This window comes from Vulpes lagopus, chromosome 21, assembly GCF_018345385.1.
Source record: "Vulpes lagopus strain Blue_001 chromosome 21, ASM1834538v1, whole genome shotgun sequence".
Taxonomy (NCBI): domain Eukaryota; kingdom Metazoa; phylum Chordata; class Mammalia; order Carnivora; family Canidae; genus Vulpes; species Vulpes lagopus.
The window spans coordinates 42,050,810-42,333,239 of NC_054844.1; the positions used below are offsets into that span (position 1 = coordinate 42,050,810).

At 48.5% G+C, this 282,430-nt stretch overlaps 7 protein-coding genes and 2 long non-coding RNA genes across 25 annotated transcripts; 4 read left to right on the forward strand and 5 right to left on the reverse strand.

Annotated features, from left to right (window-relative positions):
* Window positions 1-7,413: 7,413 nt before the first annotated feature.
* POU6F1 (POU class 6 homeobox 1) lies at window positions 7,414-36,668 on the reverse strand. Of its 4 annotated transcripts, none has more exons than XM_041736375.1 (11): window positions 36,307-36,668; window positions 25,233-25,327; window positions 23,260-23,455; window positions 18,994-19,115; window positions 17,878-18,103; window positions 17,116-17,351; window positions 16,456-16,584; window positions 15,647-15,850; window positions 12,426-12,567; window positions 11,697-11,865; window positions 7,414-10,701 (listed from the first exon to the last, which is right to left on the reverse strand). In XM_041736375.1, the coding sequence occupies exons 2-11, from the start codon at window positions 25,278-25,280 to the stop codon at window positions 10,356-10,358; spliced, it is 1,818 nt and encodes a 605-aa protein (XP_041592309.1). In that variant the 5' UTR covers window positions 25,281-25,327; window positions 36,307-36,668; the 3' UTR covers window positions 7,414-10,355. The 4 variants fall into 4 exon arrangements, with proteins under 4 accessions (XP_041592309.1, XP_041592310.1, XP_041592308.1 ...); XM_041736376.1 differs by having other exon boundaries at window positions 17,116-17,348; window positions 36,301-36,668; XM_041736374.1 differs by having other exon boundaries at window positions 36,301-36,667.
* Window positions 36,669-53,893: 17,225 nt separating this feature from the next.
* On the forward strand, window positions 53,894-58,124 carry DAZAP2 (DAZ associated protein 2). Of its 4 annotated transcripts, none has more exons than XM_041736264.1 (4): window positions 53,894-54,044; window positions 55,075-55,193; window positions 55,613-55,781; window positions 56,679-58,124. In XM_041736264.1, exons 1-4 carry the CDS (start codon window positions 54,032-54,034, stop codon window positions 56,999-57,001), a joined length of 624 nt encoding a protein of 207 aa, XP_041592198.1. In that variant the 5' UTR covers window positions 53,894-54,031; the 3' UTR covers window positions 57,002-58,124. The 4 variants fall into 4 exon arrangements, with proteins under 4 accessions (XP_041592198.1, XP_041592197.1, XP_041592195.1 ...); XM_041736263.1 differs by having other exon boundaries at window positions 55,613-55,858; window positions 56,679-56,955; XM_041736261.1 differs by lacking the exon at window positions 53,894-54,044 and adding an exon at window positions 54,326-54,865 and having other exon boundaries at window positions 55,613-55,858; window positions 56,679-56,955.
* Window positions 58,125-58,955: 831 nt separating this feature from the next.
* On the reverse strand, window positions 58,956-77,265 carry LOC121479811 (small cell adhesion glycoprotein). Its single transcript, XM_041735608.1, has 5 exons — window positions 77,259-77,265; window positions 75,948-76,322; window positions 75,237-75,308; window positions 60,412-60,492; window positions 58,956-59,696 (listed from the first exon to the last, which is right to left on the reverse strand). Exons 1-5 carry the CDS (start codon window positions 77,263-77,265, stop codon window positions 59,518-59,520), a joined length of 714 nt encoding a protein of 237 aa, XP_041591542.1. The 3' UTR covers window positions 58,956-59,517.
* Window positions 77,266-81,366: 4,101 nt separating this feature from the next.
* BIN2 (bridging integrator 2) lies at window positions 81,367-114,361 on the reverse strand. 2 transcript variants are annotated; one of them, XM_041736837.1, is made up of 13 exons: window positions 114,245-114,361; window positions 105,567-105,647; window positions 96,551-96,605; window positions 96,163-96,257; window positions 95,501-95,596; window positions 93,800-93,907; window positions 92,773-92,858; window positions 91,554-91,629; window positions 90,621-90,703; window positions 87,128-87,842; window positions 85,263-85,343; window positions 83,660-83,734; window positions 81,367-82,333 (listed from the first exon to the last, which is right to left on the reverse strand). In XM_041736837.1, the coding sequence occupies exons 1-13, from the start codon at window positions 114,323-114,325 to the stop codon at window positions 82,304-82,306; spliced, it is 1,662 nt and encodes a 553-aa protein (XP_041592771.1). In that variant the 5' UTR covers window positions 114,326-114,361; the 3' UTR covers window positions 81,367-82,303. The 2 variants fall into 2 exon arrangements, with proteins under 2 accessions (XP_041592771.1, XP_041592770.1); XM_041736836.1 differs by having other exon boundaries at window positions 87,128-87,845.
* LOC121480347 lies at window positions 99,997-112,239 on the forward strand. Its single transcript, XR_005984937.1, has 3 exons — window positions 99,997-100,411; window positions 101,129-101,270; window positions 112,111-112,239. It is a non-coding gene; the product is annotated as an uncharacterized LOC121480347 (long non-coding RNA).
* Window positions 114,362-116,998: 2,637 nt separating the features above from the next.
* Window positions 116,999-135,505, reverse strand: CELA1 (chymotrypsin like elastase 1). The gene is made up of 8 exons (XM_041736895.1): window positions 135,399-135,505; window positions 134,677-134,759; window positions 133,552-133,652; window positions 132,564-132,689; window positions 131,218-131,354; window positions 129,621-129,766; window positions 117,907-118,056; window positions 116,999-117,136 (listed from the first exon to the last, which is right to left on the reverse strand). Exons 1-8 carry the CDS (start codon window positions 135,436-135,438, stop codon window positions 117,119-117,121), a joined length of 801 nt encoding a protein of 266 aa, XP_041592829.1. The 5' UTR covers window positions 135,439-135,505; the 3' UTR covers window positions 116,999-117,118.
* Window positions 120,614-130,028, forward strand: LOC121480382. 3 transcript variants are annotated; one of them, XR_005984944.1, is made up of 3 exons: window positions 120,614-120,934; window positions 127,582-127,717; window positions 128,765-130,028. It is a non-coding gene; the product is annotated as an uncharacterized LOC121480382 (long non-coding RNA). The 3 variants fall into 3 exon arrangements; XR_005984943.1 differs by lacking the exon at window positions 127,582-127,717; XR_005984945.1 differs by lacking the exons at window positions 120,614-120,934; window positions 127,582-127,717 and adding an exon at window positions 124,790-125,013.
* Window positions 135,506-138,595: 3,090 nt separating the features above from the next.
* Window positions 138,596-175,071, reverse strand: GALNT6 (polypeptide N-acetylgalactosaminyltransferase 6). 6 transcript variants are annotated; one of them, XM_041736465.1, is made up of 14 exons: window positions 174,934-175,071; window positions 170,784-171,035; window positions 168,291-168,413; window positions 166,745-166,826; window positions 162,603-163,196; window positions 161,001-161,173; window positions 150,550-150,699; window positions 149,270-149,504; window positions 146,151-146,268; window positions 144,624-144,824; window positions 143,948-144,079; window positions 143,280-143,381; window positions 141,967-142,119; window positions 138,596-140,967 (listed from the first exon to the last, which is right to left on the reverse strand). In XM_041736465.1, the coding sequence occupies exons 5-14, from the start codon at window positions 163,091-163,093 to the stop codon at window positions 140,854-140,856; spliced, it is 1,869 nt and encodes a 622-aa protein (XP_041592399.1). In that variant the 5' UTR covers window positions 163,094-163,196; window positions 166,745-166,826; window positions 168,291-168,413; window positions 170,784-171,035; window positions 174,934-175,071; the 3' UTR covers window positions 138,596-140,853. The 6 variants fall into 6 exon arrangements, with proteins under 6 accessions (XP_041592399.1, XP_041592395.1, XP_041592397.1 ...); XM_041736461.1 differs by lacking the exon at window positions 166,745-166,826; XM_041736463.1 differs by lacking the exons at window positions 166,745-166,826; window positions 174,934-175,071 and adding an exon at window positions 173,518-174,131.
* A 28,196-nt stretch (window positions 175,072-203,267) lies between these two features.
* On the forward strand, window positions 203,268-277,204 carry SLC4A8 (solute carrier family 4 member 8). 3 transcript variants are annotated; one of them, XM_041736638.1, is made up of 25 exons: window positions 203,268-203,444; window positions 216,045-216,126; window positions 225,576-225,722; window positions 226,236-226,371; window positions 227,936-228,096; window positions 231,077-231,265; window positions 232,140-232,231; window positions 233,164-233,321; window positions 234,437-234,524; window positions 235,811-235,957; window positions 236,776-236,876; window positions 242,050-242,224; window positions 242,801-242,934; window positions 243,857-244,102; window positions 247,379-247,484; window positions 248,066-248,227; window positions 250,991-251,104; window positions 254,074-254,235; window positions 255,106-255,357; window positions 258,405-258,473; window positions 260,292-260,465; window positions 262,894-263,031; window positions 268,176-268,267; window positions 270,308-270,403; window positions 272,007-277,204. In XM_041736638.1, exons 1-25 carry the CDS (start codon window positions 203,286-203,288, stop codon window positions 272,017-272,019), a joined length of 3,393 nt encoding a protein of 1,130 aa, XP_041592572.1. In that variant the 5' UTR covers window positions 203,268-203,285; the 3' UTR covers window positions 272,020-277,204. The 3 variants fall into 3 exon arrangements, with proteins under 3 accessions (XP_041592572.1, XP_041592573.1, XP_041592575.1); XM_041736641.1 differs by having other exon boundaries at window positions 203,424-203,444; window positions 225,557-225,722; XM_041736639.1 differs by lacking the exons at window positions 270,308-270,403; window positions 272,007-277,204 and adding an exon at window positions 268,962-269,836.
* Window positions 277,205-282,430: the final 5,226 nt, after the last annotated feature.

The following is a 282,430-nucleotide window of genomic DNA, read 5'->3' on the forward strand; positions in this document are numbered from 1 at the left end:
CCCCCCGCCCCCCTCGCGGCCTCGGAACATGGAAGGGGAGAGCCCAGCAGCGGCTGGAGACCCAGACTCGCCGGGGTCCCCCCCACCGCCCGCCCCGGCGCCAGCCAATCAGGGCGCCCTCTTCCTCTGCGGGTCCGGAGACCGTGACGTCACCGTGCGGCTCGCCAATGAGGAGGCGAGCCCGTGGGACCGGGCAGTGCTGATTGGCTAGCTGCGCGGGATGGGCGGGGCGGTCCGGGAGAGGGCCCCGCGTGCGGCAGGTGGCTCCAGTTTAAAGGGCCCTGCCTGGGGCTACCCGGCGGCTGCCTCCCGCGGGCTCCCAGTCCGCGCTTAGGGCGCGGGTGCGGCCTGCGCTCCGGGCCTACCGGACCCGCCCCGGGCCCTGGAGGATCGCGGGCCGCCTCCCCGGCGCTCCCTCCCCGCAGGCGCTCCTCTGCGGCTGGAATACTCCCTGCCCTTAAGCCCCCCTCTCCGAAGGTCAAGACTCCGCTTCTGCTCACCTTCCGCGTTCCCCCTAATGCATTTTGGACGGGAAAGCAGGAGATGGCTGAAAGTTGTAGTTTTTAAAAGGTCTGAAGATTAGGATTCGGGCTGGCGGCTTCGCTTAACGGGTCCGGTGACTCTCGAATAATCGTTTACTCTCGTGGAGAGAGATTCCTCGTTTGCAAAGTGGGGATAACCATACCCGGTCCACCTTCTTCCTTTATTTAGGACCAAATAATAGTATCCATTGCTTATTAAGCATCAACTATATGTCAGGAACTTTATGACATTATTAGTATCCCTCAAGGCAAGCGCGTAATTACAATTATAATTCTTTAAGATTTTTTTTTTAAAAAGATCTTATTTCTTTATTCATAAGAGACACACAGAGAGAGGGGGAGAAGCAGGCTGATGTGTGGGACTCAATCCCAGGACTCCTGGATCACGCCCTGCGTGGAAGGCAGATGCTCAACACTGAGCCACCCAGGTGCCCCCTCCTCCTTTTTAAAGATTTTCTTTATTTATTTGTAAGACAGAGGCAGAGACATAGGCAGAGGGAGAAGAAGGCTCCCTGGGTGGAGCCTGATGTGGGACTCTATCCCAAGACCCCAGGATCACGACCTGAGCCAAAGGCAGCTGCTCAACCACAGAGCCATCCAGGGGTCCCTATAATTAGCATTCTAAAGCTCAATATGATGACCCTCATTTTAACAGTAGGGAAAATTTAAGCCTATGGGCTTAAATTCGCCACCGTTAAGTTGCCATGCAAACTTCAGAGCTTGATTCCCAAGCCTGGTATTTTTCACTATAAAATATTGCCTATATGTTAAAGTATTGGTTCATTGTTCATTGTTGTATTCCATTATTGAACTTTTTACAATTTGTCTTGAGTCGTATATATCTGCCTTTTTCACCAGACTGCAAGTTTCTAAATAATAGAAAATAAATCTTTTTCAGACTTGTGTTCTATATATCTCCTAGTAGTTTCTGCTTCCAATAGGACTTTTAAAAAATGCTTATTGAATTAGAAAAGGAAATAAAGGAAAGAGGTTGATATGAAGTTAATAGCGTGCCCCCAGTTTTCAGCCACAAGATTCTCTCTTTGAGGGCTCTAGGTTTACCTTAATAAGCCCTGGCATCCAAATCTTTGTTCGTTCCTGGAACATTTAATATCTCTTCAAGCCATTTCTTTTTCCTTTGAGCCAGTTTTATCTCAAAACATGTGCCTATAAGTAAAATAACCGGTCCTAGGCTCAGAAACCAAAAGAGAGATGCCATAATCAAACTCCTTTGTACAAATATTATATCCAGAGTATTTTTACACACCTGTTAGATGGAATCATGCCTCCTTGAGGAACAGCTCCATCACTACCTGCATAAACTGACCGAGTAACTTTAAATCTCTGATATAATAATGAGAGGCTCATATTTACTGAGCCCTTCTTCAGTGCCAAACCCTGACTAGGTGCTTTATGTATATAAGCTGACATCACTCCTGTAAGAAAGGTACCATGATTAGATTCATTTCATAAATAAGGAAATTGAGGTTTAGAAAAATTAATAGCTTGTTCAGGATCACCCAGTTTGTGAGTAGTGAAACCTGACTGATGTCACAGTCTGGACGTCTAACTGTCATACCATTCTGTCCCTGGGATGGTTTTAACCTAAAAAAGATCTGCTTCCTGCCTGTTCTTTTCAGAGATGTATTCTGAAGCTTGTGGAGGTGAGGATATTGAATTATCAAAAATTGCACACATGAAGATATCTTGGATGAAACATTTTTTTTAATATGCAGAAAAATAGGTCAAAATGAATGGATTTAAAATAAAACAAGGGGGACACCTGGGTAGCTCAGCGGTTGGGTGTCTGCCTTAGGCTCAGGGGCTCAGGGTGTGATTCTGGGTTGGGGATGGAGTCCTCCATAGGGCTCCCCACAGGGATCCTGCTTCTCCCTCTGCCTGTGTCTCTGCCTCTCTCTGTGTGTCTCTTGTGAATAAATAAATAAAATCTTTTTTAAAAATTAGAAAATAAAATAAAACAAGGAATATTCATAATAGCCGTTTGCAAGAGAAAATTACCATATCCAGGAATCTTATGGAATCCTGTACTCTGGAAAATGTTTAGAAAAAAATAGACTTGTCTTTCTAAGAAATGTTTGAGCTTAAGTTTAAATTCTTTTTTTTTTTTTTTTAAGATTTTATTTATTTATTTATTTGAGAGAGAGAGAAAGCACAAGCAGGGGGAGGGCAGAGGGAGAAGCAGACTCCCCACTGAGCAGGGACCCCTATGCAGGACTACTCCATTCCAGGACTCTGGGATAAGTCCCAAAATGAATGCAGACATGCAACTGACTGAACCACCCAGGCACCCCTTAAGTTTAAATTCTGAACCAAAATAAAGACCACTAAAGTACTCCTTACCATTTATTAATTCTAAAATAAACTAGGATAAGATAAGAAGTAATTCCTAAGCCTTGGCCCCTCCCAATTGGAATGCAGACCAGTCTTGAGATTTATGTCTGTGAGCCCAGATCCCCCTGTGGGGAAAAGATTTTACAGACTATTCACCCCTGGAATGCTGTGACTGGGGGGAGTGGACTTTTTCCTTCCTTTCACTTTCTTTCTTTCCTTTTTTTTTTTTTTTTTTTTTTTTTTTGCCTTTAGCCTTCCAAATGTAACTAAAAGTGAAATTGGAGTGCCAGGGCTGGAAACAGTGGTTTCAGGGGCAGCCCTGGGAGCTCTGCTTCCAAGAAAAGATCGCCAGAGATTCCCCAAGAAATCCAGTACCACCTATCAAAAAAACAAATTTTGTATGCATAAATTTATCCCACAACAAAAATCATGGTTCTTATTAGATATAATAAATATGAGTAATTAACTAGGGCACCTGTGGCACAGAGCCTGTGGACCACTGGGTGGAGTTAAGGCTTATCTGTAAAGGGTTCATTTCCCTAGATTAGGTCCTGAAACCAGACACTGCTTAGATGAAACTGAAGGGGTCCAGAATGAGCTTCCCCAAATGTGCATTTTTGGCTTGTGGATTGTTTTGAGCTGAAGTCAATCAAGGCCTGCAAAGCTAAGGAAGAGCTTTTATCTTCCCTTTAACTGCCTAAAATAATTTAGATAGAGGGCCTAGTCCAGGAAGAGAACTATCATCAGAGATAACTACAAAGAATATGAGCTAAGTGGGAAGCTCAATAGGGCCTGTTTGTTCAGATTCCTGTCTGGCTCCATTGTCTCTGCATGCCATGGCAAACATTTGCTTACCAAATATTTACTCTTCCCATCTTCCTGTAAGTTATCTTCCTCCCCTTTGAAGTCTCAGACCCCTAGTAGCTCAGGATGGCATACAAGCCCCAATTGCTTGCCCACCTGTGGGTCTCATAGTCTCAGGGGGCTGTTGTATACATGTAATTAGATTAGTTTTTCTCCTTTAGTGTGTTTTATGTCAATATAATTAATAGACCCACCAAAAGAACCTAAAAGGGTAAAGAAAAATTCTTCCTCCTCTACAGAACACAGCAGAACTTACCCTGGAGGGGAAAAAACACTTGGAAATCCCACCAAGAAGATCAGGACAGAAAATCAATTCCCAAGTTCTATCCTGTATGGGGTAAGGTTAAGCACACAGGCTTTAGAGGCAACATACCTGGGTTCAGGACGTGGTTCTGCAGCTCACAAATCAAGCAACTTTGAGTACTTTCCTCATCTTCCCTGTGCCTCAATTCCTTACCTATAAAATGGTTATAGTGACCGGCACTGAGGAGGGCACTTGATGGGATGAGCACTGGGTGTTATACTGTATGTTGGCAGATTGAATTTAAACTTTTAAAAATAGGGATCCCTGGGTGGCGCAGTGGTTTGGCGCTTGCCTTTGGTCGGGGGCGCGATCCTGGAGACCCGGGATCGGGTCCCACGTCGGGCTCCCGGTGCATGGAGCCTGCTTCTCCCTCTGCCTGTGTCTCTGCCTCTCTCTCTCTCTCTGTGTGTGTGTGACTATCATAAATAAATAAAAATTAAAAAAATAAATAAAAATAGGAGATCCCTGGGTGGCGCAGTGGTTTGGCGCCTGCCTTTGGCCCAGGGCGCGATCCTGGAGACCCGGGATCAAGTCCAACGTCGGGCTCCTGGTGCATGGAGCCTGCTTCTCCCTCTGCCTGTGTCTCTGCCTCTCTCTCTCTCTCTGTGTGACTATTAAAAAAAAAAAAAACTATTAAACTTTTAAAAATATAAAAAATAAAGTAAAATAAAATGGGTATAATAGTAGTTCTTACTTTACAGAATTATGGTGAGAATTAACTGACATAATGCAGTCAAGTGCTTGGAAGAGTACTTAGCACATGATCAGTGATCAGTAAACATTAGCTATTATGACTGACAAAAAGGAGATCCTAGCACTTGTCCTGCCTACTTCTCAAGACAAGCAAAATATATTCTCATAAATATTTGGTCTTTACCCACAGTTTCTGGCTCACAGCTTCCAAATCCCTTGGAATTTCCTGAACAACAGAGCTATGGGAAACTTCTGAAGTTTCTGAAAAGGCTTTAGAGCCATGGAAGTGAAATGGGTATCGTGATTCATAACAAGTTCCTCTCCACCACAGCTGGGTTTGTTAATGAAGGTGACTTTTGGAAAGCATTTAAGGATGGGGCCTGGTTGCCAGGGAAACTACAAATAGTGGTTTGGAACTTTCAGCCCCATCCCCTGATTCCTGGGAAAGGGAGAGGGGCTAGAGTCTGAATCAATCACCAATAGCCCCTGAGTTAATCAACCATGCCTATGCAATGGAGCCTCCATCAAAATCCCAAAGGAGGGTGTAAAGAGAGCTTCCAGTTTGGGAAACAGAACTGTTCCAAGTGCCACTGTACCAGGGCCTTAAACTCCATGAACACAGACGCTTCTTTGTTCTGGACCTTGCCATATGTATCTCTTCATAGGGCTGTTGATTTGTATCCTTTGATAACCTGCATAATAAGGCAGTAATCTAGTGAGTACATGGGTTTCCTGAGTTCTGTGAGCCATTCTAGCAGGTTAAATGAACCCAAAGAGGGGGTAATAGGAACCTCTAATTTACAGCCAGTTGGCCAGAAGCATAGGTAACGTACTCACAATTGGCATCCTCTCGGAACCTCCAATTTGTCGCTGGTCAATCACAAGCCCAGATAAGAAACTGGGCTTGTGATGGCATCAGAAGTGGAGGGTGGTCTTGTGGGACTGAACCTCTTACCTGTGCTATGTGATGCTAGCTTGAGGTAGATAGTGTCAGAACTGAGTGGAATTCTGGATACCTTGTTGGTGTCCGAGAACTGCTTGTTGGTGTGGGGAAGTCTCCATACGCATGTCAGAATTGGGTCCAGGAACCTAAAAAGAACATCTCAGACCTGGGAATAGAAACTGCAGTTCTCCACAAACCCACCCCTCTTCCTTTCAGGCTGTCCTGGGCCAAATGCCAGGAACCACATTCAACTGGTTTGAGCCAGAGATATCAGTTTCCACAGACTCTTCTGGTGGGAGCTGCTGGGAAAGGCCTTTCTCAGGTCAGGGCCAGTTGCTGCCCAGATTCCATTCACTCCCACATATCGCAGTCTAAACCCTGCACAGATTCTGCTGAGAATCTCCTGTACCTGCTTTCTCCCAGTAGTGTGAAGTCAGGGACTCTGCTCTCATCATTTCCTAATGCATTCAGTCATCTTTCTGATGTTTCTCAGGCACCTACTGTGCGCCCTGGCCTGGTACTGAGGAGTCCCAGCCTAGCGTGGACAGCTAATATTAGGGTTGTGAGATCTATGCAGAAGTAAGCGGTGGCTTCTCTTTGACTTTTCTGCCCCATTGTTTCCTGTAAAACTCCTCTGATCTCTAAGCCTTACATCAGAATGTTAGGCACCTGTTGTCCCTTGGGCAGAGGAGACGTAGTAGAGCCTGCATCTAGAATCCAGTATAGGGTCTGGCTCAGGCATATTGGTTGGGTAGAATCAAAGGTGATGTCTTGCTCTCAGTTTTTTGTTTGTTTGTTTGTTTGTTTTTTTGGGTTTTTTTTTTTTTGCTCTCAGTTTAGATGATGGGAGCCCAGACCTCATAATACCAGGTAGGTGGGAGGGGGAGGAGGGAGGGCTGCAGGGGTGCACAGCATGAACCTAACTCCTAGGAGGTAGACAAGTAAAGAGAGGCCCCTCTCTAGCAGTCATGCTCTCTCTGCTCTAAGCCCAAGTGCCACGTCTGCCCCTAACATTTGTAGGCCTAAGGAAGAGCACAGATGAAGAGCCACCTACCGTGTAGCTAAATCTGTATAAAGTATAAGTTAATTATGAATGATCTAGACTTGCGTCACGATAAGCATACCTTCATAATAACCTGGAAGACGAGGTTTGAATTTAGACTTCTAGCATTCTTGGAAGTTCTGTGCTAGAATGTTCCGCAGTCTTGGTCCTCAGTCTACAGTCTGCTTCTCTTCCCTCTGGCAGAGCCACCTCATGAGGGGGTGGGTGTGTATTTATACAAAGGGCTGTGTATTTAAGCAAAGGACTTCGTGTGTATTTATAAACCCTGCAGCTCGCATATCCACGCTCCATCCCCCCAGCTCCCTGACAAATAGCTGCCCCTTGGTCACCTCTTGGGCCTGGGAGTGTGCGCACCAATGGCACAGTCGGTCCAGACCCAGACAAGAGAGGACGGAGAGTAGGCCTTGCAGGGAATCCTGAGGTGGTAGAAGGAGAAAGGGCACATCTTGGCCCGGCATTCCGTGGGGCTGACCATGGCGGGAGGGTCATGGCAGGGCTTTCTGAAGGGAGAGTCCAGGGCACTGACCCGCACCCTCTTGCAATGGGGTTTTCTAGGCTACAAGCTCTGATAACAAGGGCAGCTCCCTGGCACGCACCTGGCTCCTCCCTGTCAGCCCCACCCCGCGAGGCCAAGGACAGACAAGCAGACCAGTACAAAAGAAAAATACTGTTTATTCCACACAACTACACCAAGTGCTTCATCCCCATTCCTCCCTCCCCGCCCGTCACCCCAGCCCTTGGCAGGCTTTGCCCCATGTCGGGGTCAGAACCCCAGTGTCAGAGCCTGGCCGTAGGGGACAGGAAGGGAATCTAGGCAGAGGAAGGTGATAGGGTCCAAGGACATGAAAACGTGAGGGTCTCTCATTCCAAACTCAAGCGTGTTCCTCAATCGCGTGGGGCCAAATTCTTTCCTGGGCCCCCACTAGATGAAATGCCGTGGACAGTGCAGGCTCAAAGACCCCAGCTGATTCACTAGGCCATGGAAAGTTTTGGTCTTTCTTTCGCTTAAAACAATACCACACGCAAACAGATCATTTCTGTCCCTTCTCCTGCCTTTCCATGGCAAAGGGGCCATGAAGCTCTGGCTTCTGTCCAGAAAGGTGCATTCAAAACAAAAATTATATAAACTCCCTTCAGAGCCTGATGCTACCAGAAACAAAGCAAAAAACCCCCCTTGGGTACAGAGAGCTACTCCCGAGGACCCTACAGTGGGGGAGCAGGAGTAGGGACAGCAGGGCTGTGGGCTCTGCCTTGGGCCATTTCGGGGGGAGGGGGGCACTCTGCAGTGGGAATTCAGCCTGCAAAAATTCTGCCCCTGGTGTCATCCCTCCGAAAGACCTACCCATCCTTCCTGGAGAAGAGAAAACGGTTTCATCCTTAGCCCAGCCTCGGGAAGACAAATTTAGAAAAAGGAGGAGCTGAGAAAGCATGGCCGGGCCTAATTTAGACCAGAACTTCATTATCGCTTTCCTTTCCCAGACCAGGACAGATGGCATCCTCCTGCATATCTCCTGCCATGGACACACCCGGGATTATACGCTACTCCCAGGGCTCCAGCTGTGACCCACTTGTCTCTCCCAAAAAAGAAAGCATAGCTGAACACAAGTGTTCCAGGGCGACAAACCTGCCTCTCTGTAATTTGTTGGAGTGTGAGTCACTGAGGCCTTTACAAACTCCAGGACTTGAACTCTTCTGACGGCCAACTTGTTTACAGCGACCCTCCCAGGTGAGCTCCGCATCTCCCTGAGACAGAGCGGATAACCCTAAATCTGAGGGTGAAGGCCCCCCCCCCCCCCACCATGGGACACGGATTCTTTCCTGGGAGGCTGGGGCAGTTAAGGCGCTCGCCTGCTTCCTCACTCCCACCACACTCAGGGAGGCCTGGGGGGTCTGAACAGTGGGGCAGGGGCGGCGGTGTGTGTGTGTGTGTGTGGCAGTTTGACACAACTGTCCTCTCACTGGCGGGGCACCAAGAGGGTGGCCAATCTGCAATGTCGGGCTGGACACGGACCAGGAAACAACAGCAAGCCAGAGGAAGCTGGACGAGGAGGTGGCTCTGCATCCAGTGGGGGTGGGGACATGCCCTCGCCACCACGTCAGGGTGTGTCATGTTAGGGGCAGTGGTGGGCAGCTGCTGCAGACCCGGCCCTGTGACTGGTGGCCCTTTAGGGACAGTCTACACAGCAAGTCTAGGTTCATCTAAGCAAACCTCCTAGTGCTCCCCTGACCTCCCGGAGCAATATACTGAGTTCCAGGGACTGTCCAGCCACAGCGAGGCTGGGAAACTCACTTAGCAGCTTGGATGAGACGCCAGCCCTCAATGTGCCATAGCTGTCCTCTCTACAGGCGACACCCATCCTGCTTTGGGGGGTCTTCTTGACTCAGAGGAGCATGGGGCCGGGGGGATTGCTTGCACAAACACGTGGTCTAAGACTTTGGACAAAATAAGATTTCTCCTCCGGTATCCAAGGCTCAAAGTCACAAAGAAAATTAGAGTTAAGTCACCTTCCGCAAGAGACCTTCCTGGGCTGCCGTCAGCTCTTTCTGGTTGTTGGCCTTTTCCCCAGGGTCTTGCTGTCAGGTTTAGTGTTTCACTTGCCCCTTGTGAGAAGGCCCAGTACTGGGTTGGGGGTGAGTGGGAGGACAAGAGAAAGACAGTCAGATCCCTTCCCTCTTTTTTCTCCAGGTGCTGGGGAGAAACGATTGGAAGCTTGGGAAGCACGATTTTTCTAGGCCGCCAGTTCTTTATAAGCCTCACTGTTTAGTGGTGGGGGGAGAGCCATGGGCAGAAATTAGACTAAAATCTGGGAGGATGGGCTTATTTATTTAGTTCCCAACCTGCTGTAGACCTAGGTCAGCTCCTGGACAGCTAGAGTTCAAAGCTGCTTCCTTCCAACACGGGTCACACGTGAAAAGGTTCTGCTTTAGTGCAATTGCCCCCCAAAGGAATCAGGAAGAAATGGGAAAGGAGATCACATGTTCCGGCCCCAGGGCTGTGGGAACCTTCTGACCTTGAAGGCAAGGCAGACACTGAGCCTGACCTTCTGAGCAGCTCATCACACTTTTCGGAATTGTGCCTCTTGGGTCCTTTCGGGGACAGTGTGCCTGGGAGGTGAGGCTGTGGTTCCGCTGGACAAGCTGCTGTACCTGCCACGCTTACACAGAGGAGCAAAGGGGAAGAGAGGGTGGAGAGAGAGAATGCCATCAAAAACAAGAGCTAATGGCCAGGGGTCCTCAGAGGCTGCGGTGGCCCTGCCCCAAAGACGGAGAGTTTCTGGTTCCCAACCAGGACTCACCCTTTGAAAACCACATTAGCAAAGTGCTTCTTTAAGTGACACCACTTAAGGGAGGGGTCCCTTGGCGTGACCGGCCCCGAGAAGAGCCTGGAGTCCTCGGGTGGGCCCCTCCGCCCTCCCCAGGCTGTGAGATATGTGGAGGACAGGAGGGAGGCAGTGGACGCACATGCACACAGTGGACTCTCAAGACCCCGGACGAGCACAGCTGCCCGTGGACAGGTGCTGTCACGGCAGTGGCTGCAGCCAGGTGCCAAGGGAATAGTACAAAGTGCTGGAACGCAGGGCTGGGGGCCGAGCCCTAAGGAATCTGAAAGACATTCAGCTTGCTGGTGTTCTTGAGCGTCTGGCGCCGATTGCAGAACCAGACCCGCACGACCTCCCGGTCGTAGTTGAGCTCCTTAGCAATCTCGGTGATCTCTTGGCCTGTGGGCAGCGGGTTCTTCTCGAAGTAGGCATTCAGAGCCTCTATAGCCTGGGGGGTGAAGGAGGTGCGGCGTTTGCGTTTCTTGGAGGGCTCCCCTCCCACAAACTCCATCAGGTTCTGCTGCCCTTCCTGGTTCCGGAGTTCGGCTTCATTCAGCCACTTCTCCAGCACTGGCTTCAGCTTCTGGGCACTCTTGGGCGTGATGTCCAGCTTCTCGAACCTGTGGGTGACCCAAGACCCGGAAGGGACAGTGAGAATGTCCTACACCCCACACTGGGGAGTACTCTCCGCGAGGGGCTGCTCCTCTCAGGACCGGTGACACTGTACTCAGTGTTCCCCTCCCCAACCCCACCAAGACCACCCTGGCCCAGCCCAGCCCAAACTCCTCAGGCTGTCCTGGATCCCAGGTCATAACAGGGAGACCACTCCCATGGCCTTAGTTCAGTGGTGCAAGGATGACAGGGCAACTGCCCTATGAACAACTCCGGAACATTCACACCCAAATGAGTGGGGTCCTTGGAGAAGTTGTCTACAGAGGCCTTTAGAGATGGCACATGGATGTCTCAAGTGCCACAGTCCCCAATTCAGTCTCACATCAGCATCATCAAGTCAGACTACTCTTTCCAGCCAAGCCTAGATGCAACCACAGAACTGCCAACAGGGCACCTGGTCCAGCACTCTCACTTGTCTAATCCACGGGCTTGGCAGGAACTTTTTGGCCATCCCTGAGCCATGTGCTCATTCTTTTTGAGACCCTCCGCCCTCCTCTGTGGCTAGCACCAGAACCAGTCCATGCTGATATCCCTTTCTAGCCATGCCTTGGAGGAGGGAGAGATAAGAGCATAAGAGGGGGAGTAGGGGGGTCGTGGTTGAGAGCTAAGTCAGGACCGGAGGTCCCACTTTTGTGAGCAACTTCATAAGCTGTACTCCTTTCCCTGTAGGGTTCTGAATGGATTAGGGTCTCGGGGTCCCCCCACCAAAAGACCATATAAACGCTCAGGATTAGATAAACTTCAGAGGGCCTTCAGACGGATTAGATCAGTCTTTGGCTACTCTAGGTGTTCATGCCTAGGCTCAGAACAGCCCTCCTGGGCTGGAAGGAGGTAGAAGCAAGGGAGAACACAGAAAGGATCCATGCACCCGGGTCCCAGTGAGTGTCTAGTGACATCAGGTGTCTGAGCAGGCCTTGACTTTGTCCAGAGCAGCCTTACTCACCGGCAGATAGCTGACTGGCTGTAGGCTGGGCCTTCCGTGGCAGTCAGAGCCTGACCCACCTGAGTCTGCGTGAGGCCCAAGGACAGCCGTCGGATCTTAAAGTTCTTGGCAAACTCCCGGATCTCTTCCAAGTTGATTCCATCCTCATCCAGACTTGGGGTATGTGGCTCTGGGCCAGAGGAAGGGACCAGGGGTGAGTGTGTAAGACAGATGATACTATTGCTTATCTAGCTTATCACCTGGCCTGGTGAAATAGTGAGGGAGGAGGACATTTGACAAAAGCCCCATGTACCCTTAATCCCCTCATCACCCCTATTTCCAAAGCAAACAGGACTTGGGGGAAAGGAGCCTGGACTAACCTGTCTGGAAGTAGGGATCTATTTTCAAGTTCTTATAGCTCTAATGGCCGACCCTCCCCCGTTCTCCTTACTCCTTAGCCCCAAGCACACCTGCACACTTTAGCTATCTACATTCCTCAAGCACTAGGTGAGAGACCAAGGGAGAGACAGCCAATGGGTTGGCTTCTCAAAGGAGCAGCCTCCACTATCATCATGATTAGAATCCAGCTCAGCAGGACTGAGAATAAGAAAGCCAATCCCTGGCATCAGGCCTTTGCTCTTCCCCTTTGGACTCTAGAAAGTTTATTAAAGACAGCAGCATCTAAAGGTGCAGGGGTATCTGAATACATGCCTCTCCTCTCCTCTCCAACCTTTTCCGGGAGCCACTTACTGGATACCAACTGGCTGACAGTAGGGGTCTCAGAGCAGGTGATTGGAATGGGAGCAGAGGCAGACGGCTTGGCCGCTGGGGCGGGGCTGGTGATGACCACCGCAGGCTGGGGCACAGCTGGCGTGGGCTGGATGGGCTGTACCTAGGAGAAGAGAGCCAGTGAGTCCCTGGTCTCTGCATGGACCACAGGCAGGGCAAAATGGTCATGAAATCCTCACTCACCTGGCACACTCCTACCTGCGCCCCATCGCAAAGCAAGACTAGAAGCTACTTATTAGTACCCACCCAACAATAATGACCTCTGAAATAAGCACAGCAACATGGTGCACTAAGTTGAAGCCTCATAGTCAACTTAGGCAGCTCAGAGGCCCAGAAAGGTTCAGGACACATGGTCAAAGCTCCAACAAGTGTCTGCCCTTGAGATAACTGCTCTCAAATCTGTTCCCTCAAAGCAGAAATGTAAGACTGATTCTAGGGTCTTCCAGGCCCTGAATGTCCATTTAACAGGAAACTGGTAAGTGACTCCTGATATTTCCCTACAGTGAGATTCTGTGCAGCTATTAAAAAGAACATGGTAGGCAGCCCAGGTGGCCCAGTGGTTTAGCGCCGCCTTCAGCCCAGGGCGTGATCTTGGAGACCCGGGATAGAGTCCCACGTCAGGCTCCCTGCATGGAGCCTGCTTCTCCCTCTGCCTGGGTCTCTGTCTCTCTCACTCTGTGTCTCTCATGAATAAATAAATAAAATCTCTTTAAAAAAAGAAAAAGAAAAAGAACATGGTAAATCTCTTAATTACACACAAAGAGCTCTGGGTCACAGTGCTAAGTGGAAAAAAAAGGAAAGCAAAAACAGGTTTTATAGAACAATTCCTATAAAATATACACATGAATTTCCAGGAAAAAAAAATCTTGAGGAACATAAAGCAAGTTGCCAACAGATATCATCTCTGAAGGTAGAATTGGAAGGGATTTTTACTTTTTTCCATTATACATAATATTGGAATTTTTATAAAAATCACATATATTTATCAAGAGAAACTATAAATATATAAAATCAGTATTTTTAATATGATTTTTTAAAAGTAAACTCTCCCCCCAACATGGGGTTAGAACTCATGACCCTGAGATCAAGAGTCACATGCTCTACTGACTGGGTCAGCCAGGCGCCCTAGTATGATTTAAAAAAAAAAAAAAAAAAAAAGCTTTCTGGGGGGCAGCCCCAGTGCCCCAGTGGTTTAGCGCCGCGTTCAAAAAAAATTTAAAAAAACATAATAATAATAAAAGCTTCCTGGGGGGCCTGGGGGGCTCAGTAGGTTAAGTGTTTGCCTTCAGCTCAGGTCATGATCCCAGGGTTCTGGGATTGAGCCCTGAGTCAGACTCCCTGCTCAGGGCGAGTCTGCTTCTCCCTCTCCCTCTGCTCCTCCCGGCTTCTGCTCTCTCTCTTGCACTCTCTCGCTCTCTGTCTCTCAAATAAATAAAATCTTTAACAACAACAACAAAAGTTTCCTAAAAAGTGCAGATTTCTCTAGGATGGGTCCTATTCTGGGCTTCTACCTCTTGGGACCTATTAAGCCCATTCTCTCTTCATCCCCAGAGCCTTATTAACCTGAGGTCAGGGCTCCTCGTTTCTTGCCTAGAACCGTTTCAGTGGCTTCCTAGCAGGTTACAAGGACTCAAGTCTCGCTACAATTCAGTTCTTAGCTCTCCCTGGATAATAGGTAATTTCTTTCTTTCTTTCTTTTTCTTTTAAGGTAATTTCTTTTTTAAGTAGGCTCTAGCCCAGCTTAGAGCCCAACTCGGGGCTTGGACTCATGACCCTGAGATCAAGACCTGAGCTGAGATGAAGAGTCAGATGCTTAACCAACTGAGCCCCCCCAGGGACCCCCCCCACCCCACGTAGCTTCTTTTTAATACACATCTAGCCACTTCCCTGCTAAAGGCCCGTCCATGAGTCCCCACTATATACAATAATAGTGATAAAATAAAAGCATCGTTTTTTCAGTGCTTCCTGTGTACCAGGGGGTTAACTGTCTTATGTGTAATACGTCTGTTAACATTCATAACCTTCTAGCACACCTGAGTGGCTCAGTCAGTTAAGCATCTGCCTTTAGCTCAAGTTGTGATCCTGGGGTCCTGGGATAGAGCCCTGAATAGGGATCCCAGCTCTGTGGGGAGCCTGCTTCTCTGTCTTCCCCTGCTCTCGTTCTCTCTCTCAAATAAATAAATAAAATCTTTATTTATTAAAAAAAAACATTCATAACCTCTGATAATCTCCATCTTACAGATGAGGCTAAGAGGTTATTCACAAAGCCTGGAAGCAGCACACCACATTGGAGAGTCACGACCTCCGCATCACCTAAGAACTTGCTAGAAATGCAAATTCTTGGGCTCCACCCCAGACCTACTAAATAAGAAACTCTGGGGGTGTGGGGGGAATGTGTGTGTGTGCTGGGAATCTGCATTCCAAGTCCTCCAGGTGGTTCTGAGACCCACTCAAGTTTGGGAGCCCCTGCTCTGGCACATTGTAATTCCTAGTTATATAGAGGTAGACCCACTCTTCCATCCAATTCATCCCTTTAGATTAGTTCGACACCCCTTCTCTATGAGGTCTTGCTGAACTCCCCAGTCTGTCAAGAGCTCCCTTCTCTGGGTCCCCACAGCACCTTATCATGTCCTTATCATAGTCTCTGTCACGCTGGCTTGCAATTGCCTCCAGCGCCAGGCTACCTACGGCTAGGAAGGGCATCATCTTACTCATCTCTAGATCTTTAGCACCTGGAATCTAGTAGGCACTCAAAACTGCTCCTGCAATGAACAAAGAAAGGAAAATTCAAAGCCACAGTGCATAGTGCAGGAGTGAAGTGGGAGGGCTGGAAAATAACCTCCTGGGGCTTTTCTGGCAGTTTGTTCATCCTGGAGCTAATGGAGGCTCAGTTTCCTTTGACCACCTCCCTGGCCTTCTCAGCATGGCACTGGCCTCTGCGGGGACATACACGTGTTTTTGGTGTGTGGGGTGGGAGTGGGTGTGGGGGGGTGCTCTTTCCCTGGACAGAGTATGTGGGGAGTTGCTTGGGCCTTCACTTTGGGGAGGTACTCTGTTTCCCAGGGACTTCAGAAGATAATCTTGTCCTGCTCTGGAGTCTTGAGGGAGGCAGCCCATGCCAGACAGCACTGCCTGACCCCCACTGCCCCACCCCTGCCCTCGCCCCAACCCAGCCCTTGTACCTCGCTCTTAGCAGGGGACTCAGGCGTGCTTGCCTTCCGGACAGCCACAGGTGGAGGCAGGGGGCTGCTGGCCAGGGTTGCAATCACCTGGCCCTGGGCATTCAACAACAGCTGGGGTGTCACAGCCTGGACCTGCAGGCTCTGGGCTGGTGCTGGGGCTGCCACGCTAGCCGAGTTCACTACCCACGGAAGCGCTCCAATAACCTGGGGGGAAACAACGCAGGGACCCCAGGGGTGAGGCCAGTGTCTGGTTCTGTCCCTTGCCCAAATCCCCACACTGGCAGGGAAGGGACTTAACTCATTTAACCCTCCTGGACCTCAATTTCCTCATCAATAGAGAAAAGGGTTCATACTCTAGGAGCTGCTTCCTTCAATCTATCTCTAGAGCGGTGGTGGAGCAAGAATAGGTCTGCACGTGATTCGCACAGCCGTGGACGTGAATCCCTGCCCTACCTTAATTTCTCTGAGCCTCAGCCTTCTCCCCTGTAAAACGGGCGTGAAAATCTCCACCTAATAGACCCGCACTCAAAATGAGGGGAGATAATGTGCGAGAAAGCGCCTAACACAGAGCCTGGCCACAAAGTGGGTGCTCCACCAATGAAAACCCCCAACTAGAAGTGAGCACCTGCAGGGCATGGTGGTGGCTACACCCCTGCCTGGGCTCAGCATCCGCAGAGAGCTGCCACACAAGAGGTGCGACCAGCAGCTTGACACTCTGGTCCAGCTCCTGGGGCCCTGAGCTCGAGTCCTGGCCCTCTGGGCAGCGTCTCCACGGCCCCCACCCCTCAGCCCTGGCTTTGACCACTTGCCTGTCCCTGAGCGTTGGTGAGGATCTGACTGCTGATCCCCGGCATGCTGGGAATGGCGTTGGCAATGACCGGAGTGGTAGTGAGGGAGCCTAGGATCTGGGTCTGTCCCCCGAGGGAAGCAGCACTGATCTGCGGGGGGAGAGAGAGCCTTGCTCAGAGGCCTACGGGCCAGAAGGAGCCCAAGGCTGGGAGGGGAAGGCTGAGTGCTCTTGGGGGGGGGGGCAAGGGGGGGGAGCCAGGTGCTGGGTGGATGTGAATGGGGGACCGGTGGGGCTCTGGCCAATGTTCCAGGCCCAGCCTGGCAGGACGGAAAACCCAGGCCCGGGGCGGCTGATGTGACTCTAGCCACGTCCCCGGGCTCCCCTGCCACGCGGGGCGTGGGCCTCGGGCTCCTCGCAGCTGCAGCTCCCAGGCTGCCATCCGCAGGCGTCACCCCCCTCCGGGCCGGTGCAGCGGGTGCAGCGGGAGCAGCGGGTCGGTTCCCGGAGCACTGGCCCGGCCTCTGGCCTCTGGGCGCAGGTGGTCGGCGCTGGTGGGGCGGGCGGGCGCGGGGGGCCCGGGGCGAGCCCTCGGGGCGGCAGCCCGGGCAGGGGCCCCAGCCCCGCCGCCTCCCCGCGGGGCCCGTCGCGGCCCTGGCCCGACCTCGGGGCTGCGGCTTACGATTCCCGGGCTCAAGGCGAAGCCCGCAGGCTGCACGGCGATCTGCGGGGGCGCGTCCACCGGCTTGGGCGCGGCGGCGGCGGCGGGGGGCTGCGGCAGGAGCGCGGGCGCCGTCTGCAGCAGCGGCTGCGGCTGGAAGAGCGGCTGGGGCTGGGCCGCGGGCCGCGGCTGGGCGGGCGGGGCGGCCGGGACGGCGGGCGCGGGGGCCGGGAGCGCGGCGTTGAGCACGGCGGCTGCTGCGGAGCAAGGCAGAGACACGGCGCTCACCCGCCTGGCCGGGCCGGGCGGCTCCATCCCAAGGGGCCTGGCCCGCGGGGCAGGGCGGGGAGCGAGCGGGGCGGCGTCCTGGGGCGTCCGGGGGCAGCTCGGGCGGCGGCATCTCATCCCCCCCGGGGCCGGGAGCTGTCGAGGTCCGGAGGTCCGGAGCCGAAGCCGAGTCTTGCGTCCTTGCAGGAGGCCTTGCAGGAGGCCGGCGGGGGCGGGCTCGGGCGCGGGGCCCGGGGGCGGGGGCACGGGGCGTCCGGGTTGGCCGAAGTCAGACAGGCCTGCGGCGCCGGCACGAGCCGGGCCTAGAGTCCCGAGGTGGTGCGGCCGCTCCGAGGCCGTGGCCGTGGCCGGGCCCGCGACACCGGGTCCACACTGCAGGGCGGGCTGTCGCCCCGCGGGGCGGCGGGTTCTGAGTCCAGCATGGCAAGCGCGGGCGCAGGGGCGGCGTATAGGGCGGTGGGGGCCTGCTGCCGTCCTGGGGAGAGCTGCCGTTACCTTGCAGACCGGCTAAAGGTGGCTTGAAAACGCCCCCCGTGGGAGAAGCAGCTGTCAGTCCGGGGAGGGCGGCCACGGTTGCCGTAGGAATTGTCCACACGGCCAGCCCCTGCTGACCAGCCACTTGACCTGCAATACTGATGGGGATAAGAAGAGGTTGAGTAACTGCCCCTGCCGGAACCATAACTCCTGTCAGAACTGTGGCTAAGTTTTCCTGAGTCAAGACCTGCAAAAGCAAACAAGATTTCAAAAAAGAAAAGAAAAAAATAAAAAAAATCAACATCGACAGCGCAAACACCGGGTCTCTGAGACCCGGTCGAGCACAAACAAAGCATTCTGAGGGCCGTGGGGGAGCGGCGGCCGGAGGGGGGGAGAGACCCGCCCCAGCCCCAGCCCCAGCCCCAGCCCCAGCGGAGGCCCAGCCCTGGGGGTGCCTTCAGAGAAGCTGCCAGGGGAGACAGGGCCTGGCCCGGCTCCCGGGACAGCAAGGGGGCACAGGCCTTTCTCCCACCGCGGTCCGTCGCCTCCTAGGCCTTTCCTTGGCCTCTGCCTTTCCCACGGGACCGGGAAGCAGGGGCAGGGCCCATACAGAGGCCCGCGGGATGCTCTGATGGGGGGTGATGGGGGGCTACCCCCGCCAGGGGCCTTGCAGGTCTGCACTTGTAGCCAAGGGCCACGGGGAGCTCAGCAGGGCGGGGGCAGGAGGTGGGGGGGCTTGCAGGCAGCTCCTGGCTGTGCTGGGGCTGCCCCCGGCTCTAAATGAGGACTCTGAGCCCCGCATTAACTCTTCCAGGCATCCACCGGAGGGTACCAGGCTCACTGAGTCCTGAGATAAGTGGAAACGCCGGTGGCCTTAAAGAGTTAATGTTATCTCTACAACCCTTGCTGGACCCAAGGACGGGACTTGGCAAACACACATCTAATCTTCCCAAGGGGACCGGATCTGGGGTGGGGAGAGGCCAGAGGTGCCTAGGAGGACATTCTCCCCTTCAAGCCGCACCCCCTTCCCTGTTCTGCCCGTGAAACTCCCAGATCCCACGGCCACCCCACGTTGGCCATCCCACGTTTTGCTTCCAGCCCCAGGGCCCTCTGTTCAGCTCTCTGGGTGGCCCTTACCTGGGGGGCAGCTTGTACAGCCAGTGGTGTCAGGGTCTGCGATGCCTGAGGCTGGCTCGGGGCTTGGCTGAAGGTGGCAACAGCGGGGGCAGGACTCGGAGGGATCCCCGGGAGAGACTTCACTTCATGTGGCATTGAGAGAAAGGACAAGGAGTGAGCCTGGTATGAGTGGAGGGGTCACCAGATAGAGCAGCTCGTTGCAGCTTGAGGTGGCAACTCTCAGCCTCACATTGTATTTCTGCATAACCCAAGGCCAATCACTGGCCTTCCCAGGTCCCGGAGACACTTCCCAAATGTTACAGGTAGAGGGAACGGGAGGCTGGGGAGCCCTGTGCCAGACCTGCAAGGGGGGTAACCTTCTTCCCACATCTAGCTGGAGAATATGCAGGCCTGTGCACAGTTGGCTCTCGGTCGCTCCTTTCCTGACTCCACAGGACACGGTGACCTATCACATAATCAGTAGAAGGGTCCAAAGTGAACGACTGTCAGGCCAGAAAGGAGCTAGAATGGATGGGAGCAACTTCCCTTGGCTCCAGCGCCTGAACCATTGTCCGCACCTGGAGGCAGGTGCTGGCTGGGGGAAGGCTACAAGGACTCCCAGAGGGCCAAGTCCTTGAAGTGACAATCCCTGAAAACTGGACAGGTCTTTGCCCCACTCCGGAACACAGGGGCACTCCAGGCTGGGCAGGTGTTCTCTGCCGGTGCCTGAGGTCTGAAGTCCGGATGAGAAGCTTCACTGAGCTTCTAAAGGAACTTCCCATGAACCAGAGCTTTTCGCCCAGGCTATAGCTTCCTCTTGCTCCCCCGATTTAGCCAGGTATTGGGGACCCCTGCAAGGAAACCTCTTCAAAGCCACACAACAATGAGGAGGGGGTTATTATATAATACAGGGTGAGACTATGTATTGGGTGACTGAGGTTAGACCAGACTGGCGGCCTCTTAATACTGGCTGGGCATAGATTTCCAGGCCCTAACCTAGGATGACCGAATCGGAATATCCGGGAGTGGAGGCCAGCGACCTCTCCTCTCTCTTCTTTTAAGCTCATTTGTGATACAGCACACAGCCAGAGTGGGAACCACTGAATTAGATGACCTTCCAACCCTGCATTCCCAGCTTCTGTTTTAATCTGAAAAGGCAGCAACCTAACTCAGGACCGTAATGTTTACAGTATATAATGAAAAAAAAAAATCCAATTGTTTAAGGAATTAAAGAGACAAACAGGCAATAACTAAAGCCTTCTAAAATTCAAACAGAAAACAAAATGGTAGGTTCATCTCCCCAGGAGGGGAAAGACAATCCTATTAAAAAAAAAAAAAAAAATCAGAGGATATATGGATAGATACTCTGAATCTATGAAAAATTTAAAAAATATTTTGCTTGGCAAAGTTTTATGCAATCGAAAAAAAGGAAAGCGGGAAAATGGGTATGTGATGAATATGAATGAGAAAAGCTTACCATCTAAAGGAGATAATCATTTTATTAGGATTTATTTCTGAAGTAGGACCCAGGGCCCAAGGGTTTGCATACATTTAGGGCTTTTGTCACTTCTGCGAGACTGCTTTTCAGAAAGACTGAGCCAATTCACAGAACCATCAATAATGTACCTATTTCTCCACAGTGCCACCCACTTGAGGTTTTATCACTGTTTATTTTTCTGGCTTAACAGGCAAGTGGTACCTTATAGCCAATTACTTGTCCTCTCATGATGTGGGACTCTATCTCATTGACAGATTTTGTATTTTTCCATGTGATGACTTCTCCTATGTACACAACTGATTTCTCTTCAAAAGGAATTCTGGTGGACTACACCTCAAAGGAAAAAAAATCTTCAAAGGACCAGTACAAAGACACACAAAGCAGCACCAGTTATGACAATGAAAAACCAGACAGTTTGACAATAGCCAAAACCAGAATCAGGTGTGTGAATCTATGTCAATAAAGGAAATGGCCATAGAAATAATATGGTGATAAGTGTCCTACTATTGTCTACCTTTGGTGGCCACAACTATAAAAATACATACTCGTGAGGCACCTGGGTGGCTCCGTGGTTGAGCATCTGCCTTGGGCTCAGGTCGTGATCCCAGGGTCCTTGGATCAAGTCCCACATAGGGCTCCCCGCAGGGAGCCTGCTTCTGCTTCTACCTCTACCTGTGTCTCTGCCTCTCTCTCTGCCTCTCATGAATAAATAAAATCTTTTAAAAAAAGTACGTATTTGTGACAAGGACTTGGGTAGTAATTTAGAGTGATAGAAATCACTAGATCTTTTTCATCCTGAAAAAGTTTCCCAATACTGGGACACCTGGGTGGCTCAGCAGTTGGGTGGCTGCCTTCAGCTCAGGTCATGATCCTGGGATCTGGGATCGAGTCCCGCATCGGGCTCCCCGCATGGAGTCCACTTCTCCCTCTGCCTGTGTCTCTGCCTCTCTCTCTCTCTGTGTGTCTCTCACGAATACCAAAAAAAAAAAAAAAAGTTCCCATTACTTAGTTTTGTTTTAAGAGGAAACTCTTCTCAGTATTATATATCTAGAAAGACGGCAAGGCCACAGTCTAAGTTGGCAGCTTCTTAGGAGGTACTGCCAAAATACCTCCCTTACCTTCTTGATGATAACTAAAATTCCTTTACAGAGAATAGGACTTTCGTGAAAGGCTTCAGAATACAAACCTCTGGAAGGAGAAGCACACTACCATGAACACTCATGCTAAGATATAAATAGCTGATTCAGGATCCGTTCCTGAGAGCAGTTTGAACAAGGAACAGAATTAAGGCACCAGAAGAAATGAGATACAGAAGATGAGTAAAAATGGATGAGGCACCTGGGTGGCTCAGTCAGTTAAGTGTCCGCCTCTTGATTTCAGCTCAGGTCCTGATCTCAGGGTCATGGGATTGGGCCCCACATCGGGCTCCGTGATGAGCGTGAGCCTGTTTAAGACTCTCTCTCCCTCTGCCCCCTCCCCTACCTCCCTCTTTAAAAAAAAAAAAAAAGAAAAAAAAGTAAAAACGGAAATCAGGACACTGTGGATAAACTTACAAAACCTCCCAAATTTTCTGAAAAGGGGCCCCATCCCCACCACGGAAAGGAATCAGAAGGGTGGTCAGATGTAAAATCCCTTTTGCTGTCTGCTCTCCAGGGCACTGCCCCCCAGGAGGTGATGCCCATCCTGGCCTGAACACAGAGCAGAGCATTTCCAGGCTAGGGGGACATGGTCATGGGTTCTGCCATTCCTTCATTCAAAAGGAGAAAGAATAACTGTGGGTTATTAGGGTCTCAAATGAATCTGCATACTGATTTGCAGGTAGAATAAGGGATGTGAGGTCTTGCACTTTCTTATTAGGGAGTTGCTGTTTCCCAAAAGCCTCATTAGCTCTCTTCTTGCCTCCTCCTTTGGCCCACCCCCACCAGCCCAGATCTCCAATCTAGGGAAGGGGAGATAAGCAGAAGGCCAGGGGAGATGAACCATGGAATCTGAGGGGCCTGATTAGGGAGGTCCCAGGTTTCTAGCAAAAGATGTCTATGCTGCAAGGTTATCAATGAGAAGAGTCCAGGAAAGGGTGCCCCACGGCCGGCCAGAGAGGCATGCCTGGCACCAGTCCTAGCCTCTAGAACAGCCCTGGTTGTGTCGCAGCTATGCTGCAGGGTAATTAGGAGAGATGCTGCGAGTGGATCATCTCTCTCCGTTCCCCATACAGGAGAATCACACTCTTGCCCTATAGTTGCCTTTAGAGGACAGCACAAGTAAGACCACCAGGCTTGACTCACATCAGCCCAGCTGGGATTCTGGAAGGTCCTACCTAACCCACACCCTCAGTCCAGGGTAGGTAACATGCCCTCTTCTCCCCAGTTGTTGGGACCTCCCAGATCTACCACCAAAGGTACTGAGTCAGAAGGACTGTCAGGATCCTAAAGGTCTAGTCCTCTCTGCATTGGGCCCAATGGTCTGGCTTAGACCAGGAGCCCTCCCTCCCTGAGGTTAATTCAATCCCCTCAACTGAGCGTTGCCATTCTCTTCCCACCTCACCCTGACCCCTCCCAGTACAGATGTGGAAGTGATCGAAACCAGATCTAGAGTTCCAGGGCCAACGAGGGCAGGACAGCCCTAGGAGCTGAGCAAGAAGTCTGGCTGTGGCAGAGGCTGTCCAGTGGACAGGAAGCCAACAAGACCTTAAGGCTGGCTACCTAGGCCCCAGGGATTCATGCCAACTCTCTGAGGAGCCAGAGAAAGGGACACAGGTAGACCAATGCCAGATGGGAACGATGGCCTCGTACCAGTTGCCTCTGTAGAGGAGTCCGGGTTGTCTGGCCCAGCCTCACCAGCTGGTTCACTGGCTTCACCAGGGCCTCTGCTCTGGGAGCCCTCGGCAGCCACACCCTCCAGTCCTTTGCCCTCCTCCTCGGCAGAGATCTGGGCATCCACTCCAACCTCCAGCACGCGGATGGTCTCGTGGCCTGACATCACGATGACCTGCAAACAGAGGACAGGGGGCTCTGCTGGTGGGGAGCGGCCAGTCTAGCTCCTGGGGAGCAGAGCTCTGGGTATGGCTGGGGAGAGAGGAGAGGGCACCTCAAGATGCGGACCTCCTGGGCACCTGGGTGGCTCAGCGGTTTAGCACTGCCTTCAGCCCAGGGCATGATCCTGGAGACCAGGGATTGAGTCCCACATCAGGCTCCCAGCATGGAGCCTGCTTCTTCCTCTGCCTGTGTCTCTGCCTCTCTCTCTCTGTGTCTCTCATGAATAAATAAATAAAATTTAAAAAAAAAAAAAAAAAAAGATGTGGACCTCATGCCTGATGGTCATGTGCTCTGTGACAATTCCACAGTCTGTGGCCGGGCCGCAGCTCCCTGATTCCAAGAAAGGAGCTTCTGAAAGGAACTGGGGGCCTGGTGACAGGGGCAAAGCTTGACACATGCTGGGAAAAGCCCCACAGAGCCAAACCACTTGGGGATATTTCTATTTGCCCCCCTCTTGGACTCAGTTCAGGGAGTGGTAAGTGGCCGATCCCACAGCCTTGCAAGGGTATCCTCTTAGCTGCTAGGATATTGGAGTGAGGTTACGAAGGCCCCTAACACAGAACCCACTGCTTAAGCTGGGCCAAGAGGCAAATTCCTCTTCACTTCTCTTGAAACCTCATAGAAGTTCCCTCAAAGATAGAGGGGTGGAAAACGAATATTCCACAAAGTTGAGTAACTTTTTAAGCTCATGATTCCTTTATTTCCAAAACACTGGGGTAAAGGCCAAGATTTCCCTGCAAGCTAACTTCCTGAAACGAGGGTCAAGAATCCTGTAGATGCAGGCTCTTGCCCCACCTCCTGGACTGGAGCTTTGTACCCTGTGAGCCGCTGGTCCAGTCGTGCCATCGGTGGGCACGCTCCAGCCTCGAGGGGACCTCCCACATCCCAGTGGAGCAGCCCCGGGGCCTCCTCAGAACACTTAGTCTTCTTCTCCTGCTCAGACAGCCAGGACTCCCCAGCTCTTTACCTCCGTCACTGACCTGCTTTGAATTGGGCCATTCAAGCATCAGGGACACTCTGTATACTCAAAAAGCTCTCTCAGGCCTCCCCTGCACTTGGCCTGTACCCGAAGGCACTCCCACAACCTGGTCCATAAGCCTGAAAATTGAATCCAGCCAGAGATTGCTGAAAAAAGTGACAATGTGACCCATCAGGGAGGTATGAATGAAATAAACCTCCAAAAGCAGTTCCATTTCTGATTCAATCTTGAGCTATGAAGGACTTCAGTCCAATTGCATTTTAAGAGATGTTAATCCTTTTCTCCTTTTAAAAAATTATGTAATAAACATGTTCAGTACAAAAAAACTATGAAATATATAAGAAAAAAGAGTAAATTATATTAATGTCTATATGTTTTTATGTAAACTTATACATCATTTGTATATATTTTAATTTTTTTATTTATTTTTTAGATGTGGGGCTTGAACTCACAACCCCAAAATCGAGAGTCACATGCTTTACTGACACCCCATACATATTTGTATATTTTATTTATTTGTTTATTTTAAAAACTATTTGTGTATTTTAATTTGATTTTTTAAAGTTACAGCTTAAATCTCCCAACTCAGCCCCTGAGAAATTCTTGCTGGTAGCTACACCTGGATGGGTGAAGTGACCATGAATTTTGGTAGGAAACAGATACTGATGGGCTCTGTGGGGTCTTCCTCCTGGCCACAGCCCCAATGTCCATGCCCCTCTACTCCCCTGCCTATTCTTGCCCCAGAATATACCTGCTCATTGACAGTCAGAGATGACTCCGGCCCGGCTCCAGGATCCATGGTCACTTGTCAGGGTGGGGTGGGGGCCGGCCCACACCTAGCACATCCTGTGGGAAGACATGGGACAGGAAGAGCAAAGGCTGATGTGACACAGTAATACAATTTCTATATCATCTCAAAAAGTCAGGAGCAGAATGGTAGGAAGAGAGAATCTAAGTTCTCCCAAATATCTGTAGAAGTAAGGAAATAAGATTCTAAGGACTTTAAAACTGAAATGGGACACCTGTGTGGCTCAGTGGTTGAGCATCTGCCTTTGGCTCAGGTCGTGATCCCGGGGTCCTGGGATCCAGTCCTGCATCAGGCTCCCCACAGGGAGCCTGCTTCTCCCTCTGCCTGTGTCTCCGCCTCTCTCTCTCTCTGTCTCTCATGAATGAATAAAATCTTTTAAAAAATTTTTTTAATTAAAAAATAAAAATGAAGTGTCTTCCTACAGCATCCCAGGAGAACCTACACTCAGGAGGAAACCAGGGTGACAAGAGGAAAGAGAGGGCCAGGCATCTGTCCCTGGGAGTCGCCCCGCCTGCAGGGAGAGAGCAGACCCAGGGGAACCCAAGGTGACTTTGGCCGCGATATTGAGAACCAAAGACACCGGAAAGGAACACTCTGGCTATCAGAGGGCTTCTCAGGGGAGGAGTCTGAGCAGACTTCCTGGAAGAGATGGTAAAGATAGGAATAAATCAAAACGGTAGTCCCAAACTTGAATATGCACACTCATCGCTGGAGCACTTAGTAAAAATACAGACACCAGATTCCCCTGAAGTGAGCATCCCCAGAGAGTCTGATTCAGCAGGTGGGTCCCACAGAATCGGCTCTTAAGTGATTCTGTGGCAGTGGCCTAATGACCCTACTGGCCTTTAAAACTGGAGGCTGGACAACATCCCAGATGGCCCAGCAGCCTGCCAAGGCCGAAAGGGAGAGTGGGAGGAGCCCTTGCGAAGAACAGAGTGGATGGAGCCACATCCACAGAGTCATAGGAATAAAGGTATAAAGGGGACAAATAGCTTTAGATACTTACATAGAAAAGAAGGCAATTAACATTCACTTTGAGCGCTGCTAGTGCTAAGTGTTTACGTAACACTTATTCATGCTCATCACTCACGCCAGCTGGGGTATGGGGACATTATTACCACCACGGTACAGATGAGGAAGCTATCAACTCAGAGAAATGTTCTAGATTCCAGATCTTTCCCTTCCTCCTCCTCTTTCAACCCTGGGTTGGTTGGTCGGCTCTCCTTTATTTTTGCAGTTGTTATTTTATTGATTGGTGCAAAATTCACCACTGTGTCCATTTTAAAGTGTAAAACCCAGTGGAATTTAGTAGATTCACAATGTTGTGCAACCATCACCGCTGTTTAGTTCCAGAACATTTTCATCATCCCCCAAGGAAACCCCACATCCATTAGCAGTTACTCCCTTTCTCGGCCACCCCCAGCCCCCGGCAACCACTAATCTGCTTTTTTCTCTACAGATTTGTCTCTTCTCCGTATTTCATATAAATGGAATCATACAATGTGGCCTTTGTGCATGCCTTCTTTTACTTAGCAAAATGTTTTCAAGGTTTGTCCATGTTGTAGCATGTATCAAGACTTCACTCCTTTTTATAGCTGTGGAATAATGGATAATATTGGGTGGGCTTGCTGTACTCCCCGCCACGGCTCCGGGAGAGGCAAACCAAGATTTCATTTCCACAATAGAAAGTGCATCAAAGTTCTCTGTGACTTTACCCAGGACTCCCCAGGCCTGCGCCGATCCACGACCTCCCCACACAAGCAGCCCAAGAGAAGAACCTTCTAAGTGCAACACTTAGACGATGATTAAGGAAAATAAGATCTTTGTTTAATCCCTGTTACAGCCTGGTAAAACGTCTTCAGGTAGAGAATGAGGACTATTAGAGGCCCTCAAAGAAACCAGCATCTTCGCCCGAAGAAAACTGTGATGGAATACCAAGAATATTTTAAACACAGAGATAGTAAATTTGAAGGAAGTACGGATTCTGCAAAATACCTTCAACAATATCGATGCCTGTGAATCTATCCACTCGCTCCTGGGGCAGGCCGTGGTCTCCAAGGATGATTTTATGAATGAGAATCCCCAAACCAGGATTCAATGAAGAACAAGCAAAACTGGTGAAGCAGGTTCAGGAAAAGGAAGACTTTCTTCAAGGACTAAAACTAGCATAATGTATACACCAAAGAATGACTTGCATCAGTTACGGGGGTGCTTGAAAAGAAGTGGAGAAGCTGTAGTCAGCTTTTGCTTTCTTGAGGGCCAGTCAGCCGCATCTGGCCCTTTCTCAGTTGCTAGGCCACTGCAGGTGAGATGACCAATTGCTGTACTATAACAGAAATGAGGAAAACTTACAGGTGTTTAATTCATAATTTTTTCCCCATGGAGTCCTTTGAAAACGATAATGTAATTAAAAGATACTTGTACAGTTTTAAAAGATATTAATACATTTTTTAAAAAGATTTATTTATTCATGAGATACACAGAGAGAGGTTGAGACACAGGCAGAGGGAGAAGCAGGCTCCATGCAGGGAGCCCGACGTCGGACTCGATCCCGGGTCTCCAGGACCAGGCCCGGGGCTGAAGGCGGCGCTAAACTCCTGAGCCACCCAGGCTGCCCAATATTATATATTTTAAAGGGAAGATATAAACCATTAGGGCTTAGAGACAGGTATTATGATGAACCTCAATTTAGGGCACTCTGTTATATAAACAAATGGAAATGTAGTATTTTGAATAAATTTGCCAAAGAAGACATGACATTTAAAGAAATGTGAAAAAAAGTGTTTTAATCATGATTTTAAAAATTTGGACAATCCTGGAAGTCAGTTTTAATATATTGTTCTGTTTATTGTGGTAAAAAGTTTTTTTGGGGGGCACCTGGGTGGCTCAGTTGGTTGGGTATCTGCCTTTGGCTCAGGTCATGATCCTGCAATTGAGCCCCGAATCTTGTGGGGCTCTCTGTTCAGTAAAGAGTCTGCCTCTCCCTCTGCCTCTGCTCCTCTCCCTGCTTGTGCTTGCCCTCTCAAATAAATAAATAAAATCTTTTTTAAAAGTTTTATTTTAAAAGTTTATTTTACTGTTTTTAAAGATTTTATCTATTTTGAGAGAGGGAGAGTGAGCGGGGCAGGGGACAAACCTAAACTGGACTAAAATGCCTGCCTCCCTCCTACTTTTATGATCCTGGTTTCCATTCATTTATCACCTATTGCATCTGGATGGTGTAGTAGGCAATTAAACTCAACTATTTTGAAAAAAAAAAAAAAATCAACCGTATGGATACACCACATTTTGCTTATCCATTCATCAGCAGATGGGATGTTTGGGTTGTTTCTACCTTTTGGTTATGTGAACAGTGCTTCAGTGAATTTTTCTGTATAAGCTTTTGTTTGAACATTTGTTTTCAAGATTTTGGGGTATATACACCTAAGAGGGTAATTGCTGGCTCACCTCTTTGCCAGAATGTTCCCTGGCCAAGGAGGCAAGAAGAACCATAAGGTTCCTTCTCTAACTACCTACGGTAGCCATGAAGGGAAAGGCAAGAAACTCAAGACATCTAGCAATTTGGAAAAAGAATAAATAAGGCTTCCCTTTTCAGATAGGACAAGGGGATTGTAGGAGGGGCGGAGGAATCTGCGGGAAGAGCTAGTAGGCATCTTCCACCCTCACTGGGGCTCTAGCCTCATTCCTGGCTGATGTCCTCCTCCAGATTTTGTCCACGGGAGCCTTCTATGAGTTTTGCCAAGAGCTTGGCCATTGACTACCACTTCTGCATGGGAAATGGGATGAGCCATGCCATTAGTTACATATGGAAGTCAATCAGCAAGTCATTTGCAAGGGCAAATAAATGGCAGAGACAAAAAACTAAGAGGAAAGGTGTGTAAGGTAAATTTGGGTCCATTACAGCTGGATACATACATTTCGGGGGAGGGGCAGAATTTTCCAATTCCAAACACCTTTAGGCAGGAGGGACCAGGAGCCATCCGTTGTGGGGCATCCATCCATCTGCTCGAGAGGGGCGTAAAGCCTGCTCATAGTCTTGTTGTGGCCACTCACAGGGTGGCTAAGCGAGTGTCCACTTTGTGGCTGTGTCATTCGGGAGAGTCGAGCAGCGGAGAGGCTCACGTGACTCTAACACCCCTTCCACTCTCAAGATTCTATGCGCTTCTGTGAACCCGGGTCCTCAGCGTCTAGTCCTTCGGGACGGGAAGAGGCAGTGCCGGCCCAGGGCCTCCTCCTTTGTCTTCTTCCTCCAGTGAGATGAGTCGGAGACACCTGCCTCACACCTGGCACAGCGCCTCGGCTGGGTCCCAGGGAGTTCGTTTATCCCTCACTTTCCTGAGCTAACACCTAAAAACACAGGTAACCTCGGGCAGGGAATGAGCCGTGGGAGCTGAGGCATTTGCCCACTGTCTGAAAATCCAGAGATCCGGGACCAACCAGGAGTTCCAGCGGAGGGGACCGAGTCAGGGGCCCTGGTTCTGTGTGTCACTCTCCTCTGGATCCACTCTGGGTTTGCTTCGGGCGACGTCCTAAGGCTCCCAGGAGGAGCATCAGGGGAGCTCAAACAAATCCGAACCCCCTGGGGAAGCCTGAGGTCCTACTAGGAAAAATGCTGAAATGTTTCATCCTTCACTTACCCAACAAATACTTCAGTGGCTCCTACAGGCTGGGCCCTGGGGATACAGCGGGGGAGAAGACAGTCCCCAGCTTTATGGACAAGGCCTCAGTCTAACACTGGAGTCACGCAGAGAACTACAGCCCAGTCTGCTTCAACGTTGTGGTGCATGAGCAGGTGCTAGAAGATCCACAGAAGGGACCCCTACCGCAGTTTCGTGTGGTCCCCTTCTCCTTGTTCCAGGGTGGCATGTGGTTCAGACAGGACATCTTATGTATGAAGAATCTGATGCCATGCGGAGGAAAATGGAAATTCTTGTATGGGATGCAGACTTTTAACTCAGACTCATTTCTGTGGTTTTCATCCTTCCCCTAACAACACAGCAGCAGTTTTCAAGGTGTAAAATACCTTGTTCTACAGTCGTTTTCGGAGGTGAAGGACACCCTGCGTGAAGTTAGTGGATTCTAAGGAATGGCTGGTTAAGCTGAAATTAGTTTTACCTGTATTCAATTGAAAGAAAGCCACATTTGGGGCACCTGGGTGGCTCCGCGGTTGAGCATCTGCCTTCGGCTCAGGGCGCGATCCCACATTTATTGTGGGCAATCACCTTTCAAAAATCTGCCATAACTCTCTCAGGTTAGGTTGCTTGTCGGCATCAGTATCTCCAGCTCTATACTACTTTCTTAATTTCTTTTTTAAAGATTTTATTTATTCATGAGACAGAGAGAGAGGCAGAGACACAGGCAGAGGGAGAAGCAGGCTCCCTGCAGGGAGCCTGATGAGGACTGGATCCCTGGACCCTGGGATCACGCCCTGGGCCAAAGGCAGATGCTCAACCGCTGAGCCACCCAGGTGTCCCTCTCTACTACTCTCATATTTAAACTGCGTACGCACTTACCTCTTGCAGAGCTGCCATTCAAAAGGACCACAATGACAGGACACAGGAGACTGGCATAGATCAGTAACTAGGGCTGAGCTGAATGGTGTCATCAACTCTTTACCCCCTCCCTAGATGGGCTCAGTCACACGAGAACCAAATCGCAATCTCCAGCTGGGACCTTACCTGGGCACCTCAGCCTCAGACATGCATACGCCTACTGATTGTTCATATCATCTCATACTCAACATGTTCAAAACCAAACTCCTGATTTCTTTTTTTTTTTTTTAAGTAGGTCCACACCCAGTGTGGAGCCCAACATGGGGCTTGAACTCATGACCCTGAGATCAAGACCTGAGCTGAGATCAAGAGTCAGATAGTTAACTGACTGAGCCCCCCCAAACTCCAGATTTCTAACCCAAACCTGTTCCATCTGCATGCAGTTTTCCCCATCTGAGCCAATGGACAGCTTCATCCTTCCATAGATGCTCAGGCCAAAACCCTGCCATCATCCTTGCGTTCTCTCTCACCACGCACATTTACTCCTTCACCGAACCCCATAGGCTCTTCCTTCCAATATGGTCAGAATTCCCCACTTAACACTGCCACGCTGGTCCACATGGCTTTAGTACCTGGTGTGAAGGGTCACCGCATCCCCACACACAAGCATTAATCACCCCGTTCTTAATTTGCTAGAATCCAGAGAGGCTGTCACTTCTAAGTCATTATTGCCTGATGGATTTTCTGCATGTCCCCCCCCATCCTTCTCCATTTCTGGTCCCCGGACACAGATTTCCCCGCTTATACATGCTTAAGAATGATAGTCACTTATGGTTTATCGGGACCCATGTCCTTTACACACAGTATTATTATAGCCAGCTCCCTCTGGAGACAGACTATTGGGTTCATAATCTCAGCTTTGGTATTTACTAGCTGTGGGCCTCAGGACAAACGTTTTAACTTTTGTGCCTCAGTTTCTTCATCTGAAAAAATGAGAGATATAGCACGTGCTTCATAGGGTTATAGTGAGGACTGAATAAATTAATGCATGTAAAAAGTTTAGATCAATGCGGGGCATATAGTAAAGGCTCAGAAAATGGTAGGTGTTATACAAATTTACATACATTACATACATAGTGCAAATATGCACTGAAACTAGGGGTGCCTGACTGGCTCGGTTGGTTAGGCATCATCTGCCTTTGGCTCCCATCATGATTTTACGGTCCTGGGATTGGCTCCCTGCTCAGTAGGAAGCTTGCTTCTCTCTCTCCCTCTGCCTCCTGCCCTGCTTGTGCTCTCTCTCTCAAATAAATAAATAAAATCTTTAAAAAAAGAAAGAAAGGAAAGGGAAGGGAAGGGAAGAGAAGAGAAGAGAAGAGAAGAAAGAAAGAAAAGAAAGAAAGAAAAGAAGAAAAGAAAAAAAAGAAAAGAAAAGAAAAGAAAAGAAAAGAAATGAAACTTGACCAATTGTGTGACTTTCCACAGGGGGGCAGGTTACTTCTCTGTTTTCTCAGGGATCAATGATAGGACAGCTTACCTTGGAATTATTGTGTAAAAAACTAAGAACAATTTGCTATTATTACTCCCATTTTTATAGATAGAAAGCTGAGGATTAAAGAGAGGTAAGGGTATAAGGCTTTGGAAGGGAAACCGAGATTCAAATTCCAGTTTGGCCATGAAACAGCTGTGTGACTTGGGCAACTATCTTGGCAAATTAATCTGATGATTAATTTCTTCATCTTTAAAACGGTGATTATGGGACGCCTGGGTGGCTCAGTCGTTGAGCGTCTGCCTTGGGCTCAGGGCATGATCCCGGGGTTCCAGGATCCCAGGGTTCCAGGATCGAGTCCCGCATCGGGCTCCCTGCATGGAGCCTGCTTCTCCCTCTGCCTATGTCTCTGCCTCTCTCTCTGTGTGTGTCTCTCATGAATAAATAAATTAAATCTTAAAATAAAATAAAAATAAAATAAAATAAAATAAAATAAATAAAATGGTGATTCAATGGGAAAACCTTATGAGATTGTTAAAAAAAAACAGTGATATGAGATCACGTAAGTGAAATGCTTAGCATGGTGCTCTTATTACGATCCCCAGTTTTATGGACAGGGAAATGGAGGTAGAGAAAGACCAGGTGACTTGCCCAAGGGCACAGGAAAGTCAACGGCAGATTCAAAATTCAAGGCAGTGTCCAGCTGCCCCAGACCCCTATCCTCCTAGCACAATACCAAACCTCCTCTCTGGAATTGGAAGGGGCCCTATTCTGGCTCCCAAGGATCAGGACACTTTGGAAAATAGAAACTCTCAGTTCTCCTCCAGTGCCAGCCCCCCACTCCATCCCATCCATGAGCAGAGATAAATGCCTTGCAAAGCTGGTGACCAATCAGCGAGGCATTCACATGGGCCATAATAAAGGGAAGGAGAAAAAGACAGGAAAGTCGTGACCAATTTTAATTCCCCTTTTCCAAACATCACATATAATTTTAGACATATATAGGCAAGCAGTAAACAGTAGTTTAATAAGGACACATTTAGATTTAGTTTCTCCTCCTGTTGCCTTTCCCTTGTGCCCAAACATGACTCATCCTAGGCAGGGTGAAGGGAGGGGGCAAATGAAATGTGAAAAATAGAAAGTAGATATACTCTCCCACTAGACTGTAAGCTCCAAGAAGACACGTCCATTTATTTATTTATTTTTAAAGATATTTTGTTTATTTGAGAGAGAGAGAGAGTGAGAGAGCACAAGCAGGGGGAGAGGCAGAGGGAGAAGCAGGCTTCCCGCTGAGCAGGGAGCCTGATGCGGGGGCTGGATCCCAGGCCCCGGGGATCATGACCTGAGCCAAAGGCAGATGCTCAACCGACTGGACCACCCAGGCGCCCCTACGTCCATTTATTAACATACTCCAGTGCCTAGTGTAATACTTGGTATATGATGGGGGCGGGGGGTATCAATGATTATGAGCCAAAAATATAAACTAAGAAATCAGGTCATATCATTTGGTCTCCTCATATTTCCTACCTTCTCCCTCAAAACACAGATCCTCTTTCCATTTTTTTTGCCCCCATTCACAGCACTAGAACTACTTAAAAATTAAAAAAAAAAAAAAAGGAGCAATAAGTTCTGGAGAATCCTAACCACATGTACCCTCCATAATGTGGCAATCCAGCTTCCCTCCCATTCCCTCTGTGGCCTCACTGACCCTCATTCTGACACAGAAAGAGCTTGAGGCTTAAAGGCAGAAGAGCCAGGTTGAGCAGTGCTTCTCCTCATGTAATCTCCCTAAGCCTCAGTTTTCTTATCTGTAAAATGGGGCTAAATTATAGTACCTCCTCATGGGTTATTGTAAGGATTAAATTGGTCACATTTACGTAAGGCACTTAGAACTGGACGTGGCACACAGCAAACATTATGTAACCGTTACTACTATTGTTATTTATTTATTTTAGGTAGGCTCTATGCCCAGTGTGGAGCCCAATGCTAGGCTTGAACTCACAACCCTGAGATTAAGACCTGAGCTGAGATCAAGAGTCAGGTGCTTGGGCAGCCCCGGTGGCTCAGCAGTTTAGTGCTGCCTTCAGCCCGGGGTATGATTCTGTGGAGACCCAGGATCGAGTCCCACGTCAGGCTCTATGCATGGAGCCTGCTTCTCTCTCTGCCTCTCTCTGTGTGTCTGTCATGAATAAATAAATAAAATTTTAAAAAAAAGGGTCATATGCTTAACTGACTGAGCCACCCAGGCTCAGTAATAATAATTGTTATTTTTAATTGAAGTAAAGCATGCATATAAAAATATTTTTTTAAGATTTTATTTATTTATTCACGAGAGACAGAGAGAGAGAGAGAGAGAGAGAGAGAGAGAGGCAGAGACACAGGCAGAGGGAGAAGCAGGCTCCATGCAGGGAGCCCGATGTGGGACTCGATCCCGGGTCTCCAGGATCATGCCTTGGGCTGAAGGCGGCGCTAAACCACTGAGCGACCTGGGCTGCCCTAAAAATATTCTCAATTGTTAAGTATTAAAAAATGTAAATGACTACTATTACAATATTATAGCCAGTAAATCTTTTTTTTATAGCCAGTAAATAAGAGGGCTATCTCATCTCATGTTCCCTCATAATGCGGAGAAGCAAATTTCTTCTGATTCACTTTTTAATTGCTAGGTAGTACCTTCAAAAGGGAAGACATAGCTCCCCTTTCTCCCTCGCCACCCCCACTCTCACACACACACTATCATTCCAGGGTATTACCTTGCATGTTTTCATATTTATGACCTGCCTCCTTGACCCTCTAACCTCTACCACCACCAGCTAAACTGAAATGAAAACTACGCCCAACAGGGTAAGTTTTATCTGTATTGTTCGCAGCACGGCACATACCAGGTATTTTTGTTCAACCATCGAACAAGACAAAGTTCCACCACACCACACATATGCAAAAAAATAATAATAATAAACAAACAAACAAACAAACAGGTCAGAGAACTATTGCTCTGAGCACCAGGATTTCAACCAAAATGGAATACATGGAATTATTCCTCGGCAGGCCCTGCTTGGCACCGTTGGCCGCCTTAGAAAACCAAGAAAAGGGGAGGAGGGATGTGTGTCTACAAACAATTAAAGACCAGCCTCTGCTTTGGGAACAAGGCATCTGGAAGCGCAGATGAGGCCAAAATCTCTGCAAAGAACTTCTTTTCATTTGCCCAGAAAGGCTTCCTGACCTTGTTCTATCCCCCCCCCCCCCCCCCCCGCGCTGCAGCAGAGGCTATTCGGTGGGGCCCGGCTTCCAATCACAGCTGGGTGGGGGATCCCAACGCGAAACTGGGGGTTACCAGGCACCCGGGGGCCCCTCGGCCTTGCCAGGTGAGAACGGCCAGGAAGCTCCTACCGGGCCCATTATTATGACCATTTATTAATAATAATATCGTTATTAAATATTTATGAAGTGCTCATGCTCCGCTCGGTGGTGACCCTCCCACCGTCCCCGCTCGCTCCCGGCCACGTCTGGGTTCCTAACCCCGGGTCCCAGCGGAGCCCTCGGGGCACGGGGCCGGGGCCACCTGTCGCGGGCCGCCGGGGCCGCCGCCGTGGACCTTAACCGCCGGGAACCCAGGCGTCCGGGCTCTCGGCGGGGCGGGAATCGCGCCCGGTCGCCGCGGCGTCCGCGTGGGTACCGAGGGCTCGGGTCCGCGGCGCCCTGGGCTCCCGGGAGCGGCCGGGCCCCAGCTCCCCGCCCGGTGCACCCGCCCCCCCCCCCGGGGCCCCGCCGGCCCGCGGGCGGCCGAGGGCGCGGCCCCGGGCTCTGCGGCCCCAGGCGGGCGGCCGCGCGCAGCCCCGCTCCCCGAGCTCCCCGCCGCCCCGGCCCGGCGTCCCGGCACCCCGGCCCCGCGGCATTTTTCTCTCTTTATCATAAATATATAAATTATGCTAATTACGGGCATTGCATATTAACCAAACCCGAAACCTCCCCTGCCCGGCCCCCTCCCCCTCCGTGCAAACCCCTCCCCGCCCCGGACCCCGCTACTTACCGGAGCCCGAGCCCGAGCCCGAGCCGCCTTCGCCCCGGGTGCCCGGCGGCCGCCGGTTACAGACGCATCTCCCAGCCCGGGCCGGGGGGCCGGGGGGCCGGGGCCGGGGCCGGGCGGCCGCCGCCCGCAGACAAAGGAGCCAGAGCGGCTCGGCTGGGCTCGGCTCGGCCCGGGAGCCGGTCGGGACCCGGCGCCACCCGCGGGCCCCCAGGCCGGGCTGGGCTGAGCCGAAGGGGACTCCGCGGGCTGCGCGGGGCGGAGGGGGCGGCCGGGAAGCGGGCAGGGGGAGCGGGGGGGGCGGGCAGGTAGATGGATTTTCCTCCTTTCCCCCCTGGCACAGCCCCCCCCTCCGCCTCCCCCCCCTCTTTTCCCTCCTTCTGCTACTTGGATTTTTTTAGCTGCTGCGTCATGAGCATAATTTATGCAAAGAGCTTTGCCGCATGCTGCACCGCGCGCGCCCGCCGCCGGGGGGAGGGGGGAGGGGGAGGAGGGAGGAGGGAGGGGAGCGCGGGCGGGAGCCCGAGCCCGAGCCCGAGCCCGAGCCGTGGGGGTGGGGGGTGGGGGTGGGCGCGCCGGGAGGCCCCGGGCCCTGCGCCCCCGACCCGCCGAGGCCGGCGGCCGGGCGCGCGGCGCGGCCTCATCCCGGGACGTGCGACCCGGGGCGCGGGGCCCGGGGGGGAGTCCGAGGCGGGGACCCGGCCCCCGCCGCCCTCCCCGCCTGCCCGGGTCCCGGGACTGCGCTCCTGGGGGCGAACGTCGGTGGGGCCCATCCCCAAGCCCCAGGCCGGAGCCCCCTCGAGGGCGTCCCGCCGGCGTCGGACCCCGCTCGGTCCTCCAGGTGGCCCTGCCCCGCTCCCTTTCAGGGAGGGGACCCAGGGGGACCGCGGGACCGCGGGGGCGGCCGGCCGTGGGCTGTTGGGTCCAAAGACGACTTCCCTGCCTCCTCGTCCAAGTCGACGAGAAAATGTAAAAAAAAAAAAAGGGGGGGGGGATCCCTGGGTGGCTCAGGGCCTGATGCTGGGGTCCGGATCGAGTCCCTGCAGGGAGCCTGCTCCTCCCTCTGCCTCTCTCTCTCTCTCTCTCTCTCTCTCTCTCTCTCTCTCTGTGTCTCTCATGAATAAATAAATGAAATCTTAAAAAAAAAAAAGGGGGGGGGAGAGAGTTCAGTAGAACGGAGAAGAACAACGTTCTGCTTTGCTGGTGGTGATGGCCCCGAGGCTGGGGTTATCTGGAGGCTTTTGCAGGTAGAGGAAGGGATTCGGAGACGCGGAGTTTGGGGCACGGGGTAAAGCAGGTTGGAGTGGTTAGAAGACCAAAGGGGGGAGGAGAATTGAGGGAGACTCTGCAAATTCAGGGAATGGGGATCCCTCCGTGTAGGGGCCTGTCGTCCATCTGGGCTGTACCCCCTCTGCCCACCTGCTTTCCCCTCCCCAGTTCGGTGATGTACGAGGAATGGGGACACAGAGGCCTTAACATAGAGTTAGGAGAAGGGATGTGGAGCCCTCTGCCCTCCCGGGGCTGTTCTTTAAGGCCCCTGGTGGAAGACCCTTTAAGGCTCCAGACCATCACTATGACACGCGTTTCCAGAAGATACCTGGGGCTGGCTCACAGCCAGAGGTCCTGCTCACAAGAAGGCCTGACATGAGCCTGGCCAGCAAGGTTCGGGTTCTATCCAATTGCTGTTTTCACGTGGGGGTAAGGAGCTAGGGCTGGTGGCAGATTTTTTTTTTTTTAATTTTTATTTATTTATGATAGTCACAGAGAGAGAGAGAGCGAGAGAGAGAGAGAGGCAGAGACACAGGCAGAGGGAGAAGCAGGCTCCATGCACCGGGAGCCCGATGTGGGATTCGATCCCGGGTCTCCAGGATCGCGCCCTGGGCCAAAGGCAAGCGCCAAACCACTGCGCCACCCAGGGATCCCCTGGTGGCAGATTTATAAGAAACCAGTGGATTAGGAGTCAGAATAATTAGGGTTGAGTCCCAACTCTTCCGCTGGCAGTCCAGGCCAGTAGTTTAACTTCTTCATCAGTTATAAAATGAGGATTCTTAAAAAAATAAATAAAAATAAAATGAGGATTCTTATCTATAATCACCACTTCATAGGGTTAAGAAGATTAATAGTGGGGCTGTATGTGCGAGCACTCTGAAAACCATAAGCTCTGTACAGTTGTAGGGGATCAGTACCTGTACCATAGTTGCATCCGCTTTAATGGCCTTGAAAACCCTGACCCATGTCATGGTGTCCTCTCTCTCAGGAGTCTTGTTTGGTCTGTGTGTAATCTCTATGGTCTTTCCCCTCAGACTGTAAATTCCTCGAGAGCACAGGCTGTGACGTACTCATTTTTGTATTTCCTACTACCCTCTGTGAAGGAGGGGCACAGTTGTGCTATTGAACGGTGTCACAGGAAGGCAGAAACTCTAAGTCTCAAAAAAAAAAAAAAAAAAAGAAAGAAAGAAACTCTTAGTCTCTGTGACCTGGTTTGGTGCTACACAACGATGAAATGCCCTGAATGACATGAATATCAAGGATAGTTGGAAGAAAGAGAGGGGTATGATGGAAGGGGTTGAGGGACACCTACACCAAAATGTTAACTGTGGTTTTCTCTGGGGAAAGGAAACCTTTAACTTCTACTCTAAATACTTCTGCATTGCTTGACTTTTTGATGATGAGCATATATTCACTTTTTTGTATGTTAAATTTTTTTTTTAAATCAGGTTTAACATACGCACACAGTAAAGTGCCTAAGTCTTAAATGTACAACTTGGGTTTTTTCGTAATTATCACCGCCACCCACAACAAGATACAGAGCATTTCCAGGGCGCCTTGGCTGGCTCAGTCTGTAGACGATGCGACTCTTGATCTCAGGGTTGTGAGTTCAAACCCCACGGTGAGCGTGGAGCCTACCTAAAAAAAAAAAAAAAAAAAAAAGAGCACTCCCAACACCCAAGAAGACTCGCCTGCACACTTTGATAGTAAACTCCCAGTTATCACTATTCTGAATTCTATCACCATAGATTAGATTTGCTGGTTCTTGAACTTCATGTAAATGGAACCAGGCAGTATGTGCTCTTGTGTCTGCCTTCTGTCACTCAACATATGTTCCTGAGATTCATCCATGTTGTTGTGTCTAGCAGTACTGTTTGTTCTTTTTTTACTGCTGTATATATTCCATTGCATAATTATGCCACAATTCATCCATTCTACCATTGATGGGCATTTGGGCTACTCCTGTTTTTGTCCCTTATGGATGAAGCCGCTAGGAACATCCTGGTACACGTCTTTTGGTGAATATACGCACCCATTTCTCCTGGGTAAATACTGAGGAGTGGAATTGCTCCGTATGCGGGATATGTTTAACTTTTGTAGATACTGCTAGTTTTCAAAAATATTTGAACCAATTTATGTCCTTAGTTGTAACATATGAGAGTTCTTGTTCCACATCCCTTCCAACACTTGTAATACAGTCTTTACAATATTGCAGTACAGTCTTTTTGGAATAAGTATATATTTGATAATCAGAAAAAAACTTCAACAATATAAATATTTTCTTTCATGAATGGGTAGAGAGAGATGTTGCCAGTGGCTTCCTTCTGCTTCCCATGCCAAATAAAACTCTTCAGCAGTATCCTAAGCCTGGCACATTTTCTTTCTCTCCTGCACTCCCACTTCCCATGCCTTCTGAGCCTGCATTTCTTTAACAAAAAGTTATCATCTACTGTGTGCCAGACACTGGGCTGGGTGCTAAGTGTCCAGTGGAACACAAAACAGACTGCTCTCTTGGAATTTATACTCTACAAGGGAACCAGGCATTAAACAAAAAAAATCAACACAAATATATCATTACACATGATGTTTAAGAAAACGAGAAGGTGGTAAGAAAGAGAGTAACAATGGGGGGGGCAGGGCAGGGCAGACCTCTGAAGAAGTCACATATAAGGCAAAGTTTGAAAGACGGGATAAGCAAGAGGCAGAAGGAACAGAAAAGGCAGAAGCAGAGGTCATGAGTCACAAGGACTTGGTGTTCAAGAAACAAAGAGGATCAATATGGCTGGAACCCCGCAAGCGAGAACGGCACAAGATGGGGCTGGGAAGACAGGCAGGGCCCACATCAGGAAGGCCCGGCCCTATACACCTCCCATCTTTCAGTTTAATTAGGTTCTTTTTCTGCAAACTCCACTCAAGGTTTATCTCCTGCCAAAAGCCTTCTTGAGTAATACCACGTTGCTCTAATTAGTACTATTTTAATTACATCATTGTTCCAATAACTTCATTATATAATTTGTAGTTTATAGGCCATTCATTCTTTTTATGGAGAATGTATTGGTTTCCCCCACAGATGTGGGGCCGGGGCCTCACGTCTCCTCTTTTGTCTGGTCTCCTCCAAGCGCTTAGCATATCAGGGGGACAGCAAGAGGCTGTTGACAGGAAGAGCCTCCCTTGGCGCTGTACTCTATTCCTAGAAAGCTCTGGGAACCTGAGCAAATAAATAATCCCTGGTGTCCCTGATTTGAGAGCTAGCCCAGTTCCAGGTCTTCAAAAATTGTCATGGAACAATCAGATTTCCCCAGGATCCATGCACATTTTTCCCCAACACCTTTCTCGGGTCCAGAGTTAATTTGCCCCTCCCCCCTCCACTCACCAGATTAAAGGCCTCACTGCTGTTGCTAAGGGAGTGAGGCTGGGCAGGTGAGAGTGGGTGGGAGGGTGCTACAGCAGGGGGTGGGGGAGTGGGGGGGTGGTCAGGTTGGTCAGCAGGAAAAAGCTCTCAGCGATGCATTTCCAAGTGCTCCTCGGCCAGTCTATTCCCTTCTCTGTGCTACCTGCTTGTTCTCTCTGAAAGCTTTGAGGATTTCCTTTCTTTTCTTTTTTCCTTTTTTTTTAAATCTCTGGAGTCTTACATCTTACCATGTTACAGCTGGTGGTCGGCCGGTTTTCACAAAACAGGGAATCTGTTGTCCATCTTGACTGGTCATAGAGAAGTCCTTGCGAGGAGAATGGGTGATGAAGGACAAAAGTCCCTGAGCACTGGGATATTTTAAGGTGAGAAGCCAGAAGGTTGTTTTGTTTTTGAGTTTTTGAAACTTGTAATGTGACACAGAGTGTGGCTGTGCATACTCTGCCTTTTTTTTTTTTTAACAGACCTCCCAACCTGAAATGCATATATTTTATTCTATTTACTTTAATTTTTAGCAATGATGTAGAACTGTATTACTAGGCTGCTGTCACTCTGACAGATCACCCTACCAGCTCAAAGGGTAAATATGTGGGTTTTTTTTTTCATAATTTTTGTACAGTAACAAGGTGAGGAACATTTTAGCTCATAAATTATTTACCAAAGCTCACAGGCATAATAGGCTGTGTGCATATTCATCAGGCCATCATCCATTATTCATAAGAAGTTCACTTCAACTGTTAGAAGAAAATGAGGTTGTTGATTGAAATGCTGAAGAAATGTGGTCTTTTGTTCTCCCCCCCTCCTTTCTCCCATCTGAGTAAGTCTGGAAGTTTCCATCAAAAAATGATATTGTAGGAAAAAGAAATTTATTCCTGACATGCAGATGTGTAGATAAGAGGGGAAAGAAAAAGCCTGGAGTAGGAAATAAATTGGCAGAATCAACCACCATTCATTTAACTTGGCTAAAGGCTCCTGATTCCTGCTTGCCTAGAGATTGTGCCCAGGAAGTGGCCAGAGGGGGTATCCTTCCTTGCAATAAAAGAGCACTTCAGCAAATCTGATAGAGTTTATACCTCTATTAACTAAGATGCGGGTTGCATTCTGCAGCTCAAGAAGTATTTATCATTTATCTTCTTCGACCTTCACACCAAATCTGTGATACAGGAATAATATTCAAGATGAGAAAACTGAGGCTCAGAGAGGCTAAGTGGCTTGTCTAAGGCCAAACAGCTGCTGAGGAACAGACCAGGAGTACAGCCTAAATTTTCCCTCACATTCCATGTTTTTTATATTCGGTTTTCCTAAGTCCTTCAGATGACAAAGTCCACCAGTGCCAAGATAGAAGCATTTCCTTTTTTTTTTTAAGATTTTATTCATTCATTCATTCATTCATTCATTCATTCATGAGAGAGACACACACACAGAGATGGAGACACAGGCAGAGGGAGAAGCAGGCTCCATGCAGGGAGCCCGACGTGGGACTCGATCTCGGGTCTCCAGCATCACACCTTGGGCTGAAGGCGGCTCTAAACTGCTGAACCACGAGGGTTGCCCCTTAAGATTTTATTTATTTGAGAGAGAGAGAGTGCACACAAGCAGGGGGAGGGACAAAGTGAGAGGGGAGAAGCAGAATCCCCATTGAGCTGGGAGCCAGATATGGGGCTTGATCCCAGGACCCCAGCATCATGACCTGAGACTAAGGCAGATGCCTAACAGACTGAGCCACCCAGGTGCCCAAGATAGAGGCATTTCACAATGCTTTCCACGAATCATCGATTTTATTATTTCCCTTGTTTATATCTTGATTATTTCTATGAACTACAGAAGCAACATAGGCTTGAAAGCATCACAGAAGGGGTGCCTGGGTAGCCTAGCAGGTCATGATCCCCGGATCCTGGGATCGAATCCTGCATTGGGCTCCCCGCAGGGAGCCTGCTTCTCCCTCTGCCTGTGTCTCTGCCCCAATGTGTGTGTCTCATGAATAAATAAAAAATCTAAAAAATAAAAGAGAGAGAGAGAAGGCATCAAATAATACAAAGTTCTATGTAATGGAGATTAAAATGTCTCTGGTGCATGAACAGGTGGTTAACTGCCATTGACTGCCCACCGCCATGGCCACAGAAGCAAGTAGGAGAGATTATAATCCAATCAGATCCACAGATCTGCATTCAGACGTGATCTTGGTCACTTACTAGCTGTGTAACCTTGGGCAAGTGAGCTTTTTAATGCCATAGTTTCCCATTTGTAAAATGGGAATAACACTCTAAGGTTTTCTAAGGATTGAAGGAGATAATGTATATGAAACCCAAGTGTCAGCATTTTCATCTTTTTTTTTTTTTTTCTTTTGTATTTCCATTTTAAAGGTCACCTCTCTCTAGCGGATTCAGGGAAGTGGAATGAAAGGCTAGGTTTGTCTCATGCCTGTCTCCCAAATCTACTGCTTGACCTTCTGTCTCATTTGGTCCTGGGCCACTCACTGGGCTGCTGGGTACAGCCTAGAACTCCAGTGTGGTTCTTCTGGATGAAATACAACTATTCACGGTGGGGCAGAGTGGTGAATTCTCCCCAACATGACTACACAAAGTGTTCTTTAATGAAGGCTTGGAAGACTAAAGGGAATTCCAATAGGGGAAAGCTTAGAAATTTACCTTCAACTTTTCCTATAATCCAAGTGAAAAACAGTTAAGAAGTTCAATCCTTTTTTTTTTTTTTTAAGATTTTATTCATTTATTCATGAGAGACACACAGAGAGAGGCAGAGACACAGGCAGAGGGAGAAGCAGGCTCCATGCAAGGGGCCCGATGCAGGACTTGATCCCGGGACCCCAGGAGATCGACAGGAGCCAAAGGCAGATGCTCAACCACTGAGCCACCCAGGTGCCCCGTGAAGCTCAATCTTTATTAAAGGGTCTGTTCCTTTCATGGATGTACCTTGGACCCTAACGTGGCTCCCTGTCCTCAGGTCGGCCTCCCTCCCTAGAAACTCTTCCAAACCTCCACTTCTGTCTGGGAAGCCCCGAGGCCCTTCCTTTCTCTTGTTCCTCAACTACCCCCAGTACATTTCTGTAAATCTGACAAGTTCAGTCTGGAAGAGGTGAAGGGGTGGGGAGTAGTGTGTGTGTGAGGTGGAGCAGGGGAAAGGCGGCACAGAGCATGTGTCCCAGTGAGCTGTGGCACATGGTCCATCCAGCAGAACTGTCTAGGGGAGGCTGACACCCAAGTCCAGAACCCTTCCAGTCTCTTGGCCAGACTGAGATGCAGATGAGGCTCGATTCTTCTGACTGTCCTTTGGGAAGTTAGTAACCTTTGGAACACAAACACACGTCTCGAAGAACAAAATGAAGTCTTCACCCCCCATAACATCTAATGTTGCGATGGCCGTTACTCCGTTACCTTGCATTTTTAACAAGCATGGGATGATCCTGATGCAGGTGGCTTGCGGTTTCACATCGAGAAAAACTGATCAAAGCCCCCAAAGAAGAGACACTGCCCCAGGATTTACTAGGCTGCCCCTGCCACGGTGGAGTTAGCCCTTCGCATTATCATGCAGAGCAGTGTTAGAGCCTCTCCTACAAAGGCTTGCCTGGAATAAGAAAGGAGGGTCCATTTCTGAGTCATATATCTTGTAATCCTTGTTCCCTTAGTTACACAAAAACCAGCCAAAGCTCTGAAAAGGCTGCTTCGGAGAGCCTGATTGGATTCTTCCCCAAACCTCTGCTCTCCCTTTTTGGGGTGGACAATAGGAGGTAGTTTGTTCTTGCAGTTACATGAGTCAAGAGCATAACACATAGTAGGTGTTCAATAAAGGTACATGAAAAACCTCTACCCAGCCTGATTAATTGGGAGTCGGGACCCACCAGGAGGAGGCAAGGTGCTTCTCTGAGCCCTCAGACCACAGCTTACCCAGCTCTACTACAGCACTTACCAAGTTCTGCCCTAATTTTGCTCCCAGCACCTGTCTTGCCAGGCAGGTTAGCAGTTCATTAGCCATCATCCTTGGCTTTTCCCAACATTTGTTTTTAAAAATACCTTTATTGAAGGATCCCTGGGTGGCGCAGCGGTTTAGCGCCTGCCTTTGGCCCGGAGCGTGATCCTGGAGACCCGGGATCGAATCCCACATCGGGCTCCCGGTGCATGGAGCCTGCTTCTCCCTCTGCCTATGTCTCTGCCTCTCTCTCTCTCTATGTGACTATCATAAATAAATAAAAATTTAAAAACAAAAAAAAATAGCAGACTAAGAGATTATTTAAAGGAAAAATTAAAAAAAAATAAAAATACCTTTATTGAGGTAAAACTGACAATTAACTGCACATTTTAAATGTACAATTTGATACATTTTCACATACATATTCACCCATGAAACCATTTCCACAATCAAGATAATGAAAACATCCATCACCTCTGGAGGTTTCCCAGAGTCCATCTCTCTCATGGGTCCCTCCCTCTCCCACAGGCAACCACTGATCTGCTTTTTGTCACTACAGATTAATTTGTATTTTCCAAAATTTTATATAAATGGAATCCTACAGGGACTCCTGGGTGGCTCAGCGGTTTAGCGCCTGTCTTTGGCCCAGGGTGTGATCCTGGGGCCCCCCCGGATCGAGTCCCACATCGGGCTCCCTGCATGGAGCCTGCTTCTCCCTCTGCCTGGGTCTCTGCCCCTCTCTCTCTGTGTCTCACAGGAATAAATAAATAAAATCTTTAAAAAATATATATAATCACACAGAAATGGAATCCTACAGTATGCGCTCTCTTTCTTTTGGTCAGGTTTCTTTCACTCAGCATAACTGACATTAGCCATGTTGTGTGGATCCATAGTTTATTCCTTTTTATTGTATGGCAATAGCATTTCTTCACCCATTGACCTGTTGATGGTCATTTGTGTTGTTTCCAGTTTGGGTCTGTTACAAATAAAGCTGTTATAAATATCCTAGTAAGTCTTTGTGTGCCCATTATACTTTCATTTCTCTTGGGTTAATAGGAGTGGAATGGCTGAATCATACAGTATGTGATGCCTAACTTTGTTTTTTTATTATTATTATTTTTTTTTAGAAATTTATTTTCTCACAGTTTTTTTTTTAAGATTTATTTATTTATTTATGATAGACATAGAGAGAAAGAGGCAGAGGAAGAAGCAGAGGAAGAGGCAGGCTCCATGCCAGGAGCCCGACATGGGACTCCATCCGGGGTCTCCAGGATCGCGCCCTGGGCCAAAGGCAGGCACTAAACCGCTGAGCCACCCAGGGATCCCCTGTGATGCCTAACTTTAAAAAAAAAAATTATTTTGCTTGGGATGCCTGGGTGGCTCAGCGGTTGAGTGTCTGCCTTCGGCTCAGGTCCTGATCCTGGGATCTGGGATCGAGTCCCACATCGGGCTCCTTGTGAGGAGCCTGCTTCTCCCTGTCTGTGTTTCTGCTCCCCCCCACCCACCACCCATGTCTCTCATGAATAAATAAATAAAATCTTAAAAAATATTTTGCTTATCGTTTACTTATTTTATTTCAAGTTTTTATTTACATTCCAGTTAGTGGGGCACCTGGTTGGTGCAGTTGGTTAAGTGTCCGACTCTTGGTTTCGGCTCAGGTCTAATCTCAGAGGCAGGAGCAGGCTCTTCCCTCAGCAGGGAGTCAGCTTGAGATTCTCTCTCCTTCTCCCTCTGTGCACCACCCTCCAATTAAATAAATAAATAAATCTTTAAAAAAAGAAGTTTCAAGGCACCTGGGTGGCTCAGTGGTTGATGTCTGCCTTCGGCTCAGGTTGTGACCCCAGGGTCTTGGGATCAAGTCCCGCGTTGGGCTCGCTGCATGGAGCCTGCTTCTCCCTCTTCCTGTGTCTCTGCCTTTCTCTCTGTGTCTCTCATGAATAAATAAATAGAAGCTTTAAACAAAATCTCCATTAAAAAAAAAAAAAAAGAGTTCCAGCTAGTCAAAATATAGTGCAATATTAGTTCCAGGAGTACAATCCAGTGATTCATCACCTACAGTCAACACTCAGTGTGCTCAGCATAAATGCATTCTTTAATACCCATCACCCATCTAATCCATCCCCCTGCCCACCTTCCTCCCAGAAATCCTGTTTGTTCTCTATAGTTAAGAGTCTGTTTTATAGTCTGTCTTTCTTCCCCCATGCTCATCTATTTTCTTAACCTCCACACAAGTGAAATCATATGGTATTTGTCTCTCTCTGACTTATTTCACTTAGAATATACTCTAGTTCCACCCACCTCGTTGCAAATGGCAAGATTTCATTCCTTCTTATGGCTGAGTAATAACCCACTGTGTGTATATACCACGAATTCTTCATCCATTCATTAGTTGATGGACATTTGGGCTTTTTCCATAATTTGGCTATTATTGATAACAGTGCTATAAACATCAGGGTGTATGTAGCCGTGAATCAGCTTTTTTTTTTTTTTTTTAAGATTTTATCTAACAGGGATCCCTGGGTGGCGCAGCGGTTTAGTGCCTGCCTTTGGCCCAGGGTGTGATCCTGGAGACCTGGGATCGAATCCCACGTCGGGCTCCCAGTGCATGGAGCCTGCTTCTCCCTCTGCCTGTGTCTCTGCCTCTCTCTCTCTCTCTGTGTGACTATCATAAATAAATAAATAAAAATTAATTTCTTGGTAAGCCACCCAGGTGTCCCTGGTTCAAAAATTTTTATTTTTATTTATTTGTTTATTTTTTAAAAAAGATTTTATTTATTTATGCATGAGAGACATAGAGAGAGGCAGAGACACAGGCAGAGGGAGAAGCAGGCTCCATGCAGGGAGCCCGATGTGGGACTCGATCCTGGGTCTCCAGGATCACACCCTGGGCTGAAGGCAGCGCTAAACTGCTGAGCCACCCTGGTTGCCCTGGTTCAAAAGTTTTTAAAGATTTTAAAGGTATACAGTGAAAAGTGAGACTTTCTCCCCATGCCAAGCAGTAGTCACTTTTAAAGGTATCTTGTGTATTCTTTACTCAAATGCTAACAAATATTCTTGGTTTTCCTGCTCTTTTACAAAAGGCATTATGCTAACCACACTGTTCTGAACCTTTTCTTTTTTTCATAAAAAAAAATATTGGGGACACCTGGGTGGCTCAGTGATCAAGTGTCTGCCTTCGGCTCAGGTTGTGATTCTGGAGTCCCAGGATCGAGTCCTGCCCTGTGTCGGGTTCCCTGCATGGAGCCTGCTTCTCTCTCTGCCTGTGTTTCTGCCTCTCTCTGTGTGTCTCTCATGAATAAATAAAGTCTTAAAAAAAATAATCTTAAAAAAAAATTTGGTTGAGCTTTCTCATTCTTTATTGCGGCCACACAGTATTTAATTGTATGGATGCACTAAGATTTACTTTACCAGTTCCCTATTGATGGACACGTGACTTCTTTCTAAACTTTTGCTATTATGATGCTGCAGTGAGCACCTTACAGTGTTTCTCATGGGTGCAAATATAGCCATAGGGATCATTTCTAGAAGTGGGGCTGGTAATATGTAATTTTGCTACTGCCAAATTAACTCAATAGTTGTGCCAATATACACTCCCACTATCAATAAATCAGATTGTAGTCAGAGAAGGACAAATACCGTATGATTTCACTCATATGTGGAATTTAAGAAACAAAACAAACAAGCAAAGGGAAAAACTAAGAGAGACAGAGACACAAACCAAGAAACAGACTTAATTATAGAGAACTGACGGTTCCCAGAGGGATGGGGATTGGGAGGATGGGTGAGATAGGTGAGGCGTGCACTTGCGGTGAGTACCACCTAGCGTTGTATGGAAGTTCTGAATCATTACTGTATACCTGAAACTAGTATTACACTGTATGTTAAGTAACTGAAACTGAAATAAAAACTAAAAACAAAAAACAAAAAAAAAACAAATAGCGCGTCTGTTTATTCACAAAACTAAAGTTAGCAAACGTTTGGATTTTACCAATCTGATAATGGTGTTTGTGTTTAATTTGCCTTTTTCTTATGAAGAGTGAGGTTGAACATCATTCCGTACCTTTAAAAGCCATTTGTAGGGGCACCGGGTGGCTTAGTCAGCTAAGCAGCTGCCTTGGGCTCAGGTCGCCAGCCCGGGGTCCTGGGACCCAGCCCTACATCCGGCCCTCTGCTCAGCAGGGCGCCTGCTGCTTCCTCTGCCTGCCACTCCCTCCCCCGGCTTGTACTTCCTCTGCCAAGTAAATAAATAAAATCTTAAAAAGAAAGTAATGTATTTCCTTTCCTTTGAACTGTCTGTAAATGTCATTTGCTACTTTTTCTAAAGGCTGGTCATAGACTTGCTGGTCTCTAGGAGTTCCAGGACAGGAGAGTAGTCCTTTGTGATACAAATCGCAAATATCTTCTCTCCAATTTGTCATTTGTCTTTTCACTTTATGTAGTTTTCATCCCTGACATTAATTCTCTTAATTGATCCGAGACGTTAATCCTGAGCGTTAGTCCAGTTGTTTCTGCCTCCTAAATAGTTCTGGAACACCGCCTTCCTTCTTTCTACCCCCCCCCTGCCCCCCCCCCCCCCGCCACCCCTTCCCTGGGCCAGTCTGCCATGTCCCTCACCAAAATTACTACATCGATTCTAACCGCTCTCCCAGACGTACTTCCACTCTTGTCCCTTTCTAATCTACTCTACATTTTGTAGCCAGAAAACTGTTTCTAAAATAAAAACACGATCAGGTCAGTTTTTTGCTTAAAACTCTTGGGTGGCTAACCAGGGCTCTTAGTGGGAATCCAATGCCCTTAGATCAGATCCTCCGTGAGCTCCAAGGTCCCCCACATGGTCTGGCTCCTTTTTGTCTCTTTAGCATCATGTCTGACTAGTCCTCACCTCCCATTCCTCCCATTCCCCGCTCCTGCCATACTGAATTGTTTTCAAGCCCTCCCTTTCAGTAAGCTCTCTCACGTTTAGGCCTTTGCATAAACTGTTCTTTCCTGAGGAATGCCCTTCACTTGCTAAACTTCCACTCAGCCTTCAGACGCCCCCTGCCAACAGGAAGCCCTCCTGGACCCCAGTGGAAGAGATTAGGTACTGGGATGCCTGGGTGGCTCAGGGGTTGGGCGTCTGCCTTCAGCTCAGGGCTTGATCCTGGAGTCTTTGGATCCAGTCCCACATTAGGCTCACATTGGGCTCCCTGCATGGAGCCTGCTTTTCGCCCTCTGCCTGTGTCTCTGCCTCTCTCTCTGTGTCTCTCATGAACAAATAAAATCTTAAAAAAAATTTTTATTTATTAATGGGGGGGGGAGAGAGAGAGAGAGAGAGAGAGAGAGAGGCAGACACAGGCAGAGGGAGCAGCAGACCTCATGCAGGGAGCCCGATGTGGGACTCGATCCTGGAACCCCAGGATCACGCCCCGGGCTGAAGGCAGGGGTGCCGAAGGCAGGTGCTAAACTGCTGAGCCACCCAGGGGTTCCCAAAAAAATCTTAAAAAAAAAAAAGGAAGAGATTAGGTACTAACACCCCTGTCCTTATGTCAGCACTACTATCGTTATGATTATCTATTTACTTCTCTGTCTCTCCCATTAGGTAGACTAAGTTCTGGAAGGGTAGGGACTCAGCCTGCTTCGTCACTATTGTTTCCTAGTGCCTATCACAGGACCTGGCACATAATAGGTGCTCAATAAATAGTTGCTAAATTAATTCAAGAAATGATGTCTGATGAATGGCTAGGTGAACATTTCATCTTGGTGGGGGAACCCAGGAGAAAGAAAACAGAAAGGTTCTTGACTCCCGTGCAAGAAAGTAAGTAGCCAGTTGCTCCTTCATTCCACCTGCCAGAGAAAGCAGTGGTTTTGACCCTTCCACTTCTCTTGATAATCTCATTGAGCTCTGCCCTAGCTTGTTCTATACCCAGGTCCCAGAGGAATAAGTAAAATACCTAAGATCCAGTAGAGGAAACACTGACCAATATGAGGGCAACTTGTCTTACCTGTAGCTAAGTCCTGGAGGCTTCCTGAGTGTCACAGTTTTCCCTTTAACCACTGGACCATGGAGAGGTGGAGGGGTGGGTTCCAGTGGAGGGCTGGAGCAGAGAGGTATGCTTGGGACAGTCTGGGGCAATGGCTATGAATTCACCATCCAGTGTAAGTATCTGAATTTTTTTTAAAGAGTTTTATTTATTCATGAGAAACACACACAGAGAAAGGCAGAGACACAGCCAGAGGGAGAAGCAGGCTCCATGCAGGGAGCCCGATGCGGGACCCAATCCTGGATTCTAGGATCATGCCCTGGGCTGAAGGCCGGCGCTCAACCGATGAGCCACCTGGGCGTTCCACAGGTGCAGTACCTAATTAATAAGCAGTATGGGATAAGTGGGAGCTGAACAGATGAGGACCAAAGTCAGGTGCTGACAGACAACCAGAACTAGTGTCTTGATTCAGGGGTCACTGCTTACACTCTCACGGATGCAGACTGCTTTAGTCAACACAATTTTGGGGTCCCAGAGGGCCACAGAGAGAAATAAGGATAGAAAACGTTTCCTAGGTTTAGTCCTTTATTTTCTGAAGCCTTGAGCATGGCGTACAGGTTAGGATAGATTAGTGACCTCTCCGGTTTCAGACTTTGAGGTGGAATCAGTTTTTTCTTTTCTTTTTTTTTTAGATTTTTATTTATTTACTTATTCATGAGACACAGAGAGAGAGAGGCAGACACACAGGCAGAGGGAGAAGCAGGCTCCACGCAGGGAGCCTGATGGGGGACTCGAGGATCACGACCTGGGCTAAAGGCAAAAACTCAGAACCACTGAGCTGTCCAGGTGTCCCTTTGGGATGGAACCAATTTAGGATGTAATTTGGAAAAGTTAGGATACAGGTAACATTTGTCTGGTCTGACCTTCAACGATTTATTTGCTCCTTTACTTACCAATTACTGATTGCAAACTTCATGTTAAGATAAGTACAGGGCCCTGGAGATAGGTGTACTGAAACACACTGTTTTCTTAAGCTGTGGGTGCTAACTTGTTAGTGGGATGACAAATCACAATCAGATCTGAATAAAAAAACAAAACAAAACAGGAGAATAGAAAATAACTACAGTGCACTCTGCACAGAACAAGTACTAGGCTAAAAAAAAATTGTTACAGGGAAAAAAAAAAAAAAAAAAATTGTTACAGGGGCAGCCCCGGTGGCAGCGGTTTAGCGCCGCCTGCAGCCGGGGGTGTGATCCTGGAGACCCTGGATGGAGTCCCACATTGGGCTCTCTGAATGGGGCCTGCTTCTCCCTCTGCCTGTGTCTCTGCCTCTCATTCTCCCTGTGTCTCTATGAATAAGTAAATAAAATTAAAAGAGGGGATCCCTGGGTGGCGCAGCGGTTTGGCGCCTGCCTTTGGCCCAGGGCGAGATCCTGGAGACCCGGGATCGAATCCCATATCAGGCTCCCGGTGCATGGAGCCTGCTCAGGCTCCCGGTGTATGGAGCCTGCTTCTCCCTCCGCCTGTGTCTCTGCCTCTCTCTCTCTCTCTGTGACTATCATAAATAAATAAAAATTAAAAAAAATAAATAAATAAAATTAAAAGAAAAAAAGAATTAAAAAAAAATTGTTACAAACGTGTGTGTGCATACTGGGTCATGATTTAAAGCATATTATTGTGGTCGGAAAAATTTTGACCCTCTGCCCTAGAAGGTGAGCTCCAAGACTACAAAGGCTTTGTTGTGCGGGGGCGCAGTGTTGGGGTCTCACTACTGAGCTGTCTCACTACTGAGCTGGACAGTGAAGGTTTAACACTGTGCTGCCTTCGGGAAGATGAGAGTCAGACATACAGGGAAAGGTCAATATTACAGGGTTTTCAATACTAGTATTAGTCTGAACCAAATTAAGAACATTGTGTTCTGGGCAGCCGGATGGCTCCTTCAGCCCAGGGTGAGATCCTGGAGGCCTGGGATCGAATCCCACGTTGGGCTCTCTACATGGAGCCTCTTTCTCTCTGATGGATAAATAAAATTAAAAAAAAAAAAAGAACATCTTGTTCTGGGGGCGCCTGGGTGTCTCAGCAGGTTAAGCGTCTGCACTGGGCTCAGGTCATGATCCCAGGGTCCTGGGATGTGCAGCCCCTGCATGGGGCTCCCTGCTCGGCGGGGAGTCTGCTTCTCTCTCTCCTTTGCCCATCCCTCTGCGGGTGCACACTCTCTCTCAAATAAATAAATAAAATATTTTTTAAAAAAATGTCTTGTGGGGCAGCCCAGGCGGCTCAACGGTTGGGCATCCGCCTTCCGCCCAGGGCATGACCCCAGGGTCTTGGGATCGAGTCCCACGTTGGGCTCCCTGCATGGAGCCTGCTTCTCCCTCTGCTTAGGTCTCTGTGTCTCTGGTTAATAAATAAATAAAAATCTTTAAAGAAAAAAAAAAAGTCTTGTTCAGCTCCATCTCTGTACTTGCGCAGAGGCGGCGTATCTTAAAATGAAGGTTGCCCGGGACACTGCTGCCTTAGAGGGTGGCACCCCTGCCCTTAAGGACAGCGAGGGTACAGGAGGCGGCAGGCCGGGCCCTGCGCGGGGCCCCGGGGCCTCCCTCGGGCAGAGGGGCAGCGACGCAAGTGCAGGCGGGCACCTGCCGGCGGGACGCGCAAGGCGGCCTGGACACACTGACGGCGCCGCCAGCCCGCGCAGTACAGGGGCCGGGGCCGCGCTCCGCAGGTGAGGTCACCTTGAGCTGCTGCGCGGAGGTGGAAGCAGGTTCCGGGGAGCGGCCTCAGCGGCTCTGCCCCCGAGCGCCCCAGACAGAGAGAGGTGGGGGGGGCGGAAAAAATAAAACCAAAACCAAAAAAAAAAAAAAAAAGCCAACAACCGTGTCTGGAGACGATACCTGCATTCGGTTTTCTTCCCGTCGCGGGATGCAGGTGGGGGTTGGAGGGCGAGACCCAGGGGGCGGGGCCGCCGCGCGCCCGGGGGCGGAGCCACGCGCGCCCGCCCTCCAGCTACTGGACGCCGCGCGGGAGGGGCGGGGCTTCCGGTGGCGGCGGCGCTCGGGCGTCGGGTGACGCGAGGCGGACGGGCCGTCACGTGACACGGAAGTGACTACGAACAGGAAGAGGACGAAAAAAATAACCGTCCGCGACGCCGAGCCGAACCGGACCCGCAGCCACCATGAACAGCAAAGGCAAGGGCAGGGGGCGGCCGGGGCCGTCGGGGGGACAGTGCTAGCCTGGAGCGAGCGGGCCCGGAGCCCGGGGTCGCCAAGCGGAGGCTTGGGGCGCGCTGCGCCTCCCTCCCCGGCCGGCTGCGGCCCCGGGGGCCGCGCCAGACGCCTTCGTCATCCCCGAACTGCGGCTGCTCGCTGCCTCCCGGCCCTTTCCTCCTTAAACTCTGTGGCGCAGTTTGGAGCTGCGGGCTCGGGTGGAGGGGCGGGGGGGGTGGGGGGGAGGCTTGTCATGATGGGCATCTGCGGGAGCAAATGGGGAGCTAGAGCAGGGGTGCGGGTCGGCCAATGGCGCGCCGGCGGGGGCGGGGCTTCGCGCTCCGGAACCAGAGGCCGGCGCCCGGGCTTAACCAGTGCGGCGCCGGCGGGCGGGCCCCGGGGCCCCGGGGGCCCGGGGGCGGGGGGGGGGTCTCCCTCCGCGTGCCTCGCGCGGCCGCCCGAGGTGCCCCTGGCTCCTGGGACTGTGCGGGCGCCGGGCCCCACACGGTCCTCAGCTGTGCCTCAGGACGGTTCCCGTTACCCTCCCTCGGTCCCGAGGGTTCACGTCCAGCGCGCGCTGTACTCGGAAGTCGACCTTGAGTAGGAAGCGGCGGGGCAAGTAACCCGTAACCACCGTGACCCCGCCAGGCCGTGGCTCGGTACAGCCAGGCCTGGGGCGACCACCCGGAGCCGGGCAGCGCGCCCCTGCCGTTGGGCACGGGCAGGAATGGGGCCCCACACCTGCCCTGCATCGATGGAGAAGCTCGGGGTGCCAGTGGAGGACTGCCCCGGTAGGAGTAGGGGTAAGGGTGCGAAGAGAATATTCTCTTGGCCCCAGAAATCAGCGCCCACCCCCCGCGCCACCCCCCAGAGCGGTCTATCTACACGTCTCCAGCTTGCTGCCCCTAGGGCGGCTACCCAGGATGCTCTGCCCCGTTTTGGTGGCTCTGTGTGGTAGGCAACATGCATTTTCTTTTTCTTTTTCTTTTTTTTCTTTTTTCTTGTCTTCCAGGTCAATATCCAACGCAGCCAACCTATCCCGTGCAGCCTCCTGGGAACCCAGTGTACCCTCAGACCTTGCATCTTCCTCAGGCTCCACCCTATACTGATGCTCCACCTGCCTACTCAGAGGTGCTTCCAGTTTACTAGACTTGAACCCAATGCTCTTGGGTCACATCTTCAGTCCTTAGCTAATAAGCCTGACTCCATGCACATCCGTAAATAGGAGAAGGGAGGGCTCACGTGAATAGTCTGAAACACTGTACGCTTCAGCAATTTCTGTTGGGGGTTGAGCCTGCATCATCTGATTGTTTCATGTTTGGGTTTTTTTTTTTTTTTTTTGGCACCAGGTGAGGTTAAGATGATGAGCTTGCGTTCCTTGAGCCTCACGTAAGCTATAGCAGGAAGTGATGCAGGAGGGTACTGAGTGGCAGTGGAAAGGCAGTTTGTGTAACTCAGAGTGTAATCTGCACAGGGACAATTGAGAATTGACGCATGGAAGGGATCTAAAATCAGAATGTCATAAAGTAACCTGTTGCCTTCTCTTCTAGCTCTATCGTCCGAGCTTTGTGCATCCAGGGGCTGCCACGGTCCCCACCATGTCAGCTGCATTTCCTGGCGCCTCACTGTATCTTCCCATGGCCCAATCTGTGGCTGTTGGACCTTTAGGTTCCACAATCCCCATGGCTTATTATCCAGTTGGTCCCATCTATCCACCTGGTTCAGCAGTGCTGGTGGAAGGAGGGTATGATGCAGGTGCCAGATTTGGAGCAGGGGCTACTGCTGGCAACATTCCTGTGAGTATGCCCTTATCAGAACAACTCAGCTCTTACGTATTTTAACTTTTTGAAGAGATTACATATTCATCCTTTCACCATCCCTGGGTAATAGCTGTGGTATGGGTATAAGCACTGACATCCAGTAGTTGGGCAGAAAGCAGTTGAGGGGGCAGGAGAACTGTGGCAAGTCAGTAGCATCTGGAACATTCCGTGGGGCCTGAGTTAACCAGATTCCTTTGTTTTCCTATATCTCTTTAAAGCATTAGGAGTCCTGCCTGCTGCTTTTGCAGTTCCACTTTGGTACTGGTCTAGTAATACTCCTTATTCAGCCTGTAACATTTACTTCATTTGCCATCAGTATGGCATTCCATCAAGAAACGGGATAAGTGAAAATGGAGAAAGACACATGATGAGATGAGCACTGTGTGTTATATGTAGGCAACTTGAATTTAAATAAAATAATTTTTAAAAACCTGAAAAAAATGGAGAAAGCACAGTCCCCTATTAAGTGGCGTTTAGAAAGATACTAGAGATTTTAGTTATGTTGCCTGCTTAGCTCCCCCCTCTATAAGAATTAGAGCCCAGGTGGTCCTTGCCTCAAAGCCATATACCTGAAATGAGGTGAGAATGCCTTTAAATGAGTGGTAGGCTCTTTTCCTGTCTGTACCTTTGGGTTCACAGAGAATATAGACCTGCTTTACAACCCACGTTGGCAGAACTAGCTTTAAGATATGATTGGTCAGGACACTGCCATCTTCCTAATGGATCCTGTTTCACCTTTGTCCACTTCCCTTGTCTCAGCTGCCCTCTGCCCATCATCCTTGTCTTTTCCTTTCAGCCTCCACCCCCTGGATGCCCTCCCAACGCTGCTCAGCTTGCAGTCATGCAGGGAGCCAATGTCCTCGTAACTCAGCGGAAGGGAAACTTCTTCATGGGTGGCTCAGATGGTGGCTACACCATCTGGTGAAGAACCAAGGCCACCTCTATGCCGGGAAAGACATCACATACCTTCAGCACTTCTCACAATGTAACTGCTTTAGTCATATTAACCTGAAGTTGCAGTTTAGACACATGTTGTTGGGGTGTCTTTCTGGTGCCCAAACTTTCAGGCACTTTTCAAACTTAATAAGGAACCATGTAATGGTAGCAGTACCTCCTTAAAGCATTTTGAGGTAGGGGAGGCATCCATTCATAAAATGAATGTGGGTAAAGCAGCCCTAAGGATCTTCCTTTAATTCCTCCGGAGTAATACTGTACCATACTGGTCTTTGCTCTTAGTAATAAAACATCAAATTAGGTTTGGAGGGAACTTTGATCTTCCTAAGAATTAAAGTTGCCAAATTATTCTGATTGGTCTTTAATCTCCTTTAAGTCTTTGATTTCTATTACTTGTTATAAATGAAATGCATTAGTTGTCTGCCTTTCCATCCTTTGCCCCACGTCCCACCCTCAACCCTAGTCTTCCAGTTCCTTCCCGCCAATCTCCATTGAATCAATGGTGCAGGACAGAAAGCCAGTCAGACTAACTTCCTTCTCTCCTTGCACTTCTCCCCACTTGCCATCTTTTAACTAGTCTTTCACAAGGATCCTCTGAAACCCCCTCTGTGCCCCAAGCACAGACCCCATTACTTCTGCTTTTGCATCTCCTCAGGCAAAAGTGGAGGGTGCCTCTCTGGACCCTCCTCATAGGTTGTTTCTTCATCTACGAACCAAACCCAAATTTGCTCCGGTGCCAGAAAAACAGAGCTCCATTTGAACAAAGGGTATCCATGCAAACTGTACTGTAAACTGGTTTGTTTAAAATGTGGGGGCAAGGAGGAGGATGCATTTCAAAAGCCTGATGACATCCGAGCCAAATTAGGGGAAGTTTCCCCATCCAAAAATTGGTTACCAGTTATCAGAGTATCTGATGCAGGCACTCATGGCTCCTGAGAATTCCTCAGCTGGGGTAATGGGGTCATACTATGAATCCCTCACTACAAAATGACTTGAGTCCAGCGAAATCTCATTAGGGTTAAGAATATTTTCAGGGATCCTTAATACTTTGATTTTTGTTTTCTGAAATTGGATTTTATTTTATTTTATCTTATAATTTCAGTTCATCTAAATTTTGTGTTCTGTACATGTGATGTTTGACTGTACCATTGACTGTTATGGAAGTTCAGCGTTGTACGTCTCTCTCTACACTGTGGTGCACTTAACTTGTGGATTTTTTATACTAAAAATGTAGAATAAAGACTATTTTGAAGATTTGAATAAAGTGATGAAGTTGCATTACACCTCACCTCAAGGATTCTTTACTCAACTTGTTTTTAGATTTCTTCTCTTTTTATCTTTTATGTCCCACCTAGGATTCAGATAGGTGCTGCTGTCATTCCGGGGTTTTAAAGATTTTATTTGTTTATTAGAGGGAGAGCATGAGCGGTGGGAGGGAGGAGCAGCCAGCAGGGTACCTGATGGCAGGGCTCCATCCCAGGACCCCGGGATCATGACCTGAGGAGCTACGATTTCTATCAAAACACTGTCTTAAACACATCTCATTTGGGGACTAAGATCCAAGGAGCTTCTCAGCTTGATTCAAAGGGCACTGGTGGGAAAAGTGGTAAGGAGATGGTTGCTGGTTCCCTCTGTGTAGACCCAGCATGGGTCAGGGAAGGGGCACCTGGGGGGCTTAGTCGTTTAAGCATCTGCCTTCAGCTCAGGTCATGGTCCTGGGGTTCTGGGGCCAAGCCTTAAGTTGGGTTCCCTGCTCAGCTCCCTGCTTCTCTCTCTCTCTCTGCCCCTCCTCTCCTCACTCATGCTTTCTCTTGTCCGCTCTCTCTCAAGTAAATAAATAAAATCCTGAAGAAGAAAAAAAAAAGGTCTGGGAAATTCTAGTCCTTGCCAGGGTGGAAGGTAACCATTTCATCTCCCAGGGTATGTTTCTGATGAGACTCCCCTGGGACAAGTTTCTCACGATCCGTCTTGTTTCAAACTCCTGAGATTGTTCTGGGAACTTCTGAAACTTCTCTGGGTTTTTTTGTTTGGGAGAGATCGTATGCCAAGCAGTTAAATAAGCAAAAGAAAATGTCCAAAAAGTTTAAGCACGGATACGTCAAAATATAAAGGTAGTTACTTTTTGCACATGAGAATCGGAGAACATTTTTAATTGTGATAAAAATAGCATCAGTATACTAAGGAAGGGCTCAGATGAGGAGATATAGCACATTCATCAGGGGGTGGGGTCTTTAGTCTCCTGCCCCGCCCCCCCCCCCTTGGCCTTTTACCATGGTATCCAGCACCTGGGAAGAACTTCTCCACACACTATTTCTGCTCAGGCTGTCACTAGTTGACCAGGCAGGGGACAGAGAAGCAGCCAGTGGGCCTAACTCTCCTTGCCTTCGACCTTGAAAACTGAAGATGCCTGGGCACATAACTCATGGTGGCCTGGTGTCGCTCCACCTTGTTGGGCAGCCGCAGAAACCAGCTATACTACAAAGGCCTGGTTAGAGACCCCATAAATAGCTTTCCCTGGGTCCCTGGCATCAGTCATGTTGGCATTTGGGCCTGTGTCCTAGAAGGAGCTCAGGTTTGCTCGTATCAGTCGATGCTTCTCACTGGCTTCAGATAAAACTTTCACCTAATAAATAGTGTGTTAGCACTGGAGCCTCAATGAGCCCCTCAGGGCCCGGGAATCATCAGATGAAATACTCCTCCTTGTCCCTGCCCTTGGCTGAGTCACTCTCCATTTGGAGGATGGCGCTGGGCTCGCCTTCTGCAGGTTCGTAGGTGACGTAGCTGCCTTTGTTCTTGTACAGGTAAAAGAAGATCAAGATCACGACTGAGAGCAGGGTGAGGAAGACCACGGTGATAACCACTTGGAAAGGAGAGGGAAAATGCAGAAATGTTTCAGGATTGAGGAGGTCTCAGTAATTCACGGGGCCCCCTGAATTCAACGATCCCCTCACTTTTTATAAGCATCCTCCTGTTCTGGTTAAGCAGCATCCACTTCCAAATCCACATTCCCCCACGTGTCCAACTTCCATGGTGCATGATTATCTGGAGTATCCTGGTGCTTAAGCTAAGGACACATGGCTTTTGATTTCTAACAGGACAATTCCCTCTCAACCAGTTCGTGAGGATTCTGATAGAAACAGGAAGGGGGGCGGGGAGGAAATAGCTTGTTCCAACAGGAAGGCATTTTAAAATCCACAGCCTCCTGTAGGGATTTCTATGATCCCTCCCCTCCTCGTCCTCCCCCACTTGACAAACCACACATATCCTCATCCCTACCCACATACTGGAGTGTAGTGCCTGTACACACTTACATCTATTTGTGGCCACTTCCCACGTTTACTGGCAGTGTCTCTGGCGTGAAGCCTCTAAGAGTCTTTTATAGCTGTGTCTGTGTGTGTGTGTAAGATAACCTACATGCCAAAACGAGCCTATTAATGGATTTGGTCTCCAATTTGCGGTGCTTTCCTGCACAGGGAAAGTCCTCAATCACCACACCGGGTTCCCAGTCAACGGAGCGAGATGGCCCTTGAATTCACTCAAAAAGTCTCTTGGATTTGGCTCTGGGCCTTTGTTACCTGCAATGAGGGCTGTGCTGGCCTCGGCTTCTGGGGACAAGGCTTCAGTGGCCTGCAGAATTGGGGTAGTCATCGGGTCCTCTGGAAAATTTTAAAAAGTGAAACAAGGAAATGGGGTGAATTCCTTTGTTCTAAAACATACACTTATCCTTCAAACTTCACCACCCTACCACTTTCCTAATAAAAAAATTCATCGTTCAACTCCTATAGTAAATCCATACAGAAAAACCTGGAGAACAGAAGAGAAAATAAACTACCATCCCAAGACATTGAGCATTTTGGTGGGGTTTCTCTCTGCCTGATACAGAAGTTAAGAGGATGGGCTCTGGAGCCTAGCTGCTGAGGTTCGAATCTGAGCTCTGTCCTTTACTGGCTGTGTTACCTTCAGAAAACTATCCTAACCCCTCTGTGCGTTGGCTTCTTCATCTGCAAAACAGAGATAACAGTATCTACTCTATAGGGTAGTTGTACAGGTACTCAATAAGAGTAAACTATTATTACAAATGCATACTTTTACATAGATTAGATCAAATAACGAGGGATCCCTGGGTGGCTCAGCAGTTTAGGTTTAGCGTCTGCCTTCGGCCCAGGACGTGATCCTGGAGTCTCAGCATCAAGTCCCACATCAGGCTCCCTGCATGGAGCCTGCTTCTCCCTCTGCCTGTGTCTCTGCCTCTCATGAATAAATAAAATTTTAAAAAAAGATCAAATAATGAGCACATATATATATACACACACACACATACATATATATATATACACATATACATACTTACAATATATGGGCACATGCATTTCTTTAATGTTCTTACAAAACTCTTTGTAAACATTATTTTTACTTAGTTTTTTTTAAATTGTAGTTATAAAAATAGGCTCCATGCCCAACATGAGTCTCAAACTCAGGACCTTGAGATCGAGTCACATATTCTGCTGACTGAGCCGGCCAGATGCCCCAACATTATTATTTTTAAAGATTTTATTTACTTATTCATGCGAAGCAGAGAGAGAGAGAGAGAGAGAAGCAGAGACACAGCCAGAGGGAGAAGCAGGCTCCATGCAGGAGCCCAATGTGGGACTCGATCCCGGACCCCGGGATCACGCCCTGAGCCAAAGGCCCCAAAATTATTTTTAAGTAATGAAATAATGTTTCTCCCTTATTAACACCCTTTCCTACACTACTTCAGAGTAGGCCCTGTATTTGAAAGGTTCTGAGACAAGGCTTCTCCTACTCTAAAATACTTTTTTTTTTTTTTTTTTTTTTATGATAGTCACACACAGAGAGAGAGAGAGAGAGAGAGGCAGAGACACAGGCAGAGGGAGAAGCAGGCTCCATGCACCGGGAGCCCGATGTGGGATTCGATCCCGGGTCTCCAGGATCGCGCCCTGGGCCAAAGACAGGCGCTAAACCGCTGCACCACCCAGGGATCCCTCCTACTCTAAAATATATCTCATACCTTCTTCTGCTATTGGTCTATCCATCCTTTACAGCCTGAAAGTCTCACCCCTGAAGTCACTACCCAGGGTCGGAACACTCAGAACTACTGGTCTCCAGAAGTCCCTTTTAAAAGAATTTACGTGGGCGTCCAGAGAGTCCTTTAGTTGTGTTCCTAGTTAGCATCGTAGTGTAGGGATTTGAAAAGGCACCGGGTTAAGGCTACTGCGGGACAAGGTATCCTGGGGAAACCGGGCTGGCCGAGCGCAATCGCCCACAGGAGGCCTTATTCAATATTCGCTCATTAATAATAACAGCAGCACTGACAGGCACTGGGCCAGGCGCGCTGGGGAGATGATGGTCAGCGCAAGGCCCACCTTGGGGGAGCGGACCCTCCACCACGCCCCGGTTCACAGTTAACGACAGCGACACGGGGGACGAGGCGATATGAGGCCTGCGGGAGGGCATGGGACAGAGGGCCCTGATCGAGGCTCCTGGGGGTGGGACTGCAGCTGGGAGCTGAAGCAGGGCTAGGAGTCGACAGGGTAGAAGGGACAAGGGGCAGGGCACACTCTAGGCCGAGCGCAGAGCCTGGGTCCACGCCCCGGGACAAGAGTCGCGCGGCCGGAGCTCAGGGCCCGAGCAGGACTCCTGTCTAATGCCTGACGCCGGGGCAGGGGACACGAAGTCGGCAGCGGAACCCGGGAGCGCAGAAGGGGCCACTGGTATGGGGCGTGTCTTTACACAGGCCCAGAGGGGCCTGGTGAACCCCGGCCCGCAACAGGGGAGGCGCCGGCCGCCTAGGGCACCCCCTCCGCGGTCCTCCCAGGCCAAGCCTGAACCCCAGCAGGAAGCAACCGCACAGGGACGCTGTCGAAGCTGCTGGGGTGGAAGGTCGCCCAGGAAGCGCCTAGGCCCTTAGGGAAGTTACCAAACCTCTCCGAGCTTCAGTTTCTTGGGCGGCAGGCAGCTTGGGAGGTGGTTCTGGATGGTTCCTGCGGCTGCTGTTTACACCGGGGAGTCCCCCTCCCCCCCTGTGGGGCCTGGACCCAGGCACTTGCTTCTAAGGAACAGAGCAGAGCAGAAGTGACGGGCTGTCACTTCGAGGTCACGCTGTATCCCAGGGGCCTGCACTCCCTCTTGCCACCATCGCTCTAGATTCTGTGCAGATGCTCTTCGTTTTGTCTTAAACATTAGAGAACTTAAGATATGCGAAGCGCTGAGAAAAATCGTTTAAGTGCAGAAGCCTAAGTGTGAGGATTAAGGAGATTAAGTTCAATCAATCAACAGCAATTTCCTTTGCTCCTACCGCGTGTCTGCCGGAGGCACAGTCCGAGATGCTGAGAGAGTGGCAGCGATGAGGCCCACGAGGGACCGAGGGACCGGACCATGGAGCTCAAGCTCAGTGAGGGTCCAGAGGACAGATACATGCGACTCCCAGAGGTGGGAGGTGATTGCTAGTTGGGAAATTCTGCAAATGATCCCAATTATTATTATTCTTTTTTAAAGATTTTATTTATTTATTCATGAGAGACGCACAGAGAGAGGCAGAGACACAGGCAGAGGGAGAAGCAGGCTCCCTGTGGGGACTCCGATGTGGGACTCGATCCCAGGACCCCGGGATCACGACCTGAGCTGAAGGCAGACGCTCAACCCCTGAGCCACCCAGGCGCCCCAGATGATCCTAATTATAACAGCTGCCATTTACCAAGTCCTTGCTTGGCACTGGGTGCTTTATATACATACTCATTAACCCTTACAGCATCAATCACTTCAAAGTGGATGTTTTTATTTGCTAATGTGGACCGCCAGGCCCTGGGAGAGTTAGGTGACATGGCTCATATCACACATGAAGGAACAGTGCATGGAGCCAAGATCTGAATCCATGGCTACCGGCTCCAAAGCCCAAGCAAGGTATTTTATACTAACCCTTCCTATTATGGTCCTTTTATTTTTTTTTCCAGTAGGGAACAAGGATCATTAAATATGACCATGGGGCAGCACCACAAACTTTCCAGAAAGTTCGAGGGTTTAAAAAATAGGGGTAAAGGTGGAAGAAACACCAGCCAACCACAATCAACTACACACTGTTGCGCCACAAAAAGTGCGTCCTTAATGCGAACTGGCTCAAGGGTCCCTGGTAGGTGGGGAGCGATGCCAGCGTAATGCGGAAGCCGTGATGCTTCACAGACCACCTTGCTACAACTAGATACAGAAACACAGAAAGACCTTCAGAGACATACAATTCAAGGCACCTGGTGGCTCAGTCGGTTAAGCGTCTGCCTTTGGCTCAGGTCATGATCCTGGGGTCCTGGGCTGGAGGCCCACATTGGGTTCCCTGCTCAGCGGGGAGCCTGCTTCTCCCTCTCCCTCTGCCCCATACCCTCACCTCCTCCATCCCCCCAATTCACCCACTCCCAGCCCCATTCCTGCTCCCACTCATGCTTTTTCTATCTCATTCTCTCTCTCTCTCAAATAAATACATAGAATATTTTTAAAAAGATCTAAAAAGGGCAGCCTGGGTGGCTCAACAGTTTAGCACCGCCTTTAGTCCAGGGCCTGATCCTGGAGACCTGGGATCAAGGCCCAGGTCGGGCTCCCTGCAAGGAACTTGCTTCTCCCTCTGCCTCTGCCTCTGCCTCAGTCTCTCTCTCTGTGCTCATGAATAAATAAATAAAATCTTAAAAAAAAAAAATCTTAAAAAAAAAAAAAAGAAACATACAAGTCAATAGAAGTGCCTTCCTTGGATACAGTTATTGGCTGGTTTCTGCTTACATTAAGCCATCTGGTGAAGCAGTTAAGTACAAATGAAGGAGGTACAAATAAATTTACCTCTATATGAAACCAACGGATTAATGAAGAATAAAATCACACATCAGATTTTTACTTCTGATGAAAACGGTCTCTGTTGGAAGCAAAGGCTCTCTGGAATCTACTTCTAAAAAGAGGAAGCACACACCTCAGGAATAAAGGCTCATCCATTTTGTAGCATGTGTCAGAATTTCCTTTGTTTTTAAGGCTGAATAATATAACAAAGGAAGTTCTGACATATGCTACAAAGTGGATTCCACTTACATGAGGTTCCTAGAATAGTCAGAGCACAGGGGCAGGAAGCAGAATGGAAATGCGCACAGAAGGGATGGGCAGTTACTACTTTTTTTTTTTTTTTTAAGGTTTTATTTTTAAGTAATCTCTCCACCCAACGCGGGGCTTGAAATTACAACCCCAAGATCAAGAGTTGCATGCTCTACTGACTGGGCCAGCCAGAGGCCCTGGGATGGGAGCTGTTGTTTAATGGGTAGAGAGTGCAGTTTGGGAAGATGAAAAAGTGCTGGAGATGGATGGTGGTGATGGCTGCACAACAGTGTGAATAGACTTCAAGCCACAGGACTGTATACTTCAATACTGTCAATTTTATGTTACGTATGAATTTACTATATACCTTTTTCTTCATACAGTTTACATTCTGGGAAGGTAAGATGGACAATAAATAAAATAAGTACGTAAAAGATACATAGATTATTTTTTTAATATTCATTTATTTATTTATGATAGAGAGAGAGGCAGAGACACAGGAGGAGGGAGAAGCAGACTCCATGCCAGGAGCCCAACATGGGACTCGATCCTGGGACTCCAGGATCGCGCCCTGGGCCAAAGGCAGGTGCCAAACCGCCGAGCCACCCAGGGGTTCCCCAAGATACATATATTAGATGTGGATTTGTGCTATGCAGAAAAAAAGAGCAGGAAGGGGTAGGGGGTGGGGGTAGGGGGTGGCACGTGGACAGGGGTGGTCAGGAAGTCTTCCTGATAAGGTGACCCGAGTAAAGACCTATAGAAGGTGAGAAAGGCGGCCAGGCAGAGATCTAGGCAGAGGGAAGAGCAAGTGAAAGACAGTGGTAGCCACAATACTGAAAGGCACTGGGGCTGTTGCACGCTTGGCATGCTTAAGGCACAGCACAGAGGTCACTGAACAGAGCAAGGGAACAAGAGGAGATGAAATGGAGGTTGGGTGTTGTAAGCCATGGAAGGGCTTCGGCTCTTTTGGTGACTGAAATGGGGTTTTGGGGCAGAGACTGGATTTTTATTTTATTTATTTAAGATTTTATTTATTTATTCATAAGAGACATAGAGATAGAGAGGCAGACACAGGCAGAGGGAGAAGCAGGCTCCGTGCAGGGAGCCCGATGTGGGACTCGATCCGGGGACTCCAGGATCGCGAGCTGAGCCGAAGGCAGACGCTCAACTGCTGAGCCGCCCAGGCGTCCCATGGATTTTTATTTATTTTATTTTATTTTATTTTTTATTTTTGGATTTTTATTTTAAACTACTGCTTCTTGGGGTACCTGGGTGGCTCAGGGCATGACCCAGGGATCCTGGGATCGAGTCCTGCATCAGGTTCCCAGCAGGGAGTCTGCTTCTCCCTCCACCTGTGTCTCTGCCTCTCTCTGTGCCTCTCATGAATAAATAAATAAAATCTTAAAAAAAAAAAAAAAGGCAGTGCTTCTCAACCTCTGTTGTGCATAAGAATCCTCTAGGGATCTTGTTAAAATGACTTAGGGGGTGTAAGTTAGGGCCTGAAATTCCAAAGACCACACCTTTGAAACACTGAGACCACCATGTTGTGAGGAAGCCCAGTGTTGCCCACTGGAGGACAAGAGGCCCCACCGAGGAAAACAGAGGCACCTGAGGCTCAGCTGACAGCCAATACCAGTTGTGAGACATGGGAGGGAGCCTGTCTCGGATCTTCCAGCCCCATGGACCTTCCAGAGAATTGCAGCTGCGTGAGCGGGCACAGGGGAAACCAGCCAAATCACAGAGCTGTAAGAATAATAAGTTGCTATTGTTATAAGCCACCGGTTGTTGAGGTGGTTTGTTAAGGTAACTGAAACAGAAGCTGATTTTAAAGGGTCTCTTTTTAAGAACATTTTTTTTATTTACTTGAGGGAGACAGAGAGAGCAAGAGGGGAATTGGGGGCAGAGACAGAAGGAGAGGGAGAAGCAGGCTCCCTGATGCGCAGGGAACCCGATGTGGGGCTCAATCCCAGGACCCTGAGCTGAAGTCAGACGCTTAGTCCACTGTGGCACCCAGGTGCCCCTTAAAGGATCCCTTTGACTGCAGTGTGGACAACTGGTGGGCTGTGGGAATGTGGAGACAGGAGCAGAAGCAGGTTGTATCCCACATAAGGACAAACCTTTTCCTCCTGGCTTAAAAGCATTGACTGAGGGCAGCAGCAGCCCAGAGAGAAAGTGGGAGGATTCTGGATACATTCTGACACTAAGACTGACAGGATACAGGGTGGAGTCAAGGATGACACCAAGGTTTTGGGCTGGACGGAAGGCATGGTGTCACCGAGATGGGAAGCCTGCAGCAGGCACAGATGTGGAAGGGCAGATCCGGGTTCCATCTGGCACATGACTGCTTATCAGACACCCAAGAGCAGGTGTTAAGACCGGAATTTCGGGAAGAGGCCTGGACTGGGGATTTAAAAAGTCAGCATACTGGGCAGCCCGGGGGGCTCAGCAGTTTAGTGCCACCTTCAGCCCAGGGATCGAGTCCCGCGTCGGGCTCCCTGCACGGAGCCTGCTTCTCCCTCTGCCTGTGTCTCTTCCTCTCTTGCTCTGTGTGTCTCATGAATAAATAAAATCTTAAAAAAAAAAAAAAAGTCAGCATATTGGAGCCCACGAGAATGGGCGAGATCACCAAGGGAGTAAGTTCAGTAGAGGCCCAAGGGCAGAGCAAAGGAGACCAAGTAGTAGCAGCGGAACAGATCAAGTATGAGGACTGTGGGGCTTTGCCACGCAGGACTCATGTGCGACCCGACGACAGAAGCTCTGGTGACGTGCTGCGCAGAAGACCCTGGCTGGCAGTGGATTCAAGAGAAAAATAAAGGGGGGGAAGTAGAGGAACTGGAGGTAGAATGTAGATAAGCTCCTTTTTTCCCTGTAACTGTGAGCAGAGAAATGGGGCTGAGTTGGAGGGGGAAGGGAGCTCAAGTTTTTTGTTTGTTTTTGCAAGGATGGGAGAAATGACAGCATGTTTATGTACAGATAGGAATAACTCGGATGAGAGGGAACAGCTGGTGACACATGAGCGAGGGGACGGCCGCGACCGCGTCCTTGAAGGGACGGGATCCCGCGCACGAGCGAGCGCGGGGCTGGCTGCAGGCGGAGGGCCCGGGCACAGGCGGGCGGCGGGAGCCTTGGCGGTTCCTTCCCGGAACTTTAACTCGCTCAAGAAAACAGAAGCAAGGTCGTCAGTGGGCAGTGAGGATGGGAGCCGGGGTTTAAGGGGAGCCGAAGGTGCTGGAGGAGCAAAGAGCGTCATATCACAGAACACGGATGAGACTGTTTATAAAGGGGCACCCGGGGGCTCGGTCGCTCAAGCAACACACTCTTGGTTTCAGGGCACGATCCCAGGGTCCTGGGATGGAGCCCTGGGGTGGGTGCCCTGCTCGGCGGGGAATCTGCTTCTCTTCCTTTCCCTTTGCCCCTTCCCCAGCTTGTTCGTTCTCTCTCTCTCGCTCGCTCCAAAATCAATCCGTAATTTTTTTTAAAAAAGACTGTTTATAATATCCTATGGAGTAATACAGCCTGGCTGTAAGGACTCGGGGGAGCAGTAACCGACCATCAGGGAAAGAAGTGCTGCGAGTCTAACCACTGGTTCTTCCTCTGGGATTTGACCTTAGTTCTTTTTGAATTGATACTATTAAGTCAAAGCTAGCCAGGGCCAAATTTAAGGTCTTTCTGTAACTCAAAATAAAAATATTATATCATAAGACAGGTATAAGAAAGTTCAGTATCGGGGATCCCTGGGTGGCTCAGCTCTTTAGGGCCTGCCTTTGGCCTGGGGCATGATCCTGGAGACCCGGGATCAAGTCCCACATCAGGCTCCCTGCATGGAGCCTGCTTCTTCCTCTGCCTTTCTCTCTCTCTCTCTCTCCGTGTCTCTCATGAATAACTAAATAAAAATATTTTAAAAAATAAATGGCTTCTCTTTAAAAAAAACAACAACTATGCTTTAAAAAAAAAAAAAAAAAAAAAAGAAAAGGACACCTGGGTGGCTCAGTGGTTAAGCGTCTGCCTTCAGCTCAGGGCATGATCCTGGAGTCCCAGGATCAAGTCCCATGTCAGGTTCTCTGTGTGGAGCCTGCTTCTCCCTCTGCCTATGTCTCTGCCTCTCCATCTCTCTCCATCTCTCTGTATCTCATGAATAAATAAAATCTTAAAAAAAAAAAAAAGTTCAGTATCATTTTTCCCTTATGGTAGTAATTCTGGCTTTTTTGCTAGACTTTTCTGATATATTGCATATTAAGTTCTTGGCAAGGTCTTTGTTTGGGTGATCCACTTTATGGGCGCCTTCCACTGGAGCTCTGTGTAGAAGTGCTTTAGTGCCCTTTGGGTAAACACAGACTCCTGCGGGCCCAGGAAAGGCTTGATAATTTGTGCAAGTCTCCAAACGAGGGGCAACTAACAAACAGATATACAGATTTCAAACGACCGGGGAAATGGGCCAAACTGAACAAGATGAGAATTTGACAGAGTCTTCCGTCTTGTTCAAATGCTGACAAAGAAAAGAATGGGGGATGCCGCGGCTTGGCAGCAGCAGATATAAAACACAGTGAGATCGCCAGAAAGCAACGGGTCCCGGAAGGATATACCCTCAAATGGCAACAAGAGAGCTAGGTTGTAGAATTTTGATGGCTTTTTTTCCCTTCTATATGCTTTCCTTTATCTTCCAAATCTCTTACGATGATGAATACAGTTGACCCTTGAACAACATGGGTTTGAACCGCATGGGTCCACTTAAAATGTGGATGCCCCCCCATCAATACAGTACAGTATTGTAAATGCATGTTCACTTATGGTTTTTTTTTCCTTCCTTCCTTCTTTCTTTCTTTGAGAGAGAGGGATGCCTGGGTGGCTCAGTGGTTGAGTGTCTGCCTTTGGCTCAGGTCCTGATCCCGGGGTCCTGGGATCGAGGCCCCGCATCAGGCATCCTGTGTGGAGCCTGCCTCTCCCTCTGCCTCTCTGTCTCTCATGAATAAATAAAATCTTTAAAAAAGAGAGAGAGAGAGAGATCATGAGCAGAGGGGAGGGAGAGGGAGCAGCAGACTCCCTGCTGAGCAGGAGCCCATCAAGGGGCTCAATCCCGGGACCTTTGGGATCATGACTTGAGCAAGGCAGATGTTTAACGGACTGAGCCACCCAGACAGCCCCTCTTATGATTTTCTTAACAACATTTTCTTTTCTCCAGCTTCCTTTATTCCAAGAATACGGTATATAATACATACACCCATGCAAAATACGTGTTAATCAACTATTTGTTATTGGTAAGGCTTTTAGTAGACTATTAGTAGTTAAGTTCTGGGGGAGTCAAGAGTTATACATGATTTTTGTCTGTGTGGGGGCATCAGTGCCCCTATAAGTCCCCATGTTGTTCAAGAGTCAACTCTTCTTTTATAATCTTTTTTTCCTTAAAGATTTTATTTATTTGAGAGAAAGAGCAAGCATGAGGGGGCAGAGGGAGAAGCAGACTCCCCACTGAGCAGGGAGCCTGATGTGGGGCTCGATCCCAGGACCCTGAGATCATGACCTGAGCCAAAGGCAGACGCTTAACTGAGCCACCCAGGCATCCCTGTTCTTTTATAGTCTTAAAAAATTTAAAACTTGCTGTTACTTTAGGCCCCATTAATATAAATATGGTCTCTAATAATGGAGGCAATAGTGCGGCCCTACTTTGTGCCACTCTTAGACCGCTGAGCCATGTCTGGGAGTGACAACTCTGTAGTGAACAGCCAGTGTAGTGAATGGCTTGGAAATTGTATCAGATAAGGAAAGCTGGCAAGAGAAAGCCCAGAAAGAAAATTTAGGGAGAGACTAGAACTTGAATGCTATCTTCAAATATGCCGATGGACGGCCTGTGCAAGAGGACCACTGGTGGAAACTAATGGGAGAGAGAGGTTTCTCCCAGAGAAGAGCAAAACTGGTTAAATGCTTCCTGGCATACTGGAGAGAGAATTTTAGCACAGAATGGGTGGTTGACCAGCTGACCCTCAGGATCTTTCTCAGCCTTAGATTTGCAGTTTTTTATAAATTGAAAGTGTTCTAGCAGCATTCTCTTCCAAATAAAATTTGTGAACAGGTGAAATCTCAGTGAAGGCTGTAGTTTAGCTACCAGCATTATACCAAGGTTAATTTCTTGGTTTCCACAATAGGCCATGGTCATGTAAGACACTGACATTAGGGAAAACTGCCTGAAGGGTATATGGGAACTCTCTGTACTATTTTTGTCACTTTTCTATAAATCTAAAATTATTCCAAAATAAAATGTTTACTTTAAAAAAAAATCAGGGACGCCTGGGTGGCTCAGCAGTTGAGCATCTGCCTTTGGCTCAGGGCATGATCCCAGGGTCCTGGGATCGAGTCCCGCATCGGGCTCCCCGCATGGAGCCTGCTTCTCCCTCTGCCTGTCTCTCTGCCTCTGTGTGTCTCTCATGAATAAATAAAGCTAAATAAATAAATAAATAAATAAACAAATTTTTAAAAATCCAATTTTTGAACTCCACAAAAAGCTGTTTCAGACTAAAGGACACTGGGTATCCTAGGTGCTAGTGACCTAGGATCTTGAGGCTTCAAGTGTCAGAACTGTAATCTGTGGGGGCACCTGGCTGGCACAGTCAGTAGAGCAGGTGACTCTTAATCTAAGGATTGTGGGTTGAACCCTCATGTTGGGTGTGGAGCCTACTTAAAAGAAAAAAAAAAAACCTGTAATCTATATTTGTTATTTACAGTTCACAAAACATACATTATTTTATCTCCACTCCACAGTGGTGATGTAAGCAGGGTTGATGTTATCATGGACAAGCTCAGTAAACTGCATCAACCAGCCCAGGGTCACTCAGCTGTTGGCTGAGCTGGGCTTGGAATCCATCTCCTCGTTCCAGGGTTCTTACCGGACACACTAGCAACTCTCCAGGTTCGGGAAGTATCTCTGCTCTGCCTCCGCTAACCATTTTGTTTACATGTCCACTGGGTTTGGTTCCCTGAGTTTTACTGCAGAATGAAGAGGGTGTTCACCACAGTGCTGTTTGCAAGAGTGACACATATCTGAATGTCCATCAGCAGAGGAATGATTAAATAAATTACAGGCCGTTCATTCCGGAAACACTATACAGTTGTTAAAAGGAATGTGGTAGGATCTGCAGTTACTGGCACAGGATATACGGTTAGATGAAAAAAGCAAATTGCTAGGGCAGTAATGTGTAATATGATTACATGTTTAAAAAAAGTAAATTAAAATGAAACTATAAACACACACAGACACACACATATATATATCTGCATATACATAGAAAAGGCCCAGAAGGCTATTCTTTAGGGGGCATGTAATAGCCTTTTGATGACAAAATAAACAACAATAAAGTAAATTTAAGTTTGGGAAGCCTAGTGTAAAAAGAGGGTGAATGGCTTATATCTCTCTAAGCTCCTGCTTACAGCTGTTACCTCTTTTAAGATTTTATTTATTAAAAAATATATTTTATTTACTCATGAGAGATACAGAGAGAGGCAGAAACACAGGCAGAGGGAGAAGCAGGCTCCATGCAGGGAGCCTGATGTGGGACTCAATTCCGAGATCACACCCTGAGCCGAAGGCCGACGCTTAACCACTGAGCCACGCAGGTGCCCCAGCTCTGCTACCTCCTGTTCCTACACCACTTCTCTCCTGTCTCCCTCTCCAAACAGTAACAAATGTTACTCTCTTCCTTCCCTCTCCTCAGGCTTGGAAGGACTGTGACCCTCCTCTCTCAGGTGGGGGGCTTGGCGTGGAGCACCACAACAAGACTTGAGGTTCCACTCAGATTGTAACCAATGAAAGCAAATGAACTTCAAGATCTATTTTGCCTACTTACCCTTTTTTGAGTTGTTGTTAACCCAGTTACCCGTTGGTTTCTTTGTGGCCCTTGTTTCCAGGCTAAATCTCTTATCACTGAGGCATCAGATCCTTTGCCACCTGAGTCTGCCAACCTACTTATTTACTGTAGACCTGCCCAACAAAGGACGACTCCCCCAATTCCCCTTTCCATGGGAACCTGCCCTAGAATTCTGCTTCCTTTCTCCTTCCTTCCCTTTCATGTGCCTGGGCCAGTGGGGTGCAGTGAGACTCTGAGAGCGGTATACCATGACAGAAAGAACACAGGCGTTGGAGTAAATCACACTTGGCACAAAATCCTGTCTTGGCCCTTATTAACCACGTGACCTTGGGAGAATTGAACCTCTAAAAATTTCTTAATTGCCCTGAACTTCAGTTATTCCTTCTGTAAAATGAGAATAAAACCCGTTCGTGAGGGAGGGGTTTTATGGGTTGTGGTAAGGAATAAGCAAGATGAAAAACAAGAAGCCAATTAAAAAACGGGCAAGGACTTGAAGAGATGTCTCTAAAGGAGATATGTAAGAAGAAGAGCAGATGACACATAAAAGATGCTCAGTATCACTAATCATTAGGGAAATGTAAATCAAAACCCTAAGTGATGGCACTTCACACGCATTACGATGGCTACTATCAAAAAAAAAAAAAAAAAAAAGGAAAGAAAAGGGTGTTGGTGAGGATGTGGAGAAATCAGAACCCTTGTGCACTGCTGGTGGGAATGTAATATGGTGCAGCCGCTGCATAAAACAGTGTAGCGGTTCCTCAAAAAATTAAACAGATCACCACATGACCCAGCAATTCCATTTCTGGGTATCTACCCCAAAGCAGGTACTCAAGAAGAGATCTGTATACCCGTGTTCCCAGCAGCCTTATTCACAAGAGCCAAAGGGCGGAAGCAATCTGCCCCTGCATAAATGGACAAAATGACATAAGACATGTATAGGTGATGATGTGTGTTGGATATTATCCAGCCTTAAGGAGGAAAGGACGTTCTGACAGATGCTACAACACGGATGAACTCTGGAAATGTTCAGCGAAAAAAGCCAGACGCAAAATGACAAATACTGTATGATTCCACTTATATGAGGCGCCGAGTCAAATGTACACAGAGAGTCAAATGTTGCTTATCAGGAGCTGGAGGGAGGGGGAAGGGGGAGCTACTGCTTAATCGATACAGAGTTTCAGTTTGGGAAGATGACACAGTTCTGCAGAGGGACAAGGATGATCGCACAGGAATGTGAATATTAATCAATACTCAACGCCACCGAACTACCAACCCTTGGGTTAAAGTGATAACATGTATATTATATATATTTTACCACAAATTTAAAAACAGAAAAAAAAAAGAATTGGCCCAAGTCCTAACTTCTCGGCTGCCAAAGCGTCACCTCTTTTCCCCATGGGTGGGTTTATTCTAGGGATCCCCTGCCTTCTCTTCCAGAACACCCTCCAGGACAAACTCAGTCTCTGTGGTTTCACACATGGCACTGATTTGATCTCGATCGCCCACCACACCCTTCTCCACCCGGGCTACTCTTCAAGACTAAGGGCTAAGGGCTCCGTCCCATGTCACCCCCTCCCCCTTCATGAAGCCTTTGCTGACCAGTCTGGACTTCTACCCGCTTCTCCCTCTTCTCGTCTCTCAATGGACAACGGACGTTCTGAATCGTGTGCATCTCGGTCACAGAGGACAGCGTCTTTCGCTTCCCTGGGGTTGCCACTCACCTGTTTCCACATCAGCACAGTGGATGAGGCTGTCCTGACGACCGCCAGGTGAGACGGTGTACGTGAGAACAAAGGTGTAGAGACCAAGCAAGGCTGGTTCCTCCCTCACCCTCCACGAAACCACAATGAAAACCATCAGTGACCACCTGATGCTTTATCTGGCTCAGCTGGGTCACTAGGCTAAAGGCAGGAATTCAGCGGGGTGAGAGGTGGATCCCTGCCCGAGCACAGCTGCGGGAAACAGTGGGTTTTGAGGCTGCAGCGTATCATCAGGGGAGTGGAATTAAAAAGCAGGCACAAAAAAAATAAAAAAATAAAAAAATAAAAAGCAGGCACAATTCCTTCCCAGACAGGCACCTGTTAATCATACTGACCAAGGATGCGACTGCTTCCTCGTAGGGGAGCCTGGGCTGGGAGTTTTAAACGGGGTGTCTCATCTCATTTCATCTTCACGAATAACCTCATAAGACAGGAACCATCTCCCCCATTTTACAAATGAGAAAACTGGAGCCTGGAAGGCAGATCAGCGACTCCGGGCCACAAAGCGTGGAGGGGTGGTATGAGGAGCTGGCCCAGTCCATGGGGATGGGGCGCGCCCTCTGGTTGCCCTCCGCGGCCGCCAGGCGGGCACAGGGAGGAGGGGAGGTCGCCCCATCTGGGCGGAGGCCCCAAGGCCCTGCAGGCCGGCGCGGGCGGGCTCACAGGTCTCCACCGCTCGCCCGGGGAAGAGCCGTCACCTACCTCCTGGAGGCGCGGTGCTCAGCAGGCTGGTCATTGCGGCGAGCCGACGGGCACCTCCGCGGAGGGGCGGGCCTGCGGGAGGACCGGCCGGCATGAGGGGCCCTCCCGGCGCCGGCGACCCTGGGGCCCCGGGGGGCCTCTGGGGCCGGGGCTTCCCGATCCCCCCCCCCCCCGGGGGGCTCGTCCTAAGCGCTTCTCCGCGTCTCTCGCCCGGGTGCGGCGCCACGTGCAGACGGGAGCTCCGGTGCCTCTGAACCGGCTGCCCCGGCCCGTCGCGCGGCCCCACCTTCCCCCCCAAGGGACGCCTCGGGGCCCGGGCGAGGTCGGCCACCGCCCGCCACTAGGGGGCAGCGGCGGCCGGGAGGGCACCGCGTGGGGGCAGGGCCGCGGCCCGGGGCGTGCAGGTGGGGGCTCGGCGCCCCGCAGCCCGGCCCCGGCCGCCGAGCATCCCCCCGGGCCGCCCCGGCCGCCGAGCCCCCCTGCCCCCGGGCCGGCGCGGACGTCGGGGCTGGCGCGGCGGGGGCTCCGGGTGTCGGCCCCGGCCCCGCTCCCCGCTCCCCCGGCCGCGCACTCGGTTCCCGGCCCCCGGCCCCCCGCTCCCCGGCCCCCCGCTCCCCCGCTCGCGCACTCGGTTCCCGGGCAGCCCCGGCGCCGCCGTCGGGACAGGAGGCTCGGCCGCCGTGCGCTCGCGGGCCCGGGCTGCGCGCTCACCGTGGGTGCTCGGCGGCCGCGGAAGGGCCGGGCCGCTCCTCTCCGCGCGTCCTCCGAGCCGGGCGGGCGGGCGGGGGCCGCGGGGCGCCGGGGCCGGGCAGGGGCAGCCGCGCACGGACGCGCCGCCCGGCTGCGGAGGCGGAGGCGGAGGGGGCGGCGGGCGGCGGGCGGCGGGCTGGGTGGGACAGGAAGACGCGGAGCAGCCGCCCTCTGCAGGTCCCGGGCCGCCGGCCCCTCCGCTGCCCCGCGGCGCTCGGCTGCCTCCGTCCGCCCGGCCTCGGCTCCTCCTCCCGCGCCCCAGGGGCCGCCGGCCGGGGTCGCTGGGATGCGGGCCCGGAGCCGTCCGCTCGCCCCCGTCGACGTAATTTGAATTTCCTGCACGTGGGGAAAGTGACACTCACGGGCGTTTGCACAGTATTTACGTAAATAGGTCGGAGTGAGGCGCCGGAGCCCAAGCCAGCTGGGCGGGGCATGGGGGAGGGCACGGGGGAGGGGGAGGGCGTGGGGGGCAGGGGAGGGCATGGGGGGAGGAGGAGGGCACCGTGGGGAGGGCACGGGGGAGGGGGAGGGCACCGTGGGGAGGGCACGGGGGAGGGGGAGGGCACCGTGGGGAGGGGGAGGGCACCGGGCATGGGGGAGGGAGGGGGCATGGGGGCAGGGGGAGGGCATGGGGGCGGGAGGGGGCATGGGGGAGGGGGAGGACACGGGGGAGGGGGTGGGGGGCAGGGGAGGGCATGGGGGGAGGAGGAGGGCACCGTGGGGAGGGCACGGGGGAGGGGGAGGGCACCGTGGGGAGGGCACGGGGGAGGGGGAGGGCACCGTGGGGAGGGGGAGGGCACCGGGCATGGGGGAGGGAGGGGGCATGGGGGCAGGGGGAGGGCATGGGGGCGGGAGGGGCATGGGGGAGGGGGAGGACACGGGGGAGGGGGAGGGCGTGGGGGGCAGGGGAGGGCATGGGGGGGAGGAGGAGGGCACCGTGGGGAGGGCACGGGGGAGGGGGAGGGCACCGTGGGGAGGGCACGGGGGAGGGGGAGGGCACGGGGGAGGGGGAGGGCACCGGGCATGGGGGAGGGAGGGGGCATGGGGGCAGGGGGAGGGCATGGGGGCGGGAGGGGGCATGGGGGAGGGGGAGGACACGGGGGAGGGGGAGGGCATGGGGGGCAGGGGAGGACACGGGGGAGGGGGAGGGTATGGGGGAGGGAGGGGGCATGGGGGAAGGGGGGCACGGGGGAGGGGGAGAGCACGGGGGAAGGGGGAGGGCACGGGGGAGGGGGAGGGCTTGGGGGGCAGGGGAGGGCACGGGGAGGGTACCGGGCATGGGGGGAGGACATGGGGGGGAGGGGGAGGGCACGGGTGGAGGGCGGAGGGCAGGGGGGGTGAAGGCACCGGAAAGAGGACAGGGGGTCCCTCCGATCAGATGATCTGAGTCCAGTCCGAGGCTCCTGAGGCTGGGCCGTGTGCATGTGCATGTGCAGGTCGAGAGCCTCACAGCCTTTGGAGACAACCCCCGCCTTGGTCGGCCGTGGGACTTGGGGCAGCTCCCTGACATGCTCCCAAGCCTCCCCTCCTCCCTGGAATGAAGGCTTGTCCTAGCCACAGCTCTGGCACCCGGTGGGCACCTCGCGCCAGCGGGCCATCGGGCCATCATGCCGCAGCCATCCCGACTCGCTTCGCTTCTCGGGGGCAGGAATGTTCCCAGATTGATGAGCCCGTGACTAAGGATGTAAGGCTAAAGCCACGGGCCCTGGAATCCTCGCTGCTGTGTGATCTCGGACAAGTGACTTCGGTTTCATTTCTCTATCGAGGGCGATACCTGCCTCATGAAGTTCCTGGGGTGGGGGGGGGGCGGCGTTACTACATCTGAAGCCTTGGCCCTTACCTGGCACAGAGTAAGCCTCAGTACCTGCTAGCCTAGCGCTCAGTACCTGCTGGCTTTCATCTTGGCTTCCTGTTAGGGTTAGGACTCAAGGGTTGGCCCCTGCCCTGCCTCGGGAGATACGACTTCCTTGCTTATTCCCGTGAGTTCTCTAGTTTTGGAAATCAGCATCTTACAGACCGATAGGTCTTGTGCATGTCCATCTGGGGAACAGGCTCACAGTCTGAGAGAATAGAGGAATGGTGTGAGAGCAAGAGTGAAAACGTAAATAAAATAAGCAAGGGTGGTTGCTTTCATTCCTAAAGATATTATTTGGTTGGTAGAAACCAGAGGAAAAGAAGAGTGAGCTGATGAAATTCATTTTATTGAAATATATTTTTTAACAGATTTTATTTATTTGAGAGAGGGAGAGAGAGAACATGAGCGGGGGATCAGGCAGAGGGGGAAGCTGACTCCCCACTGAGCAGGGAACCGGAAGGACAACAGGGAGCTTGGTCCCAGGACCCTGAGATCCTGACCTGAGCCAAAGGCAGATGCTTAACCAAGTGAACCAGTTCCACCCAGGAACCCCTATTTAAATATATTTTTCAAGGCACAGTAGTTATCAGTGAGAAACAAAAAAGCCCATGTGTGGGAAAAGTACCAAGCCAGCCAAGAAAGGCAAAGAAAGTAACACGTAGGCAAGAGGTATAGGAAAGTTAAGACACAGGTCAGCCTGGCCTGCTCCCACATATCCAAGAGAAAAGGAGGTTCAAATCCTTAGGGTTAGATTCCAAAGGTGGATAATTGCTTGCATGTACTGAGAAGCTCATCATGAATCACAGGAAAGGTTGAGATTTCTTGTTATCTGGCTAATCTCCCCCATAGCATATTCCGTTATGTACTGAAGATTGTCTTGACCAGACCGCAGACTCTGGAGGCCATCCAGCCCAGGGACTCTACTGAAATGCCATGTTGCCTTCACAATTTGATAGTTAATCACTCATAAGTGATTTGAGTGATTCCTCTTTTTCTTTTTAAGATTTATTTATTCATTATAGACAGAGAGAGAGAGAGAGAGAGAGAGGCAGAAACACAGGCAGAGGGAGAAGCAGGCTCCATGCGGGGAGCCTGACGTGGGACTTGATCCCAGGTCTCCAGGATCACGCCCCGGGCCAAAGGCAGGCGCCAAACTGCTGAGCCACCCAGGGATCCCCGTGATTCCTCTTTAAATGTAACCTTTAAGGGACCCCTGGGTGGCTCAGCAGTTTGGCGCCTGCCTTTGGCTCAGGACATGACTCCAGGGTCCTGAGATCGAGTCCTGCATCAGGTTCCCCACAGGGAGCCAACTTCTCCCTCTGCCTGTGTCTCTGCCTCTCTGTGTGTCTCTCATGAATAAATAAAATCTTAAAAAAAATTAACCTTAAAATGTTTGTTGATACATGATTTTACCCCTGTATGTACTTACCATTCATTTAAAAAGTGTAAATATGCAAAAAACAAGATCCAATGTGTATTTGCTCAGCACCTAATTTAGCATAAAATCGCAGTGCTGGAAGCTGGAGTGTGTTTTGTTCTTTGGTGTATCCTGTATATCCTGGTTGTGTCACGTTTCCAGTGTTCTCTAGATATCTCACCAGCCTGTCAGTTTTGTCCTTCGAATTGCTGGAAGGCAGGGCCTGGGTGACGTTCTTGCAATTAATTTTATATAGAGATGCGTACAGATGATGAGTGGAGCCTTACCAGCGGTGAACTAGTGGTGTGAACTAGTGGTGTTCCCCAAGGATTGAATCCTAAACTTCACAAACTTTTATCAACAGACCTCAGGGGCCGCAGGGCAGGGAAGAAGAGATACTCATCTCTGCCCAATTTATTGGCTTCTAGCCCTTTCTTGTGTTGCTGCCAGGATGGCAATTTTCTAAATCCTAGCCTTTCCCCGGGACAATTTTACCATTTTGTAAATCAGGGTAAACAACTTGGTACCTAGCCAGGACTATCTACCCTAAATAAGCAAAATTATGTGCCCAACATACTGGCTCCTTCCCCTGCCTTCCTGGAAGGTCCAGGAGGGCCATATGCAAATGAAGCATCAATCTCACAATTTAGTAAATATCTCCACTTTTTTTTTTTAAGATTTTATTTATTTATTCATGAGAGACACACGGAGAGAGAAGCAGAGACACAGGGAGAGGGAGAAGCAGGCTCCACGCAGGGAGCCTGATGTGGGACTCGATCCAGGGTCTCCAGGCTCACGCCCTGGGCCAAAGGCGCTAAACTGCGGAGCCACCGGGGCTGCCCAATATCTCCACGTCTGTGGTGCCTCTGTTGCAGCAATTACGTCCCATGCTTGTCTCCCCCATCAGACTGTAAGTCCCTAGAAGACCTTGCTGGCACACTCATTTCCTAGGAGGGAAGCCCTGGAGAGAAAAGGCTTGAATTGGATTTTGCTGGATGAACGAACGTGGGAGGGGCGATTCTAAGAAGGTCATGGAAGGCCTTGGACATCTAGGGGCCTGTACTCCTAGCATTTCCCCCACCCCGCCAATACCCCTGGACTATCACTCCTGGCCACGATTCTGAGTGCCACGGGAATGGGATGCCTCACGGGAGAGGTATGAAAATATGGGCAGTAGGGCTTTTATGGGGGGCATGCCTATTTCTCCGTTTCAGCCATAGAAATCTTTTGAAGGCTTTAAAATAAGATTAGATTTTAGGAGAATGACTCCTGCATACAAACATTTATTTCCAGCTCCCTAACAGACACATCTACTGGAAAGTCCTGCAAGTTCTCAAGCTCCCTGTATCCAATATTTGTACGGGGCACCCAATAAACTCTGTAGAAAGTGTATCATTTGATCAATTTTGACACAGGTATGTACTCATTAAACAATCACCATAACATTACGAATATTTCCGTCTCTCTACAAGTTTCCTTGTGTTTCTTTGTAATCTGCCTTCCTCACCACCACCCCCTCCCAGCACCACCACGGGTCTGTCATCGTAGAAACACTACGTGCCTCTCTGTAAACCGAGCCAGCCACATCCTCCAGGGAATCTGGATCTGGAAAGGACACAGAAGCAGAAGGTGGTGGAAGCTGAGTCTTGCCTGGAGGCCAGTCCACACGTTCCTGCGACAGCCATCCGTGGGCTGGTTCCTGTCCTTTCCTGTTCTTTCAGTTCGATGAGCTGCCTCATTTCCTTCCAACATATTCTCTATTGCTTAATCACGGCAGTTTGTTGTTTGCAACCCAAGAACCCACGCGCATGATGCCCTCCCTCCTGTTACCATCTTGAGAATGGCACCACCAAAGCCTACTCTCTCCAGCCTCACCCAGAGCGCTTCTTTGCAACTTCAGTCAGGCCTCCGCTTCTAACCCATGGACTAAATCCTGCCCTCTGCTCCCTGCTCGATAGTCGGTCTCCATAAAGTTCTTTTTTCCTCATCATTACTTCTCTAGTACCTAGTTTGGTGCTCGGTGTGGTGTGCAGTAGGTACTAATAAACGCTTGCTGAATGCTCAAGTGTGACGTCGTCCGTAACCCCAGAAACAAAAGCAAAGATGGATGAGCATTTGCATGTGTGTGTTTATTGGGGTGGCAGGACTTCAAAGTGAGTTTTTAATGTTTTCACAGAAATAAATGATGGATTCTAAATTCCACGCCATTTCCATTATATTATTATACTTTGTACCCTTTCCCTTCACATGGAGTTCCATGTGTCCTTCCATCCTGCTCAGATACTTATTCACGCCACGCAGCAGATTGTAAACACTAGCTACAGCTCTAAAATGTAACCCCTCACTGGGGGAATTTGCTTATTAGCTGAAAGTGGGGGCCGGGGTCAGGCAGGAAAGCACGTAGGTGGAGGAAAGGAGCCTGTGGCCCCTGGCATCATTCCCACGGGGGCTGGGTGTCACGGATGGGACTAAAGCTTTCTGAACGTGGGGTAGAATCAGTAACATCCTAAGTAGAGGACAGGGTTCTGGGCTGAAACAACTCCCTGTGTCTAAAAAAAACCCCAAAAAACAAAAAACCACCCCATCCATACACAGTCAGAATAACACTTTATTTAACAATCTGAAAATCTGTTCTTTTGGCTCTAAGTGACTGGTAAGTCAAAGATTTGTTCACTGTCCCCTGAGTACGAGTGGTAGGTAATGTGTATGTGGATGTGTCTCTATCTACAGATGCTTATGCTTTTTACAGTCATTTTAGGCCCGCTTTACTTAATAATATATAAAGTCTTCTTATTCTAACAGTGCTATAAAGCCTGAATTAAATATTCCCGGAATCTAATAGTTTCTTCTTCCAAGCCTGCCACCCTCCCTCCCCTAAGTCGGCTCCTCAGCCTCCATTAATGCTAGATCTTTAGAGACCACCAGCATTCATATGGCTGGAGAACCTAAAACTGAATGCTAGATCTTAAGTCCCTCCGACCTATATACCCTCCAGCTGAGGGGCTTCTCTGGGGAGGGGTGTGTAGGGGTCTTGGCAGTTCCTCTTCAGAGGTAGTCAGTTTGAACTGCAGATACCTGAAAAGTAAAAGTGACTGGGTTAGATGCTGACCTGCCCTCCCACCAACCACTGGGGGAAGGGGCTCATTTTGCTCCTGTGGAATTATATTTCTTTATTTTTATTTATCTATTTGAGAGAGAAAGAGAGAAAGCACGAGCAGGGGGATGGGCAGAGGGAGAAGCAGGCTCCCCACTGAGCAGGGAGCTTGAGTAGGAGCTCGATCCCAGGACCCTGGGATCATGACCTGAGCTGAGGGCAGATGCTTAACCACCGGAGACACCCAGGTGGCCCTCGAAGGATATTTCCTGTGAGGCACTGGCCGCTATTGAGAGGGTCAGCGAGAAACTGGTTGTTGGAATTACTGTCAAGACTTGTTGCGGCCGTTGTTCATGGACGGTTTAGGAGGATTCACAGGAGCAACTTCTTTTTCATCTTAGTAGCAGAAATTGTTGCCCTCTTAAGGAATGGGATTATGAATTGTGTGAACTCACCAGGTTTGTCTCTTCCTGGATGTCAGGAAGCATGGAACCAACTTTGTGGTCCATCCTCAGTAATTTTATTTTATAGAACGTGTTTTTGTATTCACCTAATTCAGGGCTCTGTTCTATGTCACTGTTGCTAATGTATTTCTGAGTATATTTTGTGTGTGTATTTACCTTTCTGTGCACCTTTTATATATTTTAACTCCAGTGTTTTTTTTAAGAGAGAGAGTGCATGCAAGGAGGGGAGGGGCAGAGGGAGAGAGAGAATCTTTAAAAAATTTTTTTAAATTTATTTATGATAGTCACACACACAGAGAAAGAGAGGCAGAGACACAGGCAGAGAGAGACGCAGGCTCCATGCAGGGAGCCCGACGTGGGATTCAATCCCGGGTCTCCAGGATCGCGCCCTGGGCCAAAGGCAGGCGCCAAACCGCTGCGCCACCCAGGGACCCAGAGAGAGAGAATCTTAAGCATGCTTCGTGCCCAGGGAGGAGCCTGACATGGGGCTGGATGTCATGACTCTGAGACCATGACCTGAGCCGAAATCAAGAGTCCAATGCTTAGCCAACTGAGCCATTCAGGCGCCCCACTTAACTCCTTTTTGAAGTAAGTTCGGATGAAAATATTTAGGAGGTAAGGCTATGGTGAGAGGTCAAGAGGTCAAGGTTCAAGGAAATGGGCACAGAGACCACGAAGTCCCAGATTACTCCTGGTTCCCCTGGTTCCCGCCTGCTTGACTTTGCCCTGAGGATGTTGCTCACTGCCGGGTTCCCCTTGTAGCCCATGCAGCCACACCTCTGTCCACCCGCATTGCCCAGTGTTACCACTCATCCCATTCTCTGTGTTATCTGGCCTCCTTACCTCTTCCTGAGGCTCGCTTGCCGTGACATTGCTGTCTTCTGGAACTGCAGAGACATGAAGCTGAAGATCTTGGCTCTACAAAAAGAAGAGTTCTCCCAGTGAGACTCAACCTCCCCAGTCTCTCGGCTTAGAAGGGTCTTCTGTGCCTTTCACTTTACGAGGGTCACAGACAACGCAAAGGGCAAACATACGGTGCTGGTTTACTACGGCCTGAGAGTATCAGGGAAGGCTTTCCCGTCATCCTCTGTCACACATCAAGAGACCAAGATTCAAAGGGTCAAATAACCTGCTGGGACAGGAAACCAGGTCTTTGGACTCCCATTGTTTCCATGATCAGATACTGTATGATCTGTGTGACACGCATCTGTATATAAATCTCTGTGGGAGTCCGTGAAGGTATAAATATAGGTGTTAAAACCACTACCTACCACTTTTAGACTAACCCTCCTCTAGAACGCACTACAGCTCTCACACTGGGATGGTCCTAAGCTATGACGGTTAGGAAAGGCAAATGGTATGATGGCTTCTTGGGGAAAAATTCTGGGTCCTGAGATGGGAACCCAAGATGTGGAAAGCCCTGTCTAGGAACTGTTAAGCCATGGGAAGCCTCTGGTACTCTAAGGCTTAGAATGAATTTATTTTTTAATTGAAATTTAATGCACACACTATAAAATTCACTCTCTCAAGAACCAGAACCAACTGCTAACAGTAGGAAACAGCCATTTGTAATTCTGTTTCTACTTTAAGTTCCTCCTTATTCCCGCTTCCAGTTCTAGGCTATGAACGGCCCCCAAAGGTAATACCGCCTCCCGCAAAGTTATGATCCTTTCAGAGAACCTCCATTATCTCTCAGGTGGTTCAAATGCTGAGCAAGTACAGATTTTCTCAGTTTTCTTTTTATTTACTGGTTTTTAAATGTGATAATGTCCATAATTCTGCTTGGGGGCAAACTATGACTTATAGCGCGTCTGTGAGGGAAGTGAACAGATCTTGCAGGACATAATAGGGCCTCAAAAGATTGATGACATTGAGAGGCTAGGATCGAAGATGCTCTAGCTGCTTAATTCCATAGGAAAAATACATCTCCTTTAGCTGATGACCAAGCAATTCCAAAGGAGAGGCTGAGGCTAAGGAAACACTGTAAATCTAAAAAATAATGAGGTGGCTTCAGGGTGGAAGAGGTTGCGTCCTGTATCTCTTTCCCAAGGAGGACAGTGTTACTAGCCTGTTCCTCAAAAATAGACAATATCTTGGCCCCTAGAATCTCCCCTTCAGTAAGATTACGCCCAAGAGGCAAACAGGTTTTATCCACCAGAGCCAGACGAAAGGCCACTCTTTGGCTGACCCTATACTAAAATCATATAAAGTATTACAAAGTCAAATTTAAGTTAATTTTGAATTTTCCATACTGTTGAATTGTTCTTTTTAGTGCGGAAAAGTGAAAAGTGGCTACCCTGTTTACCCACACCCCCTGCATATTTCTCCCAGCTGGGAGAGCTTCCTCATCCCGGAAGCCGACAGAGGGAAGATGCTTTATGTCTGGCTCTGTACCTCATGTGACTCAAGATTGACAGGGTACTAGTGTTGACTTAGATGTCAGTACCTCAGGGGAGTCCGCGGAGGTGAGCTTATTGTTCTCTTCTTTGTCCTCGATCTTCTTTGTCGTGTCAGACTCTGAAAAATCCTGCGGACCAAAGTGGACAATGTAGGAGAGAGCACCACACCTTCACACCCTGGATGCCACCCTGGGCCCTTTGTCTGTGTTGGCTGTGGTACCCCGGTACCCGCATGGTACCCAAGTCCAGGGAACAGGAGGCCCTCGACGTAGCCTGGTCAGCCTTTGGTGAGGCATCGGCGGTCACAGGGTGCTGTGAACTGAGGGGCATCAGAAGTCTCAGACTCCCAGATATCCACATGGCTCATGCCCCGGCCTCCTTCACTGCCCAAATATCCCCTCTGACCACTCTGTTTAAAACTACAATTTTGCTTTCACTCCCTGTACCTTCCTCTACTTAATTTTTTCTCTTCTCTTCCCCTACTTATCTTTTATCTCTTATAATTTATCTCTTATCATCACTAAATTGTCATTTTACTTATTTATGGTTTCTTGCCTATCTCCTTTATTCCTCCCAACCCTCACCCACTAGAATATAAGATGCAGGAAGGCAGAGAATTTTGTTTTGTTCATTGTAGTATCCCACCTCCTAGAAAAGTGCCTGGCACATAGCAGGGGCTCAGTAATTATGCAATTAATGAATCAATCAGTCAGTTAATCAATCTTGGTGCCATCTAGTTAGATGTTTCACCATAATCTTCTGTATAATGATCTGACAGGGGATCATATATCCTTAGCTTTTAACAGCAAGGAAGGAGGGCTATTTCTCAAGGTGGCCTATGCTATTTTTGTTTTTGGAAGTCCCTGTGTCCCCTTTTCCCTAGATTTAAAATTGGTTTTCTTTTTTTTTTTTTAACTTTTTTTAAAAAAGATTTTGTTTATTTATTCATGAGAGATACACACACACACACACAGAGAGAGAGAGAGAGAGAGAGAGAGAGAAGAGAGAGAGAAAAGCAGAGACACAGGCAGGGGGAGAAGGAGGCTCCATTCGGGGAGCCCGATGTGGGACTCGATCCGGGTCTCCAGGATCAGGCCCTGGGCCAAAGGTGGCGCTAAACCACTGAGCCACCTGCGCTGCCCTAAAATTTTTTTTTATATCATTTTTTAACAGAGTTAACTGCTGAAAGTTCCTTTTATATTGATCCAAAATGTACTTGAAAAAAAAATCTTTACGTAGTTCTGCTTTCATGAATGTTAAATAAGTCAAACCTCTCTCCTATATGATAAGACTTTCCATGTAATTTGAATAGAACATGACCTGATTTCCAGATCCTTCACGGAACTGGCTGCTCTCCAGTGGATCTCTGTCTCTATTCTAACACAATCCTTTCTCATCATTTCCTCACCTTCTATCCCTTTTGCTTTACTTTCCCCTGTGAGTTCCTTCTTCTATACCTCTCTCATTGAAGAAGTTGTACCTTGGAAATTTGCAGGTGCCATTTTGCTTACCATAGTCACAAGTGTGACAAACTGAAATGAGACTCTCCTTCCCATCCCCCACTAAAAAAAAGTAAAGTTTGTTTAAGTTCGGGATGCCAGTTGTAGATTCTTTATATCAGAACTCCCAGAAATTGGAGCAAAGGAAAGAAATTAGCAAGAATCTGCTCATAATAATAATATTAGAGAAAAGCCCTTTGCAGAAGTCAACTACCCTAAGAGTACAGGTCACTGGATTAGTTGCTATGAATATGTGAAACAATCCCCATAACCAAAAAAGGTGTCCAAGAATATCCTTGAAACGGCCATCTACTGACATAAGATCTTATCAGTTGGGGCAAGCTGACTATAGGAAAGATGATCTCCATGAAGGTTATTAAAGGGACTAAAGACTCAACCAGATCCAATCTCACCTCAGATATCTTCGAGGTAGGGGAAGTACAAAGTTCTTCTGGATTCAGACTGTTGATGTTTTCCTTTTCTCTGGCCTCGGGAGTTCTTACTGGCTTCTCTGGTGGCTGTGGGTCCAGTGAAGCATCTAAGGAGGTCCTGGGACTGGTAGGTGTACCCTGCTCAGAGGCTAGAGGGCTGGAGGGTATGTTCCCTGAAGAGAGCCTGGGGCTGGGAGTGGCTCTGGGTGGAGGGGGCCTATTTGGAGGTGCCGAGGTCCTCTGGATGGAGGCTCTCTTCTTTGGTTGTTCAGATCCTTCACTTGAGGTGCGGGTTCGGAGGACTACTTCTGGGAGAGACGAGGGCTGCTCTGAAGGGACAAGGGCCCTGCCTGGTGATGGAGCTGGGGAGCAAGGGAGAACTTCCTCCTGGGACTTGCTGCCCTCAACGGTGGCAGAGGACTGGGCCTGCTTGGGGCCATTGCAAGCTGGCAGAGGCTCTTCCTCCTCAGAGGAGCTGGCTTCAGACTCTTCCCCCTCAATTTCCTTGTCTTTTAAGGGCTCTTGAATCTCAGATTCATCTTCTCCCTGGGCCGGATCAGATGCCAGCTCTTCTTCACTTGCTGATGAGGAGTCCCTATCACTCTTCAGAGAAAGCGCAGAGGGACTGGTAGGTGAGGTCAGGGGGCTGGGGGCTTCAGATGTGCGAACTGGGGAAGAGATGACTAAAGAGCGCCTGCTGCTGGTGAAACAGAAAGAGCATTCAAGATTCAGAAGGGCTAAAAACTAGAAGCAACCCCAACACACCCCCAAATAAATAAAGATGTGAACACATAGTAATAAAATGGAACAAAGCAATGGAAGTTATGAGAAGGGTTGTATATACTTTGCAATAATGCTTCTATTATAAAGCGAAAAAGAGGCTATACAATTTTATCCATATCACAATCTCAATTACGTAAAAATATATAAAGAAAACAAGACTGGAAAGAAACACTGCAAAACACTGATAAAATCGTTTCTCTGCGGGACACATTCTACGGGTGACATACAGCTGATCCTTGAGGAGTCTCTATTTGCAAATTCACCTACTCCCTAAAATCTATTTGCGACTCCAAAATTAATACTCCTGATGCTTCTGCAGCCAGTCATGGACATATGCGAGCTTTGAAAAATGAGTGCCCAACGAGCATTTTACAAGAAGGGTCTAACAAGGCAATCATCTGCCTTGGTTCAGCTCTCGCACTGCAAATGTGTCCTTTTGGCCATGTTTTTCACATCGTTGTGCTTTTTGTTTGTGATTTTGCTGTGTAAAATGGCCTCCAAGTATAGTGCTAAAGTGCTTCGAACTAGAAGACTGTGATGTTAGACATGTTAGAGAAGCTTTACTCAGGCATGAGTTGTGGTGCTGTTGGCTAGGAGCTCAATATGAAGGAGTCAACAACGTGTATTACTTCTTTATTTAGAGGGAGGGAGAGCAAGGGCAAGTTGGGGGAGAAGCAGAGGGAGATGGAGAATCTCAAGCAGATTCCACACTAAGCTCAGAGCCCAATGTGGGGCTTGATCCCACAACCCTGAGATCATGACCTGAGCTGAAACCAAGAGAGTCGATGCTTAACTGACTGGGCCACACAGGTGCACCAGCAATGTGTATTAAATAAAGTGTCTTCAAACAGAAACACACACGAGACTGGGTGATGGAAACGCTGGGAGCTGGAGCTCACAGGAACCTAACTCTGGGTTTCCCTTAGCAACAATGGTTCAGTATTCACTAATTCGGTGCTCACCGTGACTCTACTGAACACCACTGAGCCATACAGGCGTCCCAAGTGATCACATTCTTAAGGACCACTGAATTGTGTATGTTTAACCAGCATAAAGAAAGTATGAACAACACACACACACACACACACACAGAGAAAAAGTAAGCCCTGTAGGTTAAGAACATATTTGCAGAGAATATCATTAAAGCATTACTATCCAGAATACACACACAAAAAATACCTCCTATAGATGAAATTTTTAAAACAAGGTAAGCGGGTTCCCCAGGTGGCTCAGCGGTTGAGCACCTGCCTTCAGCCCAGGGCCTGATCCTGGAGTCCCGGGATCGAGTCCCAAGTCGGGCTCCCTGCCTGGAGCCTGCTTCTCTCTCTGCCTGTTTCTCTGCCTCTCTCTATCTCTGTGTCTCTCATGGATAAATAAATAAATAAAATAAAATAAAAATAAAAAAGGGTAAGCAATCTAAATGAAAAATGTGAAAACAATGATAAATAGGCAAGTCACAGAAAGGAACATTAAATGGCCAATAACATGAAAAGCTGTGCCAGCTAACTAGCCACCGTGGAGATATGAATTAAAATTGCAAAAAATTCCATTTCTCCATTCCATACTCATTAGTTTGGAAAAATTAGTAAGTCTGATAATGTTACAGGTAGCAAAAATATGGAGCAATGGGGGCTTTTGTTTACTGCTGGTGGGTTATAAGTTAGAATGGTCACTTTGGAGAGCCCTTTGAAAATGACAATGCCTGGTAAGGCTGAAGAGGCCCAAATGCACAGACTATGACTCAGCAGCTCCACTCCCAATATACACCCTAAGGAAACTCCTGGTAATGCTCACAGGAGAAATGTAAAATGTGTCCATTGCAGCTTATTTGTAATAGCAAGAAACTGGAAAACAACCCAAATATCTATGAGCAGGAGGACAGATAAATAAATTGTGGACTAGCCAAACAACAGCATCCAGAACAGTTATAGAAAGGGAAGACCAGAGCTAGCAACATTAGCAGCCGGATAAATGAACCTCACAAACAATACGAAGAGAACGAAAGGTGTTCCAAAAGTACACATACAGTGTAATTCCATTTTATAAAGTTTAAAAACATGCAAAACCACCTTTTCTGTGTGTGCGTACATGTGTGTAAGTAAAGTAAAAAGAAAAGTGTGGGAATAATAAATACTAAATTTAAGATCGTGGTTGCCTTGGGCGAGGGGCAGGATGAGTTGGGGCGGCGGGGGGACACTGGGCACTTCAATGATACGTATAGTAGCTGACTTCTTAAATTTGGTGGTAGCTATATGGCTATTATATTATTCTTTTTATTATATTATTCTTTATACCTTTTGTGATGCCTGAAATATTTCACACACGAAAAAAGAGGGGCGCCTGGGGGGCTCAGATGGTTGGGCATCTGCCTTTGGCTTGGGTCATGATCTCCAGGTCCCGGGATGGAGCCAAACAGGGCAGGCAGGCTCCCAACACAGCGAGGAGCCTGCTTCTCCCTCTCCCCCTGCTTCTGCATCTCCCCCTGCTTGTGCTCTCTGTCTCTCTCTCAAATGAATAAAAAAAAGTCTTTAAAAAAATAAAGAGAAAACAATTCATATGGAAGCGTAATACAGATAACAAACAGTACCAAGCACGGCAAACACAAAGGGAGGGCCAGGATTGGGCATGGAAATGAGAGTGTTGCGTATGCTCACAGGACAAGCCAAGTAGCAGAGTCTCAGGAGTTGCTCACCTTGATACTCCCTTCACCACAAAGACTTTGTTGGAATGTTGCTTCTCCAGTTTGCTCATCACCTCATAGAGGCTGTGGTTCAGCTAGAGCCAGTGAGAGAGACGACGGGTTACTGGCAGTGGGAACCTGAGACTGGAATATCCCTTCTCTTTTCCCTTTCAGACGGTTTCCAAAAGAAAACCTCCCCACCTTTCACTGTAAAGCTCCTTCCCATCCATCTCTTTGTCCAGGGTCCCGTCCTGCCACCCCTTCTTCCTGGACTGTCTGTGTCATAGGTTTTGCCTCTTCCGACATAAGATAAGTGGCTCTCTCAAGGCTGGGTCCTTGAGGTTTGAGGTCTGATTTGAGGTTCTAGCTTCTCTCAGGTAATCCAGAGAATAAAAACTCACTGTAATATTAAGGAGGCAAACCATAACTTAGCAACCGCAGATGTGGAGAGGGGTACGTGAGTGTGTGCATGAATTTAAGTAATGTAACAGCAGAGTCTTGGAATCCCAGGACCAGAAAATGCCCCACGAGGTTGTGTTCTGTGGCTGCCAGTCACTGAGTAGGACTGGCCTTCTCTACTCACGCCCAACTACCTGAGAAACGGGCCTGTGCTTAAACACTGCCCTCTTTGTTCCCCAGCGACAAAAGATAAAGATTTCGCAGCTTGGTTCCCCATTTCAGCTATTCCTTCCCACAGGCCTAACCTCCTTTATTCATCTGAAGCTCAAGTATGGATGCCATTATCCGGGGAGGACTCTGATGTGTATACACGTGCTTTACCACAGTTCCAGGCGGTCAGTGAAGTGCTATTGTTTTCATCATGAGAGAAAAGTAAAAACTTGTGGTGCTAACATCAGTACTTAATGAGATGATGTAAATGTGGGCTCCTTTCATACTTCCTAGAAAAGCCCACCTCGGTGACTACACGGGCCAGAGGTTTCTCACCTTGCTCATCTCCCTGTAGAAGACATCCCTCAAGTTGGAAATGTTTTGGAAGATGGTCACGTAACAGCCAATACGACTATCAGGAGGTAAAACAAAACAAAACAAAACAAAATAATGACAAAACCCCCACAACACCTACAGGTAAGGGTTGGTAACGGCAATCTTTGAAATACAAGGTAGGACCTTAAGCCAACACCAGCCAACACCAAGATTCCTCAGAGAAGAGCACCCCGTACCCTAGACTCAGAATGTTCTGGAATCTGATTCTTCAGAGCCAGGCCCGTAGCACACTTGACTCTCAGAGGGGTGGGAAAGTCAGAGGAGATACTTATCAGCCCAGTCTGAGACCTGCAGTTGCATGAAGACCTCTTGATTCAGGTTCTTTAGGTATTAAAGTAGGTATGAATGAAAATACTCTGAAGAATTTTTAAAGTGCTGTATAAACATAAGCCCACACAATGATAATTATTATAATAAATAATTATTCTTTCTCATTATGCAATACTTGGACTTCTCCGAGGCCGCATGCACATTAGTGGAATTCTACTATAAATAAATTGGGGAAGTTTACGTTTAAAGAAACTGTATTAAACTTCAATGCTATCTAAATCAAGAGTCACATAATTAGTGTTTTAGAATACACGGAGTTATTCAAAAGGCTGCGTCACACATAGACTAATATTAAGCGGCGATATAAAATACTGACTACAGCCGCACTACAGCGTATCTTGTACAATGAAAATAGGACACAAACAGAATTTCTACTCAGGTGCCTCTAAACACTTTTACCTCCTGTGAAGCAAAGACGTCATTAATAGAAACAATCATCCCACGGTTTATCTTCTATGTCAATCTGGATGTTCACGAACCAAGCTTGCTTAAAACAATATGCACTTACGCACGAAACCAGATATTCCCGGTTCCCATGAGGACGGAAATTTACTTGCCAAGAGCCCTCCTATCCCAGAAACATCTTGCCTGTAGACCGGAAAAGCTGGCAGGGCGAGCCTGGCTATCTGTGTGTGACAGACGAAGGACCCAGGGTCTGGGGTGATAAGACAGTTTGCTTAGTGTCGCCCAGCAAGTCAGTAGCCGGGCTGAGGCGACCTCCAACTCCTGGAACAGAGCTCTTCTCGAGAGGGGACATTCGTGGGTTGCCAGGGAACCTGGGCCTCCACTGGCCCAGGAGGCCAGGCCTTTCCTGACTGTCAGTCATTACCTATGATAAAGAACAGGCAGTTCCTCTAGCAGTTCCTGGTTCAGGTCTTCAAAGACACTCTGGGCTTTGTTGAACTCTTCCTCTGCCTAGGGGGTAAAGGTGACAGGAGTTCCCCTCAATCCCGGGTCTAAGGCGGGAACCGGCCTCCTTGAGTCTCTCCCTGCATTTTTCAGGGACTGGGCTGACTTGGAGTCATGCCCCCCCTTCCCCAGACCCATGCTCTCCCAAGCCTTGCATCTCTATCTGTAGAGCATCCGTGTCAGGGGAAGCAGGATTTCCTTCAGGACACTGGATGCTGAATTTATCTTTTCCTAAACCCAATAAAATGTTATTTTATTTTATTTTATTTTATTTTATTTTATTTTATTTTATTTTATTTTATTTATTTTAATGATTTTAATGATTTTTTTTTTCAGGTTCATCTCTGTTTATTGTTTTCAAAACAAAACTAAAAATCACCACTCAAAATGTTTGAGAAGAGTGCTCAGCTCCATCACAGTTAAAAGCTTTATGTAATTTGCAGCCAGAGCATTGAGGACTGGTGGTCACCAACGGGAGCTTCCGGCGTGGCCCGGACAGGGCCTGGGGCCTGGGATGGCCACTCCCGCCCCGGGAGCTCCAGCTCGGTCCTCTGCACGCGCCATCCAGGGGCACCCACAGAGGACAAGGACAGCTCAGCCCCCACCGGGCTTGCCAGTTGCCCATCCGGCACCTCCCTCCCCCTCTAGAGGTCCCAAAACGTCCACAAACAAAGGCGTCAGGCAGGTGGAAGCCCAGGTGCTAGTGCTGTCAGGCTGAAGGCCTGTGTGGCAGAGGGAGAAGCAGGTTCCATGCAGGGAGCCCGACGTGGGACTCGATCCCGAGTCTCCAGGATCAGGCCCTGGGCTGAAGGCTGTGCTAAACTGCTGAGCCACCCGGGCTGCCCGAATTTATCTCTTTTCCTAAACCCAGCCTGGCCCAGCCACCTGCCACCATTATGGGCGAGGGAGGGCAGGAAGGTTTTGCCAGGCTTTTTTTTTTTTTTTACCTTGGCAGTCTTGGCCTCATCTTTCTTCTTGGCATTCTGCACCGCCTCCAGGTGGTGTCGGGCACTGTCATAGTCCACAAGTTTCCGGCCCCGCTTGGCAATCCTTTCCTAAGCCAGAGTCAGGAGAGAGGCCCTTGATACTCATTTCAGTGGCCAGGATGCAGGCAAACATAGAGGCACAATTCCTCGGTCCTGTTACCAAATTTCACTTTCTAACAGCTTTGTGCCCAAGGGATTTCCCTTACTATTTGGAAAGAATAGGGATTCTGGTGGGAGGCAGGAGGCAGAGTAAAGGGAAATCCTCCAGAGCACATGGAAGCCTGCACTAAATGTTGATTTCTCCTATGAGCCCACTAAAAACTGGTTCAGCCTCTGGGAGAAATGGCCTTGGGAACCCAGCTGAATTCAAAGTCAGGAGTTTGGGGTCTTATTACCAACGCTGCCACTTAATTAGTCTTGTGACGGAGGGCAAGGCGCATCTCTTCTGGAACTTCAGCAGCCTCCCCTGCCCTACAGGGTTACTTCAAAGATCAAACGCTGACTACAAAGTGCTTTGAGAACTCTAAAGCATAATAAAAATAGTAAATTATTGTGTGCACTGGAGAGAGCATCCACGCAGTCTCATCCAAACTACAAAACCAGTCATAGATTTTGCAAGAATCTTATCTGGATTATCTGGTCCAACTTCCTGTGTAATACCTGGGGCTTCTCTGTAATAATCAAAATAAGTAGTTCACCTTCTGCTTGAAATTGAACTTCAACTCCCAACCTCACAGTATATTTCAGTTTTTGGAAGCTCTATCAGAAACTTAAGTCAGGATCCCTCTAATTTCTCCCTATTAATCGACCAGCAGCGCAGTGCCTGACGGAGTAGGGGGGTTATAAATCCAAGCTGAACGAATCAATGAATTGCTTTCTGTTTTCTGAAACAGTTTAGAATAGGCTGCATCCCTCTTTCACCTAATAGACCTCCAAGTGTTGGATGAGAATTATTATGACTCCTCAAAGTTTCTTCTTCTCTACAGTAAACATATCGGCTATTTTTTTTTTTTTCACCACTAAAGGGGATGCCCTGACCTGGACCTAACTCAAAACCAGTTCAGGGATGCCTGGGTGGCTAGGCGGCTGAGCATCTGCCTTGGGCTCAGGTCGTGACCCCAGGGTCCTGGGATTGAGTCCCGCATTGGGTTCCCCCTGCAGGGAGCCTGCTTCTCCCTCTCCCTGTGTCTCTGTCTCTCTCTCTGTCTCTCATGAATAAATGGCACCTCTTTTTTTTTTAAGATTTTATTTATTCATGAGAGACACAGAGAGAGGGGGAGAGAGAGAGAGAGGCAGAGACAAAGGCAGAGGAAGAAGCAGGCTCCATGCAGGGAGCCCGACATGGGACTCGGTTCTGGGTCCCCAGGATCAGGTCCTGGGCTGAAGGCGGCGCTAAACCCCTGAGCCACCCAGGCTGCCCCTAAATAGCATCTTAAAAACAAAAACAGTTAGGATCTAGTTCACCGAAACCTAATTCTAAACGTGCCCTTGATACCTCTAATCCTCTACCCCAACCTCCTGTCCAGCCTCCTACTTTTAATCCTTTTTCCTAAGCCTCATTCCTAACCATGGGCTGGAACTCTATTTGCGACGCTTACTCTATATGTTTTCTAACTCCTGGGGGCCACTCGTGACCCACCCTTGACTTTGCAGATTGATTACCTTAATCTCGCTGAACTGGGCTACGTAGTTTTCCATGGTCCTCAATGCCTGGTCAGCTAGTTTCTCTTCATAGTCTTCCCAGAGGAGATCATTATTCTGTGGGGCAGAGGCAGGGGGCAGAGGTGAGGGCCCCGCTTCTCAGCAACCACTGCACACCAGGGAAAAACCCAAATTCTTCCTGCCGCAAACTTCCGTTTTGAAGCACTGTATTTAGACAGTCGTGTTGGGTTCAGGCAAAGAGTCAGATGAAGAAACAGCCCTACCCCCAGGAACTGCCCTGTAAGACACTGGACATACATTAGGGATCAAGAACGGAAGAGATGGTCAGAGTCTTGGATTCTAGAGCCCGAGGGACAGGGAAATTGGAGAGGAAGAAAACTGCATGAAGGTGGTTTTCAAAGACAACCAGTTGGGTTTTACGTAGGTACAACCTCATAAAGCGGGGGAGCCGGCCCTCCACAGAGGAATCCGCAGATTGGGGAAAGCTTGTTTTTACCTTCACGGTTGTTGCTTTTTGCTACAGCCCAGGGCTGAAGCTTTACAAATGAAGGATGAGGGTTGGCTCCTTTGCTTTCCTATTTGCTCCGATGCAGAAGCTAAGAGAAGGCTGAGGGGAGGGCAGGAGTGAGTCCTGAAGAGCTGTAAAGCCAGGACACTCTTACCCCTACGATGGCCTTCAGCTCCTCGTGACCGTCCCACTCGCTGCTGTAGATCTCCTGCAGCGTTTCTGACACTCTCTTGGAGCTTTCATGCATCACTGAAAGGAGAGGAGTCAGTCCTACCACACGGTCACCCCAGAAGGAGGCCGGTAGCATCATACCGGAGCACGGGCAGATCAGTGGGTCCATTTCAGAAGGACGTGCCCCGGAAGGTCTGGGCGATCTGTCAGGAAAGCTGGACGGGGCTGGGACAGGAGAAGTTGCTTCCCTGATGCCCACAAGTTCCAGGAATCAGGGGCAGGCGAGTGATAAAACGCCTGAGAATGGCTGTTTTTCTTTCCAACCTCAGAGTTCTCAGGAGCTTGGTTCTCCCGTGGAACATACTACCCACCTTTGACTGCACTAAGGAAGTTCTTCAGGTCCTTGTAGAGCTTCTGGCCTTCTGCCTGAAAGGGACAAGTGCTTTGGTGACTACAGAGATAGGTTTGGAAAGATGCATTAGAGGTCAAGGTAGAAAAGTAGGTTAAAAGCAGAAATCAGTCCTGGAATTTGCAAATGTGATAAACCTCTGTTCTCTTCACCAAGAAGTTGTGGGTTGTCTTTTGGGGGGGGGGCAGTTTTTTTCTTTTTAAAGATTTTATTTATTTATTCATGAGAGAGGCACAGAGAGAGGCAGAGACACAGACAGAGGAAGAAGCAGGCTCCATGCAGGGAGCCCGATGTGGGACTCGATCCCAGGACCCCGGGATCACGACCTGAGCCGAGGAAGATGCTCAACCGCTGAGTCCCCCTGACGCCCCTGGAGGGGACAGTTTTTGTTTGGAGACTGTTCCCTCGGACGGGCAGGTCTTCTTTTCTCTGTTCTCCCTTCCAGTGAACAAAACCTATACCCCAGTTCCTCTGCTGAAAATTAAGGGTCCTGTGTGACACTATCACTTTGTGATCCTCTGGCTGACACGTCCCTCACTGGGTAAATAAACTGCCACCATCTTCTGCAAATACTGGGCCTTCTTCCTCCCCTGAACCCTCACACAGGCCATTCCCCTCCTCCCGATGTCCTTCCCTGCCTTGCCTCCCTTTCGCCTTCCCTCTGTCAGTCACGTGTTTTACACCTCTCTTCCAAATGTCTTATCACTGAGTCCCCTCCTGTTCCAACTCCGATGGCCTCATCCTTAGCTCTATCCACCTACCCAATCCTATCTTTGCTCCCGAGTCTGAATTCTCACTTTTTTAAGGCTGGGACTCCCACGCACAGATTAGGTCTCCTCCCTGTTTAAAAAAAAGAAGAAGAAGAAGGGAGAAAGGAGAGGAAGGTATCATTTAAGTTTGGAAGTTCAAATCTCCACCCAACAGATGAACCACTTTTAACTTGGACAAATGTTCATTCAGCCTCTGCAACCAGAAACTCATGCCCTCTTGCTGAGGCTGTGCTTCGATTTTAAATAGTGCTGTTAGAACTTTTGCCCCCTGGTCTTGGGCTGGCCTTCTGTACTCAGAGTGGACCTGACTTCTCTTGCACATATGTTGGAAGACATCTTTCCCATACCCTGCACCAAGTCTTCTCTCTCATAGGCCTCCTCTATCATCCCTCACAGGGTTATTTAAAGCCCCTTCCCCAGGGGCACATGGGTGGCTCAGTGGTTGAGTGTCTGCCTTTGGCTCAGGTCATGATCCCAGGGTCCTGGTAAGGACCAAAAGGGCAGCCTACTTAAGGGTCAGGGTATGCTACGGGGCCAGGCTATGGGGCAGAAGAGTGATCCTCACACCGGTTCACGGGAAGGAGTGTTTAAGCTAAGACGCATTATGCAGTACACCATAAAATACTTGTGAACTTGTTCATTTGTTTTACTTGCTTGCGTCCATCACTAGGTAGGCTATTGAGCATACCAACAGTATACAAAAATTTATGGGAGAGAAACTGAAAATCAGAAAATTCTATCTAACAACTTAAATTACAACTTTTTTTTATCTATGGGGGCAGGGGGTAGTTGCACCTGGGTGGCTCAGTCGGTTAAGCGTCTGACTCTTGGTTTCAGCTTAGGTCGTGATCATGGGATTGGCCCCCACATTGGGCTCTGCACTCAGTGGGGAGTCTGCTTGGGGTTCACTCTCTCCTTCCTCTGCTCTTCCCCTGCTCCCATCTCTCTCTCTCAAATAAATATATTTTAAAGTTTTCATTTTTCAAAAGGATTTTATTTATTTATTTGACACAGAGAGAGCACAAGCAGAAGGAGCAGCAGGAAGAGGAAGAGGGAGAAACAGGCTCCCCATTGAGCAGAAACAGGCTCCCCATTGAGCAGAGAGCCCGATGTGGGGCTCCATCCTAGGACCCTGAGATCATGACCTGAGCCAAAGGCAGACACTTAACCAACTGAACCACCTAGGTACCCTCAAATAAATAAATTAAAAAAAATTTTTTTTATCTGTGGAAATCTTTGCAGGAAAGATCATTATTATGTAAATTTAGCAGCAGAAAATCTAGGTCAACTCGGTCAAAGAAAACTGGAGTAATTAATTCATCCATTTTTTGGCCTCAGTTCTAAGCTATTCCAAACTCTTGACTCTACCTCAGGTTAAAAGTGCTTGGGGCTGAATGCCAGGGCTCAAGGGACACGAAGCCACAGACAGTCTCAAGGGAGTCTAAGACACCATCAGAGAGGTAGAAGAACTGCCATTGTGTGATGTGTCGCAGCAAGTGAGGATCAGAAGAGCATCAGAGAAGTGACTAAGGAGGGGCCAGATGCTTACAGAGAGGCCAGAGTGCAGGAAGAACCAGTCATGGTCACTGGACTTGGTAACTGGAGGTCACTGGTAGCCTTGAGAAAGTGCTTTCAATTGCAAGACGGAGACAGTCACCAAAATTCAGAAACACTCAGCATTCACTAGGAAGGATGTTTCACTTCCTCTTTGCTTTTTCATTCGTGGAAAAAAGTTTAAATAGCCTATGATGTCCAACATACATAGAATATTTTAAATATAGATACAATAAGTGGGTATAAGTTTGAGAGTTTTATTTTATTTTATTTTATTTTTTGTTTGAGAGTTTTAAAAATGTGATAGCTGAAGTTTGAAAGTTTTGAAAGAGCTTGGGGGATTATAAAAATTAACAAGGATTTCAAGTTCTTTTTTTGAAAGAAAAGAACATGGGCTCAACTTTTAACTTCACCAAAATACACATCTAAGTAACAAAAGCTGTTAAACCATCTTGCATAATTACTACAAATGAAATAACAATGAAATAACAATGGTTTTTATCCCGCTAGATATTATATAGCCTGGAAAATCGGATATTATATAGCCTGGAAAATCGGATCAGCAATCAAGGCCACCATGCACGACTAGGCAAGTTGTATGTACGCTGTTCAAAACCAGAGGGTTCTGTTGATACCAGAGTCCCTAAAATGAGAATGCCTCTGCCTACCCCTGCCCCTCACAAGAGCCCAACTCCACTTCTGTGTTTTAGGATCAAGCCTCTAAGGCCAAAATTCCTCCTATATGCTCTTGCTGTTTCCTTTGAGGAGATAAAGTGTGGGTGTGGGTGTGGTGGTGGCAGTGGAAGTCAGGCGGCAGGACACTGAGTGTCATTTTATTTCTCTGGCCTGTCTGTCCCTGACCCCAACCCCAAAACGTTCCCAGGCTGAAGAGTCCTAGTATCTTTCATTATATATATATATATATAATTTATTTATTTGACAGAGTGAGAGAGCACAAGCAGGGGGAGCAGAAGAGGGAGAAGAAGGCTCCCTGCTGAGCAGGGAACCCGATGCGGGGCTCGATTCCAGGAGGCCAGGACCAGGACCTGAGGCAAGCGACCTGAGCCAAAGGCAGTCGCCCAACCAACTGAGCCACCCAGGCGCCCCATCTTTCTTCTTTCTTAACAGACAATGACTTTGATAGTCTTAGGTTCCCCCTTGTTCAGGAGTCAAAGGCTTGCAAGTTAGTCTACTTTTCTGGCTTGATTTTCCTTCTCTACGAATATTGGGTAAGACCATTTCTAGCCCTGTTTCTTACGGTTTTTTCACTTGGGCTCTCTGAGTTCTTGCTGAATTCTTGGCAGCGCCATAAAGAGTCGTCAGTGCTCCCTATCCCATACATGAACGGCCCCAGCCCTGAGTTAATGGACCATGCACTCTGGCAGCTTGTCTGAAGCACACAGGCAGACAAAGCTCTGTGCTTAGAAAGTCCCTGTCCTGGGGTTCCCCACTTGCTGAAGAGAAATGGACTCAGAGAAACCCAAACACTCAGCAAAACAGTAAGTAGCATGATCAGTCTTGAGCAAGCGCTGAAAATGCTTGTTTTGATGGAGGTCCAGAAGGGAGACAAGAAGCTGAACTATTAGGTTTGATTTGATTTATCTATTTATTTATTTATTTGAGAGAGAGAGTATGTGCGAGCATGAGTGGGGGAGGGGCAGAGGGAGAGGAGGAGAGAAAATCTCCAGCATATTCCCTGGGAAGCCTGATGTGGGGCTGGATCTCAAGACCGAGGTCATGACCTGAGCAGAAATCAAGAGTCAGAGGCTTAAAAAAAAAAGAGTCAGAGGCTTAACTGACTTAAGCTATTCAGGTGCCCCCATTAGGTTTGATTTTACAGGCAATGAATTGGAAGCAGCTGTCACTACCAGAAAGAGGAGATTAAAATACTCCTTGAGGAAATCAATTCTTCCTATTTAATATGGTTTGGAGAGGAAGCAAAGCAGAGCCCTCAAAGAAAACCTACCTATGGACATTTGATTAGGGGCAAGGCCTTGAAATCAGGCTGGGACGCCTGGGAGGGATATTTGTTTATTAATAAAAGTTTACCTACAAGTTGATTGTGGTAAGGGACTGGGCACATGCCCAACAGGTCCAGCTTCTGGAATACTCCACTGTCAGTCTCCTTGATCTTGCCTTTCTCCCTCCTGTTCATCTTAGCCAGCCCAGGTGCCGTGTCAGAGCGGACTGTGTTGTCGCTGTCTTTGTCCTTACAGGGTGAGAGCCTGAGGACAGCTGTGTGTCCTCTTCATGCTGAAGTCCCAGAGTCTGGCACAGTGCCCAGCGTGCGGCAGGCTCCCATGACATGCTCGTGAAACGACCTTGCTAGGCCTGCTCACATAACTGGTGTTACTAGAGGTAAATCATTCTCTCAGGAGAAAAGTTTCCCTTACCCTTATTCTACCTCCATTTCATTTCTCAAATAGATCTCCTGCCCCCTTCAGGTGACATTCAGCTGATGGCCTCATGCAGGGAATGCTGAGGGGACTGGCACATCTGATCCTCTTATTCTTCTTGATGGCCCCTCCTTCATCTACCCAAGCTTTCTACCCACACACCTGCCTTCAGTAGATCCAGCCTTTAAGGCAGAGAGGAAGAGGGAGGGCGGAGGGACAGCATGGGCCAAGAGTCAGAAACCTCATGACCTGGGTGTTGACTTAGTCTTGTTCTGCTCATGCTGCCGTTGGAAGCAGAACAGCAGCTGCCGTTGAGCAGAGGCCCACGGAGGCCTCCTCGACAGGCGCAGGCGGAGAAGCACAGGGTTTAAGTTGCAATCCTAGTCCGCAACTCTTCCGCCTTTCCCTTGATTAAATCGCTTCTCAGATCCTATTTCCAGCCCCCCTCCCCCTGGGTGAGACTAAATCAGTGGTTGCCAAATGCTGTTCTCAGACTAGCTACTACATCATAATTACCTAGAAAGCTTAATATAAAACACAGATTCCCTAGTTAATGATCAGCCAAGGCTGTTCATGTCACACCAAAAAGGAGACAAGCAGACATTAGGTGCCTCCAGATGGAAAAATATCACACCTATAATAACGAGTATTCCTGCCACCCAAACAAACAAAAACAAAACTCTGAATCTCCTCAAGCCTCTAATCTAACTATTAATTTACAGAAACTGCAAGAGACACAGGAACATGTTTAACAATGCGATGGGGCTTCAATCAGTCAAGTTTAGACTGCAGGAAGCTTTGAGAAAACAACCCGGTGTCACCAACAAATAAACTATAAGCAGGGAGGGATCAGACACCTGCAGATGAAGAGATTTAACTTTCAATCTGAGAGACTTAAACATGCCAACAAGTTGCTGATTTACACACACACACACACACACACACACACACACACACACAAGACATGACCACATTGAACACTGACTGGATATCTTATATTAAGAAATTATTGCTACTTTTTGAAGATATCACCTAATCTCACATTTTAGTGGGATATCTGAAAAGATATTTGTATTCTATCTTTCTTTTTAAGATTTATTTATTCATGAGACACACAGAGAAAGGTAGGGAGAGAGGCAGAGGGAGAAGCAGGCTCCCTGAGGGGAGCCCGACGTGGGACTGGATCCGGATCCCGGGATCACAACCTGAGCCAAAGGCAAACGCTCAACTGCTGAGCCACCCAGGCGTCCCTTGTAATATAATGTTAACTGAAAAGAGCAAGTTATAAAACCATTATCAATGGAACAATCCTACTTTTGTAAACCTCGTATTTATTAACCGCGGGTTTACTTAGAGATCGTACATATTCATAGCAGAATGACCGAGAGGATGTAAAACAACAGTGGTGGTAGCATGGGAGGGTGTGAAATCAGGATTTAAAAAAAATTTTTTATTCATTTATTTGAGAGAGAGAGAGTGTGTGAGAGAAAACACAAGCGGGGGCGGGGAGGAGGAGCAGAAGGAGCCGGAGAAGCAGGCTCCCTGCTGAGAAGGGAGCCCCAACTTGGCTGGATCCCAGGACCCTGGGATGATGACCTGAGAGAAGGCAGACGCTTCACTGACTGAGCCACCCAGGTGCCCCCAAATCAGGATTTTTTAATTCATGTTTTTCTTGTCTTTTCTGGTTTGTTGTAATACGTAAATGTCTCTTAGAAAAATATTTTTAGGCGTGATAATGGCTTTGTGTTTATATTTTAAAAGAGCCTTTATTTCTACAGACTGATAATAAAATTTTTATGGATAAAATGATGTGGTATGTAGAATTTGCCTCATAGTAATCAAGACTGGGAGAAAGTACGTAGAGACATAAATGAGTTGATTATTAAAGCTGAGAGATGGGTGCATACATGTGGAGTAATTATACACATTTTCCTTTTTTTTTTAAAGATTTTATTTATTTATTCATGAAAGACACACAGAGAGGCAGAGACACAGGCAGAGGGAGAAGCAGGCTCCCCACTGGGAGCCTGATGCGGAACTCGATCCCAGGACTCCAGGATCACACCCTCCCTGGGCTGAAGGCAGGGGCTAAACTGCTGAGCCACCCAGGATCCCCAAATTTTCCTATCTTTGTATATATTTGAACTCTTCCATTAAAACTAGTTTAGAGGCGCCTGGGTGGGTCAGTCGGTTAAGCATCTGCCTTCGTCTCAGGTCATGATCCCGGGGTCCTGGGATGGAGCCCCTGCATCGGGCTCCCTGCTCAGCAGGGAGTCTGCTTCTTCCTCTCCCTCTGCTGTTCCCCCACTCATTCTCTCTCTCTGTCAAATAAATAAATAACATCTTAAAAAAAAAGAAGTAGATGGCCAGCTTAATATTCCATGGGATATTTCACTTTCTGTCACATGTGCCTGGCATTGTGCATAGTCTCATTTAATTCTCACATCAGCCCCAGAGGTTGCAATCCCTCTTTATAATAGGAGGAAGTTATGGGATGCCTGGGTGGCTCAGTGGTTGAACGTCTGTCTTTGGCTCAGGGCATGATCCTGGGTCCTGGGATCAAGTCCCACGTCGGGCTCCCTGCATGGAACCTGCTTCTCCCTCTGCCTCTGTCTCTGCCTCTCTCTCTGTGTCTCTCATGAATAAATAAATAAAATCTTTAAAAAAAAAAAGGAAGGGAGTTATTAATTTACATGAATCCAGTTGTAATATCCAGTTGTAACGCAGTTCTCCGATTTAACTACTCAGGTCACGGTTCACAGGTTAAGGGCACAGGTCCCCACTAGACTGCTTCACTTCAGACATCAGCCACTGGCCACCTAGACTTCTGACCAACGCTACAAATCTGGGGGGTTCCTACTTGCCACGGAGCTTCCATAATCCATGAGAACAACCCACAGAACTCAAGAGAGTGCTCTATTTTTATTTATTTATTTATTTACTTACTTACTTACTTACTTATTTATTTATTTATTTATTGAGTGCTCTATTTTTTTTTGAGTGCTCTATTTATAATTAAAGTTTTATTATAAGTGATACAGACCAGGACCAGCCAAGCGAAGAGACACACAAGGTAAGGTCTGGGGGAGTTCCAGACAAGAAGCTTCTGTGTTCTCAAGACATGTCACCTTCTCAGCATGTTGGTACAGGATTACCAATCAGGGAAGCTCAGCCATGCGTCAGGTGTCTAGAGTTTTTTGAATGTGATTGCACTACATAGTGAATCACTGGCCACATGACTGAATTGAATCTCTAGCTCCCTTTCTCTCCCTGCCACTGGAGGTCAGGCTGATTTCACCTGTCTCCAAGCCCCAGCTCTCTAATCACCTGGTTCATCTTTCCAGCCTGACCCGCCACCATCCTGAGTCATTTGTGTAGCATACACTGACTTATGATCTGGGAGGCCCACCGTGAATAACAATCACATTCCTATCCCTCAGGAAATCCCAAAGACTTAGAAGCTTCTTCCCAGGAACTGGGGACAAAGGCCAGCCAAATTCTTTACTGGATGATATCAGTAAATTGAATTATATGGGAAATAATTCTTTAAAATCATACTAAAAGGACATTCACTATAATCTAACTCAGCAGTTGACTGTATTATCAGAATCACTTAGGAAATATTTTTAAACACGAGATCTCTGGTAGTAGGGCTTGGGAATCTGTACTTTTAAACATGTTTTTTGTTTTGGATGTTTGGGGTTTTTTAAAACAATGCTTTCTTAATTTTACTTGAGACAGAGAGGGTACACGTGCACAGAGCGTTTGTTGCTGAGAATGACATGTGAAAGATGGGGGTATTATTTAGAAATGAGGAAAAAAGAAATGAGGGCTCAGGTGAGGCAGATGGAGTGGACAAAGAGGCAACAAGAAAAATAGGGTGCTGCTCAGATGAGAAGAACCAGAGGATGGGAAAGAGGCACCCTGGGGAAGCGATAAGCCAAAAACAAAGGTGGCAGGAGCTCACTGCCACTTTGTCTAAGAACCTGGTGATGCCCCTGTGGCCTGGGGGAACCACTAAGAGAAAGAAAAGAACACTTACCTGTCCCCCAAAACGCAGGTCAGCAGGAACGAGAAAGGGAAGCTTCTCTGGTTCCCAGGGAAGGGGTAAGCAGCAGGTTGCCCTGCAGCCCTTACCCCTGGGGGAAGGATGGGTTAGCAGGGATGCCTGTTGGTTTGCAGGACCTGCTGTTCTTCGATCACCCAGCCCTCGTCTTCTTTATCCCTCCAAGCTTCCCTTCCCCACCCTCCAGATTACCTGTTGATGATAGAAGTTGTTGGCACTTTGTTCAAACCGTTCATCTTTGGTTTCCACAGTTTTCCCCAACTTCTGCAGCACCTGGGAATGTGAGTTGGAAAAGTCCCTAAGGTTATAGTCAGGTCTCACTCATCTGTTGGCCTCCTATGACCCTGGCTTCTCAGAGTCTCAGATGCAATTAAAAGGCTGTGCTACTCACAGCCCAATGGAATTAAAAATATAGCACACCGCTGGAAAAAAAAACACCAAAAAACAAAAAAAAACCTACAAACAACCACATTTTGTGGTTCTTCTCAAATTGGGATCCTCCTGTGGGTATGCAGAAGTGTGCTAGGGGGTATATATAAAGCCTGGAATAAGTATGGCACATGTGTTGGGAATGACATTTATTTGCAGTGGGTTTTTTTTGGGGGGGGGGACTATTATATTAAAAGAAGGATTCATAAGAAGAATGTAAAATGTGCATTGCTTTTATTTATTTATTTGCTTATTATTTATTTTAGATTCTATTTATTTATTCATGAGAGGCAGAGAGACACAGGCAGAGGGAGAAGCAGGCTCCCTGGAGGAAGCCTGATAAGGGAGTTGATCCTAGGACCGGGGATCATGACCTGAGCCAAAGGCAGATGCTCAACCACTGAGCCACACAGGTCCCCAACGTGCATTGCTTTTATTTATTTATTTTATTTTTTTGTATATTTTTTATTGGAGTGCATTGCTTTTAAAGATAAAATATGAGCCTTGAGGACTTTTCACTTGAGAGACAGTCTTCTAGCCCGCAGCCGCAGATATCTCTAGATAGATGAGGTCAGAGAGGCAGGCAGGAGACTTCTTAGGAGGGCCCTTGTGGAAAACTCTGAGGAGCTCTGATATAACACATTCAAATAAATAAAAGAAGCTCGAGGCAAATGCTTTCCGTGTCTATCCCCTCTCTCCTGGGAGCCCGAGAGCCAACCACCCCACTGGTCTCAGTGCTAATGCAAAGGACAAGGAAATGAGAAAGATACAGTGAGAAAGAACTGGCTTTTCTACCTGTAGCCTCTGTTTTGAAAGGAGGCACCACCACCACCACCCTACCCCCCTCACCCCCTTCCAAAGGTGCAAGTAAGAATCTCAGGGGTTACCCTGAACTACTTTTCGCTCACCTCTTTCATCGAGTCCCTCAGCTACCATCTCTGGAAACCCTCCCATGCTTCCTAGTCTCACCGTCATGGCTTTGCTCTGGGCGCTGGCTCTTTCTCTCCTGGCCGGCTACAACAGGACCTGCTGCTGCTCAAGACCTTCTAATGATTCTCCACTCGTCTGCTCAACAGATTTGTACTAAATGCCCATGCATGTCTGTCAGCTGGAGTTCAAACTCTAGCACGCAGACAGGTCTCAACCATCGGAGTCCTCAGTAAGCCCCACTTCTCATTATTCCTCCCTCTTTCAGGTCTCTCTCCCTAACACTTTAATTTCCGTTTCCTGAATATGGTTGCTTGTTGTAGATGCTGGGCCCTCTTTCTGGAATAATCTTCTCCTTCTTGTCTCTCAGACAACTATCTAAAAAAAAAAAAAAAAAAAAACAAACCAGTTTAGGGGCACCTGGCTGGCTCAGTTGGAAGAACAGGCGACCCCTGATCTCTGGGTTGTGAGTCTGAGCCTCATGTTGGCCTGTAGAGATTACTTACACAAATAAACTTAAAAAAAATTTTTTAAACCCAATTCATACTCCATATCCTTTATGACACTTAACATTCTACTTCACCCCTGTTAATCGAGTTAATCATTCCCTCCTAAGTATTTGCAACTTCTGCACCTTGCGTACACTTCTATTGCTGTTTTGTTATTTGAGTGTATCTAGCTGTGTCTTGTAAGCCGTGGGCTCCCTGAGAATCGGGTACTTGCCTTACTCACCTAGATTTCTCAAGGTCCATCAAAGATATATTTAATACTTCTTTTTTTTAAGATTTTATTTACTTATTCATGAGTGACACACACACACACACACACACACACACACACACACACACACAGAGGCAGAGACCCAGGCAGAGGGAGAAGCAGGCTCCATGCAGGGAACCCGACTTGGGACTAGATCCCGGGTCTCCAGGATCAGGCCCTGGGCTGCAGGCGGCGCCAAATCGCTGCGCCCGATATTTAACACTTCTAACAGGAAGGAGTGGGAGTGTTATAGGGAGGGACTGACAGGCTGGGCCTTGAACTAAGGTTTTGCTGAATTATAGGGTGCCTGGGTGGCTCAGTCGGTTAAGCATCTGCCTTTGGCTTAGGTCAGGATCCCAGGGTCCTGGGATGGAGCCCCACATCCGGCTCCTTGCTCAGCGGGGAGTCTGCTTCTCCCTCTGCCATCCCCCTTCTTGTGCTCTCTCTCTCTAATAAATAAATAAAATCTTAAAAACTAAGATATTTGATAGATGGGGACAGAGTATAAGGAGGGAGAGTGGAAAGAGGACAAAGTCACTGGAGTACCCATATTCACACAGCTTCATGAGATGCCTCAGTGTGGCTGATTTAGGGTGTGCTATGGGGAGTGGTGGGTAAAGGAGCTAGAAAGGGAGACTGGAATCTCACTTGTGAAAGGCTCTGAATCACCTGCAAAAGCACCGAGGTCTTGGCCTGAGGAAGGCTTTACGTAGAGACTCGGACCCATGTGTCCCCATTCTTAATCCTGGGGTTACCATCTCTTCCTGGAGATGGAGGTCTCTCTCTCTAGTGGTTACGATCAAGGGCTCCAGAGTCAAGCAGATATATGCCCCACCTCGACTTTTACACTTATGGCTATAAGCCTCTGGGCGAATAAGCCTATGATATGTCTCTTGAGCCTCCGTTTACAGAACTTCCTTCTCCCCACTAAGTTAACAGCATCTCCTGGAGTTGTTGGGAGAATTAAATATCACACCTGTAAATGCTTTCCCAGTGAGGCCCTGCAGAGAGTGCTCAATACAAATCCACTCGTGTTATGTCCAGTTCAACTCCCTCCCCTATGAGTACCTATTTCCCTCCCAGTTTAGCCAATATGTTTGTCTGTGTTTCTAACTCTGCTTCACTCAACACCTGGCCTGGGTATGCAGAGTCTTCCCTGACTCAACCCCCCTCCCTCCATCACGACACTGTCCTCTACCAGAAAGTTGCAAAACCACCCTAAGTGGTAAGCCCAGCTCTCACTTCCTTCCTGCTACTCCTCCCTTCCTTTGCCTGAGGCATGGTTCTTCTTGGGTAGAAGGTGCTAAAAGGATGGTCAGTTCAGTCTAGAGTTAATGCAGCACAGCTGACATCCCTGAACCCCAAAAGGCACAAGGCAAAAAGGCTTAGAAGGGGTGCGAGTGTGTGTGAACACTCCCGCCTCCAATTCTGAAACTGAGAAAATGAGTGTGATTACTCTGAAAGCATGACCCAGTGCCCTGAGCCCAAGGTCATTTGTTGCCATAAGCAACAGGGCCATGTGCCAGGGTGCTTCTACTACGGGGTAAACGTTCTTCCTCAACTAAGGTTCCTGGACAGAAGAGAATGCACAGGAGCTCAACAAATATCTGGAAGAATTAATAAGTTCCACCTTTGGATCACTTCCTGATGAAAGCCCACCCAATGCTAGTCCCTAAGTTCTACACTAAGAATTCTCTGTCTTTTTTAAAGATTTAATTTATTTATTCATGAAAGACACACAGAGAGGGGCAGAGACACAGGCAGAGGGAGAAGCAGGCTCCCTGTGGGGAGCCGATGTGGGACTCGATCCTGGGATCCTGGGATCACGCCCTGGGCTGAAGGCAGAGGCTCAACCACTGAGCCCCCAGGTGCCCCTATGCTAAGAACTCTGCCCCAAGGGGAATACGGACATTTGGAGAAAAAGAACAGGAACAAGGGGCCAAGTGAAGGTGGCAAAATGCTAATACTTGGTGAAAAAGGTAAAGAATATTCCAGGGGTTCACTGACCTATTTTTAACTTTTGTGTGGACTGGGGTATGAGCATAAAGCTTCAAAACAAAATCATTAAAAAAAACAAAAAACAAAATCATTGCAGACATGTTTGGTGGCTACAGTTCCCTACCTTACAGTTCCTTATCCTTCCTCACAATCATTATGTTTAGTTATATCTCTCAATTGGGGTAATTTGAACAGGGCCTGGATATCAGATATTATGGAATTTTGTTAAGAATGTTGTCTTAAAAAAAAAAAAAGAATGTTGTCTTAGGGGCAGCCCTCTGCTCCTCTCTCTCTCTGTTTCTAATAAATAAATAAAATCTTAAAATAAAAAAATAAATAAAATAAAGATTTTATTTACTTATTCATGAGAGACACACACACAGAGAGAGAGAGAGAGAGAGACGCAGAGACACAGGCAGAGGGAGAAGCAGGCTCCATGCAGGGAGCCCGACATGGGACTCGATCCTGGGCCTCCAGGATCACACCCTGGGTTGAAGGTGGCACTAAACCGCTAAGCCATCTGGCTGCCCCAAATAAAATCTTTTTTTTTTTTTTTTTTTTTAAAAAGAATGTTGTCTTAGGTCTGTCTGACAACGATGTTGTAGTTTATGGGAGAAATCCTCATTTCCAGGATATATGCTAACGCAGGCCCCTCCTTATCGCGGCCCCACTACAGTTTCCATCCTTCTCTGCCACCCCTCCCCGTCCTCCAGTTCAGCTGCATTTCTCACTAGTCTGCCCAAAAGGATTTCCACACTCCATGCCTCGCTCACGCCGGCATTCCTCAGCTGGAATGTTCCCCACCCCCTGCCCCAGGAGCTACTAACGAGCCATAATTCCTACCTCGAATTCCACCTCAACTACAAACGCTCCCCCGGGTCTATTCACTCTTTCTTTCTGAATTCCCGGAATGCAGATCTCTCAGGTGACTCATTTCACTCTTTTTTTTTTTTTTTTTTTAACTTGACTGTAAGCTCCTGACAGGTGAGAGGGCCTCTTACTCACCTCCAAGGTGGGTGCCGCCCAGCTCCCAGAGAAAGGAATCCTTAAGTATTGACCTAACCCTCTGGGAGACAAGTGAAGGGAAAGTCAGGAGGGGAGAAGACCAACAAAGGAGTCGTAAACAATGGCCCCTTCTCAGGGGAGGGGGGAGATTGGCCACAGAGAACCCCAAACAGATGGCAAAAGCACTCGTTTGAAATGTGAAGTCTCTTACTGTAAAACCCCAATTCAGTCTCATGTTGGGTCTGGGTGGAAACTGGAAAATGAAACAAGAAGAATGCCTCATCCCCACTGTGTAGAAGAGCCACCGGGCCTTCACTCCTACCCCCAGAGGAGGAGGCCGAGCAAAAGCTGCCTCTACTCCCAGTTTTGCTCCTGGGAGATGAGCAGGAAGTGGGCAGGCGCAGATGTCAGGATGGTCTATCAGGAGCCTCGTAAAGAGAGCAGCCTGAGGTTGGGAGCCAAAGGCAGGACACCTGGCTTTCAGGGATAGTTCTGCCATTGGCCAACCTGTTTCGAGTCTCGTTTCTTCATTTCTAAGGCTGGGATATTAATAACACGCTCAGAGTGTTGCTAAGATGAAGTGAGATCCTATCATGAGAGTGTTGGCTCCATAAAGAGAGAGATCACGTCTTTTTTAGAATTTCCCTTGCCTTGTCACTCGTAGGCACTTGATATTTGACTACTTGACACCTGCTGCGTACGACTCAGAAGATTACTGCCAACTGCTTCCAGAAAAACTAGAGTTCCACGGACTCCTTTCTTTTGACTGTAACTTTCTCTCTCTTTCTTTTGCCTTTGAAAGAAACCTCCCATGGGCAGCCCCGGTGGCTCACAGGTTTAGCGCCGCCATCAGCCCAGGGCCTGGTCCTGGAGGCCCGGGATCGAGTCCCCACCTCGGGCTCCCTGCATGGACCCTGCTTCTCCCTCTGCCTGTGTCTCTGCCTCTCTCTCTGTGGGTGTGTGTCTCTCATGAATAAATAAATAAAATCTTTATTTTTTAAAAAAAATTTATTTATTCATGAGAGACACACAGAGAGGCAGACACATAGGCAGAGGGAGAGAAGCAGGCTTGATCTCCAGACCCAGGATCACACCCGGAGCCAACGGCAGTCGCCGGAGCCAAATGCAGTCGCCAAACCGCTGAGCCACCCAGGCGTCCCTAAATAAAATCTTTAAAACAACAACAACAACAACAACAACAACAACAACAACAACAACCTCCCAAGGACTCAAGGAGTCTGGCAGGCCGGGTTGAGCTCCTCCCCACATCCCAGGCCATTCCCACCATCCCAGCAGCACCCACCCTCTAGGGTGCCCCCACTGCACCTCTCAAGTTCAGTGTCTGCCTGCCCGTGTGTTTACGTCTGGGTTCAGAGCATCTTCCTGTTTTCTGACTTAATCTGAAAGTTACCTAAGGCAGATGTGAAGTGGCTCCTCTATTTTGGGTGTGTGTGGGGGGCTCAGACTGGGAAGCACAGGGTGTGACCTGGGGTGGCTGGTTCTCCCTTTGGGGAATATCTGCCTCGGAGGTTCAAGGCAACCCTTGGCCCTTCTGGCTTTGGTATCGTTACCACGTTGAATTTGAAAATCACTGAACATCGACTCTCTCATTTTACAGATGCAGGATCTGAAGCCCAGAGCGGGGACATTATTCATCTAAAGCTTTGGAGTCCGTGCTTAGGAAAGGAAAGACATCCCCAAACAAGGGCATAGTGTTGACGACGGGCTGGACAAGGACGAAGGTGAAAGAGGTAAAATCGATTGATGTGTCTTTTTTAAATAATTATTATCCATCAGGTTTTTTTTTTTTTTTTGGTCCCCTGGGTTCGTTCTTTCTTTCTTTCTTTCTTTCTTTCTTTCTTTCTTTCTTTCTCTCTCTCTTTCTTTCTTTCTTCTCTTTCTTTCTAATTTTATTTATTTATTCATGAGAGACACACAGAGAGGCAAAGACACAGGCTGAGGGAGAAGCAGGCTCCATGCAGGGAGCCCAATATGGGACTCAATCCTGAGAGTCCAGGATCACACCCTGAGCCGAAGGCAGGCGCTAAACCACTGAGCCACCCAGGGGTCCCCATGAGCCACCCAGGGATCCCCGGTCTTCTGGGTTTTCTCTGTTTTTCCAACCCATAACGTAGCTGGAATTCCTGTTCCTCCACACCATTTCTAACTAGACCCACCCACAGGCTCTGATCTTATCGGATCCGTAACTAGACAGCCCTTGAAGAGGCTGAAACCACCATTAAGGCGAAGCGGAGGGCGGGAAGCAGCGCCGTGTAGCCACACACAGTCTTTCCTTTTCCTCCACTGTCAAACGTAACCCAGGCTTCCTCGGAGACAGCAAAAGGAGAGTCATCTACCAGAGTGCCTGCCGTGTGTTTACGTCTGGGTTCAGAGCATCTTCCCGTTTTCTGACTTAATCTGATAGTTACCTAAGGCAGATGTGAAGTGGCTCCTCTCTATTTTGGGGGTGGGGGGTGGGGGGGCTCAGACTGGGAAGCACAGGGTGTGACCTGGGGGCTCACCACCAGGTGGAGCCACCCTGACAGGTGGAGAGCAGAGAGGTGGGGTCAGAAGGGAAGAACATGACTCAGGACAAGTGGCAACAAGAATGTCATTAAAATGTGTAGCGAAGGGCAGCCTGGGGGGCCCAGCGGTTTAGCACCGTCTTGAGCCCAGGGTGTAACCCTGGAGACCCGGGATCGAGTCCCACGTCGGGCTCCCTGCATGGAGCCTGCTTCTCCCTCTGCCTGGGTCTCTGCCTCTCTCTCTCTCTCTGTCTCTCTCATGAATAAATAAGATAAATAAATAAAAGAAGCAGGGGCACAGTGGTTGAGTGTCTGCCTTTGGCTCAGGTCATGATCTCCGGGTCCTGGGGAGCCTACTTCTCCCTCTGCCTCTCTCTCTCTCTCTCTGTGTGTGTGTCTCTCATGAATAAATAAATAAAATCATTAAAAAAAAGTGTGCGGAGAAGTGTTCCAGGTGGACAGGCTACCTAAATATTTGCTAGTGCTGGAGCAGGGCCACCCAGAGCCAACAAAGGACACAGTCTAGAAAAGAGATGCTCCTTCACCACCCTGGGCCGGGTACTTTCCAACTCCAAAGGGAGGGCACAGAAAGCAGATCTGGGCTGCTAACATCAACGTAAGCAGCGCCCGGGAAGCCAGGCAGGGCTGGGTGCGGGGAGGGAACCGTCTGGAATCCCTCTAGCCCTTGCCGATGGGTCCTTCTGGCTGACAGCACAGCCGCCCATGGCTGTCTCAGGACTGCGGGGACCCCACCGCCTTCCAGCCTTCAGCTGCCCCATCTGTGAAGTCCCATCCCCGTGGACCCCCAGGCCCACAACGGCCACCTCCGCTCCTTCCTCCCACCTTTCCTGGGGCGCCCTGTTGTTTAGGGTTCCTGTCTCCTCGGCGTCCCCGTCTTGACCCAGATCGGGGGACATTCTCTGTTCTCTTTCAAATCTGATTATTTATTTATTTATTTATTTATTTATTTATTTAAAAAAGATTGTATTTGTTCATGGGAGACACAGACAGAGAGAGGGGCAGAGACCCAGGCAGAGGGAGAAGCAAGGTCCCTGCAGGGAGCCCGGTGGGGGACTCATCCCGCGACCCCGGGGTCACGCCCTGGGCCCAAGGCAGGTGCCCAACCGCTGAGCCACCCGGGGATCCCAAATCTGGTTTAAGGGGACCCCCCCCTGGCCGGCCGCACCCTGCAGCCCCCCTGGCGCGCCGGCCACCCCCGTCGCCTACCTTCTCCTGGGCCCTGCTCAGCTTCTTCTGCACCTGCTTGGCGAACAGGCCGGCGGCGCCCCCCGCCCTGCCCTCCGCCATCCTGCCGGCCCCGCCGCCGGCCCCGCGGCCCGTGGTTTTCTGGAGGCCCCGGAGGAAGTGCGGTTCCCGTCATGCCTCGCATCCGCCCGTGGCCGGGGCGCCCCGCCCCACGCGGCGCGCGACCCCCCCCCCCCCCAGGCCTGGCTCCCAGGGGCCCCGCGGAGCTCGGGCGGGCGCACCTGCCGGGACGGGGCTGGGTGCGGGGCGGCCGCAGGCGGCGCTGCCTGGAGACCAGCTGCAGGCGCGTGGAGCACTTGCCTTAGGACCATCGCCAGCAGCGGTGTTTGCAAGGATTTTCTGTATTTGTTCACGGGAGACGCAGAGGGAGAAGCAGGCTCCCTGCAGGGAGCCCGACGCGGGACTCGATCCCGCGACCCCGGGGTCACGCCCTGGGCCCAAGGCAGGTGCTCAACCGCTGAGCCCCCGGGGAGCCCCTATTATTTTATTATTGAATGTGGGCCGAGAGTCATTGGTGCCCCGAGCCCGTTCGCCCTCGCTGACCATCAGCCCCGGGAGGTTAACTGGAACCAAGGGGTGGAGAAGATGGCCATTGGCATCGGGGCGCGAGGCCCTTCCGCGGGCTTGTCCCCTGGTTGCCCGGGGTCGGGGTGAAATGCACGTCGTGGTCCAGGCCGCGGGTTTGCAGGACGGAGGGAGAGGTTGGCTGGAAGCCTAGAAGTGGTAGGGGCAGGTGCGGGCAGGTGCGGGCAGGTGCGGGCAGGTGCGGGCAGGCACGGGGGCACCACATCTGGGTTCAAAAGGGAGGGACAGCTGAGCCCACGGTAGAAATGTGGGGGGGGGATGATCTTAGGGAAGGAGAGGATCTGGCTGGGAAAGGGACCGAGGAGGAAAAGGCGGGAGCCCGCGCTGGGGAGGGCGGCACTGGAGGGTGTGGAAGTGGGGATGGGGCTGCCCACATGCCCACATCACACCTGTGGCTTCCCCCGAAGGCCTCCCGATGGGAGCTGACCCGTTGGAGGGGAGAGCTGGAAATGAAGACGTAGGCTTGAAGCAATCCTTTACGCGTGGATCTTTACAGTGGAGGTAATGACCCTCCAGGAGGGGAAGAGGGTCAAAATGACTTCCTGGGGGTGGAGACGGAAGCTGGAGGCCCTTGTCTGCTCTCGTTTTCTAGGCCATTCCCCTAGATAGACATACTGCACTCAGGGTCAGCTGGGTGTCGGGAAACCAAGGATAAATTAATAAAAAAAAAAAGAGAAAGAGAGAGAGATATATCTGTCCTCAAGATGCTTAAAGTCTGGAGGTGGAGCTAGGTGGGTAATGAGATGATTATAATGTTATGTGCTTAATGCATTTACAGGGATGGATACAAAATTGTCAGGTACTAGGTCACTCGGGTTTGTTCTGGATGGCAGCTGTGGGGATGGTCTAGAAGGGGGAGGGTGCAGCAAATGGAAGGACTTGATATTGGAGGGGGACAAGCTCAGGGGACGGTGGGACTGTGGGAACACCGAGAGAAGATGGCCATGGTAACAGGTCTGTCACTGGCAGAAGGAGGCCAACGCCCCTGTCACTCTTGGGAGTCCACAGCGTCCTCAGCAATGCAGCCCAGCCACTGCCTCCTAAGAGACCCTCTTCAGTGCCAATCTCTTAGGAAGTGAAATTGGTGGTCACCAAATCACGTGGTTTCAGAGCAGGGACACTCTTTAGACGTTACCCAGGTGAGGAAACTGAGTCACAGAAAAAACTGGTGACTTGCCCACTCGTTACCCAGTTCCTCAGTGTTGGAACTGAGATGGGAATACAGATGTCCTGACCCAGCTTCTTATAGCGCATACGCGGTTCCAGAAGGCTCTGCTGACTTTGCAGCCTACAAATGCCAGGACCGGTCTTAGCCAGTTTTTCTGGTTATAATGTTAACCACCTATTCCCTCTTGTCTGGTCCTGCGTGATGGCTATGAAAAGCTGCCCCTCATCCTCTGCGCCTTCTTTCGGTTCCCCCTTCAGTCTATTGTAGGCCACTCCAACAGACTGAGCCCAGGCCCGAATAGAGCAGAATTATCAGCTTCCCAGTTCTCTGTGGTTTGCAGAACCCTGGATCCGGTTGTCTATTTTAGTCTCAGCCTTGAAATGCTGACTCACACTTAGTTGGAGGCCCTATAATGCTGTTTCTTCACCCTTTTTGTTCAGCTCAACCTTCCCTTTATTTGTTCGGCATCTTCTTTTCTCCTTGTTTCTATTCTTGCCTCCCTATCCTTGCCTCCTTTGTAAGGATCTGCTGGCGCCTGACCTACCCCTGAATCCTACACTCCTATCTCTAGAGTGTCCTAGTCGTTGCCATTCACCCAGAACTTTGGGGTGAGCACCTGTTTTAGGCACTGAAGCGGGGAACGAAAGATGGGTGAGGCCACAGCCTACCTGAAGAGTCAGGGCACGTTTAGTCACTCGAGAACATTTGAAAGCACATACGCGTGGAAGAGCAGATGGGCCGATCACCATTGATCCGAAAGGAAGGAAGATCCGAAAATAAGGCAAAAAGGATCATGTAAAACTACTCCCACTCGGCTTGTTTGTGAACTGGTAGAGGTGGCAGGAAATGGAAGAAGCAGTGAGAAATGTGGTGAAATCCCGCTGTGGGTCCCAGAACTTTATTTCCTTTGGAGGGCTCAATTACAAACCAAAAAAAGACACAGGATGAGGATGTATATTCTATTTTATTTGTTTTTCTGTATCTGGCTCAAAGGTCTCTCAGAACGTTTTTCCCCTGATGGCCTCAAGTCCTACTGTGGATCCAAGCATCACTCAGGAAGGCCTTTGGGTTCAGGAAGATGTTCAGTTGGAGGCAATGACCTGAAGGCAAAGCCAAGATGTCCACAGTCAGTAACTTCCGCCCACCTCCCTTCTGTTTTCTTCCAGGGCTCCTGGTTGAGGATGGCCCTACACTGGGTTTCTGGGGGCGTTGCGGGGGAGGGCAGGAAGTAGATTTCAGCTGTGTCAGGACAGTTCAGTGTTAGCGGCACATACCCAGCACTTAGTGGCAAGAGCAGGCCTTGAAATGGTTGTGGATCAGAGATCCTGCCAGCAGACTCCAGAGTGTGTTTGAAGGCTGGAGGGCACAGTGGGACGATGGTGAAGCTCCACCATCAAGTCAGTGTAGGTAACGTCTCACCTAACCCTCAAGCATTGTCTGTAGCAAGAGGGAGGTACAACCTCTTGCTAAAAGGTAGAGCGAATCCTCATGATGCCCTGAGCAAGGGCTCATGGGAGAAAATGTTAGGGACTCTTCCCTTGCCCAGGAACACGTGGGCCATTCTGCAGCCATGTGTCCCTTTGGCTTTGACGTAGGACAGCACTGATATGTGCCCAGTTGAGGTCTGTGGTTGGCACCGTCTTACCCTAAGCAGTAAACGCGTTGGTGAGGCCTGAGTGGGTAGGCAGAGGGGACCTCAGGACGGCAGCATTACTGAGGGGGAGTGTGCCGTGAAGGCAAAGGCAAGGAGTTAGCAATGAATGTGGTGAGGAAGATTGCGGCCTCCATTATCCAGCTTTTGCTCCCCAACACAGCCAGAGCAGGGGTCTTCAGGAGACCCGGTTTCAACCTGTCATTGGAGGAGACTCACGTTGTTTATCCAGGTGATGTAAGCAGAGACCCGGGTGAAGACTGTGGGCTTCCTGGAGACGTTACAGCCCAGGCTGGACACAAAGCTGGTCACTCCATGGACAGTGTACTTGCCATTCACCGAGCAATGGAGGGGGCCCCCAGAATCACCCTGCAGGGAGGAGAAGGTAGGGCCTAAAACTCCATTTTAAAATCTTTGAACCTGGGGTATCCCGGGTGGCTCAGTGGTTTAGCACCACCTTCGGCCCAGGGCATGATCCTGGGTACCGGGATCGAGTCCCACATTGGGCTCCCTGCATGGAGCCTGCTTCTCGCTCTGCCTCTGTCTGTGCCTCTTTCTCTCTGTGTGTTTCTCATGAATAAATAAATAAAAAATTTTTAAAAATTGTTTTTAAAAAATAAAATAAAATCTTTAAACCTTTACTTTTGCTTATACCCCCTCCGCATTTCTGCTTGTAAAATCCTGTGCGCTTTTAAAGCTCCAGTTCGAATCCCTCCTTCCTTCATATCCCCGCAATCCCGATGAAATCTCTTCTTATCGGAACAACCGCAGTACCTCTTCCTTTCTTTTGCTGCACTCATGTCATGTTCTGCCTGTATTTTGGTTTCATAATTTGTTTCTACCTGCCACGCCTACCTACGAGCTGCTTGAGACAGGAACTGTGTCTTACTGATATGGTTCCTCTCCACAAGGGCAGCATAGAACTTTGGCATCTTAAGCTCAGTAGCTTTTATTGACTTAAATAGAACCTGGGAGTGGGGGGAGTAGGACGTTCTAATGTTTTTTTTTCATCTCCAGCATTTAGACCAATGGTTCTCATTAGACTTAGAGTTTAGACACAAGGTGGGTAGTCAACACGTTAAACTAAACTGGGGTAAAGAAAAAAAAAACTGGGGTAAAGAGGAGAGAAAATGACATATTGGGTAGTGGTTACATGCTCAGGCTAAGAATCAGGAACCTGGGTTTGTAGAATATGACCTTGATACTCTTCATTACTCAGCTGCTAGGTTGCTAATTCTATAATTCCGGGCAGAAAATTGAAACACAGTTCTTTGGAAAATCTGACCAGCATAAGAGGGAAGACCTAAAGATACTGCCATTGGAGATCCCCTACTGTTTTTTTTTTTTTTTTTTTTTAAGATTTTATTTATTTACTCATGGGAGACACAGAGAGAGAGAGAGGCAGAGACACAGGCAGAGAGAGAAGCAGGCTCCATGCAGGGAGCCTGATGTGGGACTCGATCCCGGGTCTCCAGGATCACGGCCCGGGGCCAAAGGCAGGTGCTAAACCGCTGAGCCACCCAGGGATCCCCGGAGATCCCCTACTGTAACGGCCTCACTAGGTCACTCTACAGACCAGGTCACTGTGAATGAATCCCACTGAAGACTCAGAGCTACTGGTCAGCTTCTTATTACCTCACTCTGAAATAAGAGCAGATGTTCAAGGAGTACCAAATATCTGAAGAAAGCCTCTAACCTAACAGTAAAGCTCAAAACAAAAAGACAAAGAAATAAAAAATGAAGGCAACCAAGATTTGCAGGGAGGAGGAAACAAGCAATAAAAAATTATGATAGATATTGCATCCATGATACGAGAAGAGCATGCTATTAAATAGAACATTAAGAAAACAAAAAGAGCCTTTGGAAATTATGACTATCATCTTAGAAATGAAAGATGGGAAGGGTTGGAAGATAAAATAGAATAAACAAAATATAGAGAGACTTAGAAAATAAGAGGACTGTATAAGGAGGTAAATAGGTGAATAACAAATTCTAGAGAGAGAATTTAAACATGGAGGGGAGGAAGTCATAACAAATAAACATTTTCAGAACCAAAGTTGTGGAGTTTCTAAAATGAGAAACCAAGTCTCTTTCACAACGAATGCAAATAGACCCATACCAAGACACAAAAGACTGGGGTCAAGAGAGGATAAAATAAGTCCCTTACAAACTGGTGGACAATCCGGGGCTGAATTTGCGATAAGTTGAGTATATAGTATGCAAATTACAAAGAGTTATTAACTCCAGGAAAAACAAAGTTCTGCAGGAAATGAAAAGTAATTTTAGAATATAATATGGATGAGAGGTCAGGCATGAGAAAAGAGGTACTCTTGCCGTTTGCAAGGACCTCGAGGGCAGGATGCTCAGTGAAACAAGTCAGAGAAAGACAGATGCATTGTGATCTCGTGATCTCTTCCATGCGAAATCTAAACGCAAAACAAAACAAGCTCACAGACACAGAGGACAGATTGGTGGTTGCCAGGGGTGGGGCAGTGGGGGTGGGTGGGTGGAGAAGTGGAAAAAAAAACTGCTTCCCTTTGTCATGAACTGACTGATTTGCAACATCAAATAGTGTTTAAGACAAGAAAGAGAAATAGAGGGGGACCCGCAATAAAACACACACACGCTCGTGTGTGTCAAGCATGTCTCTGGAAGAACAGACAGCCCAGAGCAGCTGTTGACTCCATGAAGATATATATAATTCACTTATAATGCTACTTTTGATCACAAAGCACTCTTCCAAAATGTTCCAACTATTAAAAGATGACAACAGGAAAAAAAAAATGACAACAGGCCCAAAATAACGTCACTTACGCGAAGCCCTTCCAAGACTTAATACCTAACTTAATTGTAGCTTCTGCTTCTCCCAGAAATGTGACCTTTAACCAGCCAACCTGGAATTTCCCTGTCAGCACTAAGAGGACAATCTGCTGATAGACCTCCTAAAACAAGACATTCTTTGCTAAGAGTTTCCTTTTTCCATTCTCTCTTTGCCTTTAAAAACTTTTTCTACAGCTTAATGAAGCTCCTTTCTATTTTCTAGATTTGATGATATCTGATTCACGAATCATTGGCACCACTTTGATCTCTAAATTTATTCAGCTGAATTTTTGTTATTTACCAGATTTGGTGGCAGAGGCCAGACCAAAGGACACTTCTGACAGCTTTGAGGACACCAAGAAACAGTCATGGTGGCATTCTGCGAACACTTGTTTACAGTCTTTCTTACCATTTCCAAGGGCGATGGGTAAGTCCCCTTGTCAATTCCATCATAATGAACTCTCATCAGATCTTTAAAAATGGGCCTTTTTTAAGTCTTTTATCATTTACGAAAAATTATTGTTTTACTCAGATGATTTTACAAAAGCTTCCTGCAAATGTATTTTATCTTCAGAGAAATTCATGGAAAAGAATCTGACAAGTACTCTAGAATACAGGTTTCTGATACTTTGATACTTTCAGATTGAGCAACAGACCTGGATGAAAATGTCCAGAACTAATGGAAAAAATGGATTCAAACGGGACAAATGTTAATTACATGGGCCTGAGTGAATTGAGGAGGATGATTATAATTTGTACAACTTCTTATTTAAAACGTGGCTGGTTCTCTAACGTTTTGCTTTTCCAGATTTCAGTAAACCTTTTATTTCTTTCTCTTCAGCTATCAACAATTTGGTAAGATACATCTTTGTGACCAAAGATGAAACATTTGGTTTTGTGACCAAAGATGAGACATTCAAGAATTCTCCAGTATTCTTTTCATGACAATATACCATCAACCCTTGCATAACATGGGGGGGTTAGAGACACTGACTGCCCCTTCCTGCATAGTAAAAAAATTCCCGTATAATCTTTTACTCCTCAAAAATGTAACTACTGGGAGCCTACTACTGACCAGAAGCCTTACTGATAATAGAAAGTTGCTTAGGGCAGCCAAGGTGGCTCAGCAGTTTTGTGCTGCCTTCAGCTCAGGGTGTGATCCTGGAGTCCCGGGATCGAGTCCCATGTCGGGCTCCCTGCATGGAGCCTGCTTCTCCCTCTGCCTGGGTCTCTGTCTCTCTGCCTCTCGCTTTGTGTCTCTCATGAATAAATAAGTAAATAATTTTTTAAAAGTTGCTTAACACGTATTACATGTGTGTTCTATACTGTATTCTTACAGTAAAGTAATGTAGATAAAATAAAATGTTATTTAAAAATCATAAGGAAGAGGGACGCCTGGGTGGCTCAGCGGTTGAGCATCTGCCTTTGGCCCAGGGGGTGATCCCGGAGTCCCAGGATCGAGTCCCACATCAGGCTCCCTGCATGGAGCCTGCTTCTTCCTCTGCCTGTGTCTCTGCCTCTCTCTCTCTATGTCTCTCATGAATAAATAAATAAAATCTTTAAAAAAATAAAAAACATAAAAAAAATCATAAGAAGAGAAAATACAATTATTCTGTATTTATTGAAAAAAATCCACATATAGCAGACCCACACAGTTCAAACCCATGCTGTTCCAGGGTAACTATAGTTCGTTATTTACATAAGCTCCATGAAAATCTGATCTTTTTGTAACAAGACACAATTGGAAACATTGGTTATATTACCAAAGTTCTGATTAGAATATCATATTTGAGAAGGTTGTGCATTAGACTCAGATATGACCCGACAGTTTTAAGGAACTAAAGTTGGCTTTACAGAGCCAACAAAACCTCATGGAAAAATTGACCTGGTACTTTGCTTACAAGGGTCCAGACGGGGGTAATCCCTGTCTTAAAAAGAGCTTATGTCAAACGAATAATATTAGTTAGTTGGATTTAAATAAAGTAAAATAAAAATGTTTAAAAAAGAGCTTATGTGGTCGATCACTATTCTTGCTGCACTTATGTAAATAATCAGGCAAAGTTTAATGCAAACAAAGTAACTATAAAAAATGAAGGTAATTGTAGAGAGAAGAAATTATGTTTACACTTCATCTGTATTAGATTCTAATCCTATTAATTGTCTTTGAGGTTCAATTATATACCTGTAAATTGGACTGGATCCTGAATTCTTTTAGTATCTTAAAAAATCTGACTGTGATTTCAATTTCTTTTTTTTTAATTTTAAAAAGATTTATTTATTTGAGAGAGAGAGAGAGAGAGAGAGAGGCATGAGCAGGGAAGAGGGGCAGAGGGAGAGGGAGAAGCAGACTCCCCGCCGAGCAGGGAGCCCCATGTGGGGCTTGATCCCAAGACTCCGAGATCATGACCCAAGCCAAAGGTGGATGCTCAACCAACTGAGCCACCCACCCAGGTGCCCCTGTGATTTCAATTTCAAAATATTGAAACTACCACTTCCAATGTTCTCTCGCCCTTCTGATTTGGAATCACTAAGAACAAAGACTGCCCTTGAATCTCCTTGGAAGGGACTACACCAAGTCCTCCTCACCACCCAGATGGCAGCCAGACTCCAGGGACTTAAACCTCTCATAGCTGGAGAAGGCTCCATCTGACATCTGGTCCCACACAAGTGTCACAGACTTCCCAAAGTGACTAGTGAGAGAAGTAGCAGACATCCAGGTAGACTGCTTCTTCCCCAAAGGCCAGATCAAGACTTCATACTTCAGGATCCCCGGGTGGCTCAGCGGTTAAGCGCCTGCCTTCAGCTAGGGGCGTGATCCTGGAGACCCGGGATCAAATCCCACGTCAGGCTCCCTGCATGGAGCCTGCTTCTCCCTCTGCCTGTGTCTCTGCCTCTCTCTCTGTGTGTCTCTCTCATGAATAAATAAATAAAATCTTAAAAAAAAAAGAGAGAGAGAGACTTCATATTTCAGCTAAATATGAAGCCTGCCCTTTCCTTTACTCTGGTGCTGGAAAGAGAATACCATCATCCACATTTCCTGGGCCATGGCTAAGGTGTGTGTGTGTGGGTAACCTCTGGAACTTAGAACAACTTTCTATTTCAGGCTAAGAGAAGATCTAACTGACCCCTGGCTTGAATGGGCAAATGTGACAATCCCTGAGAATGAATCCACTGACAGTGCCACCTTATTGAGAAGTGGTTTGTGTCCCGAGAGGGTTTATCTTTGTCTGTGGTGGTTATCACTCTCCCTGGGCCTACAGAGGACAGGATAGCTGGCACACAGCCAGGGAGTGCCTTTTAGGTTATCCAAGTCTGCCTCCAGCTTTCTGCAAATGAACGGAGACACTTCACTGTACAACTCCCCTGGATTTACATCATCGAGTTAGAGGAAGAATTGAGTTAGAAGGGAATCATCGAGTTAGAAAGGAATCATTTATGACTCAGGATTCACTTCCTTTGGCAGGGCCACACTTCCCTGGTTAGGAGTAGAGTAAATGTACATCAGAATATGATCAGAAACCTCTGTAACTCTGGAAGATATTGTAGAATCTGTTGTCAAGACAATAGCTGCCCAACAAAGACCCTTAGACTCTCTGGCAAAAGTTGTTCTCTATGATTGGATAGTCCTTAATTATCTTTAGCTGAGTGAGGGGATGTCTGTGTTGTGACCAATACCACTTGATCCACCTGGAATAATCCACTCCAGATAATCCTCCTCCAGATCCACTTCTGGAGGAGTTGAAACTCAGGTATGTAAGATCACTGAGCAAGCCACTTGGCTTAAAAGGGTAACTGCTACAATGGGGTCCTCAACACCCAAATGGATCAAAATCAAATAAGTCAAAGAAAGACTCCATTGTAGGGTTAATCCTGCTAATAGTAATCATAAGAGTCTCCCTAGCACATTGTTATCCTCTCAAAAGCTTCAAATGCATGTTCACAGCCACTAACCACGAAGCAAATGCTCTCTCCAAAGCGGGGGCACCAAAAAAAGGAATGAAGAGAATGAACAACTTAAAGGTTGTGAACCCGAAGTCATGTGGCCTGTGAACAGCATGGAGGCCAAGCAAAGAACCATCATGACCTCTGAATACTGCACAAAACAAAATTTCACAAAAAGCTGTGACAACTGCAGAGCAGTAGCTGAGAGTGGCACTAATGCCTTACATTTTGACCATACCTCTCAGGCTGAGGATCTGATGATCAAAAGTGGGGGATTTTTTTTAAAGGAGAAACAAGTTTTTTTTTTTTTTTTTAAGATTTACTTACTCATTTCAGAGAGAAAGAGAGAGAGAGTACAAGTGGCAGAGGGAGAGAGAGAATTTCAAGTGGACTCAGAGTCCCACACGGGGCTCGACCTGGTGACCTCAAGATCAAAACTACGTGATCACAATCTGAACCTAAACCAAGAGTCGGTTGCCCAAGTGACTGCACCACCCAGGTGCCCCTCTTCCACCCAAATACTAATAGGGGTCTGAGAGGTTTCCTGGGCAAGAGGAATGGAAGGTAATTAAATTATATATAATACTAATGTCTTCTGCTAATTGAACTGAAATGAAACACAGGGGCGCCTGGGTGGCTCAGTGGTTGTGCGTCTGCTCAAGTCGTGATCTCAGGGTCCTGGGATTGAGCCCCTCTCCCACCCCGCATTGGGCTCCCTGCTCAGCAGGGAGTCTGCTCTTCCCTCTGCCCTTCCTCCACTTGTGCTTACTCTCTCTCGCATTCACTCTCTTTCAAATAAATGAAAATCTTTAAAATCTTTAAATCTTTAAAAAATTTTTAAATCTTTTTAAAAAACAGAGCGAATCCTATATTCACTTAGTCATTTGCATGGTCTCCAACCTCCTCTATCAGTAACACCTTGGAGGCCAATCATTGTCCCACTCACTCTAATTAATCCAGACTCCTACAACCCTTGTTCTTTCATTTTCAGCAAACTGACGCCTAGGATAGAAGCAAATAGAAAAAAAATAACGCGGAACACCTGCCATCCTCCAGCCACCAGCCCGCACACTCTCATAGCCACGCACATTCTGGTGTCCCTCGTCCTGTGCCAGCTTCACCTGTGCTCTTGCTTCCACCTCTCCTCCTCCTCTGGGGTCTTGTCCATCCACTATTTCCTCTCTCTGGCTCTACACATCTTTTCTTCTCTGCCTGTTAACATACTCAACTTTAACCTACTGTATTCACCTCCTCCATGACCTGTCATGTCCATGTCCTTAACGCTACCAGACTTTTTTGTGCGTGTGTCCCTTTCCTTCATCCAAGATTCTTGGAAGAGCATTCTCCATTCCTTACTATGTTTCTCATTGTCTCTTCATTCACCTTCAATAAAGCTTCTCCCGCCTCTTCTCTACTGACACGGTCTTGCAGTGACCCACCAGCTGTTGGGTAGGCACGTCCAGTTGCCTACCATGGCTCCTGGATGCACTGTATGACACACCGTGTTCCCTGAGATTCTAGAAAACCCTTATTCTCTCGAATCCCTTCTTAAGTCTTACAGGTTCTTTGTCCTACACCAATCCCTGAAGCACTCAAGTATTCCTGCTATCACAGTTCTTTCCTCACCTCCCTGTTCTTGAGGAGGGGCAAGATGGCGGAAGAGTAGGGTCCCCAAATCACCTGTCCCCAACAAATTACCTAGATAACCTTCAAATCATCCTGAAAATCTACAAATTCGGCCTGAGATTTAAAGAGAGACCAGCTGGAATGCTACAGTGAGAAGAGTTCGTGCTTCTATCAACTCCCTGTTCTTTCCTCATTCTACAACTTTTCTTTTCTCATTCTACAACTTTTCGCCAGTGGGATGGGGGTGGGTGGAGAGTCGGGGGTGGAAATCTGCTGTGTATGGAGCCCGGCTCTCTCCCCGAGCTCGACTTCTTATATCGAATTGCTTACTGGGCAACTTAGCTGAATACCCCCCCGGGATTTCAGACTCGACTTGTTCAGAACCAAACTCATCACCTTCTCTCCCAAGTCCTATAAACCTTCTCTCATTGAAGGCAGCAACCCCCTCCCCAAATCACCTAAACCAGGTGCCTAAAAGTCACTCCAGATCCTCCTTCTTTTTCTTCTTCTCTACTACCCTAGTTCAAGTCCTCAAATCTATTGCCTAGAGGATTACAGTGGTCTCCTAATCTGTCCCTCGGCCAACCTTACCCTCTTCAAAGACATGCGTACCTTGTCATCAGACAAGGCTTCTAGAAGGCAAATCTGATCATGCCATTCTCCTGTTCATAGCTCATCAATGGTTTCCCAGTGCTGAAGAGATAAAGTTCATGCCCCTAAACTATGATGTAGGTCCAGCATAGGCTGCCCCCAAATATGCCACTTTGGGATATTGACTATTTTGAATTAAAGTTACTTAAGGGGCACGTAGGTGGCTCAGTCAGGGAAGCCTCTGCTTTTGGCTCAGGTCATGATCCCAGGGTCCTGGGATCGAGCCCCTATTCAGCACGGAGCCTGCGTCTGCCTCTACCTGCCACTCCCCCTGCTTGTGCTCTCTCTCTGTCAAATAAACAAATAAAATCTTAAAAAAAAAACAAACAAACCCAAGAGACATAATTTAAAAAAATAAAAAAGTTACTGAAGAATGTACAGTGTAAGAAGGACATTTTAAACCTACTTTGGGGATCCCTGGGTGGCTCAGTGGTTTAGCGCCTGCCTTTAGCCCAGGTCGTGGTCCTGGAGTCCCGGATTCAAGTCCCACATCAGGCTCCCTGTGTGGAGCCTGCTTCTCCCTCTGCCAGTGTCTCTGCCTCTGTGTCTCTCATGAATAAATAAATAAAAATCTTTAAAAAACCCCTACTTTGTTCCTCTGAAAGCAGAAAATAAATTTGCCATGTGCCAGGAGGTAAGGAGACATCCTTATCACTAGAGATGGGAATTTAGGGCTTATAACACACTCTGTTACTTTACCCTGTAGCTTCTTCACTAATTTACCCCAAGGCCAAACTTCTTTGTCCTGTCAATTCTTCATACATTTATTATTTCTTTGTCTAAAAGGTCTTTGAGTCTCATATTTTTATGAGCTTCTGCACAAATGAAATTAAATTTTTCTTCTGTTAATCTTAGGTCAATTTAATTATTAGATGGGCCAAAGAACCTAGAAATGAAGAAGGGAAAAATTTTCTTCCCCTGCACATGGCACTTGAGGCTCTAAGTGAAGAGACTCCTGCTTGCCTCTAGCATCATCTCCTGACATTCCCTGGTACGGTAATAGTTTATATTCTAGCCTAGGATCAGCATACTTTTTCTATAAAGGGCCAAATGGTAAATACTTTAGATTTTTCAGGCTATAGAGTCTCTGTCACAACTATTCAACCTTCCCAAGCTCTGAAAGTAGCCATAAACAATACATAAATAAGCAAGTATGACTGTACTTATTCCAATTAAATGTGTTTTTAAGAGATTTTATTTATTTATTTGAGAGAGAGCACAAGCATGGGAGTGGCAGGGAGAGGGAGAGGGAGAGGGAGAAGTAGGCTCCCTGCTGAGCTGGGAGCCCGTCGCGGGGCTCAAGCCCAGGAGGCTGGGATCATGACCTGAGCTGAAGACAGACTCTTAACCATCTGAGCCACCCAAGTGCCCCTCCAATTAAACGCTTTTTAATGAACCTTGGAATTTAAAATTTTCACGTGTCATGACATCATTCTTTTAAAACTTATTCTCAACCATTTAAAAATGTAAAAACGAGGGCACCTGGGTGGCAGAGTTGGTTAAGCAGCAGACTCTTGGTTTCGACTCAGGTTGTAATCTCAGGGTGGTATCAGGCCCTGCATCGGGCTCCTCACTAAGTGCAGAGTTTGCTTGAGATTCTCTTTCCCTCTCTCTCTCTGCCTCTCCTTCTTGTATGCTCTCTCTCTCTCAAAATAAATAAATATTTTAAAAATCTTTAAAAAATAAGATATAAAAACCATTCTTAGGGGATCCCTGGGTGGCTCAGTGGTTTAGTGCCTGCCTTTGACCCAGGGCGCGGTCCTGGAGTCCCGGAATCGAGTCCTGCGTTGGGCTCCCTGCATGGAGCCTGCTTCTCCCCCTGCCACCCCCCCGCCTCTGTCTATCATGAATAAATAAATAAATAAATCTTGAAAAAAAATCTTAGCTCATAGGCTACAGAGAAACAGGCAGCAAACTGGATTTGGGGGTTTCTGGGCTCTGACCTCTGCTCTAGCTGTAGGGAATGCCCTGCAATTCTCTAAGTGTTCTAGATGGTTTCTTGGCCCATGCCCTCATTCATGTTGTTCTCTCTGAATAGCTTTTCTCCTTTTTGCCTGGATTCTCCTATTTAACCATCAGGACTCACTACAGACTCTGCTTTCTTGGGGAAGGCAAGTCTTCTGACCATGAGAGATACAGGTAAGTGCCTATGTTTTAGGTTCCTATATTGCCCTATGCATATTTTTTTTAATAACACTTTCCCACGTTGTATAATAATATCCTATCATATGTCCGCTCCTGCCATTCTTCCACTAAACACTTGGTTTGAGTCATCTTTGTATCCCTAACACTTAGCACAGTGCCTTTAACAGGTGATCGAGAACATCTGTTGAATTGTATTAAGAAATCTGTAAGATGGTATATTGCTGATTGCTCTCCTCTAAATGGAAGAAGGTTCTGTTTATCACATATATAAGTGATGTAACACTATTCTCTGTTCTTTCCCCTGCCATAGTCACCTGTATATATGCCTGGAAATGCTACTGAGGTAAAGGGGTAGTGGTGGAGGAGCTACAAGAAAGCTGAGGTTGATGGGAGGAGAGCTTCTTTGTACACAATTACAACCACCACTCTGGGCCGTGAAAGGCCTAGGTGGCTAACAGCTTCTAAAGAACACGCACATACATCAACACACCAGTGTGGGGCCACACGCAAGCTTCTGAGGTCAGGACATGGGGCAGGATGAAGTTTAGGGTTCCTTTCAACTCTGAGATGCTGTGAGTAGAGAGTTACTGGCACAGACTCATTCTCACTCAGACCCCAGAGTAGAAAGTCAAGTCTGTGCATGGGGGTGGGCGTAGGTGTGGAAAAGGGAGTGAGGAAAAGGTGGGGGGTGGGAGGCAGAGGGGGAAGGACCTCGGATGGGATTTCTGCCCCTTCCCGCGAGCGTTCACCTGGCATCCAGAGCGAATTCCGTCTCCTCCAGCGCACACCATGGATTTCTTCACGATGGAGCCCCAGTAGGAGGAGCTGGAGCAGATGGCGTAGTCCACGGTGGGCAGGTACGCCTGCTGCAGAGCCTGGGCCAGCTGCCCATTGGCTGAACAGGACACAGAGTTGGAGGTCAGGCCCAGATGCTCTCCGGGGGAGAAACCTTCCACAACCTGCCAAACCTTCCCAAGCTCTGGTGAAAGCTCCTGTCTCTGCCCATTGCGTGCCGCAGATCCTCCCTCTTCCCCTCTTTATATGGAAGCTACAGGCCTCTTCCTTCAGGGGTCATCCCCTATCACTGTTCCCAAGCTCCAAACCACCAAGCTCTAATCTCCTACTCCTGCTTTAAAAAAAAAAATGTTTTGAAAGCAGCTCTAATGGTCTTATTTGTTGATAACTCTCCCGCCTTCACCTTCCACTGCGAACCGCACGAAGCCGACCTGGGACTGCACACCCTTATTTTCATGTCATAAGAGCTCGGTGCAGTTTTCCTTTATCTGGCTCTTTGGACTTTCCAAAGCCTTTGAAATACGAATTATTTCTTTGTATCCTTACAACAGCCCTTTCCTGTTACAGGTCAGGAGGTTGAGCCCTATAACATTAAGTGAACTGAGAGGAGCTGCGTTGGAGGGGTGTCTCTCTCTCAGCTCCAGGTTTTCCCAGTAGACTGGCTGCTCTCGGCAAGGCCTGGCCTCACCTCCAGAGCCCCAGTACTGCCTCCTGGCCCACAGGCTTCTGTGTTGGGCTGACTTAGCCATCTCTGCTCATAGCCCTCCTACCTTTCGGTGTTGTCTGGATGGCATTCCCTACCAGAAATCTTCCCATGATGATCAGAAGAGGGCTGAGGTCACTTCTGCCTTCATTTCTCTGGACCTACGGCTGCCTCTGGTTCCTTCACTCCAACCCACAGCCCAGCGACTCTCTATGGAGGTAGCATGATGGTGGCAGACCACCAAAGTGGGAGCCAGGACGCGTGGGGCCTGGCCCCAGCTAACTAGCTACTAACTGGTCAACGTGATCTTACACAAGGCCCTTCATTTTGTTGGGCCTTAGTTTCCTCATGTACAAAATGACAGGCGGGGGTGCCTGGGTGGCTCAGTCAGTTAAGCACCCGACTCTTCATTTCATCTCAGGTCGTGATCTCAGGGTCGTAACATCGAGTCCTCTGTGGGGCTCCACGGTCACCACGGAGCCTGCTTGAGATTCTTTCCTTCTCCTTCTGCCCTCCCTGTCATGCTTGCTCGCTCTCTCTTTCTCAAATAAATAAATAAATCTTTTAAAATAAAATAACAAGTGAGTACAAAATATTATCTGAGGTAAGGTTTTTGGGTTTGTTTTTTCTTTTTTGTGGCTTTTTTTGGTTGTTTTTTAGTTATGAGTCTATGACTCTCCGACTTGACCATTCCATGGCCTGTATTTGGCTTCATTTCACGCACCAGTTATTTTATCTCTGGTTCCTTGTTTCTGGCTATGAACACCTAAGACCACAGAAAAGTGTGCCCCGGAAGCTCAGCTGCCTACTCAAGATCCCGGTGGATGGTGCCAGTGTAGGTGACTTACTCTTGGTCCGGCCCCAGCCTGTGATGTAGCAGGGACTGTTGTTGGCCAGGATGGCTCCCTCCTGCGGCAGGACACCCAGCTGGACATAGCTGTTGAGGGTAACTTTCTGGGCCAGGCGCAGCAGGGCAATGTCATAGCTGTGGGAGGAAAGGAGCCAGCTCAGACCTTCCTGCAGGTCAGCCTAGGGGCAGGCCCTCACTGAGCCTTCGTGACCCCGCAGCATTAGAACTAACCGCTTTCGGGGCGCCTGGGTGGCTCAGGCAGTGGAGCCTCCGACTCTTGATTTTGGCTCAGGTCATGATCTCAGGATTACAGAGGGGGGTACTTGCCAGACTTTCTCTTCTTCTCTTTCCCCCTACTCATGCTCTCTCTCTAAAACAAATAAGTTGGGGCGCCTGGGTGGGTCAGTGGTCAGAGCGTCTGCCTTTGGCTCAGAGTGTAATCCTGGGGTCCCGGGATCGAGTCCCGCATCCGGCTCCCTGCTTGGAGCCTGCTTCTCCCTCTGCCTGTGTCTCTGCCTCTCTCCATGAGACATGAATAAATAAATAAAATCTTAAAAAAATAAAATAAATAAAATAAAGAAGTCAATCTTTAAAGGAAAGAAAAAAGAAAAGAAGAAAAAATTACTAAAAGAAACCCCCAACATTCATGACTTTGCAGGAGGAGGGGTGGGACTTGCAGGGGCTCCAACCTGAGTTGCATTGTAGGGCATTCCTTGTTTAGCAGCAGCACCTGCTGGTGAGGTCCTGGCATTGCAGTTTTGCCCTGACCTTTGCCACCCAGGGGAGGGGAGCTTACATCTTCCAGTTATTGGGGATGGGGGTGGGGGTGGGAGCCAGAAAAGAGCAGAGTGGCATGATCTTGGTAGTAGAGAAGAATTCTCAGAGAAGAAAGATGTAAAATGCTGCGTGGTCGGAAAGCTCTGCAGAAATATCCCAGTCCCTTGGACCCCCCACCCCCCACCCCCACACTCTAGAGAACCATGATTTTAACTACCAGTTAACACCTTTCCTTTTCAAAGGTGTACAGCTCAGTCTTGCAGTTCTCTCGTATAAGATTAATTTTAAGAATCTTATTTTTGTTGGCGTGGTCTACTCCGTAAGACGCATAATAAACAGCAGCACACACGTAAACACCCAACTCTGCAGAGGAGGAGCTCCAGATAGCCCAGATCATGCAGGCCAGCCTAGATGAAACAGATCCCTCGGACCTTCAAAAATTCTCAAGCCTCCCCAAATCTGAATTCTCCGAGGCCTTCTGAATGAACACGAGGGACGCCAAGGCCGTATTGGCGGCCAGTCAGCCCCTCTCCCTCCCCGCCCAAGGCCAGCCCAGCCTTGGCCTACCCGGCAGACACGTCATTGCTGTTCCAGTACGGATGCACCACAATCCTCTGCACACTCGCGGACTGCTCGGTGCCGTCGTTCTGGCTCAGGTTGTGCTCTCCAGCCACCACGCGGAAGGTCATTTGTCTGGAGTGACGGAAGAAAAGGAAATCCTGGATGACTCAGGGGGTCTTTCCCCCTAGAGGAAAGCTGGGAAACCATCTCAGGTCCGGTCTGCAGGACGGGGAGCCTTCTTCTCCGGCCTGGGCAGAGAGCAGACCAAAGAGCCCGGAAGGGGAGGAGGTCACAGGCCCTCTCATCCTCTAATTTATTCACAAGCGAGGGTGACAAAAACTGCCATCGACCTCATTGCCCAGTTTATTAAGCGGAACATCATAGACTGAGGATGTCGTGACCTGGGGGAGGTGCAGTGAGCGTAAGTGAAATAACTGCTCTCAGCCCACGGAGGGATGTGGAGGGAGGTTATAAACCAGTAGTTCTTAAAGCTTGAGCCCCGGGCCAGCAGCGGATGACCAGGCTTCAACCTGAACCTACCCGTGCGAAGCTCTGCTGCCCAGGACCCAGCAAGGACCCTGTGCCTTGCGGGTGATGCTGGTTCATGCTCAGATTTGAGAACGATTGTTCAAGACCATGAAAGAGATGGTTACCAGCCAGTCATTGACCAGCCACTGAAACATTCGCCCGGTCAGAAATCCTCGCGGTAACTCTACGAAGTAGGTGTTACTACCCCGCGTTAGAAGGAAGAGAGTGAGGGCTTAGAGAAGCTAAGACACCCGTCCAAGGTCACTAAGGTAGAAGAAGGTAGAATGGGATTGGAACCTCGGCTTGCCTGCTGCCCAAATCTCTGCTTTTCATTATATTCTGCTACCTCCCCCCAGGCCCCGCAGGGCTCAAAGTCTTGCCCCCCTGCTCAGAGCTACATATCCCTCCAGAAGGGCCAGACGTCCCCCCTTCCAGGCTCAGCAAAGCTGCTTTTTGTTTTTCCCACCTGTCCACGCAGTGAGCAGCTGTCATCACCCAGTTCTGTCTGATGAGGGTCCCTCCGCAAGTGTGATACCATTTGCCCCCGGACAGGTACTGGAGGGAAATCTAGAAGGGGAGGAGAGAAAAGAGAGAGAGAGGCTGGTGTTTCTTAAAAAAGGCTTTGCCCCACACTACCTGTTACACTTCACTCCCTGCCCTCCAGAACAGTCTCCAGCTCCGTGGGCTAGAGGTGGCCCGTGGGTTTCATCCGACCTGTCAGTTGGTACCGAGTGGTTGCTAGTGGCTCCGGGAGTGGTGGCGAGGAGGGCTGGCAGCTGGGCCTGGGGCGGCAGGAAGGAGCGCTCCCCTGGCGGGGATGTTTGCCGTGGAGACGTGGCCATGGGTGGCTCCGTCACCCAAGCCCACAGGCTTAGGCCTCCTGAGCTCCCCTTCCGAGGTCTTTAAGACACACCCTGTCCCCCCGACTTTAGGGCATACTCCGAACTACCCCTGGAATATACATTCTCATCAGTTCGCAGCTTCTTCAGCACCTCCTATTCCACAATAGCTCTGCCTCTGAAAACTGGGGTGCAAGCGTTTGTGAACGGCATTTCATTCTCATTGTAGCGACCCCTCTGAGTTGGGTGACCGTTCCCCGGTTCATGTGCCAGTTTTACACCCTTAGAATTGCTTAAAGCACAGCCTGGCTGCCCTGTTGCAAAAGTAGAAACTCTAAATAGCCAACCAAAGAAGCGACATGCTCTACTTGGGGGTGGGGGTGGGGGTGTGCTCGAAGGCCGAGGCTCACGGTGTGGAGTGGCGTGTGTGGGTGTGGGGGGATCTGAGGTGTGGGTCCGGCGCTCAGTCCTGCTAGTGTGGCACAAGTGGTGTCTCTGCGAACGTAAACGTGGTTTGTGTTTGGGCACGTGCCTGGGACAATGAGTGTGGTTGGTGTTCACATCCCCTCCTGCAAGCCTTTTGCATGCCTTTGCCACCTGAGCCTGGTCCCGTTCGTCTTTTAAATCTAGAATCCGGACAGTCGGAGAACTTCTTGTTGGTAAGGACGGACACAGGCGCACATCGTGTCGTGCAGCCCAGCACACAGGCGACACTGCCCTGCTAGGAGTCTGGAGCTGGGAAGGACACCCACCTGAGAGGGCCAGGAGTTCCTCCGGGCCTCAGTCCCTCCAACTACCCGGGCATTGGTTTCTGGAACGTCCTGGGTGCTGTGTCCTTTGTGGGGCAGAAGAAAAGTGAGTGATGACTAAGCATGGGGTCAGCTCAGGGTGGGGGGCAGGGTGGCAGTTTGCTTTGTCTGCAAATTCACGTTCCTCCCTAGCAAATGAGGGGCCCAGCCGAGAGTTATGAGAGCCCCTTTGGAAAACTGGGGAGTCCGCGTGACTTCAGCCCTCCCCGGGGTCCTCCGCAGTCCGGTGTGCTATAAAGGGACCCATCCCACAGGGGCTCCTGGTGGCCTCAGCCTTGCTCGGGGTCATCCCACAGCCCGAGGCGACCACCCCCCGCCCCTCTACCCACATATCCAGGGCCTTGGCCGGGTTCTCCAGGGCAGGGACAGCAGTGCGCATCCCGCTCAGGCACCTGCTGAGCATGTCTTCCTGTCACTGAGGGTGGTGAGAAAGCCCAGGCCCCTCAAAAGAGGCTCCTCTGCCCTATGGCCCAAGTCCTGCCAACCGGGGGGTCCTGCACGAAGAGTCGCCCCGACTGTCCCTATCATGGGCTCCAGGAGGATAAGGTTTTGGTGAGTGATCCATCCTGCCCTGGGACAGGGACCAGGCCTGGGTCTGAGGAGAGCTTTGCCCCTCCTGTCCAAATGCTCCTCCTTAAAGAACTCAGGCCAGATGACCCACTTACCATAAAGGACCAGGGTGCTGAACACCAGGAAGCGGAGCATGTTGCCAGCTGAGTAGACCACTGCCCCCTCGCCATGAATTGCCGTGAACCAAGCCCTCTTTATATTCCTCTTATCAGCAGCTTTGCTGACCTCCTTGCTGCCAGCTGGCAGGGCTGCGGATGGAAGGCGGGAAAATCACAGGTGACATGGAAATACAAATGAAAAGATTTATTTTCAAGTAAACTAATTTGTCTGTTGTTCAAAGACAGAACAAGGTCAGGTTAGGGCTGAATTAATCATCTGCTTTGAGTTGAAAAGCATCCAGTAAACTCTTTTTCAGAAATCAGAAGGGAGGGCGCCTGGGTGGCTCAGCGGTTGAGCGTCTGCCTTCGGCCCAGGGCATGATCCCGGGGTCTTGGGATCGAGTCCCGCATCCTGCTTCTCCCTCTGCCTGTGTCTCTGCCTCTCTCTCTCTCTCTCTCTCTCATGAATAAATAAAATCTTAAAAAAAAAAAAGAAAGAAAGAAAGAAAGAAAGAAAGAAAGAAAGAAAGAAATCAGAGGGGGGACCAGGACTGGCCTTTCCCTCAGGTGCTTCCCTTGAGGACGGTCACTGTCTTACTGTCCCCAGGGACACTCTAAGTGCAGAGGTACATTCCATGCTCTAGGAGGTGGAGGCAAGGGGTAGGTGTGTGGGGCGGGGAAGAGTGTTTAGCAAGCAGGGAGGTGGGACATGCCCCCAGGACGCAGACAGAGGTGTAAATGCAGCGGACAAAGCCAAGTGATAGGGTGGAGAGAATCCTGGTGGAGGGAGGTACGAAGAAACAGGCTTGGGGAGGCTCAGCCTCAGAGCCAAGAACAGCTCCCAGAGAGGGAGAATGTGAGGTGGGTGAGGTGGGGGGGCTCCCAGGAGAGGGATAGTCTAAGGGCTGTGAACTTGGAGGCCCAGGGGGACACATGTCCTGCAGAAGAGGGAAGGCTCTGCCCATCAAGGTCAGAAGAGGAGGAAGGAGGGACGGGCAGGTGGGCAGAGGACCCGGAGACAGGCCCATGAATGAAGCTGTGATTTAGGTGGAGAGAAGTCAGGAAGCCTGGAGGGAGGAAGGAAAGTCACCTGGTTCACCTGGGGGCCTCTGGGGCCTAGATACTTTCCAGAATTCAAGTTCTGTGCCTGCAGATGCTGGAGAGGCTGGAAAAGGCTGTTGGAAGGAGTCTGCACTCTCGTCATTGAGCTGTCCCCGGGGCCATCCCACGATGGCGCTCAGGTCCCCTGGGGCGGGGCTGGGGCGGGGGGGGGGGGGGGGGTGTCTTTCCAGTCCAACCCCCAACTTTCTAACAGAAGTAGATGGGGAAGAGGGCTGAGCTTGGCTGGGGAGCCAGGGCCTCTTTTGTCATCCTTCCCTCCCCCCTCCCTGCCTGCTCTGGCCTTAAGGAGACAGCTCTGGCCCTAGGACAAGGAGCCCAAGGGAGGGTTTAGGGCCGCCTAAAGGTTACCCCTCCCCATCATATTCTCCAAAGTGAGCCTCTAAGGGCAGGGTCAATGTCTATCAACCTCTGCACCTTTGGCCTCGCTAGGAGGAGTCCAATCTGTATTTACATAAAAACCAAACTCCTTGGGACGACACCTAAGGCCCTCACAGCCACACCTAGCCTGCACGTGGGCCTCTGGGCCTCGGCTCCCGTGCTGCTCAGACTCCTCTATTCTCACCCTTAGGGTTAGACATTGTGGGGGTTTGGTTTAAATTTCGAGGCACTGTGTTTCTTCTGACCAAGCAATTCTAATTCTAGGAATGCATCCTTCTGCAATGAACACAGGCACAAAAATAAATGCACAAGGATGTGGATTATGTAGTTTGTCACCAAGTTGTCACAAAATTGGGAAAAGCCCACGTATTTATCGGCAGGGGAAGGTGAAAAAAATTGGATTTAGCTGTATTATGGAATACTCTCCAACTTTTAAAAAATGAGTTAGACTTAAAGGAACTGACGTGAAAAGAGAGTAAGTGGGGACATCAAATTGCAAATGATACGGTCCTGGGTGTGTGTATATTTGTATATTCGTAGAAAAGGGGGGTGGAAGGGTTTATATACAGAAGTTATTACTTCTAGAGTGAACCAATCGGTATGGAGGCGTTGTAAAGATCGATTTCACTTTTGAAAGTCTTACTTTTCTGTATTATTTGGCTTTTCTACAGCATTATTTTTGTAATTAAAATAAGAATATTGGGACCCCTGGGTGGCTCAGTGGTTGAGCGTCCGCCTTCGGCTCAGGGCGTGGTCCTGGAGTCCTGGGATCGAGTCCCACATCGGGCTCCCTGTGAGGAGCCTGCTTCTCCCTCTGTCTCTGCCTCTCTGTGTCTCATGAATGAATAAATAAAATCTTTTAAAAAAATAAAAAATAACTTAAAAAAATCTTCTGGGATATTTAGCTATTTTTGACAATGGTGCCAATACTCATCAAGTGGGAAATAGATCCCAAAGAGGGACCAGCCACTCATTGCTAAGGGGAGGGTTTTCTGGGGCCAGGAGATAGTAGCACAGGGCTAGTGTCGAGGTTTTAAGGTTTTAGGTTAACTCTGAGAATGCTCAGAGGGGTGACTTTTAAGGAAGAATGTAGATCTTGGGTTAGGGTGAGCCCAGCCTCAGCTGAGGGGAGATTATGGAGCCTTATACCACCCCATCAGAGCCCTTGCCCTCTTCTTGACCACCTACCTTCCTGTCTCCCACCCCCAAACCTGGGCCGACTCTCTAGGTGTGGTGTTTGCTTTTTTCTCTTTCTTCTGCTGCACCTCTCACTCCCTGTGGGTTACTCTTAGCTGACTGCCCCCCGGAGAGGTTATGGTGTTTTTGTGTTAGGGGTGAAGAAACGGCGCCACAACAGAGCACATTGGTTGGGTCTATATCCTAAGACTGGGCTGGAGGGCTGTTGGGCGATGCCATAGAGAGTGTGAGGGATACTGGGATAAAAGGCAAACAACCAACACCTGATTAAGTGTTTGGCTGTTTAGTGCAACCAAGAGGAGGGCTAGGATTGGAGTCAGGAACCACGGCTCCCTATGGTTTACTGTATTAGCACGGCCTTCAAAGCCTTCTCAACTGGGCCCCAACCCGCTGTTCTACAGGATAGACGTAACCAGTAGCGCAGCAGGCACAGCAGGCACAGAGGCACAGTGCCTAGGACCCACAGATTTAGTTTTTAAAAAAAATCAGAAGAAATAAAACGAATCATATTCATCTTTATACCAATGCAGTTGTAAAACACAATTTAAGAATTTTTTGGTGAAGACAAAGGGACCTAGGTCCCATGAAAGTCACAATGTGGCCCCAACCCTCCAGCTTTCACATCCACTGCTCAGCCGCCCTGATGTTCCCTTGGTTTCTTGGCGCCACCTGCAGCTTTGTCTCTCTGTGACTTTCCTTATTCTAGACCAGTGCTTGTGTGAGATCCCACCTAAGGACTCATCTCATCCCTGAGGCCAAAGGTCAAATGTCACCATCCTTGTGAGATCTTCCCGGGTTCGCCTAGATGGAAGGACTTGTTCTTTCCATCTCACCTAGCACAGCTCTGAATACCTCCAGGCTTGTCCTGACTTGCTTCCATCTGCTTCCCCAGCTGGAGTATGGGTTCCATGGGGCAAGTCTCATCTTACATCTCATGTCTACATGGGCTTGACACACAGTATGCAGGCTAGATCGGGTGCCAGAGGATGTCTGGGGATAAGAGACAGTGATGTGATGGAACTTTTCAGATGTGTGTGGCTCTACACAGCCTGAATCAACTGACTTTCCAATGGGTCAGCCACGGGACAACGGGAGAGGAGGAACCAAAGGTGAGTTTCCTTTCCCAATGCCATAAAACCTTTATTTTTATTGGGATCTTAGGTCCAGTTTTTCCTTTCTCCACTGTGGCCATATCCTGGCCAGTCTCTCCTCTCACTCTGACTGGGCTACCCCAGATTGCTTCCCCTATAGGGTCCTGAAGGCTCTTGGGAATTTAGGAGACCTCCTGCAGTGTTGAGTGGAGGGGGGGGGGTGGGCAGGGAGAGGCAGCTGTGATCCCATGGCACCCTCACGTGGTGAAGCCCAAGATGACAGCCCGCTAGGAAGTCTTGGAGCCTTCTGGAAGGAATGTGAACTCTCCTCTAGGGAGCTGGGCTCTCTAGTTCAGGCCAAGCGCCCACGTGTGGTGGGGTCCAACTTGCTTGGAGAAGAGCTGACACGCGTGTTGGGTCCGCTCCACGTGGGGACTTCATGCAGGTACAGCAATCAAGGCTGGTTATGCAGTCACGCTCAATTCTACACACCGTCCCCCCTTCCTCACACCTCCCAGGGCTCTCGTTAGCCTTATCCGGGTTCTGCTCTCGGGTTGCCAATACCTTGCCGTGTGGTGTCAGACAAATTACTTATCTGGCCTTGGTTTCACAATATGAAAATGATAGGGTTGGATAAAAACAAGTTTCAGATGTTTGCTCGCAGACCTTTAGAAGCCCCTTTAGAAGGGGCTGTTGGGCACGGTCTTCACCTACCAACAACTTCACCCACTGCCACTTGGCTTTTCATCTACATTATGTACGGGGCATTGAAAAAAGGCTTGGGGGGGTGGGTTTCTTAGACCTGAGAATCACTGGTTCCGTGAGCTTGCTTTCCACTAACATCCCAGGATCCCCAAACGAGGCCGGCCTCGTGGCTGCCTGGCACCACTGTTCTAGGCTCTACGGAGACCAGCCAGATGTGATCAGCATGGAGGGAAAGAGGAAGGCTTACGCCTGATGTCTAGTGTTCTCGGGGTGTGGAAGAAGGAGCTCTGGCTCAGTGTTTGCAATCAAGTCTCAGTTGGCTCCCGCCATCCACTAGCTTTGGGACAGACAAGCCCCTTTATCTCTACCTCTGCTTTCTTATCTGTACAGTGGGCATGGGGGTTCCCGCCCTGTCTTGCTCCCAGGCTTACTGTGCAGGCGAAATAAGATAAAGGACTCCTGTCAGGGTGCTTTCTGTAAACGAATGGCTCTACCAACATCGGGCAATATCAGCAGGGAGACTCTTGTAGACCTCTAGAGTCTCCGTTAGAAGGTGCCACTTCACTGGTTCTGTGAGTGCTCCACACGACAGAGGACTCAGGACTTGGCCGCAGAGGTACTTTTCTTGAATTTAGCATTGCTGCCCTGGGCCCTGCCCTGGGCCCTGCCCAGGCTGCCTTCTCTGCCTGGAAGTCTGTCTCAAGGACAGAAGGCAAGCGCTAGGCCAAGTATCGCAAGTTCTAACGGGTTCTTCCACCAACACGGGAGAGGGAAAATGGGCCCTGTGTTGTTGCAAGGAACGGGAAGGTCCTGCCTTGATATCTGCTGGGTTTAGAAATCCATCTTTAAGGCCTACGGAGAAGCTGGTAATCAGGCTCTCAATCATCAGCTTCCCCCAAATCCTGTTTCCTGAGAGGCTGGGTTCCCCACGGGAACTCCCACGGGGGTGATCGGGGGTGTCAGTTGAAGACCCAGTGCTGGTGGGGGTCCCTGGGGTTGCAGGCGGCCATCGCTGGCTTTTTGTCCTCAGACGTCAGGCAGGTCCCGGATGCCCGGTTCCTGATTAGCTGGTCCTAAAAGATGACACAGCAAAAGATCAACCTGGGCTTCAGATAGCCAACGGTGCTACTAGGGGGCAATGAGATGGGGCACCATAAGTAAAAAGCAAAGGGAATGCAACAAGACACAAAGAGAACACTCCTCAATTTTTTTCTTGGGGTGTCAGATACCCTGATGGGATGGGTTCCTGAGTTTCCACCTGCATTCGGTATCAATTTCCTAATTCCGGCTTTAGCCAGAGCAGCTGGGATAGAGGAAGGTAGGACCATGGGGCTAGTATTTTCAAGGGCCCCTCCTCCAGATGGCCAGGCTCAGAGGCCTGAGCCCCTGCTGTATACCCCCACTTTCTGCCTTCGATCATATTTACACTCTTCTTTTCCCTGTGGCCCCAACATTAGGCTCCTTTCCCCCTAAGCCAGGGCCTGAAGACTGGCGTAGGGTGGGCTGTGGAGGCTCATGGGTAGGGCTAGTTTGGGTCCAGCACTGTAGAAGTTACATTCCATAACCTGAGGCAGTGTGGTACACTACAAAGAACTCAGGCTTTTAAGTCAGAATGATCTAGGTCTGAATCTCAGGCCTGCCACTAACTAGTGGTAGGGCTAGGGCCGGTCAAACTTGCTGAGCTTCCACTGGCTCATCTAGATGCGTGCTTGGGAAGAGCCTCTGAAGGATTAACCACACTCGGTGCGTGTGAGTACACAGCTTTGTACCTGGCACACACAGGGCAGGCAGGAATCTTCACCTCCATCTACTTGGGTTCAGCCTAAAAACCCTTGAGCCATGACAGCGATGGCCAAGGACCATTAACTCCCAATCTCGAGTTTCTATCGGCCAGAGCCAGACCTCACCAGACGTTGCTTACGCCCTGAGAACCCTTTCTGTCACCAAGCCCACTTTCTCCATACTTCCTCCATTGTCTCGATCCACCGTACGGCAGGAGATGCAGCAAATAAGGAGGGGGGCAGCTATGGCCGCACATTCTGGATTCTGAGCTTTCTGGGCAGCTGACTCACCTGGGTGAATTCCCATTCCTCATCCTTGGGGACTTGGCTATTTTTGCCGGTGAAGTGACAGCTCCTCAGGCCCAGGGTGCCAGCACTGGCATGTAGACACAGCTGCTTTGAGATGTTGTGGCGAAGTTCCCTCTGGGTTGTGTACTCAAAGTACTAGAAGTCAAGACAAGAGGAGGCGGAGAGTTTGCCCACTATCTTCCAGAGCCAACTGCCCTAAGACTCCAACCAGAGCTGACTTTCTGGGGAAGGAGCGAGTGGGGGCCAAAACATCAGTAATTCCTGCGCTACCTTCGGGATTTTGGCCACTACCTAGGTTTTACTGGGATACTAGTTACTTAATATTTTTTCTTTAAAGTCATTAAAAAATTTACTTAGCTTCGTTTTTATGTGTTATTTGTGAAATCATGTGCTTGATGTGCTGGTTTCTTTGTTTAAAACAAACAAATGTTCACCAATGTACTACCTAAAATGGTCGTGTAGGCCGGTGGTATAGGAAATGGCTTGATGATGACTTGGTCTTGGCTGCATATGCTGGCAGCCTGTGCATGGCTCACGCCACTCCTTTCCTTGCTTCGGCTCTGTTCCAAGTGTACTTACCAGACACTGGGCACTGCCCAGGCTGAGGGACTGGGTTCCGGGAGGTCACTAGTTAGCCCTCGGGGAAGAGCCAGGGCACTGTAAGGCATGGGGTAAATTCCCAGCATGCCAGGTAACTGTGACACGTCAGTAGATGGTTGTTATTTGGGGTCACTGCTGGGTGACAGAGTCAGAGCAGCAGTTTCTGGGCAGGGGAGGCATTAAAGCTGGGCGTGGGTGAAAGCAAGTGCTCACAGTTTCCATACTTACTCTAAAGCCTCACTGGGCACCTGGCACCCTCTAGGAAGTCTTCCTGATAAACAATCCTGCCCTCCCGCCCCCTCTTTAGCACCTATCGCCGACGCCCAGTGCTCCCAGATGTCCCTACCTCATGCCTCAGACCTTGTCTGTCTCTGCCATATGTTCCAACTCAGACTGGGAGCTGAGGGCAGGGGCGCTATCTCCTTCTCTCCCGGGTCTCCCGACCCTAATCCTCAGGAAAGGGCTATTTTTGTTTTAAACTCCAGCAGACTCCCAGCTGAGCCTGATGTAGGACGCGATCCTATGACCCTGAGATCATGACCTGAGCTGAAATCTAGAGTCGGACACTGAACCGACTGAGCCAGCCCGGTGCCCCAGGAAAGGGCTATTTTGAGTGGAGAAGAGGCCTGTAAAGAGAGGGGTTGTTTCACAAGCGGGCTTCTCTTGGGCCTGCCCGGTGTGGTAGGGCCGGGTACCTGGTTGCCGCCAAGGCCGTGGCAGGTGTACATGATGAGGGGCTTCCCCCCGTGGTTGTTCTCCCCCACATCCAGGCACTGGTTGATGCCGAGGTTCCTGATCTGCAGAACGGTGAGAGAGAGGGGAACCGGGATAACACAGTTAGGAATTTTGGGGTTTGCCGTGTGGGGCTCAACTGGTGTAAATGTGCATGGTCGGGGTTCTCCTCTGCTCATGACCCTAGAGGCCTGGAGGTAACAGCAAGGGGAGGCGCTGAGCCCAGAGGCTGAGGGGACCTCCCAGGCTGCCAGGTCTCAGAGAAGCCCTCAGCGCGTGAGAATTTCCTCATGAGCAATGATTCTCCGAGAGTGATCCCCGGACCGTCAGCAGCACCTGAAGACTTGTTAGAAATGTCAGTTCTCAGGCCCCGTTCCCGTCCTACTGAATCAGCAATCTGTTTTAACGTGCCTTCCAGGTGATTCTGCTGCAGGTGGATGTTTGAGAACCACTGCTTATGGGCTGTTTCCCCCTTACAAGGTCTTGGTTAATCTCTAGAAGTCCCAGTGGCCTTTCAGTCTTCCTTCAAAGGGGTGTAGGGAATGTGCCATCCCTTGTGGGGCGAGTGGTTCTGAACTACCCCTGGGGGTTCCTGTGATGATGGGTGGGCAAGCTGGTTGTTAAGACTTACAGCTCCATAGAGGGTGGGCTTTAGGTCGGGAACAAACATCTCCGGATAGATGTTGTGCAGGAACCAGGAAAAGTTGTGACAGTGTAACTGCTCCCTCAGCTTCAGGCGTTCCGAAATGTCCCCGAAGGATTTCTGTCAACGAAGCCAGCCCCCAAAGGGTCAGTTCCACCGGGCCTGACCTGCCTGGATGGCTGAAGTAGCCCGGAGGTTCTGCGGTCACTTGCTCCTGGTCAGAGCGGGTCTCCTGCTCATTCCTGGTCAGCACCTGTTGGGGCTACTGGCTTATCCCATCTAACCGACCCCCCCTCCTTGGCCTCCTTCCTCCCCCATCTCCCGGGACTTCCCTATCTGTCTTCTCCCAGACCTCAGTTCTGAGCCCTCTCAGAGCAAAGCCCTTCCTCCTGGAAGAGGTTCTTCAAATCTTTTTCCCTCCTCTCCTAAAAGATGCCAGGACTCTCCGGCTGGGGGTGGGGGTGGGGGTGGGTGGGTAACAGAAGCTCCTGTCCTCAGTGCTAGCCTTCAAACTCTGGCCTCCCCGAGCTCACGGGGTCTGAGGGGTGACGGGAGGCACCAGGTAGTAGAGAAGTGCGGATTTCTACCATTAAGTCCCTGACGAGGGTCTGGGATGCTACACTGCTCTTCACCCAAACACCTCCCAAGCGCCCTTTCCTCTCACCTCTTGGGCCATCTTTGCTGCCTGCATGTTTCTCCGATAGAAAATCTCCTTGTAGTTATCCATCCAGACCTCAGCCAGGCGCACTTGGTTGCGAGCAATGACACTGACGCCCTTGGGGAAGGTGTGGGGACTCTTGGTACGGAACACATGGCCTACCACAGAGCAGGGGATGATTTCCAGCTGGCCCCCACATTGCCACACCTGCCAAAAGAAGACAAGAGATAGAGCCTTGAGGGGTGGGTAGTGGGTCACTGTCCCCCCAAAGCAGCTCTGTTCTATTCCCAGGGTGTGAGGATCCCAGGTCTAGGGACTTAGGGAAATGGTGCCCTCTCCTAGAAAAAAGGACATCGACCAGGATTCTTCGTAGGCCCATGACTATGTAATCCCTGGCTCTATGATGGTAGTTCAAGGCTGATTCAGGCCAATGGAAATCTGCAGGGTGCTCCGGGTTGTCAGGGCCCACATTGGAGAAAAAACAGCTGGCTGACTTTGTGTCTGTACACCAACTCTGAGCTCCGGCCACTTGGCTTGTTGACCTGGAAATGTGATTTTATCGGCTCACCCAGGTGTTACTGGAAACCCAAGCTCCCTCAAATCAAGATGGACTTGTGACCCAACTAGAGCATTGGCGCATCAATTATAGCAAGGACGTCAGTTTCCAGGTGGGCTGTGGTAGTCACCTGGACCGTTAGCACATCAGCTTCCTGAGAGAGAGACTCAACAGTGGTCTAGCTCCTGAGCCTAGAATCAGAACCCTGGGAGTTCCGGTGACTGACCTGGTGCCCCTTCTCTATGCTAGTGGGCTGGTTTAAGACACCCCCCCCCGCCGACCCGGGTCCTCTCTTTTTTACATTTTATGTTAGTAGATGTGTTGTTATTCGGTTTACTACAGCAGCAGCAGAAATACGTGTCATAGTCATAACAACACAGGCACCAGAGACACGCTTGGTGTGTGCCAGGCACCGTGAGAAGTGACTTCGTAAATGAGCTCATCTGCTTGCTAATGACCCCAGCGTGGGGGTTCATGTGGACTGTATGGAGAGGAAATCCTTTCTTCCTCACCCAATCCTGATTTGCCTTACTCCTGGAACGCTCAGAGTCATGGGGTCCACCAGGGTTTGGGCCTCCGTCTTCAGCGATGCAGGGCTTGCTGGGCGGGGCGGGGAGGGACACTTCAGAGGCCACCAGGGCCTGTGTCCTCTGACCTACGGGCTGATCTTTCCCACCCTCATCCTAACACTTTTCCCACAGACCTCAAGAAAGATGTCACCAGGCCCCAGATGTCTGGTTCCCCTAAGACATTCTGGTAATTTGTTCTGAGTTGTCCACTCGGATCCCCAAAGCCCTACTGCTACGGACAGGGGTGGGGGGAGCAGAGGAAAGGTGATGCCACGACAGGGAACAGCCACCCTTTTAGGTCCAGCTCCAGATGTCACATCCCTGAGGCTGCCACCACCTGGGAGACAGGGGCTCGGGCTGGGCCCCCCGGGAGGCCGTGGCTCCCCCCCAAGCCCTCCTCACTCTCACCCGGAAGGACATTTCCACGTTCTCCCCTCCCCAGATCTCCATCTGATTATCATAGGTACCGATGTGCTCAAAGTAGGACTTGGAGATGGAGAAGAGGCCGCCGGCAAACGTCGGGGATCTGGAGAGACAGAGGGAGAAGCATGTGCATCTTTCGCGGGGAAGCCGGGCCACCCACGGCCGCCCCCGCCGTGGCCCCCGCCCCGGCTCACTCATTCAGCCCAAGTGTCCCCCGGGCTTCACCGGGCTCTTCCCCTCTCCTGGCCCATCCAGCCCTAGGGGGCGAGCATCACCGTCCACGGAGAGGCACCTGTTCCATGGGCCGCGGGGACCCACGGGGTGCAGCCACGCGGCCCAGGGCGCTGTCGTGGGAGTTCGGTCCCCACCGCCCGCGGCAGAGGCAGCAAAGTTCTAGAGCATCGCAGACCCTCAGTTGTCAGAGCGGCGCGGAGCTGTCTTCGGAAGGGGGAGCAAACCACGAACGAATGAGCCGGGAGGGACCCCATTCTGTTTTGGAACCCCGGGCCTTCCCACGGACTCGAGAGCCCGTGCTCGGGGGCCCCGGCCGCTGCCCGGGCATCGGAGGCGACAGGTGGCAGGCGCTCCTGGAAGCAGTAGAGGGGACGTGGAGGCAGGCTCAGGTGGGGCCGTGGGAGTGTCTGCAGGGTCCAAGGAGCTTCTGGCTTCCCGACAAAGGCAGGGAGATCCAGCTAAGTGGAGCTGGCACAACAGAGTCTCATTCCTAGAACTCGGACGCCGCGGTGCTGGGTGCTGGGTGCTGGGTGCTGGGTGCTCAGTGCTAGGTGTTTGGTGCTCGGGAGAGAGGCTGGGCTAAGGCTTGAGGGAGGGGCCGGAGCCTAAGGAAGGCCCCGCCAGCCCTTGGCATCCTGCCCAGTCAGCCGGGCTTTGGACAGGGCTTCGGGGCCCTCGGTGGGCGGCTCCGTGTGCTACGGCCCAGCAGGAAGGGACCGGGACCACCCTGCAAACCCAGAGCCCATCCAGCGCTTTCCGCACGGCAGGCCTCCTCCAGGGCTCCCCCGACTGATGGGCCAAGGAGCCTGGCCCGGCGTCAACCTGCGGCTGCTCCCGTCACTGCTCCGGGCAGGAGCTGCCTCCCAGAGCCACTTTCCAGAAGGAATTTCAATCAGAAGACTCTCATGCTCAGGCAGGCTTTCTGGCCTCCCCCAGGCACTCCGAGCACCCCGAATGAGTCCTGGGGAGGCCCGGGGAGCCCGGGGCTCGGATGAGCACTGTGCAGCTCTCTGCTGCTTCTGGGGGGTGTCTCTGACCGGCCCGTCTCTTGGCCTTGAGAGGCTTCTCTGCCCAAGAAGACCTCCGGGCATAAACCCTGCCCGGGGAGCCTCAGTGCAGCCCCACACCCCGTCCACTTCCGGAGACACCCTGTTTTTCCCTCTGGGCCCCTTACCTCTCCCCTTGGCCACCTGTGAGCTCTGAGAGTGGGGGATGGGAGGGGACTGCCCGCAGGCCTCCTGGCGGGGGTGCTGTGCAGAATGCCTGGGGGGACCCCACACACGGGGGCACTGAGCCCAGGGAGCGAATTCATGCCTCAAACACCGGAGCTTTGTCTTCTGCTTGCGTGGTCCTCGGACACTGGAGCAGGGGACAGCAGTGATGGGCGGGGAGCAGGTGCCTGGCTCCCCGGTTTGAGGGAGGGGGGCTCTGCTGCGGAGCACAGCAAACAAAAGACCTCCGTGAAGCAGAGGGCCGTGAAGCAGAGGGCCGATGGGGAGTTCAGATTTCTTTTCTCTCTCCTGCCTAATCTCTTCTTCTTTCCCCCTGCGGTTGCTTCTTTTCCTCCTTCTAGTGGAGACGGAGCAGCTGGCCGGCCAGGATCCACGGGGCTGCTCCCTGGGGTACCCACGGGGTCCACTCCACTGAGGCTCTGGGCAGCAGTTCTGAGGCTGTGGGCCTGGGGGGGGGACGAGCTCACCCTCTCCTTTCAGGCCTTCCCTCTTACCCTCAGCTCCCCGCATCCCCAACCTCTGCTTCCCCCCATCCCTAGTGTACGTTAAATTTCCCGGCCAGTGTGGGAAAACAATGACACAGGCGATCCCAAACCAGGGGATTCTCTAAAAGTCACTGCCCAGCTCAGTTTGGCTGAGACACCTGTTCAAATAAACTTGTGGGGGCGCCTGGCTGGCTCAGTCGGTAGAGCATGTGACCCCTGGTCTCAGGGTCGTGAGTTCAAGCCCCATGGTGGGCGCGGAGTCTACTTAAAAACAATGAATAAATAAAACAACATAAACTTGTGATCTCTGGCAACAGCACGGGGCGACGTGGAGAGGGAAGGAGGGGGTGGGTGAGCGAGCGGCAGACACAGCCGGCACCAAACAGTGGGTAAGCTTTCAAGTCTCCGCCCTATAGCTCAGGGGTGGGCACACTATGGCCTACAGGCCGAAGCTGGCCTCACTTCATAAGGCTCTGGGCAAAGAAGGAGTTTTTACACTTTCAACGGTTGTTAAACAAAAACAAGCCAACAAGGAATAATATGCAACAGGCTGTCCGCAGCCGGCAGAAACTAACTTCCTTGCTATCTGGCCCCCTCGCGGAGAAGTTCAGGGCAACTGTGACAGCGCAGACAGTGGAACCCTTGTCTGTTTGCTTTCAATAGGTTTTCAGTCTTTGCAAAGACTCCCGGTGACCTGGGAGTCCACGCCTCCCCGTGACCAGGGCGATTCCACAGTGGCCTCTACGCCCCATCTCCCGGGGCCTCTGCATGGCCCGGTCATGCCCTTCCACGTGTGGGGGGGAATAAATAGAGGCAACAAGTGAGGCCCTTCCTCGGCGCCTGGCCCACGGTGAGCGGTGAAGAAGGGCCAGCGGTGGTGGGAGGCGGTGCAGGGCCGCGGGTGGGGCGCGGGCTCTGGGTCCGGCCGCCGGGATGGGCATGCTCACTGCACCGTGTGCTACTGCATCATCTGGGGCCGCTGCCCATCCCTAGGAGGCCGTGCTCTCACCTGAGAAACAGGCGAATGCCAGCCCCCACCTGGGAGGGGATGAGTAAGGGAAGTGTGTCACATGCTTCATGGAGCGCCCCATACGCGGGGGCCTAAGACGGTCCCTGGGAGCCGGCTCGGGGCTCGGTAGGCTCTGGTCCTTACTTGATGGGGTAGGTCTCATCCTTGCGCCTCTGCTTCTCGTGGGCAGGGATAGCCTCCCAGCCGAAGGTCAGGCTCCAGTCAAAGTTGCCACGGCTGTGGACTCTGCCCCTCTGGACGGGCTTGGAGAACTCAAAAGTGTTCAGGTCGATGGTGACGATGTCCGGGCTCACCACCACCGTCTCATCCTCAGCGATGCGAGCCAGGAGCGGCTCCAGCCAGCCATGGAAGCACTCACCTGCGGTGGGGACCAGGAGTCGGCAGTCAGGGTCGGGCCCGCGGCTGAGCCCATGCCCCACGCCAGCAGGGAGGCTCGGGAAGACCAGAGAACCTTCCACAGACTCCCCGGGTTAGAGACACACAGGCAGGCTCCACAGTTGTAGAAGGCAGAGAGAGATTTCCTGAGCCGCTCCTGTCCACCCTCCCTCACCCAACCCAAAGGTGGAGGTAACTTTGAAGGGAAGAGTGGAGCTCTCAGGGGAGTAATGTGGTCAACTCAAATGATCCAAACCACGGGGAAGGCCCTGGGTGGGGGACCCACCCTTCAGGGTTTCCAGCTTATCCACTCAATCAGCCCTTCTCACCCAGTGTGGATTTCAGAAAGGGGGGGTACCCCCTTTCCCCAGGGGACCAAACCTCAGCTCCAGCTCCAGCTGTGGAATAAGCATCCCTTCCGCTGGTCTAGCCCCTTGAGATTTTCAGTAAACTGCACAGATTACTGTATTTGGCCTTTGGAATAGTTAATCTTGTTGGTGAGTAAAGTCTGGTCTCCTCATTCCCATTTTACAAATGGGGAAACTGAGGCTCAGTTACTGGCAGAGCCAGAAGGCAAACCCAGGTCTCCTCACTCTGAATCTAGCACTTTCCCTAACACATATCACCGCTTTCGGGGAACAGATTCTTCCCAGACAATGGTGGGGAGGTGTTGGCTTTTGGGGCAAAGGGGAGGCCTCTGTGGCTCCGTGTGGCTCTAGGGGGAAGCTCCACACAAACCAGTTTCCAGTGGTGACGAGTGGACTCTCTGAGGGGCTGAGCTCAGAATGAGGTACAGAGCAAGCAAGGGAGGGGGGGCGTAATCTAGGCTCCAGAGCACACGCCCTGTGACTGCGGGGTGCCAATTACTTTAGGGCCTTGTGCATCTGCTGATCAAACATCCCTGGGATAGGGATGAGCAGAGGGCATGAGAAGCTGGAGTGAGTCCCAAGCCACCCCGAGCCCCAGAGCAGCAGGGGTCCCGTGAGGCACCCTCAGGCCTCCTGGGTGCGGGCTGGTCTCGTACTCACAGTGGGCATCCAGGAAGGTGAGCACCTGCGCCTGCGCCACGCTGGCCCCCAGCAGCCGGGCGGTGATCAAGCCCTTCCGCTCCTCCTGCCGCACCACCCTCACCACCTGCAGCTTCTTCACGTACTGCTCCAGCTGCTCCTTTAAGTATTCTGGAAGGGACAGTGGCATTGGTGCCAGCTCATCACTTTGTCGCCAACCTGCCGGGAGCACCCAGCGTGCAGGCCCATGTGTGGCCCCCTGCCAGCCGGGCCCCCCGCGCCGGGAGACTGCTCTGCTGCGCCCACCCTGGGCCCATCTACCCAGGAACCCCTCTAAGCCGGGCCAGGACCTGGGGTTGGGTTCCTCTAGTCTCAAAATTAAGTATAAACTGCCACCAAAGGCTCTCAGCGGCCCCTTGGTCTCTGCCTCTTCTTAGCTACCATCTTTCGGAACCGTGACCCAGTCTCCTGTCCCTTCCGCACCCGGGGTGGTGGCATCATCTCTCAGGAGCTGGGACTCCCCGCCTCCCGGACAGGCACACACACGCAAATGGTGATTCCTGGCTTGCTGGTCAGCAGCAAGAAGTCGTGCTCTAATCCTCTTTATTAACTCCTCCGCATGGAGAAATCTTTAAGAAGATGAAAAGAGACGGAGCAGCTTTTTTACTAAATTAAAAAAACGTGGGGCTCCGGGGTGGCTCAGTCGGTTGAGCGTCTGCCTTCGGCTCAGGTCATGATCCCGGGGTCCCTGGATCCAGCCCCGTGTTGGGCTCCCTGCTTCTCCCAGTCTCCCTCTGCTCCTCCCTGCCCTGCTTGTGCACGCTCCTTCTCTCTCTCAAATAAATAAATAAAATCTTAAAAAATAAAATAGATTAAATAAAGCATGTACCAAGTGTCCGCCCCGTGCCGGGCACAGTGGTGAGCCTGCTGCCCAGAAGTGGCGACTGCAGGTAGGTGATCGGTGACCTGCCAGCGGCAGTGCAGGGCGGGGGGAGCCTGCCACGGGCACAACCGTCCCGAATGTGGGGGGAGGGATAGCTCTGCTGAGATCTCCAGCTCCTTCTGAGCAGGGGCTTACTTCATGACCCTGTTACTCATTCTGAAATCCTCAGGGCTTTCCGAACAGCTCTATTCTGAAACAATCCATCTTGAAACATATTCCAAGTCTTACTTCTGGTTTTTAACTGCTGTATGGTGTATCCGTGCCGCTGTTCTGTTCCTGACTGTGCAGAATTGGGTTGCCTACAGTTTCAGAAGAGGTGGTGAGGGCAGGTGCCACAGGTGAGTGGGGCCGCCCTGTTTGGGGCTGTGGGATCAGCCCAGTGCATAGGCCCTGCTCCAAAGGCAGTGTTAACAAGATGTAGGGCCTCAAATCAATCAATTTTGGGGGTGTGTGATTGATTTTCCTCTCTCTCTCCCCGCCCCCACATACCCACATGCTATGCCCAAATGCTTGAGCACCTACCATGTGCCAGTCATTGAACCAGGTTCTTGCGTGTTGACTTTCTTACTTAATCTTTTCTACAAAGATTAAAATGTTCTGAAATCTGGGCATAATCTCTGATGTTTAGGAGTCAAAATCAGCCTCATTTGGCAGCTTCAGTCCAGCACTTAGTTAACACGTGCTAACACACTGCCCGGTTGCCAGACATCACCCAGGGCAGGGACCAGCCTGGTCGTGCCCCGAGGAAGGTTCTGGATTCATAATCCAACCACAGTCCCAAGTACTGGCTCTAAAAGGGAGGAGGAGGGGGGAGCGCCAACCAGGAGCCTCACCTTCTCAGCATGAGGTTCATGTTTCCCCTGAGAACTAGCTTAACTGTGCTCAGAGGAAATTCATGGTGGTGGAGATAACCTAAGGACAAAGCATCATAGGAAGTGGGTTTTGTGGTAAGAGACTGAGAAGCGCTGAGCTGTGAACCCCAGGGGGTGCTAAGCAATACAAAGCCCTTCTCCCACGCCTTCCTTCCAGTCTCAGGGGGTCAGGCTGGACCTGGGGATTCTGAGCATGAGCCTCAGGCCCTTCTAGGGGAGTGAGACAACTCCCCTCAGTTAATGGCTGTCCTTCCTGTCACACCCCTGGATCCACTGGACATATGCCCCGGAGATGAGAACAGCAGAGTGTGGAGACACACGCAAACCCATCCATACTCTCTAATGTCCCCAGGCGTTATCCTTCTAACTCAGGTTCAACAACCCACCAGCCCAACACAGTTCCATTCCTCCTGACTGGGGTCTATGAGACTCCTGGGAACCTCTAATACACATGCATCACTCAGTCCCACAGTGTGAAGTCACATCCATACGCAGATGGCTCCTAGGGCTTTTCTACTGGCCTTGCCATCTTCACTTGGGTGTGGAACAGAACCACAAACCTAACACGCCCAAAACGCAACTACAGACTGCCTGCCAACCTGCCTCGTCTCGTCCTCCGGCTTCAGTACGTGGTCCCAGCATCCCTCCGGCTGCTTTAACCCAGGAGTCATGCTGCATCCTTCCCTTTTCTCACCCATCACAATCAGCCCATCGGCCAGTACTGATGCTCATGCTCTCTCAAATAAATAAGCTCTTTTTTGAAAAAAAAAAAAGAATAAAATATCTAGGAATAAACTTAACCAAAGAGGTGAAAGACCTATATTCTGAAACCTATAAGACATTGTTGAAACAAATGGCAGATGACACAAGTAAATAGAAAGATACACCACCTTTGGATTGGAAGAGTGAATATTGTTAAAATGTCCATACTATGGGCAGCCCGGGTGGCTCAGCGGTTTAGCACCGCCTTCGGCCCAGTGTGTGATCCTGGAGATCGGGGATCGAGTCCCACGTCGGGCTCCCTGCGTGGAGCCTGCCTCTCCCTCTGCCTGTGTCTCTACATCTCTGTCTGTTTCTCATGAATAAATAAATAAAATCTTTTTTAAAAAAGTCCATACCACCCAGAGCAACCTAGAGATTCAATGCAGTCCCCACCAAAATGCCAGTAGTACTTTCTGCAGAACTAGAACAAATGATTCTAAAATTTGCATGGCACACCACCGATCCCAAATAGCCAAACCAATCTTGAGAAAGAATAACAAAGACAGAGGTAGCAAAATTCCAGATTTCAAACTGCAAGCTAGTGTGTTTAAAGCACAAAAATAAACACATAGATCAATGGAACAGAATACAGAGCCCAGAAATAAACCCAAGCTTATATAGTCAGCCTATGACAAGGGGGCACAATTATACAATGCAGAAAGAAAACACCTGTCTCTTCAATAAATGGTATTGGGAAAACTGGACAGCCATATGCAAAATAATGAAACTGGATCGCTTTCTTACACCTTACACAAAAATGAAATAAAAATGGATTGAAGTCCCAAACGTAAGACCTGAAATCATAAAATTCCTAAAAAAAAATAGGCGGTAATCTCTTGAACTTCACCTTCAGCAATATTTTTCTGGATATGTCTCCCTAGGCATATTTCCCCAGGGAAACAAAAGCAAAAATAAACAATTGGGACTACATTAAACTACAAAGCTTCTGCACAGAAAAGGAAACTATCAACAAAATAAAAAGGAAACTCCCTGAAAGGGAGAAGATATTTGCAAATGATATATCTGGTAAAGAACTAATATCCAAAATATATAAAGAAGTCATACAACTCAACACCGAAAACCAAATAATCTGATTAAAAAGTGGGCAGAGGGGACACCTGGGTGGCTCAGTGGTTGAGTGTCTGCCCTCGGCCCAGGGCGTGATCCTGGAGTCCTGGGATTGAGTCCCATGTCGGGCTCCTCGCATGGAGCCTGCTTCTCCCTCTGCCTGTGTCTCTGCCCCTCTCTGTCTCTCATGAATAAATAAATAAAATCTTAAAAAAAAAAATGGGCATCTTCTTTTCCAAAGAAGACAGACAGATGACCTACAGACACATGAAAAAAAAAGATGCTTAACATCACTCATCATCAGGGAAATGCAAATCAAAATCACAATGACATATCACCTGATACGAGTCAGAATGGCGAGTATCAAAAAGACAAGAAATAAGTGTTGGTGACGATGTGGAGAAAAGGGAACCCTGTGCACTGTTGGTGGGACCAGACATTGGTGCAGCCATCATGGAAAACAGAATGGAGGTTCCTCAGGAAACTAAAAAAAGAAGTACCAGATAATCCATTAATTCCACTTCTGGGTATTTACCTGAAGAAAACAAAAATGCTAATTTGAAAAGATACATGCACCCCTATGTGTACTGCAGCATGATGCACAACCACCGACATATGAAAGGAACCCAAGTGTCCACTGGTTGATGAAGGCACACAGGTGTGGTATATACACACAAGGAATATTGCTCAGCCATCAAAAGTAATGAAATCTTGGCGTCTGTGACAACATAGATGGACCTAGAGGTAAAACGTTAAATAAGTCAGAGAATGACAAATATTGTATGATGTCACTCATATGTGGAATCTAAAGATGCAATTTATCTATTTGTTTTAGAGATAGAGAGAGTGAGCATGAGCGAGGGGAGGAGCAGAGGAAGAGGGAGAAGCAGACTCTGCACTGAGCGCACAGCCCGATGCGGGACTCGATCCCAGGACCCTGAGATCATGACCTGAACTAAAACCAAGATTCGGAGGCTCAACGGACTAAACTACCTACGCACACCACTCACACGTGGAATCTAAAAACTAAAACAAACAACAACAAAAAGAGAAAGAGTTGGGACGCCTGGGTGGCTCAGCGGTTGAGCGTCTACCTTCGGCCCAGGGTGTGATCCTGGAGACCAGGGATCGAGTCCCATGTCGGGCTCCCTGCATGGAGCCTGCTTCTCCCTCTGCCTGGGTCTCTGCCTCTCTCATGAATAAGTAAATAAAATCTTTTAAAAAAGAGAGAGAGGGCAGCCCCGGTGGCCCAGCGGTTTAGCACCACCTGCAGCCCAGGGCGTGATCCTGGAGACCCTGGATCGAGTCCCACGTCAGGCTCTCTGTATGATGCCTGCTTCTCCCTCTGCCTGTGTCTCTGCCTCTCTCTCTCTGTGTCTCTATGAATAAATAAATAAAATCTTAAAAAAAATAAAAAAAGAGAGAGAAAGAGTCATAAATATTGAGAACAAACTAGTGGTCGCCAAAGGGGAGGGAGTAGAGGGATAGGTGAATAGATGAAGGGGATTAAGAGGTACAAACTTGGGGGATCCCTGGGTGGCTCAGTAGTTTAGTGTCTGCCTTTGGCTCAGGGTGTGATCCTGGAGTCCCGGGGATTGAGTCCTGCGTCGGGCTTCCTGCATGGAGCCTGCTCCTCCCTCTGCCTGTGTCTCTCTCTCTCTCTCTCTCTCTCTCTCTCTGTGTCTCTCATCTCATAAATTTAAAAAAATCTTAAAAAAAAAGAGGTACAAACTTTTAGTTCAAGGACAAGTCATGGAGACGAAACGCACAGCATGAGGAATATATACCACAATATGTAGTAATATTGTCATCTTTGGTGACAATGGCAGGCATTTCATGATGTATATAACTGTCCAATCACTACATTATGTGCCTGGAACTAACACAATATTGTACGTCAACTACACTTCAATCAAAAATTCAAAAAGGAAGGAAATCTTGACGCGTGCTAAGACACGGACGAACCTTGAAGACATGATGCTAAGTGGAATAAACCGGGAACGAAAGGACAAATACCGAATCATTGCTCTTCTACAAGGTACTCAGAGTAGTCAAGTTGACAGAGGCAGAAAATATAATGCTGGTTGACAGGGTTGGGGGAAGGAGGGCGGAGGGAACCGTTGTTTAAAGGGGACAGAATTTCAGTTTGGGAAGAGGAAGGAGTTCTGGTGATGGATGGTGGCGATGGTTTCACAATAAGAAGGTATTAAATGCCACTGAGTGGTGCACTTAAAAATGGTTAAGATGGTAAATGTTATGATATGCATATTTTACCACACACGCACACACAATCCAAACACTGATCATTGCTCACAAAGGTCTTGTGACTCAGTTTTGTGAGTCACCTCTTAAGCTTTTTCTTTAAAGATTTTATTTATTCATGAGAGAGACAGAGAGAGACAGAGGCACAGGCACAGGCAGAGGGAGAAGCAGGCTCCACGCGGGGAGCCGGACGTGGGATTTGATCCCGGGTCTCCAGGATCACACCCTAGGCTGAAGGTGGTGCTAAACTGCTGGGCCAAAAAACAAAACAAAACAAAACAAAAACAAACCACTGGGCCCCCCGGGTTACCCCCTTAAACTCCCTTTGACCATTGGCACACATAGCTTCAGGGCCTTTGCAAGGCCATTGCCCTTGCAGGGGGACCAGTCAGAGGAGCCTTTCCTGGCTACCTTGACTCAAAGAGCTCCCGGATTATTCCCTGGCCCACCACCCTGCATTCTTTTTTTTTTTTCTTCTTCTTTTTCCTCTAATTTTTCAGAGCACTTATTTCCTGCAAGTATTTGTTTTCTGCCTTTCCCATTAAAAAAGTAAGCTGTAGGGGTGCCTGGTGGCTCAGCTGGTTGAGCGTCTGCTTTCGGCTCAGGTCATGATCCTGGGGTCCTGGGATGGGGCTCCACATCGGGCTCCTTGCTCAGCGGGGAGCCTGCCTCTCCCTCCCCCCTCTGCTCCTGTTCTCTCTCACTATCTCTCTTTCTCTCTCAGGTAATAAATAAAATATTTTTAAAAAGGAAAAGTAAGCTCTAAGAAGATGGAGACCTTGCCCAACCTGTTCACTGCTGTACCCCCATGGCCTGGCACAGGGTGTGCTACCTGGGAGGTAACTAAGAAAAATACTTATTAAGCAAATCAGAGAATGCCTGGCTTTGTTTACTCTTCTCTTGTGGGCTGTCCCACTCTTCTCAGCTTCTGAAAAATCTAGAAAACAACAACAGAAAGCCTTTCTTGTAATCAGGACTTCCTCATTCATCCTTCCTGTTTTGTTTGTTTGTATTCTATTTTCATGCCCATCTGTGTTCTATCCAGCCTTGAGTCTAGCTGCAACGGGGAAATTTTTCTTGATTAATCCATTTGGAAGGATAAAAGGAGAAATAAGCAAGTACGACACCCCTTGGGGGCACACTGCAAGTCACCGGTCCAGAAAGAACAGGGGGACATGGGGCCATATCTTCAGACCTGATTAGAATCAAGATTCATTGTCGGCCGCTTTCCATTTCCAGGTGGAAGCAGTAGAGCAGCAGACAAAATTAACAGGTGGAAGCGGAATTTCTCTACGGGCAGGAACAGAAGAAAACGGCGACGTGGAAACGTCCCCGGAGAATCCAGGACACAGACTTCCTATAGAGAGGCCTTCTGGTATCATAAACCAGGACAGAGGTAGGAGACAGAGGTGACAAAGCGACTTTACCGGTTGAGAAACACACTGGAAGTTGTGATCCAGCTACAATTGGAGGCTTTGAAACGACTCCCGACCTGCAGGACTTGGGAGTCTCGGAGGCCCTGAGAGGCCCGGCTGCTCCACTTCCGCGCAGCAAGGGGGGATGGAAGTGGGGGGAAGCCTGAGCTAGTCCAAAGTGCTCTCCAAACGCCTCCGCCCCGGCTGTCACCATGTGTTTCCCCGACGGTGGGGCTCCCCTTCCTACTGTACCCCGCGCTGGCCAACGCCAACTCCTCACTCCTCTCTCTCGGGGCTTGCTCACGTCCTAAGGCTCCCGGCCCTGGTGTGTCTGATGACCTCCCATCCATCTAGCAAATCCCCACGGGGTGGAGGCCTAGGTTATCTCCTCCTCAAGCCTCCCCAAGGGGCGGGACAGGGCTTTCTGCACAGGGGTGCCCTGTTGGGGGCACGGCGCACCCATGGGCCTCCAGGGCCGCTTTCAAGAAGCCTGCGGAGTGTGCCAGACCCGAGCGGACCTGGAAGGAAATCCGTGCCCGGGCTTCGGACTCCAAAGTGGGGAAGAAACAGCTCCCCGGCCTGGCACCAGGCCCCGGCGCCCCCAGCCCGGTGTCACACGCGTGTACCTGCGGGCGGCGCCAGGGGAGGGCAGGAGGGCACGGTCGCCGTGTTTCTGCAGAGACACGGGCCTGGTCCGTGCGCGTGACCCGAGCCCGTTGATCGGATCAAGCCGTCGGGCGGGCGGGAAACTCTATCCTGCCGTGGACCGTGGAGATTTCTGAGCACAGATCTGAGGTTTTCCCTTTTCCCCACTGACCTGAACGCTGCTGCCAGTGTCTCTGGAGCCCGAGAGCCCGCGGGGGGTGGGGGGGTGGGGGGTCGTTATCGGAGGGTCTGTAAATCGCCTGGCGTTACACGCGGCCCTGCACACACTGACGTGGCGACCCTCTGCTCCTCTCCGGGGGGCTCAGCTCTTAACAGGTTCTCACGGAGGCGGGTGCAAAGGAAAAAGAAAACAACTGCTTTACGTTTTGCAGGCGGGGGATTCCGGGTTCCTGGAACGGGCTCTAAGACAGCCAGAGAGAATGGGAGCGCGTGTCTGGTGGCCCGACCGGGGGACAGGCCCTTCGGAGAAGCCCGCCCACCGGGCACACACTGCCATGCCCGAGCTGCCCGTGCCAGCCGGCCGGTATGTCACTTGCGCTGCCTGGTGGGAAGAGCTGTCCCTTGCGGATGCACAAAATTCTGGACGGCAACTTCCACCACATGTGATTCAAGGCAAGCGGCCTCTGCAGGATGGGTGCGCAAGGCCTGGGAGAGAAGGGTCTCCAGAGATCCCAGTTTGAGAGGAGGGGCAGGTGATACACTTGCTCTCGGTGCAGCCATCCCATTGCAACTGAGATTCCCTGCAGGACCCCCCGACACCCCCCCATCTCGGCTAAAGTCTTCGTTCCTTCCTCCAGGAAGACCAATCCCCAGCTCCTTGTCCGCTAGGCCCTACCATTGCACCCCTGATACCCGTCTGCCCTTGCTTTTGTTAAGGGCTGCTGCTGGGTGTCTGTCCTCCCGGGGAAATGCGAACACCGGAAGAGTGCTCACACTCAGCTCCTCCTCCCCCTGCCTCCCTCCCTTCCCCCTCCCTCCACCCCCCCCCATTCCGTTTGTTGGCATCAGCCTTACTCTAGGGCAGGAGGGAGACTGGGCAACAAGGCAAGGAGAGAACAGAAAACCCGAGTGGCCCCAGGGTGTACCCTGGGCCGTGTGGGATCAGTTCCTGCCCAGGAGAAGAGGCCCTGGGGGCCAAACCAGGGGAGCCACAGATGCCATGTGCTGCAGGGGGAGACGCCAAGCCTAATGAGGACACACTGGTCCCACAGCCCCCGTCCTCGTGCTGGCCCCTCATCCCACTCTCAGGTGACTCTTAAGACCTTCCTCTCTGGAGTGGGGGGTCCCCTGCCTCCCTTCCTGACGCTGACCCTCCCCCAAAGCTGCCATCCCTTCTAAGACAAGGTCATTCTCCAGCTTAAACACCAGTCAATGAGACGACGCCTTGTTCTTTTGTCTCAAACAAATACTTTTAGTCTGGCACGAATTTGAATTTGAATTTCAATTCAACATCGTTTTAGTGTCATTTCCTACAAGAGGCCTAAGCTTCAGGCACATCAAACCTCAGAATTTTTCGCAGCCACACCTACGTCCCCAGGACTCTGCTTATGCCATTCCCTCGGAGATGACACCTTGGGGCGCGTTGCTCCCACACAAAGAATACCCTGCAGCTACTGCCTATGGAGCTCGACTCGTGCTAAGTTCCCTGTGGCGCCTGAATGATCTCACTTATCCCCCTTCTCTGATCCCTGGACCGGCACGTGAGGGAGTCGGTCCTCTTCATCTTTGGAAAAGGAAACTGAAGATCAGAGAGGGTAAGCATCTTGCCCAAGGTCACAGAGCTGGGAAGCGTCAGAGCTAGGATCTGAATTCCTCAGGTCCGAGCTCTTTCATGTTTGCTGGGGGTGTGCTCTGGGCCACGCGGCTGTGACTGGTGTTGCAAGCGGCCTCTGACCTACGTGGGTTGTTGGCCTTCTCGGGTCAGGTCCGTCCCATTTGTCAGTGTATCCCTCATGCCGAGGTCAATGCCAGTGTATCCCCCATGACCCCGAGGTCAATGCCAGGCAGCCTACTCAGTCGATGTTAGTGGCATTTCCTTAAAGGGTGGAAGTCTGGGCAGCGACCTCACTTACCTCTCACCAATTATGCAAAGAGGGCCTGGGGGTAGATTCTTTCAAGAGTAGAAGAGTGGGTGGGGGGGGCGCCCTGTCTCCACCCACTGCCCTGACTTCGCCCAGCGTTTCTGGCTTAGGGTTGGGCTTGGCAGCTCTAAGGGTCTTAGAAGTCAGAAATGCAGAGCTTTCTCGGAGTTCACAGGCCGAGGCGGGGATACAATTCAGGCTCTGGGAATGTGGTCTACCGCCTGCCCCCGCCCCCTGCCTTCCTCCCCATCACCTGCACCTGCCTTCGCCGGCTCCTGGCGTTCCTGGTGAGCAGGGGTGCCAGGAAGCGGGTGTGAGGCTCGCTGCTCCCCCAGGGAGCCCGCCCTCTCCCAGAGGCCGGGGGGCACACCGGCCCCCTCCGCAGGGCCCCCTCCAACCTCACCATCAGTGCTGGCGTCATCCACCAGTATGATCTCCTTCAGCAGGATGGCAGGGGTGGTGTGTAGGACGCTGTACACCGTTCGCAGCAGCGTGGACCAGGCCTCGTTGTGAAACACAATGACGACGCTGGTGGTGGGCAGCGGAGGGCAGCGGCGGAACTTCTGGTCGACACATCTGGAAGGATGCAAACGTACAGGTGGCTCTCCAGGTGCCTGGGGGCTCCAGGGGCGGCGAGGCTCACCCACAGGTTGCCACAACCATCCTCTGCTCTCTGCTGCCCACGCCTGCCTCACTCTGGCTTCCCACCTACCTGGGCCTCTGCACAGGTCCTGGGGACCTGCTCCATGTGCCCCCCATGGCCGGCTCAGTGCCCCCCCACTTCCCTCATCTGCTCTGCACGTTCCCAGGGCTGCCTCCCTCCCTTCCTCAGTCATGTGCCTCCTGCATCAAGGGTCATCCAGTCCCGAGGTCCCCGAGGAGGAAGTAATAAAGGGCAAATTTGACATCTGGGAAAAGTGACCACAATTTCCTTAGTCGAGGAGAGAAAAAGGCTCTTTTCTTGACAATTTACAGTGCTTCTCTAATGCATTCCTCACGAATTCCCTGTAACCCGATGCTACCATCACACACAATTTCCTGCGACCTTTTCTCTGTCTTCGTCTACGCAGCTATGCTGGCCATGTCCACGCCGCCACGCTCTTGACGCTCCACCTTGGCCAGGGGGGAGAGAGCGTGAGTCCCAGACCTCAGGGAATCATGGGGCCTGACACCTTTCTACCATCCCTCTGCCGTCAGAGAGACCTCTTATGGATCCTCCAGAAGGGACCCCCAGCTTCCTCACTGGCTGCCCTCATGCCCGATGCCCCCCAGGAGCTCCTGAGAATCCGAGAGGCCCCACCCTCCAGGGCTCCCATCCTTGGCCCTTGGGTTCACAGCCCTACGGAAGGAATCACGAGCTCGGGGAAGGGGGCGACCACGTGAGGAAAGGCCAGAAAGGGTGGAACTCTGGAGTTGGGAAAGACAAATCCCTGAGGACACACCGAGGACAGGGGCAGCACAGCACGGCCGGCCTCGGGGTGAGGTGGCTCAGACGTCCGGGTGCTGGTTCGCGGCCCAAGAGAGTAAGGACAAAGGGCTTCAAATAGAGGCGGGATGAACTCGTGCTCCTGTGGGAGCTCCTTTTTGAGGAGCCCGGGAGCGTGGGGATAGTCCTGGCCTTCCAGGCCGTTGTCAGGAAATGTCTCTTGCTCAGCAGCTCAGCAGCAGAGTCCCACAGGCTCCGCGGAGGGCAAGGCCTCCCAGGTGCTCTCCTGCCAGGGCCTGCTCCCAAGCCCTGAGCTCCTCCTTCTGTATCCTGTCACCTTCACAAGCATAGTTTCATAATTTGTCATTTTACTGCCACAGTCTCCCTGGGCCCCGGGCCTGACCATGACACCAACCCCGAGGATAAGGTCAGGCAAAGAAGGGAGGGCTTAGAGCAAAGCCCTGCCGTATCCTAAAATGAGCATCAGCTCTTTACCTGGCATTTGGCCCATGGCCATGACCATAGCACCCCCTCTTTGGCAGAGCCCTGGCCTCACCCCAGGACGCGGGGGCTACTTACTCGGGGGGTCGGGTGTCTGGCCCCAGCGCCCTCTGCAGGGAGATCCGATCGCTGGCAAAGGCATTGAAGCAGTGCTTCTTATAGCCTTCTTCCTTCTCCTGGGTCTCCTGGTGGGTCCACTTGTCCTTCTGGAATGCCTTCCCATCTGCCCCAGGGCTGTTGGGGTCCTGTGGTGGCCGTTCCCAGAAGGGCTTCAGCTCAGCTGGCGTATAGAAGCCAGGAAGACAGGACTGGTTTGTGGAGACCGAGGTCTCCTGGGGCTCCGGAGCCCTGATCTGGAGCTTGGGCATCGAATCTCTAAGGTTGTTCACGGCTCCCAGCATGAGGTCCAGGACGTGATCTTTCTGGCTCACCAAAGACCTCAGCCACGGTTTCTCTGTGGCCTGTTCCGTGCTGCTTACATCCCTGTGCAGGATGAAGAGGAAGAGCACAAAGGCACTGCCCACCATGGCCAGGCGCAGGGGCATGTGGCGTCTGCGGAGGAGCCGCATCCTCGGGAGCCGACGGGGACCCTGGCTGGGTCAGCTCTGCATGCGGGGCCTGGCCTTGGAAGTAGCTTGATGTGTTGTGGTGGTCACGCCTTGGGGCCTCAGCCTGGGAAGGGAAGAGATGAGAGAGAGAAATGAGCCAAGGCAGAGGTGTGGAGGGAGCCAGGGGACTTGAGTTGGGGCTCTGCTGATGAGTGGTGACAACACCTTGGCCCGGTCGCCTAACTTTTCTGTGCCTAAATTTCCTCTATCTGTAAAACAAGGAAACCAGTCTCAGTGTTTCTTTCCTGCTCTAAGATTGTGACACTATGGATCTAGGATTACCCAACGCCGAAACCCTGCATGAAGAGGTTTAATCGACGCAACACTTTGGGAAACAATTTGGCATTATCAAGCAAAATGTAAACTGTACACACCCAGGGGCACCCAGTGGGGCTCAGTTGCTTAAGCCTCTGACTCTTGGTTTTTGGCTCAGGTCCTGATCTCAGGGTCATGAGATCGAGCCCCATGTCAGGCTCCACGCTCAGTGGTGAGTCTGCTTGAGATTCTCTCTCTCTCCCTCTGCCCTTCTCCTTTATCTCTCTCAACTCATAAATAAATAAATCTTTTAAAAAAATTGGTAAGAAGAAGAAAAAAACCATACACACCCCATGATGCTGCAATTCTATGAGTTTTATACCCCCGCTGAACTCCTGCGCATATGAGCATATACAGGAAGGTTTCTAGCAGCGCTAACTAAAATGGCAAAAATTGGAAACAATCCCATGTCCATCCACAGAATGAACAAGTATGAAATACCCACAGCACGGAGTCCTCGACAGCAGTGACAAAGAACGAGCCACTTCTACAAGGAGCTAGCTGTGTGGGGTAATTGCTGAGACCAGACAGCAGGTTGCAGAAAGATACATAGAGTACGAATCCATTTATAGAAAATTGGAAAACCTGTAAAACTAATAAATATACTGTTTTTTAAAATAAATATACTGTTTATGAACACAAAAATGATTATGTGGTGGGGTACCTGGGTGGCTCAGTGGGTTAAATGTCTGGCTTCAGCTCAGGTCACGATCCCAGGGTCTTGGGATCGAGTCCTGCATCGGGCTCCCTGCTCAATGGGTAGTCTGCTTCTCCCTCTCCCTCTGTGCACGTGCTCTTGCTCTCTCTCAAATAAATAAAATCTTAAAAAAAAAAAAAAAGAATATGTGGCAAAGCTATAAAGAAAAATGAAGGAAAAAACCCCCTGAAGGAATAATAAAACCTAAATTTCTGAAGAGGGAGGAAAATGTATGGGAATAGAGGCACACAATAGATATGAAAGTATTTTTTCTTAAGTGGATGGTGGTTGCTGGTGGAACTGTTATTCTCTACACCCTTACATATTTCTTCTGTATCTACTCATATTTAATTTATTATTATTTTAAAAATATTTTATTTATTTATTCATGAGAGACAGAGGACAGAGAGAGAGAGAGAGAGAGAGGCAGAGAGAGAAGCAGGCTCCATGCAGGGAGCCTGACGTGGGACTCGATCCCAGGGCTCCAGGATCAGGCCCTGGGCTGAAGGCGGCGCTAAACCGCTGAGCCACCGGGGCTGCCCTACTCATATTTAATTTAAAAAACCCTAAGTTTCTACAACAACATCTCAGACAGACATGGGATCACATGTTCATCAGCTTCCACCCTCAGGCACATAGTCCCATGGCTCAAAGGATGAGTACTTGCAAAACTTCTGTGGAGAACTCTGGAAGCATAAGGTTCATCGGTTACACGCTAGATGTTGGTGGCAAGAGACCTGGGTACAAATCCCAGTTGTGCCCCTTCTAGTAATAACAGCACCTCCCTTCTGGGGTGTTGTAAGGATTACAGTTCGGTGAAACAATTCATGGAAAAAGTTTAGTAGTCTCTGTACACGGTGAGTTCTCAAAAAGCATCAGTTTCCATGATTAGCATCTACGTGACCCTGAGATAAAGTAGTTCATCTCTCTAAGGCTCAATTTCTTCATTTAAAAGGTGAAGGTAACTAATACCTAATGCACAGGGTTGCAGTGAGAATGAAATCAGAGATAATGCACGCAAAATACTCAGCCGAGTGCCCGGGACATAGTAAGCCCTCAATAAATGCCATCAATTATTTCTACTATCATAACTAATAAATCCCTGCTCAGCTTCCCAGCAATTATCCTTGAGTACCTGGTCCTTGGCCAAAGCCACATTCATCCCCCATGGCATGTCTTGTTTAACGTTAATGCCAGTTGAGCTACTTAATGCTGTTGTTTAAACACACAAGCCCCTTCCTGCCTGCGGAGAGGAGCCTGGTGTCTGGAGTCACTCGGATCTGGGGAACAGGCGTCCGTCATGATCTCAAGAGGCAGCAGGGCCAGACAGGTGGTTTTCTGTTATAACAGCGGATTCAACAGCATCATCAAAATCAAATGAAACGAAATCTCTTTGAGCAACTTTTTGTATCAGCAGTTGTCTGGGAGACGGGAGAGGAAGTGTGTTCGCTCTGCGTTGACTGAATACCTGCTACCTGCCAGGTACTCTGCCCATGGGTGTGTTAAGGGCGAGCTTATGTACTGAATTACGAATATTCAGATTATGACCTGCTGAATCAGGAGGCGCAAGCCACCCGCATGGCATTGCCAGGTAGTTCCGGCGGCCTCCGACGTCCCGTTTTGGGGAAGTGAAACCCATGGGGTCATTCTGACCGAATGCCCAGTTTCAACACACCCACACAAAGGAAGCGGAGGCCCAAGATTTATTATTACCTATGGATCTCAGAAGCAAGGGGGCGCAGTGACCGGGTGGGGGGGGCGGAGGGCAGTCCTGGGAGCCGGGCCACCAGCAGGCAGGAGACAGAGATAGACAGCTAGGACCTACACTTAAAGGAGACTGGGACAGAGGTCAGCAACTTTTCTCAGGCTTAACTCTAAGTGGTTATTTTATGTTAAAGATTGATTTGATTTGATTGATTTGAGAGAGCAAGCCAGAGAGGGGGCGTGAGCATGAGGAGGGGCAGAGGCAGAGGGAGAAGCAGACTCCCTGCCGAGCAGGGAACAGGGCTCGATCCCAGGACCCCGAGATCTTGACCTGAGCCGAAAACAGACGCTTAACGGACTGAGCCACCCAGGTGCCCCCTAGGTGCTTTTTTCTTTTTTTTAAAGATGTTATTTATTCATCCATGAGAGACACAGACAGAGAGGGAGGCAGAGACACAGGCAGAGGGAGAAGCAGGCTCCAGGCAGGGAGCCCGACGTGGGACTCGATCCTGGAACTCTAGGATCACGCCCTGGGCCGAAGGCAGGCGCTCAACCGCTAAGCCACGCAGAGGCCCCCTAGGTGGTTATTTTAAAAGGTGCCCCGCTACAAGCAAAGCCAGAACTTTCGGCAGGTATTCTAAACTCAAGCGCTCAACTAAATGTCCAGGCTCTGGATGTGTGTAGGGTTATCATACCGTAAAATGCCGAGGCAGCAGCTCAGAAAAACGAAGCTGTCTTCCTCATCACAATGCAGGAGACAGAGACACACAAACCCACCCTTCAAATTGCATATGGTCAATTGGGAAAGTCAGATTTTCTTGCGTGTGGTTTTTTTTTCTTTTCTTTTCTTTTTTTTTTTAATTGAAGTCTAGTGGAGCTGGGAAGTCAGATTTTACCTGGCGATCACCCAGGGAGTCAGGCAGCCCCGATGCCCCAGGAGGGGAGGCAGGAAACTCAGCAAGTCGGAGAGGGCGGGGTCTGTGGAGGGAGGGAGGGGCCTGGGCTCAGCGCGGACTCCTGGAGGCCCGGCCAGACCAGGTGAGCACATTCCAGGCAGAGGGAAGGGCTCAGACTAAGGCCTGGAGGCAGCAGATGGCTGGGTCAGGCAGGGCTCTGCTGGTAGTTGGGTGGGAGGGAGCGTGGGGTGCAGAGGATAGCTGACGGTGGGCCTGGAGATTGCCCTTGACCTGAGGCATGGGAGCAAGAAAAGATTAGCCAGAGGGATGCCTGGGGGGCTCAGCAGTTGAGCTGCTGCCTTTGGCCCAGGGTGTGATCCTGGGATCCAGGATCAGTCCGGCATCAGGCTCCCTGCTGGGAGCCTGCTTCTCCCTCTGCCTGTGTCTCGGCCTCTCTGTGTCTCTCCTGAATAAATACACAAAATCTTAAAAAAAAGGAAAAGAAAAGATTAGCTAGCATTACAGGAAAACAGTACGACAGCTAGTGGAGGGTGTCCAGGAGATGGATCTGGTCAACAGCTGATGGCCAGAGGACAGGGCCTGGGGAGGGGGCGGTCAGACCCAGGAAGGTTGGGCTGTGGATGAGGACGGAGCACATGGTGCCAGGAAAACACTCCTGGGTGACGGGATGGGTGAATTTGCCCTAGCCGGGACACAGGGACGCAGAGGGACAGGAGAGAATTGCTCTCCCCAAGGGATTTATTTTATCTTTTATTTATTTTTAGATTTTTTGCATCAAAAAATTTTTTTATATGTTTTAAAAAATTTTATTTATTTGAGAGAGAGAAACAGATAGTGACTGAGATAGCACAGGTGCAGGAGGAGAGGGAGAAGCAGACTCCTGGCTGAGCAGGGAGCCGGATGCGGGGCTCCATCCCAGGCCCCCAGGATCATGACCTGAGCCGAAGGCAGATGCTCAACTGACCGAGCCACCCAGGCGCCCCGACCCCAAAGGATTTTAAGATCTAGTTGGAGAATAAGAACTGCTAGCACTGGGTCCAGGTAGCACATGTTCCAGGGAGGAGACAGGAGCAGGAAAAAGAGCTTTCACTGAACACCCTTCTGTACTTTGAACCCTGACTACATTACCTATTCAAAAATTAATAAAATTAAAACTTAGTAATAGTACAGACGGTAAGTGCTAAGTTGAGAGAGGCAGGTGTCTCTTTGGGCTTAAAGAAGGCTTCGAGGAGGGAATGGGGATTCAGTGTAGAGGTAGATTTTCGCCCCAGAGGTTGAGCTATGCTGGGCCAGCCCAAAGGGTTGAGCCAGACACTTCCTCAATTCTGGAACTGCCCCAGCTAAGCACAAACAACAGGGCCCGAAAAGTGGGGAAGTGTTTGCCAGGGCAGTGTCGAACCCCCCTGCACCTTCCCTGATGCTTCCTGTCTACCTTCCCACTCCAACAAGAAAGAGGGAGCACAGTGGGAAACAAAGACCTGGTAACAGCTTAGTCACCAGCTGCTTCCAGGTGCTCAAGACTCACCTCCGCTAGGATGGCCTCCCTGATTGGTTCACTCAGAATCACCCAGGTCACTCCAATTCCCTCGTCCTGGCATTGCCTCGTGGTCCTTTGCAGTGGGCTTCACCTTTGCTCCTTTTATTTCCCCTGGGGAGAGAGAGACGTAGGGTTAAACTGAGTCCTTCCCAGGCGTCTGCTCTCTCAATCCAGCCTGCCTGTCTAAGCCTTGCTCTTTGGAGTCTGCAGTTCCTCAAGGTACTAACCACATCCTGAAATGAAACGAGACACCTGTGATTAGCCGTGGCAGTAGGGACTAGGTCTCTGTTTGCTCAGCATGTGGGCCATAGGCAAGAGTCCGGGAGAAGGGACGCAGGATGGGATGGAAGCCAGAAGACTTTGGGATTAAGGACTCCTGACCTCTGCGTGGGAGTTTCCCAGAAGTGTGGTTAGCAAGGGTGGGGAGTCAGCCCTCCACCAGCCTGGAAAAGGAGCAGCCCCTACCGTAGGTGGTAGTACGTGGTCGAGTTCACAGGGTCCTCCGCCCAATGTCGTGTACAGCTCCCCCACCCGGCCTCCAGGACCTCGGGCAAACGTGTGCATGGCCCTCATCCACTCCCCTCCTGCTACTGCTGAGCATTCATTCCCGACTCTTTTTCCTCCAGCCACCCTTGGGATTGCCCCATATGGAACCACCTTGGGTTCGGTACCAAGAGGACACCAGCAAACCTCTTGTTCCAGGAAGCTTTCCTAGATTGAACAAATGGGACCTGCTTCTCCGGCCCCACGCACGAGCCAGAGCACAAACTTATGTTCTCTCACTGAGGTTTCACCCAGCCCAGCGTCTCTCCAACCACTGATTACAACCCATTGTGGGATTGTGGAATAAATTTAAAGTGCTCCAAATCAGCATGAAAAACGTTCTTTAAAAGATCAGAATAGAATAGAACAAAAAAGAAAATACCAAAGTGTATCGCAAACAGTACGGGTAAGTATTGTTTTGCTGAAATATCAGGTCAGTTATTACATATACGTACGTAGAGCATAAGATCAAAAGTCGTAGCAGTTTCAAGCTTTAACAACTTCAGAAGTGTAAATGCTACAGACTTAAAAACATCATCTGAAAGTCTTATTAAGACTTCTTTTACCTGACTTTTATGAATTCTGAATAACAAATTTTTATTTTAATGCTTGTCCTCGCTCAGTGAAGATGATAAATAAATTTTTATTTTAACGCTTGTCCTCGCTCAGTGGAGATGATAAACATATTGTGATATACAATTAAAATGAAAATTTCGTTATTTAAAATTCATAAAACTTGGGACACCTGGGTGGCTCGGTGGTTGAGTGTCTGCCTTTGGCTCAGGTTGTGATCCTGGGATCTTGGGATCAAGTCCTTCAACAGGCTCCCCTCTTGGAGCCTACTTCTCTCTCCCTCTGCTTAGGTCTCTGCCTCTCTCTCTGTCTTTTGTGAATAAATAAATAAAATCTTTAAAAACAAATAAATAAACTTCGAAGTCTGAAAGCCAGTGATGCAGTGTAGTCCCTCCCCTTTATATCCCCGCCTCCTTCCAGAAGCCCCCTGGGATCTCCCAGCAGAATTCATGTCTCTCCTGTCGGGCCCCTTCTGCGTCTGGGCTTCCCTGCAGGTGTGTCCGAGGAGTCTGTTCTCTCTCTTACACGGTTGGGACCACCTGGCCAGAGGGGCAGCTCGTTCTCACCTTCTCTATCACTTGCAAAATCTCACCCAAGTTTTTCAGGGAAGAGCTATTCCATGAACTCTTGTTAAATGAGATGAGGCCCGAGGGGCGAGAGCGAGCTGTCCCGGGCTCCAAGGGTACGCCCTGGCTTCACTGGACAAGATCTTGAACGCGCTTACACACAGCAAGCCCCGGGGTTGCACGATATTCTGTTGTTCGTGCATCAGCGCGCCACTCTGGGTCTGTGAGTCCAGCGCCCTCCCCTTACGGGAGAGGCCGGGGTGGTTAGGTGACTTCTCTAGTATCGCAGGGCTAGTGGCTCTTGGTGATGGGGGAGCAGAAGGCAAGCTGGGCACGAAGCACCAGTGGACACCCCGCAGAGCCCTGGCCCCCCACTCCTGGGTGGGGTGTGTGTGTCATACCTATATTCCAGAATTACATCATTAGGAGTAGATGCCAGTCTCCCGACTCCCAGGCCACTGCTCTGTCCCCACACTCTTACCTCCCTCTTGGAGGTCCCCGGGGAGGGCCTGAGGACTGGGTTAGGCTCTTGAGAGTCTTCCCAAATCTCCCCGCCACCACCCACCACTCCACTGTCATACAGCCCCCTCCCCGCCCCGCCCCGGCCCTCCCCCAAATCCTATCTAGGACGACAGACGCTCTAACAGTGACAAAATTATAACAGTGACAAAATTATAAGTCGCAGGCGAAGTTTCAGCTCTTGTGAAAACCAGAGTCAGCCACCGAGAACACGCCCTTGCTGGCCAGGTGGCCTTTTTTGTAACAATGTTTCTTTCTGTTTATCAGCTAAGCTGCTCACCTCCGGGGACGTGGCAGCCAGGAAGGAAGCAGTCGACACCACCACAGGGATGTTTGCTCAAGTTACTCAGACTACGGCTCAATTACAGGTTCTTCCAAAAGTGATGACTGTCGCCGTTCTCACCCAGGGCGCAGGTGTGCGGAGCCAGACATCATGTTGGGAAGGGGACAGGTCGATTTCAAGGCTGCTGGTGGGGGAGGGCACCCAGAGGCCCTCTGGGGCCAGAGGAGTCTTTCTTTGTCACCAGCACTTCTGCATCACACACAACACTCATTTCACTTCCTCTGTTCTAGTGAGTAGCAAATTCTCTCCTGCAAACCCCTCCCTCCTCCCACCCTCTGACCCTTTTGATTACAGAATGCTGGGAGATTTTCACTTTCCCCTTAATTACACCTTCAAGACCTTTCAGCTTTCCACCGAGACTCAGGCTGCCGTCCTGCGGCGTTTTCCCAGAAAGATGCACTGAAAAGTTATTTCTGTAGCCAGTCTCTCAAGTTATCCCCCCCGGGGATCTAGGTTCATTTTGTCTGCCGAACAATCTAGTAATCCTAGGTTACCCAAACACGGATATTCCACGGAAAAACTCAACCCAAATTTGCTCACAGGTGTACCTACAACAGGGCAGGCCAGGCGGCTGGGAAATGTCTGGTAATTTCTTCCAAGGCTGCGAAAGCCACTGAAAATCAAAATAATACGGCCCGGCCCGAGCAGAGTTCGGAGCTCCCAGGGCTTTCACTGGAGGACCTCCAGGCCCCCGGGCGGGGCGGGGATGTGCAACTGGTCTTGAAGGCAGCCTGGAACCTGCGGCTCCTCCATGGGGAGGGGGGAGGAGGGGGGGGAGGGGGGGCCAGCCCCAAGGGTATTCCGGAAGGCTTGGGCTGGACCCCAGGTGTGATGAGGGGGAGGTGAGGGGAGTCAGCAGAACTGGGGCTTTCCCCCTTCTCTCCTCACCCCACAGGGGGCTCCCGGGAGGACCGGCGCCCAGGACCACCCACACTCACCCTGCCCCACCCCTAAGCTGGGGGGCCTTCCCAATTTCCGGGGTGCTGCCAGCCGCCTGGGAGTCCTGGAGGCAGCCCTGCCCCACTCCAAGGCCTGTCACGCCCACTCCCAGGGCCCGCTGATTCATTCCCGGCCTCGGATCCTCCTCTTCCTCTCTCTCCAAGGCGTCACCGCCTCCGGAGGCTGCATCCTTATCTCCCAACATCTGGAGGATCAGCAGAAGCTGGGGCCGCCTCCTTTGCCTCGGCCGCTCTCCCTTCCACAATCTGAAACGCTGTCTTCTGACTCCTTTAGCACGTTGCCAGGAGCAGAACCAGGGCCCGGGAGGAAGGCTTCCCAACCCTCCCTGGCCTACCTTTCCCCCTCATAGTCTCGCTAAACCAGCTGCATTCTTTTCTCTTCCGAATTCTTCCTCTGACTCTCCTTCTCCAAGAATCCTTCCTAGACTAAGGGCCATCATACTGCCCCCAGGGTCGCGGTGTATCTACGATCCACTGCCCACGCTTCCCCCTTGTGGGACTGCCCCATTAGATTTGCTGAGAGAGGGAGAGGGAGAGAACCAACAGGCCTAGACTCGGGTAGCCTAGACCCTGTTGGCTTTGTCCTTCCCAGTCCTCAAATTTCCTGGTCCTCACTCTTCAGCCTCCAGAATGCTTTTCCGGGCCGACCCACCTGGCCTCCTCAGCCCCGTAGCACCCCAACAGCCCTGAAGAATTTGGTCATGCTACTCTACTGCCTTGGTCTGTCCGTCCTTTGTTCTCTGTTATAGGTAGAGCTGAGGGTAAGGATTGGGTTTCTTCCTTCCTTCAAGCCTACCTAGGGCCCAGGACCAGGTTGCCCAGGGTACCCGCCCCCCTGGGGCTCTCAGGTGCCACAAAAGAGTCTTCTAACAGGCCTTCCCCTCCCCAGACCGAACCCAACCTTGTTCACTCTGCGAGCCCTTTTCACAGCACAATTAGAGCATTGAACTCAACACAGAGACAGGCAGTGCCCCGCACTTGACCTCTCATTTATTCAAACCCTCGCTCTCATTCCCATTGAATGAGAACGGACGTTTTGGGCTTTCCCAGAGGGGGACAGAGGGCTGTATGGTGCACCGAGTTCACCCAAGTCTTTGGCATGGCCATTGGCTGGGTCCCTCCGGCCCACAGACACCCTCTCTGATCCTCAGCCTCGCTTCCAGAGCTGGTGAGGTCTGCATGGGCCAGAGGAGGCTGAGGGTGATACCACCAGCACTTTCGATAGCACCACTCTCCGTTGCAAGCCAAGAGACAGTTAAGTTTTCCATTTTACACAGAAGGAAACTGAAGCACGGGGAGGTCACGTAATTTGATCAAGGTCACAAAGCAAGGAAGTCACAGCGGCAGAATCTGCACTCAGTCCCACGTCTCTCCAAAGCCCCCCGTCTTAACCGTGACACCGCACTGCCTCTTATCTGGCCGCTGCCCGGAGCTCTCCCAGGGCACCTTCCTATATGCCTTCTCCTCTGCGCCCCACCCAGGGAGTGTTCATGCGACTTGGCCAAGGTTAGACAGCTAAACTAGTGACAGTGCCAAGTCAGCTGCCTGGGGACTCTCAACTGCCTCCCCGCAGGGGAGGCCCCGGGTCCTAGGGTTAGCTGCCCCTCCTATACCTGACTTCTGTTCTAGGCCATGGCCACCTGGACTAAGCCTCTGGTCATATGTCCTTTCCAGGTTTCTCCCAGCTGAACTTGGGCTGAGATGTTTCTGACCTCAGAGGGCATCCACCATGCATCGGCATCTCCCCTTTTCAGGCGTGAGTCCTTCCACGCTGCTGCGGGTAGGTGTCAGCCGTCCTGCCAACTGTGGGCAGTGATGACCAGGGACGAGGCCGTCTTGGGTGGCCTGGGATCCTTCATGGTTCTACTGGATCCAGCAGAGGACTCTTCTCTTCCACAGTCCTGCCCTTTCTGGCCTGATGTCCCCAAAGCTAGTTTGCTCTTGTTACCTCTGTGTCCTACAGGAATGGCATCGTTGAGGAACAGGAACTAGGGAGGTATCTGCCGATACTGGCTTGTGCAGGAGAATATGAGCCAAAGTATATATTGAGGCCCTCACCTTACCTTGTGCTACCCATCACGTGGATCTGCCTGTCTCCTGCGTTTTGCCCTTCCTGTGACGGGGAGGGGGAGGGCCTGCGCAGTGCATACACATCTCTTGTAAAATGAGCAGAAGCCCCAGGTTCTTTGGTGGGTCTAGACCTGTTAACCTCATCCAGGCACAAATGCCTGTAAACTGCGTTTGTGGGTCTGGAGGGGCAGCGTTAAAACCCTTCCTGGGACTGCTGCTAAGAGGTGTTGGCCAATAGAAGGGGTCTGTTCCAAGCTTTGCTGACAGACTGAGCCCCCCTTCCCCCATACACACGGGACAGTCCTGTCCTACCCTCTGCAGAAGTCAGGGTCTGGGATGATGAGCCACCTCTGGGGGGCAAGTAACAAATGGCTTCTCCTTTGGGCTAGCCTGGGGCTTGTCGGAACAAGTGACCGGGAAATCGGGAAGTTGGTGACAGTCACAGGCATGCACAGCCATGAGACTCCCTTCCCAGAATACCACAAGCTCCCACTCCCAAAAGGCCCAAGAACCAGAGAGGACATCGGAGACCGCACCTCTATTCCGGAGCAACGTGGCACTGGCAGGAAGATGCGTCTCTGAAAGATTTTCTGTAGCAGAGCGCATGGGGTGGCCCAAGAAGAGGAACAGGAGGGGCGCGGGGGGGGGGGGGGGTGATGGGCAGGTGAGGGGGGAAGGGCTGCAGCACCCGGGAGGGGCTGCGACTGCGACGGCTTGTGCCTCTCCCACCCACCCAGCCCTCCAAGGGCCAGAGGTCTGAGCTTTTTCATTCATCTTTTAAGGAAGGCGCAAAGGTGGAGCGTGGGGGTGGGGGTGGGGGTGGGGGTGGGGGTGGGGGTGGGGGGGTCCTGCCCAGGGAGGAGCAGAAGCCGCCACGACACGTGGGGACCCGTCGGGCCCAACCCCTTCATTTCACTACGGGGTGGGGGGAGGAGGAAGTGGAGGGGAGAAGGGCGAGGGGCGAGGTGGCGCGCAAGTCCCCAGGAGCCGAGAGGGCCGCGGGCCCCGGGGGCGGTCGCGAGGGCCTGCGAGGGTCGCCGGCGGCTCCGGCCACTTACCTGCCCGCCCAGGCAGAGCCGCAGCCGCTCCGCGGGGCCGCGGGTTTCCCGACGGGACGTCCTGGAGGGCGGGGCCGGGGCGGGCCGTGCACGGCCACTGGGGCGCGCCCTTCGCGCCCCTCCCCGGCGAGGTGCGGGCGGACCCCGGCGCGCCCCCCAGCGCCGCTGCACCCGGAGGCCCGGAGGCCGGGGGAGGGCGCCCCCGCCCCGGCATCCCCCCGCCCCGGCATCCCCCCGCCCCGGCATCCCCCCGCCCCGCCGCTGCTGGGAGCCCGGCTTCTCCAGCCTCGGCCACGCGGGGCTGCAGTCTCGGCGCCGGAAGATCCGGGCGTCCGGTCACCCCAAAGACCAGAGGCGCAGACCGGGCGGCGGGCGCAGCGCGTGCAGGGAACCGCGGGGGGCGGCGCGGGGCGGAGGGTGCGGCGGGCGGCGCGGGGCTGGGCTGCAGGGCTGGGGGGCGCGGGGGGCGGCGCGGGGCTGGGCTGCAGGGCTGGGGGGCGCGGGGCTGGGGGGTGCGGCGGGCGGCTCGGGGCTGGGGCTGCAGGGCTGGGGAGGTGCGGGGGGCGGCGCGGGGCGGGGGGTGCGGCGGGCGGCGCGGGGCTGGGCTGCAGGGCTGGGGGGCGCGGGGCTGGGGGTGCGGCGGGCGGAGGGGTGCGGAGGGCGGCGCGGGGCTGGGCTGCAGGGCTGGGGGGCGCGGGGCTGGGGGGTGCGGTGGGCGGCTCGGGGCTGGGGCTGCAGGGCTGGGGAGGTGCGGGGGGCGGCGCGGGGCGGAGGGGTGCGGCGGGCGGCGCGGGGCTGGGCTGCAGGGCTGGGGGGCGCGGGGCTGGGGGTGCAGCGGGCGGAGGGGTGCGGAGGGCGGCGCGGGGCTGGACTGCGGGACTGGGGGGCGCGGGGCTGGGGGGTGCAGCGGGCGGAGGGGTGGGGCGGGCGGCGCGGGGCTGGGCTGCAGGGCTGGGGGGCGCGGGGCTGGGGGTGCAGCGGGCGGAGGGGTGCGGAGGGCGGCGCGGGGCTGGACTGCGGGACTGGGGGGCGCGGGGCTGGGGGGTGCGGCGGGCGGAGGGGTGGGGCGGGCGGCGCGGGGCTGGGCTGCAGGGCTGGGGGGGTGCGGCGGGGGGCGCGGGGCTGGGGGTGCGGGACTGGGGGGCGCGGGGCTGGGGGTGCGGCGGGGGGCGCGGCGGGCGGAGGGGTGCGGCGGGCGGCGCGGGCTGGGAGCTGCAGGACTGGGGGGCGCAGCTGGCAGCGCCGGGCGGAGGGGTGCGGTGGGCGGCGCGGGGCTGGGGCTGCAGGGCTGGGGGGCGCGAGGCTGGGGGGTGCAGCGGGCGGCGCGGGGCCTGGGGCGCAGTCCCGCGTCTGCTTCGGGTTGCGGGGAAGGGTGCGGGGGTGGGGGGTGTCCTGGCCAAACGCTGCGTCCCGTCGGTCCGTCCGTCCGTCCGTCCAGGACAAGGGCAGGCAGTAGGGTGCGGCGCGCACCCTCCACTCCTCCCTGCAAGGCTGGCACGAGGGCCTGGTCCCCGGGGCTCTAGCTAACCCCAGCCCCGGCCAACGCGGGAGACGGCTGCTCACGGGGCCAGCGCGTGGCTCCAGGTGTGGGTCCCGGACCCGCGGCATCGGCCTCGTCTGAGAATTTGGGAGAAACGTAGGTTGTTGGGCCCCACCCCAGACCGAAATAATATGAAACTCTGGGGACGGGGCCGGCAATTTGCATTCTTAAAAGACCCCCAGGTGACCCTGGCGCACACTCAGCTCTAAGAACCAGTGAACAGGTAGCGGCAGGGATAGACTTAGAATCGCTGACTTGGGGGATCCCTGGGGGGCTCAGCGGTTTAGCGCCTGCCTTGGGCCCAGGGCGGGATCCTGGAGACCTGGAGACCTGGGATCGAGTCCCACGTCCGGCTCCCTGCATGGAGCCTGCTTCTCCCTCTGCCTGGGTCTCTGCCTCTCTCTCTCTGTGTCTCTCATGAATAAATAAATAAAATCTTAAAAAAAAAAAAAAAAAAAAGAATCAGTGACTTCAGTGCTAAAGCTCCTGCTCTGAATCCTCCTGCCAGGCGCCGGGCCACCCACTTGGTTCTGTCCAGTTCTAGGGCTGCCGTGATGTCATCTTTTAGGCCCTTATTCAGTTACAGAGAAGTAACACGGATGACTACAAAATAGCTAGTAGTTTGGAAGTTTTCTCTGGCAGGAGCTTTGACCCGATTCTGGTTTTCTTTCTGAGTATTTAAAGGTGCTTGTATTTCTCAGCGGGTGAGACTCGGGAGCACAGGGGCGGGTGGGCAAATCTGAGCGAGGAGACCGCTCTGGCCGAGCTGGGAAGGGCAGGGACGCCGCTTGGGGATCCACAGCCGGCCTCGGGGAAGTCCTCTTATTTTCAAATCTGGGACGCCGAGGTAGGATTGAGCTCTTCAGAAGGAGGCCAGGGGTTTTCCGGTGACGGGGTCTGGAGACTGGAGGCAGGCCCGCGGAGCCTGAAGACCTTGCCCCGCCACACCAGATCAAGGGACTACGAAGGACAGACTTTCCCCAAACGGGGAGAGGAGAGGAGGCGTCCATGCACTCCTGGCCCGGTCACCTCTCTGACCTCCATTCTCCTCCCACCCCCAACTCCCTTGCTTTCACACTAGACTCTGGGGTTGTGAGCTCCTGAAGAAAGACCTTCTGCAGAATTTACCTGGATTGTCCACCTTAGCCCCTTTACAGACCCTCAGGGCTGTAACTGCCACTGCTCCAGCTGCTACCATTCTTGTCACTTGCCTTATTCCACAGTGTCTTACTCAGACCAAGGGCATCTTCTATAGAAGATTGTGGGCCACTGCCCGGGGGCTGGACACTCCTGGGTGGCAAGATCCTTCTGTCTCGGCCCTGCCCTTCCTCGAACTCCGCTCTGGGACCCTTGGGGTCGCTGACCTGGCCCCAACCTGACCTGCGGGTGATGGGCTAGGCTGGACTCACAGCCTCAGTCTGGCCCAGATCCCGACAGAGTCGCGGCCACCAACCCTAGCCTGGAGTTCCTGAGAGGGTGGTGTCCGGCTTCCGAGGAAGCCGCATCAGTCTGTGTTGTGTGCTCCACGTTCCGGAAGCAAATTACTCATCCCATTTTACTTCAGCGCACCCAAATCTTACTCATGACTTTGAGCTTTAGAATAATTAGCGGCCTAATTTGGAGGTGCGTGAGTGTGCAGGATGTGTGACCCGCCCCCGATGTGTCAGACACCGAGCTGGTCTCTCCTGGCTGGGAGGCGGCCTGGGCTCCTGCCCTCCGCTCCAGGAAGGCCTGGAGGTGAGCCGCTGCAGAATGGTGACTGTGACCTCAGCCTGTCCCCGGTGGCAAGCCCATTAAAAAAATTTTTTTTTTTCTTTAATTGAAGACATTATATAGGCACGTGGTTAAAAAAAGTTTGTCAAGCACTGCAAAAAGGAAGACACGTTTTCTCCCTCCCGAGACCTTTCTGTGCGTGTTCCTGACCGAAACTCTTCCCATCACTAAGCTCTTCCGTAGAACTCGCCCGAATTCCTCGCGCCTCCAGAAGTCCCGTGAATTTCATTATTTTCTCACTGTCTTATTTTTATTTCTTGGCCATTTTGGATTGTGTTTCTGAGTTTCACCTTTTACAGCCACGTGTTTTAGGGGGTTCCCCCTTCCGGCAGGAAATGCGCTGGGGAGCAGCTCTGTTGAAGCAAGCGAGACAAGGGCAGCCCTGGAGGCCGCTGACACCAGCGTGGGCCCTTATCAAGTCTCTGGCGGCCACATAGAGTCCCAGAGAGGGGACGCCCACCTGCAGCGGAGGCGGGAGGAGGGACACTCGCCCTGTAGGCAAAGTTTACAGAGGAAGCCGCCCCGAGGTTGCCAGGCAGGTAGTGGGGGGGGGGGGTGCAGCTGGCCTGCGCGGTAGCCTGCCCACCCTAGCTGTCGCTGCACCCCACCTCCGCCTCCCGCAGGTGGCTAACCCGCAGAAGGAACTGAATGGGTCCCTGGGAACCTCTTATGTCTCCGTTCCTTATCTGGAAAGTGAAGTTAATGATGCCCAGTGTTGTAAAGCCCGAGCACATAACTGATGTGAAAGTGTGATAATTTGGTTCTTCTATTACATCTGTTTCTTTATCTTTCCCCCCATATTTCCCCTTCCTCCTTCTCATCTCACTTCACTCACGCCTGAAAGAGAAACCCTCACGGCAAAAATGTTTTAGGAACCCAAGCAGAGCTGTCTCAGGTTCTGCCCTAATCCCTCATGTGTTACCAAGTCACTCAGCGCTGTGGGCCTCAATTTCCTGATCTGTAAAATGGGCACGAATATTATTTTTATTATTGTGTTGTTAGATGAAACAAGTAAAATGGTTAGCCCAACGCCGGTTTACCCAAAAAACGCTCGGTAAATATTAGAATGTTAGCCATTGTCATTAGCTGTTTTCTTTCTTCCTATTTTACCATTAGGAAAACAACACTGGGGCAGGCTGGGTGGCTCAGTGGTTTAGCGCCGCCTTCAGCCCAGGGCCTGGTCCTGGAGGCCCGGGATCGAGTCCCACATCGGGCTCCCTGCAGGGAGCCTGCTTCTCCCTCTGCTTGTGTCTCTGCCTCTCTCTCTCTGTGTGTCTCTCATGAATAAATAAATAAAATCTTAAAAAAAAAAAAAAAAAGAAAACGATGTTGGAGCCCACCATATGCCAGCCTCTGTACTGGGTAGGAGACAGAGATAGAAAGGTGAATAAGCCCATCTCTCTGTTCAGGACACCTAGAGTAGAGGAAGGGAGGCTGATAAATGTATAAACCTACACAAACCATTTTACAAAACAGCTTTATAGAAAATAAACTTTGTTAGTGGGACAGGAAAAAAAACGTCAAGAGGTTGATGACTGGGGCAGAGCCAGGCCTGGGGTAAGGTGAGTGAAGTACTAGCTTTTGGTGCAAAATTGAAGTAGACACCGAAAACCTCAGGAATCGAGTAATATTTCATGTAATATCTTAATACACCCGAATTGATGCAAAAAAAATTCTTTCTTGGACAAAATATCATCAACTGTTTTTTGAAATGTTAGATTTTTTTTTGGTAATTATTTACATTGCAGAAAATTTCAAGTCATCCTTTAAGAACCCATTCTTCCCTCCTCCACCCGAATCCTTGGTAAAGAGCTCTTAAAGACATGCCGTTTTCTCTCTTCTGTATGAAACTTTATCAAATAAAAGCAAAGAACTGTGTATATCTTGCTATAAAATGCTGCCCAGGGCTGTGGAGATGGTGTCTGCTCGGGTTCCTTTTTACTGTCCAGATCCTTAAAGGCTCTTTACCAAGCAGGTCCACCACCTGCTGGGTGGATCATCTTGAGGGTAAGAAACATCCTGAGGCTGGGTCCCGCCTCTTGCCTCAGCTGCTCGTAGGGGGCCCTCAGCATGCCAGCTTGGCATAAGCTGCGTGGCGTAGCAAACCAGGCTTTCGGGGCATGAGCAAAATAGTGATTGCTGGTGAGCCCGTTGCCTCTCCCACCTTGGCTTTGGAGCTGTGCTTCTGGACTTTCATCCTACACTCCGACCGTAGGGTTATGGATATGGAGGTTCCATCAGTTTCTGAAGAAGACAAGGCCTGAAGGAATGGGTAGCATCAGCCATCATGTCTCTACCCTCTTGTCAAGGCAGCTCCTTTGGCCTGACCTCGGATAGGCCACGGTGCCTTGTTTCCAGTGAATGTCGTGTCAGGTCAGGGGTTGTGAGAGAAGAGTGACAAGCTGGCATCTTGGTGGTGCCCCAAAATATCAACAGTTTAAAATAAACACCTAGTTCCCTGCGGAGCCCTGTGGGAGCCTGAGGCAAAAGGAAAAGGCGCATGTACCCCATATATATTTTAAACTCTATTTGTCAGTGTTACGTTTTTCTAGAATGTTAAAGTCTTTGAGAAACTATTGAAAAATTGAGAAGTAGGACCTTATTTTCAGTTTAAACATTTAACCTGTCTCTGCCTCTCTCTCTCCCTGTCTCTCATGAATAAATAAAATCTTTTAAAAATTTTTTTATTTGAGATGATCACTTGGTTAAAAGAAGTTGTCAAACATGACAGTGTCTCGCTGGAAAGTGCAATAAGCAAGGAATTAGATTTAAAAAATATTGTTGATAAGTCTGCTTGCATGAAAGCCAATTTCTTTTTCCCACAGGCTTCCGTGTGGCTCAGCGTGGCCTGAGATTGGGGGCTGGACAGAGAACCTGAAGAGAATGGAGCAGGGCATAAGAGAGAAGAGGATTAGAAGAGTTGCAGGGGTGGGTAATATTGTTTATTTATTGTTTTCTCTAACTACTCAAATGTCATATGTTCAACATACAAAATTTAGAAAGCACAGAAAATCACAAAGGCAAAAAATAAGCTATTCATAATTAGGACATCTAAAAATAACCACTGTTACAATTTTGGTATAATATGTTCTGGCTTTTTCTATGTATAATTCACATGCACATATATATTTCATCAATTCTGAGATGCTTCTTTTTTTCACTTTTTTACACTTTTGAGATCAGCATGTCTTTTTTAAGGATTGATTTATTTATTTAAGAGAGAAGGAGTGCGCATAGTGAGGCAGGGAGGGGTGGAGGGAAAGGAAGACGAGAATTTGAAAGACTCCCCACTGAGCACAGAGCCTCATTCTGGGCTCCATCTCATGACCCTGGGATCATGACTTTAGCAGAAATCAAGAGTCAGATGCTTAACAGACTGAGCCATCCAGGCACCTGGAGATCAAGATGTATCTACAAATGATGATGTTATAATTTGATTAGCAATGTTTCATTTACTGGTATATAAAATAATAATTTGTATTACAAATCTATGTTAAATAACTATATAAATAGTCATGCAGTTATATATATATATGTACAGAGTTACATATGTATGTAATTACTATATGCATATTACAAGCTGGGATCATACTGAATATGCTGTTTTATAACCTGATTTTCTGACTAAGTATTTCTCAATATTTTGTGAGGTGATGAAATAATCTCATGCAAGATCATTAATCATTGCATAGTGGTCTGTTATGTAGACAAGTCTTTTTTTTTTTTCTAGCCAACCCCTTATTGCAGGACACTAAGGCTCATTTTTTAAAAAAATTTTTTCTTTTATGTGTAGCTGGAGGTTGAATCTGTACATGTTTTTCTTTCCTTCTTTTTGGCTCCTCAAGGGTGACAGGAGCCAGAAAGCCACTTTGGTGGGTATTTGTGGGATACTTCACCTCTGCTTGAAGTAGCTCCTTACCTCCAAGAGTAGGTGTGTGTGTGTCGGTGTCTGTGTGTGTATGTGATAACTACCCTGGGAGGCAGGGAGGGACCACAGAAAGTAGTCATCTAGCCATAGGAAAGTGAGATGCCACAGCTCCTTCTGTGTTAGGGGAATCTCAAAGGAGAAATGCTACCTGCCTGGACACCTCCTGGAAGGAGGTAATAGTCTGAGTGGTAGGTTCAGGAGAACCCCTTGTATTAGGAGGTGGCTGTGATGATCAATATCTGTGTCAACTTGACTAAGCTTTGGCACCCAATTGTTTAGTCAAATGATAGTCTAGATGTTGCTGTGAGAGTATTTGTGGATGTCATTAACATCTATAGTCAGTGGACTTTAGGTAAAACAGATAATCCTCTATGATATGAGTGGGTTTCTTTTCTTTTCTTTCTTCCTTTCTTTCTTTCTTTAATTCATGAGAGACACACAGAAAGAGGCAGAGACACAGGCAGAGCGAGAAGGAGGCTCCACGCAGGAAGCCCAATGTGGGACTCGATCCCGGGACCCCAGGATTACGCCCTGGGCTGAAGGCAGCGCTAAACCGCTGAGCCACCCGGGGGGGCCCATGAGTGGGTTTCATCCAATCATTTGAAGGCTGGAAGGGCAAAGCATAGGATCTCCTGGGAAGAATCAGCTCTGCCTCAAGCCTGCAGCATAGAAACCTTGCCTGAGTTTCCAGTCTGCTGGCCTGCCCTGCAAGTTTAGTTTCAGACTTGCCAGCCCCCACAGCCGCATGAGCCAATTCCTTAAAATAAACCTCTCTCTCTCTCTCTCTCTCTCTCTCTGCATAACTTGTTCTGTTTCTCTAGAGAATCTGACTAACACGGCAGCCGTGCAGGAGGTGTGACTGTGGACATTGGAGAATCCGCTAGAAAATACAGCTTGTTGGGGGCACCTGTTAACCCTCACAACAGTCCTTGAAAGCAGATGTTGCCTTCATGTTGTGTGGAGGAAACAGAGAGGTTAAGAAACTTGCCCAAGGGGATCCCTGGGTGGCTCAGTGGTTGAGCATCTGCCTTCAGCTCACTTTGTGATCCTAGGGTCCTGGGATCGAGTCCCACACCGGGGTCCCTGCGTGCAGCCTGCTTCTCCCTCTGCCTGTGTCTCTGCCTCTCTCTATGTATCTCTCATGAATAAATAAATCTTTAAAAAATTTTAAAAAAAGAAAATACAGTTTGTCAAGAAACCTAACTTGTCTAGGCCTCTGCCCCATTGATTGAGGAAAATGCTGGCATCTTTATCCTCTGTGAAACCCAGCGTGACACAGACCGCCTCACAGGTACCAGTGCCCCGCTCTGCAGGCATCTCTCTGATGTTCACTGCTGTAGCAGGTACTGTGAGGCACCTCATTTTTACAAGTGAGCTGTCTGTCTATAGGCTCAGCAGGTGCCTGTGACGCCAGGGTATGAGGTCTTTGTCGTTACTTTCTGCAAATCCCTCCATCTATTCAAGTCCCTATTTTATGATGATCAGAAATTTTTTTTCCTGGTGTTTTCCCTCCCAGATCTGTGCAGTTCTTAAAAAGATCTCTTGGTATTTTATATTTTGGTTGCTGATGTAAATATTATCTATTCCAGAGGACGCTTGGTCAGTTTTTCTTCTACATAACAGAAGCCTCCTTCTATGTTACAACGAATAGTTCTTCCTCTTTTGGAAAATCTCATGGGACTGGTGAACTGTGACCATGGACTCCTCTCCATAAAAGCACTCGAGATGCCCTGGATCTAAGTGTACCTTTTGCAAGAGAGAACTTTAATTATTAGAATAAAACATTTAAATGCTCTTAAGGTTTTGTTGTGAGAACTCTTTCTGCCTCAAATTAATGATGTCTTATTGTTTAATAGCTTTCTTTAAAAAAGAGAGAGAGAGAGAGAGAGAGAGAGAGAAATGCACATTGAACCTTCTGAGACAGAGGTAATTGGATCTTAACCTGACAGTCATTTTATCCAGAGGGAAGTAATAAAAGGAGTAATGAACTATCCTCTGGAGCAAAGTAACCTCCAGGTAACAGCAAAACCTTTGTTAATCTATCCCTAAAAAATAGGAGGGGGAGTTCCTATCTTTTTAGACATTTGAAAAAAACAGTAAATTTCATTAGAGAGGCTTCTACCTCTGTACCTAGTAGCATCTAAATCTTGTTTAATATTCTTTTAGGTTGAAAATTATTCAGAGGTGATAGAATAACTCAACAGTAGTTCTAACGTCCTGATGTGTAATGTCCCATTAATATCCCTGCTAATATCCTGAACATTTTTTAAATATCCTTTTAAATATCCTTTTACATTTATTTATTTATTTATTTTAGTAATCTCTACACCTAATGTGGGGCTCGAATTTATGACCCTGAGATTAAGAGTCACATGCTCCTCCGCTCCGACTGAGCCAGCCAGATGCTCTGATATCCTGAACTTTTTGCCTCACCGCTTATTAATCCCACGGAATTTTGATTTTCAATAGGTAACATATTCATAGGGCACAACAATCAAGCGTTGAACAGTGAGATGTAAATCTCCCTCCTACTCCCATTCCCCCGTCACTTAGTTTCCTCCCCAGGGGCAGCCACCCTTGCTGGTTTCTTTTGATTCTAGAAACATAGCCCAGAGAAGGAGTCACCCCGATTTGAGCAGGTACCTTAAGGAGTAAATTGTTTCATCATATTGTCTGAAATGGTTAAAGTTATTTGAAACGCAGTCAACTTGCTGAGCTCTCTTTGTCGCCCTGATAGGGTTTTGATGGATTCTCTTGGGCTTTCTAGGTAGACAGACATGTCAACAACATAGAATTTTGGCAAAGTGGAAACAGTTTTGGAGCGAGACCTGTGTTGAATCCTGGCTCTTCCAGCTACCAGATGTCTGATTTTTAAATCCAGCCTTTATAAAATGAGGCACTCTCCAAAGGCAGGGTGTGGGTACAGAGTGGTCCTTCCTGCCCAGATGTGGTGGGGAGGGTGGACGGACGCACAGAGCCAAGAACCATCCCTCTGTTCTCTTCTGGGTTGGTTCCACCTGGAGCTGCAGAGAAATCCAGAGGGCTGTGATCTCAGTGATTTCTGAACACCCAGAGATCAGGAGGAGAGACTGAAAAGGAAGCAAACTGTAAACTAGAATAAGCTTTTCTTTCTCCATGAAAGGAGTGTGGCTCATGTTTGCTGAGAGCAGGTTAAAATAGATTTTGGTATTTAAAACTAGAGATTTACGGAAACACTTTAAAGAACTACTGATTAGGGATGCCTGGGTGGCTCAGCGGTTGAGCATCTGCCTTTGGTCCAGGGTGTGATCCTAGAGACCCGGGATCGAGACCCACGTTGGGCTCCCTGCATGGAGCCTGCTTCTCCCTCTGCCTGTGTCTCTGCCTCTTTCTGTGTCTCGCATGGATAAATAAATAAAATCTTAAAAAAAAAAAAGCAACTACTGATTATCAGTGTGGCCGCATCAACTCCCCACAGGTGGTGGGAACAGTTGGACACAATGGGGATGTGCACAGGTTTTCTCAGAGGTGGGACCTGCTGCCAGACAGGGGAGTTGGTATTCGGTGAGGAGTGGTACTAAGAAAAATCCATGCTTGGTGAGGGAAAGAACACACACTCCTGTTTTCACAGTCCTGTTCCTGGGCCCACTTCTGGCGTGTGCGCGCGGGCGTGCGTGCCCGTGTGGAGTCTCCCCTACATCGACAAGTTCTCAGACACCAGCTGGCTATCCTGCAATTCAACTCAGTTCTGAAACTGCCCAGGGCTGGTATCAGATTCACAGGTTAAGGGGTCGATCTTACAAGACTGCCCCCTCCCAACACCCCGACTTCAGATGCCAGTTGCAGACCCATGTTGTTACCCGTGCTTCTGACGGACTAGTTATAAATCAGAGATTCCCAAGACTCCCCCCTTTTTGGGTTCGATTAATTTGCTAGAGGAGCTCATGGAAGTCAGAGAAACATTTTACTTACTAGATTACTGGTTTGTGATCAAAGGATATAATTTAGGAACAGCCAAGAGGAAGAGGTGGGTAGGGCAAGGTGTGTGGAAGAGGTGTGGAGCTTCCAAGTCCTTTCCAACCCTCCTTTCTGAAGAGTCAGAGGGTGATTGCGTGGACTCTCTCCGGGGCTGGCAGTTCTGTCGTGTGGGCAAGTTGTTTAACCTCAGAGATGATGTGGGTCTGCCGTGAATTTTAGAGGAGATTATATATGCAAATCACTTACTTGCTCAGAGATGATAGACGCTCTGTGTTCAACAGCAACAACAACAACAACAATAACAACAACAATAACAACACAGGCACCCAAGGCCACTCTTCTCCCCCCGCCAGGAGAGCCATTGAACTCTACTAAATGTGCTGGGGCCACTCAAGCCTAAAAGGGTCAACGTGTAGGCTTCTTGGTATGCATCTGTAACTCCACCTGAAAGTTTTATTTACTCATTTTCAGAGTCTGGGCAGGAGGCTTGCAGCTCCATGAACTTGACTGACCCATGAAGTTTGGTCTGGGTTTGAGGCTAGGCAAGAATGACCAGTTGGATCCTGGCTCAAAGTTCTTTCATTTTGGTTTACTCCCAGAGCCACTGAAAGCAGCGCACAGGATAGAAACGGAGACAAAGGTACATCCAGGTGGGTGGTGGCTGCTCCCCTCGGCCTCCTGCGTCAGTTCACAGAGACACGCCCACCCCAGAGTTTGGAGGCGTTGGCAGTCGATGGGGAGCAAGATGCCTGCAGGACCAGAGCTGCGCAGCACTGCGGGTTCGCTACCTTTACAGCCCAGCCACGTCGTACCCAGGAACACAAACACACCTCATAAAGCAATCATGCTGATACTCAAGCCGTGTCACTCAGGTCTAAGTCCAAACTTGAAGTTCTTCCTGTGTCAGCCTTGGGACTAGCACCCCCTGTCTGTACCCGAGCTGCGTGTAAGTGGCCATTAGCTCCTAAGAAGCCTCACGAATTCTTAAAAGCTGTATGAATTGTTAAAAGGCCCCCCTTTCCTCTGGGCAGATGCAGACCTGTGTCAGGACACAAGCTGTACAATGACATGTGCCAGCTCAGGGCTCAGGGCCCGGGAGTCCCCATTCCTGCCCGGGGCCTGCCGTAGTGGTCTGTGTCTTCGGGTAGCTAAGGGAAGCAGGACAAACCCTAGGACTCTTACTGCTTAGCTGCTGTTGCTGTTTCTCTAAGAGTAGACCCAAATCTGGTGTCGGGGGCTTCCTGCAGCCTGATGACAGCTTTGGAACCCGGGGCCGCCGCTTGAGCATAAAATTGCCAATCTTTAGAAGTTGACTCCTCACCAAATGTAGGAGAGATTGGGGAGCTTAACCAAGCACGAGGGGTTGGGACAGACAAGCGCAAAGGACCGCCTTCCTTGTCTAGCACATCATCAGGGGACAACCTCTCTTTGGTTCCCAGTCCATGAAGTTCGGATGGGGCCCAACTTACTCCCCAGTACTGACGGTGGACCCGGGATCCTTTAGCCTCAGGGATTGGTTTAGGGTTGGGCCCAGTCCCCAAGCCAGACCACTCAGAACCTTCTCTGAGATATTTCCTAGAACTAGCAGGAAAAAGGGAAAAAAAGGATCCCCTTCCCCCTGCCCACATCTCCTATGCCTCACCCACACAACCAGTATGGAATCATCAGCTGGGAAGAGGATGTCATTTGAGAGCCGCTAATGGCTATCCTGGCCATAGCATGAGGAAGGAGAGTCAGCCTGAGCATGAAGCCAACACTGAGAAAGCAGAGCATAAAGGTAAAGAGCATGACTTTTGGGCTCCTGGATCCTGCTGTACCTGAAGCCATTTATTCCTAGACATCTCCCTTTTCAACTTTTTTTTCTTTCCTCTCTCTTCCTTCCTCCTTTCCTTTTCTTCTTTTCTTCTTATTTTGGGTGAAATTGTTTGAGTGTGTTTTTGTTATTTGCAACAAAGAACCGGACCAATAAATAGTATATACACTTATTGCTAGGGGGATCTGGTGAATTAACTTATTGCTAGGGGGATCTGGTGAAAGTGTTCTGTCTGTGTTCACTTAAAACCAAGCCTGGCAGGGAAGAAGCCAAGAGAAACTCTCAGGAAACACTTAGAAAATGATGCTTTTGGATCTCTAGGGAGCAGAGAAGGGGAGCCAAGTGGTGAGTCATAGTGTGGGAGGTGAGGACATATCCGAGTGGGAAGGATGGATCACTCATCTTTCCAGGCTTTAGCCTATACGATGCCTTTGAACCAGACCATCTCCTTGGTAGGACTTGCAGATACATGGGAAACCAGGGGAACCGGTGGACTTCCCCTTGGGAGACAAGGTGACCCCCAAGATTAGAGAGTCAAGAGTCTGGTCAAATGTCTGGCCTATCTCCAAGCCTCTCAGGGCCTGCCGTACCTCCGTCTTTGTTAGGGCTGGCTCAGCGGGACACATCACCATTTCTTTACTTCATTTCAACCTTGGGCTCAGGGCTGTTAATGTTCTATGGCCAAACATGTCCTTCACGTTGGGAAGGTTATACCCAAATCCCACTCTGGGGTCTCCACTGTTACCTGTAAATAGTGCTGCTGTAAATCCCCTTTATGCACAGCTCTGGCCATTTTCCTAGGGTCAGCTTCTAGGAGTGGAACTTGCTGGGTCAAAGGCTACGGACATTATTAAGGTTTTGATTCTTATTCCAGGAGGAAATATTATCCATTACTAGAAAAGAGATGTATAAAGTTTCCACCCTTGGCAACTAGGAGACGGCTGATGGCCAAATAAGTAAGAGGTGACCTGCTTTTCAGAAAAACAGACTCCTGTCACAATGTCTATAATAAATTAAATTAAGGCCATAAAGTGTGCTGTGGATGCAGCCGATCACATGGCATTAAACAAATTGGAGTGCCTGGTTCCCGGGAGAAATGGGATAGAAAGCACCAGAGAGAAGTAATGGGGTTATCAGGGTGCTTCCTTGAAAGTAAGAACCGTGGTGGTGGCAGCCGCGGTGGCTGCATTTACTGAAGGCGGTTCCAGTGTAAATGGAGTTAGGGCCAGAGCAAGGCAAAGAACAAGCATGTCTCTTGGGGAACTCTTTGTTTAATCAGGGAGATCACCAGCTACAAATAAAATGATCTCAGGTGAGAGATTTTTGTCCTGGAATAAGCAAGAACATTCTAGCATTCTATCCGCCGTTGGAGAGGTTATAATGCATTTGAAAGCACCGTGGAAGCCATAGAGCGTGACCACTATGGAGTAAGTAGGGAGTACAGTGCTATGTGCTAGGGAGCCCGAGATGGGAACCAGAGTCCCTCCCTCCCATATAGAGTCCCTATCTACCGAACCCTTTCTTTCTGTTCTGTTGTGATTTCCTTAGAATGTCCAAGAGAGTGAGGGAAGCCACAGAGACCACAGCGCAAGGCCATAAGAAGTGATCCCACTGGCCTCTTTCTCCTCAAAAACCTTTTCTTCCTTGACCTTAGTGTCTTGATCCCCTACTTACCCCAGTAGTTCTTCCCCACTGGGGTTCTTCATTCCTTTGTGTACGCCTTTCTGCAGGACAGATACTCATCAGACTTGATTCTTATTTTTATTCCTTTTGCCCTGGTGTATTTACAGCTTTACAGAATCACAACAGGAGCAGAGGAACATATGTAGGAGGTCGGGTGGGGGGACCACAAAGGAGGGAGCCATTGACTTCATCTGCTGGAGGAAAAGGTGACATGACGTAGCTCGTGAAGAATGAGTAGAAGTTCGCCAGGCGGGTGAGTGGGAGAGGTGCAGGTAGAGTGTGTGACCTCGGTGGCCCTCCTAATCTGGAGTACAAATAACATGCCCCAGCTAGTCCACCGAGTTTCGTGCTCCAGGCCCTATCTGCAGTGATATCAGATCCAGAAGTCCAGTCTGGGGTCCCGTGGGGCTGCACTCTCTCCCCAGGAACCCTGGGGTTACAAGTGTTGAGTAACCACAGAACCAGTGTGGTGCTGGCTCAACAGGCTTGCTGTAGCACTGGGCCGGGAGCCCAGACCTGTCAGTCCTTAGGCGGAAGCTGGGTGAGCTGGAGGCCTTTGAAAGGACAAAGGTACGGGGCCATGTCAGGCCCTGAGGGTGTGTCCCTCAACCTGGGCTCCTTGCTTGGGAAAGCACACTCCTAGCTGAACTGGTCAGAAACCTCCGTTGAAAACCCTCTTGTTTTCCCAAAGCCAGCTGCTCAGTGTCCTGCCCCAGTGGTATGCAGCGCACACATTCTGATCATAGAAAAAAAATTTTAAAAAAATAAAAAAGATTCTGCTCATAGATGTTGTGTTAGTCTCCTAGGGCTGCTATCACAAAATATCACAAACTAGGTGGCTTCAAACAGAAATGTATTGTCACACGGTCCTGGGAAATCTTCAGGGCTCCCTCTGAGACCTGTGGGGGACCCTTCTTTGGCTCTTGCTGGCTTTGGATGGCTTCCAGCAGTCTTGGTAGTTTCTAGGACTGTAGAGACGAGAGGAGAATAGTCCAATCCTTGTCGTCCACATGGCTGTCGCCCCGAGTCTCTCTGTGTCTTCATATGGCTCTTTTTAAAAGGACACGGCTCAGGGGCTCACTCTACTGCACTATGACCTCATCTTAAATAATTACACCTGCAACGACTCTGTTTCCAAATAAAGTCATATTCTGAGGTATGGGGCAGCAGTGGCGGTGTGGGGGGGGGGCGCATTTAGGATTTCAACATCTTTGGGGCAGGGTGCAGAGGGCCCAGTTAGACCGCGAACAGCATCTCTCAGATGTGTGGCAGAGCTTTCAGACGGTAAGGACTGGAGCTCCCAGTGCTCTGAAGTGGGAACATGGTGTTTATGTCTCTGCTTTTTTTAAAAATATATTTTATTTATTCATGAGAGACACACAGAGAGAGGCAGAGACACAGGCAGAGGGAGAAGCAGGCTCCATGCAGGGAGCCTGATGCGGGACTCGATCCCAGGACCCCAGGACCACGCCCTGAGCTGAAAGCAGACACTCAACTGCTGAGCCACCCAGGCGTCCCTACGTCTCTACTTAAAGACCCAAGGCTGCCCAGGATTGTGGCTGGGGGAAGGTGTGGGCTGCTAGAGCCACAGCAGCACTGCGGGTCTGGAGGGAGGCATAGAGCTGTGTTCCTGTCAAGGGAGCCATTGCAGGGCCCTTTCCCAGCTGTTCTTTAAGGAACGAAGCTCCCAGTATAATGCTTTTTGTTTTTTTCAAGATTCCCTGGATATTTTTGCCTGCCCTCAAAATAAATAAATCCAGTTGATAATTTTATTGTGTTGTCTTAAAATTTATAGAAGAGTAAAAGAATTAACGTCTTTAATAAAATAGAGTTTTCCTACCAAACAGAGGGTGTGTCTTGCGATTTATTCAAGATTTTTGGGCCACTCAGTAGTGCTCAATTTTTTTTCATACAGTTCTCGCATGTTGCTTGTTTGCTAAGACCTTTTTTCTCTTTGCTTATTACTGTAATCGGAATCTTCTCTCATTCTATTAGCTAATCAGTTGTGCGTTGTGTTGTAGGAAAGGTATTGATTTCTGTAGAATAATCTTGTGCCCAGCCACTTTTCTGAATTGTCTTATTGTTTGCAATAGTTTTCAGTTGATTCTTGTAGGTTTTCTAGGCTTACAGTTACAGTCTCTTCCTTTCTGATTTTTTTGTATATCTAATTTTATTTTTCTATTACCGACATCCATTGGCTAACCCCCTCCTATCCATTATGTAATGGAGGTGATTGTGATCATTCTTAACTGGTTTCTGACTACTGGAATACTTGCAGTGTTTTCCTGCTAAGAATAAGGTGGCTTGGGTTGTTCTGGTTAGAGTCGCCCACAAAAGCTTCTGGGCTTGAATTCATTCTCCTTTTAATGGAGAGTATTTGAAACTTTCTTGTTGTCCCTATGCCTCCCCACTGTCATCCATGGTTTGGATTTTCTTTTCTTTTTTCTTTTCTTTTTTTAAAAAATATTTATTTATTTATTCATGAGAGACACACAGAGAGAGAGGCAGAGACATAGGCAGAGGGAGAAGCAGGCTCCATGTGGGGAGCCCGACGCGGGACTCGATCCCAGGACTCTGGGATCACAACCTGAGCTGAAGGCAGCTACTTTGCCGCTTAGCCACCCAGGTGCCTCAAGAATTAGTTTTGAGTACATTTTTTTCCCTGCTTTTTTGAGATGTAATTGACGTATAACTTTGTGCAAGTTTAAGGAGTACAATGTGGTGATTTGATACATGACTTGGACGGCTTGCCAAGGGATTAGGACAATAAGGTTAGTTAACATATCCATCACTTCACATACCTTTCAGGCATGCAATACATTATTGCTGACTATAGTCACCATGCTGTACGTTAGGTCCCCAGAACTTATCTTACTTTTGTACACTTTGACCAACATCTCCCTATCCCCACCCCCACCCCAGTCCTTGGCAACCACCATTCTACTCTGTTTCTATGAGCTTGGCATTTTTAGATTCCACATATAAGTTATACTATATAGTATTTTCCTTTTGCTGTCTGACTTATTTCACTCTGTAATGCCCTCAGGTCCATCCACTTTGTCACAGAGGGCAGGATTCCTTTCTTTGTTCATGCCTAAATAATATTCCTATGTGTGTGTATGTGTATGTATATATATTTCATTTTCTTAACCATTCATCTGTCTACGAGCACTTAGGTTATTTCCATGCCTCGGCTATTGTGAATAATGCTGCAATAAACACAGGGATGCAGATATTTCTTGGAAAAGTATTTCATTTCCATTAGGTGTATATTCAGGCATGGGATTGCTGGTTACATGGTAATTCTATTTTCAGTTTTTTTGGGGAAACACCATACTCTTTTCCATGTGGCTATGCCAGTTTATATTCCCATGAACGGTACACAAAGGTTCCCATTTCCCCATATCCTCACCAATGCTTGTTACTTCTTATCTTTTTGATACTAACCATGCTAACAGGTGTGAAGTGGTATTTCATTGTGGTTTTGCTTTGCAGTTCTCTGAATGATATTGAGCATCTTTTCATATAACTGTTGGTCATATGTATGTCTTCTTTGGAAAAATATCTGTTCATGTCCTTTGCCCATTTTTAAGTCGGATCATTTGTTTTTTTTGCTATCGAGTTGTATGAGTTCCTTATACATTTTGGATATTACCCCCTCCAGAAAAAAAAGATTATTTATTTATTTTAAGATTTTATTTATTTATTCATTGTATTTATTTATTTATTATTCACAGAAAGAGGCAGAGACATAGGCAGAGGGAGAAGCAGGCTCCCTGCAGGGGAGCCTGATGTGGGACTCTATCCCAAAACCTCAGGATCACCACCTGAGTTGAAGGCAGATGCTGAGCTACCCAGGTGCCCCTATTTATTTATTTTTAGAGACAGAGAGAATGAGGAGAGGATCAGAGGAGGAGGGAGAGGGACAAGCAGACTCTGTGCTGAGCATGGAGCAGCAGTGCCCAAGGTGAGGTTCCTTGAGGGGCTCCATCTTACGTCCCCAAGATCATGACCTAGCTGAAATTAAGAGTTGGGCACTTAACCGATTGAGCCACCCAGGTGCCCCTCTAATTTCATTTCTTATGAATGACTTACTTAAGAGTTTAAAAAATTCTATTTAGTGGAGTTAAAACAATTTTTCAAGTTTTATTACATCATCGTAATAGAATGTCTTTTACTCTATAGAGTTTATATCGTTTTCTTTTGGCCTAATAATCAATTCTGGTGACTTTTCCATAAGCCCTTGAAAAGATATAGTTTTTGTTTTCAAAATATAGAATTCAATGTATATCAGATCAATCATCATTGTATTACTCAAGTGTATTTTTTAATTTTTATCTTGCTCTGTCACAGTCTAAGAGGGGTAAAAGAAACTCTTCTTCTAATGATACATGTGTTGATTCTTTCTTGTATTTCTAATAAACTTTCTTGTTATATTATTTGGCTGCACAGGAATTTGTTAGATCCCCACAATAAAGTAAATCTTTATTGTTATAAAGTGCCTGTAATTTTTGCTTTGAAATCTGAATTGCCGGAAGCTAAGATCATGCTTTCCTGCTTTCCTTCCTTCTTTTCTTCCTCTTCTCCTGGCCCCTTTCTTTCTTTCACTTATATGACATGCTTTTGTCCATCCTTTATCTTTAAAACTCACTGAGTCATCTTGCTTTAGGCATGATTCTTATATTTTGGGGGACAATCTGTACTTTTGGCATTTGGCCAGCTCAGGGCAGAGATGTCCTAAAGTAGTGCCTACTGGACTGGGAATTTGCCTGTTTGATGGAGGTCTTTTTTTTTTTGTTTAATTATTTGTGTTTTCAAAAATGTCTTTATTTCACTTTCGTCCCCCGCCTTTTGTGGCCCTCTATTTTTCAACTTTTTTTTTTCCAGAAGGAAATTTTGTTTTGTTTTATTTTAAGGAATAACACCTTGGGGGCACCTGGCTGTCTCAGTGGAGCATGGAGCTCTTGATCTTGGGGTTGTGGTTTTGAGCTCCATGTTGGGTGTAGAGATGACTGAAAAAGAAAATCTTTAAAAAAGAGAGAGAACAGTATGATTTTAACATTTTTAAAAACTGAACTATAGTGGACATATTCGTTTCAGGTGTACAACAGAGTGGTTCAAGAATTATATACACTATGAAAAATTTCAAACACAGAGGGAATATGAAAAACAAGGACAATGAACATCTGTAAAGCCTTCACTAGATTCCACAATTGTTGACATCTTGCCGTATTTATTCTTCTCTATCTAGGCGTATCTGTTTCTATACCTATATTGCTCTTTTTTCAATTTTAAAAGATTTTATTTATTATTGAGAGAGAGAAAACATGAGTGGGGCCGGTAGGGGCAGGAGGAGAGGGAGAAACATGCTCCCCGCTGAGCAGGGAGCCGGTGGTGGGACTTGATCCCAGGACTCTGAGGTCATGACTTGAGCTAAAGGAAGCCACTCAATTGACAGAGCCACCCAGGCGCCTCATCCTTAGTTCATTTTGTATATTCCACACAAAGCTGATTGTTTCTTTTTAAAATTATTTATTTATTTATTTTTAAATATTTAATTTATTTATTCATGAGAGATACAGAGAGAGAGAGAGACAGAGACCCAGGCAGAGGGAGAAGCAGGCTCCACACAGGGAGCCTGACGTGGGACTCCATCCTGGGTCTCCAGGATCATGCCCTGGGCTGAAGGTGACCCAAGGATCCCCGCTGATTTTTTCTATATCTGTTTTAAGGACTTTTTTCTCTGCTATTCATTGGCTTCCCATCTCATAGGTCTGGTTGTTCTTGGTAAAGCTAGCAAATACTCCCTCTTACATTTTATAAGAAAAGACCAGAGAAACTCTGCATTCTTTAAGGAGGAGGCTGGCCTTTTCAGTTTGGCAAAAGATTAAAGGTAGAAAAGGATAAATCGGGGAAATACATTCAAAATCAAAATCTATGTCTATTCCATTTTGCCCCAGTGCAAATGTCTGAATGGGTCTCTTTTTTATTAACTACAAAATGAAAGACCTCAAGGGATGTTTCTCCAGGAGTAAGAGTAGCTTGGACTGAATTTATATCTGTTACTTAACGTGTGCTTCTAGAGATAAGAAGCAGTTAAGAGTTATTTCCAGAAGTTCACTAGAGTTTGTTCAGTAAACTAATGAATGGGTATCACTGACAAGCTTCCCAAGGTGGAAATTATATGAAACTGTCATCTGATAGGAAAGGGGTAGCCGGGGAGGGACTCTGGGCTTTCGCTATGGGGAGTTCATGTCAATTCTCAAGTTGATTCTCATTTTTGCTGTTCACTTGAAATAAATTCAATTTTGTGCAGGAAGTGGCTGAGTGGAATTATATTTCTAGGAAGCCACACAGTGAAGTGGAAAGCATTAGTAGTTCTTGACCGAGCTCTGCTATTAACTGGCCTGGGCAAGTCCCTACTCCAGCCACACTTCAGCTGTCTAGTCAAGCTCATGCTTCTGTGTACGTTTACAGACCCATTGAAGAGAAATGAGATAAGGTGATTAAAAAAAAAAAGGTTGAGGGGCACCTTTGGCTCAGCTTGTGATCCTGGGATCCAGTCCTGCATCGGGCTCCCCGCATGGAGCCTGCTTCTCCCTCTGCCTGTGTCTCTGCCTCTCTCTGTGTGTCTCATGAATAAACAAATAAAATCTTTAAAAAATAAAAAGAAGGTTGAGTATATAGGATTATACAAATGTGAGGTACTGAATGTGCTGCCACCTTAAGGATATCCTAGGCACGTCGGCTAAAAGTGGAGCAAGAGTTTCCGTAGGTAGTCTAACAAGCTCAAGAGGTCGTATCCCCACGCAGGTAAGATGTGGAATGAAACCACCTGATTTCTTTTTTTTTTTTTTTAAAGATTTTATTTATTTACTCATGACAGACACACAGAGAGAGGCAGAGACCCAGGCAGAGGGAGAAGCAGGCTCCATGCAGGGAGCCCGACGTGGGACTCGATCCCGAGTCTCCAGGATCACACCCCGGCCCAAGGTGGCGCTAAACGGCTGGGCCACCGGGGCTGCCTGAAACCACCCGATTTCGAAGCAGGACTGGGCTTAGTTAGAAACAGAGAAGACGGATGTGTTTAATTAATGCAAATGTATTTGGATCTGATATCAAGGACTTGGCAAAGGGCTCTCGGTGAGCACCCAGCTCTCCCCAATCCCTGAGTGGTTGCCCACCTGCATCTGGAAGTCTCAAGCCTTCTTTCCTCAAAGGCCTGCCTTCCTCTTGTGCTCTGCTTCCTCTTTGGTCCCTTCCCTGGCCTCTGCCTCGGCCCAAACCACTTCCTTGTGATTCTAGAAAACGCAGAGGGTAGGTTTTTGCCATCGTAGGTGGGTTCTGTCCACTATAGCCTTAGTCCCAAGCAGGGTGTCAAGGAGCACAGCCTGGGAATTTCCGTGGATGGTGTTGACGACAACCAACCGAGGGGGCAGGATTTGCCAGTCAGGAGTCAGTCTTTGTGGCACTTCGTTGTTCTTCCCTCGACGTGTAGCGTCCCGGCCTGCAGCACGCTCGCTGTGCAGGGAGAAGCTGAACGCACGCTTGGCAAAGGGCTGAAGGCAGGCCATGCACCTGCACAACCTCATCAGCTTGACAAGGAAGCCTGGCTCCCCCCCTCCCTTCACAGGAAACGCTCCCAGATGGCAGCACCACCAAGCCCTAATTAAGTCTTTCCTTGGATCCTGACACCTTTTCCTCTAACCCGTCCTTGGGTTTAGATTGTGTGATTAAGAGGAAGGGGGGGGGGGGGCGACAGAATCAGGTATACGGCACAGCTGGGAATTGGGAGCTACTTAACAGCAAGTAAAGACTAGAATCTCGGTTCTGGTGGCTCTTTTGGCAGTTTAAAGGGAGCAAGGGATATGGTAACATGATAGGGAAATTAAGATGCTTTTGATGAAAAGATTGGTTGCAATTATGTGAGAGCATTTGCTCAGACATTCTGAGTTTCTTGTGTTTTTGCCTTTTTTTGTTTTTGAATAAAAGAATTTTAATGTTTTTCAGCCAATATTTATTTATTTATTTATTTATTTATTTATTTATTTTTCGGCCAATATTTAAAGATAATACATGTAAGGTGCCTGGTGCTTCCCTGGGAAGGCTGTGAACACTCCCTTACAATGAAATGAGAAATTTGGGGCTTTGTGTACTTACCTGAAAAGAGAGTCCCACTGATTTTATCATGTCCCCAGGGGGTCCAAGACATGCTCTCTTCCCAGACAGACCCATGGGAGAGGCAGGGAGCGGGTAAGCATGTGTACTCTGGAATCAGATACATCCGAGCTCAGAGCCCTGTGTCTTTATTTTTTAACCGCGCTGTGTGACAAGGGCAAGTTACATCTTTAAGCCTCAGTTTTCAGTTTTCTCACCTTTAGAATGGGCTGATAGAACCTACCCCACGAACTTGATGCAAGCATTGAGGTCGTCCGAGCACGCCTCCTTGCTTTCTTGTCGGTGTGTGTGGGCTCTTGCGTGTAGTCTCTGTTTATGCGCACTTCGCTTTTTCCTGCGCATTGTAGGCCTCCTTCTGGGCCAAGCACCCTGTGCAGGCCTCAAGAAGCTCTGCATTCTACTCCACTGTTTTTTCTGCTTTCTTTAGAACAAATAATCATTGTGAGGCCGTGTCCTCAGCTGAATATCCTCCTTCCAGCTCCTCTAGAGCCTGTTTGCTGGCCACATTGAGAGCTGCGTATTTGCACTATTCCAAGCAGCCTAGGAAGCATTAGAGGCTAGAATCCTAGAGCCTGAGGCATGGAGCCAAGGAGCCGGCCTCCTTCAGGAAGGAGAGACCACCACAGTGCTGCCCAGAGGAGAGCCTGTCTTCTGCAGCACCTCATGTAGTCGCTGCTCCCGTAGCCTCAGAGGCTGGCGCTGCGGCCTCATTTCTTTTGTAATTTGCACAATGGACCAGAAGATGGGGCTCTTGACCTTGGAGTCAAGGGCCAGAGGCTCTGACTTTTTCCACCTTTGAAGAAGAGGAAAATAGAGCCGCCAGAGCTCCCAGGGATTCTCTGCCTCCTTAGCCCTCTCCCTTCTTCTGTCCCACCCCCTGGCTCAGAGCTATCTTTTTGGGGAGTGGGGAATTCGGGGCACATCTTCCCCTTGAACAGCATCCTTGGCCTCTCCAGAATTACCAGGTTGCCGGAGTCATTCTATCTGACCCCCTGCCCCAGCTTCACCTCCTGTAACCCACCAGGCCCCAGCGGCAGATGCTGGCAGGATTGCATGGTGGCCAAGAACTCAAGAGTCAGACAGACTCATCCTTGACTCACCTCCTCAGAGGACCTCTCACCGATGATCACCCCATCTAAAGGAGCTCACCCCCCATGCTAATTACCCTCTATCACATGACCTTGCTATTGACTTCTTAGCAGCCATCATAATCTGTTGTCTGTTTACTTACTTACTGTCTCCCCACTAGACTGTAAGGCCCAATAGGGCAAGACCCTGTTTGTTGTGTTTTTTGTTTGTTTTAGAGAGAGAGAGAGAGACAGAGATAGTGAGAGGACAGCGGGGAGGAGAGGGAAAAGCAGACTCCTCACGGAGCAGGGAGCTTGATGACCTGGGGCTTGATCCCAGGACCCCAGGATCATGACCTGAGTTGAAGACAGATATTTAATTGACTGAGCCATCCAGGTGCCCCAAGACCCTGTTTTATTGTTCTTTCCCTGACATGTAACATGGGCCTGAACACAAAGGTCCTTAGGAAATGTATTTTGAATTAATAAATGACCAAAGCCCAGTTTCATAACTGCCTGACCTGAAGAAAGCTGCTAAACTTGCCTAAGCCCCAGTTTTCTTACCAGTGAAATGGAGATATAATAGAGATATTATAAATATCACATAACACAATGCATTTATATGACAAAGCCTGGGTCCTGGTACACGGAAGCATTCTCCAAAACTTTCAGCAGTCTTACTTTCTGTCCTGGAGAAAAGTAAAGTCTGAATTAATTGGGTGGCTCTTCATAATTTAGCCATAGTTGGTTTTTGTTTTTGTTCTTCAGAGAGAGCCATAGTGTGTGCTTGGAGGGTGCGGGGAGTGGGGGAGAGGGAAAAGGGCAAAGGGAATCCTAAGCAGGTTCTATGCCCAGCCCAGAGCCAACAGGGGGAGGGGGAGTTGGGAGGGTCTGTCTCAAAACCCTGAGATCATGACCTGAGCCAAAATCAAGAGTCCAATGCTTGACGTTAAGGGACTGAGCTACCCAGGCAACCCTGTTTGGTTTTTTAGACCACAATTTGTACTTCCTACTGTTTTTCTCTCTGACTTTTTGCTTTGGCTCAAATCATGACTTACTCTGAATGGGCCACATAGATTTCTTTTTTTTTTTTTTTAAGATTTATTTTGGAGAGAGTGCGCACAAACACGAGTGAGGGGAGGGGCAGAGGGAAAGTTCTGTGTTGATAGTTCAGTTCCTGAGCATGGAGCCCAACACAGGGCTCAATCCCATATCATGAGATCATGACCTGAGCTGAAACCAAGAGTTGGGCATTCAACAGACTGCTCCACCCAGGCACCCCCATTCCTATTATTAAGTCTTTGTCCAGTAGTCGAGATGCTTGCTCTCCTTACCTTGGCTCAATTATTTTCAGATTTAGCTCTAACCCATGTCCTCTGTGTCATGTTCCTGAAGTGTCCCAAGTCATAAAGATCATTTCCTCTTCTGAATTTTTATAATCTTTGTTGTCTACATTACTCATATGGCTCTTATCCTATGTTTTATTATCTTGTTATCATATTCACATGTTTTCTGTTTCCCTGATGAGACTATAAGCCCTTTGGAGATACATATTGTATTTTATTTTATTTATTTATTTTAAATATTTTATTTATTCATGAGAGACACACACACACACACAGAGAGAGAGAGAGAGAGAGCAGAGGGAGAAGCAGGCTCCATGCAGGAAGCCCAATGCAGGACTTGATCCCAGGACTCCAGGATCAGGCCCTGGGCTGAAGGCAGGTGCTAAACTGCTGAGCCACCCAGGGACCCCCATGTATTGTATTTTAAATGCCTGCATCTTCAGTGCCATTTAGGCCTGTACTTAGTAGGTGTTGAATATGTTTTTGATTGAATTAAAAGCACATATATGTATTGAGTACTTTCTTTTTTTTTTTTTTTTAATTTTTTTTTATTTTCATTTATTTATGATAGTCACACACACACACAGAGAGAGAGAGAGAGAGAGAGAGAGGCAGAGACATAGGCAGAGGGAGAAGCAGCAGGCTCCATGCACCGGGAGCCCAACGTGGGATTCAATCCTGGATCTCCAGGATTGTGCCCTGGGCCAAAGGCAGGCGCCAAACTGCTGCGCCACCCAGGGATCCCCTATTGAGTACTTTCTATATGCCCAGCATTCTTTGATGCTCTGTGGAGTACAGAAGGACATAAAAAATTATCTTAAAAAAACTTACAATATTATATAGTAAGGTTAAGTCAACATATACGTGAAGTACTTAAATAACCATAGCATGGTAACTGTCATAAGAAAGGTATGGAGTCCTGTGAGGCTTCAGAGAAGGGAGAGACGATATCTCTAAGAGGTGTTGGAGTGGGATAAAGAAAGGTTTCTTGGAAGAGATAACCTTTGAGATTGACTTTGGAAGATGGTTAAGATTTTGATGGGCAGGGGCACCCGGGTGGCTCAGGGGTTGAGCGTCTGCCTTTGGTTCAGGTTGTGATCCCTGGGTCCCGGGACAGAGTCTTGCAGCAGGCTCCCCTGGGCTCAGAAACAGGACCAGGGGCCTTAGATCAGAAATATGGCTCTGCCCCAGGGACACTGAAGCACAACCTTGTTTCAAATGTCAGGGCCAATGCAAGTTGTGCTAGGCAGGGGTTGAAATGTACCATGTACCCGACTATATTCTCCAAACGTAATTTCTTTGGAGGCCAACAATCCTTTGGACTGTTTTTTCCCCCTCTAATAATATGGGCTCACCTACAGGCTTTTGTGATACTGCATGTAAAGCAAAAGGCCCCTTGCCTCCTCTTGGGGACGGAAGATTGGTTGGATTGTGGCCAGCCTCTCTTTGCTTTCAAGTCCAAATCAAATTGAATGCATTACTCGTGATTTCCTAACCTTGCCTTAGATCAGTAGTTCTGTTGTTGGATAATAATTTGCCTTAGATCATTTCTCGGAAAAGTTGGAAGCGGTCTTGCAGAATGATTTCAGCCATCAACCTGGGCTCAACTCTTGTGACTCTTCTCTGCCAACCTAAGACCCAGGGAGAAGACCTGAGTGGTAGTGAGCTTGGGGGGGTCTGACCCTGCCCGCCCGCTTCTCTTCAGCGCCCTTTTCATCTGGCCACTGGATCCGAGTTTAACGAGTAATTGCAGAAGGCCGGTCCCCTCCTCCTCAGGTGCTTCCCTCTGCAATCCCCGGGGCCTGACCTAAGTCATAACATCAGAGAGACACAAAAGCGACACTTTCCCAGTTTTCGAGGGTCAGGTGCGGCCGCAAATAGCACGAGATTTTCAATTTCTAGCGAGCGGTCGGGAGGACCTTTACGCCCAGAGGCCCCCGAAGGGAGGGCGGCGGTTTCCCGGGCAACCGGGCCCGGAGCGGTAGGCTCCCCGGGCTCCTCCTCCGCCGCCTCCCCGGCCGCCCAGCCCGCCCCTCCCCCTCCCCCTCCCCTAGCCCGGGGACCGCCGCCCGCCCCTCCCCTCCCCTCCCTGCCCTCCCCCGCCCCCTCCCCCGCGTCCCCCGGAGCCCGGGTACCGCCGCCCGCCCCCCCTCCCCGCCCCTCCTCCCGCGGCCCCTTCCCGGGCAGCCCCCTCCAGGTAGCCCAGGTACCGCCCCCCTCCCTCCATCCCTACCCCCGTCCCCCTCCCGATAGCCCAGCCGCCCCCCATCCCCGGCGTCCCTCTCCCCCCTCCCCCTCCCGGTAGCTCGGGTCCCTCCTCTCTCCCCTCCGCATCCCCCTCCCGGTAGCCCGGGTCCCTCCTCCCTCCCCGCATTCCCCTCGCTCCGCATCCCCCTCCCGGTAGCCCGGGTCCCCCTCCCCCCGCATCCCCCTCCCGGTAGCCCGGGTCCCCCCTCCCCCCGCATCCCCCTCCGGTAGCCCGTCTCCCCCTCCCCCCGCATCCCCCTCCCGGTAGCCCGGGTCCCCCCTACCCCCGCATCCCCCTCCCGGTAGCCCGCATCCCCCCTCCCCCCGCATCCCCCTCCCGGTAGCCCGGGTCCCCCCTCCCCCCCGCATCCCCCTCCCCCCCGCATCCCCCTCCCTCCCCGCATCCCCCTCCCCCCGCATCCCCCTCCCGGCAGCCCGGGTCCCCCCTCCCCCCGCATCCCCCTCCCGGTAGCCCGGGTCCCCCCTCCCCCCGCATCCCCCTCCCGGTAGCCCGGGTCCCCCCCTCCCCCCGCATCCCCCTCCCGGTAGCCCGGGTCCCCCCTCCCCCCGCATCCCCCTCCCGGTAGCCCGGGTCCCCCCTCCCCCCGCATCCCCCTCCCTCCCCGCATCCCCCTCCCCCCGCATCCCCCTCCCGGCAGCCCGGTCCCGCCCCCCCGCCGTCTCCCCCGCCCCCTCCCGGGAGCCCCGGTCCGCCGGCGGCGTCCTCCCGTGCTCCGCGCGCTCATTGGCCGCCCAGGCCGCGCGCCCATTGGCTGCGGCGAGGCCCCCGGGCCGGCGGCAATGGAGGCGGCGGCGGTAGATGGGTGACGGCGGGCTCCGGGGGGGGGGCGCCGCTCGGCCGGGCTGGGAGGCGACGGGAGCGCGCGGGCTGCTGCCTCTGGGCCCGGAGCCCCGCAGCCCCGGCCGCCCCGCCATGCCCGCGGGCAGCGGCGAGCCCGACGGCGTCCTCCGCTACCAGGTAGGGCCCGCCCCGCGCCCGCCCCCCGCGCTCCCCGCCCGGCCCGCGGCGCCCCGAGGCCCAGGCCCGGCCCGCGCGGGACAGCAGGGGGCGCCCCGGGCGGCGGGGGCGGGCGCGGGCCGCGACCGGGTGACCTTGGGCGGGAGCCTCGCTGCACCCCGAGGCGGGCGGGGACCTCCCCCCCCAGGGACGGGGACAGGTGGCCGCGGACGGTGCTCCCGGGGGGCACGTCTCCTCTTTGTTGTTTTCCTTTCTGGAGACTTCTGCTTCCTCCAGTGGCTGCGAGCAAGAGCTGGAAAGAGCGGAGGCTGGACCAGACCCCTCGGTGTGCTCGGGGCTTGCCACTGCCTCGGGTCCATGGGGCGACAGCTGACAACCTGGGGGGGGTCAGGGAGGTCACGAACAGGTGTTCAATTAAGGGAGTAAGTGGTGACCCAGCCGTTGGGGTGGCAGGTGGCAGGTGGCAGAAAAAGCCCTGGACTAGGGGTCAGAGACCGCAAGGCTCAAATCCTGCACCTGCCTCCACTGGCCTTGCGACCTTGAGGAAGTCGCTTGCCTCCTTGAGCCTCAGTTTCTCCATCTAGTAAGATGGGGATGGGGATGGGGATGGCGGCCTTGCCCACCTCACAGGGTTGCCCTGAAGGCTAAGCGAGGTGCTCTTTGTGAGAGGCTTTACTGTGTGACAACAGCTCATTGAACTCTCACCCCCCCCTTTCCTGTGCAGTCAGGTGGTCCAGTTAACCGCTCTGGGAAGAGATCGAAGGGAGAAGGTCAAGCCAGAAGTGGGGGGCTGTGAGGAGGACTCTGGGACTTCCCAGGAAAGGATGATGGGCCTTGGAAACAAGGGCCATGTTGATGTCAGCGATTGTTTGTGTAGGGAGGCAGGGGAAGCATTCCAAGTTCGTAGCAAAATGGGCATCAGACACCGACTCTCTCTTCTTGCTGGCAGTGGTTTGCCACTAGAAGATCCATGATTCCTCGTTTGTTTGCTCCATCAAAAAATGATGAAAACCATATCTAAGATTTTGGAAGATCTTTCCGTATCTGATCCTCCCAAGACCCGCTGAGTGTATTCAATGTATGTTGGGGATACAGCCGTGAGCAAAAATAGGCAATGTTCTTGCCCCCCCTGGAGCTCCCTGTCTTGGTGGGTGGGGAGAAATAACTATTTTTAATCAAATAATCACACAAATAAATGTATTATTTGGAACCGTGAAGAGTGTTTCGAAAGAAGGATAAGCAGTGCTCTGAGTGGTTCCAGCCTTGGTCTTAGATGAGAAGAGAGTTTGCCAAGGAAGAGAATTAAGGATCTAAGGGCTAAAATGTCAACTGAGGGAAGAGGGAGAGCAAAGGACATTGGAGACAAGGACAATAGCAGAAAGGAGCACATCTAGGTAGAGGGCCTGAAAGGCGGCCAGTGTCCTGGAGCCACCGGAAGCTATGGGGGGGAGCGGTGTGAGATGCGCTCTGGGGTCGCTATGGGCCATCCTGAGAAAGTTGGGATTTATTTGAAGAAAAAGGGGAGGACACGTAAGGGGTTTAGGGAGGGAGGGGAAGGAAGAGAGAGAGTGTGAGAGAGAGCACAAGTGCATGAGAGTTGGGGGGGGGGTAGTATGAGAGAGCAAGTGCCAATGAGACCATGATCAAGTTCTCCTAGTGAAAGATTTCTCCGGCTCCAGTGGGGAGACTAGAATAGGCTGGAACGAGTGTGAGGAGACAGTGTCCTTAACATGCAGAACGTGTACCAGTTGTATTGTCAAGATCGTAATAACCCATAAACTTCTGTTAGTGCTCCGTGAACGTGATGATGCCTGAGTGCTTCTGGGGTGGAATCAAAAATAATGATCTTCACATCTAGTTCGTGTAACTTTCGTGGTGGTGGGGTGAGGAGAGGAAAAGGAATAGAGCAGAAGCTGTAGGACCTCTTGAAGGCTGAGTCAGGTGATGGGCAGGCGGGTACCTGAGATCTAGGGAGGAAAAGAAATGAGGGCAGGAGGAGGAAAGGAAATAGGGATGACTTGGGGGACACACAGTCAACCGATTGAAGTTTACCGATGAGGCCTTCTGTGTGCAGCTGGGTTGTGTGTGTGTGTGTGTTTGTTGCAGGGGATGGACCTTGCAAAGCCAGGAGATTGTGTAACTTGATGTAAACGAAGATTCTAGGCATCACGTCTAAATATATTAAGTCTAGGCTGTCTTCTCTGGTTTTGATTACTCTACTCGCGTCCTTTTGATTACTCTCCTCTGCTTTCTCTCTTGCTTCTATTTTTTTTTTAATAAGATTTTATTTATTTATCCATGAGAGGCAGAGACACAGGCAGAGGCAGAAGCAGGCTCCATGCCGGGAGCCCGATGCGGGACTCGATCCCGGGACCCCGGGGTCACGCCCTGGGCCGAAGGCGGGCGCTAACTGCTGAGCCCCCCAGGCGTCCCTGTCTCTGCTTCTACTGTCCACTTTCCACCTGGCAGCCAGAGAGCTTTTAAAAACACAGGTCACGCCCGTTCCTATCTTGAGACCCTTCCGAGGCTTCCCAGCGCCTGAGCGCGGCCCCCCGAGCTTCAGGCCTCTCGTCCTGCACCTCTGCTGTGGGTTCTTCCTGTGTCTTCAATATGGCAAGCTCCTGCGTGCTTCAGGACCTTTGCTCTTGTTCTCTCTGCCTAGGGCATGATTCTCTCCAGGCTCTTTGGTGACTCAGCTCCAGTGTTGCCTCCTCAGAGTGGCTTCCCCTCACGTCCACCCGCAGTCACTCTCTCACGTGATCCTGTTGTAGATGGTAATGGCTCTTCTGACTTACCTGAAGTGTTCTTGTTCCATCTCATTATTACCTTTCTGAGTAGAAGCTGTATGGGGACAAGCGCCAGGCAGGAAGTCTTGTCACGCAACATAGGGGCTCGGTTGGGTGAGCGAATGAGTGACTTCCCGAGCCGACGTGCTTCTCCTTGAGGAGCTCATGGTCTTGTCAGGATTAGCACAGAGCATCAGGTGCCCATTGCCTGGTCACACAACAGCTCTCCCTTGTGTGTGGCTGTGCCTTTGCTCAGGTGTTCCAGCTGGGAACTCTTTCCCCTCCTCTTCACCTAGAATATTCCATTTAGCTTTCAAGGTCCGGCTCTGTGTCACTGTCAGAATTCGTCACTCGGTCTTCTCTGCTCCCAATGCCCACAGTCTCCGGGGGATGTGCCTTTAATCCCTCTGCAAGACTGTAGTTTGTGTCTTTGAAACCTAGACCAGTGTGGCTTGGCGTGAGCCTTAATGAGTGTTTGGGAAGATGTATGGCAAGGTGTACAAAGGGTGTTTTGGGTTGGGCGGAGACTGGACTGAGGAGGCCAGCTAGGAGGCTGTCGGGTAGGATGTCTCAATGAGGGCCTGTGCTACCCAATTTTGATGAGATCTCTGGAGGTGGTACGTAAAAGCTAAGGAGTCAACGAGCTCTTAAAGGGGCCAGGTGGTCAGGGAGGAAGAAGATCAGAGAGCTTTAGGGAGAGCCTCTAGCTTGGACTGGAGCTGAGGACATCTTGTATCTTCAACGTTCTCCTGACCAGCACTTGCAGAACTGAGCAGAAAGAAGTGCTGGAGGAGAAGCCTGGCGTGGTGCAAACCATCAGCACTTGATACAGGCACGTTGAGGCGTGGTGTCAGTGGCGGAGAGGGGAGCAAGTGAGTTTGGGTGGTTACCTAGGCTTTATGTGAATCAAGCCTGCTCAGAATGGAACATTCTACAGAAACCTTTAGAAAACCAAGCCCTGGGAAGTGGGTGATAGTTGGGGATGACGGCTGATGAGAAGACAGTCACGTTCCATACCTTCTGTGGACCTGAGAAAACTCCTGGCCAGGACTTCCCGAGGAGACCTGAACGCTAGCACCTAATGCCTGGCGTGTGTCCGAGCCCAGTAAACATTTGCTGAATGGGATTGAATGAAAGTATCAACCATAGCAGTTTCTCCTCTCCTACGCTCCAGTGTACGATGCTTATTCCTCCACCGTCTCCCAACACACACTAGGTGTTCTTTTCCCGCGCGTGTGTGTGTGGGGGGGTGGGTGGGTGGGTGGGGGGAACTGTGAGCATTCTCTGTGCTTGGCTTTACCAGCTCTACTGGGGAGCTTCAGTAGGAGAGATGTGGGCTGTCCTGCTAAGCGGAGAATCGAGGTAGTCTGGGGGACCATTCGGGGTGCCAATCTACTTCCTTCAGAATCTGCAGATAATTGCTTTAGCTCAGGTTTGCCTTGGCAGGGTAGACAGGGCTCTCGGTCAAGATTACCACGTACTGATCAGGACGCAGGAAGCAACCATGTTTACCTTAGATCCGCTGCCAGGTAACAGCAACAAATCTTGGATAATGCAGAGGTTGGCTGTTTCACATAAGGTACTAATAAGCTTACTCTGGTCTTGGTAGTTAGGGAACCACATGTGTGATTTCGTTTCTCTTACCAGCATAGCACATTACCACAGATTTTGTGACTTAAAACGACACACGTTGATTATCTCCTAGTTCTGTGTGTCTCAAGTCCAACGCAGCTCTCACTGGGCTATATCCAAGTGTGGGCAGGGCTCTAGTTCTTTCTGGAGGCTGTTTGCGTGACTTCTTCAGCTCTGAGGACTTCCTGTATTCCTTGGATCCTAGGAATGAGAGGGTCTTCCGCCCCCCTTCCACCTTTTAGGGATCCTTGTGATTTCGTTGAGCCTACCAGATAATCCAGGATAATCTCCTCACTTGACGTTCAGCTGATTAGCAACCTTACTTCCATTTGCCACCCTAATCAGGAGGCCATTTATTCTCCGTACCACCGCGTACTAACTAGTAATCAGAACACCGAACAGGAGTGACTCCAGGTGAGGTTCAAGAAAAGAATCACCGAGAAACCAGAGCTACTTTGAAATCTGAGGCCCCCTTCAAGGCTGCTAAAGAGTCAGAATAGGAAGCTCACAGGTATTCAGGAGCCCACGGCCACTGAGAGGAGGTCCAGAACAGCTGCACAAGTCCTTGGGGAACCTTTTTTTTCCTGCCAAAGCAGTCTGAATTCAGCGAGGAAGTCAAATTGAGGGCATTAGGCAGATGGGCATGAGTGGGCCGGAGTCACTGACAAGGGTGTACAGGGAGCCCAGAACTCAGAGACCTTGCTGGCTGAAGAGGAGGATGGAAGTGAATGAGCTGGAGAACTCTTGGAAGTCTGCTCAGGGAAAGGCAAAGTGCAAGTTTCAAGTACCAGGTTCTGGCACACTAAGGATTTAAGATGGTGATACCGTGGATCTCGCGCTGTGGACATTAATGCATGATTAGGTGACCTGGGCTCTCTGAAATAACTGGGTTTTTTGCTTTTGGCAATATTAGCATATATTAAGAAGAATATAGAGAGGCTTGAGTTTGAGTTCCTCCTATCCTACTTAGCTCTTGTGTGATCTTCCTTAGGCTTAATTTAAGATTGCTGTAAGGATTAAGTGGGGTAACAGACGTATAGGAAGTGCTCAGTAAATATTTGTTCCTGATACTGTATCAACTCAGTTTGCTGATCAGAAGCCCTGGAAGTCACTTCTATATTTGTTGTTTTAAAAATGGTTAGATGTAGCTCAATAAATGCTTGACTCTTTCTTGTCTGGGGTGAGGATGGGAGGGTAGAGGGCTATAACGGTGTTACGGTACAATCTCTGAGAACATCGATCCTTAGGAAAAAAAGATGAAAGGGGTCTTTGGAGGTGAAAAGCCTGAGACTAACTGTAGGATAGAAGGGGGAGTTGAGTTTGGCAGGTCCACCACCCGCAGGGCCAGAGTGGCGCTGCAGGGGGCATGAGTCAGGGAGAGGGCTCAAGGTGGGCTCCACCCTCTGCTGCCTTCCCCCTCCCCTGCAGCCTCTGAGGCTGCTTCCAGGAGCTGGAGCCATTATGTGAGACTCAGCCCTGCCCCTGCCTTTTAATTTGTCCATTAACTGTAAGAAAGAATCTGGTCTGCTACTCAGGTATAATTCATTCATTTCTCAAGGCTTATAATAAGATGTGCCCTGCAATGTCAGTGTTCTAATGTGTATTTAACCTCCTTAGTTCTTTTTATCTTATCTCGTCCTTGAGGTGGGCACCCAAATCAATTCACATTTACATGGTGGGTCGTTGTCAGTGAGCTAGCGGGAAGTACGGAAAAGAGGAGACTTAGAAACACCACCTTGTCTCCAGTTCTTTCTTCTTTCCCTCCCTCCCTTCTTTCCTTTTTCTCCTAAACTTATATAATGAGGTTCTCATGATTCCAGGGTTTTCTGAGTCGCAAGCTTCTCTGAGAATCTGATGAAAGTTATGGACCTGCTCAAGAAAAATGCACACACACGCATAATCCTGAAGACTATACATGGGAACCCTAGAAATCTGTGGATGAGAAATTCTCTCTACCAGAAATAATGATGGTATCAGAGGCAGTAACAGCCAACTGGTGAGGAATCTGCAACAAGCACAGACCCATGAGACTCGATATTCTTTTCATTTTTTAAATAATTCTATTTCTTTATTCAAGAGAGAGAAACAGAGATCACGACAGAGATAGAGCACAAGCGGGGAGAAGTGGGAGAAGCAGAGTCCCCACTGAGCAGGGAGCCTGACACAGGTTTGATCCCAGGACTCTGAGATCATGACCTGAGCCGAAGGCAGATGCTCGACTGACTGAGCCATCCCAGGCGCTCCTATTTTTTTGTGATTTTAAATAAACTTTGTATATACTTGAAATTTATGGAGCATTTCAAGCAGATAGCAAAGTAACTCATCATGTACCCATGACCTGGCTTGTTTCATTATGTCCCCATCCATTCTCCAAATCCCAGACATCATATCATTTCATCAGTAAAAACTTCAGTATGTGTCACCAAAGATTAAGGACTCTTTTAAATGACATAACTACCATATCGCAATATTATTGTTATTTTTAAAAATTAACAATAACTCCTTAATATAATCAAACATCCATTTAGTTGTTTAAGTTTCTGTCAGTGTCTTAGAATTTTTTAAACAGTTGGTTTATTTGAACAGGCATCCAAATGAGGGCCACACATTCACATTCAAGCCTGACATTTCAAATGCTTTGGCTAATGGTATTTGACAGTGGCTCTGTTTTCTTTGGCAAGACAAAGAAAGTGGATGAACAATTCAGTGAATTTCTGCTGTGGTTAACTAATCTCAGTTAAAGAAACAAGTTGATTTTTCAACCTGAGTATTTGGGATGATTGACCTTGCTCTCCATATTTTGTTTTTATAGTTCTTAGAGTCATAAAATCAATGATCCCACTCTTCCCCTACCCACTTCCTCCAGATTCCTGCTGTGTTCTATGCTGTGCTGGGTATCTGTGGAGAGTGCTAAGCATTGTTAACGCATGGGTCCCTGTCCTTTGGATATTACAAACCTACGGAGAAGCCAACGTGAAAAATCACTCATAAAACAAACAAACCAAAACTCATATGTATACATATATATGAAGTTTTATGGGAAAATATATGATCATATGATAGAGTTCAGAACCCTAATAAATATTTATTCATCACAATTTTTAGATACTTACACAAACCGGACATTATATAGCTGCTAGGTACATAGTGGTGAACATAGGCACAGAACCTCCCCTCTGGGACTTACAAGAGTGCAAACTACTTACAGTGTTAAGCTACTATATTGGGCTTTAAGAACATAAAGATGATAAATTGTGGCTGCTACCACAGGAAATGCATGATCTAAAGGATAAGCTAGATTAACAAATAATGAATATAAAATAAAGACAAGTTTTTCTGCCTAAATGTTATTCTTTTACTTTATATGAGTCTTTCCATTGATGGTAAAGATATTTTTGAAGATTTTTGGATAATTTTAAATAATTATAAAATGTGAAAAAATAACATTTCTAAGTTAATATATTATTTTACATATCTGTAATCTTTCAGTTATCTGTAGATAGTTCTGTGTGTATTGCTCTGGAAGATAAGAATTCTTTTTTTAATTCAAAAATTTAATTTCAGTATAGTTAATGTACAACGTTTTATTAGTTTTAGGTTTATAATATAGTGATTCAACAATTCCATACAAAAAAGATAAGAATTCTATAAAAAATAAGCACAGTATCACCTGAGGAAAACATAGCAGTTTCTTTAATATAATTAAAGATCTAGTCAATATTCAAATTTCTGATTGTCTCAAACAGTTATTTTAAAAAAAACTAAAAAATATTTCAGTTTATTTGAATCAGGATTCAGATAGAGTCCACACATTGAAATTGATTTGTCATCTCTTTTAAATTCCTGCTTTCACCTTCTTTCTTACTCTCTCTCTTTCTCTTATTGCAATTATTTATTTTAAAAAAGGGGCAGGCGTAGGCGAGGATTTGTTCTATAGTTTTCCAGAGTTTGGATTTTGTTGATTGTATTCTCCTGCTGGTGTTTTTCCATGGAACTCTGTTTCACTGTATTGTCAGTAAATTGGTATTTGGATTTAGAGGCTTGATCAGATTCAGGGACAATTTATTTGTTAAGATTACCTAATGGGTGGTGATATGGCCTCCCATTAGGAGACATAGAATGTCTGGTTGTTCCTCTTTGTGATGTTAGTGGCTGTTGAAAATCAATGCAGTCCATTAGGGATTGCAAAATGGTGATGTCCTAATTCTAACGTTCTTTTTAAATTTATTCTTTCCTATAATAAGAAACTTCTCTCATTTCTTCTATCTTATTACTCTATGGTGCAATTTATATAGGAGAGCCAGGATAAATTTTTGGCAGTTTTCAACATAATGAGTTGGCTTGTTAGCATTATCCTCCAGTGGTAACCAATTAATTTTTAGAGTGACATTGTGAACTCATGGATTTCAACATATTTGATATATTTAATCTTTTGCAGTTACTACTTTTGTTGATACTCAAATTATCCTAAAAAGCATGGGGTCTCTTTAAGTTGACTCCTGAGTCCTTTTGACACAACCCTCGTTGTCTGTGGGTGCCTCTTAGTAGAAAATGGCATTTTCAGAGACCACAATCTCGGTGCTAAGAATGCTCATTGCTTTTGGCTGATCATTTTTTTAGGCCTTTTGAGTGGACAGAGCTAGAAAATGCAAATTTAGAAGTTTAAAGACATTTAAAGATTAAAATATATGTTTTTATTGATACATCTGATTCAAATTCAGGACTACATGTTTTCTTTTCTTTTTTCTTTTTTAAAGATTTTTATTTATGTATTCATCAGAGACACAGAAAGAGAGGCAGAGATACAGGCAGAGGGAGAAGCAGGCTCCCTGTGGGGAGCCCGATGCAGGACTCGATCCCAGGACCCCGAGATCATGCCTTGAGCCAAAGGCAGATGCTTAACTGCTGAGCCACCCAGGTGCTCCAGGACTACATGGTTTTTACTTAACTTCTATCTTAGGACTGTATTTTTACCCCTGCAGAGAATGCCAGTTTTCAGTGACATTGAGAGTGACAGAACAAGTTTACATAATCACTCATTTGTTTATCTCACAATGCACAGCAGTCTTAGAGTGAAAGCACCAACACTATCACCAGTAGGTAACTAAAAAGCAGTTTAAGATCTTCTGAAATTCTTTTCGTCTTTAGGGTATATGCCCCTATGGATGTTCAGTCAATTTATTATATCTTAACATTACTTGGAATAATTTCTCTTGGAATAGTTATATCATCAATTTGTCATTTGCTTTCATCTCGTTTCTCATTTCTGGGAATTGATTTTATTTTATTTTGTTTTTTTAAGATTTTATTTATTTATTTGACAGAGAGAGAGAGAGGGAGCACAAGCAGGGGGAGCACCAGGCAGAGGGGGGCTGGGAGAAGCAGACTCCTCACTGAGCAGGGAGTCTGATGCGGCGCCATTCCAGGGCCCTGGGACCATGACCTGAGGCAGGCACTTACCTGACTGAGCCACCCAGGTGCCCTTAGGAATTGCTTTAAAATTTTTTAGTTTTGTTTTAAAATTATGTGTGATATTTATAAAACAGGTATATTCAAAGATATCTGTTTTTTTTTTTTTGTCCTTGTCTCCTAGTCTACCCTAAATCCTCACTCCTCTGTAGGTAACTATTCAAAACAATTGTTCATGGCTTATTCTTCCTTGATATGTTTTTAAGTATAAGCAGATGCTTATGTTGTAACATACATACATATATATATATATATACTTATATATATGCTATATAATATATATGTAAAAGAAAAAAGGTATCAAAAATATATGTTTATTTTAAAGTAGGATCTATGCCCAACATGGGACTTCAGCTCATGACCCCATGATCAAGAGTTCCATGCTCCACCAACTGAGCTAGCCAGGTACTCCCAACACCCTTTTCTTTGATAAAAGTTAGCAAATTATAGCAATTTTCTCAACCTTGCTTTTTAAACGATATTATATCTTGAAGATTATTCCATAGTAGTAAATAATATGTAATTTTAAATATCTATAAACTAAATTCATAAATAAAATACTATAAATATTGGAAGCAACCCAAATGTCATCAATAGATGATAAGATAAAATACACACACACACACACACACAGACACACACACAGAGGACTGTTACTCAGCCATAAAAAAGAATGAAATCTTGCTGTTTGCAACAACATGGATAGACTTGGGAGGTATCATGCTAAGTGAAACAAGTCAGAGAAAGAAAAATACCATATGATCTCACTCATATGTAGAATTTAAGAAACAAAACAAATGAACAGTTAAAAGAGACAAACAAAAAACGTCAGACTCTTAAATACGGAAAACAAATTGGTGGTTGCCAAGAGGATGGGTGAAAAAGATAAAGAGATTTAAGAATACACTTACCTTGATGAGCACTGTGTAATGTGTGGAAGTTTCGAATCATATTATACACTTGAAGCTAATTTAACACGTATGTTAATTATACTTGAATAAAAAAAAGAAATAGAAATATACTTGAATTAAAAAAAGAGTAGCATATCTATGTAGACATTTGACTTTCATCTACTTACTTAAAAACTGGTTTATTCAAGTTGCCCTCAAAAATTTTTTTGAGTCTTCTCATTAGGAAAATGGACTGCTTTACATTCAGGGTTGCCTTATTTGGGGACATAGATAATAACTGAAAAGGAAAAAAGAGTAAAATTAGGACAGTAAGCTGGAGATTTGAGCAGGATCTAGAAGGTGGTCCGGATTTAGTGAAGAGTTGGGGATGGGGTGGGGCGCATTAGGTGACAGAACATGTGAACAAAGGCATGAAAGCGTGAATGTGCACAGTGCCCATGAGATCGGTGAACTTGACTGCAGGTTTGATAAGAGAAATAGATTGGCGGGAAAATCAGTTCAGATTTTTAAAAAATAATTCAGGGTCTTGATAAGGCAGGTGCCATTATATTCATTATTTTAACAAAGAATTATTAAGTCCCTACTATGTGAAAAGTCTGTGTAGGATGCTGGGGAAACATTGGTGAGGAAGACAGACAAGGGTCCTTCGCTTGAGAAGAGACATTTCATTATGAAGGAGAAGTACAGTGTGCTATGAGGGCATATAAATGGAGGGACCTAGCTTGGTTCAGATGAGGCCAGTCAAGGAAGTCTTTCAAGGAAGTGCATTGAGGCTGAGATCTGTAGGATGAATAAGTATGGGTTGCTGGTGGTGGAGGTGAGGATAGCAGGGAGAGGGTGATAGCTCTAGGCAGAGGGAGCAACACTCAAGGAAGAAAGTAAGTGTGGTTCCAGAACTGAAAACATGTCCAGTATGACTGAAGGGGCTGGAGAGTGCCCTAGAGTAGATGAGACATGAGAGTGGATTCAAGAGAAATTGCAAAAGAAGACTCAATAAGGGAGAAAATGATCTCCCCAACGGCATGTGATGGGCACTCAATATACATGGAATGGATAAATAAATACACTTGAGATTTCAAACGTGGACTAAGGAATGATGGTGCCAGGGTAAGCATAAGTAAATGAGCACAGAGTGCTAGTTTTGGAAAGATTAGTTTGGTTTTAGGCACATGGATCTTGCGGTTCCCATCTCAATAGTTTATCAAATACTGAGTCAATAGTTTCTGGCTACTGTTGAAGTTTTAGACTCAAGTGAGGGAAACAAAAGGTAGAGTGCTCTTGCTTGGGAATTATGGTTAGAGGAAGAAGATGAGCCTTTGGTTGAGAGAGGGGAGACTTGATCAGAGGAAAAAGATGGAGAATTTCAAGGACAAGAGGCTGAAATACTGTAGAGGTTGAGGAGACCAATTTACACTAAATGAAATGATGTGGTTGGCACCACTTAGAAAATGCAGATGTATTATCCACTTGTACAGGTGGAGGGGGGAGTTGGAAAAGGCATGAGATCTGCAGTCACAAGACCTGAGTTCAGTCCCACCTCTGCCTTTTACCACATTTGTGCCCTTGAGCAATAATTACTTCATTTTCTCTGAGTCTCAGGCTGCTCTTTTATAAAATGAGAAAGAATGGCTGTCATGTTTGTGTCCCAAAGTTAATGTGAAGTTCAAATGAAAAACATATGTAAGCCATGGTATTTGCTCCCCCAAGGGTTGCCCAAAGGGTCTGGCATACATGTGCAACTTAAATGAATGTTTGAATGAATGACTTAATATTACTGGGGCTACTTAATTATGTTTTAACAGAGACCAGATGAAGAAGCTGTGGTGGATCAGGGTGGGACCAGTACAATTCTCAACATTCACTATGAGAAGGAGGAGTTGGAAGGTAAGAACTGTGGTTTTGTGTGCGTGACGGGGGAGAATTATTGAGAGCAGCCTGGTGTGGGAGGAGAGCTTTGCCATCCGAAGGCCTGAGTTGGAGCCCTCTCTTTCTTACTAGCTGTAGGACTTTGGGGGAAAATCAGTTCATTCCCCGTAGGCTCTATGTCCTTATCTATTAAATAAAAGTAGGGATATTAATGCAGAGAACAAACTGGTGGTTGCCAGAGGGATGGGAGGTGGAGAGGAAGCAATGGGTGAAATAGATAAAGGGGATTAAGAGATACAAACTTCCAGTTATAAAATAAATAAGTCGTGGAGATGAGAAGTATGGCATAGGGAATATAGTCAATAATATTGTAATAATGTTGTTTGGTGACAGATGGGGACTACACTTACTGTGACGAGCGCTGAGTAACGCATAGAATTGTTAAATCATGTTGTACGCGTAAAATGAACACAACACTGTACGTTAGTTATAATTCAATTTAAAAAGTGGAGATATTAATACCTCACTCTTAGGATCTAATACCATGTGAGACAATGCTTTGGGTACTATAAAGTCCGGCATAAATATTAATAAATGATCTATTCCTTGAGAATGTAGAGTACTCAGATCAGTTTGTCAATTCTTGACAACTGCCTACAAATATAAATGTAAATTTATACACAATTTTAAAAGGGAATAAAATACAAATAGTTTTTAAGATCAGATTTGTTATATTCAGTTTGGTTATATTATTCAGTTTACCCCATCCCCGATATTTGCTCTTCCCATTCTAATTATACCCGTTTCTGCCTGATGTTTTCATCTAAACAAGACAAGAGAAAACACACACACCTGTAACGTATTCTTTAGGAATTCGTAGCACAGAGCTGTATTTTAAAAACACCCAGCGAAAGTGGAAGGGAAAGAAGAGTCATTTTTATTGATATGCTCTGTGTAGTTTCCCTTGACCTTCTTTTCCCCTGTCCAACCCTTAGTTCCAGCACATTGGTGCTGTCTTCTGCTTTCCTTTTTTCCGTAGGGCCTGGTTTCCTGATAAGTGACGATGCTCAGTTTTATTAGACAAAGGCTCGTGTCCAGTATAGCTTTAATGAGAACCCACATTTGGCTCAAAAGCCTTTGTGAAATCTCTGCAGTATCCCCTGCAATGGCTATGATACAGCAACTTTCTAGTGACTGAGACAGCATGTAAAATGTTCTCGCGGTACTGCTTGTTCTCGTGACGTTTTTTCATCAAAGTTGTATAATCCCCAGAGCAAACTTGTCCTTTGGATGGGGAGAGTGGAAGCTGTAGAGGCTGATTCAGCCTCTGGGTCTGTTACCATGAGAACTTCTGTGGGTGGCTTCTGGAGGTCAGTGGAGTTTGGATAGATCAAGGTCAAGTTTTCCAAGTTATTCTGACCAGATGGAAGAAGAGCCAGTGTGGGTTTCCGCAACTGGGAGAAAGGGAGGAAAGGGTGTGGAGGTGGGAGGCTAACATTTATGGAATGCCCCTTGGGTGTTAGGCATTCGATGAAGCATTTCGAACAAGTTGTCTTTTTCATCTTCGCAGCAGCCCGGGCCGGTGGGTACCATCCCTATTTTACCTGTGGAGAAATTGCTCATGGTCATTTAGCCTAATGGCAGGTGAGATTGGGATGGAATTCTGTTCTTTCTGTTCCCCCACACTGCCTGCAAGGGAGGACAGTACTCGGCATTAACCACCCAGCCTCAACATCTTGCTCCGTCACATGAACATTTTTATATGCTATAAGCATCATATGAATATTTATCATATTGCCCTACCCGTCCTTCTACTCTGATCATCCTGTTGCCTCTCACTGCACCCTGAGGGCACTGGTGTTCTCAGTTTAATTGTCTGGGCCTACCAGACCTTTGCCCTCAGCAAGGAGGTAACTAACCACCTATGAACACTCTTGTCTGCTTGGGAGTAGGCCAGTGAACATGGGTAAGTTCTCTTGGGTCCTGAGGCCTGGGCTCCATCCACAGAGGCCAGCTGAGTAATTGGCAACTGGGGCTTCTTTTCAAGACGGCGTCATCTGTTCTTCATGCACTCACCATTTTGCTATAAAAGAAAGCTGTCTATGATGTCATTTGTAGGGGATAAGAAATGATCCTTCATACATAGAGCTTTTTGAAAACTAGAATCTTATTGATGTTAGCCCTTTTTAAATAAAGCACAGTTGGCACATGGAGGACAAATGGTTTCCGCTTCTCAGGCCTGATGTGGTTCTAGGGCAGCTCCAGGGAGGAGAAGAGGGAGAGCTGGGATTTGCTGTAGGCTTGGTCATGTTGGGGGCTCTACCCTGACTCACTGTGAGGGAGGCCCTAGGACTCAGGTGTACCTAGGGTGGTGTCATTTCTTGAAGGGTTGAAATAAAGTCAGTCCCACTTTGATAGAAGACAGAAGTAGATTGTATTCTGATTCAAAGTGTATGCCATGATATAGGGTTCTGTGACTGTAGATAAATCCCTGGTTCTTCCTTCCCCTTTATTCCATACCCTCTGCTCCACATAATGTAACGATCCCCCTTTTCAGAACTACTTCAGAGATTTAGTCTCTGGACATTGTTACAGACTTTTGTAAATGTGGGTCTTTTTGCATAAGTTAATTCCATCAGTAGGAGAAGGTGCATTAAACCATGACATTGCTTCTTTTTACATATGAGAAGCGTCCAAAGCAAGTATTAGAACAGATTTCCCAAGATAAACTCACAAAGAGCAATAGTCCATGATGTACTTCAGTGGACCCTCCCACTCCCAGAAGGACATGGAACGGTTGTTTTAGTTTCAGAAATGGTTTTTTCCATTTTTTTTTTTTCCTGGCACATCACTATTCCTGAATAACTATTAGACTTAGGAACCTTAGACTGGGTTTGTTGCCTTCTAATAAGTTTTTAACAGAGGTTAAGAACCTTTTGATCCTATTTTTAAGTCATGAAAAAAAAGGCTTATATCTGCTCTGCATGTTAGATTCCCCCCTCCAGTTATTGACTTTGAGTCATCCTGTAGCCCAGGGGGGCGGAATAATTTTCAGTATGTGCTAATGAGTTCTCCGCGTGTGCTGGGTAAACAGTGTTTATGACATGCACTCTACGTTGGTAGGCCCAGTCTCCATCTGCAAGGTAGGTCACAGCTGTGATTTCTGTCCTGCTCCAGAAGATTCAGCCCCAGTTCACTAATGGTTGCTCTCTATATGCACATACATACTTATTTTTAAAAATACACACTAGCATTACATCTCTCCCATAAGTTTTACTGAATGAATACTTGTATTTACTCACAGATAGCTCCCAAAGCATAGGTTTGACAATGGCTGGAAAGAAAGAATGAGGAATTGGATGGGGATTTGACAGGTAGATGGGGGGGAAGAAGACTGAGTGGGAGAGCAGTTGAATGGCCAGCCAAGTGACCACAGGATTAGTTTAGTGAAGTCACCAGATTGCCAGAATCCAGTGAAATGGTCTAGATTTTATTGATGCCGTATTTGTTTCCGAGTGTCCATTTGTTTGTCATCATTTCTGCAGATTTCACTCAGAATACCCAAGTCCCTGTTTCAGAGTCTTCAGCTTAGAAACCGAGGCCTAATTTTCTGACAGCCACTTGGTCCTTCTTAGCTCTGACCCCTGCTGGGGCTTGTTTTCATTTCTGCCTGTCTCCAGCATTTCAAAAGGCAGGCACTGCCTTTGGTTTGGGAGAACTGATTGGACCAAAAAAAATTGTGGGGGAGGAAAAGAGTCTTCCTTCCCTAAGATTTATACTTGACCTTACTTCCTGCAGAGCCACCAAAGGCACCTGAAGGATGTCTTCCTCGTTATCCTCAGACTTGCCGAGTGGGAATTTTAGGCATCAAGCAAAACCATACATCATTGGCTCAGCAAACATTTACTGGGGGCGCCTGGGTGGCTCAGCTGGTTAAGCATCTGCCTTCTGCTCAGGTCATGATCCTGGGGTCCTGGGATTGAGTTCTGTATTGGGCTAAGGGAGAACCTGGACTAGATGTGAGAAGTCATTTGGTCCAACCTCCTTGTTTTACTTTAATAGTGACAGTGAACAAATGAACCAAGAGAGATCTAATAACACAGATTCCAAAACCTAGTCACTACCCCTCAATTTCTATTTAGAATGTACTTAAAATTACATAATATTAGCAATATACCAACAGCCCAGTGGAAGTATTTGGAAGTATTTGGAATGTGCTTAAAAAGTATAGGTCCTAGCCTGGCCAATAACCCTCTGGGAGATTTGTTGGGAACAAGAAGCTCAGGGTTGGGATGGCTCTATTGGAGGAGTTAAAGTCACCCCTTGGTGAGGCTTTTCTTCACTTCAGTCTAAGCTCTACCTAGACATACTGGATTTTACAATGCCTCGGTCACTATTTTAGGGACTAGTTGAAGTGGTTCAGTGGGATCTAATTATGTTTTTCACTGTCCGTGGGTTCTTCATGATCTACCCCTGCCTGTCTTTCTGACCTTTGCCTCCTCTTCTTTCCTCTTTTACCTTGCTCTGGTCCTCCTGGCCATCCTTTTGCTTTGGAATTCGCACAAGCCCACTGTAAGGCCTGTGCACTTGATCTTGCCTTGTCCTGAAATGTTCTTCTCATGGCCTCTCCTCATCATTCAGATATTGCCTCTAACCATCTTAGCTACAATCTCACTTCTCCATCCTACCCTTTACCCCAGACACTTTACCATTTTTTTTAGAGAAAGAGAGACGATGCACAAGAGTGGGGCATGGGGGTACAGGGGGAGAGGGAGAAAGAAAGAGAAAATATTTTTTTTTAAAAAAATTTTATTTATTTATTCATGAGAGATAGAAACAGAGACACAGGCAGAGGAAGAAACAGGCTCCTCTCAGGGAGCCTGATGCAGGACTTGATCCCCAGATCCTGGGATCACACCTTGAGCCAAAGGCAGACGCTCAACCGCTGGAGGCACCCAGGCATTCCGAGAAAGAATCTTAAGCAGACTCCACACCCAGTGTGGAGCCTGATGCCATGCTTGAGCTCATGACCCTGAGATCATGACCTGAGCTGAAATCAAGAGTTGGATTCTTAACCGACAGAGTCACCCAGGGGCCCCTACCATGTTTTTATTCATAATAATTATCAGTACTTGAAATAATATGTTATTGTTTTCACGATGTCTGTCTCCACTAACTAGAATATGTGTCTTGAGGATAGGGACCTTGTGCTGTTCACTACTGCGTCCCCAGCCCTTGGGACAGGACCTGGCACAGTTAGGTGACTCCAGCATGGGTTGGTCTCAGTGGTGTACTACAGGGAACTAATTAACATACTAGAGTGGAACATCATTAGTTAACAGATGGTATTTTATTAAGATGGTATTCAATTTAGTCATTTTCACACTTTATAGTTTTCATTGATAATGTCAGAGGTTTGGAATCCCACATCTTAGCAGATGACTTCTTCTGGCTCTGTATTTCTGTTTCGATAAAGTTGCAAGATGACTACATTATGTTCAGAGATCTGCCAGTAGAAACGTCCTGAGATGTGCATGAGTTAATATAGGATGGGATGAGGATAGGGGGTGTGATTCCTCCAGATACTAAATGTTTTGGCCTCCTACCTCTCAACCTTCTAATAAATCTCTGATCAGCTTTCCCTCTAATTCTGTTCCTTTTTTTTTTTTTCTTGAAGTAGAGTTAACATATAGTGTTATGTTAATACAATATAATGATTCAGCAGTTCTGTACAGTACTCAGTGCTCATCATGATAAGTGTACTCTTAATCTCCTTTATCTACTTCACCTATATCACCGGCTCCCTTTTGTGAACCACTAGTTTGTTCTCTATTTAAGAGTGCACGTGTGTGTGTGTGTGTGTGTATGTGTGTGTGTGTGTGTGTGTGTGTGTGTGTGGTTGGTTGGTTGGTCTCTTTCATCTTTGTTCATTTGTTCTGTTTCTTAAATTCCACATAGGAGTAAAACCATATGGTATTTATCTTTCTCTGATTTATTTCACTTAGGATTGTACCCTTTAGGTCTATCCATGTTATTGCAAATGGCAAGATTTCATTCTTTTTTATGGCTGAGGAATATTCCATTGTTTGTGTGCAAATTGATGCAGCCACTGTGAAGAACAGTATGGATGTTCTCCCCAAAATTAAAAATAGAATTACCATATGATCCAGTAATTCCAGTACTGGGTATTTACCCAGAGAAAACGAAAACACTATTCAAAAAGATATATGCATTTTTTTGCATATTTATTGCAACATTATTTATAATAGTAAAGATGTGGAAGCAACCCAAGTGTCCATCCATAGATGAATGGATAAATAATATGTGGTATATATAATCCTGTTTCTTTTTGTTTTTCTTTATCACTTGGGAGTTTGGAAGGCAGGAGAGGACAAAGAAAAGGAGAGAGAAATAGAGAAAGGAATGAAGGAATGTAGAGCAGCACTCCAAGGCATATTAATTAACTTCACGTGTAAGTAGTGGAGTCCAATTTGGGACCTTGAGAAGCTTGCAGATGATGAATAGTTGGAGGTATTAATTCTAGCTCAAGGTGTAAAATAAGTGCATAAGAGAATGCTAGCCAAGGGCTCTGGGGGTTTAGAGGTAGGAGGTTGCACATCTGATTGGGGAGATCAGATATAATATCAAGAAGGAAGGTGTGTTTGCTGTGAATCTTGTGGGAGCGAGCCAAGTCCGTGTCTAGAGGGCACTGGCACATTTGTGGAATAGTGGGTTGGTTCAGAGAGAGGAAAGAATGGAAGAGGATGGCGGGTGGAGCAGCCAAGGCCGTGGGGAGGAGACAGAGTTGCTGGGGTAGATGCAGAAGGTGTACGTCTCTAGATTTCCCCCTGCCCCCAGAATGTTTAAGTGCTGTGAGCCCGTGTGGGATTTCCACCTCCCAGTCTCGCTTGAGCTGATTGCTCAGTTCTTCTAGAGGCCCTTCCGTTTATTTTCTTATTAAATGTACAATTTTTTCTAGTGAAGAAAAGACTAGAAAGGAGATTGGGGTCTGAGCATCCTGGAGCATGAAGGGTCCTGACTGCACAGAAGTGAGCTATGATCAGAGCAGTGCTTCAGGAGGATTCATTTGTAGGATTGAATTGGTGTGGAAGGCAGGAAAGAGGCTCCTACTGTTGTCAAGGTGGGAGGAGAGAAATCCTTGACATCCTTAATCTGTAGGATATAGCACTAAGGAGCATGGGGAGAGGTGGAAATCTAACGTAACTCTGAGGTTTCAGGCCTGGGAAGTTGAGAGAATGGTGAAGCCATGAACAGAAACATGGAAGAAATGGGTATGAGCTTGATTTGAGATAGAGGATGATGGGTTTGCTTTGGGATATATTGAATCACTGTAGTTAAAGATCTGGGGGTCATTTGTAGAAGAAAACTTTCAAATCATGAGAGTAGATACCAATAAAATAAAAGAGAGAGAAGGGCCCAGGACTGAAATCCAGGGAACTTTCCTTTGTTGGATTGTGGAAGGGATGGAGAAGCATAGTCAGTCAAAGGAGTGCAGATGAACTAAGGAGGCATGGGTATGGGAGCTAAGGGACCCTGGACCACCAATGGGAGGACGTAGTCAAAGAGTCATGGATTTGGGTTCTGCCTGGTACGTGGTGGGCTCTCAGGAAAGGCTTTTGAGTTGACCTGAGAGAGACATAAGATGATAGAGATTTGGTGATTAAGTGGTCCCTAATGAGAGCACTTTTAGTGGAGAGCGGCTGCATGCAGAGGGTAGGCAACAAGGAGATGGTGAGGAATAGAGAAGCTAGGTGGGTAGATTGTTCTTGAAAGTGGTTTGATGAAGAAGGGAAACGGACAGGTATAAGCTTAGAGAGTAGCACTAGATTGAGAAAGTTTCTTTTTAAGAGAGACTTGGGGCACCTGGCTGGCTTAGTTGGTAGAACACGCAACTCTTGATCTCAGGGTCATGAGTTTGAGCCTCACATTGGGCGTAGAGCTTACTAAAAAAAAAATAAAAAGGTAAGAGAGAGTTGTGATCAGGAGAAAACTGTGGAAGGGATGGATCAAAAGGAGAGACTGAGGATAGCTGATGGAATAGGACCCCAGAGGTGTGGGAGGCCATACTCGTTAGCCTGGCAAAGAGGAGAAGCTGGGGGAGGAAAGCAAGCCAGGCTGAGACGGAGGGAGGTCACGTGAGACTGCCTTAGTCTTCTAAGTAAAATATGAAGCCAGGTCACCTACTCTGAGGGAGGAAGTATGGATCAGGGTTGTGGGTTTGAGGACAGCAACTGAAGACTGGAATACTTCTGTGGTGGCAGAAATGGGGAGTCAGCCTGAGATCTAGGGTGCTAGCAGCAGTAACTGGGCAGCAATGGGGGAAGACTAAAGCTCAGTTGTTCGGGGTGGTAGCATTCTGGAAGCTACTGGTTCAGGGCTTCAGGCTGGCAGCAAGGCAAGGGAAGCCAGGTGGAAGTGAGAGAGTATCATGGCAGTCATGAGCAGAACAAAATAAGGCTTATAGAAGGAACAAATGAGTGGAAAAGGAGGAATTGAACAGGAACACTCTTGGATCACTTATTTTCCCACATTCTTCTCTTTTTGTACAACACTTACTATCTCTCCCTGTAACCCCAGTCTCATGCTTCTTATGATTTGTGACTAGTCTCTCACTACTATTCTAGATTGTGCATTCTACAGGGCAGAAAGAAGGGTAGTAGAAACTGGTCCTAGAAAGTAGTGGCTGCTAAAAGTTATTCAAGACATTGGTTAAGCATTTTGTATACATCATCTTATGTGCTGCTCGTGAAAACCCTCTGAGTTTAAATACTAAACTTTTAGTAGTATTTTTTAAAGACTGAGAGAGATTAGCTAACTTGCTTAAGGTCACATGGTTAGCGAATGATGAAGTCAAGTTTCAGACCCAGGCAGGTTGACTTGAGTATTTAGTCAGTTCTCCAAACTGCCTCCCTGCCATGACTTGCTACAGTTGGCACAGTGAATGTATTGCTTTTTTTCAATTGCTCAAATTGTCATAACAGCAACTAGAATCCTTGTTGGCTTTTAGGGCTTGCAAATCAAGTTCACGCACATTATTTCCTTTGATTTTAACACTCCTGTGAGGTTTGCAGCCACGTGCAGGGTGAAGGAGGGCGTCAGCTCCAAGATCTCTATGTCTTTGGTCCTGAAGTCTTTGAAGTTTTGCCATTGCAGAGTTGTGACCCAGCCAGAGAACTATGATTTTTTTCTCTCTTAAATATGCTCACTTCCTTTTAGAAAGGCATTCTCTGGGGTGCCTGGCTGGCTCAGTTGGGAGAGTATAAGCTCAATCTCGGGATCATGAGTTAGGCCCCACATTGGGTATAGAGATTACTAAAAATAAGTAAATAAAGGCTTAAAATAAAATAAATAAAATAAATAAAATAAAATAAAATAAATAAATAAAATAAAATAAAATAAAATAAAAATAAAGGCATTCTCTGCACAGACCTTCTGCTTTGTTCCAGGTCATAGAACTTTGTATGTGGGGGTTCGGATGCCACTGGGCCGGCAGAGCCATCGCCATCACCGAACCCATGGCCAAAAGCACCGCAGACGAGGGCGAGGCAAAGGAGCCAGCCAAGGAGAGGAAGGCCCAGAGGCCCTGGCCCATGGTAACATTCTCAGGAGGAAGGGCGGGGGTCCATGGCTGGGACCTTGGTGAGGCTCAGGGAACGTGTGATGGACATCACGTAGGTGGTCTTGATTCTCTAGCCCTTTTGCAGAGTTTTTGGAGCTTGCTTCCCAGAAGAAGAAATGCCTCCAAGAATCAAATATCTTCCTGAAAAACTCATAGTTCAGGCCTCCCAAATCGATTACCATAGAGGTGAATGAAGTCATTTGCCAGAAAAGTAACCATTCTTTTTTATCAACTTAATCAGATTTCCAGTTGTGGATTTTCCTCACGTGGTCTTAATTCATCATTTTTTTCCTTCCATTAACTGCTTCCATAGATTAGTGTTTTGGTGGGGGGTGGGTAAGAATAAATAAATCTTTTTGATTTACATTTAGGATTGTTTTTTGTTCCTGAAGTTATAAGGCCTCCAGGTGTGCTAAGTATAGCAGAATGCTATTTCTGTTCTAAGTTGAGGCTAGGAGCAGACCTTTCTCTGTGGTTGATTTTCTAGATACACCATCTCAGCGTGTTCAGTTCATTCTTGGCACTGAGGAAGATGAAGAGCATGTGCCACATGAGCTGTTCACAGAGCTGGATGAGATCTGTATGAAAGAGGGAGAAGATGCTGAGTGGAAGGAGACAGCTAGGTAAGGCCCTAAAATATCCTGATTCACGATTTGCTTGGGTAGGCAAACGTATACCTTTTAGCAAGTGACAGGTCTGCTTGCCTTTTATTTCTTCGTGGGAGAAGTGATGGCTGACATAGGGACTGATACTCTAGAATCTTCTATGGGAAGTCTTGATTTTGGCCTCTTTGTGATGTCTCTGGTGATACCTATACCAGTTGACCTTGAGCCTGGGATTGGTGACAGAAACACAGAACCTTTAGGAAGTCCTCTCATTTATTTAGGGCCCAGAATTGTTCGTGGGCTATCTTGATATTATAGGTCTGATTTTTTTTTTAATTTTTAAAAATTATTTTTATTGGACTTCAATTTGCTAACATATAGCATAACACCCAGTGCTCATACCGCCAAGTGCACCCTTCAATGCCCATCACCCAGTCACACAAACCCCCCGCCCACTTCCCCTTCCACTACCTATTGTTCATTTCCCAGGGTTAGGTGTCTGTCATGTCTTGTCACCCTTACTGATATTTTCACTCATTTTCTGTCCTTCCCCTTTATTCCCTTTCACTATTTTTTATATTCCCCAATCTGATTTAGAAGATGCCTGATGGGCCACCTTGGTTTGGACCTACCCCAGCAAACATAGCATAGGTGAAGACTTTTCTGCAGGTGAATGATAGTGTTTTAATTCATTTGGATTTTGAGTCACTAGAAGTTTCATAATTTTTGAGACGTCTTATGGGGATAGCCCAACCTCATGGAGACCTGTGGGAATTTATAGCTGGCCTGACAGCAGGCTTCCTGGGGTAGCTGTAGAGTGAGCCTCTACAGCTCATGCTTTGCCTGAGGCTCAAACCCCAGAAGAGCCCTCGGATTCACCAGGGCCATGTCTAGGCTCCTCTCATAATTGATCAGTGAGCCCCATGAGTGATATAAAGTCAGCATACCTGAGCTTCAGGGAAGAAGGCAAGGTGGGTAACTAGCAAAGTGTGGCTCTAGCTCTCACTAGAACAGCTCTTCCTGGATCCTTGCTATATCCTCCACGGGTGGAGAGGATTAAGCAAGCCAATCACCCTGATACCAAGTGAAAAGGCAATTAATTAGTCTTGTTATTCTGTCTTTGCCAACTTGTAAAGGTCACACAGAGGCTTTTTCAAAAAGAAAAATATTATCATTTTATTTATCTATCCAAACAATATAGATTAGATCTATCTTTTTAATTGCACAAGTAATATATGCTCATTATATGAAATTAGAAAAAAAAGATAAGCAAAAGGAAGATGAAAATTATGTATAAATCTACTACCTCAAGGATAATGAGGAATATAGCATTTGGCACTTTATACATGTGTGTTTGCATTTTTAAAATTTCTTTAAATAGAAATGGGATCAAATTGTACTCAAGTTTGGGCTGCTTTATAACCTGCTTTTTTCACCTATCAATGTACCCTGAATATACAGATTAAATTATAATGTTTGATATAATTATTCAGGTATCTTCATTGTGGCTTACATTAAAAATTCTCTTGTGAAAACTCCTCATTATCAGTCTTTGGCATCCAGTTGTTATTAATGCTTTCAGGTGGCTGAAATTTGAAGAAGATGTTGAGGATGGGGGTGAACGCTGGAGCAAGCCTTATGTGGCAACCCTTTCACTGCATAGTCTCTTTGAGCTAAGGAGCTGCCTTATTAATGGAACAGTCCTTCTGGATATGCGTGCAAATAGCATAGAAGAAATTTCAGGTAAGATTAGGTGAGGGAGAACAGAGGAGTGTCTGTGTAAATTAAGAAGAGTTGTATGGAGAAAGGAATAAAGTAGCTGTGTGTCCTCAGGTCAGTCATTGAACCTTCTCGACCTCAATGTCTTCAGCTGGAGGGATTCTTTTTTTTAGATTTATTTATTTATTAATGAGAGACAGAGAGATGCAGAGACATAGGCAGAGGGAGAAGCGGGCTCCCTGTGGGGAGCCTAATGCAGGACTCAATCCCAGAATCCCAGGATCATGACCTGAGCCAAAGGGTCAACCACTGAAGCACACAGGCACCCCTGGAGGGATAGGTTTTAAACTAAGAAACTCCCATTTCACAGCCTTATTATGTGAAATAGAGTTTCACTCTTCCATTTGCCTGTTCATTTAGCACACATTTAGTCTTTATCTATTTATGCTTGATAATGTGCTAATAAGCACAGAGAATAAAGATAGGATGCAGTTCCTACCCTCAAGAAACTCACCTCCTAGTGGGGAAAATAGTCATGGGACAATTCAAATAAGTGCAACCACAGAGATATGTCCTGGTAGTACTTAGAGAAAGGGACAACTGGGAATTGTGCAGAGAAAAAGGTGTTAAAGGTTTTTAGACATGGTAGGTATTATGGTTAGGCCTTTGATTCATTTTGAGTAAAATTTTATATACGATGTAGTGTAGGAGTCTAACTTCTTTTGTAATTGGGTAGCCAGTTGTCCTAAGACCATCTTATTGAAGACTATTCCTTCTACCACTGAGTGGTACTGGTGCCCTTGTCAAAAATGAAATGACCAAACATCTAACCGGCTCAGGTCATGATCTTGGGGTCCTGGGATCAAACCCAACATTGAGCTCTGTACTCAGCAGGGAGTCTGTCTTTCTCCCTCTCCCTCTGCCACTTCCTCCCCTGCTTGTGCTGTCTCTATCAAATAAATAAATAAAATCTTAAAAAAAAAAAAGAATTGACCATGAAAAGATGGCACCTAGGGAAGACATGTAAGAAATTGAGCCAAAGTCCCCTGATGTCTTCAGTAGGATGTGCAGGGTGATATCTGATGGGGTTTCCTGATGTGGTTAAGTGTTGTTACTGCATTTTGGGAATGGCGTTTGAGAAGCACATGGGTGCACGTGAGGATTTTTCCCTTAGGTTGGCTCTGTTTGGCTTGGCAGGTTAAATAAAGATTTCTTCACAAACTTTTCTTCAAGTATCCAAGTATTTTTGTCTCTCTGGGATCACTTGAGAAAGCAGGGGAGGGGTCAGCTCTGCTGAGATCCTGGGTCCCCTCTGAAGGCTCTAGGGTAAAGTTATTCCAGCTTCTGGTGGCTCTAGGTGTTCCTTCTCATGAATGCGTAACCCAATCTGCATCTGTCTTCAGGTGGACTTTTCATTTGTGTTTCTCTTGTGAAGATATTTGTCAGTATCATCCAAGATGATCTTATCTTGAGATCCTTAACTTTATTACATATGCAAAGACCCTCTTAACAAATAAGATCAGTTGCAGGTTCTGGGGGGTTAGTATACATAGATGTATCTTTTGGAGGGGGCACCATTCAACCTATTACAAAGGCTAAGAGAAGAGAGAGTTTCAATCATCAGTGTTAGATGCTGCAGAAAGGTCAGGTAAATATCCATCAGATTTAGCAACTGGAAAGTTATTGATGATTTTATCAAAAGCAGTTTCATTGAGGTAGCAAATTGCAGGGGACTAAGAAATTTTTCTTTTGAGAACTTTAAGTGATAAGAGAAAGAGGTAAATAAAGGGGGACCTGGGATGGACATTCTTTTTCTTCTTTTTAAACTTTTTAAATTTTCTTTTGAGATGTAGGATCCTGAAGCATATTTACAATATGAGAGTAATGAACCAATCAATATGAAGGTTAAAGATAGAGAAACCATGGATCTTCAGCTTGAATATTCAAAATAGATTTTCTTTTTTTGTTGCTTCTAGTACTTGGGTAGTCATGGATGGAGTTGGGGTTGAGAATAGGTTAAAGATTTTGGGAGGCTTGGGGATATGTGTGTAGGATTGAAGTATAATTGCTATATAGTTCCTGATATATTTGTGTTAGTGATAAGGAAGGTCAACAGGATCAAGTATCACCTGTGAATCAGCACCTCGTATTAATTTTGTATTAATTTTCCATAACAAGTTTTGAGGATGGTTGATAATATTAGCTCTACACTATAGATGGGGAAACTGAGGTATGAAAAGCTTATGTGACTTGCCCAAGATCACACAGAAAGTGGTATAAGTGGGATAGAATGAGGGCCTTTACACCTAGGACTCCTACTCAGTAGCAGGTATTGGGATATTTTTTCCCCTTCTATTGCTCTGGGCTTGATAAATTAAAGTCTGGTGCTTGGTGGCAATCGCTTGGGGTGCTTATTAACTTAATCATACATGTAGGTTCCACCTTCAAATTGTCATTTGGAGTGTTCTACAGTTACTGTTCCTTTTGACAAACAAAGCAATGTTGAAATCTCGGAGGAAGGGAATATAGAGGAACTTTGGCAGATAACAGAACAAAGTGGGTATTAATGTGGGCTTTTGAGTCAGACAGTCTAGAATTTGAACCCCAGCTCTGCAACTTATTAAATGTGAGATCTTGGGGAATTTTGTAATGTTTGGGCCTGTTTCCTGATCTGTACAGATTGTTACAATATCACCTACTTCTCAGAGTTTTTATTAGGATGAGATTGGATGATCTATGCAAAGTTCATAATACAGTTCTGGCACATGGTAAGTGCTTGATGGTTTCTAATAATAATGATTTATTACATGAACCAAGTATAACTTGTCACAATTGCTGTCATCAAATAACTCTTTTTGGACACTAAAGCATAAGCTTACCTCAGTGACCCTGGTAGGACTCCTTCCCCTTCTCCTTGCCTCTCATCTGTCACCTCACCAGATGCTGGCCTCTTTGGGTTCATTGACTGTCAGTTTGAGTGTTCCTGTTTGCACCTGCTTTCCAGACCTGATACTGGACCAGCAAGAACTGTTCAGTGACCTGAATGACAGCATGAGGGTTAAAGTACGAGAAGCCCTGCTCAAAAAGCATCACCATCAGAATGAAAAAAAGAGGAATAACCTCATTCCCATTGTTCGCTCCTTTGCTGAGGTTGGCAAGAAGCAGTCTGATCCACACTCAATGGATAAAAATGGTAAGATTATTACCATTAATAATCTTATTAATCAGGCATTTAGGAACTAGTTGGAGATGCTAAGTTACTAGAGGGTACAGGCTATACTTGTCTAATATGCTTCCGTACTCACTTCCAGGAACAAGTTGGAGGGCTGGGACTGATGAGCATCTATCTCTTGTGGCACTAGAGATGCATGCCTCAGATCTCCGGCAGATCTTAGATTAGAAACACAAAATACGCTAGTGTCGGTTCTTAAGTCAGACTCTTATGCTTCAGATTCAGGCTTCACTACTTGCAAAGTATGTGACCTTGGGCAACCTCCTAAATCTCTTTAAGTCTCACTCTCCCTTCTGTAAAATAAGGATAATAATAGCATCTACCCCATAAGTTTATTGTGAGGCTTCAATATGGTAATCCATGTAAATCCCTTAACCAGGTACGTGATGGATTACAAACACTCTGTGAATTTCAGTTGCTGATTGGTTTCCTGTTCTGTGGCCAGGGAGGGCCTAATCTATATGTCTCCCTGTCCCCACATTCACTGAATCACAATGTGCAGGGGATATGCCTGGGAATCTACATATTTGAAAAGCTTTCCAAAGGAGTCTCTGATGTGCACTCCTGGTTGAGAATTACTACCTTAATAGAGGAAGTAAAGAGAATCCCAAATATGTTCAGGAAGAAGGTGCAGAAGGAGTAAGACTTCTGTCCTCCCTTTACCACTAACTGGTGGGTAAGGAGATACGTATGTGTGGGTCTTAGCTTCATAGTCATCTGAACCTCTTCGGTGTACGGGTCTCTCAGGAGACGTGGCCATAGCCAACCAGTGATGGATGGGGTGTGTCAAAAGGATGAAAGGGCAGAGACTCAGGCAATTGTTTTCTCCGAATAGGTCAAACTGTATCTCCTCAGTCTGTTCCTACTACAAGTCTTGAAGTAAAAAATGGAGTGAATTATGAACACAGTCCCGTGGATTTAAGCAAGGTGAGCAGAGACATAGGAACTTAGCTTATAGGCCTGAGCGCATCTGTAGTGGGACTGGGAGCCCAAATGCTAGAAGCTGGGTAAGCTTTGGCATTTCAGCAGCCTTTGTCTAAGCTCAGAACCCCTTCTGCAGGAAAGGAGGCCCCCGCTCATGTCTCCTCCCTTTCACCCCAGCCTGGATGGGGCCAACTCCATTTGTTCCACCAGATGCAACGTGCTGGAACTGGGAGTAGCCCCTGGTGATCCTCGCTGACACAGACCTCCTGATTTTTCCAGAATTTTTTGGGGTACTTGCTCTTCAGCAGCTCCTTCTTACCTCCAAGGGTTTTGCTGAAACAGTATTTTTGCTTATTTCCTAAAACTACTTGGTGGTCTGTGACTTGGGTATCCAAGGCCTTGTGCAGTGGCTGTGCCTCACTGTTGCTGCTGGTTTAAGCCTTGGTCTCCCCGCCTCCAGCCTTTCACTGCCCTGGCCTATCCTTGACACTATCTAAAACACAGATGGTGTCATGTCACTTCTCTGCTTGCAAGACTCCCTGTTTTATTTAGAAAAGCCAAAACCTCTGACAAACAATTCAAGTGTTTTAAAATGGAAAAAAATTTGACCTAGAGCTTCAAAAACCATCTTTGGGAGAGTTTGGTGTAATGGGGTTCAAATCAGAACACCTGGATTTAAGTTCTCTCTCCCAAAAGCTCTATTGGGCAAGTCAACTTCGCCTCTCTGGGTCTCAGCTGCTTCATTTTTTAAAATAAAAAATGAGGCTAGTAAGACCTGTTTTATCCACTCTATAGAGTCGTTGTAAGGGTTAAATGAAATAGTATGAGAAAACATTTGTTAAATCATAAACATGACAGTTGAATGTAAGGTATGAGAGGGTGATTGATGTTTGAGGTTGCTCCCAAGTTGTCAGAGGGTTCTTTTGGACTTTCAGGTGGATCTTCATTTCATGAAAAAAATTCCCACTGGGGCAGAGGCCTCAAATGTCCTGGTTGGAGAGGTGGATAGTTTGGACCGCCCCATTGTTGCCTTTGTGAGGCTGTCTCCAGCTGTTCTTCTCTCTGGCCTCACAGAAGTGCCCATCCCAACAAGGTAAAGACAAGGACAGCAAAACGCAAGGCATTTTAGTCTAAATGTACAGATTTGTGGGAGCTCTGATGGAAGAAACCAGTGAATGCCAAAATTTAGGATTAATTGGGGAACGCTGTTTAAAATTCAGCTGTGATCTTACTGGGGTTATATTTGATTAATCTCCATGCAGAAGGATTCTAAGACTTTTAAGGCTATGACTATAGAGTACCTACAGCCCTGGGAATGGAGAACTGAAGAGCATCCAAGGGCATAGCACGGGCTAATCACTTGTTATGATGGGAAGCCTGAGTCTTACTCTCCCAGTTCTACAGAGCCGTGTCCCAGGGAAATGTCTCTGAGCAAAGGTATTGATGTCTCTTTCCCCGGTTCTGGCAGGATGTGTATGGTTTGCAAATATGTCCACATTTGTTCAAAAGGCTATTCATGCACTCTGGAGATGGTGACTCAGGTGATTCAGAGCCCCATTAATTACAGAGTATTCAGATGTCCAGAATACAATTTAGACTCCTCTATAGGACTTGATCATTTCTACTTCCTTATCCCTCCCCTCTCCCCATCATTTTCTTATTAGAGCAATGAATGAGATGCAGAAAGCTTTGAATTTGCACTACAATGGCATGTTTTGAAAAACACATTTTTTTCTATAGCAAGGAATTGTGTCTATGGAAACCCTAAGAATTATAAGCACATTATTAAATGGAGTCATACAAAAAGCTTCCAATGCTCATAGTGGAGTTCTTAGGTCAAGGCAACTTCTTTAGCTCCATCATTAACCTGTCTCCTTTTTGAAGTCTTTTTTTTTTTTTAAGATTTTATTTATTTATTAATGAGAGACGCACAGAGAGAGAGGCAGAGACACAGGCAGAGGGAGAAGCAGGCTCCATGCAGGGAGCCTGATGTAGGACTCGATCCCAGGATTCCAGGATCATGCCCTGAGCCGAAGGCAGGCGCTCCACTGCTGAGCCACCCAGGCGTCCCTCCTCTTACTGAAGTTACAACAGTGATTTCTGTTTGATGGGAAAGAGAAATGTTTTGTTATTTGGAGAGGAATAAGATGCTATTTCTTTATGTTTACTTACATAATTTATAATTTCATTCTCTATATGTGTTGCCAGATTTTTGTTTATCCTATTGGGTCCAGTAGGGAAAGGTCAGCAATATCATGAGATTGGCAGATCCATGGCTACCATCATGACAGATGAGGTATGTGTCACTTTGGCTTTTCATTCATGCTGCAGATATTTGTTGAGTATTTACTCTGTTCCAGGCCCTGTGTTATTTGTTGGAGATAAAATAATTACCATTCTGAGTAATTATCTTTTGGGAAGCAGTTCGGGTCACTTCTCCGAATGCCTTTTGTTGGGAGGACCAAACCTTCTGGGGGTATTTCTTCCTATGTCATCTCTCCCTTTTGGAGTAATCAAGGATGCAGAGGAATCCTTTTCTGGGAAAATTATTATTGCCAGTTGGGATATCTAGAGAGAAAGATACTAAGGCTGATAACTTTCTAGAGAGGATGGTTAATTACATGCATAAAAGCTATTTACATAAATAAACTTCACTCTTATTCCATGTAAACAGGACCAGTTTGTGTAAGAGTTAGGAGTAGGAGCTTGGACACTGTAATGTGAGTGTCCCAAGGCAACCGGACATTTTGGCTACGATGGTGCTAAATCTCCACTACATACCCTTGTGAGGCCTGCACTGCTCATGTAAACTGTAATGTAAAGTTTTTAAGGCATGTGTTGTAGTAGGTACAGGGAGATGGGGGTTGTGTTTTATCATCTCTCTTTGGGAAGCTTGTTTTAGAGGATGACCTTTGTTGGTTTTTCCAACCATTGTGATCAGGAAATTTTCCCACGCATTTTGCTCTTTGTTCCATGACAATGACACAATGTTAGAATCTTAGCTCTTCTTTTTTAAAATTTAAAAATTTTTAACTTTATTAATTTATTTATTCATGAGAGACACAGAGAGAGGCAGAGGGAGAAGCAGACTCCTCTTGGAGAGCCCGATGAAGGACTCAAAGGCAGATGCTCAACCACTGAGCTACCCAGATATCCCGAGTCTTAGCTCTTCTTATACTCACATACATATATCTAGTTCTTTTTTTTTTTAAGATTTTATTTATTTATTCATGAGAGATACAGAGAGAGAGAGGCAGAGACACAGGCAGAGGGAGAAGCAGGCTCCGTGCAGGGAGCCCGATGTGGGATTTGATCCCGGGACTTCAGGATCACGCCCTGGGCCAAAGGCAGGTGCTAAACTGCTGAGCCACCCAGGGATCCCCATATATCTAGTTCTTTTTGTCCCATCTCATCTTCAGGTTCATTTTTAAATTATTTTATCTTTGCATTTTTAAAAAGTTTTTAAAATTTTCAGATCCCCATGACAGAAATAAAAATCATGAGGTTTATCTGTCCTTCACCGTATTCTTTGGTGATTGTCTTAAGTGAAGTTATTTTCTGAGGGTTTTTTCTTCTCTGTAGATTTTTCATGATGTGGCATATAAGGCGAAAGAGCGAGATGATCTTCTGGCGGGGATTGATGAGTTCCTAGATCAGGTCACAGTGCTCCCTCCGGGGGAGTGGGACCCCTCCATTAGAATCGAGCCACCCAAAAACGTCCCTTCCCAGGTAATGTATACACATTAGCCAATGGTAGCATAGTGCTGCTTCTTGAGTACCCATCATGGACAAAGCAAAGACCATGTGGGTATATACTAAATAAATCAAGACACGGCCCTGTTTGGGGCACCTAGAAAAACAGAACAGTTATAAAAAATAACTATACCATTACATATCAGCTCAGGTGTGATGCAACCAATCAGGATTACTCTGGGATAAATTTAAAATGGTTTTTGAAGATTTGATGTGGAATGGCAGAGAGGCGGGGGAAGGACATTTCTTGGGAGTATATTGTGAATGAAGCCGTGCAATGAAAACAGCAAGTTGCAGAGAGAGAGAGAGCAAGTAGAGTCCCCCATACTTTTGGACAGGCTAAAGGTGGGAAAGGAGCTTTTGTATACCAGCCACCAGGCCTGGTGCTTTATAAGCACTAACTCAGCCTTGCCAGCAACATCCCCAAGTTGGTATTTTTACCCTTAATTTTACAAATAAATAAAACTATCTTCAAAGTTTTAAGGTCAAGTAAGATTACACAGAGGGAGATTTGAAGCAGGAACTTGGGTCATACCTGATGCCAAAGCTTCCATATTTCTGCTTCTGGACAAAGAGTTAGGAGAAGGGGAGAAATTATATGTTGTTGTCGTTTTTCAGCAAAGTCAATAAACTGTCCCAACTCAGTAAATGCTTTTGAAAATTACAGACAAAAACTCCAAAAATTGGGTATTTGGGGGCTGCTTTTGGATTATCTTCTTACCACTCCCTGCTGTTAGCAGGCAGGACGGAATAGATGGCTGGCTTTACTCATTTTTGTGGTCTTTTGTTAAAAGGAGAAAAGGAAAATGCCTGGAGTTCCAAACGGAAATGTTTGTCACATAGAACCGGAACCACATGGGGGCCACAGCGGGCCAGAGCTTCAGCGCACCGGGCGGTAAGTTTGGGGATGTTTCACGGCTCATACTGCACTGGGCTGAAGGTGTGCAAAGGAATGAGTCCTACTGTTTGCCTTCACTCTTCTCTGTAGTATACTGGCTGGGAATGACTTTCCAAATGGAACCACCGACTATAATAGTATCAGATACTATATTCATTCGTTCAAGTTTCTCAAACCACCTACCACTGTCTGTCTCCCCTCCAGTTCTTTCTACACATTGTTCCCTGCTTTGAACAGTTGCCCCCTTCCTCATCTCCCAGCTAACTGCTACTCATCCTTTGTCTCAGCTTAGGTGTCACTTCCTTTGGAAAGCCTCCTAAGACTTTATAGATGAGGTTAGGTATTCCTGCTCTGTGGTGTCACAGCTCTGAGCTCTGCCTTCACTTGTCTGCTGCCCTCCTCCTACCCCCACCCCCACTAAAGCCCTTCTCATTCTTCATTATTAGTGCTTGACTTGTTGTCTTCCTGCCAGAACATTTGCTCCATAAGGCGCGGGGTACCCAGTATATTCCTAGCACTCAGCACGGTGCCCTGCACAGAGTAGGCACTTAATCTGATGAGCTTATGAATGAATACTTATAAAATGATCCCTCTTCTGTAGCATCAGTGGACTAAACACAGATAAATATGGAATGATTAAGTTAAGAAGCTCCTCTAGGGTAGGAATATAGGTAGTATTTTAGGTATGTGTGTGTCTCAGAATAGTCAATCTACTCCTCTTTTTTTTTTTTAAGATTTTATTTATTTGAGAGAGAGAGAGGTTATGAGTAGGGGGGAAGGTCAGAGGGAGAAGCAGGCTCCTCGCTGAGCAGGGACCCCAATGTGGGACTCCATCCCAGGTCCCTGGGATCATGACCTGAGCTGAAGGCAGATGCTTAACTGACTGAGCCACCCAGGCGCCCTCAATCTACTCTTCTAGGCCAAGATTCTACGGACAGATGCTTAAGGAGAAGGTTCTCTATAGAAGATTAGATGAGATCTCAGGTTTCTTTTGGTGTCAGATGAGAATAAACCAGTCTCAGGCCTTTTGAGGAGGTCATTTATAATCAATTCCATGTGAGTGTTTGGGAGAACATTAGATTGGATCTCAACAATTATAGATTCTCAGAAATGGTGCCTGACATCCCCAAAGAGGATTTCATATAGCCCGATTATCGTATGCTTACTCACAGTATCAAAGTACCCTTACTCACAAATTCACATAGGGTTTGAGGAAGTTCTTGTCACGAAGTTCTGGAGTCATAAGGCTGAAAGGAAGGGTTATCTAGGCTCAGAGCCTCAGTCTATTTGGTAGGGGAGATACTTCCTCTTCCTGAGCTCCTAAAATTTTCCTTAGAGCCCTTAGTAGAAGACCTCAAGACACATGGCCTTTCTCCCATTGTAGCCTTGTGGGTCAAGTGACTTAACACCTGGATCAGAGATTATAGTGCCGTGCCAACTCTTGCCCCTTCCCCAATCTCAGAGTATTGAGATCACTCTCAAAGAGTGAATGTAAACTTGCCCATATAGGTGGACATCCTAGAACTTTCTGATCTGCCTGGACTGCACAGACTAAAATATGTTAGCTTGGGTTTTTATAGTTCTTCATACCATTAGTTGTGTTTCTTTGAGGTGGAGAAATCTGCTTTTTCTACTATGTTGTGTAGCCTGGGGCAAAACTTGGAGACTCAGAGGATGTTCTACTTGTTGGACGGTGAGATATATGAAGATGTGGGAATTTAGACTCTAAGAAGGGGGCAAGAGATGAGTGGAAAACAGTACCTTGAGTTCTGTATTGCCTGACCCGCCATGCCAGGGCTCAGACAGCGTCTTGGACCTCCCTGATGTTGATGCTGATGCGTTCCCATACATAACAAAGAGGAAAGTCTGACTAGAGTGTTCCTAGGCCACAAGCTTCATTCCAGGGAGGATACTCTAGAGAGGGGTTTTCCAAGGTATATTTATGTACCTTATTGGGGGTGCCGCTTTTGGGAAGGGTTAATGAAATAAAGAATCAGGAGCTGCTGTCTCGATGATCCCCGCCCCCATCCCCCACCCCACCCCCACTTCAAACAGGTTTCTTCCAAAGCAGAGCAGACAAATGAATGGCTGTCCTGTCCCTACAGCCCTCAGAGCTCAGTGCTCCAGAGCCTAGTGACCCTCTCCATGGGTAAGTCCTGTCTCGCATCAAGCTTAAATTCGTATCCCGTGTGCTTCCTATCCCCACAAAACTTGAACATCCAAGGTAGTGTTGGAAGGGAAGGGAAGTCTCAAATGTGGGGAGAAGCATCGGTGCCTGATCTTGTGGTAAATATGCGATTATGGTCGGATTTTTATGCATGAGCGAGGTATAAACAAGGTGACTGTAAACAGTATTCAGAAATTATTTTATTAATTTATACTTACATGATTGATAAGAGCCTCAGATCTTTTCTACCCCCCCCCACCTTTTTAAAGATCTTATTTATTTATGAGAAACACACACACACACACACACACACACAGAGAGAGAGAGAGAGAGAGAGAGAGAGGCAGAGACACAGGCAGAGGGAGAAGCAGGCTCCATGCGGGGAGCCTGATGTGGGACTCGATCCCAGGACTCCAGGATCAGGCCCTGGGCTGAAGGCAGGCACTAAACTGCTGAACCACCCAGGGATCCCCCTTTTCTTTCCCCTTTTAATCACTGCTAGGCAAACAGATGTCCTCCCTTTCTATTGACTTCTCATGAATCCATGTTACATAAATCTTTTGTCTGTTACTCACAGACACTCTTCCCTGAAGGTGCCTCCTGCATCCAGAGGCTGAGCAGTCATGGCAGCATCTCTGGTTGCCTCGTGGGGTGAGGCTCATTACTGCAGAAGATTATTCTCCCAGAATAACACCCTTCAAAGGAAGGTCACCAATGATTAAGTGATATTCACATGGTATCAAGATTCTGTGTTGGGAAAGACCCAGAAACACTTGTATCTCGCCCCAGACTAGTCACAACTGCCTATGAGGTCCTGTTTACCTGGAGGAGAAAGCAAAACATAGTGACACTTTATTACAGATTGGAGCCTTGGTTCCAGTCCCCGAGGTGGAATTCTCACACTCTAGGTTAGCCCGTATAGATAGCTCCTTACCTAAGCCAGATAGACTAAAAACAAAGCTAGGTTTGCCTCTCTTCCCTAAGCCAAGGCCCAGATTGTGATGTTACTGCTATAAATTGAAGAATGGTGAATCCCAACTATACTCACCCAAACCAGAGGAAAAGAGCAAATGGGTGAGATAGAATAGCATCTGTCCTGTGTCCACCTATACCCTCATTGCATCTGGCTGGAGGAGAGAAGGCATTCAAATGGAGAGAGAGAGAGCTGGCTGGGTCTTCTCCCCTGACATACCCTGTTCCAGGCCTCATGGGTCTCCTCCAGGCTCCCAAGCAGAGAGAAAGAACTGGCCAAGACTCCTTTCATGAAGGAGTAGCTTGTTTTTTGTTTTTAGAATTCTATTATAGAAAATTTCAAACACATAAGAAAGAGGATAGAATGGTATAATGAACCCCCATGAGCCCATCAACAGTTATTAACACTTTGCCAATCGTGTTTCATCTATTTCTACCCACTTAATGGTTTTATTTTTATGTTTTCTAGATTATTTTAAACCAAATCACCGGTATCATGTCATTTTACCTGTAACTACTTCAGTATGTATCTGTTTGATGAGGCCATTTTAAAAAACAGCTATCACGCCATTAAGAAATCTAACACAATTAACAATAGTTCTTTAAATTGTCTAATGCTCAGTTTGAATTCAGCTTTTTGTGACTGTTTCAGCAACAGCTTTTTAGAGTTCATTTGTTTGACATAGGATCCAATCAGGGATTGCCTTTGGTTATTATGATCCCGTTCTATGACAACTCTATACCATTTTTTCTATACCATTAATTTGGTATAGAAACATGGTAACATTTGGTAACATGGTTTTTCTATACCATTAATTTGTAGAAGAGACCAGGCCATTTGTCCTGTAGAATACTGAGTGGCTCTTTTTTGTGACTCACCTACCAACTTTCACTCTGGTACAGTGACTCCACTCTTAGAAAAAGTGACTCCGTTTGAGAACACTATCCCTCCTTGGTGTGGGATATCTTGCTCTTGATCCGTTTCATTCTTGGGAAGTGCAGAGGGGTCCCTGAAGTCCCGTCACCAAGTCCCGTTGATTCTACCTCCTGATTAAACCCTTGAGTCCATCCACTTCTCTTCCCAATTCACTGCCTCCAGTCTTGCCCGACATTCCATTCCTTTCACCCTTGCTGGATGATCCTTCCAGAATGCATGTTTATGTTATTCCTGTTTACAATCCTTCAGTGACTTGACATGCCATTAGGATAAAGATCTAACTCCATAAAACCGTTTACAAGGCCCTTTGTGACTTGGCTTCCCCAGCTTCTCCATCCTTGTCCATTGGCATTGGCTCCTCAGACTCTTCCAGCCGGATCTCCATCAGCCATGTGCTCTCACCTCTAGGTGGCACCCATACTAGCCCCTCTGCCTCATCTGCCTGACTCCTGATCCTTTCTCCGCTGAAATGTCCCTCCCTGTCCTCTGCCGCCGTGGCACCTTCACAGCACTGTCTATCCCCTGCACTAGACTGCTAGTCCTGCAGAGAAGGGCTGTGTTGTCTTGCTCACTGCTGCCTCTCCAGTCCCTGGCACAATGCCTGGCACGAAGTATCTGCTACTACTTGTCAACTGCATGAATGAATTATTATGCTAATTTCTCAACAGGAATGTGGGTAGTTGTTCAGAGTAGGACAGTGCATGTGATGGGGCTTTTTATCTAGACTTACATATACTAAAACTAACAATTTTAATACCTTGAATTGGTTTCACACACTTCCTCCTAACAGCTCAGAATTTGAAGCTATTACTTAATTTCACATTAGTTTTTTGAAACTTCTTGTTGAATAGGTAGTATGCACACCCAAATTAATTCTTTTCATGCTTGGGATAATCATTCAAACTCATGCCCTTGATTGCAAATAGATTCTGTGCCTGACCCCGAGAGATCTCTTATAAGAACTTGGGGTCAAATTGGAGCCAAAGTATGTCTTCAGTACGGGAAACATTTGAAGTGCTTTTCAAATGGGTGCTGTTCACATACTTTCATGGAAGAAGGACCGTGTTAGAGGCCTACCTGCCATGTTTCCACAGGCTGTTTGGAGGCTTGGTGTTGGACATCAAGCGGAAGGCCCCCTGGTACTGGAGCGACTACCGGGATGCACTCAGCTTACAGTGTTTGGCCTCCTTTCTGTTCCTGTACTGTGCCTGCATGTCACCTGTCATCACCTTTGGGGGACTGCTCGGAGAAGCCACTGAGGGACGCATAGTAAGGACTTTTAACCATTCTGTTGGTCCCAGACAAGACTTAAAATACTGTGTTGGCGGCTAAGTCCGCTGAGGAGAAAATCCCTTGGGCTAGGACTGAGGAGATTGGATTCTTTCTACTGAGTTACTGTGATCTTCTGACTTCATACCAGGCAGCAACACAGTTTTCCCTTTAGAACAGACTTTATTCTGCTTGAATATCAATTGCAGTAGCTGAGTTACCTGGTGCTCAAAGGGTGGAAAGTGATATACCGATGTCATTTGAAATGTAGGGTAATGGCTCGTAGTGTGAATGGGATCATTGTGCTTTCTATGTATATTCAGTACCTAATTGAGTCACTGAAGAACAGGACTTAGTTAAGGACTCCTATGTGGTTGGATTTGGGCACCTGAATTATCAAAGCAGTATCCGTTTACAAGAGTATTAGGCAGTGTGTACACTTCACTCTTGCTAAGATGAAATACAAGCAAATGGCTTGTCAGGGCACACAAGAGAGCTAAGTCAGGAGTGAACAGAAGCCCACATTACTGGTTACAGATGGGCTATGGACTCTGATGATTTCTTTTCCCCCCTCAGAGTGCAATTGAATCCTTGTTTGGAGCCTCCATGACTGGGATTGCCTATTCCTTGTTTGCGGGACAGGCTCTCACCATCCTGGGAAGTACTGGGCCAGTGCTTGTATTTGAAAAGATTTTGTTCAAATTCTGCAAGTAAGACATTTGGTTTTCTGAAAACTCTAACTGGATGTGTTATTGTGCTGTTAGGATTGAATGCCAGGATCCTAGGCAAGTATAAGCAGGCAAATATTACTCTGAACCATAAAAACCTGAAGGAAGAACATCATTAGGTCTGTTGTCCTGCCCCCAGGTAGTACCTAAAATAGCAGATCTCTCGGTCTTAACAAGCTTGTCAATGTCCCTCAGTCACTATTGAAATCTTTACTTTTATCTTTAAAAAAAGTTTCCCTAGCTAATTCAGATTCCTCTATTTTCATTTCAACTCCATTTTTTAAAAAAGATTGTATTTATTTATTCATGAGAGACAGAGAGAGAGGTAGAGACACAGGCAGAGGGAGGAGAAGCAGGCTTCCGTGCAGGAGCCCGATGCGGGACTCGATCCCGGAATTCCAGAGGCAAAGGCAGACGCACAACCGCTGAGCCACCCAGGCATCCCTCAACTCCATTTTTAATTTGACCTGACATGCCCCTTTCATTTTCTGGTTGCTAGTGATGGTAGGAACTTGGCAATGCCCTAGTTTCCCTACTTTTCCCATAAAACCTTTTCTTCATTTTGAGTTGGAAGTAGGAGCACGTGGATTAGGGGCCAGCTCCTTTTTTCTAACTGCAAGAATAAGATCTGAATCACGTTGGCCAGTATCGGCAGAAATGGGTGAAGGACAATTCCTTCCTTCTCGCTCCCCATGTCCTTGCCGTGGCAAATGCCACCTGCGGAGCAAATCTCTTGTCACAGCTGTCCCTGGGCAGCATTTAGGAGTGAAGTACAGTCAGAATTAGGGATAAATTGGGTTGCAGTACTGGAATGGGTACTATGAGATGAATTAACCACATTTTTGACCGTTGTTCTCGTAATTCATCCATCCATACTCTCTGATGAGCCTTGGTCTTGTTTCAGAGACTACGCTCTTTCATACCTCTCCCTGCGAGCTTGTATCGGACTATGGACCGCCTTCCTGTGTATTGTCCTCGTGGCAACTGATGCCAGTTCCCTTGTCTGTTACATTACCCGCTTCACAGAAGAAGCGTTTGCCTCCCTGATTTGCATTATTTTCATCTATGAAGCAATAGAAAAGCTGATTCACCTGGCAGAGACCTACCCCATCCACATGCACAGCCAGCTGGACCACCTTAGCCTATATTAGTAAGTATGCTTTCTGCTTGTCTTTTTTTTTTTTTTTTTTTTTTGAGCAGAGGACCTGAGTTTATTGGCTGGATGCAGTGTACCAGGCAGTACTTGTAGCTTGTGTCAAGGAATAAGGAAGTGTCTTGACCCTCTCACTGGGAAATAGGCCTCAGAGAGGGAGGTGGAGACCTGGGGGAGGTGCCAGAAGAGAACAGTCAGAAGTGATGACAGAGAGGGTGGATTAAGAGTGAAACTCAGGCGACATGAGAGATGCTTTCCAGAGCATGGCTTTCGGTTCAGGCATGAAACAGGAACAGGCCGCAAAGGGAGCGAGGAGAGTTCAAGCTAGTTGTTGGAAGGAACTTCTTATGAGGATTTGTGAGTCCCTGGAGCATGTTACCAAGATCTCTGCAAGTATGTACAGGCTACTTACTCTTTGGAATCATGAGGTAGAGATATAATAATAATTCCTTAGAGATCCACAGATCTCTTACTGTTTCCTAAAGATCTAATGATCTATTTCCTTATCTGGATTTCAACCCAAGAGACTATTGTCTTCACATGTTTAATAGAGTTTGGATCAATTGGAAAAGAACCCCAGTATTTGGCTGTGTTTTCAACCATCTAGGAGCATCTGTCCTAGATTAGACATTTCTAATGTGGAATAGTATTTTCCAAATTATAGCTAAAGTCCCTCAAGCTTTAGCTCTGTACATCAGATTACCTCCTTTCTGCCTATACATTTCTGATGTGCCAACTAGCCATGGATACGCTTCTATAGATTTCGCTTATCCATTTATTAACCTTTTTAAGGTCTGAATTCATAAAAAAATTTGTTAATTTTGAAATTATTTTATTACAAAATAACAGCCATTAGGGAGTATGATCTTTAAAGCCTCATGGATTGCCAGTTGGTAATGGGGTAAGGCTCATTCTTTGACCTTTTAAAAAATTATATATTCGTATAACAAATATTTGTTGAGCACCTACTATGTGCCAGGAACTGTTTTAGGCCATGGAAACATAGGGCACGACAGACAAAGGATCTATCTTCATGAGACTTATAACTAGTGGGAGAAGACAGACAAAAGTGAGCAGCCCCAGACTGAGTAGACTTTGGATCTGGATACTGTAATTCTGTGTTAATGAAGCTCAAATGGTATTTTTTCTTAGTTGCATTCCAGTGTTGGAACTGTGAAGCTAGAACTCTCCAACTCTTTAAATGATTTTATGTTTGTGTGGAACTGATTTTTAAATTTTTAATTAATTTTACAAAAGATTTTATTTATTAGAGAGAGCAGGAGAGAGAGAGAGAACAAGAGCAGGGTGAGGGGCAGAGAGAGAGGGAGAAGAAGACCCCTCCCCCAGCACCCACTAAACAAGGAGCCTGCTGTGAGGCTCAATTGGGGGACCCCGGGATCATGACCTGAGCTGAAGGCAGATGCTTACTGACTGAGCCACCCAGGCGTCCCTGGAATTGATTTTTGAAGAGTTTAGCTTCACAGCAAAATTGAGCAGAAGATGCAGAGAGTTCCCATCTGCCCTCTGCTCCCACGCATGCAGTCTCCCCTGCTACCCCCATCCCATATACTAGAGTGGTAAGCTTGTTGCAACCGATGCACTTACGTTGACACATTGTTATCACCCAAAGTCCATAGTTTACATTAGGGCTCATTCTTGGTATTATAGGTTCTGTGGGTTTTGATGAATTTATAATGATATATCCACTATTATAGTATCATAGAATAGTTTCACTGCCTTGAAGATCCTCTGTGCCCTGCCTCCTCATCCCTCACCAGCTACCCCTGGCTACCCCTGATCTTTTTAGCATCTTCACAGTTTTGCCTTTTCCACAATGTCATATAGTTGTAATCATGCTTTCAGACTGGCTTTGTTCACATAGTATTATCTCCTTAAAGGTCTATTATGTCTTTTAATGTCTTGATAGTTTCTTTTTAGTGCTGAGTAATAGTCCATTGTCTAGGTGTATTATAGCTCATTCATTCACCTTCTAAAGGATATTTTTGTTGCCTCCAAGTTTTAGAATTGATTTTTTTAAAGATTTATTTATTTATTTATTCATTCATAGAGAGACAGAGAGAGGCAGAGACACAGGCAGAGGGAGAAGCTGGCTCCATGCAGGGAGCCCGACGTGGGACTCGACCCCGGGTCTCCAGGATCACACCCTAGGCTGCAGACGGTGCTAAGCCGCTGCATCACCGGGGCTGCCCTGGAACTGATTTTTTTTTTAAGATTTATTTATTTGAGAGAGAGTGAGCGAGTGAGTAAGCATGGGTGGGTGGGGAGCAAAGACAAAGTGAGAGAGTCCCAAGCAGATTCCATGCCAAGTGCGGACTCCAATATAGGGCTTGATCCCACAACCCTGAGATCACAACCTGAGCTGAAACCAATACTCAACCAAACCAGCCAACCAAACCAATACTGAACCAAACTCAACCAACTACACCACCCAGATACACCTGGAGTCAATTTTTTTGTACCTAAATATAGGACTTTATAGCTTTCCCTATTACTTTTCATTTTGATGATTTCCTCCTATTACAATCTGTTGAGATCTTTTTGTATTTTAATTTTGTCATACTATATCCTTAGAAGGCATGCTCGTTGAATTTACAGGTGATACAAAGTATGTGGGAATGGCTATGTTAGTTGTGTATCCTCGGAGCCAGTTGAAGCATGAAGCATGTTGGGCCTGGGAGGCAACAGGGTGGCCAGGAGGACAAATCTGATCTGATCTGCTCTGGTTAGATGGAAGAGGAGGCCACTGTGGTGGGATACTACCAGGAATAATGCAGTATCAGGAAGAGCTTGCATCACAATTCCAGGAGACTTGGATTTTTAAGGCAAGAGTGTGATGGAGCATAGGGAGCAGGAGCAGGAGATATCCAAGCTTGCAGGAGATGGTTGAGAGCTGATAGGTGGACCAGGTCCTCCTTGCTCTGTAGATTGAATTCCACAGGAAGGGCCTGAGAGAAAGAAACTAAGCAGGAGACCACCAGGGATCATTCTGGGCACATGAGGTGCCAAGCTTGGTTGTTGGCACAATTTAATTCAAGATTTACATGCTGATCTCTGTCTCTCTTTAGTAATGGCTGATGTGTGGTTGGGTGTGGTTGGGGCTTGTGCGTGGGCCTCGAGCAACAGGACCGACCTCAGGGGTCTGAAGTGGGCCAAGGAGCAGGCTCTGATGGAGCCCCTGGCCCAGTCACGGCTGAAAGGGTTTCACTGAATATTTGCCTGCTTTTTCAGGAATCTTTTTTTCTCTTCCCTTAGCTGCAGGTGTACTGTCCCAGAAAACCCAAGCAATCATACCCTCCAGTACTGGAAGGACCACCATATCGTGACAACAGAAGTCCAGTGGGCCAATCTGACTGTTAGTGTAAGTCCGGGAGCTGCATTATAGTGGTGGGACCTCCAGGTTTGAGTGCCATGGCCCTTCAGCCAGGTCTGGCATTTTCAAAAATAAAGGTTTTTAAATTTATTTGCACTAGTCTTACTGACCCTTTTCCCCTTCAGAAATTCTCTTGTAGTATAAAGAGAAAAGAATATTTCTCTTCTCTCCCACGTGCCCCTTACCCAGTGACCCTGCAGGGATATGTGAGCACGAAACCAGGCAGGGCAGGGGGCACCCCCAGGGCTTATGAGACCTGAAGAGCTTTCAGGTTTGGAAGTGCTCGGTCATGTACACAACACGAATTGGCAGGGCCCTCCCAGCACTGCATGCTTGCTTGGGACCATCCTGGCTTCATTTCTAAAAGTGCTGAAGGACTAGGAGTTGTCACTGTGCTGTGAAGGGGCCTGTGCAAGCGACCGCACCATGCTGCACAGAGGGCAGGCAGATGCTGCCCCAGCCTGCGCTCCCCAGCGCTGTGAGGTGACAGTGGGTGGTGGGCTCCAGCAGCCAGAGATGCTGGTTCCCTCGTGCCTGCCTGCTGTCACCCAGGATGCTTGTTCTTCCAGGAATGCCAGGAGCTGCATGGAGAGTTCACGGGATCTGCGTGTGGCCATCACGGACCCTATACTCCTGATGTGCTCTTTTGGTCCTGTATTCTCTTCTTCACCACCTTCATCCTCTCGAGCACTTTAAAGACTTTTAAGACAAGCCGCTATTTCCCAACCAGAGTACGTAGCACACTCACACATCTCTTTTGCATTAGAATTCTAATGTAACAGAGTCTATTCTCAGCCTCCACGCTGCCTGTGGAGTGGAGTCGCAGGTGGCAAGCTCCACATGTCCTGGTAAGCCACACCATGGCATTCTCTTCTTCTAGGGTCTGGCAACCTCTCATAAATGTATGGTGGGATGAGGGATTAATACTTAAAAAAGGCGGCAGGTGATAAGCACCTTGCTGGCCCATTCAGTAGAGCGTGCAACTCTTTTTTTTTTTTTAAGTAGGTTCCATGCCCTGTGTGGAGCCCAACACATGGCTTGAACTCACAAGACCTGAGCTGAGTTGGTATAGCACCTGACTCTCAGGTTAACTGAACCACCGAGGCCCTCTGAGCATGAGACTCTTGATCTTGGGGTCATGAGTTCAAGCCCCACACTGAGGGTAGAGATTACTTAAAAAAAAAGTCAGAGGGTTTAAGGTGATTCTCTAAAAGCTATTAATGCTTATTTCCAGAATGCTGTTAAGTTTTCATTTCTAGAATGCTGGGATATGTAGCATGCAATAGCTAGAGCTGGCTCCTAAATATAGTAAATTGGGATGATTAGTTTGGATACATGGGAGACCCCGAAGTCTCTTCCCAGGGATGGCTCTTGTGGCACCTTTGAAATCACTGGTCACATTGATTGCAGCAGCCAAAGTACTCCTGACTTGGTTTCCATGACTGTTTGAAGCTCAGCTGTCTTTCCTGATGCAGATGGCACTGTTTGATCATGACCAGTTTCAGGCCAGAATTAGAGACTGGGTGTAGAGTGGCCAAAAGGGGCCACTTTTACTTTGAAATAGAGTTCAAATCAGGAGAAATGGTGGCTTTTCTGTAAGTGCGGGTTTAATCAGGTATATTTGTTGAGCAGAAAGTCCAAATGGATGGGGAGCTCAGTTGATAAGATATTTATGGTACACACATGTATAGCTAAAACATATTCTTAGATTTCAGTGAGACTACAGAGTAGTTAAGGGAAACACATATTAAGTAAGTTCAGGGTCATTATTTCTAGTCTGGACAGATAGTTAATAAGCAGCAATTCTCTACTAGCTGCTTGCCCAGGCCTGGGTTAAGTGTTAGCGGGTACATTAAAAAAAGTTTTTTCAAAATCTTTTTCAAAGATTTTATTTATTCATTTAAGAAGAGTGTGTAACCTTGAGAGAGCATGCATAGGGGGAGGGGCAGAGGGAGAAGCAGACTCCCCGCTGAGCAGGGAGCCCAAAACAGGGCCCTGGGATCATGATCTGAGTCCAAGGCAGACATTTAACCAACTGAGCCATCCAGGTGCCCCCAAAGAAGTTTAAAACATGGTTTCTGCCATCATATAGGAAGGGGAAACACATGAAGCATACACAGGTTCATATAAGACATTAGTAGAGAGTTGGGTGTAAGGACCATAGTAGTTCAGCAGAGAGAAGGGCCACTGCGCCCCAGGCTGGTCAGATGAGCCCAAGATGGATGGTTCATGAGGTGGGAGGAGGTACATGTGCAGAGAATTTGTGTAACTTTTAGAAGAGAACTAACAAAACCAGGGATAGGGAGCTGGAAACCTCAGGTTTCAAAGGAAGGCAAAGTCAGGTTAAGATATATTTTGGCTAAGACATATTTTGCTCAATCTCTGTTGTAAGTTCAGATTAAGACAGGCAGTGGGCATTCTAGAGGCATTGTATTTTATTAAGGCTACACTAAACTATTAAAGGCCTCTTGGGCACAACATGGTCAGAAGTGCTATAGAGAAAATTAAGCAGGAAAGGGGTTTAGGAGATGCCAGGGTGGAGGGTGGAGGGTGGAGGGTGGTGACCAGCTTTAAGTAGCATCAGAGAAGACCTCAAGGAGAAGGTAATGTTTGCATGAGCATAAAGAAGGTGAGGGAGCTACCCAAGAGGTCACCTGGAGAAAAAGCATTCTAGGTAGAGGGATGAGCGAGTACAAAGACCCTAAGGTGGGAGTGGGTCTGGCATGTTTAAGAAACAACAAGGGAATCCATGGGACTGCAGCAGAGTGAGCGAGTGGAAGAGTATTAGAGGCTCAGCTCAGAGGGGTGATGATTTCAGTGTGTGGGCTCATAGGCCAGGGGCTTTTGTGTGTTTACCTCAGTGAAATGAGGATCCATTTCAGGGTTTTCCTGGAGGAGTGACCTAATCCAACTTAAGTTTTAAATGATCAGTCTGGCAGCTTTAAAGGAGAACAGAGCAAGGTCAAGGGTCAACTGTACTTACCATGTCAAGAGCTGATCTTGACCTTGATCTGGGCAGGAGCAGTGGAGGTGGTGAGAGGTGCTCAGAGCCGGGATGTGTTCTGAAGGTAGAGCCAGCAGGACTTGCATGCAGGTAGATGAGGTGTGGGACATGAGGGAGAAGAAGAGTGGATGCTGATGTCAAGGCTCTTCTGGGCTGGCACAAATGGCCCTTGACTGGTCCCAGAAAATCTTATTCCAAGTTCTCAGAACTATTGCTGAAACCCAGCCATGAATGCTCCAAACAGAACTCTTCACAGTCAGGGTGGTTACATTAGAGGTTGATGGATAGTCTGTTCTTCCCCCATCATATCGACCCTTTTGGGGTATTAACTTGGGCATATTAACATATTTCTATTGTTTAAATATGCTTATATTATTTCAATTATAAAATTAAAGCAGTCTTCTGAGGATTTAAAACCTTTTGTAATACTAAATTCTTTTCTATTGCATTTGACCTAATAAAACATTTTTCCAATCCTTTCTCATGCCAGGTACGTTCCATGGTCAGTGACTTTGCTGTTTTTCTCACTATCTTCACAATGGTGATTATTGACTTTTTGATTGGAGTCCCATCACCAAAACTTCAAGTTCCCAGTGTGTTCAAGGTAAACAGCTTTCAGGGCACTTCATGCCCTCCTGTGGTTTCCTAGAATTTGGTCCTGAGTTAATTTCAAAGGCCTGACAATATCCTAATCCTGTGTTCTGCAGTCCTCTAAATCTGGGCTTTGCTCCTCATTCCTTACCTTTCAGAAGAGTAAACTCTTCAGGCTTGGATGAGTTCACGCCAGAACCCTAAGGTGATTTAATGAATGAAAAGTTAAGATTTAAAACAATGGAAGGTACACATGTACTTAAATAGATACCACATGTGGTGGAATTGTGGGTCCCTGGTTAACAGCCCTTTCATGGAACATCAACTCTCTAAGAAGGATAAAGAAGCTAAGTAAGGACTTGTTCCCTGTCTGCAAGGATCTTGCCAGTGAAGAAGTGAGGGAGCCAGGGGGCCTCATCCACACTGTAGCGCCCCTGCTAGAGTAACCAGGGCAGCTCTTCAGCCCTATTTCATTGTTTCTTTGCATAACTCTCTATAACCTATAATATTTTCCCTAAAATGTATACAAAAAAGTGAAAGAAATGGTCATATGTGGGGCTCTAGATCTGTTTCAGTGTAGGAGTACCCAGTAACAGAGAGGCTGGGAAGGTGAGCTCGGCTCAAGAGGGCCCCGTAAGAGCAGAGGGGAGGGAAAGCCTGGGGGTACTCAGTGACCTGAGACGAATCATGAAATGAGAAGACAGGAGAGGCTGGGGAGGAGGAGGAGGAGGAGGAGGGGAATAAAGGGAGTCCTTGACTTATAAACATCCCTGTACCATGTGCCTTTGTCTTCCCTTTCTTTTCCTCTCCCTCCCTGAAATAGGTGGTTAAAAATATCTTTTTCCATATTGCCTGAAAATTTTTTATTTTATTTTGTTAAATGCACTGCAGTGCCATCAGTTAGAAATTTGTGGATTAAAAAACACCCTCCTTAAAAATATAATTCCTCCAAGAATATGTCATTCTCACCTTTGTTTGGATGAGTGCAATCAGCTTTCTCTCTAATACCTAGCTGAGGTCAGCCCTCCAGGAGGAACGGATTTGGTGTAAAAATAAGTAATTTGAGAACATTAAGCAGTCCTTGGAAAGGTTCCCTGATGGGTAAGCTTAAGATAGTCAGAAGGTACTGAATTTCTGGGACATCTGGGAAGAGGCCTCTGGGAGGTGGGAGAGAGACGAGAAGGGAAAATGGGAGAATGTCAAGGAAAATGTTGCTCATTGGCAGGCCTCGCTTTCAGGAAGCAGAGAAGAAATTTTCTTCCTTCTTTCCTTCCCTATTATGTCACTTGGCCCCTAGTGGTTAAGACCCAGTCTGACGGCTAGTACTATTACTAATGTGTTAATGTCAGTCATATTTTTAAAGATTCTTTTAAAATTTATTCATTTGAAAGAGAGGGAGACTGAGCAAGTGAAAGCACAAGCAGGGTGTGGGGGCCAGAAGGAGAGGGAGAAGCAGACTCCCCACTGAGCAGAGAGCCTGATGCGGGGCTCGATCCCAGGACCCCAGAATCATGACCCAAGCTGAAGGCAGATGCTTAACCACACCCAGGAGCCCCATGTTAGTCAAACCTTAATAAATTTTTGTGTTGATCTGAGAATTTAACTATCACTTAGAACATTGTTACTAAGGTGACACAGATTCTATAAACTTTCAGAACTTAACCCATTCATAATTTGGGATTTGATGGCATTATTGATGAGTCTTTGAATCCTAGAATCGTGACCAATATGGACCCAACTACTCTGGATGTAACGTTCTTTGCTTTGTCCATTGAGTTGGGGTCAATTCTGCACTAATTTGTATCCCTGGCCTTTTATCTTCCATTACTACTTGCCAAACAGGGAGAACTTTTCTTCCCCAGAGTACCCTCGAGGGGGTTTGAGAATCTAGGAGAGTTTAGGTATGTCATGAACACCCAAACAAGATTTATGAACAGTAGTGGTCTTTTTTTTTTTTTTAAGATTTTATTTATTTATGGATGAGAGACACACAGAGAGAGGCAGAGACAGAGGCAAAAGGAGAGGCAGCCTCCTCACAGGGAGCCCAATGTGAGACTTGATCCCAGGACTCTGGGATCATGTTCTGAGCCAAAGGCTGATGCTCAACCACTGAGCCACCCAGGCGTCCCAGCAGTCGTGGTCTTATTGGAGTATAGGAGGAAGGGTCCTGGACCAAAAAGCCCCCAAGTTCAGTAGTCTTGGGCTCCTCTCTGAGGTCTCTGGTACCTGGGCTCCTGTTTCATTGCTGATGGGAGAAGGCCCTTGGACCAATACAGTCTAAGCCCATGAGATTCCATGCAACTGGCTCTACTTTGTCTTTATTTGTTCTATAGACATACATCACATGGCCTCTGGAGGGGAGCAGTCCAAAAATCTGGAGGAGCATAGTAAAAATTATATATATTTGCCTTCATTATAATAGTATTAAATCCTTTTGTATATGAAATTATTTTTTGACAACAGATTTTGTTATTTTATTTGGGCTAATGTTCAGATAAAGTTGCTTTCTCTGTATGTGGGTTTGGAGAGTTAGGGGAAGGAAGTGAAGGATTAATGAATATTTCACAGGAAGTTGATAATTGAGGATTGACTCAAAGGGAGTTTGGAACAAGGTCACACATTTCCTAAAGTGTTGCTGTATTTTGGGCAGCCCAGGTGGCTCAGCGGTTTAGCACCACCTTTGGCCCAGGACATGATCCTGGAGACCTGGGATCAAGTCCCACGTGAGGCTCCCTGCATGGAGCCTGCTTCTCCCTCTGCCTGTGTCTCTGCCTCTCTCTCTGTGTGTGTCTCTCATGAATAAATAAATAAAATCTTAAAAAAAAAAGAGTTTCTGTATTTCATGACTTTTTCTTAAGGATTCTCATTTAAGAATAAAAATAATGTGGATATTGTGATTCAGTTGGTTTTGTTTTGCCCCAATGGCTATAGTTAAAATATAAAAATAAAACTTTGGTGGTTTTTTTTTTTTCCCTCCTTTAGCCAACAAGGGATGATCGAGGGTGGATTATTAGTCCCATTGGACCCAATCCCTGGTGGACTGTGATAGCTGCAATTATCCCAGCTCTTCTCTGTACCATCTTAATATTCATGGACCAGCAGATCACAGCTGTCATCATTAACAGGAAGGAACACAAGCTCAAGGTAAGAAAAATCCGACCTAGAAGGACAAATGGCAACCTATTACTTTTTTTTTTTTTACTTTAGGGTAAGCTCATTTAGACCAGGAACTATAGAACCTGAATAAAAGCAGTCATGGAAGGAGCTCATAAAGGTTTTAGGGGTTTCTAGTCCCTCCATTAGTGGCAAAGATTGGTTTGGAAATGAAACCAGAGTAGAGCATGATGGAATGGTGTGAAGGGAGCTTAGACTCATTATGTCCTTGCAAACCTGTGGGGAAGGTGGGTGGGCACAGTTCCTTGTGGTCCCTACATGGGCTTATCTTTCTAAGGTTCAGTTCAGGGCTTGGGCCACTGTTGCCTAAATCGGATATTCTCCCATTGGCGTCCATTACTGGGGTTTCCAGACTGAACCTCGGACCCAAGGATTCTAAGGAGGTAGGGTTGATTCTAATACACTTGTTAGTGAGAGGCTTCATGCCTTCATCTCTGTAGAGTAGGTAAATCCATATTTGTCAAGGATCTGGGAATGTTTGTAAGTAGCCGTTTATCTGTATTGTCTACCATCTAGACACTAGAATGGTCAAGAGGTGGCTTGGCCTCTGGTACTCTGCCAAGAAAAGATGAATCTTTGAGTGTGTGAGACTCGGGGTGAGATTTGGGGACACTTGAATAAAAAATGGTTATGGCATGTTTAGGACAGGCTAAGGTTTCTTATTTTCTTCTCTGTTTCCTCCAAACCAGGAGGGGCTGGAAGACTCATCTGGGATCCCTGGACCCCTTCTTTCTTACCCATACACCCCTTCCTGCTTTGGGCCTGAGACAATTAGCTCACTGTTCTATGCCCCACTAAAGCCAGCCCACTGGTGGTGACAGAGACTCTCTTTCCCCACAGAAAGGCTGTGGCTACCACCTGGACCTGCTGATGGTGGCCATCATGCTGGGTGTCTGCTCCATCATGGGCCTGCCCTGGTTTGTGGCTGCAACTGTTTTGTCCATCACGCATGTGAACAGCCTCAAACTAGAATCTGAGTGCTCTGCTCCTGGAGAACAACCTAAGTTCTTGGGCATCCGAGAACAGAGAGTGACAGGCCTTATGATCTTTGTGCTGATGGGCTGCTCAGTCTTCATGACGGCCATATTGAAGGTAACCATTCATTCACTTGTTAGAAAATATTTAATGCCTGATTTGTGTCAGGAATTCTGTTAGGTACTGAGAATACAGTGATACATGCCAAAGAGATACACATACAAACACCTGCCCTGAAAGACCTTACTCTAGCAGAGCAAGACAGATAAGATGTAATTAAGGAAGTTAGTTAAGAAAACAAACATGAAGGGTGTCTGGCTGGCTCAGTTAGTGGAGCAGGTGACTTGATCTCAGGCTTATGGTTTTGAGTCCCATGTTAGGTATGGAGATTACTTAAAAATAAAATCTTAAAAAATATGAGGGGCACCTAGGTGGCTCAGTTGGTTAAGTTTCTGACTCTTGATCTCAGTTTGGGGTCTTGAATTCAGGCCCTGCATTGGGCTCCACTCTGAGCATGGAGCCTACTTAAAGAAAGAAAGAGGAGGAGGGAGGGAGAGTTAAAAAAGAAAGAAAACAAACATGATAATTATAGACTATGATAAATGATAAAAGGAAATATATAGTGTTCTATGGTGTGATAGAGAATGAATTAAGGGAGTGTTGTTTTAGTTAGTGTGGTCAGAGAAGGTCTCTCTACAGAGATGGTATTTAAGATGGGATGGAGCCAGCAAGGCCGTGGATGGTGGGAGATGGCCTGGGGAAAGGGAGGAGAGCATTCTAGTCAGGCCTAGGTGGGAAAGAATGATGTGTGTTCTAAGAAATATGAAGGCCGTGTGGTTTGAGGGCAATGAATCAAGGCAAGAGTGTAGTGAAATGAGAGTGAAGAGCAGGTAGGGGCAGATCATACAGGGCCTTGCTGACTCTGGTAAAGTTAACCTTTGAAGGGTTGACTTTCAGGCAAGGATGTGGTCCATTTAGTATTTTTAAAAGATCACTCTGGTTGATATCTAGAGAATACGTTTTTAGGGTTAGGAAAAGTAGAAGCAGAGACACTAGGGAGGCTATTATAGGTGGGAGATGATGGGGACTTGGATAAGGAAGGTGGTAGAAGGAATGGGTAAAAGGGGTGACTTCTCTATATCTTGGAGGCAGATACCAAGTCTTGCTGGTTGACTGGATGTGGAATGGAGTGGAAAATGGAAAAATGAAAATGCTAGGTTTCTGATTTGACCATCTGGGTGGAGAGTACTGACATTTAAGATGGAGAAGGCTGCATGAAGGAGGAAGTGATTTTGTGATGGGTAGTGGGGCTATGGTCAAGTTTTGGGTGAGATATCCAGGAGGCAACTGAGTGAAGAAGCTAGAGGAAGGTTCTGGATTAAAAATATAAATGCAGGAGTCAACAGCACCGAGTGGTATTGAAAGCCATGGGAGTAGATAAGATCACTCAGGGAGAAGGGTAGATATAAAAGAGAAGTCGGACCAGAGGCAAGAGCAGAGTCTAAGGAGCTCCAGTATTTACAAGTTGGGTAGAGGAGTTGACAGCAACAGAGACTCAGAGGAGCTGCCAGAGAGGTGGGAGGGAACCCGGGAGGGTGTGGTATCAGGGAAGCCAAGCAGGGGGAATGTTTCCAGAAGTGGGATTGGTTAGAATCTGCCCAGAAAGATAAAGACTAAACCAAGCCACCGGATTTGGCAACATGGAGGCCTAACATGATGCAACGAGAGCAGATTCAGTGGAATGATAGGGTGGAAGTTGAATTACAGGGAAGCGAAGAGCAAATAGGGGGTGAGAAGTAAAGAGAGCGTGGGCAGACACCTCTTCAAGAGATTTTTCTATGCAATGGAATGGAACATGCGTAGTGACTGGTGTGAGATACGGGGTTAAAAGAGGATTTTTGGAAAGATGGAAGATACCTCAAATGTGATAAAAAATATTTAGTTTTGTGGTTGTAAGGTTTGCATCTGAGAAAAACGGGGTGAAAAGGAAAGCTCTCTGGCTGTACTGCCAAGCCCCAGACACTCTGGAGCACTTACTTGGCTCCCTTGCTTCCTTTCCCCATATTTTTGGTGAATTTTCAACCACCCCAGCCTGCACTGCGAGTGCTATTTAAGGGTGACAGCTGAGAGAAATGGGAAAGAGTTTAGAATCATCTTCCTGGCCCCTTACTCTCTGCCCAGTCTTGCCACCTCTCCTCACCCTCCCTACCCCCTACTACTCTGTCCCCAGCCTGGTCCCCACTCCCACATCTGGTCTAGCTGCCATCTGGAGGAGCCCAAAGTTTGCTGCTTCTCCAGGAAGGTCACACAATGGCATTGCAGTGGGCACCGCCTGGCCTTCCTAGAACTGGCCCAGAAGGCTTCTTTCAGGAAACCGTCATAGTTGTACAAAGTTAGCAGTGAACTGAGATGTCTACTCACTACCATGAAACAGCATAAAATACAGTGGGCATTTTCTGGTTCTGAGAAGAATTATGTTTGGGAATGTTCTTTAGCCTCAGGATAAAAACAAGTCAAGTTTAGTCTTCAGCTCTGAGACTTCTCTTGCCTTAATTCCTAGGCCTCCTTTCCCTACCCCATAGATTGCCCTGAAGATTACCGGGATTGATGATGTGATGTGATAGGTCTGTATGTATAGTCAAGTGCAATATGATGTTGATATTTCTCCCCAAATCATTCCCTCTCTGATACCGCCCCATTCCCACCCTCAAGTCTCTGGTTAGCAGAAAGGAAACTTTTTAGTCCATGTTAAAATACACCAAATCCCTGAGATGATAGATGATGTAATTAGTGTTAAAAGGTATTAGTTCTATAAAAGAGGGGTGTGTGTGTGTGTGTGTGTGTGTGTGTGTATGTGTGTGTCTGCCTCTTCCCACAGAGGAGGAAGAGCCAGACGGGTAAAATGTGAGGCCTATGATTTAACCAGGACTGGACTACACTTATGTATAATTATTTTATTTTAGAACAAAATGATTTTTTATCATTGTCAGCTTCTGGTTTTGCTCCTGCTTCTAAATCATGCAAAGGCAGCAGAAACTAAATGCAACATTTATGCAGTGGTTTTGGGACTTTGTTTCCTTTTTGGAGATTTAAAAGTTTATGTGGTCTTGAGTGTGCTGTGATATCAAATTTAATTTCTGGTCTTTCTGCTCTCTTGTCTTCAGTTTATTCCGATGCCAGTACTCTATGGAGTCTTCCTGTACATGGGAGTTTCTTCACTACAAGGAATTCAGGTATTGCGTGGTTCGGCCAGGGCAACAGCTTCGCAACCAGAGCTCATCTGTCCTGACCAGGGAGGGAAAGCTCTCCCAGGGACGCACAAACCCTTTCTTGAGAACTCATTTCCTAGTCTTGCTGGTTAAGCTATTTTAGATGTTTTTGGGGCATTGGGTAAGTCATTTGGGCAGTCAAGCTGGCATGAGGGGACAGACACCTACGGGATGGCCTGGCTTGATGTCATGGTACCAGTCATTCATTTTTTTTTTTTTTAAGATTTTATTTATTTATTCATGAGAGACACACGGAGAGGCAGAGACATGGGCAGAGGGAGGAGCAGGCTCCCTGTGGGGAGCCTGATGCGGGACTGGATCCCAGAACCCGGGGATCATGACCTGAGCCGAAGGCAGATGCTCAACCCCTGAGCCCCCCCCGTACCCCCATTAATTATTTAACAGACAGTTATTAGGCTTCTACGCATGGATCACACTAGTTTTAGTGCCAGGCTACAGAGTGAGAGAGGGAGCTTAACTGGGGCACACTGGTGACAAGATTGGCAGTAGTGGGGGCTGCTCCAGGTAAGCAGATATTACCTCCTGTCATGCTCTGCCTTTTCCCATCTGTCAACTCAATCCTCTGAATCCTTTGAACAGAGAAAATCAGGAGCTTGCCACAGATAACTTGGGTATCCCAGATGATACGATAACCTAGTTTCTTCTTCTATTGGTGGCTGCTTTCTCTTTGTTTTTATGGAATGTCCAGTGGTCACTCTTACCCATTGAGTTTTAATGTGATCTTGGGCAGGTTATTGAATCTCTCTGGGTCTCTGTTTGCTTTTTTATTTATTTTTAATTAATTTATTTTTTTTATTTTTGAAGATTTTATTTATTTATTTGAGAGAGAGAGCAAGCAAGCACAAGCCAGGGGAAGAGGCAGAGAGAGGGAGAGGGAGAAGCAGACTCCCTGCTGAGTGGGAAGCCTGATGCCACGCTCCATCCCAGGACCCTGGGATCATGACCTGAGCTGAAGGCAGATGCTTAACCAACTGAGCCACCCAGGCGCCCCTATTCATTTTTTTAATATAAAGATGATCGGTCATCTGTTCTATATCCACGATGTTATGAAGTTTTATTTTATCTTTTTACTCTAAATAATCAATGAAAAGCTCTAAACTCCTGAAAGAACAAGTAAGAGATTTGGTTTTGATAATAAGCAGAAAGATGGAACTGGCTTATTTGGTTTTCAGCCCTTTCTGAGAAAGATCTCTCAGGAGCCAGTGTGGGATAGAAGAAAGAAATTTGAACCTAGGATTAGAAAAGATGGATTTAGGGACACCTCGCTGGTTCAGTAGATAGGGCATGTGAGTCTTTTTAAAAAAGATTTTATTTACTTATTCATGAGAGACACACACACAGAGAGGCAGAGACACAGGCAGAGGGAGAAGCAGGCTCCATGCAGGGAGCCTGACGTGGGACTCGATCCCGGGACCCCAGGATCAGGCCCTGGGCTGAAGGCGGCTCTAAACCGCTGAGCCACCCGGGCTGCCTGGCATGTGAGTTTTGATCTCGGGGTTGTGAGTTCAAGTGGCATGGGTTGGGTAGAGTGATTATTTTTAAAAAATCTTAAAAAAATGATGGATTTTACATTTTGACTCTGTCATTTACCAACTTCAGCCACATTCAGACTGTACTCTTTGAGACTCAGTTTCCATTTTTGTTCAGTGGAAACAGTGGGTAACCTTTCAGAGCAGGTAATGTAAGAGACATGAATGGGCCTAACAAGGCTTCTGACCCAGAGGAACCTTCTGAAAATAAATGCCAGTTCCCTTCTTTCAGTTCTTTGACCGTCTGAAGCTCTTTGGGATGCCTGCAAAGCATCAGCCAGATTTTATCTACCTTCGGCACGTGCCTCTGCGCAAAGTGCACCTCTTCACCCTCATCCAGCTCACCTGCCTTGTCCTGCTCTGGGTCATCAAAGCATCTCCAGCTGCCATTGTCTTCCCAATGATGGTGAGTTTCAAAAAAAAAAATTATATTTAAAAATAGTGATGAAATCTACACAACACAGAATTGTTTGTCTTAACCATTTGTGGGGTACAGTTCAGTGGCATTCGTACGTTTACGTTGTTGTGCAACTATTGCCACCATACATTTCCAGAACTTTTTCATCTTGCAAAACTGAAACTCTGCACCCATTAAACAAGGACTCCCCATTCCTAGTCCCCTAGGAATATACATACCACAGTTTGTTTATCTGTACATTCATTGATAGACATTTGGATTGCTCCAACTCTCTGGCTATTGTGAATAATGCTACTGTGAACATGAATTGTACACATATCTGTTCCTGTTCCCGCTTTCAGTTCTTTGGAGTTTATACCTAAAAGTGGATTGCTGGATCATATGGTAATTCCACTTTTAATTTTTTGAAGAATGGCTGCGCAATTTTATAAGTACATGGGGTTCCAGTTTGTCCACATCTTTGCCAACAGTTATTTTCTGCTTTGGGGGTTTTAGTTTTGTTGTTGTTTTTTGGTTAACAGCCATCCTAATGTAGGTGAAGTGCTAACTCATTGTGGTTTCGATTTGCATTTCCCTAGTGACTAGTGAGGTCGAGCACCTTTTCATGTGCTTATTGACTATCTGCATATCTTCTTTGGAGAGTGTCTATTCAAATCCTTTGCCCATTTTTTAATCAGATTGTTGGTGTTTTTTATTGTTGAGTTTTAAGAGTTCTCGATCTATTCTGGATATTAATCCCTTCTTGATGGCGAGTTTCATGGTTGGCTTTTGCAGGAGCAGCATTGTTTTGGGACCTTGAAGTGTGGATACATGTGTGTAGCAGCTTGCCATGTTTACCTTCAAGTGTCAGCCTGTCTTCCTTCCTCCCTCCCTAACTTCCTTTCTCTTACCTCTCTCTCATGAATCTGACATGGAGAGGACTCTTCATGTTTGTAAAATTTGCCTACTTCAAAGCAACATAGTTGCAGTTTAGAATTTATTGCAATCAGAAGTGCCTGGAGTGGTGGAAACATACTGTTTTAAGCCACTGGAAGAGAGGAAGAAGTTGGCCCAGCACCGAGAAGTGATTGGGACATCCTTACCTCCTCTCGGACCGAAGCAGAGGCTTCGGAAAAGGAAGTAGGGAAGCTGACCTGAGTGTGGTGCAGCAGGTGACAAGCTGCTTCCTGCCACCAGGGTGAGGATGAAATTCTTGCCACCTGACGTCCTTGCTGTCTCCTCTTCTCCTCTTGTTACTACCTTCCCCTCTCTGGCTCCCCTGTGTCAGACGCTGAGCATTCCATGGGCTGTTTGAAAATGACCCGAAGGATGGGCCTCTAGAGAGAAAAGGCAGTGAGACTAACGTTTGGTACTTGTTCAGGGACTTTTGAACTCTGTCTTACCGGGAGAATACTCAAGGGTGAGGAAACAGAGGTCAGGGACCCTTCTCCCCTAATCTCCTACACCTATGCCTCCTGATGGGTCCCTGGATTTTGTTGGATTACATGTAGGTTTCTGCATTGGGGTGTTATATTCAGGGGTTGACCGTTTGGTTAAAGAAACAGCAAATTCCTGATGACCCCTTGGAAGGGATACTATCAATTTTGGATTTATTGAGAAAGTAGTTATGTAAATGAGGGAGAAATGTGGTTGAACATAAAAAGCCTGATTTGCCTCATTCCTTGTCCAGCCACCAGATGTAGCTGGTGAACACCAGTCAATCCAGGCCGGTCATTCCAGGTTATTATTAATTCCCCTTTGGCAGAAATGGCCTTTTATGGGAAAAAAAGTGGAGCAGCAGTTGAGGCGCCCTGTCCGATGTACAACTGAGGAAATTAGATGTCGGATTTTAGGCAAGTACTTTCTCTCCCTGGGCCTCAGTTTCCTCATTTACAAAAAAGAGTATCAGGCCGATCCAAAGGGCAGAGACGCAAAACACTAGCGATTCATGATGTAGGCATAAAGCAAGGATTCTGTGGGGGGATGTATAGGCAAAGGATTAGAGGGAATTCAGATGGTCCTTCGAAGTCCCTCCTGCCACGGTGAGGTGTGCTTGGGCTGCGCGTGGCTGGCCTCATCGTAGCTGTGCTCTGGCAGAGGCTCTCTATCCCAGGGCTCACCACAGGGAAAGGCAACTCTTTGGGGGCATCTGAGGATGAGGGGTTTCTCTTTTCAATGAGGGCATTTAAATTGCTTGCTCTCTAAGTTGTAGGGTTGTTAGGATGATAGTTAAATAAAACATCTTAGAGAAAACACTCACCTTAGTATCTGGTACAAAGAAGCTACTCTGTAATAGGTCCCTAATAGGCAACTGTTACGATTACTATGGATTTGCTCTTCCTTGAAATGCCCTTGGGTGCTGTGAAAGTAAGACTTTACTTTTTAATTCCAGGAAGGAAATGAGCTCCTTTAATTCCCTCTTTTTATTTTTCTGCAGGTTTTGGCGTTGGTTTTCGTCAGGAAAGTCATGGATCTCTGTTTCTCTAAACGAGAGCTAAGCTGGTTAGATGATCTCATGCCTGAAAGTAAAAAGAAGAAGTTGGATGATGCCAAAAAGAAGGCCAAGGAGGAAGAGGTCATAGTTCTTGCACCAACTGTATACTCCGGGGCAGCCTCAAGTTACAGAACATAGGAAGGGCCACATGAAAAGTCAGCATGTCTGGAATCCCAAGGGTTATATTTAGGAGCTGGGAAGAGAACTCCAAAGATGTTCTTAGCTGAGAATGGATTAAGGATTCTTGTCCCAGTCTGTCCTTTATTTTTGAACCCAATAATCAGTTGTTTTTTACTTTGTTTGTCTACAGTCTACTCACCAGGTTCATACTTAGAATATGAACATAGCGTCTGCTCTTATTATCAGATCTAATGGTTCGTGTTCCCCCAAAAGGCCTAATTTGACAACTATACAAAACCTATTATTTGTTATGTACCTAATTGCAGATGGTGTCGTGGTTGGCACCAGGCAAAGATAACTCGCATAGGACTTTCTGTGCTCCCTCTTTTCCCTCAGCACTTGGCATCTGCTATCCACACAATGGACCCTCAATCAATGGCTTGTACGTGCCAAGAATGGATGTGTAGCAAAATGAAAATACCAGACCAAGAAATGAATGAGCCAGAAAGTGTTTCCAAATACAGTTAGTGCCTGAAATAGTGTCCTTTGAAATACTTTTTAAATGACATTTTTTCCTAATATCTTGAATTTTTAAAATCTTGTATTATTTTTCCCAGCTTTATTGAGATATAATCGACATATAACACTATGTAAAACATAATAATTTGCTATATGTATAGACTGAAATGATCGCCACAGTAGAGTTCGTTAACACATTCATCACCTCACATAGTCATATATTTTTTTTTGTGGCGAGAATTTTTAAAATTACTCTCTCCGCAACTTTCAAATACACGATACAGCATTGTTAACTATAATCACCAAGCTGTACATTATATCCGCAGAACATATTCATCTTATAACTGAAAGTTTGTACCCTTTGACCACCTTCACCCATTTCTCCCATCCCCAGCAACAACCAATCTGTTCTCTGTTTCTATGACTTCAATTTTTTTTGGATTCCACAAATGAGTGAGATCATATAATATTTGTCTTTCTCTGTCTGCCTTATTTCACTCAGTATAATGCCCTCAAGTTTCATTCATGTTGTTGCAAATGGCAAGATTTCCTTCTTTTTTATGGCTGAATGATATTCAGTTGTGTGTATATATGTAGATATGTTACCTTTTCATCCACTGATGGACACTTAGGTTGTTTCCATGTCTTGGCTATTACAAACAATGCTGCAATGAACACGGAGACCTCTTTTCGAGATAGTAATTTCATTTCCTTTGGATATATATATATTCAGAAATGGAATTGCTGGATCATAGGGTAGCTCTAATTTTAACTTTTTGAGGAACCTCCATGCTGTTTTCCAGAGTGGTTGTACCAGTTTGCATTCCCACCAACAGTGTAAGAGGGTTCCTGTTTCTCTGCATCCTTGCCAGAACTTACCTCTTATCTTTTTGGTAATAGCCACTCTGACAGGTGTGGAGTATGATCTCATTGTGGTTTTGATTTAAATTTCACTAATTAATTATTAGTGATATTAAGAACATTTTCATGTACCTTCCAGCCATTTGTATGTCTTCTTTGGAAAAATGGCTATTTAGGTCCTTTGCCTATTTTTAAATCGGATTATTATTATTTTTGCAATTGAATTGTATGTATTCCTTACATATTTTGGATATTAACTCCTTACCAGAGATGCGATTTGCAGATGTTTCCTCCCATTTCATAGTTTGCCTTTTCATGTTGTTGGTCATTTATTTTGCCGCAGATAAGCTTTTTAGTTTGATTTAGTCCCGCTTGTTTATTTTTGCTTTTATTCCTTGCACTTTTGGTGTCATATCCACAAAATAATTGCCAAGAACAATGTCAAAGAATTTTCCCCTATATTTTCTTCTAGGAGCTTTAGTGCTTCAGGTTTTACATTTAATTTAAGTCTTTAATAACATTTCGAGGTGATTTTTGTGAATGGTGTAAGATGGAGATCCAGTTTCATTCTTCTGCTTGTGAATATCCAGTTTTCCCAGTAATACTTATTGAAGAGACTGTCCTTTCTCCTCCAAATATTCTTGGCTCCCTTGTCAAATATTAGTTGACCATATACGCTTGGGTTTATTTCTGGGATCCTAAGTCTGTTACATAGGTCCATTTTCAATTATTAAATGAGTTTAAAAAAAACCCAAAACATTTCTTTTATTTATTTGAGAGAGGGAGGAAGGGAGAGAGCCCAGAGGGAGAGAGAGAGAGAGGGAAAAGCAGACTCCCTGCTGAGCAGAGAGCATGATGCAGTGCTCAATCCTAGGACCCTGAGTTCATGATCTGAGCTGAAGGAGCTGCTGAACTGACTGAGCCACCCAGGCACTCCTATTAAATGAGTTTAACAATTATAAGCACAAAAGCAGTGGAGGAAAACTTTAAAGAGAAGAGTGATAGAAATCACTACATAAAATATGAAGCTTTCAAGCATCCCAAAACTCTATAAATAAAATTTTTATTTATTTTATTTTATTTTTTTATTTTTATTTTTTAAAAAGATTTTATTTATTTATTCATGAGAGACACACGCAGAGAGAGAGAGAGAGAGAGAGAGAGGGGCAGAGGGAGAAGCAGGCTCCATGCAGGGAGCCTGACGTGGGACTCGATCCCCAGTCTCCAGGATCATGCTCTGGGCTGAAGGCGGTGCTAAACCACTGAGCCACCCGGGCTGCCCTAAATATAATTTTTAAATTACATATACACAGAGGCACGTACACACAGACACAGAGGGATACCTCATTTTATTGTGCTTCACTTTATTGCACTTCATAAATAATGGTTTTTTTTACAAATTGAAAGTTTGTGGCAACCCTGTGTTAAGTCAGTCTATCAGCAGCACCATTTTCCCAGCAGCATTGCTTACTTTGTGTCTCTGTGTCATCCTTGGCAACTCTTGCGGTATTTTGATCTTTTTCATTATTATTAAACTTCTTATGGTGATTTGTGATTAGCATTTATGATTCATTGAAAGCTCAGATAGGGGCCCCTGGGTGGCCCAGTGGTTGAGGGTCTGCCTTTGGCTCAGGTCATGATCCCGAAGTCCTGGGATCGAGTTCCACATCAGGGTCCCTGCAGGGACCCTGTTTCTCCCTCAGCCTGTGTGTCTGCCTCTCTCTCTCTCTGTGTCTCTCATGAATAAATAAAATAGCATTTTCTATCAATAAAGTATTTTTAATTAAAGCATGTAAATTGTTTTTAGACCTAATATTTCTTTTAGATACTTAATAGACTATAGTATTATAGTAAACATAACTTTTATATGCACTGGGAAATCAAAACATTTGACTCACTTTATTGTAGTAGTCTGGAACCAGACTTATAATATCTCTGGGGTATGCCCGTACATACATACACACATACGTACATTTATTTGCTGATTTACATAAAATTTTAGGTAGCGATATGTTTGAAGAAGAAAATAAGGAGGGAGGGAATTACTTTGTTTAGGGTGGTCAGGAATGACTGTAAGGAGATATCTGAAATCTGAATAAAGTGAGGGCAAGTCGTGAAAGTATCCGGGAGTAAGAACATTCCAGGCCAGGGGCACGCAAAGGCAAAGGTTTTGAGGCAGGAATGAGCTCGGTGTGGTTAAAGGACATGAGAAAGCCAGAGCCTGGAGGTAGCTGGACACCAGAAACCTGTGGCAGCAGCTCAGGCAAGAGGTGCAGGTGGCCGAGGCTAAGGGAGGAGGTGGAGAAGCGGCTGCCCTGGGGACTTCTTGTGAAGAGAGAGGTGATCGGTTCTGCTAATGTACAGTGAGCAGGGGTGAAAGAGTCGAATCAAGGCATCTTAGACTTTGGGAGTGAACAATTGGATAAGTGGCTGTGCTACTTATTAAGCAGTTTGGGGAGGAAAATCAAAGCATCTCTTTTAGATGTTAATTTTGGGGTGGGCAGGAAACACTATACTCCTTATTTTCCAAAATTTACTTTATAAAGTTATTTTGAAAACTAAATGAAAGAAAAATAGTGAAGCCCCGCCCACAAATGTTATATCAGCATCCAGTATTGTTTGTTACTTTATGTTCTCTCTAAGTCCTTAACATAGTTTTCATATAACTGTAATAATTGTTTATTTGAGGGGGGACGAAGGTTTTTTTTTTTTATTTTCCCCTTCAACTTGATCTCGTAAGACACTTTCATGTATCTATACATCCATATAATAAACAGTCATATTTATTGTTTTAATGACTGTATAATATTCTGTAGTAGAGCATAATATCCTATAGTATTTTCTCATAATTAAACTTTCTTCCTTTGTTAAAATTTATAGTTGTTTTAGGATTTATTACTAATCATACTACCTTAAACATATTTGTACATATTTTTTTCTCTGTAACTGTTTTCTTTAGATTAGTGGGAATATTTTTTTTTAAACTTTTTGTTATGGGACATTCAAGCATATCCACCCAAAAGTAGAAAGAACAGTCATTATTCATATTTCCCCAATTGCCGTCTAATTTTTTTTTAACAATCTCTTTATTCGAATCAGGGTCCAAATAATGTCTATATATTACAATGGTTGATATGTTTCTTAAATCTCCTTAGTATCTTTTGTATTTTTTTTTTCATTCTGTTGAAGAAACTGGATCTGTGACCTTTAGGATTTTCCACCATTTAGATTTCACTGTGTCCCTTGGTGACATTTAACAATATGTTCTCTGTTCTCTATATTTCCAGTAAATTGGTAGTTGGCTCTAGAGGCTTATTCAGAACCATTTTCTTTTACCTTTTAAAAAATACTATTCCAGGGCAGCCCCGGTGGCTCAGTGGTTTAGCGCCACCTTCAGCCCAGGGCATGATCCTGGAGACCCGGGGTCGAGTCCCATGTCGGGCTCCCTGCAAGGAGCCTGCTTCCCCCTCTGCCTGTGTCTCTGCCTCTCTCTCTCTCTCATGAATAAATAAAATCTTTAAAAAAATAAAAAGTACTATTCCATAGGTACAAACAACTTGGTTCTCTCTTTTTTGGTGACAAGCCAAATTATGAAAGAACATAAGTACACCTTTCTATAATAAATGTGAGAGAAATTAGGTAGAAATGTGGTGAGAGAAATATGGGTGATGTGGACTCACGGTTTTACTTGGTCTAAGACAGAATAATGTCTTCTTCTCTTGCAGGAGGCTGAGAAAATGTTAGAAATGGGGGGAGACAAGTTCCCCTTGGAGAGCAGGAAGTTACTAAGTAGTCCTGGAAAGAGCAACAGTTTCAGGTAAAACTCCATAAACACCAGGAAATTTATTGTTTTGGTTATTCTGTAAACATGTGGGTTTGTGGTGGAGGTGGTGGCAAACATACCTGATGGCATAAAGAGCTGACGTTCAGCCTCCCAGCCCCAACCTGGGAAAACACCTTCCTTTCATGGTTTACTGAGCACCTGCTCTGTGCCAGATGCCACACCAGGTGTTGGGAATCACAAGAACAGAGGTAAGGGAGCCCATGTGCTAAGCGCCTTCTCTGTGCTGGGAATGTGCTAGAAGCTTTATTAGATATTCTCATTTAATCTTTACAACAACTCTCTGATAAAAGTCATGTTATCCATGTTTGTACAATTAGGAAACAGGCTTGGAGGGGTTTAGGGAATTTGCCCAAGGTCACAACACTGCTAAATAGAAAGTTTAAGATTCAAACCCTGGCCTTTTATTCTTCAGGTCAGTGCTCCCTTTCCTTTCCCTGCCATTTTCCAGAGATGGATAGGATGTGGCCTTTGTTTCCAGAGAGTCCTCAACCTGGGGGGTGTGAAATTCCCATGCTTGGGTGAGCCTTTGGTAAGGAGCAGAGGCAGCCCCTCCAGTGTGACTCGGGGCATCTGCGGTCCTAGGAGCCAAGGGGCGCTACTGAACTGGGGTCTCCCAAATTCCTTACTTCTGCCAGTAATCAGAGCCCCCCCCCCCCTTCTTGAGCAGTTATTGCTCACCACAGGTCACAAGGCGCTGAATTGGTCCATTTGTGGCTTCGTTCCTGGCATTTTGTTTCCACTGTGGAAGAGGTACACATAAACTGGAAGAAGCCCAGAGGCCGAGAGGGGGCAGAAAAGGAAGAAAGAGGGGATTTGGATCATGTAGATCCTAGATAATTTATTGCCGAATCATTGAACTGATTGTGGTTCATACTGACGGGGAATGAGGAAAATCTTGTCTTTGGTATTTAGAAATTTTTGATTTATTTGTCTTTGATAAATAAAAATAGATACTTAAGCAATGTGATGTTTTGCCTATGTGTTCACATTGTGAGATGATTACTACAAACTAATAACATTTCATTACCTCCTATAGTTACTATTCTTTGTGAGTGTGTGTGTGTGTGTGTGTGTGTGTGTGTGTGTGTGGTGAGAACACTTGAGACCTACCTTCTTAGCAGACTTCATGTGTACAGTACATTACTGTTAACAGTGACCATGCTGCATGGTCCTCAGAACTTACTCCTAACTGCAGGTTTGTACCCTTTGATCAACAGCTCCCCTTTTCCCCTGCTCCCAGCCTCTGGGAACCACCGTTCTACTGTCTGTTCCTATGAGTTTGACTTTTTGGGTATGACTGACCCCCAGGAAATGGAATCTCTGGACCTTAATAAGCTTTCTACAACTTGTGAAGGAAGTAGCCGTAGACTTTGAATTCTCTGGTAGCAAAAGAGGAGCAGTGCTTCCTCTCTGCTGGGTTACTGCCTCCCCTCCTGGCCTTTTAAAATGAGACTGTCTGGCTTGTAGAAAATTTCCCAGTACTCTGGGTGCTAGGAGACCAAGGACTCTGGATGCAAGGCCTTGATTCTCCATCTACTGACATTTGACCTTGGACGATCACTTAGCTCTGGGAGCTTTGGTTTCTGTACTTTCAAAAGAAGGACGTGAATAATCTCTGATTTGATAGTTAAGATAATATATTGTGAGAGTCCTTTGTAAACCAGGAATGGAAAACATTCAGCCATGTAAGTGAGAAAACTTAGCACCATGAAGAATGCTTAGTGGTAGCTCCTGAGGCTGTCATCAGCCCCCCAGAGGGGCCCTTTGAAAGAGGGCAGGATTGTGGGGCAGAGCTGCCTGCCTCTCAGAGCCCCAGCTGAGCCCTTAGCACCACCTCGTGGGCCACCTTGCCTCCCTGCGTTCCAGTCATCCAGCTCCTGGTGCTGCCGAGAGCTGTTAGCTGAGCTCCCTCAGGCTTACTCTTTTCCATGTGGTGACGTGCTGATCATTCTAGACTGACATGTGTATTATATCTGTATGTCCTACATTTACTGTCCTAAGCATTGATTTCAGATGCGACCCCTCCGAGATTAATATATCTGATGAAATGCCTAAAACTACGGTATGGAAAGCTCTCAGTATGAATTCTGGAAATACAAAGGAGAAGAGGTAAAAAAAAAAAAAAACCTATAATTGCTAATTTTTGTTTATTTCTGGCTTTTAAAGATAGTCACATTGAAAGTAAATTATCTCTTAGTTGCAAGATTGAATTGTCTAAAAAATACCACTTCCAGGGCTGCCGCTAATCTCACGAGAATTGCTAGAAGCCTAAGAAAAGGACACATGTTTTCTGACTATTTGAACAGATGTGCTATTTGGAGCTGCCCCTTTACACAGCCCCAAAGTCAGGTTGGGATTATTTGGGGATGTAAATTTGCTTTATCTATTTAATCATCTTAATCCGGCTTCTAAAAGTTCCCATTTCCGAGGCACCAGGGTGGCTCAGTCGGTTAAAGCATCCGACTCTTGGTTTCAGCTCAGGTCATGAGGTCAAGTTCCACACTGGACGGAGAGCCTGCTCGAGGTTCTCTACTCTTCCTCTCCGTCTGCCCCTCCCCCAGCTCATGCACTTGCTTGCTTTCTCTAAAAAAATATATGTCAATAAATAAAAAAAAAACATTGAAAGTTCTTTCAAAATTTCCCTGGTTACTGTAACTGCACAAACTAGAAAGTGGCTAAAATGTGCAGGGGCTGAGTGTCAATAGTGTTGATAGAGACTATTTAACTCATTCCATAATGACAATTACTGCCAATTAAAGATTCTAAATATAGTAACAGTTTACATATTTGGGAAACGAAATTCTGTATATCATTTGCCAATAGCATAGATCCATTTTCATCAGGTTACTGAAGGAAATGGAAGACTCGAGGCGTCTTTGCCTTCACTGAGGTAGGCTTTGCACCCAAATTGCTTGATTGATTTAGTCCAAGCTATTTTAATTTAAGAAGTCAGATAACTAAACGCAAAGTCTTAGGTCTATATTAAAGGCAACTTTTCTTTCTTTTTTTTTTTTTAAGAATTGTGTTTTTTTTTTTTAATATTTCATTTATTTATTTGACAGAGAGAGGAAGCATGTGCATGAGCAGGAGGGAGGGACAGAGGAAGCAGGAGATGCAGACACCCCACTGAACAGGGAGCCCAGTGCAGGGCTCGATCCCAGGACCCCGGGATCATGACCTGAGCCAAAGGTAGATGCTCAACCACTGAGCCACCCAGGCGCCCCTGAAGACAACTTTTCTAGTTAAGAAAAAAAGGCAGTAAGTAGGCTAGGAATTAGGGGACCTGGTCTAGCCATTCATCCTTGTATAAGTGGGCAGGCCATTGTTTCGGGGACTCAGTTTATTCAGCAGTAAAGTGGGGATAATAATAGCGTCTCCCTCCTGAGAGTGATCCAAGGAGGAGCCGAAGTACTTTGAAAAGTCACAGCCACCAGTGGGTGGTAGTGGCAGGCTGTTTCTTCATCGAATGGGTTAAAATAAATCTGTGCTGAATGTGAGTGAAATATAGAATCTTGTTTCCTTCAGAGGAAAATCCAGGCAGCTGTCGAAATGTATAACGCACATGGTTATTTTTAGTCAAGAACTAGTCTACTTGTAAATGAACTTAAAATACAGCCAAATCCAAATTGTGGTGACATCTTCAAAGTATTGTGTTAAAAGCAGGAATGAATCATGTGTTCCCTTTTTGTCTAATTGTAACACTTTTATTCAGTCTCTTCAACTAAAAGTCTTTGCTGGGAAGGAAGATTTGGGCCGTGCGGTGCCTCAGGGAAGTTCCGGTTACAGGGAAGATGGCGAGTCTCTCCGAGAAGAAGCAAGGCCCAGCCTGGCCCTGTCCGCGGTCCCGTCCAAGCCATGGCGGAGGGCATGCGCCATGCCCACACCAGCCGCCAGCCGCCAGGTGTGAGCGTGGAAGCGGAAGACCACCTCCTGCTGGCACTTCTCTCCTTCCTTTCTCTTTCTCTTCGGAACTGCCACCAGTGAAGACCCAGCTTCCCACCTTCCAGACGTTCTCTCTGAACCTCTCTGCTGGCCCGCAGAGCCGCATGGATCCATTCCATGAGTTCCCTCTCCTCAAGGATGGGGTCGGGCGTGGGAGGAGGGCAGGGAGCAGAGGGAGGGCTCTCCAGGCCCGCGGAATCTGCTGGCCCGAGGCAGACCTGGGCCTTGGTCTGATGCCTCCTCTGGGGGATGCTGGTCAGACCCAGAGGTCGTCAGGAGGGCCTGCCACCGGGAGGGTCGGGGCCTGCGCGGCCAGGTGCCTCCGCCCCGCGCGCGGCCGTGTCGCTCCCTAGCAGCAGCCATAACTCGGCAAGAACCTTGGATGATGAAAGGGCCACGAGGGACACTGGACTTGTTTAGCTCAGACAGGAAAAGGCTCGGGGGAAAATCAGTAAAGCTAAGTGAGGACCAGCAGCTTCTCCCGGTTTCGCTGAGGATGGACTAAGAGAATGAGCTTCAGCTGCTGCAGGAGTTGGCTTAGACGCCAGGAAGGGCTTCCCAGCCTGAGCGTTTGCTCGAGTGCCTGCTTCCTAGACACCTGGGAAAGGTTTGCTAAGAGTGGATGGTGAGTGGGAAGGGCCGTGAGCTGCGTTTATTGGCCATGTTGGGGAAACACCCATGTTTTGCTGCTGTCTCTTGAGGATACGTTCTGATTCGACTCCTGGAGAGACCAAGTGCGTATGATGACGTGATTATGTCTCCTTTGCTGCCTTAGTAGCGAACCATTATCAACTCAGTGGACCAAAACCACCTTCAGCCATGTGGTTTCTTCACCGTCACGTGTTTCTTTTGGTTGACAGACATTTTGGCTCAGATGTAAAAAGCCACACTGGGAAATGAACTGTAAGTGGTAAAATTAATTTTCGTATTTAGTTGAGAACCACATTTCTAGTTTTTTCTCCTCTTCGCTGTTGTGATGAGTACGAAGCGCTCGGGCCCCAGTGTGTATAGGCCTTCTCTGCTGTGCACAGTAAGTGTGTCGGGACCCACGGAATTCAAGCACATCAGTTCTCCATCCAGTAAACTCTTGGTGCGGTGGGACGTTCCTACGGGTTGCTCTCCTTTCGTAGGTGAAGAGTTGGTGATGAAACTGTTGGATTTTGCATTCCTCTCACTCTTCAAATATGTCAGTGTATTCTAGTCTTAGCCTGAGGACCTTTGAAATGGAAGGAATCCTGCATTTCTTTGACATTTCCCCATCTCCTAGAACCACGCCTCGTCTAACGCACAGATGATTTTCAGAACACGTAACCCAACTGGTACAGGATGGGGATGGACGCCAACACTCAGAACGGATGCCGGTGCAAACAGGCAGCACGCGGGGCTGTACCGGTGCCTGTTGGCGAACGCCATGCTGCTTTCAAACGCTGAAACGATAACCCTTTGAATCATGGGTATTGTTCCTGGATCGTCTGATTTCTGCTCACAAGGCTGTTTTAGGGACAGCCTCGGCTTCCCTTTATATGGTGCAGACAGGACCAGGCATGCATCTTTGAACTCTATGGGCATTAAAATCTTTGCGAGCCAAAGCTTCACATTTTATCATGTTAGCAGAAATGTGATGATTGTACCCGTTTACCTACCTAATGTAGAAAAATCGGAAGACAACATGTCGGTGGGAAAAGCTTTCCTGCTGGCCTTCCCAGTCTGTCTCTGGCCGCTTCCTTGTTCTCCGAGGACTCGCCCACATTCCTCCCCCCTCCTGCCCCTCCCATCTCTTCCTGCTACCTCTGTGTGGGAAGGTTGGTGACCGCTTCTCCTGTCCCCTCCGCCTCAGCACAGCCGTAAGGAGTGTGGCAGGACAAAGCCTACCATACAAGTTAGGTGACACTATCACTCAGAAAAATCTCTCTCCTAAATACCCATGTCCCATGATGCCTTGTATACGCTAGGCCTCTTGAGAGCCGGAGACCTGTCTGTTAACTGCGTGCAGTGCGGTCACCGGACCTTGGGTCTACTTCCAGGTCCTTCCTGAGCCCGACGCTCCTAGGTTCCTACACCTTAGGAATACTAGTTACTTTGGAAGCCTGTGCCAATCCTTGTAGGCCATTACATCTTTCTCAAACAATAGCAGCCTCATCTCTGCTGCGTCTCAGTGGTAGAAACCATTCCCTACTCTAATTGTCTCTCTTTCCCCAACTCCCACCAAACGCTGGGCCCCAATCCTACCCGAGTGCTTCCTCGCTCACGCCTGTGGCTGGTGGCCCTGGTGGCAGTCAAGCTGGGCAGTGTTTGGGGTAGTAAACTGGAAGTGGAGGTGAATGTGTGTGTGTGTACATGTACGTTCATCAACAAATGCAAGTGCGTCCACAAGATGTCCTTGCTGCTATTAGGTAGCAGCTGCGTGCCTAAGCTGGGGGGACATTAAAAAAATATGATCATTCTCCTATCTAGGGCTTCTCTGAGAGAATAGCCTGATGACAAATACAGGCAGATTAGTCTTTAGGAAAAGGTGTTTAAACTCAACACCGAGGAGGAACTGACTTAGAGGTAGAAAGCAAGGCAGGTAGTTAGGTAATTTCTGTGCCAGGTTTGCTTGGCCCAGAGAAGCAGTCTGCCCTTCAATGCAAGGCGAGTTCAGGAATAGTTGGAGAGTTGGCCAATGCCCTGATGTGTCGAGGTGGGAAGGGAGGGAGGCCGGGGGTTTAAGAAAGTGGTGGTAGGTGAAATCTTGGTTCTAGTGGTAAGAACGGGTGTTGCTGGGTGGTTGGGTTACTTCCTAGCTCGTGACATTGAGGGAAAGGGTTGGTCTAGAGAGAAGGGGAAGACGCAACCACGTGCGGTGAACTTGCCAGATCTCTTTGGTTGCAGAGAACACAGGCTCCCTCCTTGTGTCCACATATGATTTCCAGCTTCTGACGAGGGGATTATCGGGAGATAACAGCACCTGTCCCCACCTCCTTAGTCATAAGGGGAGAGAGGGGCCGTGAACCGTGTATTCCAGAAGATGGTGTGAATAGTGGCTCTTTCTCTTTGTCTGGGCTGTGACTGGCTTTTAAACTAACCGTAAATATTTGATAAAAATCTGACAAACGCTAAGCCTCAGGCTGGGTTGACATCTCAGGCTATGACAACTGTGACCTTGAAGAGGTCTCTGATTTTAGGAATCTGTGCTCTCTGCTCATCCAGAAAAGACAGTTCCCAGTTTTACTGGGACTCTCCAGACTTCCCTCTTAGTAGAGGAATCAGCAGTTCTCCCTGCATCTTCTCTATCGACTTCACTGTCCATGTTCTGAGTCTACGTTTTCCCGAAGCATAGGAGGTGCCACCCCAGGGCCCCCGGCTTTCCTTCTCATTGGCGTCGGAGTCCCATCCGCTATATTCTCTCTGCTACTATCTCAACTTCTCTAAATTTTTCCTTGCAAGAGTGTTGGCACCTCCTCCTAGGACTTTGAAGCAGTCTTTCTAGTTTGTCGCTGCATTTTCCTCGGACTTCTCAGGTTTCTAAGCCGCATCCTGGCAGGACATTCAGGAACCCTGCACTGAATGTTCTCAGGCTTCCTGACTTTCTTTTGGTTGCAGCTGTCAGGTCTCCGTCACGTAGAAATCCTTCCCGTGGGGACTGGCCACACGAGACATCTTCCAGCTTCTGGCTCTTTTCCTGACTCGGCCTCCTCAGGCAGCACTTCTTCCACTCTCTGCCCAGTCTCTCAAGTTCTTGGAGGCCTGAAGCTCCCACTCAGAGGTCCCCGCAACCCCCCAGGTGGGGCTGGTGAGAGAGGTGAGGAGGTTGGACAGGTCTGGGGCTTCTCTGAAAGGGGACTTACTGGTTATTTTCCTTACTTGGTGTAAGAGACCAAAGACTCAAGCCCTCGAGCTCATCCATATTTCACTGTAAACAGAAAGAGACGCCCCACAAGCAAATCAAAGTGGTTTTTCTTCCAAATCTATTCTTTTTGATTCGTGGCGCCCGTGCTCTCTTACGTGAATGACAGAGAACGGGCAGTTGGCTCAGTTACCATTTCTTCACCAGAACCAAAAGAGCGTGAAGGCGCAGTCTCCCTGCGCGAAGCACGAAAGGAGGAAAGAGCATTATGTGGATCTCTTCAGTAGGAAAATTCAGGAAGTGGAATGAGTCATCCACAGGCATCATCCGTTCGGAGGTTCTGTGCTCGAAGGGAACGGGACGGTTTCTGAGCCTTCCGAAAAGAAAACGAGTAGCATTTTTCTCAAACCTGCCCCACTTCCAGCATTGGAGAAAACAGAACTTCTTCTTCTCGCTGCTGGCATTAATATTTCCCGAGAGAGAGAGAAAACCCACCCACGGCGCCTTTGCAAGCCCCGCAGACGGCAGCAGAGCTCGGGCTTCTCTTAGCGGGTTTGCCATCGCCCCCGACGGGCGGGTTTCACACGGGCAGTGATGCTGGGAGCCGCAGCACCAAACTGAATGTGCAATTACTCCTTTGGCAAAAGAGGCCCCAGTCCCGTCCCCGCTCCTGTCCCCCGTCTCCACTCCTCCGAGGTGATCAGCCTCCCTCGTGTGCACCGTGTCCGTCCGTGCGGCGGGGTAGACGCGGCCGCCCTGAGCCCCGGCGTCAGGTGGAGAGCAGAGCGCCCTTCCCGCGGGAGGGGACAGCTTGAGGTGCTGGTACATTTCTCTTGTTCTCTATGTTCTTCTTTCTAGTAGGTCTCATGTAGAGATAGAGATATTTTTGTTTTAGAGATTCCAAAATATATATTTTTAGTGTAAGAAATGTACCCTCTCCACACTCCGTGGTGTAAATAGAACCGAGAACAAATGTGTTGTTGTGATAATCCCATAGCAATCTGTGGTAGGAATAGGACCCTCTCCCTTGCCACCAAGTCTCTCGGTGTGCGTCTGTGAACTAGGGGAGGCGATTGTGACACCTCGCCTGCCCAGACCTTCCTGTGCTCAATGGGTGACAAATAAAGTCTGTGTAAACTGTTCACACCTGTGGTGTTTTTTGAGCCTGAACCAGGGGGCCGAGCCAACGCGGGCCAGTTCCAGAGCATGAAAGAAGAGTGAAGACGAGTCGTGGAGACGGTTGAGAGAAAGAGGGGGGGGCCCAGCATGTGACTGTTGATCCCAGGGTTGTGAGTTCGAGCCCCACGTTGGGTATGAAGATCACTTAAAAATACATGAACTGAAAACAGTCACTCCTCCCGAGGCAGCCCCAGTGGCTCAGCGGTTTAAGCGCCACCTTCAGTCCAGGGTGTGATTCTGGAGACCCAGGATCAAGTCCCACATCAGGCTCCCTGCATGGAGCCTGCTTCTCTCTCTCTCTCTCTCTCTCTCTCTCTCTCTGTGTCATTTCATGAATAAATAAATAAAATCTTAAAAAAAAAAAAAGTTACTCCTCCCCTTAAAAGAAAAAATATCCAGATGTTAAAAATTGCTTTCACTCTGGAGCATTTGGGGCTTGAGGGGCAGAGGGTGTCCTATTTATCTTTTTCTCAAATCCATGTGTTGGAAGGTTGGAGAAGAGGGGAAGAGGGAAGCAATGGAGTACGAGCAGAGAGACCAGTGAGGGGGGGAAAGGCAAGCGCGTGGGGAGGCAGTGAGCAAGCCTCACGGGGTTCTTAGAAAGGGAGGCGCCACCTGAAAGCCCCCGGAACGCGCAGCGCGGTGTGAGTATCTTATTAAGGAGAACCAGGCCAAGCTGGGCTGTAGACCCAGAACCCCCCAGCTCTGAAGCCTCTTGCTATCTTTTGGCTATTTTTTAACTATCCTGACAATGTACACAACGTGCCGCTCCGCGTCAGAGAAACCTGCGTGGATGGCACAGAGTCTCGGGTAGTGGACGGGAAGGCCGCCCGAGCGGGGCACTGGCCAGTTCTGATGTGGGGGAGCACTGAGCACGCTCACGTCCAGAGGACGGGCCTCAGGGTTGTGCAGAGCCCATAAAGTAGCACATGGAAAGTACTAGACTGGCACCGGCTCGCACTGAGCACACAGTCAACAACAACCAGTCTGGAGGGAGGGGTGCTGGGGCGGTCAGTTTGGCAGCTGTCACATCAGGGCTTGACCAGAGTCTCCGCGGCCCCTGGGTTTGGCAGCTGTCACATCAGGGCTTGACCAGAGTCTCCGCGGCCCCTGGGTTTGCCCCTCACAGTCGTCCCCAGATGGCTCCAGAAGCTCCAGGCGTCCGTAAGTGCAGGAAGAGAGAGGGCATTTCTCCAGCTTCTCTCTCCCTACTTATTTTTTTAAGATTTTATTTATTTATTCATGAGACACAGAGAGAATAGGGTGGGGGGCAGGCTCCATGCGGGGCCAGATGTGGGACTCGACCCCGGACCCCAGGGTCACGGCCCCAGGCGCCCCCATCACTCTGTCTTCTCAAGGGGAAAATGATTCCTAGGGCTCCGCGGGGCCCCACCGGGTGGGCAGTCAGGACGGAGCCGCCACCCTGGCTGAACCGGGAGCCAGGTGCCTCGATGTCCCCCTGCACCCGGGCTCCTACAGGATCAAGGCAGGCGGGGCAGGAGGTGACGAGGTGGCCCAGGGTGCGCTGCAGAGCGGACCGAGCAGCAGCGGGACCAGGGGCCTCCGGGCACCAGGAGCGCGACAGTGGGGACTGCAGCGTCCCGCAGGCCACTAGGCCTCCTGCCTTGATGCGATTCATTCAGGGAGACTGAACCCCCCGGTGACTGGTCCCCACTCTGTGCCCATTAGGTCGAGGGCCTGGGGACAAGCGGGGACACTGATGTTTGTAAAATTCTCTGGGCGTCCTTCCGGGCAGGGCGCACACGGCTCCCTGGGCTTCCGTGGCCGCAGCCTGTGCCACTCCCGCCGCCTCCTGCGCAGCCCCTCCCTGTGCCTGGCCTGTCACCGCCTGAACCACCTCCTTGTCCTTTCACCCTCACTGTCTCACTACTTCCAGGGGGAGCCCTAAGATGGAGAACGCCTGACTGGTCCCTTGGGCCCCGGCATGGTCCCCGGCCGGGGCCTCTGGGTCTGGAGCCACCCCCGGGCCAACTGGGTGAGAGGGACACGCAAGCAGGGAAAAGCATGGCCATCAAGGGCTGTTCCTTCAGCAGAGCTGCGGGGTGTGGGGCCCTCCTGGAGGGGGCCGGGGCCAGGGAGACAAAGTAATTGACGTGTCCGCACGTCCTAGTGATGGCCTGGCCACAGATGCCCCTTGTAGTACCTCCTCCTGCTTGTGTTTAATTACGGGGACACCCGGACACACATTTGCAAGAAAACTGTGCAAGTTAGTGCGCTGCTCCCTGTCCAGCCATGGCCCACAGCCTCGCGGGGCAGGGCGCGGGGGGGGGGGGGGGGATGGGAGGTGACCAGGCTCAGCCACCGGCAGCGCGATAACAGATAAACCAGGGACACGCCGGCCTCGGTCCAAGTCCTGGCTCTGCCTTGACGCCTGTGGGACCTTGGACAACTGGCTTCGTCTGTGCCTCAGTTTCTCCACTGAATGGAGGCCCCAGTGCCACCTGCCTCACAGGGCCAGCGGGGAGCACTGGATCACCAGGCATGGCGGGACAGGCGCTCCCCGTGTTGCTCCTCGGGTCCTGGGCTCGGCGGCTCGGCGGCAGGCTGGGCCTGGGGCGAGGGGCGAAGGCGAGGGGCGGAGGTGTTAGCTCCCCTTGGGCTTCCCGGCCCCAGCCGTGTTGCCCGGCCCAGCTTGCACCTGAGCCTTTCATCCGGGTGCCCGCCGGCGGCCCCCCAGGGGTACTCCCCGGGTCCCCAGGACAGAGGCGCGGTGACCAGGGTGGCCCAAGCCCACATGGGCGCGTCCTTGTTATGCCGGGGCCCCCACTGCCACTCCCCACTCCCTGAAATTACGGACTGGACGACAGTGGCCTGAGTTCCTTACTACGCAGCGGACGAAGAGGGCCCAGGCCTCGACCATCCAGGCCAACAGGAGTTTCCTAGTGACGTCGGCCTCCGTGAGCCCAGCGCCGCCTTTGGGCCCGAGGCCTCCGCGTCGCCCTGGCCCGGGCTGCTCGGGGGACGCACCGCTTCCGTGCACAGAAGAGTCCGACGACGCTGCAAATAGAAGCCGGAGAAATAGGGGCCCGGAGAGCGGGAACGGTTACCTCGCTTGTAAATGGCAGAAGCTGAGCTCAGCGTTCGGGGGACGTGGGGCCTGAATGTGGCCGGGCAGGCGACACGTGTGTTGTGTCTTGAATGAATGACCAAGGGCAGTTGTAACCAGTCCTGGGCGGTCCCGGGAAAGTTCTCCCAACAAGAAGCGCGTCAGGGTGCATCGTGAGGAGCGAAGAGCCGAGGGGTCCCCTGCGTTGGGAACCCGGGGGAGGGACTGTCACCCGGCAGGTGGCTCGGCTGCGATCCCGTGTCACCCTCACACAGGGAGGGCCGCAGCCTCTCCGACCCGAAGCAGGCCCTCGAGAGGAGCATGAGGAGAACAGGGAGGAGGCTGGGGGGCCCTGACCGCTGGCTCGTCCCGTCCTGGTCCCGGGAAGGGCGTGCAGGACCCAGAGGCCCCGGAGGCCGGCGAGGGGACCCCTGTGCAGCAGGCGCAGTGGTGCGGCCCGTGGGCTCCGTGGGGCAGGGGCACCCGGCACAGCCCCTGGTCGGGGAGGCCGCCGAGGCCGGGTCGGGGTGGAGGGGAGAGGAGAGGGCGTGGGCCACGTGGCAGAGGCGCGGGTGGAATGTTCTGCGGGCGCTGGGTCGGGCTGGCTTGCTTGCGGCTCCAGGGCCGGGCGGGAAGCAGCTGCACGCCCAGGTGGAGACGCAGAAAAGGGGACTTGAGGTGACAGGTAAGCAGCCAGGGTTCCCTGGGCCCCGAGCCACCCTCGGGGGACAGGCGGCCGGGGCTCCGCAGGACCTCACCCTGGGGCAGCGGGAGGCGCTGCAGGAGGCTCATCGGCCTCGGCCTCGGGGGGTGCGAGCTGGCGGGGCTCCAGGTGAGGCCCAGGGCCGCGGCCACCAAGGGGCAGACGCTGTGGGGCCGGGGCGGCGTGGGGCGCCAGCCTCTCCAGCCTCACGCCAGACCAGAGCTGGCGCGGGGACAAGGAGGACTCCCGGCCGGCCAGCCTCCGTCCTAAGGCCGCAGAGCGGTCCAGGCTGGAGGCGGTGCTGCCGGGGCCCCGGGGGTGCGGGGCGGACACCGGGCCGCGATGGGGGCAGACGGGGATGAGGCGCGGCGGCGGCGGCGGGGTGAAGGGGTGGGCGGGCAGCAGGGGTGTGGGCCGCAGGCCAGCGGCGAGGTTATTTGCTGCTGGGGCCGAGCAGGAGGTTGGGGCCTCGGCCCTTTGGGTCCCCACTGCTCCAGGGCAGGGTCTTTGGGTCACGTGTGTCCTAGGGTGCACGGACCTAGGTTAAAAAGATAGGGTTCCAGAATGACATAGAGGGCGCCTTCCTGGCTGTCCCCGCCCCCCCTGCTGTGATAGGACCTCCAGGCTTGCTCGCTCGCTCTTTTTTTTTTTTTTTTTTAAAGCTTTATTTATTCATGAGAGGCAGAGACACAGGCAGAGGGAGAAGCAGGCTCCCTGCGGGGAGCCCGATGCGGGACTCGATCCCAGGACCCCGGGGTCATGACCTGAGCCAAAGGCAGACGCATAACCTCTGAGCAACCCCCCAACCAGACGTCCCCTTCCAGGCTCTCTTAAAAGACCCCAGAGCTGACTCGTGTTGCTCCTGAACATGGTGACCTCAGTGACAACCTCTCCGTGCCAGGCCCCAGTTCCAGCTCTCTGAGCCATGCCCGCTGCTGAGCAAGACCCTGCCACCACCGCTGCCTCCATCACCCACCGCGGACATGCTGCGCCAATCCATGCTGCCCAGGGCCGACACCCCACGCACCAGGGCGCTCTGGGCAGCAACGCTGAGCCATCCATCCTGACCGGGGTAAGGAGCCCCTCTCCCAGTCCGGGCTCCCTGCGCGGATGGGTTCCCAAAGCCTCTGAGTTGCCCTGGCTCCTCCGGTGTGCCAAAGGGAGAGTGTTCACTGCTGGGAGGCCCACGTCCCCACTGGGAGGCTCACGTCCCACAGAGAAGGGGAAGGAACAGGTGAACCTCTCCTACTAATTCCCTGCTCTGGTCCGCCCAGTGGTGTCCCATCCATGTCAAGGTCACGCGGGCAGCAGAGGCCGTGGGTGGGGGCGCTCCTGGTGGGAGGTGCGGGTAGAGCCTGCTCGCTGCTCACGAAGCGTCCCTGATACGAGAAGCTGCCACACCCGGAGGGCTTAGCGGAC

Coding starts and splice junctions, on each gene's coding strand:
- SLC4A8 (XM_041736638.1), top strand. CDS start 203,286: ATGGGTGACGGCGGGCTCCGGGGGGGGGGCGCCGCTCGGCCGGGCTGG. Junction 255,358..258,404: donor TCATGACGGCCATATTGAAG/GTAACCATTCAT, acceptor TCTTGTCTTCAG/TTTATTCCGATGCCAGTACT. Junction 258,474..260,291: donor CTTCACTACAAGGAATTCAG/GTATTGCGTGGT, acceptor CCCTTCTTTCAG/TTCTTTGACCGTCTGAAGCT.
- DAZAP2 (XM_041736264.1), top strand. Junction 55,194..55,612: donor CTCCACCTGCCTACTCAGAG/GTGCTTCCAGTT, acceptor CTTCTCTTCTAG/CTCTATCGTCCGAGCTTTGT. Junction 55,782..56,678: donor TGGTCCCATCTATCCACCTG/GTTCAGCAGTGC, acceptor TTTTCCTTTCAG/CCTCCACCCCCTGGATGCCC.
- POU6F1 (XM_041736375.1), bottom strand. CDS start 25,280: ATGGATCCTGGAGCCGGGCCGGAGTCATCTCTGACTGTCAATGAGCAG. Junction 15,851..16,455: donor TCACCAACGCTCAGGGACAG/GCAAGTGGTCAA, acceptor GTTTCCCCCCAG/GTTATTGGAGCGCTTCCGTG. Junction 10,702..11,696: donor AGCCAGTCAGCTATCTGCCG/GTGAGTAAGGCT, acceptor GGTCACCCACAG/GTTCGAGAAGCTGGACATCA.
- GALNT6 (XM_041736461.1), bottom strand. CDS start 163,093: ATGCGGCTCCTCCGCAGACGCCACATGCCCCTGCGCCTGGCCATGGTG. Junction 150,700..161,000: donor GGATGACGCCAGCACTGATG/GTGAGGTTGGAG, acceptor TGTCCCTTCCAG/AATACTTAAAGGAGCAGCTG. Junction 149,505..150,549: donor CACCTTCCTGGATGCCCACT/GTGAGTACGAGA, acceptor TCCCCACCGCAG/GTGAGTGCTTCCATGGCTGG.
- BIN2 (XM_041736836.1), bottom strand. CDS start 114,325: ATGGCGGAGGGCAGGGCGGGGGGCGCCGCCGGCCTGTTCGCCAAGCAG. Junction 93,908..95,500: donor CCCAGTTCAGCGAGATTAAG/GTAATCAATCTG, acceptor ACTCTGGCTTAG/GAAAGGATTGCCAAGCGGGG. Junction 82,334..83,659: donor CAAGCGAGCCTCAGGAAGAG/GTAAGGAGGCCA, acceptor TTTACTTTTCAG/GTATCTGCAGTTCAAACTGA.
- CELA1 (XM_041736895.1), bottom strand. CDS start 135,438: ATGCTCCGCTTCCTGGTGTTCAGCACCCTGGTCCTTTATG. Junction 132,690..133,551: donor GCTGCTCACTGCGTGGACAG/GTGGGAAAAACA, acceptor CCGTCACTCCAG/ACAAATGACCTTCCGCGTGG. Junction 129,767..131,217: donor AGGCTGGGGCCGGACCAAGA/GTAAGTCACCTA, acceptor TGTCCTGTTCAG/CCAATGGGCAGCTGGCCCAG.
- LOC121479811 (XM_041735608.1), bottom strand. Junction 75,309..75,947: donor GCGGCCGCCGAGCACCCACG/GTGAGCGCGCAG, acceptor GTCCTCCCGCAG/GCCCGCCCCTCCGCGGAGGT. Junction 60,493..75,236: donor GAGCACCGCGCCTCCAGGAG/GTAGGTGACGGC, acceptor AAAATTTTCCAG/AGGACCCGATGACTACCCCA.